The sequence below is a fragment of the Bos mutus genome, chromosome 2 (assembly GCF_027580195.1).
Source record: "Bos mutus isolate GX-2022 chromosome 2, NWIPB_WYAK_1.1, whole genome shotgun sequence".
Taxonomy (NCBI): Eukaryota; Metazoa; Chordata; class Mammalia; order Artiodactyla; family Bovidae; genus Bos; species Bos mutus.
The window spans coordinates 64,371,588-64,637,944 of record NC_091618.1 but is presented as its reverse complement, the minus strand read 5'-3'; the positions used below and the strand labels follow the sequence as shown (position 1 = coordinate 64,637,944).

Here is a 266,357-nt window from a genome sequence, read left to right as displayed (position 1 = left end):
CTGCTGCAGAAAGCCCAGGGCTGTTGATCAGACTAAATGTTGAGTTACACCTGTAGCCAGACCTACTCATCCTTTGTCCTTTGACTCTCAAAGTGTGAGTGTTTGCCCTCAGTCACCTTCTGTCTGCTGGGACCCTGGCTCAAACCTCAACTGTTGTGCTAATAATTCACCTTCGTTGGAAAAGGCTAATATCAGAGAGAGTAAGAAGGAAAAGACAGGTGAGGACCACATACCAAGATTCAGGTGGTACATACCTCCCAGCCTCTTGTATGGCATCCTAGGTCTGCATGTGAACCCACTGCATCTCTCCCACCCACCTGGCCTTCTCGCTGGGTGCTGATTGACTTATTAGTCTGTGTGATCCAGGCATCTAATTTGGCCTCTGAGCCTTTCTATTTTGTGAACGCTGGCTCAGCCTGTTCGGTGCTGTGCTTGGAGGCATCCAAGACATAAAGGCTCACATGACGGACATGGATTAAGATATTCACCAGTGTGGTTGGTGGTAGGGTGAGGGTTCTGGAGTGACCTATTGTTCATCACTAAGGTGAACAGATAAAATGCAGTGGATGAGTAACAGCAATCGAAAGCAATAAGCAGCAATGAACTTGACTGTTTAGTTTTCTTACTGGGACCCTCAGTAAAGAATACTTTTTACAATGCAACCTACATCTGTCGATCTATTTTTTATTAGTATTTTTTAACACTTTATTATTTTTGGCTGCACTGGGTCTTTAATGCTGCATTCAGGCCTTCTCTAGTTGCAGCAAGCAGGAGTGACTCTTCAGTTGCGGTGTGAGGGCTTCTTGTCTCGGTGGCTTCTCTGGCTTCAGAGCACTGGCTCTAGGCAGCAGCGGGCTTCAGTAGTTGTTGTGCTTGGGCTTAGTTGCCCGGTGGCTTGTGAAGTCTTCCTGGACTAAGAATTGAACTCATGCCCCCTGCATTGGCAGGCGGATTCTTAACCATTGGACCATCAGGGAAGTCTAATCAAACTATTTTTGGAAAAAAATTCATGAATAATGTGTATGTGCTCAGTCACTAAGTCGTGTCTGACTCTGTGATCCCATGGACCATACCATGCCAGGCTCCTCTGTCCATGAGATTTCCCAGGCAAGAATACTACAGTGGGTTGCCGTGCCCTCCTCCAGGGGATCTTCCGCACCCAGGGATTGAACCTGGGTCTCCTGTGGCTCCCACAATAGTAGGTAGATTCTTTACAACTGAACCACCTGGGAAGTTCCCATGAAACAATATTTACCCTGATGATGTTTGAGGCACTCTGATATTGTCTTATATATTGTATTCATTTCCTGTATATGGTGATTATGCCCTGGCAGAATTGATCTCACCAGCTACTACTGGGACCCAACCTATTATGTATAAAACATTGAGTCCAATTTTTACATATTATCAATAAGGATGGCCTCTCATCATGCCTTTGGGTGAGAACAGTGGGAAACAGAACAAGATTTATGGCATAATGCCACTTAGGAAAGCAAAAATGACACACATACACACACACACACACACACAAGGATACACAATGGTTAAGGATATAAATCAAACACATAAAGGCAGTCCCATTGGGGAAATGAAAAAAGGAAACTCCTGAAGGATCTGGATGTTCAAGTGTTATGGTCTAAGAATGATGGGCTAGGCTCTGAATCTCAGTTCAACAAAACGAAAAGATGAGGGTGGATCATTTACAGGAGAAGTTTGAGAATCACATGAATAGCCAGGAAATATATCAGAGTTGGAAAATGCTGCATTTAGATTCTTGAAATGTAAATAAACGATCAGTTCATGAGGTCAGAGACGAAATATCACCCAGAACAAAGCTTGAAGAGAGAAGGAAGGGTCCCCTCACCATGCACGAGTTGATACCAGGTGGAAAGGAGATAGTCAGCTTGGAGGCTGGCAAAGAGGAGCGTCTGAGAGGCCTGGCTGGACAGCGTACCCTCGGCACACTTCAGGGGAGGGGCCCAGGATGGGGGGATACCATTATTCCAGGGAGGGGTTCTCTGTTGAGTGTACAGCCCTTGCCTCATTGCTTTCTTGCCCAGAGCCTCTGCTGCTCAGGAGGATGCCCTGCCCCCAGCTCTTGGTTACAGCTCTTTTGGACAAGGTTGGACCCCTAGCCCCAGAATGACCTACTCAGGCCATCTGCTTCCTTTACATCAAGCAACCTCACTTTTCTGGACTAAGGAGATTCTCTCTCAGGAGCCTGAACTAGGAAGGGGGCAATCACTGCCATGGGGGTGAAACTGCAGCAGAAGGTCTCAGATCTGAACAAGGAGATGGCTGGGTCTCAAGCAAGCAGTTACAGAGAACAAAATCTGGGGCCTGTCAGGGAAGAAGTGGTGGAAACAGATCCTAAAGGTGTGGCTGGGTTATTTACCAGGACAACACAGGGCTGGGATTATCAACTTAAATCCTACAAGGGCCAGGCAGGCAACATGGTGGAGTGAACAGAGCTGATGGTAAGATTGGGGGCCCCAGAAAGAACAGTCCATCCAAAGGCGTTTGCATGCTCATTTGATAAGTTGTGCCCAACTCCTTTGCAATCCCATGGACTGTAACCTGCCAGGCTCCTCTGTCCATGGGATTTTCCAGGCAAGAATACTGGAGTGGGTTGCCATGCCCTCCTCCAGGGCATCTTCCTGACCCAGAAACCAAACCTGCATCTCTTATGTTTCCTGCATTGGCAAGCGAGTTCTTTACCACTAGCACCTCCTGGGAAGGCCATCCATCCAAAGGGCAGTCATCCAAAGTGGCCACTGTTCACACAGTAAAAGGACCTTTGGGGGTCCAAATCATCTTTTCTTTTTGGCTGCACTGCACAGCATATAGGATCTTAGTTCACCAGCCAGGGACTGAAACCGTGCCCCCTGCAGTGGGAGCAAGGAGTCCAAACCATCAGGGAAGTCCCTGATCTTTAGGGATGTTCCAAACCTCCCCCCCGCCCTTTTTTTTTTTATTTATTTATGGCTGCACTGGGTCTTCCTTGTTACGCACACATGGGCTTTCTCTAGTTGTGGCAAGCAGGAGCTAGTCTCTAGTTGCGGTGCTTCTCACTGGTGGTGGCTTCTCTTGTTTCTGAGCTCGGGCTCTACAGCTCGGCTCAGTAGTTGTGAGGCACCGGCTTAGTTGTTCCAAGGCATGTAGGATCTTCCCAGACCAGGGACTGAACCTGTGTGCCCTTCATTAGCAGGAAGACTCTTAACCCCTGGTCCACCGGGGAAGTCCCCCAAACCTCCCAAGTTTTGAATTGACAACTTTTTTTGCTTTTAACATGTCTACAGACTGAGGTGGTAAGTGGCCAGACTCCCAGACCATGCTGGCTCAAAGTCTGGAAGCTACCTCCCACTCCATCCCTCTACTCCCCCAGGGAGACCATACCTCTCTCCTTTACCACTCCTCTGGACCTTCTGAGGGAAGGGAAGTCTACCTTCCTTGTAAACATCAAATCTTATAAAGTGGGTGGTAGGATATTGCCTGGGGTTCCCCAGGATTTAGGTGAAGCCCTGTCCAAACCTTTTGAATTCTTTTGTCACCATTCGTGCTCATGATCAATTCCTGGCATCTAATTTTGCTTTTTGGACACTTTGATGTGACAGGTGAGGTACACTAATTAGGAAAGAGCACCAGTGCATTTTGGGAAGGGACGGGCCAGCAGTCTGCTCTCTATAAGCACCTGGATACGTCTAGTGTGTCTGGTTAGTGGAGACCATCCCCTAGAGACTCGTGTCTCAGCGTGTGTGCTGAGAAGCCCAAGGTCCAAGCCTGCAAAGAAGATGCTAGAGGGACTTCTCTGGTGGTCCTGTGGTTAAGACTCTATGCTTCCACTTCAGGGAAACGGGTTCAATCCCTGGTCTGGGAACTTCAGATCCCCCAGGCCCTGCGGTATAGCCAAAAAAAAAAAAGAGAGACAGAAGGTGCTAGAAGTCTCTCTCACTCTGCCTGGAAATATGCAGGTACTGGTGCCCTGAAGGGGTACCCATTTTTAAGGGCAGACTTGAATTTAGAAAGGGGAGACCCTACAGAAAGACCACCCTCCAAGCCCACCTACATCACTCCCTTTCACCTTCGGACAACATGGCAGAGAGGTGGTTCTGATATACAGGGATGCTCAGGTAAGATGTCTGGTTCCTGCTTCATTCATTCATCCCTTCCACTGGTCAGTTCTGTCCCCTCGCCCACCTCCCGTCACCATCACTGATGCCCTGGGCCTCTCACACCTGCTGCCCTCCTGGCCATGGGGGACGTGCTATAGAGTAAAACCCCAGGGCAGGCAGAGAAGCCCCTGGGCCACTAGAATGCAGTAAACAAAGTCTGTGTTGCAATCAGGCACCCTGGAGGAGGTCAGAATGTGGGGCTGGAGCTTGAGGAAGAGAAGGCAAAGTGCAGGGGAGGTCTGGCATGGAGGGGATGAGGAGGGGGCTAGGAGAAGAGGAAGACCCGGTGAGTGAGGGCAGAGTCGTGGGGAGATGATGGGGAGGGCAGGGGTCAGGCAAGGGGGCTGACCCTTAAGGCAGGTGAGAGTTGGAGGGACCCGACATCCAGGCTTAAAGCAGGCAGAGGTAGTCATCAGCTTTGACACTGCCCAGTGAACTAGGCAACTCCTAACAGACTCCCCAGTATTGCCTCTGGGTCTCCCTGGGTATCTGCCCCACCTCATCTTGTAGACCCTGTGCCCCAGCTCCTCAAAGGAGAAAACCCCAGGGCAGGGGCCTACTAAATGTCAAAGTGGAGCCGCCTGTCCCATCTAAGCTTCCTTGGGGTCAGGGGTCATTCCACACTCTGTGCCAGGCAGTTGGCTGGACTCTACACACCCACTGCTCCCGTCCACTCCCACGACCCTCACAACACCAAGAAGGATGTGTTTTCCCATTTGACAGAAAGCTGAGGCTCACAGAAGAGAAGTGATTTGCCCACAGTGCATCTGAGGCTGCTTCATCAAATAGCAAGCTGTATGGACCAGTCCCTGCTCTTGCAATGGGCATGCAGGGGTGAGAGAGAGACCTAGTGCTAAAGTTGTGTGTTGTGTTTTAGAGAGGGAAACAGACAAGTAGGGAAGTTTAGCTAATGATCAAGAGAATATGAAGGTCTACAGCATTGTAAATCAACAGTACTTCAATAAAAAAAAATTTTTTTTAAGAGAGAGATAATATATACAAAAGAAAAGAAAAAAATACAAAAGTAACAGGCTCAAGTGTTGGGGGTTGGTCCTTCTTGGTGTTGCGAGGGTCATGGGAGTGGACGGGAGCAGTGGGTGTGTAGAGTCCAGCCAACTGCCTGGCACAGAGTGTGGAATGACCCCTGACCCCAAGGAAGCTTAGATGGGGCAGGCGGCTCCACTTTGACATTTAGTAGGCCCCTGCCCTGGGGTTTTCTCCTTTGAGGAGCTGGGGCACAGGGTCTACAAGATGAGGTGGGGCAGATACCCAGGAAGACCCAGAGGCAATAGTGGGGAATCTGCTACTCTGGCTGGTGAAGTCAAAGGAAGTCCTTGAAGAGGTGACAGCCTGTCCAGCTGTCACCAGGGAAGGCCTGTTACACCAGGGGACCATGAACATAGGAAGCCTAAGACTGGACAGAGCTCCCCACTCAGGGTGCCAGTGGGCACATGCACCTGGAGCCAGCCAGGAGCATGAGGCTCCGAGGGTAGAGCAGCCAGCAGCCTCATGGGCCTTGGGAAGGAGGGAATGGGAAGCTGCATGTAGGGACAGAGGAGGTTGAGAGGGGAGGCAGGGAGGTCGAGAGTGGAGGCAGGGAGGTCCAGCTGGAGGCTGTTAAACATCATCCACATTAGAAGTGTTGGAGCCTAGAGCTGGAGACATAAGAGGATGGTATGGACCAGGATATGAGGGAACAGACAGGAGGAGGATGTGGGCCTGAACTGGGGAGGCTGGGGAGGAAGCAGAAATGAAGGGGAGGCAGATTTTGACCCTAAAACCCAAGCATCTTACCCCAACAGGAACTTTGTCTTTTTCTTCTTTGTCTCTGATTAGCCAGGACAGTGGAAACACAATAGGTATACAGTTAACTCATCCATATATTCAATATTTATTGAGCTCCTACTAGGTGCCTGTTGCTAAAGTTGAAGCTCCAGTACTTTGGCCACCTGATGTGAAGAACTGACTCATTGGAAAAGACCTTGATGCTAGGAAAGATTGAAGGCAAAAGGAGAAGGGGGCGGCAGAGGATGAGATGGTTAGACAGCATCACAGACTCAATGGACACAAATTTGAGAAAACTCTGGGAGATAGTGGAGGACAGAGGAGCCTGGCATGCTATAGTCCACAGGGTCACAAAGAGACAAGATTTAGCAACTAAACAACAACACATGTGCCTGGCTCTGTCCTAGGCACCAGGGATACAATAGTGAACACGGCAGAGTCCTTGGCCTCTTGGAGTTTACACAGTAGAGGGAGAGGAGACATGTGTGGGGGGTAGGGGGTGGGAAGGGGGAAGCGAAAAGAGGACAAAGGAGCTCTGTTTCAGACTAGGTGATCACGGCAGGGGGTGAGGTGGTAGGTCTTAGATCTGAGGATTTTGAGGAAGTACATTTCCGGCAGAGGAAGCAGCCTAGAGTAAGATGGTCTGGAGGTGGGCGGTACTTGCTGACTGAACCGGTTGAGTCATTAAATGATACCTGTGCCCTTGCCTTGGAATGTTCTGTTATAAGACAAGTGCCTGAGTCTTTCTCATCAGACAAGAGTGGTCAGAGGGGCAAGTGGGGGCCACATCCTTGCTTTCTTTATACTAGTCCTCTTTCCCTGACACTGGCCAGGCCTAGAAGTAGGACAGGTGGAGAAAAGGCAGAGAGAGCCAAGCAAGAAGGTAGCTTCTCTGCTCTCCCACCACTCACGCCAGGCTGTTCTGGATTTCACCCCTGAAGGGCCCACCCTCTCATTCCCCCGCACCTCTGCCCCTGCCAACTCCCTCCTTCCACCCCGCACTGGGAAACACTGCCCCTCCAGACAGTCACCTCCTGCTGAGTGGATTGTCAGCCTCTCACTGTCTCACCTGGGAATGCAGTGGGCACTGCCAAGCTGCTCTGCTCAGACCTGGTGAAACCATGCAACTCAGGTTGGGACTTGAACCCACGTGGCCAGGACTCGAACCCAGTCAAAACCCAGTCTCCCAACTAAGGTCACACACCTGGTTTCAGGATTTGATGAAAGTTCTTCATGTCTCATCACAGAAAGAATTTGGTGAGAGACAAAATTATAGGAAAGAAGTGGATTAATTTCTTCTTTCTTAATATATATTCTTTATTGAAGTATAACTGACTTACAATGTTTCAGGTGTACAGCAAGGTGATTCAGTTATACAGATACACATATATTATTTTTCTGCTTATTTTCCATTATAGGTATTGACTATAGTTCCCCATGCTATACAGTAAATGTTTGTCGCTTGCTGCATATCTATTTTTTTAATTAGAAATCTAGCATTCTATTGGAGAAGGCACTGGCGACCCACTTCAGTACTCTTGCCTGGAAACTTCCATGGATAGAGGAACCTGGTAGGCAGCAGGCCATGGGATCGCTAAGAGTCGGACACGACTGAGCGACTTCACTTTCACTTTTCACTTTCATGCATTGGAGAAGGAAATGGCAACCCATTCCAGTGTTCTTGCCTGGAGAATCCCAGGGACGGGGGAGCCCGGTGGGCTGCCATCTATGGGGTCGCACAGAGTCAGACATGACTGATTTGACTTAGCAGCAGCAGCAGCAGCATTCTATTCATACTGTCCAACAAGTGGAATCAAAATGACATAATTTTTTAGTCAGGCAAAAATTCATAAGCTTTCTAAAATATGTATTATATATACTACTTACATATATGTATATAAAAGCTTTTATACTATGCTTGATAAAGTCTTGAGAAAGAACATCAAAAAGAGAGAGAGAGAGAAAGAGATGGAGAAGCTAGAAAACATAAACTAAACAAAATGGGAGCACTGAATATGAAATAGAAAAAGTGAAAGAAACTAGATAAAAGTAAAAAAGTGTCATATAGTCCAGTCCTTGGCTGCTCATTAGAAACATATCTGGAGCTCTGGAGAGAAAAAGCAATACCTGGGCTTTTTCTTTTTTTCTGTTTTTTTTTTTTTTAATTCCAAGATAATTCTGATATGCATCTGAATTTTAAAAAGTGATTACAGGTTTTTCTATTAAATGATAGTTTATATAGGGTTCTACTATTTTTCTGTTGACCAATCATGAAACAATGGTATTAAGTGACTAATAGTTACATAATCACAATAGTAAAAGACCTTTATCAATTTTCACAATCAGTGTGCTCTGCTTAGTCACTCAGTCGTGTCCAATTCTTTGCAACCCCATGAACTGTAGCCCACCAGACTCCCTTCTCTGTTCACAGGGATTCTCCAGGCAAGAATAGTGGAGTGGGTTGCCACGACCTCCTCCAGGAGATCTTCCCCAACCCAGGGATCAAGCCCAGGTCTCCTGCATTGCAGACACATTCTTTACCACCTGAGCCACCAGGGAAGCTCTCACAATCAACAGCCAGACAAAAACATAAAAGATAATTACAATTGCAAGCCATAATGGGAACATGATTAACTTAACAATATAAAATAATTACCTACAATTTGGGGGGTCAAGCAGAGTAATGTGGTAAGTGGAAGTGTATACATGCACGTGTTTTCATCCACTTAGCCAGGCTATGTCTTTTGGTTGGTGCATTTAATCCATTTACATTTAAGGTAATTATCAATATGTATGATCCTATTACCATTTTCTTAATTGGGGTTTACTTTCTGTAGGTCTTTTCCTTCTCTTGTGTTTCCTGCCAGAGGAGTTCCTTTAGCCTTTGTTGTAAAGCTGGTTTGGTGGTGCTGAATTCTCTTAACTTTTACTTGTCTGGAAAGCTTTTGGTTTCTCCATCAAATCTGAACTAGAGTCTTGCTGGGTAGAGTGTTCTTGGTTGTAGATTCTTCCCTTTCACCACTTTAAATATATCATGCCATTCCCTTCTGGCTTGTAGAGTTTCTGTTGAGAAATCAGTTGATAGCCTGATGGAAGTTCTCTTGTATGTTATTTGTCATTTTTCCTTTGTTGTTTTTAATCTTTTATCTTTGTCTTTAATTTTTGCCAGTTTTATTACTATGTGTCTTGGTGTGTTCCTCCTTGGGTTTATCCTGTCTGGGACTCTCTGTGCTTTCTGGACGTGGTTGACTATTTCTTTTCCCATGTTAGGGAAGTTTTCAGCTATTATCCCTTCAAATATTTTCTCAGGCTCTTTCTGTCTTTATTTTCCTTCTAGGGCCCCTATAATGCAAATGTTGGTGTGTTTATTGTTGTCTGAGAGGTCTCTTAGGCTGTCTTCATTTCTTTTCATTCGTTTTTCTATATTCTGTTCCGCAGCAATGATTTCCATCATTCTGTCCTCTGGGCCATTTATCTGCTCTTCTGCCCCAGTCACTCTGCTATCAATTCCTTCTAGTGTATTATTCATCTCTGTTCTTTAGTTCTTCTAGGTCTTGGGTAAACATTTCTTGTATCTTCTCCATGTTTTCCTGAGATCCTGGATCATCTTCACTATCATTATTCTGATTTCTTTTTCTAGAACATGGCCTATCTCCACTTCATTTGGTTGTTTTTCTGGGGGTTTACTTTGTCCCTTCATCTGGGACAGAACTTTCTTTTTCATGCTGATTTACTTTCTGTAATGTGGCTTTTGTTCTAGCCTCTGTGGGACTATGGTTCTTTTTGCTTCTTCTGTCTGCCCTCTGATGGAAGAAGCTAAGAGGTTTGTGTAAGCTTCCTGATGGGAGTGACTGGGTCTTGCTCTGGTGGGCAGGGATTTGCTCAGTAAAGCTGTAATCCAATTATCTGCTAATGAGTGGGGTTGCACTCCCTCCCTGGTAGTTCTTTGGCCTGAGGTGACCCAGCCCTGGGTTCTATGAGCCCTAAGGTAGACTTAATGGCAAACTCCAAGAGGATTTATGCCAAGGGGGAACCTTCCCAGACTGCTGCTGCCAGTGGTCCCATCCCTGTGGTGAACCTCTGCCGACCCACACCTCCACAGGAGACCCTCCAACACTAGCATGTAGTTTTGCTTTAGTCTCCTGTAGGATCACTGCTCCTTTCTTCTGGGTCTTGGTGCATGCAAGATTTTGTTTGTGTTCTCCCAGTCCTGTGGAAGTCCTATATTCAAATCCCTCTGGCATTCAAGGTCAGATTCCCTTGGATTCCCAGTCCCTATGTTGGTGCCCCAGACCAGGAAGCCTGACATGGGGTTCAAAATCTTCACAACAGTGGGAGAACTTCTTTGGTATTATTGTTCTCCAGTTTGTGGGTCATCCACCTGGTGGGTGTAGGATTTGATTTTATCATAATTGTGCCCCTCCTACCATCTTGCTGCAGCCTCTATTTTGTCCTGGACCTGGGGTGTCTTTTCTTGGTGGGTTCCAGCATTCTCCTGTCCTTGGTTGTTCAACAGCTAGTTGTGATTTTGGTGCTCTCGCAGGTGATGAGCACACATCCTTCTATTCCACCATCTTGAACTGGAAGCCTGGAAATTCTTTTCCAGTTTCTAGAGACTGCTCTCATTCCTTGGCTAAGGGCTCCCTTTCATCTTCAGTGCCAGCAATGGTCTTACTCAGACCTCTGCTTCTGTCAAAACATCTCTTCCTCTAGAAATGGATTTATTTAGAGAAAAACACATTCCAAAGACAGAGTGTATGGGCCATCCCAGAAGGTGAGAGCAGCCTCAAAATGTGTGATTAGCTTTAATGGACTGAGTAATTTCACAGGCTAATGAGTGGGAGGATTATTGCAACTACTTTGGAGAAGAGATTTCCAGGAATTAGATTATCATCCACTTTTTGGTCTTTAATGGTTGGCTTTGGAACTGTCATGGCACCTGTGGGTAAGTCATTTAACTAATGTGTTACAGTGAACATATACTAGGCTCAAAATCTAGTGGAAGTTGGACTTGTCCACCATCTTGGAACCATTTGCTTCTAACCAGTTTATGTCATGTTCTCAGGCTGCCCTACCCCCTTCCCTTCTGTTTCACTGGTGCCGTGGAGGGATCTTGGAAACCCTGGTACCCTCTAATTCAAAGGAAGGGCCACCCAGGTGACCAGACTGGATACCTGGTCCTTGGCACAAGCTCCACCTAGACTTTGACTGTGTCTTGGGCCACATGCAGCATATGGGATCTAGTTCTCCAACCAGGGACTGAACTGGTGCCCCCTGGAGTGGAAGCATGGAGTCTTAATCACTGGACCATCAGTGAAGAACCTGGGCTTTCTTATGACCATAAAATGATTGGAAGGGGACCATCACTTCCTCATTATTATCCTTAAGTCATTTCTGCTTCTCCAGAGATCTTGCTGACAAGACATGTCACTCTAATTTCCACTGATTCAAGACTTTCTATTCTTACCAAAAAAGCATAACAGGCAGCATACACACAAATGTGCCTGATCACACACAGAATCTTAGCAAGCACAAAGAGGGCGATAGGTTAAGGGATTTGACAAGGTGTCTTAGGCAGTACTGGAATCAGACGAACATCCGACAGGGAGAAGGGGGTTGGGAGCATTAAGTGAAAATACCCTTGGGTAAACTCAAGATAGGGGCTTCCCTGGTGGCTCAGATGGTAAAGAATCCACCTGCAACGTAGGAGACCTGGGTTCCATCCCTGGGTTGGGAAGATCCCCTGGAGAAGGGAATGGCTACCCACTCCTGTATTCTTTCCTGGAGAATTCCATGGACAGAGGACCCTGGCAGGCTGCAGCCCATGGAGGTCACAAAGAGATGGACACAACTTAGTGAATGAACAACAACTAAAAACGTGAGTGAAGTCACTGGGGGCTACCTGCCTGTGTGAATGAGCCAAATCATTTAATTCACCGTACTTAGTTAAGGGGCTTCCCTGATGGCTCAGATGGTAAAGCGTCTGCCTGCAATGCAGGAGATCCGGGTTAGATCCCTGGGTCAGGAAGATCCCCTGGAGAAGGAAATGGCAACCCACTCCAGTACTCTTGCCTGGAAAATTCCATGGATGGAAGAGCCTGGTAGGCTACAGTCCATGGGGTCGAAAAGAGTCGGACACAACTGAGCAACTTCACTTCACTCAGTTAAGGAGAAAGGAGATCTTGCCTTACCTTAAGGAGAAACCCCCTCCTTGTTTATCAACACACACCTTCCTACAACTGAGAAGGGAGGGGAAGGTCTTAGTGGGAATTTACCCTTTTGGGGGCAGGGACTTGAGAACTCTAGCCTTGTCAAGAGTCCAGGAAAAACAATGAGTTTTGTTTTGTCCTGTTTGCTGTTTTCTTTTAATACTTTTTTGACCACCATCTGGCATGCGGGATCTTAATTCCCCAGCCAGGGATCCATGCCCACTGCAATGGAAGTGCAGAGTCTTAACCACTGCACCACCAGGGAAATCCTTGTCATTTGCCTTTTCGATGGTCTCTGAGGCAGCAAGGTGACTTCCCAGATGGTGCTAGTGGTAAATAACCCACCTGCCAATGCAGGAGACAAAAGAAGTGCAGGTTCCATCCCTGGGTCAGGAAGATCCCTGGGTCAGGAAGATCCCTCGGAGGAAGGCATGGCAACCCACTCCAGTATTCTTGCCTGGAGAATCCCATGCAGAGGAGCCTGGCGGGCTACAGTCCATAGGGTCACAAAGAGTCAGACATGACTAAAGCAATTTAGCATGCATGCAGGAGGTGGCAAGGAAGCAGGCAGGGTTGTACATTCTCCCTTTGGAAGGGAGGGGGTATTAGGGTTAGGGTTGTACAAACCCCTTTGGGGGAGACAAAAGTGACACAGGAAAGACTGCCCTGAAGATTCCACTATTTTCACACTTAACTGAGGGCCTGGCAAGACTCTGATCTTTCATGAATATTATCTCATTTATTAACCGTGGCTCAGAGATTCTTGCTCCTTGGAAGAAAAGCTATGAAAAACATAGACAGCATATTAAAAATCAGAGACATCATTTTACCAACAACAGTCTGTTGTCAAAGCTATGGTTTTTCCAATAGTCACGTTCAGGTGTGAGAGTTGGACCATGAAGAAGGCTGAGTGCCAAACAATTGATGCTTTCAGATTGTGGTGCTGGAGAAAACTCTTGAGAGTTCCTTGGACACCAAAGAGATCAAACCAGTCAATCCTAAAGGAAAGAAAAGTGAAAGTGAAGTCGTTCAGTCCTGTCCAACTCTTTGTGACCCCATGAACCATATCCCACCAGACTACTCTGTCCATGGGATTTTCCAGGCAAGAATACTGGAGTGGGTTGCCATTTTCTTCCCCAGGGCATCTTCCCGACCCAGGGATGGAACCCAGGTCTCCTGCATTGTAGGCAGACGCTTTACCGTCTGAGGCACCAGGGAAGTCCAAATACTAAAGGAAATCAATCCTAAATATTCATTAGAAGGACTGATGAGGAAGCTCCAATGCTTTGACCATCTGATGAGAAAAGCCGACTCACTGGAAAAGACCCTGATGCTAAGAAAGATTGAAGGTAGAAGGAGGCGGCGACAGAGGATGAGATGGTTGGATGGAGTCATCGACTCAATGGACATGAGTTTGAGCAAACTCTGGGAGGTGGTGATGGACAGGGAAGCCTGCCGTGCTGCAGTCCGTCCAGTCGCAAAGAATCAAACACAACTTAGCGACTGAATAACAGAGACAAAAACAAGAGCCCGGGATCACACAGTACAAGGTGCTGGAAGCCGCAAAGCCCAGGCGGGCGCTGCGGTCTAGACGCCTCTGCCTCCCCTGACGCTCAGGTGGACACGCTGGGGCTGAATCCGGTCCTGGGTCTCTGGCCTTCCGCCTGCGCTGTCCTGGCCGTTGGGAAATCGGTGGCGGGCGCACAGCAGTCCTCAGAGCGAGGGAATAATTCCAGGCCCGGACTTCGCGGGTCCGCAGCCCCAGCCTACGCTTCTAGGCCGTGTCCTGGCCTCCCACACCTCCCCGGTGGCTCCTTCCCGCGGCCCTGCTGATTCAGCGTCCACCCAGGGGCCCCGGCGGGGGGGAGCAGCCCCGCCAGCAGCCCCGCCAGCAGCCCGGCCAGCAGCTTGCTGATACCCAGGGCCCCTCCCCGCCCCTCCCTCTCCTCCTCATCCACCGTCTCCTCGCCGCCCCTCCCTCTCCTCCCCGTCCCCAGTCTCCTCCCCGTCCCCAGTCTCCTCCCAGTCCCCAGTCTCCTCGCCGCCCCTCCCTCTCCTCCCCGTCCCCCGTCTCCTCCCCGTCCCCCGTCACCTCGCCGCCCCTCCCTCTCCTCGCCGCCCCTCCCTCTCCTCGCCGCCCCTCCCCTCCCTTCCCTTCCCCGCTCCGCCCTTCTCCCGCCCCGCCCTCCGACCCACCCTGCGCCCCGGCGCCGCCCCCTGAGAAGAAAATTCCCAAGCCGCGAGGGTCTGCCTCAGCAGATCTGCGCTAGGGATCGTGGAGGCAGCTGGCGGGAGTTCGCGAAGAGCCCGGGTGCAGGATGACAGCCCTCGGCGTTCAGGTGAGCGAGCGGCCGCGGTGAGAGCGGTAGGAGTGCCCTGCCAGGGTCCGAGGGATAGTCAGGAAGCCACCTCGGACCACTCTTCCACCCCAGCACTGTTCTGTGGCTCGGTCTTGTCGCTTGGGTCCTTTGCACACCCGAGGCTCCCAAAAGTCTCGGGGTCGGGGGGTTGTCTTACTTCTCTTTGGGGTTCTCTGTTTCCATCGGTTAGGTTTAACAGAAGGGTCCCTCTTAAAAGGGGGCGCTTTGGGGGCAAAGAATGGATGGAATCCACTTGTAGAGTGAGGTTCGCTCCTCAGAGGAGAAGGCATGTCTCGGGAAGCCAGAACTTTCCTGAACCCAGGCCAAAAATACCATCTCCCCTCCGCAAAATTGACTTTTGGGGGGACGGGGACGGGGGTGGATTCGCTGGGACGCGCGGAAACCTGGAAACAGACTGTAGTGAGGTGAGGGGCCGGCATTGCAGAGATGAGGTTTCCCAGTGATGCGAGGCGTTTGCTGGAGAACCTGCCCGTCTCCCTCCGCCCCTCTGGAGTACAATTCTCCTACCCGGCAGCCGAGCCTCCATAGCGGACGCGTCCCGCCCACGCGTGTCCCGACCTGATGGTCCTGGCGGTCAGAGCCCGGCAAACTCAGCCCGCGAGCGCTCAGAGCGCCACAGCACTGACCCCAGAGCTCCGCCCAGTTTACAGATTCGGAGACTGAGGCTCAGGTGAAGTGACCTGGAGGTGGCGGCCAGCTCAGCCCCAGAAGCGAGTGAGAGCCAGACTTGGCCCGAACAGGAGAAACTCCACCCACAAGCCGCCCGCAAACCTCCTGCGGCTGGGATTCAGCAGCCCGAGAGCGGGATGCAGCGAGTTACTCCCTACTGTTCTGGGCATAATCTGAAGTCCCGACCGATCTGCCTCCGGACCTTCTGCGTGGAGGGTGGGATCTGGTGTGGTCCCGCCTCGAAGAGCCGGCGGCCCAGCTGGGGAGAGAACTTGCAAACAGGATTTAGATGGGTCCGGGGAAGTGAGTGCTAGATTAGAAACTGCGACAGGATTAAGGGCTGGGGGAGAGCTTCTTGCCGGGCTGGGAGGGGCAGGAAGACTGGTAGCCAGGTTGAAGGACTTGATTTTTAGCAAAGGATGGAGAAGGGGGTTGGGGGTGGGCGGAAAAGATGAAGTTAAAACCCTGGAGCGCTACTGTCGGCTGGCAGGGCGGGGTTGGGGGCGCGGGCTGTGTTTGAAGACAGTCGCTGACACTTAGGAGCACTTAACACTGAACCACAGGCTTGGGACTGTTCTATGCAGTTGCGGTGTTCAGAACTCGGTTCAGTTCCACCACGAGGGCAGAAGCAGGACTAGTTATCTCCAGGGATAAATAACTTGTCAAAGAGCTAAAAACCAAGCAGACTGGCTCCTGTACCTCTCTGACCAGTGTCCTCGGGTCATGCTGGCGTGAATGGGCTTACTGTTTAGGAAGCTGTAGAAGGGATTTTCTGTGTGGCTCAGTGGTTAAAAAAAAAAAAATCCACCTGCCCATCAGGAGACCCAGGTTGATCCCGGGTGGGGGAAGCTCATTCCAGTACTGAAATGGCAACCCATTCCAGTACTCTTGCCTAGAGAATCACAGGGACAGAGGAGCCTGGCTACAATCAGTGAGGTCCCAAAGAGTGGGATGCGACTCAGTGGCTGAGCACAGATGGATTTCCAGCTGATGAGGAGAAGGGCCTGACCTGGCCTTGGGCTAAGTGAGCAGTCGGGGGTTGGGGCAAATAAGGAGGGAGGGGTAATGTGAAGAATGAGTAGTGAGCAGCCCAGAGTGTCTACTTAGGGGTGGATGGAATCAGATGGGGTCCTGAGTTGTAGAGGAAGACAGGATCTTGGCAGTGGACTCAGCAGCCCAAGAGTGTCAAGTGACACTGTTCTACAGGTCACTAGAAATCATTCAGGGAGCTGGATGAAAAGGGAAAATGCCTCTTCCTTTTTTTTTTTTTTTTTTAGTGGAGCAAGTCCAGGCCCTGAGACTAAAGTGACTTGCCCAAGGTCACAGAGCTGGGCAGGGCAGTATCAGGGACAGGGCTCAACTGCCCTCATCCTGGGTGGTCCACAAACCTTCCACTGACCATGGTGAGGCTCAACTGCCCTCCAGGAGAGGATTTCAGGCCTTAGATGGCTCAAAGCTCAGGTGTGGGGGGCAGTGGTAGGGAATGAGGACTCAAGATACCTTACTATTCCTAATATTAGGACTAGGCTGTGGTAAATCAGGACTGCTCATGTGCCAAGCATCTTTATATACATAATCTCATTTAATCCTTGGGAGTTTTATTGGTGTCAGAGTTTGAATGATGCCCTACTTTGGGATGGGAGGGGGAAAATGACCTGATGTCAGCTGTCTTTCTGAATGTCTGAGAGCCTAGAGATTAAAGTCCAATCTGTGCCCAGGACAGGTGGGGCTGAGCACAGGACGGCATGTGCTTTTTCTCCAGACAGTGTGATGTCCAAGGTCAAAAGGCCTCTGGGTGCTGTATTCTTGTGACTTGTTGCCTGCGTCTGGGGTTTTCCCATCCTACAAACTTAACAACCTCTAGGGGTGTTATAACCTCGCGAGGTGCCTTCATGGCTATGCTTTCCTGCAGCGGTCACTAACCCTACAGAATGTAGATGAGAAACAAGAGTCAAGGGGGCTAATAAACCTTGTTGCAAAGACAAACACCTTTGTGGTTTGTAATCAGAGGTTTCAAAGCTCCCTTGGTTTTCCTAGCAGTAGAGCTAAATTTTCTATTGAAATCCAGTACAGACTCAGATTCCCAGTGGCTCTGGCAGGAAAAAGAGATCTGATGGGTTGAAGTGAGGGGCCCCCTGCCCCTGCTAAGAGACAAGGAGACATGGTTTGAGAACCACAGCCTAGACTCCCTCCTGAATGCTCTTTACAGCACACCAGGCTGCCTTTATGTCTGGATCTGCATCGGTGTCCTTGGGTGTCCCTCAGTCCCCTCCACTCCTTTTCCTCACCATCATACTGAGCCCCTCACACGATGGCCCAAGTCAGTATTTATTGGTAGCATGCATCCCCACCCCAACCCCCGCACATGATACAGCTGTTGAGCCGCTATGCCAGGCTTTACTGTGACGTAGGTCAATGCTCTTGGGCAGGTCCCTTGGCCTCTGTGACAGTTGCCATCTTTGCATACCCCCCATGAAGTTTCCTACTCCACCAGACTAGTTTGTTCCTTTTTTTTTTTAATGAAAAAGCAGCTATTCCTTCTTTTTTTTAAGTGGTGGCGAGCCTAGAGGCTATTCTTGATCACGGTGCCCAGGCATCTCATTGCAGTAACTTCTCTTGTGGAGCACGGGCTCTAGGCTTAATTGTGGCACTCGGGCTTAGTTCTTCTGGCATGTGGAACTGTCCAAGACCGGGGATTGAATGCTTGTCCCCTGCATTGGCAAGCAGATTCTTATCCACTGTACCACCAGGGAAGTCCAGACTCGGGTTTAAGGGTGAAATGGGATCCTAACTTAGGCAGAAGTGCTGAAAGCAAACAGGATTCTTTCCTGTACCCCTGGGGCTGCTAAGGTGGGCAGGTTAGCAGGCAGCCTGATGTTCCTGCTGGGGCTCTGACCACAGGGTCTCCCAGGAGCGTGACCTTGTTTTCTGCCCCTCACTGAAAGGGTGGCCCAGGCCTGCCTCTGGAAGCCTCCGTTTGCACGTGGGTAGGGCTGACCCTAGAGTCCCCTTTTGGTTGGTTTCCCTAGCAGTGATCATCACGCTAGTTTTGAGTTTTCCGCTTTGCTTACCTCCCAAACCAAGGTGTAACCTGGGCTGCTTCCACACTCACTGTAAAGGACATAATTTAGAACTGGGCAGGGGATGGCTTAAAGGGAGCTTCGGGTGAAAGTGGCAGTGGTTGCAAACTTGACCTTCATTTATCTCATGGCTCTTGAGCACAGTGCCAGGTGCTAGGGAAAGGCCCTGGCCTCCTGGAGACCTCAGTCTCCGAGTGAGACAGTCAATAACACACAACCACTATTCAGACAGAAATAGGTAACTTGCCAGAACGGTTCCTCTGAGAGTGACCAGAGAGAGTCCCTTCTGCGTTGGGTGGTTACAGAGCTGTTTCAGTCGAGATATGAAGAATGGAGAAAGGGGGGCAGCCAGAAGAGCCTTTCAAGTAGAAGAGCCAGTAGGTGAGGAAGAAAGTTCTAGGTTTGTCCTCGGCATGGGAAGAGGGCCGTGTGCCTGAACAGGGTGGTGGGGAGGATGCTCTGGGAGGGCTTGTGGGCCATCTAAGGCCTGCTACTCTTTGAAGCATTCCTTTTGCTTCTGGGTTGGGGGACCGTGACTGGAGGGTGCCTCAGGGTTGTAACAAGAGACACCTCACTGGGCGCTTGGCCCAGGCTGCCAGGAGAGAGGACAGTGCACTTTTCAGGGCTGAAACCAGAGACTGAAGGGGAGCCCCAGGGACTCCCCTTCCAACCCCAGAAGCTGCTGGAACACTTAGTGGTGGCATGTTCTGGGTGGGGTACAGGCTAAGCCAGACTAAAGGGTAAAGTGCAAACATCACTGAGCACCTGGGTCCTGGCAAGTTCAGAAGGTACAGATTTGGATGAAACTAGGGGAGACCAGGAGCCAGGGGAGGAAACCATCACTGATGTGCTAATAACTCTGTGTAGTGTTCTTGTTTTGCATATAAAGAAACCAAGGCTGCCTGCTGGCTCAAGGTCACAACAGCCAGGTCAAACAGGTTTTCTGACTTCAGAACGGGCTAAAGAGTATAGACAGGCAAATGGAATTTGGGCTTTTTATTCATTATAAAATCATTAAAGAAAGGGCAGGGAACTCTTTACCTGATAAATAACTGGATCCACAGACAATGCTTATAGGTCTTGAATGGAGGGTGGGCCGGGAGCAGGCTGGATGGGAGAAGGGTTCCAGTGGCAGTGGGAATCTGAACCGCATGTTGTGAGTCCTCCCTGAAGAGGCTGGTGGGGTGTGGCAGGGGGCCCTCCCTGACATGTTGCCCCATGCTGTCTTCCAGGCACAGAGGCTGCTGGGCCAAAGGGGGCCCCACCGGTCCTTCTTTGAGTCCTTCACCCGAGCCCTCATCACCCTGTGTACGTCCCTGGCTGTGGTCCTCTCCTCCATCTCCATCTGCGATGGCGAATGGCTCCTGGCAGGTGACCACCTCTTTGGACTGTGGCGCTTCTGCACTGCCTCCAACCAGACGGAGTTGCACTGCCTCCGAGACCTGAGTCAGACCCAGGTGCCCTGGCTGGCCTCGGGCCTGGTTGTGGCCCGCATCGTGGCCACCTTGGCTGTGGTGGTCGCCATCTTTGGCCTGGAGTTTCTCATAGTGTCCCAGGTGTGCGAGGACTCCCTCGCTTGGCGGAAGTGGGCTATGGGCTCCACCCTCCTACTCATCTCATTCATTCTCTCCTTTGGGGGCCTCCTGAGCTTCCTGGTCCTTCTCAGGAGCCAGGTCACGCTCTTGGGCCTCACCCTGATGTTCTGGAGCGACTTCACAGCTTCCTTCCTTCTCTTCCTGAATGGTATCAGTGGCCTGCACATCAACAGCATCACCCACATCAACAACAGCATGCATCCCTGGGGCCTGCCTACAAAAGTTTAGGACCTCCTCCAAGGACATCAAGTTACGGGAAAGCCTGCCTATGAAGGGACTTTTCCAGACTTCCCTGGTGATCCAGTGGTTAAGACTCTCTGGGCTTCCAACGCAGGGGACACGGGTTAGATCCCTGGTTGGGGAACTGAGTCTCACATGCTGTGCAGTGCGAGGGGTGGAAAAGATGAGACTTTTCTAATTCCAGCATGTGACATTCAAATTGATGCCTCTTGGCCTTGGTATGTTTGGGCCAGTGGTCCAGGGGTCTTTGCAGCTGGTCTGCAGCCCAGAGGTCAGGTGGGAGCCTCCATGCCACCAACTGCACCAGTTTATCCACAGCCATGTTATATAGGATGTTGATTTTACAAGAATAAACATATTTGAAAACCTTTACTTGAACCCTTCCTGGGATGGGAATAGACCAGGAAGCAGCTCAGGTCACTGCAGGTCACTGCAGCCCAGGCCGGCTGCACAGGGAAGCACAGTTCACACCTGTTTTATTGACCTGCTGGGATGTGGGCTGTAGGGTCCCTGGGCCTCCTGGGACACTAGGAGTGAATCATCCTTCCAGCAAAGGGTGTCCACTTAGTGCCTAAGACTTTCTACCACCAGCTCAAAGGGCCTTTGCATTTTCCCTGCTTTAGCTTTGGTCATGCCAGGGAAGCAGAGTTCAGGATTGCTTGCATATAGTAGGCTTTCAAACCATTTGACTTTATTTGAACCCTGCCCTTTAGGGGTGCCTCAAAATCCCAGGATAACCCCCTGCTTCCAGCAGCTGGCTGTCCCTCTGAGGACTCTCCTTGTGAGTACTGCCTGAAGCCCTTCCAGGAGAGCTGCCTAACTTATAATATGTCCTCTTGATGTAGGGACTTCCCCGATGGCTCAAGCAGTAAAGAATCCACCTGCCAATGCAGGAGACTTGATCCTTGGGTTGGGAAGATCTCCTGAAGGAGGAAATGGTAAACCACTCCAGTATTCTTGCCTGGAAAATCCTCATGGACAGAGGAGCCTGGCAGCTACAGTCCATGGTGTTGCAAAGAGTTGGACACAACTGAGCACGTGATGAATGGATCTCTGACATAGCATGTGCATCCATCTTTGGTCAGGGCCAGATAGCCTCAGAGTACCATTTTTGATCCTAGAACACACTCCAGAGAGCACGTATCTGGACTCCACGGGGTACAGGGAACTGGCCAAACCTTGGATAATGATTAACAACCAGCCTAGATACAGGGGCCTGCAGGTGAAGGAGACAGGAACCAATGAAGATTTCCACCCTTGCTGGCCGCTTTATATTTTTGTGCATTAAATTGCCCCCTTTTCAGTCCCTTTTCTGCCCAGTAGGCGGGGTTTTTTTTCCCCACCCTCAGCCTATTTCATTCTATACTAGCCCCGTGCCCCTCCCTGACCTGATGAGCTCAGGCCTTCCCTGGTTCATTCTGGCCTCATGAGGTTTGGGTTTCTGCCTGCCAGGTCCTCTTTCTGGGTGCCTATACCTCGTGATTTTTTTTCTTGATTCGAAGATGCAGAGTTCATGGGGGTCTCCGGAGAAAGTTATATCAACCATACAGGCTGACATGTATTCTTAGCCCTGGAAAATGGGCAAGCTGGCCTTTTCACCCCAGGGGCGGTCTATGAGGTGAGAGAGGGTGACCTCTTTGTCTGCAGGGGTGAGATGCAGAAGTTGGGGGCCAGGGCCACTTGTCCAGGTCACCCAAAGCCAGGACTAGAGCTGGGCCCACCCACCAGCAAGATGCCCTTCCCTCTACTCTGGGGGGAGGGGTCACCTCTGCTCCTGTCCCGAATGCTTTCCCTGAGCACTGCTTTCCCTGAGCATGTAGGCAGTGCTTTGTAAAAAGGTTCAAATATTCAGTCCTTTAATCTTCACATGTCCAGCAGAGAAGGAATGCTGATATGCGAGGGAACTGAGATCCAGAGAGTTAAGGATAAGATGAAAATTCCCAGTAGGACAGGGAGACAGGCCCCCATTCATCCCGACCTGGGAGCAGGGAAGACAGACAGCCTTGGAGCGAGCCTGGGGATTTAAAATCAAAAGTCCTGCACTGAGCTGCCACTTCCAGCTGGGTATCTTGGTCAAGTCACAGGACCTTGGTGAACCAGTTTCTCTTCTGCCCCATTTGCTGCAGTACTACAGATAATTGAGGGCTCCCCTCATAGCTAAGTCGGTAAAGAATCTTTCTGCAATGCAGGAGACCTGGGTTCGATCCCTGGGTCGGGAAGATCCTCGAGAAGGAAATGGCAACCCACTTCAGTATTCTTGCCTGGAGAATCCCATGGACAGAGGAGCCTGATGGGCTACCGTCCATGGGGTCGCAAGAGTCAGACATGACTTAGTGTCTAAACCACCATTACCAAAGATAACTGAAAGCAGGAATAACAGGGTGCCTCATCCCTTGTTAGGGTCATTAAAAGGTTCCCTGTAACTTCCTCGAGTTGTCTTGAAGGCCCCGGGGTAAGAGCTGGATGGCTGAGTTGCAATGAGGGCTGGGGAGGCCAAGGGCAAGGCCAATTTCTCTGGTTCACTGGTTATTGTTGAGTTGCTAAGTCATGTCTGATTCTTTATGACCCCATGGACTGCAGCACACCAGGCTTCATTATTCTTCACTATCTTCCGGTTCACTGGGCTTCTAAGCTTATTCCTGAAAACTGGAGCAGGGAGGTCAGGGAAGCCCCCTTCTCCAGAAAGTAGCAAGGGACATCATCCTCCACCTTGCGTCTCAAGGACAAGACGACTGACAAACACCAAGTCTCATCCCAGTTACCATTTATTCCCCTGCCCTCTCCTGGGACCCCTGAACTACTCTTTCCAGGAAACTCAACAGATCTGAATCCCAGGCCCTTTTGCTGTCCCAGGCCCCATCAGTTCTGAGGAATCATCACCACAACCCCACCCCAAGGCCAGAAGGAGGGGTGTAATAGTCACTGGAGAGACCACACTGCATCCGGCAGAAAGGCAGGCTCTCCTACTGCAGCGGTCAGCCCTCAGGACCTAGGGTGACCAGCCTCAGATGACACTGGTCCTATGGGTGGCCCGACTCTGCTCCGAGGTGCTGGCCTTGATGCCGTTGCTGAAGGAGGAGCTGGGGGCCACGGGCCGCAATGGGAGCTCACGGAGGTGCCACTGCCGCCACTTCTTCTGAACTTCCAGCTGCACCTGCCCCCGGAGACCAGGAGTCAGTCAGGAGGGAAGGGCGATCTTTGTCCGAGTCCTGCTTTTTCCACTGGGGCCTCAGTACAGGCTCTGCCACTCCTGCCCGGAGGGCATGCTTTCCCCTCCACTCAGATTTACCATTTTCAGCCCTGACATCCATAGATACTGAGGGGCCCCTTTCCCTTGGGACCTTTCACCAGCAACCTCAGCAAACCTATCCTGAAGAAGGGGCCTGTGATCGTTCCACAATCTCCAGATGGTCACCTGGGACAATTGGACACGTCCACACGAAGCCACTGTAGCTCAGAACTCATCTAGGGACCAGGGGGCTACTCTTTGGAATTTCCTTCACAACCCCCAGCTGCAGCAGCAAAGCATTTGGGGCTAGGTTTGATGCTTGACTTTTGGAAAAAAATCAGAGGCTACTCCCATTCAAGTGGGGTGAACCAGATGATTGACAGCCACAGGAAGGGTTTGTTTGCATGCAGTACCATGTTCAACTAATGTCAACTGCACGGCCTCTGTGCCAGGAGCCTCCTGATCCGACCCAGATGCTCTGGGCAAGCGCAGAGACTGAAAGTTAAGTGTGCAGCTCCCCCAACCCTGCTCAGCAGTCACACTCTTTGGAGGTCTCTGAGGACGGAGGGGCAGACGTTTCACCAGAGTTACTCTCTTTACAGATGGGAAGCCTGAGGCCCAGATCAGGGGAGTGACCGAGGTCACTCATCAGGCAACCAGCAGTCAGCAGCCTCTGTTAGGGTTGGGGTGCCTGCACTTTCCATTTCCTGAATTTGCTGGAGGGTTAGAATCACCTGGAGTGCCTGTTAAAACATTCTCAGCCTCCAGCCCAGACCTAAGGGATGCATTTTTGCCTGTTTAGAAACAAGGTAGGACCCAGCAGTTGTTTTAACGAGGCCTCTGGGTGATTCTGTTGCTCCCGTTAAGTGAGCTCAGACTCCTGGAAGACAGATTTTGAGCCAGGAGGCCCTGGTCTCCCCCACCCACACCATACCCCGCTCCCTGCCACCCTTTCCAGGTGGCCCTTCTGAACCACAATCCAATGACAAGGGAGCTCCCCAGGCAGCAGAGCAACCCTAGAACACTCACCTCCCCATTGAGGAAGCAGTAGAGGACGGCCACCACCAGGCCCTGCGGAGGAAGCAGGGGCAACGGGATTGGTGCGGGGCTCCAGCATTCGGCCTCCTAGTCCCCTGGGGTCCTTTCATCACTAGCCCCAGGCTCACTTCTCCCCATGACTATTCCAGAGCCTTACCACATTTCTGCTACCCCAGAGGGAATAGGGGCTTCCTCTTCTGGCCTTGCAGTGCACCCAGCTGTGCTGGCATCACCCACACAGACTGAGACTCTTGGGGGCAAAAATGACCCCAGGTCCAGGGAGTTGCCCTGCGCCAGGGTGGTGTCAGTTACATTAAATGCTGCTGCTGCTAAGTTGCTTCAGTCGTGTCCGACTCTGTGCAACCCCATAGACAGCAGCAGCCCACCAGGCTCTGCCATCCCTGGGATTCTCCAGGCAAGAACACTGGAGTGGGTTGCCATTTCCTTCTCCAAGGCAGGAAAGTGAAAAGTGAAGTAGCTCAGTCGTGTCCGACTCTTAGTGACCCTATGGACTGCAGCCTACCAGGCTCCTCCATCCATGGGATTTTCCAGGCAAGAGTACTGGAGTGGGTTGCAATTGCCTTCTCCGTTACACTGAATAGAGGCTGCTAACTCAACCTCGGTGACCAGGCAGGTCATGGGAATTAGTAAGGTGGGCCATCTGGGAGAAGCAGGGAGCGGTGGCATGTGAGACTTGTCCATCCCGCCCAGAGCTCTGCTCTGACCACACAGTCACAGATTTGTCTTTCTATCTGAGTAGCTATCCCTGTTTAAACCTCTCCAGATTTCCAGCTGGTCCTGCAAACGAGCCCACTCAGGCCCAGGGGTTCACATGGCTGCTCCACCTACTCAGCTCCAGGCAGGATGGGCGTGCCTCAGGTGTCACCAAGCCCTGCTTCTCCTGGAAGGCCTCCCTTATTAAGTCCAGTGACCTGCCTGGTCCCTGCGGCTGAGTTAGCAACTTCTGCTTAATGCAACTGAAGTCTGACAGAGCTCAAGTGCAGGTCTCAGCCAGCGAACAGGAGGCCTGACTCCCCACTCACATCTCCAAGGTCAGAGGCCTCAGGGCTACGTTTGCTTTTAAGTTCCCTGGTGGGGTGGGCATCGTGCCTATCAGGACCCTCCCTCTCCAGCATCCAGACTCCTCTTTTCCCAATGGGATCCCCAGAATCCTGGCATGGAGCCCCCCAGGCAGGGACTCCAGGCTGAGATGTGGGATTTGAGGCCTAAGTCTTGTATGGAACAATGAGCTTTGAACAGGGTCTAGCAGTCTGGATGTCCAGCTCACCTAAGGACCCTCGAAGGCCAGCCTGCCCTTCCTAATAGGCTCTGCCCTCAGGCCTCCTCGGCTGGTGAGCACCCTGCCCCACAGAGGCCTGGGTACCACAGCCCTGACTGCAGGTAGCCCAACCCCTCCTCCCAGTGCCAACCAGGCCTGCTCCTGGCTACTTAAGACATGGACAGGACTCCAAAGAGGGATGAACCAGCCCCTTTATAGTGCGTTTCATACACGGAACTGCTCTGGGATCCCAGCATTCTAACAAGAGTTTTAGAGACAAATTGGAAGGATCTGCTCTGGAGTCTCAGACATGGATGATGTCATACAAAATGGGGACTATGGGGGCGGGGCAGGAACATGTACTCAGGGCAGTGGTTTCCGTTTGGCTGCACACGAGGATCACTGGGGAGTTCTGGCCCAGGTGCACTGTGTGCCCCAAATCCGAATGTCTGGGGTGGGATCAGCAGCAGCTCTGAAAGAGCCCCAGATGGTTCAAATGGGCATCAATGACTAGGAGTTGCTGTCAGAGAGTATGAAAGGCAGGCTTTGCAATAAACCAGAGCTGGATTTGGGCCACAGCTTAGCCTATGTAATCGTGGCTTCTGGGTTCCAGGTGCTTCACTTAATTCTTGCCAGATCTCTGGAAGGTAGGCAGGGAGGATCCCTGCTTCCAGGTGAGGGACTTGAGTCACAGGTTTTGGTGGGCCTGGAGCTGGAGGTCAGGCTGCTCCCCTCACTGGACCGGGGTTTCCCAGCATCAGAGATGCTGAGACACAGTCTCTCTGTTCAAGTGAGGGCCAGAGCCCTGGGTGAGGGCAGGTTAGATGTGCCCCAGGTAAGTAGAGGGTGGCCTCCCACAGCCAACAAGTTTAGGAAATACCAGTTTTATACAGTCATTACAAATGCAGTCTCTGAAGAATTTTAGTGAGCTGGAAAAATCTTCATGATGGAATGATAGAGAATTAAATATAACAAGGAGGGTTAAAAAACCATACATCATGATCTCAATTACATGTGTGTAAGTGTGTGTACATGTATATGTCTTCTTGGATAGAAAGGAGACTTAGAAGTAAACACACCATTTTAACAGAGGTTATTACATTGGGTTATAAGAGTTTGGATGAATTTGCCTTTCTATTTTAACTTCTCCTTACTTCCAAATTTTCCTCAGTAAGCAAGTATTTCTATAATTAGGAGGAACTGACTCTGCAACCCCGTGGACTGTAGCCTGTCGGGCTCCTCTGTCCATGGGATTCTCCAGGCAACACTGTTAGAGTGGGTAGCCATTCCCTTCTTCAGGAGATTGTCCCAACTCAGGGAACGAACCCAGATCTACTGTACTACAGGCGGATTTTTTACTGTCAGCCACCAGGGAAGCCCCTAATAAACTTCAGTCTTTAGAAATATATGATGGTGATAATGGTATTGTGGTTCTGCGTGTGTCCTTTAAGTTCTTGTCTTTCAGAAAGTATATACTAAAATGTTTACGTTTGAAATAACATGATGGCTTGAGTTTGCTTAAAATGATGAGAGATGGGGAGTGGATGGAGGTGAAATAGGATAGGTCACAGAAGGGTAAGGGCTATATGCAGGTTCATTATATTGCTCATTTGACTTTTGTATGTGGAAAAAATTTCCATAATACAGAATTTAAAAAATATTTATTATATCACTATATATGTATAAAATATAATAAAATGATATATATGTTTGTATTTGAGCAGTGGTTCTTTTTTTTAAAAAAAACACCCTTAAAGATCTTTTTTTTCTTTGTAAACATTCCTATGGGCTGGAATAAAGCACAAGCTGGAATCAAGATTTCTGGGAAAAACATCAATAACCTCAGATACGCAGATGACACCACCCTTTTGGCAGAAAGCGAAGAAGAACTAAACAGCCTCTTGATGAAAGTGAAAGCGGAGAGTTTAAAAGCTGGCTTAAAACTCAATATTCAGAAAACTGAAATCATGGCATCCTGTCCCATCATTTCATGGCAAATAGAATGGAAAAAACAATGGAAACAGTGACAGACTTTATTTTGGGGGGATCCAAAATCACTGCAGGTGGTAACTGCAGCCATGAAATTAAAAGATGCTTGCTCCTTGGAAAAAAAGCTATGACCAACCTAGACAGCATATTAAAAAGCATAGACATTACTTTTCCAACAAAGGTCCATCTAGTCAAAGCTATGGTTTTTCCAGTAGTCATGTATGGATGTGAGAGTTGGACTATGAAGAAAGCTGAGCGCCGAAGAATTGATGCTTTTGAACTGTGGTGTTGGAGAAGACTCTTGAGAGTCCCTTGGACTGCAAGGAGATCCAACCAGTCAATCCTAAAGGAAATCAGTCCTGAATTTTCATTGGAAGGACTGATGCTGAAGCTGAAATTCTAATACTTTGGCCACCTGATGCGAAGAACTGACTCATCTGAAAAGACCCTGATGCTGGAAAAGGTTGAAGCAGGAGGAGAAGGGGATGACAGAGGATGAGATGGTTGGATGGCATCACCGACTCAATAGACATGAGTCTGAGTAAGCTCTGGGAGTTGGTGATGGACAGGGAAGCCTGGCATGCTGCAGTCCGTAGGGTCACAAATAGTCAGACATGACTGAGCGACTGAACTGAACTGAACTAAAACATTCCTATGGGAACATTTAGGAAAGTGCTTTTGGTTTTCTGTTAATAAGCACGTCCCCAGAGAGGAGCCAAATGGCCTTCCATTGGGTGTAGTCTGCAGCCCTAGCCACAAGCCTAGTTCCAGAGACAGGAAGTCCTCATCTACGCAGTCCTAGGTCTCCAGGTTCTCATCAGGGTCACTACCCAATTCTGTCAGGTGGGTCAAGACCTTCCACCCATCTTTGGACAGCCCGCCCACCTGATAAAAAGGGCCATGGTGAGCCCAACCTTCCCCCATGTTACACGGAAACTTCCTGATCCAGAGAAAAAGCTCATGGATTATACACAGAGACTAGGTCTCCAGGGGTCTGGGGTGCCGGCAAGAGTCTTTGGGCAGAGAAGAGGCTCAGAAGAGTGCAGCGGGACAGCCCTGGGGTGGGGTCTGCAGGCAGGGGTTAGGGCCAGACTGCACTCAGGAATGCGTTCCCAGTGATGTGTCTTCCCTGGAACCTGAGCAGGACAGGGGGAGATGACCCTGGGCACACCCTGTCCCGAACAGAACTCCAGGAATGAGGGAGGCACCCAGCCTCACCCTGAGGTCAAGGCCTTCCCAGGTGAGGAAGTCTCTGTGGATGGTCTGTGTGTTGATGACAAGCTGGCTTCTTCAGGAAAACCCACTGGGAGAGATTTCTCTCAGGCCCCAAAACTATAATTCTAGGTTTTCCCTGGGAACCAGGCTGCTTACATCTAAGTCTTGAAACAGAAACAGAGTGTGTTTCTGCCTCTGCTTTGGCTACCGGGAAGCTCCAGACCAAAATTTATGACACACTTCTCCCCTCTTTAGAGAACTTCATCAAATTTGTTTCTGTGTATGAACTCAATTTTGGCTTTACTTCCTTTATTCACTGATCCCTCATCTGCTTATTTTTTGTCCTTTGTATGTTTTCTCTGAAAGCTACATCATATTATTTTTGGAAGGAGATAGTTATGAGTAAATAAACAAATAACATTGTGAAGTTTGGGATTCATGTTAAAAGTCCCTTCTGACCAAATAGGTTTACTATATTTTTTAACTACACCATCTTGTTGAATTAGTAGGTATGTCGTTTCTCCTCTCCCCTTTTTCCCCTTTTTTTAAAGTTGGTTTTTATTTTTAGTAGATTGTGTATGTAATTTGTTTCAGAGAGTCAAATGTCTCTTGTCGCCAAAACAAAAAGAAAGAAAAGAAAAAAAAAAACAGTAGCCTCCTGACCTCCTTGCCCCTGTTTCCTGTTCTTCAGACTTGGAACTCTCCTGACTGATTCGGCATAATGTGCTGATGTGGTTACTTCTGGATTTTTCAGCTTGGGGCTTTTTATGGACTTCCCAGTGTGCAGATGAGGATATTCTTCTACACCGCCTTCCACCCCACCCTCCTCTTCCGCTATGCTCATCTTCTTGCCCCCTCCACTCCGTGATGGCTCAGCTCATGTCTCTAACTACCGAGAGCTGTGTGAGCTAGTGCACCAGGGTTACATTCCCTTCTATCCTCCCTGGAGTCAGCCTCTCTCTCCTGAGTTGCATCTCCCACCCCCATATGACACGTGACTGGTGGGGAACTTGGGACCCACTGAGGGTCACACAGCACAGTGAGGTCCTGCCCCTGCCTCTCTTGGGTCTCTGCCAGATGAGGCACTCCTCTGCCTTCGGGAAGACTGGGTTTTGGCCTCTCTAAGGAGAAAGAATGCCTCCTTTCACCTTAAAGTTGCCGTCCCTGGAGCTTACCTGGAATGAGCCAAGGGCCAATTCAAAAAACAGCTGGATCTCCATGGCATCCTCGGGGGAGAAGGCGAAGATGATGTAGTGGATTCCAAAGAGGGGGATCAGCAGGAGGGTGGACTTGGCCAGACGCCTGGGGACACAGAGGCACTGCAGTCTCGGGCAACCCCACACCCACAAGCACCCCCATCTTGCCTGACTGCAGGAGGCTCTGCCACGGTGTCCCCACTGCTTGTTTAACTTTCATTATGGAAAATCTCCAGCTCCCACATACCCAGTACCTGGATTCAATACTTATCAGTCCATGGCCACTCTCCAAACTCTTGGATTATGCAACCTTATCAGTAAAATGCTTTGAACCCATAGCCACAGGAATAACGCTATAACATATGTGCATATGTTACTATTAAGATATCACACACTGTCTAACATATTATTAGCAAAGCCACCATTCTCATTTGTTGGATAATGAATATCTGTAAGGAGAAGCTCTTTTGTTTTCTTCCCAGGGTAGGTTGCCAAATTTAGCAAACAAAAATACAGGATGCCCAGTTCAATTTGAATTTCAGATAAACAACAGATAGTTGTTGGTTTTTTTTTTTTTTTGGTGTAGGTACCAAAAAAAACTATTAGCTATTTATCCAAGCCTCGGATTAAACTGGGCATCCTGTATTTTATCTGGCAACTTTATTCTTGATCCCCAGCATGACCCTACTTCAGAGCCACTGCTCTAAAGATACCATAGGAAAATCTGTCACCAAGTCATCCATGCCTCTGCCAGATTCTGAGAACCCAGAACATCACAGAGAAAGCCTCTGGTGGACACTGATTTATCTTTAACATTTGTCATGGGCTGAACTGTATCCCCCTCCCCACAAAAAAAATTTTAAGTTGAAGCTCTAACTAACCCCTATTACCTCAGAATGTGACTATATATGCAGATAGGGACTATGAAGAGGTGATTAAGTTTAAATGAGGCCATCAGGGTGGGACTGTAGTCTAATCAACTGGTGTCCTTTTAAGAAGAGATATGGGGATTGCACACGTATAGAGAAAAGGTCATGTGAAGACTCATCAAGAAAGTGGCTGTATACAAGCCAAGGAGTGAGGCCTCCAGAGAATTCAAATCTGCCAACACCTTATTCCTAGGCTTCTAGCCTCCAGAATAGTGAGGAATTAAGTTTCTCTTATTTAAGTCAGCCACTTAAGTCACCACTTTAGTGGTGTCTTGCTATGGTAGCCTGAGCAGACTAATACATCGTCTTTCTTGACCATCTCAAAGGTTTTAAAGTATTTTTGAATCACATTATCTTGAAAATCTGGTGAAGGTATAGTGAAAGCTGGAAAATACACAGTCGACCCTTGGCACCCATGGGGATTGGCTCCAGACCCACTACAGACAATGAAATCCTTGGATGCTCAAGTCGCTTATATGAAATGGGGTATTTGCTTAAATCTATGCACATGCCCCATATATTTAAATAATCTCTGCTGCTGCTGCTGCTGCTAAGTCGCTTCAGTCATGTCCGACTCTGTGCGACCCCAGAGACGGCAGCCCACCAGGCTCCCCCATCCCTGGGATTCTCCAGGCAAGAACACTGGAGTGGGTAGATTACTTATAATACCTCATACAATGAAAATGTTTTGATTTGGATTTTTTTCCCCAAATATTTGCAATCTGCAATCCAAGGTTGGTTGAATCCTTGGATGCAAAACGCACAGATAAGGAGAGCCACTGTCCCCATAAAAACTTGAATTTGGGCCCCTGACTCCCTAGCCTTGTCCCAAGGGTGAGATATTTGCCTACAGGGGTCCTGCTTAGATTTCTTTTCTCCCCATCTCCAGGGCAGTTCTATGCAGAGGAAAGGACCCACCCCTCCTTCCCTCCACCCCACAGTAAACTCCCCAGGATGAGGTCTCAGTTCTTCCTCCTCCTCTACCTCTATAGTGTCGAGCACCAGCTGGGTAAACAGTAGGTGTTCCATAAATGCCTGCTGACTGACTGAGTGCCTGTCTTTGCCTTCCACTTACTTATAATGGTTCACTTCATTTCCTCTTGTTTCTTGAGTTCTAAGTTTTCTCATCAGGATTCTTAGAATGTTTATAAAAAGGATGAAATTAATCTGTAAAACACAAGACAGAGGTGAGGCTAAAGACGATCTGCTTTCCGGCCACCTCTCCTGGCTCCAGCCCCAGGCAGGGAAGGCAGTGTAGCCACAGCAAGACGGCACATCACGCCCTCCAGCACACCCAGTCCTGGAGAAACACACTGTCTTCCATGGCTCAGCCTCCACTCCTGGGCTGCAGGAGCTCTGAGGTCTGCTCAGTCGCAGGGTGGATCACTCACAATTGGAATGTTTTGGAATCTTATTAAAATGCAGGCCTGAGATCCAGCATTTCTAGCAAGCTCCAGGGAATGAATGCCAAAGCTGGGCCTTGGACTATGCCCAAGTAGCAAAGGCTTTACAAGCAGAGGTTCTCAAAGTTTAAGGTGCAGATTGCTGGGCTCCGCCCCCAACAGTTATGGTTTAATTTGCTTTTTTTTCTTTCTTTCTTTCTTTTATCTGCAGCTTGCAGAATCTTGGTTTCCCCACCAGGGACCAGGCCCTCGGCAGTGAAGGCCCAGAGTCCTAACCACTGGACCACAGGGGAATTTGCATTCTTAACAAGGTCCCCAGTGAAGCTGCCAGTTTAGGGACCACATTTTGAGAACCACTGCTTCAGAGACTTACAGTCGTTCTGCAGCTCAATCACCAGCTCCAGGAAGCCTTCTTGATCACCTCCTTTTCCTGATTTATTGTAGTTAGGGATGATGCTACTTGTAAGGGCACTTGAAATACTTGCAAGGGGCCAAGTGCAAGCATCTGTATGTGTCCATTAACTGCCAATTCAATCCTGCCTTTCTAAAGGACAGGGACCAGAGTCTGTTGCTTTTGGCATCATTTGCCCCACTCCAGTAGTGCCCAGTGCCAGCCACACTACGAGGTTGCCCAGATAGCACCCTCTGTCCTCCCCTCACCCACCAGCTCCAGAATCATTTTGCAGAAGCAGGGATCAGTGGAACTGACTGGGCGGGCACCCTCATTGTTCAGACGAGTAGCCTGGGGGCCTACGGCCACTTGCCAGAAGACACAGGATTAGTGGCGTGTCTAGGACCCCAGCTCAGCATCCCTGGTCAGGACACTTCTCAGCTCACTCTTTGTGGATCTTGCTGTAAGCTGTACATGGTATAAACTAACAAAGGCTCTTTTATTTTTTGCCTTTGAGTTGTATTTAATAGGAAGCATTTGAAAGCAAAAGGGAAAATTTTAACTATCCCAAGAATGAACCTTAAATAGTGGAATTCTGGGCCCCGTGACAGGCTGGGAGAGAGATACTTGGCATCAGGAATGCCCCCACCCCCACCAATATCCTCAATCACTAGAGAGACCACAGTCTCCTGAAATCAGCCTGGGCCCTGGGGCTCTCCTGGGCTGGCCTGTCAAAGTCCCAGAATTATAGCAAGGAAACTGGCTCAGTATCTAGCAGCTATAGCACAGCAGTTGATCAAATAATTTCAAGTGACATTGGAAAGTTTACATCTACTGCTAAGGGAAAAAAAACAAACCAGGACACAAAACTATAATAAGCATTTTGAAAAAGTACATGCACTCAAAGAAAATTACAGGACAGAAAAGCACAGCATCATAATGTCCATCTAGGTGCTACAAATATGGGTGATTTTAGTCCTTTTTTAAAAACACATTTTGTATTTTTGCACTTTTATATGAATTCTATTACTATTATTTTAGAAGCGAGAATATATTTTGATTTAACATAAAACAAGCACATTCTTTGTATAACATAATTAGTGATAGAATAGTCAATATTTTTATGCCATATTATTTGCTAATAAAAAATGTTCAGACATTATTTACATGTGACAAGCTGACAAAAAACAACTTTTGATAAATAATAGCAGATTTCAGTATACAGTTTTCAGTGTATTAAGACTGTATATAGGAAATGAAAGCCTAATATCTTTCACTATCCCTTAAAGTTTAATTTAGTCAGATTAGAAAACACTATGCTAAAGTTGGCCTAATCAAAATTATAATCAAATTATTTATTTATTAACATAAAGTGACTTTGGGTAGCAATGTATCAGGGCAGCAAAAATAAAGTTGTGTTTAAAGCACTAGACACCCTCTGTACTGGTGATAACTGTGCATTACTACCGTATCAGACACTACGTTTCTAACCCTAACTCCTACCCTGAGTGGTTCCAAATTAATGAATGACCTTCACACCCTCTAAGAGAAGCAGAAATAGGGAAAAGTCATTATGCTCTCCTGAGCTACTCAGTGGCCTATCATGGCTGCTACTCAGATTTCTCTACAATTTCTAGCTCTCCTGTTGTGAGTTGAGATAATAGGGAGGATGGTGTAAAATTCTACTCTTTCGTTTGTTTGGTTTTTGGCCACACCATGCAGCATGCAGGATATTGGGTTCCTCGACCAGGGATTGAACCCACGACCCCTGCATTTGGAGCGCCAAGTCTTAACCACTGGACCATGAGGGAAGTCCCAAATTTTACTGTTTTTTCCCCCCCAATTCTACTATTTTTGAAAAAAAAAGGAAAGTGGTTATGGGATGGCCCCTTCAACCAGCCACACAAGGAAAGCCAGCGAGCTAGTGGAAGAGGGGGCTGTTGCCCAGTCTAACCCTCCTGTGAGCCTAGTAAGGGCACTTTCTGTCACCTGGTTCTGTAGTCTTGGCATCCCTCTGAGACTGTGCACATTACTTAGGAAAAGGGCTGCCCCAGGGCGCGCCCCCATGGATCTTCCTTATCCTTAGCCACACCCACAGGCTCAGCTACAGGGCTCTGGACTGCAGAGCAGAATCACCTGGGAACGTAAAACCAAGCCTAGTGCCCAGGCCCCTCCCCAGGACAAGGAGAGCCTGAATCTCTGCTACTGGTATTTTTAAAAGGCTCCCAGGTTGACAGGAGAGCAAAGGTGGAGACACCCTGAACTGCTCTGTCTAAGAGTCACTCCTGAATCTCGCCCCTGGGGCCAACTCTTCAGGCCTGCCCTCCCGCCCTGTCATATCACCACACCACAGAGGCCAAGACCACAGCAGCCTTGGCTTTCCCCAGGTGCTACCCGCTCTATGATCCTGGCTCAGTGAGTCTGCCCAGTTCAACCACAGAATGCTTTAAAAATGATCAAGATCCAACCATCTGAACCAGTGGAGGCAGAATCTCAAGCGACCTGAGCTAGCCACTCTGAGTAAGGAGCTCTGCTTAGTACACTGAAGCTGCTCCCAGCAGACAAGGCCAAGGCAAGCTTTTGCTCTGGACTCGCTCTCCTCCCCTCTGGCAGTCTCTGGGGGCAGGGCTCCTAGACTCTCCTGCTGCTGCCCAGACTCTGGAAACTCTGGTTTATTCCTCCATACACCTGGAGGCAGCAATGCTGGCTTTGCCAAGGCCCTCCACCCTGCAAGCCTGTCACTGTTCTGGTCTCTCCCATTGGAGCCAGATTAGGGGGGCTAGCTACTTACCAGGATGGAGAGGATCACAGGCCCTCGGATGACCCACCAGATAGACGCGTTGGCATTGATGTCCCAGCACCTAGGGAGGGACAGCCAGGTATGACTAGGAGTGGGGAGCTGGGCTGACTAGAAGAGACCTGTTCTCAGAGGTGCCCTTTGCAGGAAGGAGTACGTTGTGGTCCTGCCCCCTGTAGACTGTGGGCTTAACACCCTTAGGACTGACCATCTTCTGCTGCCAAGAGCACCGCCAGGGCTGGGGAGCGTCCAGGCTCCAGGCAAGCCCAGTGAGTGTCTAGGGAGCAAAAGCACACAGATCTGAGATGGAAGATTCTGGACCCCAGAGCCAAGTGCATGGTCAAGATCACTGGGGAGCGTGGTGGCCAACAGCAGCCAGGCAGGTGAAGTGTCAGGAAGTGAAGTGCCTGGGTGAGTGTCATGTGACCTCAGCCCTGGGGACATCAGGCACAGGGCTGGGAGCATGGGGGACTTGGCAAATAGACAGACTGCGCTTGGTCTAAGGTGGCCACAACTCTGTCCAGCTCATTTTTGCCACAAGGGACCTAGGGAATGTTGACAGAACTTTCCATTTGTTCTAGAAAAATTAAAAATCCAGATTTTTCTTAGAGAGAATTAATTCATTTTAAAGGATTATTTTAGACTGAATTTGGACAGCAAGACACTTTTACACCTCGTCCGTCATGGCCTGGCTGTGTCATTACATGATGAAACATGGCCTCCCACGTGGCCATGCTGCCTCACCACCTCCCCAGCTTCCTTCAAGCTTTCCTTCCGTGAGCCCACTCACAGTAGCTCCCAGGCTCATCCTGAGCCAAATCTTTAGAGAATGAGACTAGATCTCTTTGTACCCATCAGGGATTTGAAAGCTGCTTCTACTCTCCTGCTCTCCTGAGTCTGCAGGACTCAGACATCCCATGTCGGGAGGACAGGAGGAGGGAGCTGCCAGGAAGAGAAAAGCTAGGTTGGTCCTTAGAGCTTCCTCCCTGAGCAGCACAGCTCTTGTCAGGCACAGAGCTGATCGGGCAGCAGAAGGGTGGCTCAGCATATCTGAAAACACATATCCAGGAGAGCTGGGTACTCAGCAGCCTGCACGGCAGAGAACCCGCCTGCGGCTCCAGGTCTGAGACATAGGCCTCTCCTAGATAACAGCTTCAGAGAAGGGTCCATCCTATTGAAAGAACTGGACAATATAAAATATACTCTGTTACCTCTCCATCCGACAGCTTACCCAACATCTTCCAGAAAGTGCCTGGTGACAGCCCATGAAGCAACAAAGATGGCTGGGGAACCTGAGGGTTAAAAATAAAGGTGGGGGGGGTGGGTAGGCAGAAGGGAGATGACTCAATTTTCCACACCCTTATGAGAAACAGGACAATCGGTGACTCTAGGCCAGATAGTGAGCAGATGCTGAGGTCCAGTTGCCATGGAAACCTCCTTGCCATCCTGTGTAAATAAGCAGCTTCATGCTTCAAGGGTGCCATGGAATCCTTGGGAACTGACGCAGGATCAGATAGATCCTGAAGGCCACTTCGGGGCAGGGGTATCCTGGAAGCTTGGGCCACACTCTGAAGGACTGCTGCAGGGCAGAAGGGAGGGGACCACGAGCTTGTGGAGGCCACTGGTGGAGCCCCTTTATCAAACTGAGATATTTGGGGAGGGGATACAAGACCAAAGGAGAACAATCAGTTCTATTCAAATATTGATTTGTAAGAACTTTAGCCATTTGACTGATAATGTAATCTATCGGCATCATTTAAACAAAAACAGATTTTAGACTAGAGACTTGTAATACACAAGGATTTTAAAGACAAAATACAAGAACATTTCCTGACTTCTAGTTGAACATGTTAAGTTGAAGTTACACATTTATCTGTTTCTCACTGACACCCCTTCAAAATGACAGTACAAAATTAAAATGCTACAAGCCTATAAGCCCAAAGAATGGAAAAGGAGGGTACAGCAGATGAGAGATGTCAATACACTTAGGAAGCTGGCAGCTGGCAGAGGAGCAGTAACTGACTGATGTCCCAGAGCAGAGAAAGCTGAAGCATGAGTGCTGCATGGGCGTGCCTCTGAGAAGGCACTTGTTCTGTGCCTGGGGGTGGGCAGCAGGATGGTTTGGAAGTCTGGACAGGAGGCAGGTAACCACTCCAGGTGGTCAGAACCACCCTCCCACAACCAAATAGTCAGCTGTTCATCTCTAACAGAAATGAATCCTCAGGGGCAACTGAGCCAAGGAGGACTGGGGCTCTGGCCCAGCAGAGGGTGGGAGGGGTTCTCAGCTGAGCTGGTCTACGCCTGTGCGGCCCAGTACTGCTGTCTCTACGTGTGGCTTCTGAGCCCTTGCTACGTGGCTGCTCTCAGATGAGATGTGCTAAAAGCACAAGATAGCAGATTTGGAAGATCTGGCATGAATAAAAGAATGTAAAATATGTTATTAACAATTTTAAAAATTATACATTAAAAGGTTGATATTTTGGTTATATTGGGTTACATAACATACACTATTGAATTTCACTAATTAGTGAAACTAGATTTTTTTTACTGTGGTTACTAGAAAATTTTAAGTTATATAAAATATAACTCAGATTCTATTTCTAACGGACATGCCTATCTATCCCCTAACTGAGAAGAGCCCCATCCCCAGGCTGCTCAGTTTTCAGACCTCCAGCAGCCAGGATTCTACGCTGCTCCAGCCCTCCAACCTCCACCCCAGGTGGGAGATGAAAGGATTCCTCCCGGAGGAAGCAAACGGCCTTAGAAAAAGGGCCTGTAGATAGCCATGCTGAGGACCCCCAACACAGTGGCCATTTCCAGCCCAGTCTCCCACGAGAGATGTTACCCAACCCCCAAGCACCACCACCACCCCACACAGACACACGCAGACACACACACACACACAGACACATACACACACACAGACAGCCTTCAGTCAACACTGAAGTGACTCATTCTTAATTATGAATGGTCAAGGTCACCAACATCTGAGGAAGGCTGGTTACATAAAAGACAAAGACCAAAACAAGCAGAGAAAAGGAACTCAGAGGAAATAGACCATACAGGCTGTAGGAGGAACTTGAACAAAACAATTCTAAGGAATATCATCAGAGAGATTAGAGGGAAGATTACCTCTACAAGACACAAACAGGATGTTGAAAACAGGGAGCATTCAGAGAACAAGGAAGAGGGCTTGGAAACTAAATATATGATGATCAAGACTAAAAAATTCCATAGATTGTCTGGAAGATAAAGACCAGGAATTGCCCAGAACACAAAGTGTGGAATGAAAAGTATTAATAGGAGGAGAGAAAGGAGAAAATTAGAAGTCAATTCCAGGATGTGAACCATCTGATTAAAAGTTTCAGAAAGAGAGGATAAAAACCAGAGGGAAAAAAAAGATCAAAGGGACAGTGTAAGAAGACTGTCCAATAAATGACAGATGCGAGTCTCCAGATCAAAGGACCACCACTCACCAGCAAAAAGGATGAAAACAGACTTGCATGGGGGCACATTCCTATGACATTTCAAAATGCAAGGGACAGGGACTTCCCTGACAGTCCAGCGATTAAGACCCCATGCTTCTGGACTTTCCTGGTGGTGCAGTGGATAAGAATCCACCTGCCAATGCAGGGGGCCTGGGTTTGATCCCTAGTCCAGAAAGATTCCACCTGCAGAGGAGCAGCTAAGCCTGAGAGCCGCAGACTGAGCCTGCGCTCTAGACCCCGAGAGCCACAGCTGCTGAAGCCTGCACTCTCGAGGGCCCTCAAGCCTAGAACTAATGAAACTACTGAAGCTCGTGTGCCTAGAACCCCTGCTCCACAACGAGAGACGCCACCACAATGAGAAGCCTGCAGAGGGCAACTAGAGAGTAGCCCCAGTTCTCCACAACTAGAGAAAGCCTGTGGCAGCAAAGACCCAGCACGGCCAAAGATAAATAAAGCAGTGTGTACATGTCGATTTCAGGCAAGGGTTTTAAAAAAAAGACTCTGCACTTACACTGCAAGGGGTACAGGTTCCATTCCTGGTTGAGGAACTAAGATTCCACATCCTGCATGGCACAATCAAAGAGTAAGAAAAAAAGAAAAAAAATCACAGGGGACAGAGAGAAGATTCTGCAGCTTATACAGAGAGGTGAGTAAAAGCTTGGGAAACAGAATGACATGGCAAGTCCCAAAACACCAGATGCCAAAATAGAAGACCTTCAAAATTCTGGGGAAACAATTTTCAACCTAATTTCTATGCCCAGGAAAACTATATGTTAGGTGTGAAAGCTGAACAAAGATATGTTTAGGGACTTCGCTGGCGGTCCAGGGGCTAAGACTCTCCCTCCCCATGCAGCAGGCCAGGCTTCAGTCCCTGGTCAGGGAACTGGATCCCACATGCCGCAACTAAGACCTTACAGCCAAATAAGTAAATATACTTAAAATAAAAAAGGTATGTTTAGATATGGAGTGCAAAAGAATGTAGCTTCCATGCATTCTCTGTTAGACAGATACCAGAGGATGAACTCCAACACAACCAAAGAGTAAACCAAAGATAGGGAAACAAGAAGTCAAGGTATAGGATTTGTGGAGGAGATGAAGAAAAACTCAGTGTGAAGGTTAAGGGAGTGAGTGAGTCTACAGAACGACCAGAGGGCAGAGCAAGAGGGCAGAAAGCTCCTTTAGAAAGAACACGGGATAGTAGATTATGTTAAATGGCATATCCCCCTCCACCCCAAAGGTTCATATCCTCAGAACCTTAGGTGTGACCTTACCCTTTCCTGGAAACAAGGTCTTTTAAGGTGTCGTTAGTTAAGATGAGGTCATATCTATAGGGGTCTTAATCCAATATGACTGTTATTTTTTTAAGAAGGCACTGAGACCCAGACAAAGAGAAGAGACACAGGGGAAGAAGACCATGTCGAGATGGAGGCAGAAATTGGAGTGACGCTCCTACCAGATAAAGAAGACCAAGGACTGCCAGAAACTGGGGCAAAGGCATAGAGCATGTTGCCCCTCAGAGACCTTAGAAGGAATTGGCCCTGGCAAAGCCTGACTTTGAACTTCTGGTCCCCACAGTGGGAAAGAATAAATTTCTGTTGTTTTAAGCCAGCGGCAACTTGTTATAGCAGCCCTAGGACACTGATAGAGCAGGAATAAACCAAACAAATAGGACTGATAGATTACATGTTGTTGCCTTTGATGATAGGAAACCTGGCACTGGATGGTTTTCCAGTTCTGTTGAGAATTTGGGAGAATTAATGACAACAACATAAAATGAGTCAGTTAAAAATGACTCCATAATTTTGGGATTAACATATACATACCACTATATATTGTCACCCTACTTATTTAACTTATTTGCAGAGTATATCATGCAAATGCTGGGTTAGATGAAGCACAAGCTGGAATCAAGATTGCAGGAAGAAATATCAATAACCTGATATGCAGATGATACCACCCTTATGGCAGAAAACAAAGAGGAATTAAAGAGCCTCTTAATGAAGGTGAAAGAGGAGAGTGAAAAAGCTGGCTTAAAACTCAACATTTAAAAAACTAAGATCGTGGCATCTAGTCCCATCACTTCATGGCAAATAGATGGGGAAACAATGGAAACAGTGACAGACTTTATTTTCTTGGGCTCCAAAATCACTGCAGATGGTGTCTGCAGCTATGAAATTAAAAGACACTTGCTCCTTGGAAGAAAAGCTATGACCAACCTAGACAGCATATTAAAATGCAGAGACATTACTTTGCTGTCTGTCTTTCCAGTAGTCATGTATGGATGTGAGAATTGGACCATAAAGAAGGCTGAGCGCCACACAATTGATGCTTTCAAACTGTGGTGTTGGAGAAGACTCTCGAGAGTTCCTTAGACTGCAAGGAGATCCAACCAGTTCATCCTAAAGGAAATCAGTCCTGAATATTCATTTGAAGGACTGATGCTGAAGCTGAAACTCCAATACTTTGGCCATCTAATGCGAAGAGTTGACTCATTTGAAAAGACCCTGATGCTGGAAAAGATAGAAGATAGGAGAAGGGGGTGACAGAGGACCAGATGCTTGGATGGCATCACCGACTCAATGGATATGAGTTTGAGCAAGCTCTTGGAGATGGTGAAGGACAGGGAAGCCTGGCATGCTACAGTCCGTGGGGTTGCAAAGAGTCAGATATGACTGAGAGACTGAACAATGACATTATATAAAGCAATCAACAGGGACCGGCTGTAGCACAGGGAACTCTACTCAATACTGTGTAATAACCTATATGGGGAAAGAATCTGAAAAAAAGTAGGCACATGTGTATGTACAGCTGATCCACTTTGCTGTACACCTGAAACTAATGCGACACTGTAAATCAACTATACTCCAATACAAAATAAAAATTAAATTTAAAAGATGACTCCATAAAACATAAAAAATCAAATATTGGAAGTAAAATGATTTTACACCACTTGGCTTGGTAGTGAACAGTATTTATATAGACATAATGATGTATACCAGTCCATACTAAAGGAAATCAGTCCTGAATAGTCATTGGAAGGACTGATGCTGAAGCTGAAATTCTAATACTTTGGCCACCTGATGCAAAGAACTGACTCATTTGAAAAGACCCTGATGCTGGGAAAGACAAGCAGGAGGAGAAGGGGACGACAGAGGATGAGATGGCTGAATGGCATCACTAACTCGATGGACATGAGTCTGAGTGAATTCCAGGAGTTGGTGATGGACAGGGAGGCCTGGCGTGCTGCAATTCATGGGGTTGCAAAGAGTCAGACACGACTGAGCGACTGAACTGAACTGAACTGAATGATGTATATATTGAATATGATTTGTGTGTGTGTTAGTCGCTCAGTCGTGTTTCACGCTTTGTGACCCTATGGACTGTAGCCCACCAGGCTCCTCTGTCCATGGGATTTCCCAAGCAAGAATACTGGAGTGGGTTGCCATTTCCTTCTCCAGGGGGTCTTCCCAACCCAGGGACTGAACCCGGGTCTCCTACATTACAGGCAGTTGCTCTATCATCTGAGCTATGAGGAATATTTATATAGACATAATGATGTATACATTGAATATGATTTAGCCCCAAAATGTGAACAACTCTAATGGGAAGATGGAGGTGGTAGATGAAGAATTTTATATCCTTCCCTTCCATCACAAGGAGTCAACCAATAATATCTCAGATGGACAAATCAAGAAATAGTAGAATATCATTTAGAAATATGAGAGTAAATAATAGGAGGAAGAACTGAAAAATGGGAAGGTATTACCTCTGAGAGGCAGAAGTGAGAGCCTTTTCAGGGAACTTTTTTTTTTTTTTTTCATTTTAGGCTGACATTTTATTTTTTAAGGAAGTTTATACTCTTTTTAAAAATTTTAATTTATTTTTTAAATTTTTGGCTGTGCTGGGTCTTTGTTGCTTTGTGCAGACCGTCTCGAGTTGCAGAGAGCTGGGGCTACTCTTCGTAGTGGTGCAGGGCTTCTCATGGCGGTGCCTTCTCTTGTTCCAGGTGCACTGTCTTCAGTAGTTGCAGCACACAGGCCCCGTAGTTGCGGCTTGGGGGCTCCAGAGCTTGGACTCAGAGGTTGTGGCACACAGGCTTAACTGCTCCATGGTGTATGGAGTCTTCCCAGACCAGGGATCAAACCCATGTCCCCTACACTGGCAGGCAAATTCTTATCCCTGTGCCACCAGGGAAGTCCTAGACTTGTACTTCTATTTAATTCTCTAAACCAAGTGCATGTATGACATTGATAAAAAATTTCTTTACCTAAATTCTGGGTCAGTTCAGTTCAGTTCAGTCGCTCAGTTGTGTCCGACTCTTTGCGACCCCATGAATCGCAGCACGCCAGGCCTCTCTGTCCATCACCAACTCCCAGAGTTCACTCAAACTCAAGTCCATCGAATCGGTGATGCCATCCAGCCATCTGATCCTCTGTCATCCCCTTTTCCTCCTGCCCCCAATCCCTCCCAGCATCAGAGTCTTTTCCAATGAGTCAACTCTTCGCATGGGTGGCCAAAGTACTGGAGTTTCAGCTTTAGCATCATTCCTTCCAAAGAACACCCAGGACTGATCTCTTTTAGAACGGACTGGTTGGATCTTCTTGCAGTCCAAGGGACTCTCAAGAGCTGGGTACTTTTGGCAAATAGGGACTCTGAGGGCCACTTGTTTATTATTATTTGTTTTACATCTTTAATAGTGAGTCAGTGGAAAATAACTGCTTAAATTATGGTTTTAAGTGTGGCCCTTGGGACAGTGGTGTCAGCATTACCTGGGGCCCAGTGAGAAATGCAGAATCTCAGGCTCCACCCCTGCCCACCAGGCCAAGACTCTGGCCAGGGGAGGGGCCCAGGGCCGGGTGGGAGGACATGCCCTCTGCATGATTCCAATGCAGCTCCAGCTGGAGGAGCACTGGTTTGAGTTCCCTCTGTGAGTGGGAGGGAGCTTGATTCATCTACGAAAGCCTGAGGTGTCACACTTTCCTGGGCACAGACTGACACACCAGCCACCTTGAAAAAGTAAAAGTTCTGGATAAGTATTAAAAATTTTAGATGCCTATGCCTTCTGACTCAGGGGCCCCAATTCCAGGATTTTCTATAACATATGGAATAAGCTTTGCCCATAAAAGCACTCTTCACTGTGTTATTCGTCACAGTAAAAAATGAGAAACAATCTTAACGTCAAAAAAATAGATATTTGGTTATATACATCCACAGAGTATTAAAAATGTTTATTGAAGATTTGAAAGAATATAGAGCATGCTTCTGTGTTCAAGGAAAGAGGCAAGATTCAAAATTCTACATACAGGATAATTGTAACCAAGTGGGAAAAACTAGGAGTATAAAAAAGTCTGAAAAGAAACCCCAGAAAATGTTCAATAGATGAGACTATGGCAATTTTTTTTTCTAATTTGAAAAAAAAATTTTTTTTGCAAAGTTTTATGGTTGACCACATACTCATTTAAGCAACTTATCTCAGGGCCTGGGGCAGGGAATAAGTACAAACTGAGGCAGGGGCTGCTGCTTTTGCAAGAGAAAAGCCTTTCACAGTTGGAAAGCTTTAGACCTTCCTGAGTCCCTTCATATCCCCTTGGGGTTGTGCAGGCAAAAAGGCCGGGAGAGAAGGAACTGGTGCTGTTTTATGTGCGGCTCTAACCCCAGGGCCTGGTATATAGTAGATGCTCAATAAATATTTGAGAAAGAAAAGAAGGTTCTCATCTCATTAAACCTCCTAAGAATCTGTGATGGAGATATTATCACAGTTTAATTTTGTCTCCTTGCTAGACTACAAACCCCTTGAGTGATGGAACCGTTTTTATTTTTGGAATCTCTGTAAGCCCTTCTGAGCACAAAGAAGTGCTCAAAGAAAGCTGAATAAATTACAGTCCTGATATTATAGATGATGAAACCGTCCATGTTCATTCAGGAAAATCCTGCCAGATCTGGGAGTCAAGGCTCAGGGAGCTGGCTCCATATTGGGGATGTTTGGGGCAGAGTTGGCTGTATAAGGCAAGTCCCTTGTCCCAGGCTCTCTGGGACTACTGGCCAGTGTGGAAATCCAGATCAGCAGGGCCCTACAGCTTCCGCTAGCCAAGGGTCATGTGTTAATCAGACTGTCAAGAGTTCAGAAGCAGGAGGGCTTGGCAAACTCTGGCAGTTCAGGCAAGTTCCCTGATGGTCTGATAGAGGCAGAACCCTTGCACATGATTTAGACAAGCAGAAAAGACAGTGGAGGGCATTCCTGGCAGGGGCACTTCTTAATTAAAGGCACCAAGAGGAGAGTAAATGAAGCTAATGGCTGGTACACATGACTACCTCTGTAAGCCTGTGAGTCACTCACAGAAATCTGACTCCGTCTAGAACCCAGTGGGTAGTTTACATATGTTTATCAAATGAACAGTTGAAGGATGGATGGATGGGTGGCAGGTGGACAGATTGATGGACATGTGTATGCCTGGAAGGATGGATAGATGTTTGTTTGTGGCAGAGTAAGAGTTACGGGGCTTTGCAAAGAGACAGGCCCTGGTTTGAATCTTGACTCTGTTCTTGTCCACAGTGTGAGCTGAGCATGTTATGTCACGTCTCTGAGCCAAGGTTCCTAAGAGGCCTCTGGAGGTTGTTGTGATGATTAAAGTGCTCAGCTCAATGCCTGGCATACAGTAGGTGCTCAAGAAATCGGAATTGTTATCACCTTCACTGGCCAGAAAGGAAAGGGGGAAGAGAAGCAACGGGACCTGCAGTTGACTGCCTTGCTACCATTTCCTCTCCTGCCTGGACTGAATCCTGAATATTTCTTTTGAGAAGCTCTGTGGTTTGAGTAGCTGAAGCCAATCAGAGGATTCCACTCCCTTAAGCCCCTGTGACTGGTTCAAGGATGTGTATGACACAATCAAAGTGAATCTGAGTATTTGCTGGAATGCTGGGACACAGCCTCTTTCTTTCATTAGATGTAGCAATGAAGCCAGGAGGAAGCCCAGAAGCTGCAGACAGTTACACTGGGAACACCAGCCTAATGATAACACTGATGTTACAGGAGGTGAAGTAGAAAAACAAAAAGAAATGATGTTGCGCTGCTGGATTCAGCATTGCCTGAATGGTGATCCCTGGACTTGTCAGTTATATGAACCAATGAATTCCTCTTAAGTTTAAAGCCTATCTAAGTCAGGTTTTCTTTTTTTTTTTTAAATTTTATTTTATTTTTTTAAACTTTACATAATTGTATTAGTTTTGCCAAATATCAAAATGAATCCATCACAAAGTCAGGTTTTCTGATAGCTACAGTTAAAGCACCCTACCTGATACAGAAAGGAGGTGAGACTGAGGACATATGAATGGAAAGTCTAGGGAAGATAAGGCAACAGGTGTTGGGGGTATCAAATCATAAAAGGCTTTGGATGCCAGAAATCAGACCTAGGTTTTAGCTATTATTTCCAATTTGACAGACAAACTGAGGCCAGAGAGTTAACCATCAAGAAGCTTGTCTAAGAGCACACAAGTTCACTAACTTAACTAAGTGTGGAGCTGAAACTGGAACCCAAGCCCTTATTGCCTCAGTGCCCTTTCCCACCTGTCACACAGTCACCATACCCTGGAGAACATACCCCATCCGAGGGCCACAAATCCCTGGAGCCACTTCCGTTCTGAGAAGAAGGAGATGACAAGGAGCGTGTGAAGATAGAGGCCTTCCACCAGCAGCCAGGAGTAGTTGGCCATGATGCAGTACTGGAAGACGACCATGACCAGCTTACAGCCCACCTACAAAGACAGGCAGCTGAGTCACAGGCCAGCCATCCTGGGCTTCCCTCCAGGAGAAGGAGGGAAGGAGGTTGACTTCCCTCCAGGAGTCGGCAGCCAGGCCACAGACAGCATCTTTCAGGCTCACGGCCATCCCCTCTGGCCTTCCACTATCAGAAGATCAGGTTCATAGATGTCTCTAGAATGCAAGTCCAGAGGCCAGCAGGCTCTGTCAGCATAGCCAATGGGTGTGTGACATTCAAATTCTGGAACTGGCCACCAGTTATCAAACTGTGTCAGATATTGCCCAATTCCCAACAGCAAATGAGGGCATTTTTCCGAGGAGGAACCTGAGGCCTAAAGAGGGAAATGGATTTCTGAGCAAAAGGTTAATAAATTTCTTTCCTGGTTAAGTTTCCTAGAAATAGATGGAGAAGGGACAGGTACTGATGAGAGAACACAGGACCCCTGCCTGCACTGCATCTGGAATCCAGACCTTGAAACATTCAAGGGGGTGCCATAGGGTGGCCTTGCCTGCCGCCGTGACTTAGCTGACAGCCATGTCCCCTGTCGGGGTCCCAGGAAGCCATGCCTGCAGGACTGTGGGGCACAAGGCTTCCATGCCCTCACAGCTTCCACTTGCATCCTATGAGGGTCTCCCTTCCTTTCATCCTCTCTTCCTACTCTTTCCCTGAGGACAGCTCAGGGATGACAGCTCCTGGGATGGCCAGAGGGCTGCTGACAAAGTGCAGGAGGGTCACGGCCACAGAGGAGCGCCCAGGGCCACCCTGCTGGCAAGGTGTGCTTCCTGCCTGTGGTCTCCTAGAGACTCTTATTCCAGGCATGGCCCACGGCTGGCTGGTGAGTCTACAGTTTAGAAGAACCTGAAAAGGTTCCCTGCTGGGCATTGCTGGACTTCACTGGTCAGTGATGAGGTGGGGTTAGAATCTTCTAACTCCAAGCTGGTGCTCTTCTTTCATCCTGGAAATCTCCCTGACACACAGCTTGAGGGACCTCTCAGTTTGAGTCAGAAAATACACACACATACATATGCGTGTGAAAAACTACAACAGTATACAAACTTAACAGAACTATAAGCAATTACAGATGTGAATGGTGGGAAGCGACAGGCAGGCTGATTAAACCAATCTCAATTTCCAGTCCCCTTTACCCTTGCTTGCCTCCACTATGGAGACTATGATAGTAAAAAACTGAACTTCCCAGCTTCTTCTGCAGTTAGATATAGTCACATGACACAGTTCTAGCCAGTGAGATGTGAACACAGTCTTGGGAAGCACATTCTTCTCCAAATGAAAAGCCAAAGCCTCCCAAACAGAAAAATGTTTAACCTTGACTTCCCTCCTTTTAGCCTGAAACATAGATGTGACGTGTGGGGTTGCAGCAGTCATATTGCTAACACACAGTATAAAGCATGGGATCAAAACTGGCAGAGCAAACAGGGAAAAGGACTGTGTTCATTGTGGCAAGGAGCCACTGTGCCAGCTCTGGGTTGCCCATCTGTGGACTGCTTCTGTGGGGCACAACCCCCAGCTGTTTAAGCCACTGATGTATAGTTTTATGTTACGTACAGCAGAAGAGATTCTCAACTGATACACAGAGTGATATTGCAATGAATGAAGACTCCTCTGCGTGTTCAGGAGGAGGAAGAGGGTGAGATTATGTTCTGCTGCACATCTGGGCATGCAGATGCAGACCTGTCCACCTTTTTCTTTCTACAATCCCAACCATCTCTAGACTTCTGTCATCTGTCTACATTTGGGACTTGGCAGGAGTAGAGGAAGGAGGAGCCTTGCTATGTGTCTAATACCCAGAGAGGCTGATCCACTCCGGGACACTGGAAGTTGAACAGTAGCCCCATTGGCTTCTCAGCAAACTGCCTTCATAGGAGTCCCCGGCTGCACGTGTGGGGACATGGGACTCCTTGAACCTCCTATTCCAGCCCCAGTGCTGGCCCCTTTGATTCTAGGCATTAAATCCAGCCTCAATGAATGGGGCTGGGGGGAAGCAGGCAGGCCTGGCCACACCATGGGCCATGTGGGCATGTTACCCTGTGGGCATCGCAGTGGGTGGCATCGTCAGAAGAGAAGAGTACAGCATCCTTGATGAAGTTGGACAGGGCGCGCAGGATGAAGGACACAAAGAGGTGCATGTGGATGTAGTTGCGGGTGCAGTGGAGCCTCCTGGAGAAAGAGAATGCAGGGCCATAGGTGGCAGAGCCGGAGGGTTCAGCTCAGCACCCCCACCCCCTACCCCATGCACCAGGGAAACCCAGGTACTGGACGTGGCATCTCTATGAATTTCCCTGTTGGCAGAACTGAATGAGAGCCCAGACCCCCAGTGGCCAGCCTACTCTGTTTCATGCTGCAATTGAAAAAAAAAAAAAAAAAGCTGAGATTATAAGAGTGAGATTTGATTCTGCCTCGACCACCTCCTGAAGCTCCCAGAATTGTTAGAAGGGAGGGTGGGGAAGGGGGCATGTGGCACAGAAAGTACACAGGCTGTGGGGAGAAATCAGATCCAGGCTCCGCCTCTTTTCAGCTACACGACCTAGTTCAGCAAGGCTTTCACCAACCAAAGCCTAGGTGTCCCCTTGTGGTAGGGGCAGAAGGCTGTCACCTGTTCCCCTCCTTCCCTGCAGGAACCAGGCTCTCATATGGGGTACCCATTCCAGCTCTGGGTACAGACAAATGCACTCCCACCCTCATGAGAGACCTGACTAATCAGAGCACTCCTCACCTGGCTGTAGTGATTGGCCCAGGGCTGGGCACGTGACCCAAGCCTGCTCTCCCAGGACTTTCATTGCAACTAATGGAGAAAGGGGTCTCCCTGCCCTGGTGTTGCTGAGCTAGTAGAAGGTGCCTCTGCAGCTGCTGGTGGTTGTCTCTACTGTCCCTGCATAAAGCCTGCCTGAAGCCAATGCAGGGCAAAGCAATGGTAGGAGACAGACCTAGTTCTGCTCATACCTTTGAGCACCTAGACACACCTGAAGCCAGATGCCCCTGAAATTGTCAGTTAAATGCTTCAGGTCACCTTTGCTTTTCTTAAGATGTTTTAAGATGGATTTCTGTTTCTTGCAAACATGAGTCTGGCTAGTATATCTGTAAAATGAGGGTGATACCTATCTCTTACATTGTGTGAACATTAGAAATAATACATTTAAAGCAACCAGCACCGTAAGTTCTTAGTGATGTTCAGTAAATGTCAAATGAATGAAGGGATGAAGGAGGTCACAGAAACTTCAGTGTTTTGCCACAGGCAAGCTTTAGATCTAGAGAAGACAAAGTGGCCCACCAGACCTTCCCTTCTCTGGTCTGAGCAAATAAAAGAGACCCAAAGTTCTGTGCCTGGGGAAGGCTAGGGAGATGGGGAGCTGGTACCTGTTCTTACCGAAAGGCACAGAGGATGCTTAGGGCAACCAGGAGCATCACCAGGGAGGAGCTGTAGCCCACGGTATACATGATCTTCAGCTTCAGCAGGTACTCGTACTGCAAAGAGAGGCCTGTGTCAGCACCTACCACCGGCTGAATCTGCCCTTTCACCTGCTCCAGGCGGCTGGAACCCCTTCAACTCTGACTGCTATTCTGTTCATACCCCAAGGACACAAATTCATAGATGCATGATATCTTGGCTTGGGAAAAGACTTTGGGCATTACCTGATGCTAGTTCAAACTTCTACCCCACACACAAGGCCTCTGATTGCCACCCTGGATTCAAGTCTTTGCTTGAATACCTCCAGGGATGGTGTCTTTACTGGGTATACAACAGTGCAAAGTATTAGATTTTTTTTCTCAAATGAATCTAAAATCCACTTTTAAATTGTACCTATTGGTCCCTTTTCTGCTTTGGATGGTGTCTTCACTGGTTCTTGAGGAATTCACTGGGTATACAATAGTGCAAAGTATTAGATTTTTTTTCTCAAATGAATCTAAAATCTATTACTTTTAAATTGTACCTGTTGGTCACTTTTCTGCTTCTGGAGTCACTGCAAATAAAATGAATCTGTCTTACACCTAAAGCCTATCATTATTTTATTTTTTTCATCATTTTTTTAAGTATCTTTATTTAATTTATTTAGATCGTACTGTGCGGCATGTGGGATCTTAGTTCCCAGATCAGGGGTCAAACCTGTGCCCCCTGCAGTGGAAGCACAGAGTCTTAACCATTGAGCCACCAGGGAAATCCCATTTTTTTCATCATTATTTTAAAAATAACTTTTTCACGGTAGAATAGCTTTAGACTTATAGGAGAGTGACAAAGATGCTACAGAGAGGTTTGTCCTTTCGGAATACAGCTCTTCTGCCCAACTGTTCCCCGCTTACTCAGCATTCAGTATTCCCTGTCTTTAATCTCTTTCCATTACCCACCACCATTTCCCCCAATTAATACGCTACAGTTTGTGAATGTCCTTCTTAAACAAGACACCCTGAACCAGACACTTGAAAAGCTACAGATGTACTGTCTGACCAGGGAGAAGTAGAGTGGGACCCGGTTTATACACGGCAATCCCTGTTCTACACACTGCACTCCTGTTAATGCAGCCAGGCAGTCGTTGGCTTATTCAGCAGCCACTACACTCTACTGGCTCAGCTTTGACTCAACATCTCAATGGAGTGGAATGATGTACATAGGAATAAATGTAAAGACCTGTATTTTTTAGGTTCAAAAAATAAATTGTACAACAGTCTCTAAAAGAACCAAAGAAATAAAGAGTAAAGCAATAATGCCATACCATTTTTTTCTTCTTACCAACCAAATTAACTAATATTCAAAAGTACTAATATTCTATGTAGGTGAGCTTACATGGTGGTGGTGGTTTAGTTGCTAAGTCATGTTTGACTCTTGTGACCCCATGGACTGTAGCCCACCAGGCTTCTCTGCCCATTGAGTTTCCCAGGCAGGAATACTGGAGTGGACTGCTATTTCCTCCTCCAGGGAATCTTCCTGATCCAGGGATCGAACCCATGTCTTCTGCATTGCAGTTGGTCTCCTGCATTGCAGGCAGATTCTTTACTACTGAGCCACCAGGGAAGCCTCAGATGAGGGTACAGAGGGAGTGAAAATTGGCTCAGTCTCTCTGGAAAGTAGCACAGATCAAAAACCACAAGCATTCCTTCTGATTTCCCTTCTACCTCTAGGAATTAATTCTAAGAATTATCAGAAATATAAAAACATATTTATATAGAGAGATGTTTATCACAGAACTATTTTTAATGAAAAGCATGCAAATGCCCAACAACAGAATAGTTAACTAAATTCTTTTAAATTCAAATTATTTCAAAATTAGGCTATATTAAAATGCTACTTATCAAGAGTTTCAAAAGATGTCAGGACATAACATAATGCTAAGTGAAAAGGCAGAATACACATTTTACAGGTACAGTGTGATTTCTGCTTTATGCAAAGAAAAGTGTTGTTGAATTGTATGACTCTTCCCTTTTTTGAAGACCAAAAAAGATTGAATATTGGTCATCTCAGGTGGTTCAATCTCACACATTCACAGAAACAAGATTGTAAGGAGTTGTGTTAGATATTATTAGTGATTAACTTTGGATTACAAACTGGTGGATACAGTCATTATTTTCATTTGTATTTTTTTCTGTACTTCTCACTTTTCTTCAGTGTTAAGTATTGTTTTGTAACTAGAAGGAAAGGGTAACAAGAAAACACTATCACACAGATACTATTGAGGAAATCTGACAGGCGTTTATACAAAAATGACCTTGAGGTTTGAGTGGCCCACACTCCATGGTGTTAAAGAAGTGTATGCAGAGGGAACACAGAAAGGCTTCAGAGTCAAGAGACAAGGGTTCCAAACCTAGGACTACTACTACTCACCAGTCCTGGGCAAATCACTTGAGTTCTGTGTGACCCTAGGCAAATCACTAAACTTCTCTGGGAGCTTCAGATTCCTCATCTGTAAAATGGAGATAATATCCACCGTGCAGGCTTTTTGGAAGAGCAGATGTGGTATCAGGTAGAGTATCTAGACAATGCCTGGCCCTTAGAAGACACTCAGTCCTTGTTAATTTTCTCCGTCTTCACCCTCTACCCCATTATCCACTGTTCAGCCTGAGTCAGCAGTCTGAGACTGTTCCATACTATGAAGTATGAGGCATGAGGTAGCTGCTAGAACAATTAGGCCTCTTCTCGGTTTCATTAATGGAGTGCTGTGGAACAGCAAGCCACATTGGAATGTCTGGAGTGTTCCAGGCCTGGGTATGTTATTTGAAGAGGAACATTAATGAACTGGAGCATTTCCGGAGGGGGGTGGCCATGTCATCTGAAGAGTGCATTAAAATACTTGAGTGCACCACATCCTGAAGGAAACAAACTTAGGGAAGAAGGGTATTAAAATGATTGATGTATAAAAGGGTAAGACTGAATCGTAAGCTCCAGAAAGGGCAGAAGTTATCAGAAAGTAGATTTGACTCAGAGGGACCAAAATTCTTCTGACAGCAAAGGGGACTTTTTACAGGTTAGCTACCATGTGACACTGCCCTTCCCCACTGAGGTGACTGCAATTCCAGAAGCCAGGAGCCACCTCTCAGGAATGAGTGCGGGGAAGCAAGAGGGCAGCAGGTTGCATTGGGTTAATGGTTCCTAGCCTTTAGGATTTCAAAGAGTAGTGAAATGTCAAAAATCTGGAGACTGATGTGCCATCCCTAGGATCTTGCCATGTGCGGGACACACCTCAGAGCTGAGGGTATCAGCTCACTCAGGAGACACCTGGTTTTGCAGTCCTGGGTCAGGAGCAGTGGGTCACCCTGTGGCAGCGCGAGGAGGCATGGATGACAAGTGTGGAGGGTCCAGGTTGAGTATCCCATGCTGTCCTGTGGCTGGGTTACTGTCTGCCAGGTGACCCTCAGGACATCCCAGCCAGCTCTGCCTTTGTCTTCAAGATCTGACCCCAAAAGAGCCCTGTTCCCCCGAAGCCAGACGTGACCTCAGTGCCCTCAACCTCTGTAACACCTGCCCCCAGAGGGCTAGGGGTCCAGAAGGAAGCCTTGCTGCCATCAGTCCTGGATGAGGCTACCTGTCTCTTTGCTGTGTGTCCTGACTGGGTCCTGTCCTTCTCCATCCTCTACATTAGGAGACAGCAGACATTTTCCATAAAGGGACACACAGCAAACATGTAAGCTTAAACATTCCATCTCTTTTGCAACTATTCAATTCAGCCCCTGCAATGCAAATGGATGTGGCTGTGTTTCAATAAAACTTTACTTGCAAAAGCAGGTGGTAGGCTGGATTTGGCCCAAGGGCCGTAGTTTTCGAACCTCTGCTCCGGGTAAAGAAAGTCAGCTTTATGTACCCACGTGGCAGCTTTGCCTGGTCTTTCTGCTAATCTGAGTCCCTGTTGGCAACTGGTGCATGCCAAGTCAGGAAGTTGCAAAAAGACAATCAGTAAATACATACTTTCACAATCATTTGATTAAAAGATAAAAAGACATTTTCACACTCAGAAAGGATGATTCAATTCTCAGCATAAAAGACTAAGTTTGTGGGGAACTCCTTGGCAGGGCAGTGGTTAGGACTCCACACTTTCACTGCCAAGGGCCCAGGTTCAATTCCTGGTTGAGGAACTAAGATCCCACAAGCCACACAGCCAAAAAGAAAAAAGACAAAGCCTGTGCTTGTCTGTGGTCTGGCATCAGGGACCAGTATATCCCATGGTCTGGAAAAACTTATACCAATCTTAGGGATTCTAATATTTTTTTACATGAGCTAAAGTTATAGTAGGTCTTTTTTTTTTTTTTTTTTACTATTTTTGGGCAATTAATTTTCTCAGTTAAGTCCAGAACTTTGCATTTATCTTGGTTAAATCTCTGCGCCTTCTCTGGCATTTTAGAGTTTCAACCCAGCCATGAATATCATAGTTCTGGCCCTGGCCTTTGTTTTTATCCAGCTGACTAATGTTAGCCAACAGTTCTTAAGTGTGGCTTCAACAGAGAAAACTCACAAAACCAAAAGCTCTTTAGGGTTCTCAGTAATTCCTAAGGGTATAAAAGGGTTCTGAGGCCAAAAAGTTTGAGAGCTGCTGGTTCAAGCCATGCGTGTGTCCCATCCCTCTGCCAGGAAAGGTGCAGAGGTGGACAGGCTCAAGTCACATTGGGTCAGTGAGATGTGAGAACGGGCTTACTGGCTGTTTGCGTATGAAGCTTTCTTGAAGTTAGCCAGAGAGGTCAGGCTGTCCCTCCTCCTGGACAAGCAGGCCTGGGAATCTGCGGCTGCCGTCATCGGCACACACATGACAACAGGATCCCAGCCCCGGGGTAAGTCACCAGGCTAGCAGGAAGAGAGAAAAATCCTCGTCCTGAGTGGCTTTGGGGTGCTGCTTCATTACAAGCGCCCAATGCCCATCCCCTGCATCCTAGTTATATGAGCCACATTAGCTTATGAAGCCCCTTGGAAGTTTCTGTCACTTGCAGCCTACGCATCCTTCTGAACCTCCATCCTGCCATCCATTATACATGTGATCCTTCTGAATCTTATGGACTTTACAAATGTGATCCACATAAGCCTCCTGTCTTCACATAGGTCAGAGACAGAGACGGAAATCTACAAAGGTCTGGGCCCATCCACTGGCCCTCTAAGACCATGGGTAATCCCTATTAAATTATTCCACCTGGATCTGAAGACCTCGCATATCTTCCCTAATTGGATGATAAGCCCTGGGAGAGAAGGAACTCCATCCCCCACTACCATCCCCCATCCAATCTCCTTCAGGAAGGACTCTGAACCGAATGGCCTCTTCAGGGCGCCCACACGCCAGCCTCCTCTCTTAAACCAGGTCTGCCTGCAGCTGCATGCTCCTGCCTCCTGGAGCCTGAGTCTCCTCTGAGAAGGGACCTTTGTGAGCAGGTGCTGTGGCTTCTCACCCTTCCCAGCACTTCCAGGGCTCACTCTGCTCCTCCTGACAAGCTCAGGACTATTACTCACCCCATTTTCCAGATGGAGAAACTGACCCACAGAGAGGCTACATCCTCCCCATCCCCACCAAGGCCACAGGGCAAGTTCAGACTCATTACTGGCCCAAGCAGTTAGCCCCAGTCACTGCTTTTTGGGTTTCATGCCAACCTGGCTGCAGCGTCCCCATGGCACATGGCAGTTCTCACTGTGCCACGGTCCTCAGGGACATCCCCTCGAGGCTGGTGGGCCAGGACAGAGAGCTGGGAGGGTGTGGGGCTAAGAAGGGCAGCCCCGGGTCACCTGACCTAGCCCTGGGCCAGCTTCACTCTATCTCCCCAGGCACCTCCACCCCACAGGGAGGCATGGCAGGCTTACCCGCTTCTCGTTGGAGGAGTCATTCACATTGACCCCACAGGCCAGGTCAGGTCTGGGGAAGGTTTCTGACCAGCCGCCCTGTGTGCAGTTCCGGAACATGGAACCTGTGGGGACCAAGCATCCTGTGGTGAGCGGAGGGACGGACTGATGGCCAGGTTTCTGGGTGCCTTGCCCACCTTAGTTACAGGTGGAGGGAGCTTCCTTCTGTCACTCTGTCCGTTTCTCCGAACCACACAGGGCAGCTCCAGTTGCTCAGTTCACCCTTGAAGGCTTTGAAAGAGTCAGTCCGGAAAAGTGGCAGGAAAGGTGTGGGCAGACAGCCCGAGTGGGGATGCACGTGTGCATGCGAGACACAGAGCCGCGGTTCTGGATCACTTGACCTGCAAACCTGGTGGGCCCTGAACCGTTAGCCCCCCTGCCTCTGAGCACTGCTCATCTCCCCCGGGGCCCCCACTGCCTCACCCACACCCCGCGCCCCACACGCCCTGTGCCAGGCACCAGGCTCCACAACGAGGGAGGTGACTGACACATGTCCCAGGCCCCAGGCCCAGCACAACTTCCAGGGTCACTGCTCAGCTACCTGGGTGCCCCTCAGAGAATAATAAAACCTTCCTCTGGCAGGCATGGCAATGCCTCCAATGATGAGAGAGGCCGTATGCAGTGCTTAAGAACAGCAGGTTACACACCCCAAACCAAACAACACTGACCTCACACTAATAACCGTGTGTTTATTCAGTTATAAAACCTCATGCTCTACTATAACAATACACAGTTGTTGCTATATGCCAGGCACTGCTCTAAGCATGTGAGCGGTATTAACTCATTCAATCCTAACAAGACTATGAGGTCGGCACTGTTACTTTTATAGTAAAAGGTATTGTGACATGAAAATCCTACACCTGTTTTATAGCTAGGAGAACTGAGGCACACGGTGGTTAAAGAACTTGCTCAAGACCACACTCCCATTAACGTAGAACACAGGATTTGACCCCCGGGGCTCAGGCCTATATTCTTAGCTGCAGGCTTTGTGCTAATCCCTTTCTTACTCTGCTCTTCTGCTCCCAGGCCCTGAAAAGTGAAAGTCACTCAGTCTTTGCAGCTGACTCTTTGCAACCCCATGGGTTGGAATTCTCCAGGACAGAATACTGGAGTGGGTAGCCTTTCCTTCTCCAGGGGATCTTCCCAACCCAGGGATCAAACCCAGGTCTCCTGCATTGCAGGCGGATTCTTTACCAACTGAGCTATCAGGGACAGCCATCTAATGGGTGAGTGCGCCAGAGAAATCTGCCCGGTTGGTAACTTTTTACAGGCTCCTGGTTCTACTCCTGCGCTAAGAAGTTCTATTTATTTATTTATTTGGCCGTGCAGCATGCAGGATCTTCGTTCCCTGACCAGGGATCAAACCCGTTCCTCCCACACTGGGAGTGTGGAGTCTTAGCCATAGGACCACCAGGGAAGTCCCAGAAGTTCTACTTTATATATAACTTCACACCCTGCTCCCCAGTGTCTGAAAATCAGCAGAGCTAACACACATAACCTCCCAGGGAGCCTCTCTTCGGTGCTTCTCTGTACTATAAACCACAAGATCACTGCAGCCCTCTCTGTCTCTCAAGCCTGCAGTGTGCACCTCTCACACAGAAGTGACCGTGGCTCCCCTGCCTCCCCTCCCAGAGATTCCAGGGGCTCCCTAGAGCCTGCCTCCCCAGAGCCCTTGCTCATCAAACATCTGTAGGCTGGCTGGCTAGGAGAACAAATGAGGGAGGAGGAAGGGCCCGCTCTAAACGTTTTCACAAGGGAAGAGGGAAGAGCTTACCCAGGAGGAGCTTTTTAGAGCAAGAGCCTGAAGACTGGGGTAGAAGAGCTGCCAAGCCAAGACAGAAGTCTGGGAAGCTGTGCGGGGAGCTTCCCTGCCTGCAGTGACTGGCTCGGCTGCATCCTCCACGTTGGGCTACCAAGGGGGGCCGAGTTCCAGTCCCCAGGTCTGGCTGCTGCAGGGGGCTGACCCCAGCTCTGAACAAAGGAGTCCTGCTGCTCCTTTTGCGCCAGTCAATATCCTGTCAGGCTCCCCAGCCACCCGAGCTGGGCCTGGTGTGTTTCTCTCTGACTGGCCCCATGGTCTAGGCCACTGTCTCTCAGGGTTTAGGGCCAAACAGATTCCACTCAGCTGGAGAAACATGGTGGCCATTTCTAGAACTAGCCACTATGTTAAACTGCTGATCCTAATGGCACTCCTCTGAGGGAGGTTTTGCTGGCCTATCTCACAGATAAGAAAACCAAGGCCCAGAATTGGGCAACAGAGCCCAGCCACAATGTGGGCCGTCATTGTCCCACCCTCCTTCCTGCCCCCTCCCTGAGATCCCAGAGGCAACTCTAGCAGGAGACCGTGGCATTTGGGCTCTAGGCATGCCAGGTCTATGACAGCTCAGGAAACCTGGAGCACGGGTCAAGAATCTGAGTTTGAAACCCAGCACTGGCTCTTGGTTGCTGCATGCCCTTATGTGCGTCACTTTTCTGTACCAAATAGGAATAACCACCTACACTGCAGGACGGGGCAGGAAACCCAGGCTGGTGCTGGACACAGAGAGGGCGCCATAGGGCTACTTCCCTTCTGCCTCTGGCCTTTCTAAATTAGACCAGAAATGGTGGGGCCTGGAGTCTTGGAATTCAGGAGATGAGTGGAAGCTTTCTGTTATTAAATCAAGAAAGCTAGCTTGTCAGAGAGAAAAAAATGGTGGTCAAAGGGCGGCTGGTTGGACAAGAAACTGAAATAAAAGCACACTTACTCCCTGGAATCCAGAAGTGGTTATCAGACAGTGTATCCCTGGAGGCTGGACTGTCTGTCTGGACGCCTCTCTTCACTGACCCAGCAGGATTCCCACGACAACACTGCATGAGATGCAGGCCAGGTGCCCTCTGCTGACATGGTTCTTAGTAGAACCACAGAGGAGACAAGGGGTGGGCTCCCACGGGCTCCCATCCACTCCCCCTGAGTTTAATTCCTAATATGTCAGGGGTTCTGACCCAGGTTCAGGTCAGTAAACACTTCAAGGGTCCCCAAAAGTACAGTCAGTATTTTTGTGCAAATGTGTGTTTGTGTGTGCATGCACACGCCAGCAGTCCAGGGAAGAGCCAGGTCAAAGCTTTTATCTGACTCTCAAAAGCCTCATCAGGTTAGGAATCTCTGCTGCTATAAGGCTCCCATCCCCCATCAAGACAGAAGGGAAAGAAAGCCAAGGCCTGACCCCACTCAGGAAGTGTGCTTTTAAAGAAGAAATACTGGAAGACCAGGGCCCTCTTAAGAATCAAAGGAATGCATCCTAGATGGAATATTCTAGGCTCCAGCACAGACACACAAGTATCTGGGTACATAATCTAGCCTGTGGTTTCCCAGCCACACAGACACCCATTCTGCCTGGGCCCATGTATTAGGTGCCCTGAGAAACAGTTGTTTATTCTACTTTTTTTCTTCTTTCAAAAGGAAGAGTCTGAAGCACCAGCTTGTTCTCACTGGACACCTTCCTTTCTTGGGGTGGGGTGCCCTGGAACCCTCGAGACACTATTGAAGAGACTTTCTTCAGACTCCAGACCCAAGGTGGATTTATGGGCAGAGAGCAGGTAGAGGACAAAATGTTCTCGGTAACTTGAGGCTGGACTGGTCCTGACCTATGGTTCTGGGCTGGCCAATTCCCTGGGCCCGCAGCTGGGTACGAGCACAGTAGGCCCCAGGCTGAGATGATCCCTGCCGACCCTCATCCCCCAACCGTGCCCTGGCTCCCTAGCATGGAACTCGGGGCAGCGCCTCTGTGAGACCGTGCAGGTGGGAGGATCCTGCAGCCCTACAGCGACACTGGGTGGCCAAGAGAAGAAACTGCAGCCCCTGTCTCTCCGCCTCCCAGCTGTGAACCTGAAGCCAAGGCTAAACTGCTCTCAGACCTTGTTATTTTCACTCTTTAAGCCAAGTGGAGAGAAAAGGTCTGTGGTTTGCAGGGGTTTTGTGACAACTGAAGTTTAAATCTGTAAAAATGCCTAGTACATGACAGGGTTTTGTCCAGCGTTAGTCCCTGTTAGTCCCTAAGTGTTCCCTATCTGAGACAACTTCCTCACTTCCTGGTCTGAAATTAAGGAAATCCTTATAAACTGCAGCTTTGCTCGGGTGAGAGATCCCCCAGGAGACCAGAAGCTTCCATAGAGGGCAGAGTTCATCAGCAGAGCCTAGTAGAGAGGGCACAGAGGAAGTAAGTGTCCTGGAAGGCTAGCCCAGGCTAAGTGGGACCCAGACACGAGGGCTGGAGCGAAGGCCCTGGGTGCTAAGGGACCAGAAATGTGCAAGGAAGGAGGGTAGCCCCTCAATGGGAACACAGGGCAGAAAGGAACAGGCCTGGCCCCCTTTACCCCTTCCCTGGTACTTGGCCCCCTGGACCCTTGCTTGGCACTGACAACTCAGCCCACCCCACACACCCCCAAGCAAGGCTTCCAGTCGCCAGCAAGGACCACTCCCATCCTTCCTTTCACTCTCGTCCCCAGAGATGTCTTGGCCTGGTGCCTCCAGGCCAAGGCCCACCCGGAGGGCTGCCCCACAGCTGCCCAGTTGGGCCCCCGGGCTGAGTTGTTACCATTCCTGCCCACGAGCATCCAGAGGAACCGCGGGCATGCCACTTCCACTGTCTGTCCCAGTGCAGAGGACGGCCAGCAGCTGGTGTTGTCCCATAGCCCCCTGCAGCCTGCCGAGAAGAGCAGCAGCATCAGACAGCGTCTCAACGTGGACACAGCCCCCCCACCCCCACAGCCTGGCACATCCCCAGCACCTGTGCCTGGTGTCGCCCCCCCCACATCCCTCCCAAGGATAATCTGGTCTCAATGCAACACAAAGCTGAACTTATGGTGAACAGCTAGTATATATCTGTCCTTATAGACACTGAATTTGAGGTTGTTTCCTCTTTGTTTTGTTTGGCTGCTAGGAAGCTCAGAGCCAGATCAGTGGCCCACTTCCAGTAACTGAAAGACTCTGACGTGAAAAAATTACTGGATGTCTATAATGCAAAACTAGGTGCTGTCTTAAGCACGGCCTTCTGGTTTACCTGATTCTGAGGTTCTCTGGCCTTTTGTGTCTTTGAGCTATTTCACAACTCTATAAATTGTAGCTAACTGATGGCCATGCTAATGAGTCCTGTCCAAAGGCATTTGGGATCCACATTTCTGTCATTTTCTTTGCATTTGCATGACTATCAATTCTCTAAAATTTAAATGAAATTGTTTTCAGCCAGTTTTGCATCTATTTGCCTTATATATACAGTACTTTGAATTCTCCTGTGAACCAGTGGTTAATGTATTACTGGTTCTCTCATTACTTAAGTACGATGCTTGGCAGGTATACTCTGTTAAAAATTATCATTTAACATAACAATTCTTCCACAGTAGATCCCAGGGGAAGAAAATCAGAGAAACTGCTCCTGTGACAGACTTCTGGGGGCCCATGCCACCTGGGAGGATATCACCCAGGAAGGTCTGGAGCACACTGGAAAGAGAGGTGAACCGTGAGGTCCGCAGTCACCTTGCACCCAGTTTGGGGAACACAAAGCAGAACACACCACCCTGGAGCCCACAACCTTCAGAAAGAACTCAAGATTCTTGAGTCCCAGAGACCTGGGTTCCAATCCTCCTCACCACACCTCGCTGCCCAAGCCCTCAGCTCTTTTGGGGAAACAGATGGCTTCCTTTTGAGGTTGTCCAGGGGAAGAAATAATCTCCACGTGGAAAGCCTGGCACTCACTGGTGCCAGGGAATGGCAGCTCCCTCCCGCCATCCTCCCCAATCCTCTTCCTCACCAAGTCCTTTTCTGTTTCATCCTGGCATTGGGAGGGGGGACCCAGCTGGGTCCTCTGAACTGCAGGGCAATTTTTAGCTCCAGGGACTGGTGGATAGGTGCAGTCTGAAGGGGTCCCTGGATTACCCAGCTGGCTAATTCCCAGTTTTTATAAAGAGCAAGAGTCTCTTTTCAGGCATGAATAAAACCAGGCTCAAAGTTCCAGCATCCTCCTGGACACTTTTGTTCCCTCCACGTGAAGCCCCCCTGGCGATCTGCCCCACTTTAGAGGTACTGATCCTGCAGTGGACATCTGTGTCACTGGGGAGGTTCTGATAGTCCTGAGTCCCAGGAATCTGCAGGCTAAGACCTCCCTACAGGTGTTCTGTACGTGGTCATTAGGCTTTGCTTTGAGAATCTTCATACTGCATCCCTCCCTTCCTGCTGCAGAAGCCCCTTCTTCTGGGCTCACACCAGCCTTGGGCTCCGGGAACCCATCCAAGATGATTGTGAGAGGCCAGGGGAGGTCATGGCTGGAGGGGGCAGGGCTCCTCCTGGTGCCTGGGTGCAAATGGCTCCCCACCCCAGGCAGTTGATATAAAGAGCAGGATCCAGTCTGATTCATGACCGCCAGAGGCCTGTGCCCACAAGGACTGCGCAAGGCACAGGCACTCAACAAGTGTCTAAGGAAAGGATGAATGCCCAAGTCTCTGGCCCCTGTTCCCCTCCTCATCACCCACTCCTTGTAAATGGGCTTTCGCTGTGATGCCACACATGATTTCTGAATCCCACATCCTCTGCTTGCCAGCTCTGCTTGATGCCAGCAGGAGTCGCTCTGTGCTGTACACACAGGAGAGCATTCAACCCACAACAGTGCTGCAAGGCACCCAAATCTGCCCTCATTTACAACTGAAGCAATAAAGCAAGGAGGTGGGTACCTGGAGTCACCCAGCCAGGAAACGGAAGGGCTGTGAGGTAACTGTTCAGCCAGGCTCCCAGGTGCCACCTCATGGGTTCTGCCTACCTGCTTGTCTCCAGAGGCACCAGCCCCAGTATCTTAGGGAAAGATGCCTGGCTGAGGCAGAGCAGCCCTGGGAGGTTGTGGCCCTGAGCAAGAGGGGAGAGGACAGAGGAGGAGAATGCCACAGGAACTGAGTGGGGCTTAATGGAGCTCCCACAGTGACAGTGGAAGCTTCCAGGGGGCCAAGCACCAGTGTCTGAGTTCTTTGAGGAAAGTGGGCCATATCAACGCCCCCTGGATGTTCCAGAGCCTTCACCCCAACTCTCACAGTGTGCACTGAAAGAGGGCGGGCTGGACCTTCTTTCTTCTTGAACCTCCCCAGGGTACACAGGAAGGTTCTGCACTGTCTGGGCACCGGTCCTCCAGGTTCCCACCATGGACGTGGCTCACCAGGCCCCTGAGTGACTCTCACCTCCCCAGATGCCCTTGGGACAGTGACATGGTCCTGAGAGGGCCTGGACAGAGGGGCATGGTGTGCCTCCACTCCGGCACAGCACCTGGAGGCTGGAGGGTGAGCCCCGCCCAAATTCTGACTTCTGCAGAATTACAACGCAGCCGCCCTTCCTCCTAGAAGCACTGGGGGCGCTGCCCGCTGCGGGAACACGAAGGAGCCTCTTCCTTCACTTTGGGAGAAGTGGCTTCAGGACTGAGGCTGATCAGGTCAGCCAGGGAACTGGCCCGAGTCCCTGAGGCCGGACAACCCAACCCACGTCCGGCTAGCCAGACAAATGGGAAGGGTGCCAGGGCATCTGGCAGGCTTCCTGAGCTGGGTCATGTCAGGTCTGGCCCACAGGGACAATGGCCTGGTGCTGACAGAAAGCAAGGGAGGAGCAGCTGGTGGGGGGGAGGGTGGAGCGAGAGGGACACAGGTCCCCACAGCTGGCTTATGCCCATATCCTTCCTATTGGCCAGGGGGAAGAAAAGGCTGGGAAGGGGCTGTCCAGGCTGGCGCTGTACAATGCAGGGGTCAAGTAGGGTCACTGCCCCAAAGCAGAGATGAGGAACCCAGGCCCCAAGAGGCAAAGTGACAGACAGGGTGACAGCAGCTAGGATCCCACCTCCAGGCTGACCGTTGGTGGCAGCAGGCCTGGACGCTAACTCCACATGGTACTGCTCATGTCCCAAGCCCTGTGACATGGCCATCCTCTCCCAGCCTTGGCCTTGCTGTCAGGACAGGTTCAGCACTGGAACAGACCTGGTCCCGCATGTGAGGAGCCCGTCTCACTGGTAGGCTCTGGTGGCTGGTACACGGTTGAACACTTTTAATTTTAATAGTTACACCTTTTAAAAAACAAGTTAATATTCATTAAAAGGTTATACAACAAGTATATCACAGCCATGATTTTGTAGTTATTGCTGTTTAGGATGAGGCTAAGTTCAGTCCTGGGTGTTCATTGAAAGGACTGATGCTAAAGCTGAAACTCCAATACTTTGGCCACCTCATGCGAAGAGTTGACTCATTGGAAAAGACTCTGATGCTGGGAGGGATTGGGGGCAGGAGGAGAAGGGGACGCCAGAGGATGAGATGGCTGGATGGCATCACCGACTCAATGGACGTGAGTTTGAGTGAACTCCGGGAGTTGGTGATGGACAGGGAGGCCTGGCACGCTGCGATTCATGGGGTCGCAAAGAGTCGGACACGACTGAGCGACTGAACTGAACTGACTGAAGTTAAAAAAGTCAGTTTAAAAAAGAGAACCCTCATGCACTGTTGGTGGGAATGTAAGTTGGTATAGCCACTGGGGAAAACAGTGGAGCTTCCTCAAAAAAATTAAAATAGAGCCACCAAATGATCCAGCAATCTCACTACTGGATACACATCCGAAGGAAATGAAATCCCTGTCTCAAGAGCTATCTGCAGCCCATGTTCACTGCAGCACTGTTGCCACAGCCCAAGCATGGAAGCAACCTTAGTGCCCATCAAAGGATGAATCGGATAAAGAAAATCACGATGAAATATCATTCAGCCGAAATATTTTAAATTCTTTAAAAAGGAAATCCTGCCACGTGTGAAAACACAGATGAACTTAGAAGACATTGTGCTCAGTGAAAAAAGCTAGACACAGAAAGACAAATACTGTTATCATCTCACTGGTATGCGGAATCCAAAAAAGTTAACCTCATAGAAGCAGAGAATAGAACCGGTGGTTACCAGGGGCGGGTGCTGGGGGGAAGACGGAGAGGTTGGTCAAAGATTACAGAGTTGGAGTTATATATGATGGTGGTGGTTTAGTTGCTAAGTCGTGTCTGACTCTTGCAACCCCCATGGACCGTAGCCTACCAGGCTCTTCTATCCATGGAGTTCTCCAAGCAAGAACACTGGAGTGGGTTGCCATTTCCTTCTCCAGGGGATCTTCCTGACCCAGGGATTGAACTCAGGTCTCCTGCATTGCAGGCAGATTCTTTACTGACTGAGACACCAGGGAAGCCATATATGATGAGTAAGTCTAAGATCTAATGCACAGCATGATGAAAAAAAAGAGTCAACCCATTGATATAAAGGAAAAAAATACTATGGAGACCACAGTACAGATGGTGCCTGGTGCAGGTGGGCTGGAAGGCCTATGGCCGGGGGAGCAGGGAACAGAGTGGCCTCCTGGCTGCTTGCAGGGACCCCGTTTGCACTGCTCCAGGGTGTGAATGGAGGGCCTTGGACCCCACACCCTACAGGCTCCTGCTCCGAGTGAGGGATGGCTGCACAGGTGGAGCATGAAAGAGAGGTGGCATGGCATCCTGGTCTGGCCTCCCCTGGGCTCTAGCACAAAACTGGGGTCACCGGGTTAGGGGAGGGCTAGGAGTTTTAGACCCAGAGATGCAAAGCTCAGTGCCTGAGTCGGGGTTGAGGGAGACCCATGAGGTAAGAGATGGAGGAGTTTTGTAAGTAGATCTACTGTCACTGAGCCACTAGGGAGGGCAGGGCTGCTGTGAGGCAAGCAGGGCCCAGGGACTCCCCTGACCCTCTACCATCTCTGAGGTCACCTGTCAACACTGACCACCTGGCTGGAGGGGATGGGAGGGAAGACTGGGGAAAGTTCAAGTAGGGAAACAAAGCATCAGGCCACTAACGCCATGTGGGCAGCAGGGGGTGCCTGCCCAGTGCCCGCGGCAGAGCGTGGGGTCCTGGGCTGAGGTGAAGTGTGGTGGGGATAGACTGAGCTCTGAACACACCACTTACATGTATGATCCCCACCTTCGTCATCTATAAAATTGGTCTCATTTATAAAATAATGCCCCCTTAGAATTTTGGTGGGAAGTAAATGATGTGTGTGTGCAGTGGATCTTTTTTTCCTCCTGGCATTTTTTTCCCTTTTTTCTCTCCTTCCTTCTCAGACTACTGGTTCACAGCCTCCCAGAAGGAGGAAAACTTACAATCTCCCTGACCTGTTTCCAAAGGGCCCCCAGGGCAGGAGGATAAAGAGGAATTCTGGTGCAATCATAATTCTTGAGAAAATCATAATTTTGATTTTCTTGATTGCAAGAAAACCTTGCAATCATAATTCTGAAAAAACAGAAACAGAGCAAGACTTCACTCAGACTAGGGAGACAAGAGTGATGTGATGAGAAGGGAACAGAAGGTTCCTGAAAGAAGCTCAAGGGCCCTGCTGCCCATTTGCCCCAGACAGTGGGAAAACCCAGAGGGGAAATGGCTATGGGGACACATCCAGACAAGCACAACCAACAGCCGGTTTCCTGGCTTCATCAAGCCCCCTCTGCCTTCCTCAGCCCACTCCAAGGGCACCCTAAGGAGGTCTCCTCGGCCGTGCAAATGACCTGACCTACAGTATTTAGGTCAGGAACTGTTTTGCCCTGCGTGTGATGGCTGGACCACACACAGAGGTGGTCAGGGTGGGGTCAGAGGAACTGGAGGCCCAGGAGGCAAAGGCATTAAAAAGCACAGCACAGGAGGCAGGCACAACAGAGTGTCTGGGGTGCTTCTCTTTAAACCGAGAAGCACAAGCTATTTGTTCCTTGGGATGAACTATCTTGGGGAGTAGTGAGCTCTCCACTACTGCAGAATCCAAGCAGAGAGGGTCATGCAGTTAGGAGGCTGCACTGGATGAGAATCAGACCCTCTGAGTGGGAGGCTGGGTGCTGCTTCCCTGGGGCAGGTTGGTTCTTCTCCCTCCAAGAGGCTTGCCCAAGCAAGTGCTTCTGAGCTTGTGAGCACGGATCCTGAGCCTCCTCCTCCCCAGACTGTACAGACTGCACTGGCCCCACAGAGCCCTCCTCCACCACCCACAAGCTCTTCCTCCTCCAGCTGAAACGCTTCCTTTCACGCTATCTCTCACTCAAATTAGACATTAATTGGCACCAACAGTCTCTCTCTTCCTCTATTTTTTTTTTTCTCAAATGCAAATCTTCTTGGGGAGAGTGAGAATATCAGTCACTCACAGTTCAGTCTGGATCGCAAAATAAACAATCCTCAGGATTTGCAGTCAAAAGATGTGGGCTGAGAGTCCTCTTTCAGCACTGGGTGATCCTGTGCCTCTAAGAGCCTCAACTTCCTCATCTGTGAAGTGGGATGGTAATCATACTTAACTGCATGGGTTGCTTTAAGAACTAAAAAAAAAAAAAGTCTAAAGTGCTACATAAATGTAAGTTTCTTGTTTCTGAAAAATGAGCCAAGGTCAGCTGTGGCAAAGAAAGGATAGGGAGAGGTGAGCTCTGGGTAGGGTGAGGGTTGTCCCAGGGTGTTTGTCTGCCAGAGGCCATCAGGGGCCAGGAGAATCCAGAAAAGGACCTGGAACGTTTGTTAGAGAAACTGCATTAAAGGCCAGCATGTAAGACACACTGATACATGCCACTACATGAATGAACCTTGGAAACATTAGTGAAAGGAGATAGACTCAAAGGTCACGGACTCCATTCGTACGTAATGAACAGAGTCAGTGAATGCACAGAGACAGGGAGTGGATGTACGGTTGCCAGGGGTAGGGCAGAGGGAGGAGGGAGATGAGGAGCGATGGGTACAGGTTTTATTTTGGGGTGATGAGATGAGAATGCTCGGGGCTATATAGAGGTGGTGGTTGCCCTGTGAATGCACCAAATGCTATTGAACTGTTCAATAAGATGGTTAATATCATGTGAATTTCACCTCAATTAAAAGGCACACTGACCCCCTAACCCTTTAGAAGGCAGCCCATGTTCTTTGGGAGTGGGGAGCCCACTGGCAAAGAGAAGAGGAAAAGGGGATGGTGAGTCCCCACTCTGAAGGCAAGGACATGAAGACCCAGAGAGGATCGGGGTCTTGCCCAAGGTCACACAGCCCCTAAGTGACAGAGCAGTGCACCTGCCCAGGTCTGTCCAACCACTAAGCCCACACCTTTCCTGCCACCCCTCTGTCTCTGGAACATTCCTCCCTAGGGTGAGGCAGAGCCCTGCCACCAGCCAGCTCTGAGGGGGTATCAGCTTCTGAAAACAGAGTAATAAATAGCCCAGTAAGGCAGGCCATGCAGCTATTAGGGTGACCCTGAAATGCTCCCAGGAAATGCTGGGAAGGCCTTGGTCACCTAGCCCAGAATAGCTGAGGAGTTAATTTTTTATCTGTGATAAGTGTGCCGAGTTTGGTGACAGCTTGGTGAGTGGCGTTTCCTGTGCCTCTCTTAGCATTCAAACATTAACCTCCTCCCCAGGGAAGACCAGTCAGCTTAACCATTAACCCTGTACCCCCAGCAGAGAATCTGCCAGCCCCCTCTGGCCTCAGGCACCAGACAGATCCTTCCTGGGGATGGAAGGGCCTTCAGGAGTCATGCTCCTGAGCAGAGTTACAGGGTTGGACCCACATCCAGGCAGCCTCAGCCCAGCCCCTCCACCCACCAGGTTCTGATGGGGATACTGGGGCTGAGCCTACCCAAGGGCTCCATGGCTTTGCTGTTTCTCCTGTTTTCTTTCTTTGAGGGAATCTTCCCCTGCAGCCACCACATCCATTCTAAATTCCATGATGGCTTTTCTGGCTCAGCTTTCTCAACCTCTGAGCAGAAAAGGCCTGAAAACTTTCCCAGGAGGCTGGGTCCTCACACATCTTCTGCCTCAGGGGCTTTTAAACCAGGTTTTCAGAGCAACAGACACTTTTTCCTAAATAAAAGTTGCAGAAGGCCAAAATGCAAAAGAGATCGAAGAGGTCTGAGCCTTTGTGCTAGGGTGGGGTCAGCCTGGGCCCTTCGCTCACCAGCCTGGCAGGACATAGTGGCAAACACTGCGAGTAAAGGACGGCCTCACTGCATGGAGAGAGCAAGGTCTCCCCAAGAGCTCACAGCAGAACCTGGCGGGAGTCCCTAATGAGCCCTCTCAGCCCTGGATGCCCAAGTAGGACTCTGGGAACAGAAGACAGTCAGACCTGCTGCAAGTCAGTCAACCTGGGTATATTCACAGCCTCCCCGGTCCTGCAATCTGAGGTCAGCGCCCACAGGGTGATGGGCCAGGTCAGGCTCTGGGAAGCACCTGCCATGGGCAACGTGGCCACACCACTCACCTCGGCTGGTCTGTGATGAGCTGGTCAAGCTGGGAGCAACCACATCCTCTACCACAAAGGCTCTGCCTCATGTCCCTCTGTCTCCTTCAGGTCTCCTCTGTCTACTCTCAGTCAAGGGTCTGCACTCATTCACCTTGTAAGTCAGTCAACAAACACACACCAAGTGCTCGGTCTTAGAGGAAAGTGACACAGTCTGTCCCAGTCCAGCAAACACATCTCCACGATGCAGTGCAGATGTGCCAGGAGGGAAAGAAATGTTGGGGGTGGAGGTGGGGTGGTCCTGCAGAAGTCAGGGTGGCCAGCTATGCCAGCAGAAATCATCTCCTGGAGGAGTGGCTGACAGGACTGGAGAAGAGGAAATGGAGCCGAACCAGAGGGATCAGTACGTGCAAACGCCCGGAAGCATGAGAGAACTGACATGGTCAGAAAGTTGTAAGCAATTTGGTTGAGCCAAGTGGAAATATTTGGAGTGGATGCATGAACAAGGGCCAAGTCAGGAGCTGAACCTCATCCTGGAGCCCTGGGGAACAATGGCATATTTAAACACTTCAGATGCTAATTTTTAAAATAACCATCTGTAACTTCTTGATGTGAGCTGAAGTTTACCATCATCTCTCCCAGGGGCCTGACATTCTGGGCTTTATCCCTAAGGCCTGAATATAAGTCCCACACTCTGTCACTGGAATTTTAGACATTTTCCTTGTGGACATGCAGGCAGCTGCTGTTCCTGGGGTGGCAGAGGGTGCCCTGGAATTCAGGAGGCTGTGACTCAATGGTGGGCCCCCTCTGAGCCATAAGGTCCCAGTTTGGTTCCCCCAAAGCACCTTCCATAGCCAGCATAGGGGAAGGAAGTTCTCATCCTGCCCATCCCTCATACAGAGGCTAGTAACTTGGCCAGAGCACATCACAGCATCCACACTGCTTGACCTCTGCTTCCCATGGCACCATCTTCCTCCTGCCTCCACTGCACCTGGTGGGTAAGTGCAGGGATCTCAAGGCCACTCTTCCTACAACCTCAGTCTCAGTTGCCACCCAAAGAAAAGTGTTCCCCAGCCCAATCCTCCTCTGAAGTCTCCATTATGTGTGTCTTGATCTGAACTCATGATTTTCATCTCTCTTCGCCCAAAATACTCTCCCCTCCTCGTAAGGTGCTGCAGCCACCTTACAACCTGGCGGTGCATGTCACACAGTGAGCAGAAAGAGAGGAGGAATATGGGATCTGATAACACCCAGGAACTCTGCATGAGCTCTTGATCTTTTGTGATGTGTGAAAAAGCAACCCCTATATGATGAAGCTTGCATATCAAGTCTCTGCCAAGTGTACAAAAACATATTCCTAAGCCATAAGAGAGGAGTCTACATGCCATCAATCTTACCATTTTCATCTCAAAACAAGAAGTGTTAAATATTTTTGAATGACATAGTTTTGGAAGTTTTGGCCACAGCAATCAGAGCAGAAAAAGAAATAAAAGGAATCCAAATTGGAAAAGAAGAAATAAAACTCTCACTATTTGCAGATGACATGATCCTCTACATAGAAAACCCTAAAGACTCCACCAGAAAATTACTAGAACTAACCAATGACTATAGTAAAGTTGCAGGATATAAAATCAACACACAGAAATCCCTTGCATTCCTATACACTAATAATGAGAAAACAGAAAGAGAAATTAAGGAAACAATTCCATTCACCATTGCAACAGAAAGAATAAAATACTTAGGAATATATCTACCTAAAGAAACTAAAGACCTATATATAGAAAACTATAAAACACTGGTGAAAGAAATCAAAGAGGACACTAATAGATGGAGAAATATACCATGTTCATGGATTGGAAGAATCAATATAGTGAAAATGAGTATACTACCCAAAGCAATTTATAGATTCAATGCAATCCCTATCAAGCTACCAACAGTATTCTTCACAGAGCTAGAACAAATAATTTCACAATTTGTATGGAAATACAAAAACCTCGAATAGCCAAAGCGATCTTGAGAAAGAAGAATGGAACTGGAGGAATCAACCTACCTGACTTTCAGGCTCTACTACAAAGCCACAGTTATCAAGACAGTATGGTACTGCCACAAAGACAGAAATATAGATCAATGGAACAAAATAGAAAGCCCAGAGATAAATCCACACACATATGGACACCTTATCTTTGACAAAGGAGGCAAGAATATACAATGGATTAAAGACAATCTCTTTAACAAGTGGTGCTGGGAAAACTGGTCAACCACTTGTAAAAAGAATGAAACTAGAACACTTTCTAACACCATACACAAAAATAAACTCAAAATGGATTAAAGATCTAAACATAAGACCAGAAACTATAAAACTCCTAGAGGAGAACATAGGCAAAACATTCTCTGACATACATCACAGCAGGATCCTCTATGACCCACCTCCCAGAATATCGGAAATAAAAGCAAAAATAAACAAATGGGACCTAATTAACCTTAAAAGCTTCTGCACATCAAAGGAAACTATAAGCAAGGTGAAAAGACAGCCTTCAGAATGGGAGAAAATAATAGCAAATGAAGCAACTGACAAACAACTAATCTCAAAAATATACAAGCAACTCCTACAGCTCAACTCCAGAAAAATAAATGACCCAATCAAAAAATGGGCCAAAGAACTAAATAGACATTTCTCCAAAGAAGACATACAGATGGCTAACAAACACATGAAAAGATGCTCAACATCACTCATTATCAGAGAAATGCAAATCAAGACCACTATGAGGTACCACTTCACACCAGTCAGAATGGCTGCGATCCAAAAGTCTACAAGCAATAAATGTTGGAGAGGGTGTGGAGAAAAGGGAACCCTCTTACACTATTGGTGGGAATGCAAACTAGTACAGCCACTATGGAGAACAGTGTGGAGATTCCTTAAAAAACTGGAAATAGAACTGCCTTATGATCCAGCAATCCCACTGCTGGGCATACACACTGAGGAAACCAGAAGGGAAAGAGACATGTGTACCCCAATGTTCATCGCAGCACTGTTTATAATAGCCAGGACATGGAAGCAACCTAGATGTCCATCAGCAGATGAATGGATAAGAAAGCTGTGGTACATATACACAATGGAGTATTACTCAGCCATTAAAAAGAATACATTTGAATCAGTTCTAATGAGGTGGATGAAACTGGAGCCTATTATACAGAGTGAAGTAAGCCAGAAGGAAAAACATCAATACAGTATACTAATGCATATATATGGAATTTAGAAAGATGATAACAATAACCCAGTGTACGAGACAGCAAAAGAGACACTGATGTATAGAACAGTCTTATGGACTCTGTGGGAGAAGGAGAGGGAGGGAAGATTTGGGAGAATGGCATTGAAACATGTAAAATATCATGTATGAAATGAGATGCCAGTCCAGGTTCAACGCACAATACTGGATGCTTGGGGCTAGTGCACTGGGATGACCCAGAGGGATGGTGTGGGGAGGGAGGAGGGAGGAGGGTTCAGGATGGGGAGCACATGTATACCTGTGATGGATTCATTTTGATATTTGGCAAAACTAATACAATTATGTAAAGTTTAAAAATAAAATAAAATTAAAAAAAATATTTTTGAATGAATGCTTTTATTTTCACACAAATCCCATAAAACAGATGTGGAAATTGAGGTCCAGAGACATTAAGGATTTGTTTAAGATCACACAGTCTAATTTAAAAGCCTGGGCCTCTCCTTTCCCCTCTCCTCACCTCCACTCCTCTTCCTTTTTCTTTCCTTTCAAAAATTGAAATGAAATTCACATACAGAGATGGGATTGCCTCCACCTTACAGCCACCATCACAAATAGACTAGATGTCAAACAGTTGTCTTCCCTGGAGCAAGGAAGCAGACAGGAAGGGAGAAGAGAGGGGAGCATCACAGACACAGCTAAGAGGACAAGGAGGCTACGACACAGCAGGAACAGCAGCTCGGGTGGTGGCTGGTTCCTGGGAGTGTGTGGGGTTGGGTGGGAAAGGGGTCACGGGCCTGGCCACGGGGGACAACAAGAAAGCAGATAACCAACAGCTCAAGAAGTTCCTGAACAAAGACCATGACCTGGAGAGAAGAGTACTACAAAAGAATATGCCTGGTGAATAAGTTAGATGAAAAGGATCATTTTCCAGAAACACTCAAACTACTAAGACGGAGGCAGGAGCAAACAAAAATCAGAACAGACCTCTAACTAGTCAGGAGACTTAATCTGTAACAAAAAATCTCCCAACAAAGGAAAGGCCAGATGGCCACACTCATGAAGTCTAACAAACATTTAAAGAATAATTAACACCAAGCCTCATCAAACACTCCCAAGATACTGAAAAGGAGGAAACACTTGTAAAATCATTCTATGAGGCCAGGATTATCTGATACCAAACACACATAAAGACTCTACAAGAAAAGAAAACTACAGACAAATATCCCTGATGAACAATGATACAAAAATTCTCAACAAAATACTAGCAACTGAATTGAACAGCACATTAAAAGAATTATACACGATAACCAAGTGGGATCTATCTTTGGGATGCAAGGATGGTTCAACATATGAAGATTGCTTTGTGTGATGCACCACATTAACAGAAGAACAAAAAACACATTATCATCTCAACCGGTGAAGAATCAACATCCTTTCATGATAGAAACACTTAAACTAGAAATAGGAGGAAACTATCTCAATAAAATAAAGGTCATATATGTAAAGGCCACAGTGAACATCACATTCAGTGATGAAGCCCGAAAGCTTTTCCTGTAAGATCAGGAACAAGACAAGGATACCCACTTTTGCCACTTATATTCAGCGTAGTACTGGAAGCCCTGTACTGTGCTGTGCTTAACTGCTCAGTCATGTCCGACTCCTTGCAACCCCATGGACTGTAGCCCGCCAGGATCTTCTGTCCATGGGGATTCTCCAGGCAAGAATACTGGAGTGGGTTGCCATGCCCTCCAGGAGATCTTCCAAACCCAGGGATTGAACCCAGGTCTCCCACATTGCAGTTGGATTCTTTACCATCTGAGCCACCAGGGAAGCCCAAGAATCTGGAGTGGGAAGTCTGTGCCTTCTCCAGGGGATCTTCCTGAACCCAGGAATTGAACCAGGGTCTCCTGTATTGCAGGCGGATTTTTTACCAGCTAAGCTACCAGGGAAGCCCACTGGAAGCTCTAGTCTACAACAGTTAGGCAAGAAAAATAAATAAAAGAAGGAAGGAAAAAAGTAAAATTATCTGTTTTTAGACAATGTGATCTTACATGTAGAAAGCCCTAATGATTTCTGAAGTGGATTCAGCAAAGTGACAGGGCAGATATAAAAGCAATATACAAACATTACTAATTATCAGAGAAATGCAAATCAAAACTATAATGAGGCATCATCTCACACCAGTCAGAATGGCCATCATCAAAAAATCTACAAACAATAAATGCTGGAGAGGGTGTGAGGAAAAGGGGACCGTCCTACACTGCTAGTAGGAATATAAACTGATATAGCCATTATGGAGAACAGTACGGAGAGTCCTTAAAAAACTAGGAATAACTCTACTATACGATCCAGCAAACCCACTACTGGGCATATACCCTGAGAAAACCACAATTCTAAAATACACGTGTACCCCCGTGTTTACTGCAGCACTATTTACAACAGCCAAGACAATGGAAGCAACCTAGATGTCCATCAACAGATGAATGGATAAAGAAGATGTGGTACATATATATAGTGGAATATTACTCAGCCATAAAAAGAATGAATTTAAGTCAGTTCTGAGGTGGGTGAACCTAGAGCCTGTTATACAGAATGAAGTAAAACAAATATTGTATATTAATACACACATATGGAACCTAGAAAAATGGTACTGATGAACCTATTTGCAGGGAAGGAATGGAGATGCAGATGTAGAGAATGGACTTGTGGCCACAGTGGGGGAAGGAGAGAAGGGGATGAATGCAGAAACTAGCATCAACATATGTACACTATCATGTGTAAAATGGATAGCTGGTGAGAAGTTCCTGTATAACACAGGGAGTTCAGTCTGGTGCTCTGTGATGATCTAGAGAGGTAGGGTGGGGTTGGGAGGCTCAAGAGAGAGGGGATATGTGTGTAGTTGTAGCTGATTGCATTGTTGTGAGGTGGAAGTGAACACAAGATTGTAAAAATTTTTTAAAAATCAACACACAAAAATTAGTTGCATTCCTATGAACTAATGAGAAACAACCTACAAAGGAAATTAAGAAACAAATCCATTTATAATAGCATTAAAAAGAATAAAATACTTAGGAATAAACCTAACCAACAAGATGAAAGACTTACACACTGAAAACTACCAAATGTTGCTGAAAGAAACTAAAAACACAAATAAATGGAAAGACATTCTGTGTTCATGGATTGGATGACTTAATATTTTTAAGATGTCAATACTACCCTAAGTGATCTACAGATTTAATACAATCTGTATTAAAATTCCAATGACAAGGAGTTCCCTGGTGGCCCAGTGGTAAGGACCCACTGCTTTCACTTCAGGGGCCCAGGTCAGGGAACTGAGATCCTGCAAGCCACATAGCATGGCCATAAAAAAAAAAAAAATCCAAATGACAGAAATATTTTAATATTTATTTATTTAGGATTTATTTAAAATTATCAGTCTTCCCTGGTGGCTCAGACAGTAAAGAATCTGCCTGCAATGCAGGAGTCTGGGTTCCATCCCTGCATTGGGAAGATCCCCTGGAGAAGGGAATGGTTACCCACTCTAGCATTCTTGCCTGGAGAATTCCATGGACAGAGGAGCCTGGCAGGCTACAGTCCATGAGGTTGCAAAGAACTGGACATGACTGAGTGACTAACACTTTCCTTTTCAGAAATAGAAATATTCATCCTAAAATTCCTAATGGAATATCCAAGGATCTTGGAATAGTTAAAACCATCTTGAGAAACAACAAAGTTGAGGATCTCATAATTCCTGATTTCAAAACCTATTTGAAAGCTACAGTAATCAAAACAGTGTGGTACTGGCATAAAGACAGACATATAGAATATAGACAATGGAATACAGACAGACATATAGAATAGGCCAATGGAATAGGATAAACATCCCCCAGATAAACCTTCACATGTATGGTCAAGTGATTTTTTTTACCAAGATGCCAAGACCATTCAATGAGAAAAAGACTATCCTTCCACAAATGGTGCTGGGAAAACTGAATGTCTAAATGCAAAAGAATGATTCAGTTGAGTTCAGTCACTCAGTCCTGTCCGACTCTTTGCGACCCCACCAATCGCAGCACGCCAGGCCTCCCTGTCCATCACCAAGTCCCAGAATGGACCAAGAACCTAAATGTAAGAGCTAAAATTTTTAAATTCTTAGGAGAAAGTTCTATGGGATTGGATTTGGCAATGCTTTCTTGGCTATGATACCAAAAGATCTGATAACACAAGTAAAATTAGGTAGATTATAGTAAGTCAAACTTTAAAACTTTTGTGCATCAAAGGACTCTTGCCTGGCAAATCCCATGGACAGAGCGGCCTGGTAGGCTGCAGTCCATGGGGTCGCAAAGAGTCGGACACGACTGAGCGGCTTCACTTTCACTTTTCACTTGCATGCATTGGAGAAGGAAATGGCAACCCACTCCAGTGTTCTTGCCTGGAGAATCCCAGGGATGGGGGAGCCTGGTGGGCTGCTATCTATGGGGTCGCACAGAGTCGGACACAACTGAAGCGACTTAGCAGCAGCAGCAGCAGCATCAAAGGATACAATCAAGAGAATGAAAAGGTAAACTACAGAATGACAGAAATTATTTTCAAATCATATACTGATAAGGGGCTAATATCCAGAATATATAAAGAACTCCTGTAACTCAATAATTAAAAACTAAACAACCCTACTTAAAAATGGTCAAAGGACTTGAGAGAACATTTAGTTAAATAAGACATACAAATAGCCAAGAAACACAGGAAAACATGCTTAACATCACTAATCATCATGAAATGAAGATCAAAACCACAATGAGATACCATAAGGCAATCACAAAAAGACAAAAACTATGATTCCAGTTATTTGAAGTACCTAGAACCATTTCATTCATAGAAATAAAAAGTAGAATGATGGTTCCCAGTGGATAATGGAAGAGGGAAAAGCAGTTTCTGTTTAATGGGTACAGAGCTCCAGTTCTGCAATATAAAAGGTTTTTAGAGATTGGGTGCTCAATAATGTGAATTTAACACAACTGCACATTGAGAAATGGTTAAGATGATGAAATTTATGTATTTTTTTAGATTATATTTCTTTAAAGTAAACATACAGATGGCCAACAGGCACATGAAAAGATGCTCAGCATCACTAATCATCAGCCAAATGCAAATCAAAACCACAATGAGATGTAATCTCACACCTCTCAGAATGACAATTATCAAAAAGACAAGAAATAACAAGTGTTGACAAAGATGTGGAGAAAATGGAACCCTCATGCACTGTTAGTGGGAATGTAGATTGGTACAGCCACTCTGGAAAAACTATGGAAAGTCCTCAAAAAGTTAAAAATATAATTATCATGTGATCCAGCAATTCCACTCCCAGGTATTTATCCAAAGAAAACAAAAACACTAATTAGAAAAGATAATGTTCATTGGAGCATTATTTACAATAGTCAGGATATGGAAGCAACTCAAGTACACATCAGTAGATGAATGGATAAAGCAGATGTGGTATATATACACAATGGAATATTAGTCATATAAAAGAATGAAATCTTAACAGTTGTGGCAACATGCATGGACCTAGAGGGTATTATGATAAGTGAAATAAGTCAGATAAAGATAAATACTGTATGACTTCACTTACATGTGAAATCTCTAAAACAAAACATATGAATAAACAAAACTAAACAGAAACAGAGTTACAGATACAGAGAACAAACAGGTAGTTGCCAGAGGGAAGTTGGGTGGAGGAGGAAAGAAATAGATGAGGGACATTAAGAGATACAAATGTTCCAGTTGCAAAAATATATGAGCTACAGGTATGAAAAGAGGTGGCAAGAATACACAGAACTGTACAAAAAAGATCTTCACGACCAAGATAATAACGATGGTGTGATCACTCACCTAGAGGCAGACATTCTGGAATGTGAAGTCAAGTGGACCTTAGCATCACTACGAACAAAGCTAGTGGAGGTGATGGAATTCCAGTTGAGCTATTTCAAATCCTGAAAGATGATGCTGTGAAAGTGCTGCACTCAATATGCCAGCAAATTTGGAAAACTCAGCAGTGGCCACAGGACTGGAAAATGTCAGTTTTCATTCCAATCCCAAAGAAAGGCAATGCCAAAGCATGCCCAAACTACCACACAATTGCACTCATCTCACATGCTAGTAAAGTAATGCTCAAAATTCTCCAAGCCAGGCTTCATCAATATGTGAACCGTGAACTTCCTGATGTTCAAGCTGGTTTTAGAAAAGGCAGAGGAACCAGAGATCAAATTGCCAACATCCGCTGGATCGTTGAAAAAGCAAGAGAGTTCCAGAAAAACATTTCTTTCTGCTTTATTGACTATGCCAAAGCCTTTGACTGTATGGATCACAACAAACTGTGGAAAATTCTGAAAGAGATGGGAATACCAGACCACCTGACCTGCCTCTTGAGAAACCTGTATGCAGGTCAGGAAGCAACAGTTAGAACTGGACATGGAACAACAGACTGGTTCCAAATAGGAAAAGGAGTACGTCAAGGCTGTATATTGTCACCCTGCTTATTTAACTTCTATGCAGAGTACATCATGAGAAACACTGGACTGGAAGAAGCACAAGCTGGAATCAAGATTGCCTGGAGAAATATCAATTATCTCAGACATGCAGATGACACCACCCTTACGGCAGAAAGTGAAGAGGAACTCGAAAGCCTCTTGATGAAAGTGAAAGTGGAGAGTGAAAAAGTGGGCTTAAAGCTCAACATTCAGAAAACGAAGATCATGGCATCTGGCCCCATCACTCCATGGGAAATAGATAGGGAAACAGTGGAAACAGCGTCAGACTTTATTTTTTTGGGCTCCAAAATCACTGCAGATGGTGACTGCAACCATGAAATTAAAAGACACTTACTCCTTGGAAGGAAAGTTATGACCAACCTAGACAGCATATTGAAAAGCAGAGACATTACTTTGCCAACAAAGGTCCGTCTAGTCAAGGCTATGGTTTTTCCAGTAGTCATGTATGGATGTGAGAGTTGGACTGTGAAGAAAGCTGAGCGCTGAAGAATTGATGCTTTTGAACTGTGGTGTTGGAGAAGACTGTTGAGAGTCCCTTGGACTGCAAGGAGATCCAACCAGTCCATTCTGAAGGAGATCAGCCCTGGGATTTCTTTGGAAGGAATGATGCTAAAGCTGAAACACCAGTACTTTGGCCACCTCATGCAAAGAGTTGACACATTGGAAAAGACTCGGATGCTGGGAGGGATTGGAGGCAAGAGGAGAAGGGGACGACGGAGGATGAGATGGCTGGGTGGCATCACCGACTCGACGGACATGAGTTTGGGTGAACTCTGGGAGTTGGTGATGGACAGGGAGCCCTAGCGTGCTGTGATTCATGGGGTCACAAAGAGTCAGACACAACTGAGCGACTGAACTGACTGAACTGAACAGGTATGAAATGTACAGAGAGGGGAATATAGTTAATAACTATGTAGTATCATAGTTAATAACTATGTAGTATCTTTGTATGGTCACATATCATAACTAGATTCATCAATGGTGATCATTCTGAAATGTATAGAATATTAAATTACTAATTGTGTAACAGAAATTAAATAGTTTTATAGGTCAATTGTACATCAAAAACAAATTCATAGAAAAAGAGATCAGATTTGTGGTTACCAGAGGCAGGGTTAGGGAGAATTGGATGAACGTGGTCAAAAGGTACAAACTTCCAGTTATAAGTACTAGGGATGTAATGTATACCATGATAAAGACAATTAACACTGCTGTATGGTATGTATGAAAATTGTTAGAATAATCCGAAGAGTTCGCATCATACAATTTTTTTCCATTTCTTAACTTTGTACCTATATAAGATGACAGATGTTCACTTAACTTATGGTGATAATACTTTCATTATGTATGTAAGTCAAATCATTATGCTATATACCTTAAACTTTTGCAATGCTGTATGTCAACTATATCTCAATAAAACTGGAAGAAAAATAAATAGGTGAAAATGGTTAAAATAGTAAAATTTGTTGTAGGTATTTTACTACAATTAAAAAAACAAAACACTGACAACATCAAATGCTGGCGAGGATACACAACAACAGGAATGATCATTCATCGCTGGTAGAAATTTAAATGGTGCAGACACTTGGAAGAGACTTTTCAATAAAGTCTATTGAAAAGAAATTCATATAACATAAAATTAACCACTGTTGCTGCTGCTGGTAAGTTGCTTCAGTCATGTCTGACTCTGTGCGACCTCATAGACAGCAGCCCACCAGGCTCCCCCGTCCCTGGGATTCTCTAGGCAAGAACACTGGAGTGGGTTGCCATTTCCTTCTCCAGTGCAGGAAAGTGAAAGCATTTTAAAATGTAGTCAGTGGCATTTAGCACAGTCGTGTGTGGCCAGCACCTCTACCTAGTTCTACACATTTCACCGCCACCAAGAGGCAGTGCCTACACAGGTGCTCCGCGTGCCCTTTCCCCTGGGCCCCTGACAGCCACTGATCTAACTTTTGTCTCTGTGAATTTGTCTGATCTAGACGTTTCCTATAAGTAGAATCATATCATGTGCGTGTGTGCTTGGTCACTCAGTCGTGTCTGACTCTTTGGAGCCCCATGGACTGTAGCCCACCAGGTTCTTCTGTACATGGAATTTCCCAGGCAAGGATACTGGAGTTGGTTGCCATTTCCTACTCCAAGGGATCTTCCAACTCGGGGTCAAACCCCTTGTCTCTTGCCTCTCCTATATTGGCAGGCAGATTCTTTACCAATAGCACCACCTAAGATTTATCCACATTGCTGCATGTACCAGTACTTCACTCCTTTTTAAGGCTGAACACTATTCTATTGTATGTACAGACCACATCTTCATCTTTCATCAGCTGACAGACACTTGGGTTGTTTCTACCTGTCAGTAACTGTAGCCAGTACAGTGAAGACCTCGTCTGTACAAATCTTTGTTTGACTATTTGTGAAGGATTCTTTTCTTAATGCCACATCCTCCGCTACCTTTAGATGAGTAAAAGCTAAGAAGATAAGTGAAGGAAGGGAGTAGAAATAAAATTAATATGTAAAGAGCAAATTAATAATATTGACTGTCTTGACTAATAATAATAATTAATATTTAAATTAATAATCTTTAAGATGCACCTATATTTAACATCTTTATCTTACATATATTTATAATTCTAATATACTTTATCACCTCTGTTTTATAGATCAGGAAAGTGAGGCTCAGAACATTAAATAATTTGTTCACATTCACACAGCCAGTGAGGGTCAGCCAGCAATGGACCCTGAGTTTCCCAGACCCCACACTGCCTTTCTGTTACCTCCCCCGTCATACTAGCAATGGAGGTGACAGAATGGATAAGAGGTACACCACCAAGACAAGTAACTCTCACCAAAACACTCACCTGGGTGAAGTCATCATGCAGAAGCTAATGATTCAAAAACCCTGGTTGTACCCATAAACTCAGAGAAACAAAGAGGGGTGATGATGTGGTTTTCAGCACGTGTAGACAGCTCACCAGGGTCACTCTAGACCCTTCCCCTCTGCTTATTCTCTGAAAAAATACAGCTGGCCCAGCCCCTACCTCCCACCAACCCACTGGACCTGGACATGAGCATATCCCAGAGTGGATGCAGGTAGGCACGTACCTGGGGCTGGATGCTCCACGCTCTCCCGGGAGAGCTCCTGCAGGCACTGGTCCCTCTCCACCCGCAGCACCCGCAGCACATCACACAGTCGAGGGGGGGTACCAACCTGAAAAGCCAAAGCCAAGAGCACTAGTCAGCACCACAAAGCCGATTGTAGCACATAAGGCCTCTCTGTGGCAAGACTGGGGCCAGACAGCAGAGATTCAAAAGGAGGAAGACAGAATAGCGAAAGTAATAAAAAAGAAGCGGACTTCTATCCCTTCTCCAGGGGATCTTCCTGACCCAGGAATCGAAGCCGGGTGTCCTGCATTGCAGGTGGGTTCTTTACCAACTGAGCTATCAAGGAAGTCCCACAGATACAGAAACAAACTAGTAGTTACCACTGGGAAGAGGGAATGGGAGACGGACAAAATAGGGGCAGGGGAGTAAGAGCACAAGTTGTTAGGTATAAATAAGCCACAAGGATACATTGTACAACACAGGGAATATAGCCCATATTTTATAATAACTGTAAGTGGAGCATAACCTTTAAAAATTGTGACTCACTAATTGTATACATCTGTAACCTATATAATATTATACATCAACCATACTTCAATAACAATAGACTTGTAAGAAAAAGTAATTTAAGCTATAGACTTTAGTTAATGTATCAATATTGGTACAGCAACTGTAATCAATGCACCACTTTAATTAATGCAAAACATTAATAACAAGAGACACTGGGGAGGAGGGATTGAGAGGGCTATGTGGTCATTCTTTGTTTCTGCACAATTTTTCTATAAACTTAAGTCCTCTCAACAAAATAAGTTCTATTAATTAAAAAAATAACTGGGAGAACTGAGTTCACCTAATTTAAAGACTTGATGCATAGCTATAGTAGTCAAAAGAACTTGGTATTAGCAGAAGAATAGGCAACAGTGTTATAATAATTGGACATCTATAGATAACAAAATAAACCTAAGACTCATACCTAATATAAAAATTACCTCAAAATAATGATGGACTTGAGTGCAAAAAATTCAACTAAAACTTTTAGAAAAAACACAGGAGAACACCTTCAAAATGCAGAGCAAGATAAAGATTCTTTATACTTGACACCAAAAGCAAGATCCATAAAAAGAAAAACTGATAAACTGGACTTTATCAAAACTAAAAACTTTTGCTCCATGAAAAACAATGTTAAGAGGATGAAAAGACAAGCTATAGACTAGGAGAAAATATCTGCAATTAACAAATTAGGATTAACATCTAGAATATATAAAGAACATTCAAAACCTAATAGTAAACAAATTTTAAAAATCTAACTAGAAGATAGGAAAAATGCATGAAGAGACATTTCACAGAAGAAGATATACAGATGGCAAACAAGAACATGAAAAGATGTTCAACATTATTAGCTATTCAGTTCAGTTCAGTTCAGTCGCTCAGTCGTGTCCACCTCTTTGCAACCCCATGAATCACAGCACGCCAGGCCTCCCTGTCCAGCACCAACTTCCAGAGTTCACTCAGACTCAAGTCCATCGAGTCAGTGATGCCATCCAGCCATCTCATCCTCTGGCGTCCCCTTCTCCTCCTGCCCCCAATCCCTCTCAGCATCAGAGTCTTTTCCAATGAGTCAGCTCTTTGCATGAGGTGGCCAAAGTACTGGAGTTTCAGCTTCAGCATCATTCCCTCCAAAGAAATCCCAGGGCTGATCTCCTTCAGAATGGACTGGTTGGATCTCCTTGCAGTCCAAGGGACTCTCAAGAGTCTTCTCCAACACCACAGTTCAAAAGCATCAATTCTTCGGCGCTCAGCCTTCTTCACAGTCCAACTCTCACATCCATACATGACCACAGGAAAAACCATAGCCTTGACTAGACGAACCTTTGTTGGCAAAGTAATGTCTCTGCTTTTGAATATGCTATCTAGGTTGGTCATAACTTTCCTTCCAAGGAGTAAGCGTCTTTTAATTTCATAGCTGCAATCACTGTCTGCAGTGATTTTGGAGTCCAAAAAAATAAAGTCTGACACTGTTTCCGCTGTTTCCCTATCTATTTCCCATGAAGTGATGGGACCGGATGCCATGATCTTCATTTTCTGAATGTTGAGCTTTAAGCCAACTTTTTCACTCTCCACTTTCACTTTCATCAAGAGGCTTTTGAGTTCCTCTTCACTTTCTGCCGTAAGGGTGGTGTCATCTGCATGTCTGAGGTTATTGATATTTCTCCTGGCAATCTTGATTCCAGCTTGTGTTTCTTCCAGTCCAGCGTTTCCCATGATGTACTCTGCATATAAGTTAAATAAGCAGGGTGACAATACACAGCCTTGACGTACTCCTTTTCCTATTTGGAACCAGTCTGTTGTTCCATGTCCAGTTCTAACTGTTGCTTCCTGACCTGCATACAGATTTCTCAAGAGGCAGATCAGGTGGTCTGGTATTCCCTTCTCTTTCAGAATTTTCCACAGTTGATTGTAAATGCAAACTGAAATCGCAATGTGATATCATTACATGCTTATTAGAAGATCTAAAATAAAAAATCACAACAACAATGGCAAGGCTGTGGTGAAACTAGGTCACTAACATATTGCTGGTGGGATTGTAAAATGAGACAACCACTCTGGAAAACAAGTTGGCAGGGTCTTAAGAAAAGCTAAACATGCAACTATTAGTATTACGTGACCCAACCATTGCACTCCTGGGCATTTATCCTGGAGAAGTGAAAGCTTATGTTCACACACACACAAATATCTGTATACTAATATTTACAGCAGCTTTATTCCTAATACCTCAAAACTAAAACAATCCAGATGCCTTTCAATGTGTAAGTGGTGAGCTATTTCATCCATACCATGAAATTCTGTGCTTAGTCTCTCAGTCAGGTCCGACTCTTTGTGACCCCATGGACTGTAGCCTGCCAGGCTCCTCTGTCCCTGAGGATTCTCTAAGCAAGAATACTGGAGTGGGTTGCCATGCCCTCCTCCAAGGGAACCTAGGGATCAAACCCAGGTCTCCCACATTGCAGGAGGATTCTTTTACCATCTGAGCCAGCAGGGAAGCCCTCAGCAATAAAAAGGAACAAAGTGGTGATAAATGGACCAGCCTATATGAATCTCCAGAGAAGTATGCTCAGTGAAAAAAAGCCCATCCCAAACAGTTACAGTATGATTTCCTTTATATAATGTTCTTTTTAAAATTAATTTTTATTTTATATTGGAGTATAGCTGATTTACAATGTTGTGTTAGTTTCAGGTATACAGCAAAGTGATTCCATTATCCATATACCTGTATCCATTATTTTTCTGATTCTTTTCCCATATGGTTACTACAACACAGTATTAAGTACAGTTCCCTGTGCTACACAGTAGGTCCTCATTGATTATCTATTTTATATATGGTAGTGTGTATATTTTAATCCCAAATTCTTAATTATCACCCCCACCACTACCGACATTTCCCCTTTGGTAACCATAAGTTTGTTTTCTATGTCTGTGAGTCTGTTTCTGTCCTGTAAATACATTCACTTGCATGATTTTTTAGATTCCACATCATTTACATAACATTCTTGCAGTGGTAAAATTGTAGAGCTTGAGACATTAATGTGTCAGCTGAGAAGGAAAGCTGAGGGTGGGAGGGAGAAACGTATGACTGTAACAGTGCACCATGATGGGTCTTCAGGGTCGCAGACTTGTTCCGCACAGTGTCTGGATCAATGTCAGTATCATAGTCGGTCAGTCAAGCCCTAGCTCACTTGCAAACACCAAGAAAGGAAGAAACATGCATTGCTACATGCCACTGAGTTCTTGTGATTGTTACACAGCATAGATGACTGGGTGGGGGTGGCATTTCCTGAAAGTGGGTGGTGATGTGCATTCTTAGAGGTTGAAGAAAGCAGCACTCTAGCACAGAGGGCTCTTGTAAGTGATGGAGCAAGATGAGGAATGGGGGAACACCTACAGTGGGAATCCTCTCCAAGAAAGGTTCAACTTCCTTCATGGTTTTCCCTAGGACTATGGGAAAATATGCACTCATTTCACATGCTAGCAAGGTTGTTATGCTCAAACTCCTTCAAGCTAGGCTTCAGCAGTACATGAACCAAGAACTTCCAGATGCACAAGCTAGATTTAGAAAAGGCAGGGGAACCACAGATCAAATTGCCAACATTCACTGGATCGAAAAAGCAAGGGAATTCCAGAAAAACATCTATTTCTGTTTCACTGGCTACAATAAAGCCTTTGACTGTGTGGATCACAACAAACTGGAAAATTCTTAGAGATGGGAATACCAGACCACCTTACCTGTTTCCTGAGAAATCTATATGCAGGTCAAGAAGCAACTGTTAGAACTGGACATTCGGGAACAATAGACTGGTTCCAAATTGGGAAAGGAGTACATCAAGGCTGTATATTGTCACCCTGCTTATTTTTAACTTCTATGCAGAGTATATCACTCACAATGCTGGGCTGAATGAATCACAAGCTGGAATCAAGATTGCAGGGAGAAATATCAACAATCTCAGATATGCAGATGATAACAATCTAATGACAGAAAGTAAAGAGGAACTAAAGAGCTTCTTGATGAGGGTGAAAGAGGAGAGTGAAAATGCTGGCTTAAAACTTAACATTCAAAAAACTGAGATTATGGCATCCAGTTCCATCACTTCATGGCAAATAGATGGGAAAAAAGCAGAAGCAGTGACAGATTTTGTTTTTTCTTGGGCTCCAAAATCATTGTAGATGGTAACTGCAGCCATGAAGTTAAAAGATGCTTGCTCCTTAAAAGGAAAGCTATGGCAAACCTAGACAGTGTATTAAAAAGCAGAGACATCACTTTGCCAACAAAAGTCTGTCTAGTCAAAGCTATGGTTTTTGACTAGATGTGAGATGTGAGAATTGGACCATAAAGAATGTTGAGCGCCAAAGGCTGGTGCCTCAAATTGTGGTACTGGAGAAGATTCTTGAGAGTCCCTTGGACAGCAAAGAGATCAAATCAGTCAACCTTAAAGGAAATCAACCCTGAATATTCATCAAAAGGACTGATGATGAAGCTCCAATGCTTTGGCCATCTGATTGGAAGAGCCGACTCACAGGAAAAGACCCGGAGGCTGTGAAAGATTGAGGAAAGGAGGAGAAGGGGGTGACAGAAGATAAGATGGTTGAATAGCATCATTGACTCAATGGATATAAGCTTGAGCAAACTCCAGGAGATAGTGAAGGACAGGGAAGCCTAGCACGCTGCAGTCCATGGGGTCACAAAGAGTCAGATGTGACTTAGCAACTAAACAACAATGGAAAAATAATCATTAGAGGATAGTTTGCTGCTAAGTCGCTTCAGTCATGTCCAACTCTGTGAGACCCCATAGACGGCAGCCCACCAGGCTCCCCATCCCTCGGATTCTCCAGGCAAGAACACTGGAGTGGGCTGCCATTTCCTTCTCCAATGCATAAAAGTGAAAAGTGAAAGTGAAGTCCTGCCCGACTGTTAGTGACCCCATGGACTGCAGCCTACCAGGCTCCTCCGTCCATGGGATTTTCCAGGCAAGAGTACTGGAGTGGGGTGCCATTGCCTTCTCCGAGAGGATAGTTTAGCTTCTTTTAATTCTAAATTTCTTAAGTTGTAGCAAAATATACATACCATTTGCCATTTCAATCATGTTTAAGTGTACAATTCAGTGGTATTAAATGAAAAGTTGTACAGTGATCACTCCTATCCATTTCCAGGACTTCTACATCCCAACAGAAACTCTGTACCAATTAAACAGCAACCTCTATCCTACTTCCTGACTCTGTGAATATGTCTGTTCTATATACTTCAGGTAAGTGCCATCATACAATATTTGCTCTTCTGTGTCTCATTTCACATCCATGTTGTAGCGTCTATTGGAATTTCATTCCTTTATATGGATGAATACTATTCTGTTGTATGGACAGATCACACTTTGTTCATCTACTCATCACTTGGATGTTTCCACCTCTTGGCTTTTGTGAATAATGCAGCCAAGAACAGAGGTGTACAAGTATCTCTTCGAGTCCCTACTTTCAATTCTTCTAGGTACATATCCCAGAGAAGGCAATAGCACCCCACTCCAGTACTCTTGCCTGGAGAATCCCAGGGACAGGGGAGCCTGGTGGGCTGCCGTCTCTGGAGTTGGACAGAGTCGGACACGACTGAAGTGACTTAGCAGCAGCAGGTACATATCCAGAAGGGAAAAGGTGGATCATATGGTAATTCTATGTTTACTTTTTTAAGGGATCACCACACTGTTTTCCACATCAGCTGTACCATTTTACCTTCCTGCCAACAATGCACAGAGTTCTAATTTCTCTACGTCCTCATCCTCAACCCTTATTCTTCTGTTTTAATAATATCTGTGCCGTGCAGTGCTAAGTCATTTTAGTCATGTCTGACTCTCTGCAACCCTATGGACTGTAGCCTGACAGGCTCCTCTGTCCATGGGATTTTCCAGGCAAGAATACTGGAATGGGTTGCCTTTTCCTCCTCCGGGGGATCTTACCATCCCGGGGATCAAACCTTCATCTTTTCCATCTCCTGCATTGGCAGGCAGGTTCTTTACCACTAGCGTAACCTGGCAAGTTCCAATATCTATCTTAGTGGGTGTGAAGTAGATCATTCCACATTTCTTTCACCCTTAATTCTTTCATTAAAACTGAATAAACCAAGATTATTTTGTGTGGTGGCATGTCAATTGCAGGAACGTATGCATTCACTGTTTGTATGACAGCAACAGTATTCTGTTGAAAGGGCTGAGTCTGTGGATGAGTCTGCAGCCTGCAGACAGTGGTCTCAGTGACAGAGTGGGGCCATTAGGGTAGCTGGGAGTGGCTGGGAAGATTGTGTTCATGGAGCAACAGTTTGTTAGATGCCTCAGAGGGAGAATGAAGGGGAAAAAAGCCCCCTTATCATCTAAGTTTTCCTAGAGGAAAGAAGAGGCTGATATTTAGAAGTCAAATGTATGTATGCTTGTGCATGTTTCCATATAATCAATAAATTTAGAAATACTGGGAATTTCCTGGCAATCCAGTGCTTAGGACTCTGTGTTTTCACTGCCAAGGGCATGGGCAGGTTCAATCCCTAGTCAGAGATTGAACAAGCTGGACAGCACAGCCAAAAAAATCTTTTTAAGACAAAGATGGACTATGCTCTATCAGATCAGATCAGATCAGTCGCTCGGTCGTGTCCAACTCTTTGCGACCCCATGAATCGCAGCACGCCAGGCCTCCCTGTCCATCACCAACTTCCGGAGTTCACTCAGACTCACATCCATCGAGCCAGTGATGCCATCCAGCCATCTCATCCTCTGTCGTCCCCTTTTCCTCCTGCCCCCAATCCCTCCCAGCATCAGAGTCTTTTCCAATGAGTCAACTCTTCGCATGAGGTGGCCAAAGTACTGGAGTTTCAGCTTTAGCATCATTCCTTCCAAAGAAATCCCAGGGCTCATCTCCTTCAGAATGGACTGGTTGGATCTCCTTGCAGTCCAAGGGACTCTCAAGAGTCTTCTCCAATACCACAGTTCAAAAGCATCAATTCTTCAGCGCTCAGCCTTCTTCACAGTCCAACTCTCACATCCATACATGACCACAGGAAAAACCATAGCCTTGACTAGACGAACCTTTGTTGGCAAAGTAATGTCTCTGCTTTTGAATATGCTATCTAGGTTGGTCATAACTTTCCTTCCAAGGAGTAAGCGTCTTTTAATTTCATGGCTGCAGTCACCATCTGTAGTGATTTTGGAGCCCAGAAAAATAAAGTCTGACACTGTTTCCACTGTTTCCCCATCTATTTCCCATGAAGTGGTGGGACCGGATGCCATGATCTTCGTTTTCTGAATGTTGAGCTTTAAGCCCACTTTTTCACTCTCCACTTTCACTTTCATCAAGAGGCTTTTGAGTTCCTCTTCACTTTCTGCCATAAGGGTGGTGTCATATAGTGCACCCCTTTAAAATTTTCCTCTAAATTCACAGGAGAAACAAGTGAAGGTGAAAGTATTGCTAAAATTTATATAAAATACTCCTTAAAGCAAGAGCTATTAGTCTTGAAAAGGTCCCTTTTAATAGTTTTTAAAAATCAAGTTTGGATAGGTAATTTTTTTTTCTTTTACTTATCCTAGTACTAAAGTGCTTATAGCAAAAAAACAGCAGTTCCCTTACTTAACCTTTCCTGCTCTCCAGAGAAAACCACTTTCCTTTTCTTTAGATGTATATTTTCATTTTATCTCTGTCTTTCAAAAGTATCTCATATTGTTATTTCTTGGTTTATCTAATTGAGACATTATCCAAAGCTCTTTATTATGGAAGAGAAAGATTTAGAAGTTTTTAAACCTCCCTACATTTACTTCCCTCCCCCCATATAATATATTGACACAGCCTTCTCTTAATTTTTAGTTAAATGAATGGTCTGTATATATAATGACTTACTTTGACTATGAAATATTGTTCACTGCTGAGTTTAGCCATGTAAAACGATTATGTCTCTTCTTGTACATTTTGTTTTTCCTGTGGTCAACAATTTACTTTGAGTTTTCATTTGATTAGTTTGTCTAGGTAGATAGGATTAATTTATCCAAATGCTCCAACAGCCCTGATAGATATTTATCAAGCAGTCTATTCTTTCAATCCTTGGAGCCCTCTCTCCCACAGACCTCTGCCAATGGGGCCTGACACCTGGCTGTGCTTTTAGGGGGCCTCTCCCCGGCTCCCCCAGTCACAGTTCCATTTCCTATATTCCCTGTTTTTTTCTTGGCTTTGCTTTCTTGTTCTTCAGAAGCACATTCTACAGTAACTTCCTGGGAAAGCATATATAATGAGGTCAACTTTTGAATCTTTTCAGGTGAAAAAGCTTTTATTCACCTGCTGCTGCTGCTAAGTCGCTTCAGTCGTGGCCGACTCTGTGCAACCCCATAGATGGCAGCCCACCAGGCTCCCCTGTCCCTGGGATTCTCCAGGCAAGAACACTGGAGTGGGTTGCCATTTCCTTCCCCAATGCATGAAAGTGAAAAGTGAAAGGGAAGTCGCTCAGTCATGTCCGACTCTAAGCGACCCCATGGACTGCAGCCTACCAGGCTCCTCTGTCCATGGGATTTTCCAGGCAAGAGTACTGGAGTGGGTTCTCCAATGAAAAACTACTGAATTCCAAAGGAGGGGAAGAAACTCAACACACTTTGCTCATCAACTGCCAACCTGAGACTGGAAAAGAATAGTTTCACAGGGGAAAAAAGAGAGATATTAGTCTAGTTTATACAGTGAGAAATAAAGAGGGAACTCGATCTTACAACCAGTTCCAAACCCAAAATGTCATCTAACACTTACTGGGTCCCTAGGATGCCCAGCAATCGAAGGTGAGCAGACACAGATCTTATTGCCGTAGCTCACAGGCTCCAAGGGGTCCAGAGGCGCCTGTGGCAGGAGCATGTGGGGAAGGTAGTGGCCAGGTCACCATAGACCACAAGCAGTGGCAGGAAACCCCTGGGAGGCACTGCACTGCGTAGGCGAGAAGTCATCCCCACAGCAGAGGGGATGTGCACAGATGTGACAGGGGCCAGCAGGGGCTGAGGGCCAGTTGAGGACAGGGGCCAGCGTGGTTTCTATGTCTCTGCTTTGAGTACCTCAATAACTCCAACAGCAGGGAAAACAAGGACAAAAGATGTGAGTTTGGCAGCAGCTGAAGTGAGATAAGCATTGTTAAGGCTGGACTTATGTCACCTTAAGATGGCCAAGGAAACTCACATAGTAAGAGAGAGCAGCAAGCATAAGGAGAGCAAGGGCCAGAGACAGTGCCTGAGACCGTGACCCTCACAAGCTGGGAAGATGAGCAAAAGGAGGGACCACGCGAGAGGAGGGATCACACAAGAGGAAGGAACTATGTGACACGGGGAAACCTCAAAAGAGTGAAAACCTCATCTGAGGCGCAATGGGAACCACGAGCCTGTGAAAGGGAGGCTCCAAGGTGAGGAAGAGGGGGAGGGACAGAGTGTCCCAGCATCAAATGTCTCTAAAAGGCTGGAGTCCCGTGGGTGCCCTGCCCATCTTGCCCAGAACAGTCAGGGTGTGTGCTCACTGCCTTGATGTCATTAGTCATAACGTCCAAACTCTCATCAGCCATGTGTTCCCCTTGGGTGGGACAGAGACCACGCCATGTCTAGGGAAAGTGGGATAATGCAGGGCCTGGTGAGACTGATTCGAGTGGGGAACGGGTGGGAGCCAGGGTGCTGCAGGCTGAGGAACAGACAGAGGTGGAGGCAGGGATTATAGATGCATCTGCCAAAATGCTGTCCATGAGCAGTAGCAGAGGAACCACGGCCAGAGCTGTAGAGTTCCTTTGCCACTTGGCTAGATGGGCTTGGGCAGGTTGACTAGCTGATGGAAAATCCAGTCAAGAGGAGCAGGATGAAGGCTACCTCTGTGTCATCTCAGGACAAAAGTCACTGAGCATGGTGGGGGGAAGAGATCAGGAGCATGGGGCTGGAGCAAAGCCTCTATTCCACTCAGGTGTGATGCAGACTGAATGTCTGTGTCCCTCAAAGAATACATTGACTCCCTAACCCCAGGTGTGGCTCTGTTAGGAGACAGGGCCCAGAAGGAGTTCATTAAGGTCAAATAAGTTCATAGGGGGCCCAAATCTGATAGGATTAACGTCCTTACAAGAGATATCAGTGAACTCACTCTCTCAGAAGTCAGAGGAAAGGTTACATGAGGACCAGGCAGCCAACTGCAAGCCAGGGATGGAGGTCTTCCCAGAATCCAACCATGATCTGGGATATCCAGCCTCCAGGCCTACGAGAAGATAAATTTCCACGGTTCAAGCCCAGCATGATGTTCAAGGGAGGGCAGGAGGACAGGAACAGGAGGGTACAACTTAGATTCATCTATGAGGGCAAGATGCTGCTCAAAGGATGTTCATTCTCCGACTCTCAGGATACGGGAGGTAAACCCATCTATTGAAAATGAAAGGCAGTGGTAAGGTCAGAAATCTCAGAAAACACCAAGGGGAGCCTCGGGGAGCCAAGAGAGAGGGAAGTGATGTGGGGCATGCAGTGATTCTGGAGAAATCTGGAAAACTCGGGAATCCTGGAAGCACAACCACCAGGAGATGACCCACCAGGGAGGTCCCTTTCCCAGACGCCACTTGGACTCTCTCAGACATGGAATATTGAAGCTGGGTGGGCCCCAAGAGATCCCTGCTTTCTCATATCCTCATGAATACTTACATACTCTGTCATGTAAGCAAGTAGATAGAATCTGAGTGTTGTGGGTCTTATCTGGGGCTGCAGGTTGTTCCAGAGCCCGAGCAAAGGTCAATGGTGACCTCAGCTTGCTAAGGGCAGGGATGCAGGGGCCAAACCAGAGGCCACTCTGGGGGCAGAGCTCTAATCCTGGTTGTGGAATCTGGGCTTTCAACAAGGGGTGCCAGGAAGAGACCTGTGCCCTCCAGTGTCAAGGGAGGGGATTTGGGGGATGGGACAGGAGGGGAGCTCTGTAGCAACTCCTAAAGGGGGTGCCAAAGTTGAAAGGACTCCCCTAAACAGTGTAGGAAGCATCTCTCCTGTTTTTTTGAATTTGTGGCCCCAAGCTCATCTCTGGCCACCCTCAATAAAATGCTGTGTGTAATTCCATATTTGGTTTGTCTTTTATAAAGTGATTAGATTAAACTGTAGTTATTGTCATTTTGTGGTTTGAGAAAGATTTCATGACAGCGCCTTGGGAGCCAGAAACCAGAGCGGCCTCTCTTTGGAAACAGATGCACGTGCTGGCTAAGAACAGCTGGGTTTGGGTCCTTATACCATCATGCCCAGCTGGGTGACTTGACCAATGGTTTCACCTCTTTCTGAGTCAGTTTCTTCACATGCACAGTGAGGATAATGATTGTTGGTGGGAGAAGTCACGTAGTGCCAGGCACAGTTTAGCAGAGTATCTGGTGTGAAGTAGGCACTCGGTGAGGGAAGCCTTCACCATCATCATTATCATGGTCATCAGTCACATGAATTTTAGGAATAGCAAAAACTCAAAAAGAAATCTACAACACTACCTCGGAATATTGTTCAGGGAAACAAAGTTCCCAGTGACTTTTCTCTAAGAGGCATCAGTAGTCAGATCCTCTGGTGACCTTGCAGGCCTTCCTAAAATTCTGCTCACCCAGCTTGTCAACCTCTGGGTCCAGATGCAGTCCAGAAAGGGGTGGGGACCACCACATGCCAGACCCCCGCCTTAGAGTTTTTGTGTTTCTGAGCCGAGAAGAAATGAAGAGAGACATGGGGGAGTGGGAAGGGAGGGTGGAGAAGCCAAAGGAACCCATGCTCTATAGAGGTCTTCTCATCCAGAGATGGGTTTTCACTGGTATACCTGCTTCTGTCTCCAGCTCAGATTCCCTGTCACCAACCCCACTACCCTGAATCCAACATCCAGTGACACCTATTACGAATCTTGTTCACACATTTCCCCTGAGACATAATAACTTTTAAGGCAGTAGTTCTCAACCAGGGCAGTTTTGCCCTGCCTGCTCCCAGAGGACAGTTGGTAATGTCTGGAGACACTTTCTGTTGGCACAACTTGGAAAGACGATACTAGCTTCTGGTAGGCAGAGTACAGGGACGCTGCTGGACAGCATACAATGCACAGGACACCCCCCACCCCCTGCTCCCCTCTCTCTAACCATTATCTCCACCCTCTCGTTCCCTCCCATGCCAGGGGAGGGCCTAGCTCTTGTCCCAGCATCCCATGTGGAAAGCTCAGATTTAATATCCAGAATTACAGTGTCAAAGTTAAGAAACCCTGCTTGAAGGAAAAGGTAGCCCCTTGTACCCCACTTAACTCACTCAGGTTCTCAGGTGGGCAGTTGGCCAGATGCCCTGGATTTAAAAGCCCTCCCCTGAGAGACTACACCTTTGCCTGGCAGATTTATGCACAATTTTGTAAGCAATGATTGCTTGTAAGATGTCATTCTTCACTACCTGTTGTTATATGAAAGTGTCCCACATGAGGGCAGCCACTATGGATAGCACCATCACTTCATTCATTCATTCAGCCCACACACAGTCATTGACTCTTTCTTCTGATATGACAGGTTCTAAGGATAAAGAATGAGCGTGACTAAGTCTCAAGGTTCAAGCTCTAAGTGAACGTATTGGGGAGGACAGGAAGGTCAGGTGTGCTGGTAAATAATGACAATACTGTTCCAGGTAAAAATCCTCATGAGAGACATGGGTGGGGACAGTAAGGGGAGGTGAAGCCAGAGTTTCTTATGGGGGGTTTCAAAAAACTGCCCCACAAGCCACCGGCACTTTTCAGTCCACTTGCAAGGGACCCTCCCTACATCTCTGTATGAAAAGGTGGGGAGTTGAGGGGAGTAGTAATAAGCAATTTGGCCTTAGTAATACCCCCCCACCACCAATTAGGAAGATGCCTATGATTTCCCTCAAGACAAAGCATGAAATGAATAAGGAATTGTTTGAATGCCCTTCAGTTTCAAAATCAAATGTCTGACCACTCAAACAGAAAAAAAGCAGGGTTCCATAGGCTGGGAAATCCTCCAACTGAAGCCGGGCAATTCCATCCCTTGTTGAAGGAGTTCTCTGCCAAGAAGTGTGAACCTCAGATCTGGATAAGCCCATAAAACCACCAGAGAGCCAAGACTTGCACACAGGAAACCACCCGGCAGGAACATAAAGTGCGTGAGGAGATGAAGACGCGAGCAAAGACAAGCGACAAGCCAGACAGAGCCCTGGGCAGTTGAGAAAGGTGAGATCTGGGCTCCAGTCCCAGAGCTGCCACAAACTTACTGATAAGGAGCAGGTCCCTGCTCTCTGTGGGTATCAGTTTGCTCCCCTGTAAAAGGAGGAAAGTGGACCAGAGCATAATAAAGCATCCTTCCAAGGCACACAGAAGACCTGAACCAAGGGAAGGTTCTCATTTTCCCCTGGGCTTATTCCTAAAATGACGCTGGAGATTAAAAATGTATGTTGAACCTTAGTCCTGAAGACCCAGCCACTTGTTGATTTCTTCTGACAACAGTAGTGTTCCTGCAGGTACTTAAAAAGGAGGCTGGCGGCGGGCGGGGGATGGGGCGAGGTCACCAAAAGGGCTGCCTCCCAGCTCTAGGCACCAAATAACAACACACTTGGAGGCTGAATTCGGCTTTGAACTGTCCTCATGTCTCAGATGGCATTTCCCCAAAGCGGGAGCTCAGAATTGCAAGCAGGTGCTGTTGCCCTAGCACCTTCCAACTGCAGCGCTGAGGACAGGAGGCTCCAAATTATTAACAGGAGGGAGCTGCACAGGAGAGCCGAAAACCCCACTCTGGATACCACAGGAGCTGTGCCTCCTGCGTGTCAACACTCCCAACCAGCTCCAGAAGCAGGTCTTTCTTATAGCCAACCAGGAGAGGACCACCGGAGGGCCACTGATGGGTCTGCAGGAAGGGTTTGCCCAGGGCGGAGACTTCAGGCTCAGAATTGAGTTCCCAAGTGCTTTCCCTGGGGAGTTTCTTGGGACAGAGGCGGTGGGGGGCCTGTTTGGAATGCTGGTGGAAAGGGGAAGTTCTGGAATCTGTGCGCCCCTTCCTTACCGCTCCTTCTCCCCACGGGGCGCAGCCACCCTCTTTCACAAACCCCACAGGCAGAGGCCAGGACTCCCTGGAGTTTGTGAGAAAGCAACATAAGCCACTCACTCTGCTGCCTTCCCTTTTCTCTGCCAGTTCCTCCCTGGACCTGGTTTGGGGAGACCAGCTGCTCCCAGAAGTCCCCAGACCCACCGACATTGCGGAGCCAAACCCACAAGACCAAGGAGGAAGCTGCAAACGCTGGCATTACAGCTTCGGCAGTTACGGCCAAAGCTTTCGGAGGTCTCCCCATCCGCAGCCGCTGTCTGTGCAAATGGCAAGGCTCTGGGGCAGGCAGGCTGGGTTCCAGCTGTCTTTTCTCGGGGCAAGTTTTTTTGATCTTTACAAGTCTCGCTTTCCTTGTCCGCAAAGTGAGGGTGAAAATAGCAACTTCGAAAGTCGATGATGAGGTTTCAAGGAAATACTGCAGGAAAAGTGCCCGCACACAAAAGGCACGGCCAGGGGCGGCTCCCCAATTTCCGCCCAGGAGCGCCCGGGTTGGGCGAAGGGCAAGGTGGGTTATCTCAGCGCTGCCTGCGCCCGGGCACATACAGATTTTATTTCGGAGGAGAGGACCCTCCGGAGAGGAGCAGACAAAAATCATAATTGCGGGGAAAGGATGGTGAGAAACGCCTCCCACTGCCCAGCAGAAGATCTTGTGGGGCCCCTCCACCCCTCACCCCTAGAGGGACCCGCGGAAGGGCGCGTACTCACCGCGTGCACGGCGCAGGCTAGCAGCAGCAGCCCGGGCAGTGGCGGCAGGCGGGGGCGCATGGTACCGCGTGCGCTCCCCTGGCGCCCCGACGGCCGCCTGCCCGCGCGCACCGCCGCTCAGCACTCAGCGCTCCCTGCCGCCTCTCGGACCCCGGCTGGCCGCCGCGCCCAGGGGAGCCATGGCCCCACCCGCGGCGGCCCAGGGACTGCGCCTCCCCTGACAGGGTGGCCCCGTACCACGCCGCCCCGCCGGTTGATAAGGACGCGGCGCGGCGTGCGCTCCTCCACCCACCCCTGCTGCCTGGCCGGCTGGCGGGGGCCAGCGCGGGGGCCAGCGCGGGGACCAGCTGCGGAGGAGGTGGAGGGAGGACGCGAGGCCTAGAGAGGCTCCCGCAGGCTACGGTCTGCAGGCCCCGCTGCCACACCCCCACGGACTAAAAGAGCCCTCCCCAAGGTCCGGGTCAGTGCCGACACCGCCGCGCTGCGTGAGGGTGGGCAGGAGGCCACCTTTTGGAGCCTCAGCGTTCTCATCCGAACAGTACATCTAAAAATACCTGCCTTCTTTCAGCTATTCCATTTCCACTTTTTTTTTCTTTCTTATTAGATATTTAATGCTCCTTCCAGAAAGTTGCACACACATGAGTTCCATCACACTGAGAAGCCTTTGATGATCAGGTGAGACTAAGGAGGACCATCGGGGCACCCCAGCGTTTGGGGCTGTGCTGGAGCGTTTGAGCTTTCTGGTTCCCCCGGGAGCTATTTCAGTATTAGGGAGGTGTGCCCAGCAGCTGCTTATCCTGAGTCTGAGGGCTTAGATCTCCTTGTTGTTTAGTCACTCAGTCGTGTACAACTCCTTGTGACGCCATGGACTGTAGCCCACCAGGCTCCTCAGTTCATGGGATTCTCCAGGCAAGAATACTGGCAAGGGTTGCCATTTCCATCTTCATCGGCTCTCCTGAAGGTTGGCTTTTGGCCTCTCAGTACAGTACAAGGCACCCTCAGAGGGTTTTTGTAGACCCAGTTTTTTCTTTTTCTTCTCTGGTGCACATCCCCTTTCCTTTTGTGTCTCCTTCTATCTAGATCTTTTTCTCAGGGACTTGGAGTCCGTCAGCTCATTGACTTCTCCTCTCGCTCACCCTCTTCCCCACACATGAAAGTGAGGTGAGCTCTACCTGATTGCTATCTTTGGCGGTAAGGACTGGCATGAGATTCTGAGCACATGTATATGTGCATGAATGTGCGTGTGTGTGCGCATGCGCGCGCACACACACACACACACACACACACACACACACACACACACACCCTTTCCTTTCATAGCATCCCCACCAGCCGAGAGCCAGTAACTGGATTGCCCTGGCCCAGGCTGTCCTTGGAAGTCAAGGTATTGACTGCCTTGATCAAGTGTGGTCAGTGGCAGGTGGTAGTTTCTCCCCTCTGGTCCACAAGTATAAATCACATTCTTTGAGACCATTATCACCAACAAAAGTGATATTGGGTCCCATTGTCTTCCTTGTATTTCTCAATTGGTTCAAGATTCAGGCTGGAAAAATGTTATGAACTGGTTTCTCTGACATCATAAATGTGCCTTAGAAAAAGTGCATGCGGTAAGGATATGCCATTTTTACTATATAGACTTTTGTGTTGCATGAATAGTTTCTGTAATGACTGGATGTATTGCTTTTTTGATGGAAAGACAAAAAAAGAAAATAATCCAAAATGCAATCTGTGGTCTATACTAGAGCCTCGTGATCACCAGTGAAAAAGCAAAATGACATTTGTTCTGGGCAATTCAATCAATTTCTGGCCTGTGGAAAGCCATTGTTCCTTAAATAGGAGGCTCTGTCTCTCAGAATATTGAGGAAAGGATCTGAAATGCTCTGTGGAAAGCCATGGATGCCGTCAATGGCTTTGTAGAACCTGCCTGAGAACACAGTTTCAGAATAGGGTGGAAGGGAGCATGTGGGGAACTAACCATGTATTTAATACCCACCATGTGCTGGGGAGTTTTTTAATAATTGGATGTATCATCATAGACAATCCTCCAAAGACTGTCTGAGAGACACTGACTTTCCTTGATGAATCAGATGGGAACTTGAAGCTTGGGAAAGGTAACCATTTGCCTCAACAAGGGGCAGGGCCTGGATTGAACCCAGGACTGAGTCCAAAGCCCAGGCCCATGTCCTTTGCATGCACTAGAACTTCTCTCAATCCTGAAGATGACATTCTTACTCTCAGTCTTTCCAAAGCTCTTTTGCATGCAGCATTTCATTTGATCCTTGAAACAGCTCCATGGGGTCTGTAGGACTGGCGATCAGGGGCTGCAGGAGAGGGAGACTCCATTGCTCACATGGTTTCATTGAAAGTTTAATGAGAAGATACCATGCAGAGGTGTGGGTGGGGCTCAGGGAACCAGCAGAGGACATGGAGGTGCCCGGGTCAGCAGCGATAGGCCTGGTCAGACTCCCCTGTGCCTCTTCTGCTTTGACCTTGGCCCCACCTGTCTTTGGCCTGCCTCAGCAAGACTCCTGCCATGGGTTAGTGAGAATCTTCCCCCTTGATATCTCATCAAGTTCCTTGTCTCTCCCACCTTTGATGTCTAATCCTGTCCTGCCTTCAGCAAGAAGGGTGTTAAGTCAGTTTAGCAGAAATCTCCCTGTCTTGATGTCTCCTCTTAGTAATCGTCCATCCATGGCCGCCCTCACTGTGCTCCATAGCTATGAATCCCCTTTGTTTCTTGTTATATTCTGAGTTGAGCCCTGGGTCTCTCCTCTATTGCAACACCCCTGTTGTAACAGTCTTGAATGAAGGCTTCTTTACCATTTTAATAAGTGTTAGGATAATTTTCCTTTAACAAGGAGCAAAGAGAGAAAGCAGTGTCTCCCGAAGCAGGCAAGAGCTATCCTTGGGAGTGGAGCCACCACAGGATCTTAACAAGAGGGGAATGCAGCCTCTGTCAAAACCACAGTCTGGGACTTCCCTGGTGGTCCAGTGGTTAAGACTCTGTGTTTCCACTGCAGAGGGTGCAGGTTCCATCCCTGGTTTAGGAACCAAGATCCCACATGCTACATAGTACAACCAAAACCAAACAAATGAAAAAACTGTCAGGTTTTGGGATAAATACCCTGACCTCTCTTCTGCCCTCTGAATCTCCTGGCTATGTCTTCCATTGGCTGAACCCAACCCAAAGCCAGAGACAAGACAGACCGATTGGGGAGAAACTGTCCATAGCATTTCTCTATGTCCATAGAGTTTAACCTCCCTCCTGGGTGGAGAAGGCAGAAAAGAGATTTGAGAGGGATGAGGCAAAAGGAGAATAACCCCACTAGGATATATCATTCTACCCACTTAACAGATGAAGAAACCTGAACAGATGAAGATGGGTGGGGCCTGAACTGCAGATCACACAGGACTGTTTGCACTGAAACTCTGGTTTTTTGATTCCCAGCCTGAGTTCTCCATCATGCTTATGACTGTTACACCTGAAACTAGTCCTGGAAAATCAGAGCAGTGATTTACTATCACTTCACAGTCCTGGGGGCTGGCTGGGCTCGGCCAACAGCTCCTGGTTTAGCACATCTCACGTGGTGGCCGTCAGAGTCCCCCGGAGACATGCTCTCTTGGATGACTGGGGCTGGGCTTGCTCCACGTGGCCCTAGCTCCAGGGAGCTTCAGGGTGCCTGGGCTTCTTAAACTGTGATCCCAAAGGTGCTTATCCTGAGAGAGAGCAGGTGGAAGGCGCACTGTGATTTATGACCCAGCCTCGTCTGCTTCTACTGCTTTTTGTTGTCCAGATAATCATAAAAGAGTCCCGGCTCTAAGGGAGGCAACATAGACTCTGCCTCTTGACAGAGAGTAGGAAGATCCGGAGGAGCTCGTGAGGCCCCTAGTACTAGTAGTACTAGTACTAATACCAGTACTGTTAGTGGGGCTGTGGGGAAATACTTTATGTCCACCCTCTAAATTCATTATAACTCCCAGGAGCAACAGAGAGGGGTGTCTCTTTGATTTTGATGCTTTTCCAGATCTTGAGCCTCATTCCTTTCTCCAAGTTACCCTGGAGAGGTAGGTGTAGTGGGGCATAGGAACCTAAGTCATGACCATCCCCAAACACTAAGTCATGTTCTCACAACAGTAACTTAAAAGTTACCCTGAAACTTTAATTCAAAAAGATAATGCACCCTAATGCTCACAGCAACACTTTTCACAATAGCTAAGATGTGAAAGCATCCTAAATGTCCATCGACAAAGGATTGGATAAAAAAGATATGGTACATATACACAATGGAATGTTACTCAACCATAAGAAGAATGAAATAATGCCATTTGCAGCAACATGGATGGACCTAGACATTATCGTGCCAAGTGAAATAAGTCAGAGAAAGACAAATATCATATGATATCACTATATGTGGAATCTAAAAATATGAAACAAATGAACTTATTTACAAAATAGAAACAAGACTCACATACACAGAGAACAAATTTAAGATTACTAAAAGGAAAGAGGGGTAGGGGAGGGATAAATTAGGAGTTCGGGGTTAGCAAATACAAACTACTATATACATATATATATATATATGCAGCTGAATCACCTTGTATACACTTGCAACTGTTTAATAACACAGCATTGTAAATCAACTATCAGTTCGGTTCAGTTGCTCAGTGTCCGACTCTTTGTGACCCCATGGACTGCAGCATGCCAGGCTTCCCTGTCCATCACCAACTCCCAGAGCCTGCTCAAACTCATGTCCATTGAGTTGGTAATGCCATCCAACCATCTCATCCTCTGTCGTCCCCTTTTCCTCCTGCCCTCAATCTTTCCCAGCATCAGGGTCTTCCCCTATGAGTCAGTTCTTCGCATCAGGTGGCCAAAGTATTGGAGCTTCAGCTTCAGCATCAGCCCTTCCAGTGAATATTCAGGACTATACTTCAATAAAAATTTTTAAGTTACCCTAAGGATGGGAGATCATGTATTTGGTTCCAGGGTAACTTGTTCTCTACTGCTTCATACAGATAGTCTTTATCACCCCAGGGAGGCAGAATATATGGCTAAATACTGAATGTTAGCCAAAAATGCCACTTTGGCATAAGTATTGTTTTGAGCCAAAGGCAACTGAGAACCAGCAGATACAGGAAAAGCTCTTCACCTCCCCAGAGATGCCAAAATGTAAAGTACAAAAGTGCCCCTTTGTAAAGGAGACTTTTAAGAAATGAAAATTTCCTTTACAAAAGGACTCATTTGTACAGGAGAGGAGAGGAAGAGAACTGCTCTTTATACCTTCGAGAGTCTAACCTGCACAGCAGGACACAAGGGGAGCCCTTTTACCATCCAGCTCCCCTATCTCCTTTCCAGCTCGCCTCCCCCACCCAGAAGCCCCCAAACCACTTCTCCTTTGTTAGCCTAAAACAGTGTAGAAACCTCAGTCATTTGCTGCTTCCTGGGCTCTGTGAAATTTCCATGTGAAATTTTGTGTCTATCTGGGCAATTAAAACTTTTTCTCTTGTTAATCTGTCTTGTCAGGTTGATTTCAGGCTTCAGCCATTGAACCTGGAAGAGGAGAAAGAATAAGATTTCTCCCCCACCCCACATCAAAATGAAATATAAAAATTTCCCTAGTGTCAAAAGAGAAAGAAAGCATTTCTTCTCTCCATTTTCCTTCAGCTTTTCCCTTAGAAAACTTGTAAATCCCCTCTGTCTCTGAGATGTATGTAAATCTTTATAAAACCTAAATAAGCCTCTTGCCAGTTTTGCATCCCAGGACCGTCTTTCTTGAAGATCTTGAAACCTCTTTGAAACATGATTGTCCAGGAGAATGGTGCCCTGTCTTCCTAATACTGTGGGAGTTCAGCCAACATGTTTGACTCCAAGTTGTAATTTTCCAGCTTGTCAAAAAGATCAGAGAAGTTTTGTTTTTCCTTTGCTAAAGACAATTAGCATGTGTGTGAATGATTGTGTGTATTTCTGGCTGAAAGGGTAAAATTTCTACTTGTCTTTGCCATCGGAAGCCAGTGATGTGCATCAGAGTCTGGTTTCATGCACACTCAATAAAAACACTGATTATTAGTTTCTTCATTTTGTGGAGAGGGGTTACCTGGTTGGCTGGAGACATTGTTTACTACTTCAACAAGAAATTAAATATATATATATATATATATATATATATAATATAATCGCCTGCGTGTTGCCAATAGCAATAAACACTTGTTGGAGAAAGTAATTAAGCACATCCACTCAGTGCTTATTTATTGAGCACCTGCTCTGTTTCAGGTGCTATGCCAGACCCATACAGGCCTGTGGAAATTGCTTGCATGAAGCCCTGTGATTGCACCCCTCCCAGGAGGCCCAGAAAGACAACTGAGGTGGTCAAGACTTCAGAAGTTCACCCAAGCACACATTTAACAAACCTACTGGTTGACTGAAGTAAGCGACCATAGACTGCATGGTTGTTGTTACTCAGTCACTCAGTTGTGTCCGTATGTATGGTAGGTTTGGTCTATTGGGGTAATTCTATGGGAGCCTATACTCAGGGACTAGAGTAAGCCTTGAGGGTTAATGTATTAGGCCGAGTCCTTCGGTCATCATTTTTGTAGGTAAATTATCAATACATTTGGATATTGATGATTTTACAAGGTTCAACCTATGGTTATATATGGTCAGCCACCATTACCTCTTCTTCTGAGACAAAGAGCTCCCTTATCTATCCCCACTCAGACCATGTGGTTTGGGTGGGGCTTTCACCACCAACAGCTCAGGTGTGAGCACATGACCCAGACCCAGGCCAGAGAGTCACCCCCACCAATTAACCACAGTGAATGGTTGGCGGATGGGCACACAACTGAAGAGGGGCCACTAGGAGTGGCACCAACAAAACTTACATGACGGCAGAAGATGCTGAAGCTCATGGCATGATGGCAGACTTTCAAATGTTGTGAAAAGATCCAAAGAAAAAGAAACCATCCTGTTGTGCATGCACGCAGCCATGATGGGAGCCTCGATGGATAGATAGACATGCAGATAGATAAATAGATACATAGATAGATAGGCAGACAGATAAATATTACAGATAGGTAACTAGAGAGAGAGAGATGAACAGATAGGCAGATAGAGAGCTACATAGATAATTTTCATTAATTTTTAAAATTTTATTGAAATACAGTTGACTTATATTGTGTTAATCTCTGCTATACAACAAAGTGACTCAGTTTCTTTTTCATATTCTTTTCCATTTTGGTTTGTCACAGGGTATTGAGTGTAGTTCTCTTAGATGGATAATTTTTTTAAATCTTTCTTTAACCTTTAAATTATTTTCTGTCACTTGTAACAAAAAGAGCCCTGCATGGACTTATGGCAGCTTCCCAGGGATGTGATGCATGAGTTGCAAGGACTGCTTTGGGGGCGGGGGTGAGGGTGGGATGAGAGGGTGAGGAGTTGACTACGCCTGGGGGTCCAGGTTTAAGCCTTCCCTAATGACTACACCAATGAAACTAACTTGCTCTGCCCCTTCAGCTGCTCAATAAACCAAACAAAAAGGTCTGTTCTCTTCTGCGTGTGAGCTCTTCTGAGAGTCAAGCTAATGCATTATTGATGAGCCATAAATAATGGGGCCAGCATGATTTCCTATTCAGTGCTGAAGTACAAAGGTATAACACTGACTTTTTAATGAGGTTTTTATGACTCAGGTTCATTGTTTACTCTGGAAATGGGGGCTGGCTTTTTCAAGAAAGCTGTTTTTACTTTACTTTTGTTTTCCTCCTCCATTTGTCAGCATCCTTTTAAATATTTGTATGAAATATTAGCATTAAAACAGATCAAATAAAAGAGAACAAATAAAACCGCATCTGAAAGACAGTGTTGCTAGTGCTCTTCAAGCCTTATCTTCACTGGATGGAATAAAGGTCAGGTACACCTGGCCTCCTAGAGGCTTCCCCACTTTTCTGCCTACTAAGGCAGTTTGGCTTGGCACACAGAAAAAAAATGTTGGCAACAGACAAACTTGGATTCAAATCCTGACTTAGTCATCAATTAGCTGGGTGACCTTGGGCAAGTTACTTGAGCACTTTAAGCCTCAATTTCCTCATTTGTATCATGGAAAAAATAATACCAATCTTTCAGCATTGCCATGAGGTTGAAAATAGTTCAGCACAATTAAATTGTCTAGATGTACCAACCAATTAAGATGCATGTGGCTGCAGATAATAGTCAAACCAGGTCAAAGGGGCTAAAGCAGCAATAAGACTGGGTATTGGCTCCCATGACTGAGTTCAGAGACAGGGCCTGCTTCAGGGTGGACCAAATCTTGCTCAGGTTCTGTTTGCCTGTGGTTCTCTTGGCTTTGCCCTCTTCTAATCTGGAAAACCTCAAGCTGGTAGCAAGCCAGCTGCAGTAGTTCTATAGGCTCATATTCACATTTGCAGCCAGAGGAACAGAGAATGATCTTAAGATGCTGGTCCATCTCCATGGAAAGGGGGGACCTATGTTCCCTCTTCTTACCTGAATGCACCTTGGTAATGGACTCAACAGAATAAGGAGGTGATGCTGAACAACTTTCAAGGCTGGGTCATAAAAGGAAATACAATGTGGCTAATTGTTGGAGAAATGCAAATCAAAACTACAGTGAAGTACCACCTCATACCAGTCAGAATAGCCATCATTAAAACATCTATTAATAAAAAATGTTAGAGAGGGTGTGGAGAAAAGGGAACCCTCCTACATGGTTGATGGGAATGTAAATTGATGCAGCTACTGTGGAGAACAGCATGAAGGTTCCTTTAAAAGCTAAAAATAGGAGAAGGAAATGGCAACCCACTCCAGTATTCTTGGCTGGTAAATCCCATGGACAGAGGAGCCTGGCGGGCTACAGTCCATGAGGTTGCAAAGAGTTGGACACAACTTATCGACTAAACAATGACAACAACAAATATATAAAAGATAACTAGCAAGAACCTATTGTATAGCACAGGGAATTCTATTTAGTGCTCTGTAGTGACCTATATACCCACTCCAGTACTCTTGCCTGGAGAATCCCATGGACAGAGAGAGGAGCCTGGTAGGCTGCAGTCCATGGGGTCGCTAAGAGTCGGACACGACTGAGCGGCTTCACTTTCACTTTTCATTTTCACACATTGGAGAAGGAAATGGCAACCCACTCCAGTGTTCTTGCCTGGAGAATCCCAGGGGGGGAGCCTGGTGGGCTGCTGTCTATGGCGCTGCACAGAGTCAGACACGACTGAAGCGACTTAGCAGCAGCAGTGACCTATATGGGAATGGAGTCTAGAAGAGAGTGGCTGTATGTATATGAATGGCTGACTCACTTTGCTGTGTAGCAGGAGCTAACACAACATTGTAAATCACCTAAACTCTAATAAACAATTGATTAAAAAAAGAAGACCATTGAAGATGATGAGCTAACATCTGCAGCTGTAGGTGGTGCTTCTACACATCACTCTGCCAATCATGACTTATCATTTAGATCAAATAACTATTATTCTAAATGAATTTTGCTCATTTTCAATTTCAAATTTTCTTCTTTATTTATGGATAGTGAAATAATAGCTGTTGATATCTTCGGCCAGTATTGGAGGAAATTCATAAACAGTTAAGTAAAGATGGATTCATATTAATGGCATGAGAGTCCTCAAACAAGTCACTTCCAATAGTGTGTGTGTTTTTTCATCTGCTCCATGGTATTAAAATGAAGCTTTTAGAAGTTCATTCTGTTGAAGGGAACATGATTGTTAATGCTATTATAAATTCAGATGTATGTTTAACATTAGAGAAAAATGCTTTATTTTTATGGTGTTAATGACAAATACAAATTGTGGTGGGGCCAAGTAATGTAAGAACAATGCTTTTAGTAAATTAAGATGCTTATGGAGCATAAACATATTTGTGATTGATTGTGATGCACATATATTTTATAATTTCATCCAAATAAGCTGTAATATCTTACTAATCAAAACAGAAGATGTAGTTGTCAAAATTTACAAATATTTATACATTATCAGAGTTGTTGTAATTGAGTGACAAAATTTTTGTGGTATTTTTGTGTGTGTGTTCATCAAAAAATGATGCATTTGATGAATATGAAACAATATTTTAGATGATCAAACATGCTTTCTCTCTCGGCTGCCAGCTATAAGCCATAGTTCATGTTTGCTCGAACCTTTGAAAATCAACCTGTGTGTTGTACAATGGTATTGAACTTTCTGCAAAAGATTTTGATAAATTTTGTTTGTATTTTGTTCAAAATAAAGTTGAAAGTTTTAAATTACTGTAAAAAAAAAATAAAAGCTAAAATAGAGTTGCCATATGATCCAGAAATTTCACTGCTGGGCATATATCTGGACAAAATTAAAATGAAAATATACATGCTCCCCTATGTTCATTGCAGGACTGTTTATGATAGCCAAGACATGGAAGCAATCTAAATATCCATTGACAGATGAATGAAGAAAGAAGATGTGAAATATACACACACATATACACATAGAGGAATATTATTTAGCCATAAAAAATGAAATAATGCCATTTACAGCAATATGGACAGACCTAGAGATAATCATGCTAAATGAAGTAAGTCAGAGAAAAGCAAATATCATATGATATCACTCATATGCAGAACATGAAAAAATGATACAAATGAACATATTTACAAAAGAGAAACAAACCCACATAGAAAACAAACATAGTAACCAAAAAGGCTAGTGAGTGGGGGATAGATAAATGAGGAATTTGAGATTAAAGTAAATATGATACTAAATATAAAACAGATAACCAACAAGAACCTACTGTATAGTACAGAGAAGTATACTCAATATATTGTAATAACCTATAAGGAAAAAAAATCTAAAAAAGTATGTATATATGTATATTCTTTATATGGGAGAAGGCGATGGCACCCCACTCCAGTACTCTTGCCTGGAAAATCCCATGGGTGGAGGAGCCTGGTAGGCTGCAGTCCATGGGGTCGCAAAGAGTTGGACACGACTGAGCGACTTCACTTTCACTTTTCACGTTCGTGCATTGGAGAAGGAAATGGCAACCCACTCCAGTGTTCTTGCCTGGAGAATCCCAGGGACAGGGGAGCCTGGTGGGCTGCTGTCTATGGGGTCACACAGACTCGGACACGACTTAAGTGACTTAGCATCAGCAGCAGCATTCTTTATATATGTATGCTAAGTCACTTCAGTCATGTCTGACTCTTTGCAACCCAATGGACTATAGCCTGCCAGGTTCCTGTCCATTGGATTCTCCAGAAAAGAGTACTGGAGTGGGCTGTCATGTCCTCCTCCAGGGATCTTACTGACCCAGGGATCGAAACTGTGTCTCTTACATCTCCTACACTGGCAGGTGGTTCTTTACCACTAGCGCCACCTGGGAAGCCTATACTGTGCTGTGCGTAGTTGCTCAGTCATGTCCAACTCTTTGCAACCCGGTGGACTGTAGCCCCTCAGGCCCCTCTGTCCATGCGGATACTCCAGGCAAGAATACTAGAGTGGGTTGCCCTCCTCCAAGGGATCTTCCCAACCCAGGGACTGAATCCAGGTCTCTCACATTGCAGGTGGATTTTTTACTGTCTGAGCCACCAAGGAAGCCCAAGAATACTGGAGTGGGTAGCCCTTCCCTTCTCCTGGGGATCTTCCCAACCCAGGAATTGAACTGGGGTCTCCTGCATTGCAAGTGGATTCTTTACCAGCTGAGCTATCAGGGAAACCTGGGAAGCCTGTATGTATATAATATATACACATATATATCTGAGTTGCTGTGCTATACACTTGAATTAACACATTGTAAATTAACTATACTTCAATTTTTAAAGTTTTTAAAAGGAAATACAGCTTAAACCTGGCTTTCTCTTGGGATACATGCCCTTGGAATCCAGAGACCATATCATGAGGAAGTTAAGGCCACTTGTGGGTATAATGGCCAAGATCCTCATCTACACTTGCAGCTGGCAGCTGTAGCATCAACTGCCAGCTGATGCCTTCCAACTGTTCCACCTCCCCAATTTCGGGGTCTTCCAGAAGTCCCAGACTTTATGGAGCAGAAAACAAGTCATCTCTGCTATGCCCTGTCTAAACTCCCATCCCACAGAAATCATGAGAGATTGTAAGTGATTGTAGTTATTTTAAGTCACTAAGTTTGGGGGTAATTTGTTATGGAGCAATATCTAATGGCGGGCTTCCCAAGTGGTGCTAGTGGTAAAAACCCTCCAGCCAATACAGGACCTGTAGGAGACACAGGTTCAATCCCTGAGTTGGGAAGATCCCCTGCAGGAGGGCATGGCAACCTACTCCAGTATTCTTGCCTGGAGAATCCCATGGACAGGGGAACCTGGCAGGCTACAGTCCATGGGGTCGCACAGAGCTGGACACAACTTAAGTGACTACCACATCTAACACTTCTGAGGTAACTTAGCACTCATGCACAATACATAATGAATACAAGATAAAAAAAAAATTTTTTTAAATTCTTCAAACCAAAAACCATTAACAGCAAAGTCAAATGACAAGTGGCTGAAATTTTTTGCAACACTTATCAAGAAACAAAAGGCCATTCATAGGACATCTGCACAGGCCCAGTTTTAGGATCAGTGGTCCCAAGCAGCCCCAGCTGGCTCACACAGGACAGGAGCTGACTCCAAGGTCTTGTACAGTAACTGCGGCAGTGACACTGAGAATGCAGGTGATTAAAGAGAGGAAGGAAGGAAGGGAGGAAGGAAGAGGAGGCAAGGGAGGGAAGAAGGGAAGGAAGGAAGAAAGAGGAGGAGGAAGAAAAAAAGAAACTAAAGCAAACAGAAACAATGAAGGCTGATTATAATGAAGGCAGAAGCAAAGTGTTTTAACAGACTGTTCCCTTATCTGTTGTTCTGTAAGACAAGTTCAAGGATTTCTGTTACTTATCAACTTCTGCGAACTCTGTGGCATACAGTTTCATGATCACTCAGATTTATTTGTAAATGGGGAAAAAAGGAAACAGAAGAATGAGTAATTTGGCTTCTCAATAGGGAATGAACTGCTTACAAATACAAGCATACATATAACTGGTTGTGTATGCATAGCATGGGCTTCCCAGGTGGCTCAGTAGAACAGAATCTGCCTGCTAATGCAGGAGACTCAGGAGACGCGTGTTCGATCCCTGGATCAAGAAGATCCCCTGGTGTAGGCAATGGCAACCTGTGCCAGTATTCTTGCCTGGAAAATTCCATGGATGGAGGAGCCTGGCAGATTACAGTCCATAGGGTAGCAAAAGGTCAGACACAACGGAGTGACTGAGCATGCATGCGTGCATAGCATGTGCCTTGACAGATAAATAAGAATCTGGCAATATGGATTACCTCTAGAAAAGGGAAACTGGTAGCTTAAGGACAGGAGTAAGAGGGACATTTTTTATTTTTTGAATTTTGAACCATAAGAATATATTGCCTATATTCCGAACATATATGTATGCTCTAAATGAATATTGTATATAAGTTTAGAACTCTCTTGGCATAACTCATTAATTACTTAATTCTCTGAATATTGTGGAGGTCCCACCATATACCAGGTAGTGTGCAAAGTGATGAGTATACAGTCGTGAACAAGTCAAACTTCACTGAACTTATCGTCTAGGAAGACGGATGTCAGAAATGGAAAGTCATCAGTCTAGAATCACACACTATGAAAAACACTGAAGGGAGGCCCTGAGCTGATAGACAGGATGGTGGGGTGGGACCTGATTAAGTGAGGGAAGCCAGGAAAAGCTGGCTTAGCTCCCTCTAAGGAAGGGATTCTCAGGCTGAGCAGGACTGAGCAAGTTTTTGACTATTTATTGCTGCACCTTGATCCGTTCCAGAGCTTGCAGGCTTGAAACAACAACCATTTTATTCTGTTTTTATGAACTTTGAGGTCAGAAATTCAGGCAGGACTGGACTAAGCAGTTAGGGCCTGCAGAACCTCGAAGTTTGTGTTAAGGATTTTGAGTTTTATTTTCTGTACAATGTGAAGCCACCAAGGAGTTTCAGGAAAGGAAATTCATGGCTCCCCTGTGCAAAATCTTCCGTGCCTCCTGTCATACCTATTCCATTGCATGAGTTTAAGCAAGCTCCAGGAGATTGTGAAGGACAGGGAGGCTTGGTGTGTCGCAGTCCATGGGGTCACAGAGTCAGACACAGCTAAACGACTGAACGACTGAACAAGTTTGGCAGAGGCTGGGATACCTTTGTATTCTGCTCATTGCAAATGCTAAGTGAAATAAATGTGAAACACATAAATGAATTGACTATATAATTGATGATCTAGAAAAGCTAGCATTGTAGTGCATCAGTTCAGTGATTCTCAGACTTGAATGTGTCCATGAATCTCTTGGCACGGGGTGTGTGGGGGGTTCTTATTACAATGCAGATTCTGATTTGGAAGGTCTGAGGTGACCTGAAAGTCTGGATTTCTAGGAATTTTCTGTGCTATTGCTTACACTTTTGAATAGTGAGTGTTTAGAAATCATTGTGTCAGAATGTTTTTAGCTGAAAGAGGTAATGGGGACCTCCCTGGTGGTCCAGTGGTTATCTGCCTGCCTATGCAGGGAACGCCGGTTTGATCCCTGGTCCAGGAAGATTCAACATGCTGCAAGGCAACTAAGCCCATGCCTCACAACTACTGAGCCCACACTGTGCTGCAAAAGAAGCTGCCACCATGAGAAGCCTGCGCAACTACAACTGAAGAGTAGCCCGGCTCGCCACAGCTAGAGAAAGCCTGCGTGCAGCAAGGAAGATCCAGCGTGGCCAAAAATAAATGAATGAATTAACTTTTTTAAAAAAAGGAAAGAAAGTAGTGTGATTTGGTTGCCAAATGGTCAAGAGATGAGATGATGTCCTCCACATGGTGTCTTACTCTCTTCTTCCGATTCCTCTGTCTTCCTCGCCACCTTCACTGTCACCCTCATGTGCGGGTTCCATATGGCCCCAAAGCTGCTGCACTTCTAAGGACTCGATTCTGGACACCACGCTGTCCAGAAAGAGAAAGGTGCTGTATGTCTCTTTTCTTAGGAGAAACGATGTCTTCTTCCAAAGTCCCCCAGAAGCCCTCCCCTGATGTCTCTGTGGCCAGAATTGAGTTACATTTTCAACCGTAAATCAATCATGGGCAAGAGGACTGGGAATTCCATGATTGGTGTAGACTAATCAGAATCTAAGTGGGACAGCAAAAGAGACACAGATGTATAGAACAGTTTTTTGGACTCTGTGGGAGAGGGAAGGGGGGATGATTTGGGAGAATGGCATTAAAACATGTATAATATCATATAAGAAACGAATCATCAGTCCAGGTTCAATGTAGGATACAGGAAGCTTGGGGCTGGTGCACTGGGATGACCCAGAGGGATGGTATGGGGAGGGAGGTGGGAGGGGGGTTCAGGATGGAGAACACGTGTACACCCGTGGCGGGTGCATGTTGATGTATGGCAAAACCAATACAATATTGTAAAGTAAAAAAATTATAGTAATAATAAATTTATTACAAAATAAAAAAAAAGAATCTAAGTGGGATCTAGGGAAGTAGGGATTAAGGAGAAGACTTAGCAAAGCTCGGGTTCTGATTTTAAGACAGTGGAGGCAGATGACCAGTAGTAAATACTACACAATAATATGCAGTTTGGCTAATTGACTGTAGAGAGAATATATGTTATATCTACATCCGTATCTAGCTATCTTAACATAAAAAATAGAGAATTTGGCAAATTTATTTAAAAACAAGGGGAAATTTAAAAAATGTTATCCAATACTCATTAAAAAGTATATAGAGGGAGTTTGCTGATGGCTCAGTGGTTAAGAATCTGCCTTCCAATGCAAGGGATGAAGGTACAATCCCTGGTGGGGGAACTAAGATCCCACATACCACAGGGCAACTAAGGCTGTGCGCCACAACGGGAGAGAAGCCCACCTGCTAAAATGAAAGATGCCGTGTGACACAACTAAAACCCGACACAGCCAAAAAAATAAATATATATTTTTAAAAGTGTATGAAGATAAGCATTTGATGAACTCAGGTGGAAAAGTTAAGGATATGGGAAACAATACTTGTTCTGAAACTGACAACCTTTTGGGGGCAACAAAACAGAAAGAACTAAAGCAATCTACAACATAAGCAAGTGAATTTTTTTTTACCCACTTAGCCAACAGTTACTGGGTAATCACTATGAACAAAGGCCTGCTCTAAGGGCTGTGGGAGATGCAAAGATAAGGCATAGTCTTCTCCTCTTAAGAATTTTGGAGCTTAAAACACATATATAATGATGGGTTTAGCATATAAAAAATGCGACAAGAATGACAGAACAAACTGAATGGGAGCCCAGAGAAAGGAAACAGCCCTTCTGGTCTGGAGGGTTAAGGGGCCAATAGCAGATACACCGTCTCTAGTGAGAGCCTTGAAAGATGGGTAGATTTTTTTATTTTTAATCAGGGATGATGGAAGGTAGAAGGGAGGAGTTGGAGAATGGGAAGATGGGAAAGGTGAATATTGGAGGTCGGGACAAAAGCACATGCAGCACGGTGATGAAGGTGTGGGAAAGGCAGGTATCCTTATTGGATTCGTATGACAATCTCGTATCACCATGAAGCAACAAATAACATCGAGCAAGTGACACCTCATACATGGAGGGAGCAAGACAAGGACTGATCCTAGGAAGAGAAACCTGAGCTATCAGTGTAAGGAATAATGTCCGTGGGTGAGTAGAGCGAAGTAAACAGAGCAGGAGGTCTGGGGAGCTGGTCCAGTTTCATGGTTTATCATCCCTAAGTATCATTATCAGGACAGAAACAGTTTCTTCAATGAATAAATTGCAACAACAATAAAAAGATATGGAGGGAGAATCTACTGATAAAAAGAGACCTAAAGGACACATCAGTTTATTATAATGTGTGGATTTATTTGAACTGTGATTCAAACTCAAAAAATACGTTTATGAAAATTGAGTACCAAGTATTTGAAGTTACTAAGAAATTACGTAATGTTTTAGGTACTGATTGCGGTTATATTTTTTAAAGGGCTCCTTATCTTTTGGAGGTATATTCTGAAATACTTATGACTGATACTGGGATTGGTGTCTGGGATGACATTATAATGTCTGGGATATCCTTCAAAAAAAAAAATACAGGGAGTAGAGGAAATGTTAAGTTGATTAATTATAAGTTGTTAATTATAAGTTGATAATTGTTGTGGGTTGGTGTTGAAGATTCACCATACTATTCTGCTTGGCTTTGTATATGTTTGAAATTTGAAACTTATCATAATATTAACTGTAAAATGAACTGTATCACAGTACGGAATCGAGGATTGAATTGCCCTCGGGGAAGCTCCACCCACTGAGAGTGGTAAGCCCCACCCCTTCAGCCACGCTAGGCCACCAACTCCTCTCAAGGTGCCCAGATGTTTGTGTCTCCCTTTGGGAATTCCTTGGGAATTCGCACGCTATAAGTCGCTCTCTCTGTTCTTACTCAGACTCCAGAGACTGCTCTAAGTCCCCAGAACTAACCCACCACTTTCAGACCTCGACCGGCGGCTGCCCGGGTTCCTCCCCCACGTCCCAGGGGAGTTTGGTCGCGTCCGGCCGCGACCCCGGGAGCGTCCGCGTCGTCATGGCGACGCTCGAAGACGGTGGCTGCGCCCGCGGATTCCCTCCCGGGAACCCGCTCTGGGGTGAGCGGCCTGGGACCTAAGGCTGGGGCGGGGCGGGGTCGGGGCGAGCGAATTGGACCCCGGGAGGGTGTCCAGCCGCAAGTCAACTTGGGCGGGGGCGAAGGAGAGGTAGGGCCCAAGGGGTGAAATAAGGATGAGGGTGGCGCCTGGGTCAGGGGTAGACCGTGCTCCGGGCAGGGGCTGAAGTAAAGGGGCGCTGAGGGGAGCAGGCCTTTGGCAGGGGTGAAAGGGACTGCTCCGCAGAGCTTGGGGCCCGAAACCAAGGTTGCCTGGGGAGGGGGTGGGGAGGAGGGACGAAGGGGGACAGTTCACCTTGGAGGTGAGTGACCTGGGATAGGAGTCGGGTGACAACCGTTTGGCTATTGTGCCGCCCTGAAGTAGAGGCAGGGAATTTGAAGGAAGAGGGCTGGAGAGTGAACCGGGGTAAATGTTGAACGGTTGGAGGGGAAGGAAGGCTGGAGCGAGGTTGGAGGAAGGCTGAAGGAGCGATTGGCGGGAGAGATGGAGGCTGTTCTGAGGAGTGAATACCCTCAGCCATGCCAGTGAAGGGGGATGGGCCGTGAGGGGAAAGGAGAAACTTGTTTCAGAAAGTGATTATTAAGCATTTCTTCGCTATGGGCAGTGTATTTTGCTTGATATTGTAGTCTTTAAGGAATCTAAAACCATGAGCCTTCACACACACACAAAAAGGCACATAAAAATCCACATATGATTTTACATCCAATTCCAGGGGCTTCACTGAGCAGCCCCCAAGTTTAGAGACTTAGCTGTGGAAGATATAGACATGTGGGATTTGTAAAGTGTCATCACAAGGCAAAACGTGATTAACACCAGAGGAGCAGTAAAGGCAGCAATTGCTAAAGAACGTCGAAGGGCAGGATCAGACTCCCAAGGCAAGTCTGCCAAAATGTGTGGCATGAGCTGGGACCCGGTGTCCTAGAACAGAGCTCCTAGGAAGGTGCCCAGTGGCGGGGGAGGAGGTCTGTGGCTTTCCACATCCTCTCCCCACAGAGGGGCCCAGGAAGATGACTCATTATGCCAGTATCTCCCAGTGTTAAAGGGTTTCATGGTCACATTCATCTAAGAAACTGAATCAAAGAAATCTCATAAAGAAGAGACCTGTTTGGGACTTCCCTGGTGATCAGAGCTTAAGAGTCTGCTTTCCAAGGCAGGGGATTTGGGTTTGATCTCTTATCAGGGAAGTAAGACCCCATATGCCACAGGGCAACCAGCCCAGGTGCAGTAACTGGAGAAGCCTTCGAGCCACAATGAAGACCCAGCACAAGCAAATTTGGAAAAAAAAAAAAAAGAGAATCCTGTTTAACTGCTGACTTCAACATTTTGCAAACTTCACTGGCCACGAGAGCCTCAGAAAGCATCAACACTACATTTTGAGAAAAGCTTTTAAGGAGAATTAAGGACCACAGAAGAGTTTTGAGCTGTGACTCTGAAACAGAGCAGGACCCTATATCCTTCCTTCCATATCCTCAGTCTGCCTTTTGTCTATGGGAAAACTTAGCCAAAGAATAAATTCAATCAGAGAAGTGAGAAAATGCAAAAGTAGAGAAAAGCAGTTAAATTGGACAAAATAATAATAGTTTAGTCCATAAGCAAAGTCAAGGACCTTTAGTTCCTTCTCACAGGCTATAGGTAATCTGAGCCATATCCTCGGCGCTGTCTTATAGAGACTGAAACACCACCGGGGAGAAGAAGTTAACTACATGATGACCAGGCTGTAGCTATGACATTTGTTGTTCAGTTGCTAAGTCATGTCCAGCTCTTTGTGACCCCGTGGACTGTAGCATACCAGGCTTCCCTATCTTTCACTATCTCCCAGAGTTTCCTCAAACTCGTATCCATTGAGTCGATGATGCCATCCAACCATCTCATCCTCTATCACCCTCTTCTCTTCCTGCCCTCAATCTTTCCCAGCATCAGGATCTTTTCCAGTGAGTCTGCTCTTTGCATCAGGTGGCCAAAGTATTGGAGCTTCAGCTTCGGCATCAGTCCTTCCAATGAATATTCAGGCTTGATTTCCTTTGGGATTCATTGGTTTGATCTCTTTGCTGTCCAGGGGACTCTCAAGAGTCTTCTCCAGCACCACAATTCGAAAGCATCAATTCTTCAGCGCTCAGCCTTCTTTATGATTCAACTTTCACATCCATACATGACTATGACATAAGCTGCCACCTCCAAAGAAGTGACCTCAAAGAAAGTGGACAAGTCGACTAGAACTAAAGATTAACTGTTACTTAAAACAATCAAGATGACACTGGTCAGATCACTGCATGACCGATTTCAAGATGACTGTTAGAGCTGGCTGTGCTGTTTCTGTATGTAGCCCCCTTCCTTGGTCTATAAAAGCTCTTGTCCATTGGTTGTCAGTTGTGGGGGCTGGTAAGTCATCCTTTCGACAGAAGTCCACCGCCCCATGCTTGCTGGCATCCAAAATAAAGCAAACTTTCTTTTCCACCAGCCTTGCCTCTTTATTGGCTTTTGAATAGTGAACAGCTGGACCCGACTTTTGGTTACAACATGGCATTGGGGTTGCTGTGTGACGCAAGATGAACAGGACAACCTGTGTGGGCACAGAGTGAGAGGTGGTGAAGGCCTGAGCCACAGCAAACCACACAGTGACAAGAGGTACATTTGTCAATGGTGTGTGGTTTTCTGTGGATGATTATACTACTCCTGTTTTCTTCCCAGGAAAGGACCTTTGGCTTTAAAAAGAAGACTCCATTTTTCATGATAAAATGGCAGCAGTGAAAACCCCCAGCAGAGAAGTAAAGAATGCTGAAGAACCATTTCAAAATGTGTCACCTCTTCTTTTAAGGAACCTAGTGGAGGAACCCAAGAGACCAAAAGAAGTACCCAATCATCTCCTAGAGTCAAGTAAGTGGTTAGAAAACAGGTTTGCTTTACAACTCAGGTCTTCCCAGAGGATCCAAAGTCCAGAAAGCATAATGGAATTTTGGGTGCTGATTTATCTATATTGTTTTACAGGCTTGTGATAGTTTTTATTATTATGAACAATGATTCTATTTAGATCCATTCGCTTAACTGGTAGACTTTTGTGGTGAAAATTAATCACCAAGTTCTGTTCCTTCACATCCTCAAGTGTCTTTGCCCTCTGTCCATACTTTGTCCTCAGGAGGCCACCAGGACTACTGTAGGCCTGGCTGTCCTCCCTAGCCACACTCTCCTCCCATCCACCCTTCAGCCCCCGGCATTTTCTGTCCTAAATCCAGGCTGGCTCCTATCCCCACCCTGTTTGAATGTTCTGAGGGGATCCTCTCGTGTAAAGAATAAAGTCTCGGTTCCTTTGCTCATCGTTTGGCCCCCTTTGCCTGGATCTGAAACTGTCCACTCTCACTCCTCCTGTCCCCCACTTCCAGCCACACCTGTTACTCCTGTTCCTTCAAGACCACTTGGGTTTATACCTTCTTGCCTTTTTCTGTGCACATCCTTAGCCTAGAAAGCCTGGTAAATCCCATAGCTATTGTGTAGAAGGATAATCGTTTTGCCTGTATTCTCACTGAATCCATCTTAACATCACAATACTGTTTCCATTTTACTCTTGGGCAAGCTGAGACTCCAAAAGCTCAAGTGAATTCACCAGGGTGACTCAGCTGAGTGGGGGGTTGGTGCTCGGCTGTAGCCACCCAGTGTCCAGATCTCCATGTCTCAAGCAGCTTGGTTCCTGCTCACCGTTCAAGGCCCATCGAAATGAGGGACCTGCAGCGTTTGGTGTGGCTCTGTTGTTACTTTAGAACACACTGAATTCAAGTCAGTATACTTGACTGTTTCTGGGTATTAACAGGGCAATGCCCATTTTACATCTGTAATGTGGCCCTAAAAACAAAACTCTCAGCATTAAAAAGAATTACCAAGTAATGTTCATTTTAATACTTAAAAATTGGACTTCCCTGGTGGTCCAGTTGCTAAGACTCAACGCTCTCAGTGCAGGTAGCCCAGGTTTGATCCCTGGTCAAGGAGCTAGATCCCACATGCTGCAACTAAGCCCTTGCACAGCCAAATAAATAAAAATAAATATTTAAAAAAATACTTAAAAATTTACCAGACAACCCTGTCACAGTCCCCCTGAGACACCATCCTCACCCTAGTCTAGCCCTTCAGTTTGGCCCAAAGCTGACGACAATGACTGCTCATCACTGGAGGAACAAAAACACCAAACATTTCACACCCACTTTAGTGGAATACAAAGTCACAGAGAGTGGAGGCTGGGGTCAGGGTATCTGTGACTCATGAGGTTTGGGTACAGCCGAAGGGGAAAGGCTGTCATTTGTGAGAAACCAGACAGTGCATTCACTTCAAAGGAGGCAGTTTGCTGGTCAGAATCAGGCCTGGGCTTGATTTTTATAAAATGGAAACAACGGAGGGTTATAAACAAATGCCAGGCATGAAGCACGGCAGAGCTCGGGCATGAAGCACAGCAGAGCTGGGGCAAGTTTTGAAGACACTCACATGTCAAGAGCAAATTGAGTCATTACCATCCAGAGTGATAATTATTCAGAACCTTAGGATTACTCTGTATCACACTATAATTCAGTTCAGAGGAAAGCAAATAGTAACAGTTGAATACACAGCAATAAAATGAAACACTTGGTATTTGCATTCTTTGAAGTGGATGTGCGTTACATAACAATCATAGTATTATATACAGTGTGTGTCCTTTACAGGCTTGTTTTATTATGAAGACTTGTACAAAATGTGTACAGAGCAAGTTATTTTAATAGATAATAAAGAACAAATGTGAATTTGTCTCATGATGGTAATATCTCCCAAGCAAAATGTTAAAACAGTGGGAGAAGCAGTCCAGTTCATGTGGAACATCATTAATTGTTGACAGCTGTATCCTCTGTCTGAAACTTCATGTGCATAAAATATCCTAAGTTAAAGGGCGTCCTTGTTGATAGGATCTTCTTTCACTTAATATTTTTTTTTTTGTCTCATCTCGTGGTATACTTATCTGCATTGTTTTTACAGAGGTTTATGCGAATCTTCTGAATAATAAGGTCATACAGGCAAAACCTGGCATATTACATTTTGGAGGCTATCAAGTAGAAAAACAACACCAGCAGATATTGGTAGGTACTTTTTTTTTAATTAAAAAATTTCACTGAAGTATAGTTGATTAACAGTATTGTGTTAGTTTTAAGTATATAGCAAAGTGTTTCAATTATACCTATATATGTGCGTCCTTAGTCACTCAGTCATGTCCGACTCTTTACAACCCCATGGACTGTAGCCTGCCAGGCTTCTCTGGTCATGGGATTCTCCAGGCAAGAATACTGGAATGGGTAGCCATTTCCTTCTCAAAGGGATCTTCCCAACCCAGGGATCAAATCCAGATCTCCTACATCGCAGGTGGATTCTTTATCATCTGAGCCACCAGGGAAGCCCCATACATACATATATACATTCTTTTTATATTCTTTTCCATTATGGTTTGTCACAGAATATTGAATATAGTTCTTTGTGTTCTATAGTAGGACCTTGTTGTGTATCCATTTTATGTGTAATAGTTTGTATCTGCTAATCCCAAATTCCCAATCCTTCCCTCCCCAACCCCTGTGTAGATAGTGGGATAATTAGCCCTCTTTAAGTGGGATAATTATAATAATGAAATGACATGAATGTTCTCATTTTATTACTCATTCATCTAAAGAGCAGCACAATCAACAGAAGGGAAGATATAAATTTGACCAGGAAAGGCAGTAGTTCTAGGATGAGAAATTTTAAAGTTGCATCAGTTTCCTTGGACAGGTTTCCTCCCTCTGCCAAAGGCACCTCCCAACACTCTTTCCAAACTGGTGCTGTTTCTGAGGGATCCTTGAGGGCCAGAAACTATGCTTTGTGTCCCACATGTTTCAGTTTAGTCCTTAGACCAGCTTTGTGGCGGTTGTATCATGACTCTGTAGAGATGAGGAAACCGTGATTCAGTAAGGTTAAAGACTCACCTCAAGAACACAGGGATGGGACAGACTCACTCTCAGGCTGCCTTCCTCCCAACCAGTGCACTCTTGCTCCAGCCAACAGCACCAGCGGGAGAGCTGTCCCTTTCTTAGGAGGGTCCAGCGAGGGTTCTGTTCCACCTTCTTGGGTCAGATGGCCAGGCCTAAATCAGTCATTGTGGCCAGAGCCTCCAGCTAGAGCTGGGACGGCAGCTCCACCAACTTCCGCAGAAGGGACAGGTGAAGGCTGCCCTGCAGAGTGGCTGCAGCTGTGGGGACAGCAGTCTACCACAGAGGTCCCGGCCTTGCTGGGTCCCCTTTTTTGAGATACCCCAACTGGGGAGGGCTCGTTGACCACAGGACTCCTAACCCACCACTAAAAGGAACCTGACCATTTAAACCTGCTCCACAATCTCGGTGACCCCCACTGTGATCCCCCAAAGTCACACTGAATAGGATGTTAGAACTACTCCAGCTGGTCGAGGGACTGAGCCAGGCCAGCCTCTGGGCATGTGTTGGAGTGGAGTTGATGGATGTGGGGTGTCTCACACAGGCCCTGAGACCCTGGCTTGTGTGTGATGTACCCTTCCACTATAAGACTCTGCATTTAGATACAGTGCACTCTTCTTCAGATTCTTTTCCTATATAGGTTATTATAGAATATTGAGTACAGCTCCCTGTGCTATACAGTAGGTCTTTTTGATAATCTGTTTCATATATAGTGATGAGTTGGAAAACTCAGCAGTGGCCACAGGACTGAAAAGGTCAGTTTTCATTCCAATCCCAAAGAAAGGCAATGCCAAAGAATGCTCAAACTACTGCACAGTTGCACTCATCTCACACGCTAGTAAAGTAATGCTCAAAATTCTCCAAGCCAGGCTTCAGCAATATGTGAACCGTGAACTTCCTGATGTTCAAGCTGGTTTTAGAAAAGGCAGAGGAACCAGAGATCAAATTGCCAACATCTGCTGGATCATCGAAAAAGCAAGAGAGTTCCAGAAAAACATCTATTTCTGCTTTATTGACTATGCCAAAGCCTTTGACTGTGTGGATCACAATAAACTGTGGAAAATTCTGAAACAGATGGGAATACCAGACCACCTGACCTGCCTCTTGAGAAATCTATATGCAGGTCAGGAAGCAACAGTTAGAACTGGACATGGAACAACAGATTGGTTCCAAATAAGAAAAGGAGTACGTCAAGGCTGTGTATTGTCACCCTGCTTATTTAACTTATATGCAGAGTACATCATGAGAAACGCTGGACTGGAAGAAGCACAAGCTGGAATCAAGATTGCCTGGAGAAATATCAATAACCTCAGATATGCAGATGATACCACCCTTATGGCAGAAAGTGAAGAGGAACTCAAAAGCCTCTTGATGAAAGTGAAAGTGGAGAGTGAAAAAGTGGGCTTAAAGCTCAACATTCAGAAAACGAAGATCATGGCATCCGGTCCCATCACTTCATGGGAAATAGATGGGGAAACAGTGGAAACACTGTCAGACTTTATTTTTCTGGGCTCCAAAATCACTGCAGATGGTGACTGCAGCCATGAAATTAAAAGACACTTACTCCTTGGAAGGAAAGTTATGACCAACCTAGATAGCATATTCAAAAGCAGAGACATTACTTTGCCAACAAAGGTTCGTCTAGTCAAGGCTATGGTTTTTCCTGTGGTCATGTATGGATGTGAGAGTTGGACTGTGAAGAAGGCTGAGCGCCGAAGAATTGATGCTTTTGAACTGTGGTGTTGGAGAAGACTCTTGAGAGTCCCTTGGACTGCAAGGAGATCCAACCAGTCCATTCTGAAGGAGATGAGCCCTGGGATTTCTTTGGAAGGAATGATGCTAAAGCTGAAACTCCAGTACTTTGGCCACCTCATGCGAAGAATTGTCTCATTGGAAAAGACTCTGATGCCGGGAGGGATTGGGGGCAGGAGGAGAAGGGGACGACAGAGGATGAGAATGGCTGGATGGCATCACTGACTCGATGGACGTGAGTCTGAGTGAACTCCCGGAGTTGGTGCTGGACAGGGAGGCCTGGCGTGCTGCGTTTCACTGGGTCGCAAAGAGTCGGACAGGACTAAGCAACTGAACTGAACTGATATGTTAATCCCAAACACCTTATTTATCCCAGCCCCCGAAACTGTGTCTTAAAGTGGATCATTTCAAGACAGAATTCCGACTATCATATTAGACTCATTCTCTGAGTGGGGAGACTCGCTGCAGGAAACTGACAGATGGTAAAACTGTCAGAAAGCAAAGCGGCCAACAGACAATGCAGCTTCCTTGAGTCCTTACACATTGAAGAGGGAGGAGAGAGAAGGGATCAGCAGAGGAAGCTGTTAGGGGCCGAGTACTTCCTCTTAGGAAAAGGGTCAGGATTTAAAACTGTGATTAGGAACTTTACCCCTCAGTCTGCAAGGACACATTTCTTAGAACACAGCATCAAAGACCAAGGTTAATCATTCATTTTGGAACTTGCATTTCCTGGTTATTAGGTTTGCTATCTAGACGCTGGTGGTGGTTTAGTCGTGTTCAACTCTTGCGACCCCCTGGACAGTAGCCCACCAGGCTCCTCCCCTGGAGGAGTCCATGGGATGTTCCAGGCAAGAATACTGGAGTGGGTAGCCATTTCTTTCTCCAGGGGAAATACTCGAACCCAGGATCGAACCCATATCTCCTGCATTGGCAGGCAGGTTCTTTACCACTGAGCCACCAGGGAAGCCCCTAGATGTTGATAGAATGGATCTAAAATAATTATTGTTTGCAATGAGTGAACAATGAACTTCCTGTTCCCAACCCTCTTCACTCTCCTCATTGCTTTACTCACCCCACCTCCACCCTAAGCAGCCAGATCCTCATTCTGTTGTTATAGATTTGCCTGTTTGAACATTTCACATAAATAGAATCACACAACATGTGGTCTTTTGCAACTGGCTTCTTTGATTCAGCATGTTTCCCAGGCTCGTTGAATTTGTAGCATGAATAGGTACTTTATTCCTTTTTATGGGCAAATAATGTTCTGTTGTATGGTTATATCACTTAAAAGAATTTTTTTTAATTTTTATTGACATAATTTATTTAAAATGCTATATTAGTTTCAAATGTACAGCAAAGTGATTCAATCATATGTGTATATTTTTATATGTTAATATAAAGATGTATATTCTTCATTTACATTCTCTTCCATTATAGGTTATTACAAGATACTGAGTATACTCCCCTGTGCTATACAGTAGGTCTGTGTTGTTTATCTATGTTATACACAGGGGTGTATAACACTTTTATACACTTTTATGTATATCTTTTAATATATACTTTTATGTATATCTTTTAATCCCAAATGTTTAATTTATCCCTCCCTGCTTTTTCTCTTTGGTAAACATGAGTTTGTTTCTGTGTCTGTGAGTCTATTTCTGTTTTGTAAATAAGTTCACTGTGTCATATTTTAGACTCCACATAAAAATGATATCATATGATATTGAGTTGGCCAAAAAGTTCATTTGAATTTTTCAGAATTCATTATGGAAGAACTCGGATGAACTTATGGCCAACCCAGTATCTGTCTTTCTTTGTTTGGCTTTCTTCACTCAGTATGATGATTTCTAGGTCCATCCGTGTTGCTGCAAATGGCATTGTTTCATAATGCCATCTTTTATATGGCATTATGCTTTTTTATATGGCATTTTATATGGCATTATTTATATGGCATTAATGCTCTTTTATAACTGAGAAATACTCCATTGTGTAGATGTACCACATCTTTATCCAGCCCTCTGTCAGTAGACAGATTACTTCCACATCCTTTTTTGTTGTTGTTCAGTCACTCAGTCGTGTCCGACTCTGCGACCCCATGGACGGCAGCACGCCAGGCTTCCCTGTCCTTCACCATCTTCTGGAGCTTTGTCAAACTCATGTCCATTGAGTCACTGATGCCATCCAACCATATCATCCTCTGTTGTCACCTCCTCCTGCCTTCAATCTTTCCCAGCATCAGGGTCTTTTCTAGTGAGTCAGATCTTTGCATCAGGTGGACGAAGTATTGGAGCTTCAGCTTCAGCATTAGTCCTTCCAATGAATATTCAGGACTGATTTCCTTTAGGATTGACTGGTTTGATTTCCTTGCATTCTAAAGGACTCTCAAGAGTCTTCTCCAACACCGCAGTTCAAAAGCATCAATTCTTTGGCACTCAGCCTTCTTTAATGGTCCAACTCTCATATCCATACATGACTACTGGAAAATCCATAGTTTTGGCTAGATGGACCTTTGTTGGCAAAGTAGTGTCTCTGCTTTTTAATATGCTCTCTAGATTGGTCATAGCTTTTCTTCCAAGGAGCAGGCGTCTTTTAATTTCATGGCTGCAGTCACCATCTGCAGTGATTTTGGAGCCCAAGAAAATAAAGTCTCTCAATGTTTCCACTGTTTCCCCATCTATTTGCCATGAAGTGAAGACTCTTGAGAGTCCTTTGGACTGCAAGGAGATCCAGCCAGTCCATTCTGAAGGAGATCAGCCCTGGGATTTCTTTGGAAGGAATGATGCTAAAGCTGAAACTCCAGTACTTTGGCCATCTCATGCGAAAAGTTGACTCATTGGAAAAGACTCTAATGCTGGGAGGGATTGGGGGCAGGAGGAAAAGGGAACGACAGAGGATGAGATGGCTGGATGGCATCACTGACTCGATGGACTTGAGTCTGAGTGAACTCCGGGAGTTGGTGATGGACAGGGAGGCCTGGCGTGCTGTGATTCATGGGGTCACAAAGAGTTGGACATGACTGAGCGACTGAATTGAACTGAACTGAACTGATGGGATCGGATGCCATGATCTTCATTGTTTGAATGCTGAATTTTAAGCCAGCTTTTTCACTCTCCTCTTTCACTGTCATCAAGAGGCTCTCTAGTCCCTCTTTGCTTTCTGCCATAAGGGTGGTGTCATCTGCATATCTGAGGTTGTTGGTACTTCTCCCAGCAATCTTGATTCCAGCTTGTGCTTCATCCAGCCTGGCATTTTGCATGATGTAATCTGCATATAAGTTAAATAACAAGGATGACAACATACAGCCTTGATGTACTCCTTTCCCAATCTAGAACCAGTCCATTGTTCCATGTCCAGTTCTAACTGATGCTTCTTGACCTGCATACAGATTTCTCAGGAGACAGGTAAGGTGGTCTGGTATTCTCATCTCTTGAAGAATATTCCAGTTTGTTGTAATCCACATAGTCGAAGGCTTTAGCGTAGTCAGTGAAGCAGAAGTAGATGTTTTTCTGGAATTCTCTTTCTTTGATCCAAATTTCTTGCTATGATCTAAATTTCTATGCTCCAGTGGATGTTGGCAATTTGATCTCTGGTTCCTCTGCCTTTTCTAAATCCAGCTTGAACATCTGCAAGTTCTTGGTTCATGTACTGTTGAAGCCTGGCTTAGAGAATTTTGAGCATTACTTTGCTAGCATGTGCTGCTGCTTCTGCTAAGTCACTTCAGTCGTGTCCAACTCTGTGCGACCCCATAGACAGCAGCCCACCAGGCTCCGCCATCCCTGGGATTCTCCAGGCAAGAACACTGGAGTGGGTTGCCATTTCCTTCTCCAATGCATGAAAGTGAAAAGTGAAAGTGAAGTCGCTCAGTCGTGTTTGACTCTTAGCCACCCCATGGACTGCAGCCTACCAGGCTCCTCCATCCATGGGATTTTCCAGGCAAGAGTACTGGAGTGGGTTGCCATTGCCTTCTCCGTGCTAGCATGTGAGATGAGTCCAATTGTGTGGTAGTTTGAACATTCTTTGGCATTGCCTTTCTTTGGGATTGGAATGGAAACTGACTTCTTTCAGTCCTCTGGCCACTGCTGAGTATTCCAAATTTGCCAGTATATTGAGTGCAGCACTTTAACAGCATCATCTTTTAGGATTTGAAATAGCTCAGCTGGAATTCCATCACCTCCACGAGCTTTGTTCACCATGATGCTTTCTAAGGCCCACTTGACTTTGCATTCCAGGATGTCTGGCTCTGAGATAGGAGAGTGATCACACCATTATGGTTATCTGGGTCATTAAGATCTTTTTTGTATAGTTCTTGTATTTTTGCCACCTCTTCTTAGTATCTTCTGTTTTTGTTAGATCCATAGCATTTCTCTCCTTTATTGTGCCAGTCTTTGCATGAAATGTTCCCTTGGTATCTCTAATTTTTTTGAAGAGATCTCTAGTCTTTCCCATTCTGTTGTTTTCCTCTATTTTTTGCATTGATCAGTTAGGAAGGCTATCTTACCTCTCCTTGCTATTCTTTGAAACTCTGCATTCAGATGAATATATCTTTCCTTTTCTCCTTTGCCTTTCACTTCTCTTCTTTTCTCAGCTATTTGTAAGGCCTCCTCAGGCACCCATTTTGCCTTTTTTCATTTCTTTTTCTTGGGGATAGTTTTGATCATCGCCTTCCATACAGTGTCATGAACCTCCATCCTAGTTTTTCAGGCATTCTGTGTATCAGATGAAATCCCTTGAATCTGTTTGTTACTTCCACTGTATAATCATAAGGGATTTGATTTAGGTCATACCTGAATGGCCTAGAGGTTTTCCCTACTTTCTTCAATTTAAGTCTGAATGTGGCAATAAGGAATTCACGATCTGAGCCACAGTCAGCTCCCAGTCTGGTTTTTGCTGACTGTATAGAGCTTCTCTATTGTAGATAGTGCTGCTGTGAACATTGGGTACATGTATCTTTTGAATTGTGGTTTTCTCTGGGTATATTCACAAGAATGGGATTGCAGGACCATATGGTAGCTCTCTTTTTAGTTTTTTTAAGGAAACTTCACACCATTCACATTTTCCCTGTTCCGTAAGTTGATGGACATTTGGATTTTATCTTTGGGGCTATTAGGAATAATGTCATCATGGACCTTTGTGTACATGTTTTTGTGTGGATATATTTTCATTTCTCTTGGATATGTATTAAGAAGTGGAATTAGGTTGTATGGTATGTTAGTTTTCTGTGGCTGCCTTACAAATCACCACAAATTTAGGGGCTTAGAAAACCAGAAACGCATTCTGGAGGCTAGAGTCCAAAATCAAGGTGTCAGCCGGGCCCTGCTCCTTTCACGGTTCTAGGAGGGGCTCTTTCCTCGCTTCTCCCCGGATGTGATGGCATCAGGAGCTCTTTGCCTTGAGGCTTAATGACCCTAAACCTTGGCCTCCATCTTCGCCTGGCTTCTCCTCTGACTCCCTTTGTCTTCTCGTCTTCTCTCAAAGGAAACTTGTCATTGGACTGAAGGACCAACCAGGTAATCCAGGATGATCTCGTCTCAAGGTCCTTAACTTAATAGCACCTGCAATCACTGTTTTCCCAAATAAAGTCACATTCACATGTTCCAGTTGTTGGGGTGTAGCTAGGTCTTTTTGAGTTCACCACTCACTGTTGTTCTATTTGCATTTCCTTAATGACTGATGACATTAAGCATCTTTTCATGAGCTTACTGGTCACATTACATCAAAGCTTTATGTCGGAGAAGCCATCTGGGATAGCCCAAGCAAAGTGAGAAGTGGGGAGCAGGCACTCGGGGAGTAGGGGAGACACAGAGGCTCAGGGGGGCAAGCATGTGGCATGTTTGGTGTCCAGTGTACAGTCTGCTTTACCTGGATCCTAGGGTTTGGGGAGGGGGTAAAAGCTTCATTCTGCTGAAGAACATCCATCTCTGTCTTATGTACAACACAATACCTATCACACAGAACATACTCAGTAAACACTTGTCAAGATATTAAACTCACTTTATTGGAAGAGAGTGACTTGGCGGCGTCTCACTAGTTCCAAGTAAATACAAGGTAAAGTCTGAATAATCACACTGCTTCTATCAGACATTAAAACAAACAGATAAAAGTACAAAATTATTTCATCTTAATAACATTCTGGGAGACCCAGCCTCCTATTTCTATCAGCAAAGTTAAGCAGAAGCCTAAGGCAGTTACCTTGAGATTCTTGCCAAACAAGGGGGGAAATTCAACCCTGCACTTTATCTTGGTTTTGTTACAGGAAACAGTACAAATTGCCCAAGAATGGAATGATTGAATGTGTGTTTAAAACCACAGTAAATTGTTCATTAACATTTGAGATTGATCCAGATCTGGTTAAAGGCTTTAAAACCTTTTACTTAGATTCATATCAAAATCAATGTTTTGATTTACTTTAAAGGTTGAAATAATGGTTCCCAGTTTTCTCCAAACCAAGACCTCTTAAGTTCTTTTTCCCTCTGAGGAAAGATTTTTTCTGGGAAATTATATTTATTAAGTAAATAATTAATCAATTTTCCCATGAGACAATCAGTGTTACTGTGGCCAGCCCAAAACAAAGTTGTCAGCATACACAGCCTTATCTTATGTAGAGTAACAGTCTTTTCCAGCTTTCTGAAATAATTGTATTAGTTTTCAACTCCTGTTGCAGCCTTCAGAGACCCCTCTGCCCCAGGATCTTGCTTCTCAAACTAGGGCCACATATCTCAATGGCTTCAAGTCAGTGTGTGAGGGTCAGGACCTGAAGCTACAGTGTAAACACAGTTTATCTTTCTGGAGCATCAATTTTTACTCTCCCATTTTGGATAAATGCATTATTGAGCAAAATTTTAGAGTAAAATGCATTATCAATCTGAGGCCACACAACAAAATTCAGGCAAGGCTTTACTGGGCCTCCTGCTGCAGCAGGGTTCCATCCCTGGATCGGGAAGATCCCCTGCAGAAGAGAATGGCTACCCACTCCAGTATTCTTGCCTGGAAAATCCCATGGACAGAGGAGCCTGGTGGGCTACAGTCCATGGGGTCACACAAGAGTTGGACACGACTGAGCACACAAGCATGCATGCTGCAGCAGGGGGAGCGAAGACCAGCAACTGGTTCCCCCACTTGCTCTTCCCCCTCAGAGGGCATGCTGGCTCCTTATATGGGGACGAGGGTAGGGGAGAATCTAGCGGGGTGGGCCTGAGGGACGGCTTGGGTGGTCTGCTCACCCTCCTGGTGGGATGTGTGCAGGGATGTGCTCAGAGCCTGCTTTTGCTCTTGATTCTTCAGAAGTGGTCAGGGGGCTTCCCAGGTGGCACTAGAGGTAAAGAACCCGCCTACCAATGCGGGTGGGCTGCAGTCCATAGGGTCCCAGAAAGTTGGACACAACTGAAGCGACTTAGCACACAGGACTGCACTTCAGAAGTGGCAGTTGGGTTTGGGGTTGTTGTTGTTGTTGTTTTATCATTTTGTGTCTTTTTGTACAAGTTTGCCCCAGCTACACATGCTCGCAAGCTTCCCATGCTTGCAAGCTTCAGGAGTTGGTGAGGGACAGGGAAGCCTGGCATTCTACAGTCCATGGGGTCGCAAAGAGTCAAACACAACTGAGCGACTGAACTGAACTGAACTGAACTGAACACATGCTCACAGCTATTTTTTGTTCCTTATAGTTTCTTTGTATTTTGTTGCTCAAGGAGACATTTGTCCAGGTTCAAGCACTAGAGCAGAGTCCCAAGTCCCAGATCCCAGCCTGTCTCAAACACTTTAAAGAATTTACAGAGCTGCTTGTGTTTTGCCCCCAGATGCCTGTGGTGTTAGGTATTTACCTCTGAGAAGCTGTGTCCCTGAGAGGAAGGATTAAAAGGACCCCAACTTGGGAGGCTGAAATGTGTTTAGAAAATACTGTAAGTGCTTGGGGCTGAAGATTATAGACCCTACCCACCAAAGCCAGCGCTTTACTGGAGGCTGGGTTTGCTCTGCCCTGTGGAGGGAATGGAAGGGAGACTGTGAGGAGCGGTGTGTGCATGGGGGAGCTGTGAGCAGGCCTTGCAAAGTCCCTCTGACCCTGGAGTAAAAGCTCTTTAACCTGTGACTGCCTGGTATCCGGTTGCTGGTTCCTTGTTTGTTTGTCATGGGGGCCCATTCTGAAACACTGAAGCAAGGACTGAGTTTCACCTTAGAGTCAACACGGGCCTAAGAAGACACCGTTATTTCCCTTTTCTTTTTTTAAAACTTTATTTATTTGTTTCATTTTTAGTTGTGCTTTATTTTTTGTTATTTTTGGTTTTATTTTTATTTTTGGATTTCTGTTGCTGTGTATGGGCTTTCTCCAGTTATGGCGAGCAGGGGCTACTCCGTAGTTGCTTTGCTCAGGCTTCTCATTGCGGTGGCTTCTCCTGTTGTGGAGCACAGGCTCTAGGCACCAGGGCTTCAGAAGTGGCAGCACACAGGCTCAGTAGTCGTGGCTTGTGGGCTCTAAGTGCGTAGGCTCAGTAGTTGTAGCACAGAGGCTTAGTTGCTCCAGAGCTTGTAGGATCTTCCTGGACCAGGAAATTGGATTCCGTCCCCTGCGCTGACAGGCAGATTCTTATCCAGTATACCACAAAGGATGTCAGTTTTTTTCCCTTTCAATGATGATTATTTTCCCCTCAGTGTTAGTTATAAGTGAAAAGACAAGAATGCCATTTTATCCCTGAAAGCATTTATTTTTTTGACAAGAAATTAAACTGACCTGCTGACAAACTATAAAAATAAAAAAAGGTAGGAAATGAAGTTTGGGCACTGAAATGTCCCTGTATGTACCTAGAGTCTCCTGGAAGGACCACTCCTGGGGTCAGGAGACTCCAGAGCCCACACCTTCACCAAGACTCCTGTGTGCCAGGCTCCTTGGAGGTCAAGAGAGATCTTGGCAGCTTTATTTTTTCCAGGCTTCTCCTGTATTAAAAAGATATGCCATGTTGCTGCACATGGCAATATATCATTCTTTTTATGGCTAAGTAATATTCCATTGTATATACCACACTTTCTTTATCCATTCATCTGTTGATGGACACTTAGGTTTGCTGCAACATAGATGGACCAGAGATCGTCATACTAAGTGAAGTCAGTCAGACAGAGAAAAACAGACATTATATGATAACACTTATATGTGGAATCAAAAAAAAATACTACAAATGAACTTATTTACAAAACAGAAACAGATTCACAGACCAAGAAAGCAAACTTATACTTACCAAAGGGGAAAGAGGCGAGGGATAAATTAGGAACTTGGGATTAACAGACAGACACCATTATATATAAAACAGATAAACAACAGCACTTACTGTATAGCATAGGGAACTATATCTAGTATCTTGTAATAACCTATACTGGGAAAGAATCTGAAACTTGAGTTTGACACTTGAAACTAACACAGTGTTGTAAATCAACTATAGTAAAAAAAAAATGCCAACGGAGTCACTTTAAGAATATTCATAGATGACCAATGAGAACTTTTAACCGATGCAAGCTTTGCTGTCCTCTCATCAAGAGATTATATCTTAAGTCTAACTTAGAGACTCAGTGGACTTGAGGCCTTGGACAGTGGGCCATGCGGCACATCCAGCCTCTGGTCTGGACATCGAAAACCAAGGGCCTCTTAACTGTCCTGTTGACCAGGTGAAGGCCAGATCCCAGAACCCAGAGTCCTTGCTCCCCTTTCATGTAGAGAAAGGAAAAACATCTCTACTCAGACACCCACTTAACTTACCAAGCAGGTTGTTCTGTCTCAAAGGAGGGCCTGCTCCTGACTCCAGGAAAGAACTCCTGACTTTGTGTTCTGTTTTGTTAGCCCCAGGGATGGATTGAGGGCTGTCCTCTCCATACTCCTTTTCCTGATTTTTTGACTGCCTAAGTGTCACCAGATCCCCAGGACAAGTGGCATGTAATTAGAGAAACTGAGGGTGAGCAGGTGACTGGCTTCTTAGCTTAGCTGAATCACAGGAGTAAGCTGAGTTCAACAAAACGGTACACAAGTGACTGGTCAGGATGGGAAGAGGGGAGTGTGCCAGGTCACACAGAGGGGCACCTTGGGTTGCAGCTCTGGAAAAGTCTTAGGCTGGGCTGATTCACATGGGCATATTTCATCATTCTTTCAGTGGTATTTGTTGTATCTATTTCATGATTCTTTAAGTGGTATATGATAGATTTTGAATCACTTAAAAAGTTAAAAAGTGTGCCATAGCCAAAACAATCTTCAGTTCAGTTCAGTTCAGTCACTCAGTCATGTCCGACTCTTTGCAACCCCATGAATTGCAGCACACCAGGCCTCCCTGTCCAGCACCAATTCCCAGAGTTCACTCAAACTCATGTCCATCAAGTCGGTGATGCCATCCAGCCATCTCGTCCTCTGTCATCCCCTTCTTGTGCCCCCAATCCCTCCCAGCATCAGAGTCTTTTCCAATGAGTCAGCTCTTCACATCAGGTGGCCAAAGTACTGGAGTTTCAGCTTTAGCATCATTCCTTCCAAAGAACACCCAGGACTGATCTCCTTTAGAATGGACTGGTTGGATCTCCTTGCAGTCCAAGGGACTCTCAAGAGTCTTCTCCAACACCACAGTTCAAAAGCATCAATTCTTCGGCGCTCAGCTTTCTTCACAGTCCAACTCTCACATCCATACATGACCACTGGAAAAACCATAGCCTTGACTAGATGGACCTTTGTTGGCAGAGTAATGTCTCTGCTTTGCAATATGCTATCTAGGTTGGTCATAACTTTCCTTCCAAGGAGTAAGCGTCTTTTAATTTCATGGCTACAATCACCATCTGCAGTGATTTTGGAGCCCAAAAAAATAAAGTCTGACACTGTTTCCACTGTTTTCCCATCTATTTGCCATGAAGTGATGGGACCAGATGTCGTGATCTTCATTTTCTGAATGTTGAGCTTTAAGCCAACTTTTTCACTCTCCTCTTTCACTTTCATCAAGAGGCTTTTTAGTTCCTCTTCACTTTCTTCCATAAAGGTGGTGTCATCTGCATATCTGAGGTTATTGATATTTCTCCCAGCAATCTTGATTCCAGCTTGTGCTTCTTCCAGCCCAGCGTTTCTCACGATGTACTCTGCATATAAGTTAAATAAGCAGGGTGACAATATACAGGCTTGACGTACTCCTTTTCCTATTTGGAACCAGTCTGTTGTTCCATGTCCAGTTCTAATTGTTGCCTTCTGACCTGCATATAGGTTTCTCAAGAGGCAGGCCAGGTGGTCTGGTATTCCCATCTCTTTCAGAATTTTCCACAGTTTATTGTGATCCTCACAGTCAAAGGCTTTGGCCTAGTCAATAAAGCAGAAATAGATGTTTTTTCTGGAACTCTCTTGCATTTTCAATGATCCAGCAGATGTTGGCAATCTTAAGAAAGGAAAAACAGAATGGGAAAAATCGGGTTTCCTGACTTCAGACTAAACTACAAAGCTACAGGAATCAAGGCAGTATAGTACTGACACTAAAACAGACACACAAATCAGTGAAACAGGAGAGAAAGCCCAGAAATAAACCTACACACTTATGGTCAATTAATCTATGACAGAAGAGGCAAGAATACACAACAGAGGAAAAGACAGTCTCTTCAATAAGTGGTGCTAGGAAAACTGGAGAGCTACACTGAAAAGAATGAAAGCAGAACATATACCATATGCAGAAAATACACTCAAAATGGGCTAAAGATCTAAATGTAAGACTGGATAGTATAAAAACTCTTAGAGGAAAACATAGGCAGAACATTCTTTGACATAAGTCCCAGCAAGATCTTTTTGGACTCACCTCCTAGAGTAATAATAAAATAATGCCATTTGCGGCAACATGGATGAACTTAGAGAGTATCATGCTAAGTGAAGTAAGACAGACAGAGAGACAAATACCATACCATTTATATATGGACTCTTAAAAAATGATACAAATGAACTTATTTACAAAACAGAAACAGACTCTGAAAACAAATTTATACGGTTATCAAAGGGGAAAGGTTGAGGGGAAGGGACAAATTAGGAGTTTGAGATTGACATATATACACTCCTATAAAATATATAATCAACAGAGACTTACTGTAGAGCACAGGAAACGCTTCTCAATGTTTTGTAATAACTTAAATGGAGAAGAAGTCTGAAAAAATGGGTATATGTATAACTCAATAACTTTGTTGTATATGTGAAACTAATAGAACATTATAAATCAACTATTTCAATGTAAAATTAAAAAAAAATTTAAACAATAAAAATAAAAGCACATCGTATCTCCACCTCCCTTTAGAGCAAGATGAGGTGTAAATATCTATGCAGATAGATAAAGCAATGTGTTCATGTTAATGCTTCTTTTTCTCTCCAGCATCTGGTCAATATTTGTGATGAAGACATACATGTTCATATTTTACCCCCGCAAACCAAATACTTTCAGATCAAGTATGTTAAAAAGGTAAGTGTCACTGGTGACCTGTTCTCCCTCGACGTTCACTGTTGGACGTGGCTTTCCGTGTGGTGGGTCTGTCTGGGACGGTATGTAGTGTGTTGTCCCTGCGGTCCTGCTCCCAGTCTCTGGGGTCTCCTGACAAGTGCCCCCTTGTCTTCCAGGAGCACCGCCTTGTCCCTGGCTTGTCTCTCAGGATCACCATTACATTTTCTCCAGATGAGTGGCGATACTATTATGATTGCATCCGTGTTCACTGTAAGGTCAGCTCCTTAAAATTAAATTTTGGGGGAGTGGGATGGTATCAAAACTTATATCTTCAAGAGCAGAAGAAAGAGATGGAATTACAAGTATAAAGTTTTTCAGCCCAATGACTTAGGCAGCGACCTGAGTGGCTTGAGGGTCCTTGTCCAGCGATGTGGGTTCCAGCTGGGGAAGCCTCAGGTTGCTGAGCACTGGGGCAGAGCCAGAGACACTGCTTGTTCTCACCTTTCCTGGCCTAAAAACCTAATTTATCTTGTGGTCCTGGGAGTTACTGAATGCTTTTCAAATAATTTAAGCATCCTCTTTTAAGTGCTAGTTGAGAAAATCAGCAACAACCCTGAGCTGTGATTATGAACACCTAGGACTAATGGCTGACGTCCTCCGAGGTGGTCCTTGGGGGTCTGCAGAGAGAAGGGGGCCTGTGTGGCCCGACCCCAGAGGCTGTGCTCTGTGAGCCTCTTCCAGGTCACCTAATTCATCCTTGGCCCCCAGACCCCAGATCCACATGCTGTCAGCCCCTCCCTCAAAACTGGCACTCCCCCCACCTCCTGCCCCCTGCTCTGACTTTCATGCCTGGCCCTTACAAGTTGAGAAGCCTCAAGGGTAATGAAGTTTAACTTTGCAAAACTAAAGTGGAAGAGTATGCTTTGGCAATAAAGAAATTTCAGCTTTTAAAAGGGGAGAGGGAACTAAAGATGAGACCAGAATATTGCTTTCAGAAAGAATATTCTGTACCAAGAACAAAAGTCCCTAGTGACAGGCACTGTATAGCACCCCAGGGCAGGTGTCCTGCTACTGGGTAGCAGTGGTAGTAGTGCCTCCTATTGCTATGGCTCTTTAAACTTTTTCTCTGAGCCAGTGGTGGCTCAGAGGTTAAAGCACCTGCCTGCAATGTGGGAGACCTGGGTTCAGTCCCTGGGTTGGGAAGATCCTCTGGAGAAGGAAATGGCAACCCACTCCAGTATTCTTGCCTGGAGAACCCCATGAACGGAGGAGCCTGGTGGGCTATAGTCCATGGGGTCGCAAAGAGTCGGACACGACTGAGCGACTTCACTTTCACTTTGAACTTTTTAAGGCCATCATCTACTTTCATTCTCAAAAATACCTTTGAAGAAAGGTGGAATTATCCCCAGTTGAAAGCAAAGGAAGACATGAGCTGTGGGGAGGTCAGAAGTCTTACTCGAGGTCGTGCACTGGGCAGGTCTAGAAGCAGGGCTCTGTGCCTCTGGCTGGTCCCGTGTTGGCTGTTCAGTGCTGTCTGGATCAGCTGATTCTGTGCTGGTTTTTCTTTATCTCAGGCCATGCAAGACTGTTTTCTCTATAATATTCTGAAATAGAAACAGATTACTGTCTTCATCTCTACATGAAGTCATCATATGATTATCTTTAGCTTTCCTGAATAATATTGAATGTAATTTCAATGAAATATACTTAAAATTTTCTCTACTTTGTTTATAGCTAAGAAAAGTCAATATTTCAAATGTTATATTTAAGCACTCAGGTTTTTTAAGGAAATGTTTTCCTTTTTTATCTGGAAATATTTTTTAATGATAGAAAACAAGACAAGAAATAAAGGATCTACAAATTCATCTTTGAAAATTATAGTCTTGTATAATATCATATAAGAAATGAATCGCCAGTCCAGGTTCGATGCAGGATACAGGATGCTTGGGGCTGGTGCACTGGGATGACCCAGAGGGATGGTATGGGGAGGGAGGTGGGAGGGGGGTTCAGGATTGGGAACACGTGTACACCTGTGGCAGATTCATGTTGCTGTATGGAAAAACCAATACAATATTGTAAAGTAATTGGCCTCCAATTAAAATAAATAAATTTAAATTAAAAAAAAAGAAAATTATAGTCTCAAGCATGGTTAACTTGACTTTTTTCTTGTTAATTTTAGGGAGACGAGACTTTGCTTATTCCCATTCATGCCTATCCTGTCGTGAACACACTGGACTTTCCCTCATTTATAAATCTATCAAATGTTCTACTTGGTGAAAGGTAAGTTATCAAAATGAATTACCAAAGTGTCATGGGATGTGAAAAGAGAGACTCTTATATGTAAAAACTTAGATTTCTATTTTACCTAATGGAAAGTTTTCCTCCTAGCTGAATTAGACTGGACTTGTAGTTGCAAAGACAAAAAAAACAAAAAACAAAAACACTCACAAACCAAAAAACCAAAATTAAAAAAAGGAAACAAACAAACCCAGTCAAGTCAAAATATCATAAGCAGGAAAGGAGTGTATTAGGTCATCAACCTGAAAGGAACAAGGTGGATCTTCAGGCATGGCTGGGTCTAGAGTTTTGACAAAGGTTGGAGAAACCTGACCCTTTCCATGTCTTGGTTTTGCTGCCCTGTGCAGGCTTCTTTCTCAACAGGCTCCCCTGCATGGGGCAAGACAGCTGCCAGAAGGTCCAAACACTATTGACAACAGGGGTGGTTGGAGGGGCTGTGAGGCTGGGAGTATTCACATAGAAGTCTCGGGATTGGATTGAATGCTGTTGGACCAGCGTGCATCTCATGCCCAGACATTAACCTGTTTTTACATAGATTGGCGGCAGAGAAGGCAAAGACAGTAGACGGTCTCAATGGAAGCCAAATCTCAAGTCCTTTCTCCTTGCTGGGAAAACAGTTGATGACTTAAGTGTACTTTAAGATGTTACTTGTTTTTCCAGTAAATATTTATTGAATACCTACTACCAGGCACAGTGCCATGTGTCTCTAGGGACATAAAGAAGATGAATGTTGAGCAGTTTAGACATCGAGATATAATGGCCACACCAGTTGTTAAAGTTTGTTAAATGTTGAAATATTTCTGTACTGGTTGAGAAATACACACTGTCCTGTCCCTGTCCCCCCAGCTCATCTGCCTGGCCCCCCTTCTGCCACCCCTCACCTCCAATGATGCAGTAACCAAGTTGTTAATACTAGCAGTCTGGGCACGGGGGGACCTGCAGCACCTGGCTCCAGCTTTGTATCCATGCTGGCTGTGTACTGCCGGTGAAGTCCTGCTTGGGTGATGTTTTGAGTATCACCTATGTAAAAAGACCAGTAGACAAAAGCTGTCCTTCTGAAGATCTTAAAGTCTAACGGGGACAGAACCATGTCATTAAGAAATTACACCACTTGCTAAGTGTTGCCATCAAGACACATGAGGGGTTCTGTGTGGGTCCAGAAGAGGGAGTACAGAACTGACTGGGGGGATGGGGAAAGTCCTCCCACATAAGGGGGGGCATCCAGTTATCCTCAGAGGACACTGTGGGGTAGGCTGTGAGGATGGCGTCCAGGCAGGGAAACAGAGTGTACAAAAGCATGGTGGCAGCAGAGCGTGGATCATGCCTTGCAAGTGATGAATCCAGCCCGTAGCCAGCAGATGCTAGACGCCTCTTTTCTTTCTTTTTTGGCTGCACCTGGTCTTATTTGTGGTATGTGGGATCTTTGGTCTTTGTTGCAGCATGCAGGATCTCTAGTTGAGACCTGTGAACTCCTAGTAGCAGCATGCATGTGGAATCTAGTTCCCCTACGAAGGACTGAACCTGGGCTCCCTGCATTTGGAGTGAGGAATCCCAGCCACTGAACCACCAGGGACATCCCTGGAGGCCTCTTGATCTAAGGACAGAGAGTAAGCAAAAACTGTGGGCTTCAGCCTGTGTCAGGGGGTCAGAGCATGTTCAAGGGCCTATAGGTGGCACTGAGAAGGGGGATACAAGTTGCTAAAGACCCAGTAGCAGAGGAAGAGAGGCAGCAACTGAGGCTTTTTGGTGATGGGAGGAGGTGACCAGGGTGTATGAGCTTCAGGGCCTCTGAGTGAAACCCACCATTTAGATCTGGAACAGTTGCCTTGGTTCAGCTGATGTGAGACCCTGCCCCTGCCCAGAGGCTTCCTATGGGCTTCTGACTCACCATCTCTCTTATTTTTTTGAAAACAATTCTTTAAGAAGTATCAATAAATAGCACATACAAAAGAATATATAAAACTGAAATATAAATATTTCAATGTATTATCATTCTTTAAACTGTGCGTATAATAATATGCACAGTTTATAAAGAATGATAATACATTGAAAATTGATTTTAAGACATTAAGACATAAAGCACTACCAGTAACTGTACAACCACTGTTCTGAATTTTGTGGCAATCATTTTTTGATTTATTTTAATAGTTTCGACGCATACATGGGCACCCCTAAATAACACATGGTCTAGCTCTGCCAGTGTCTGATCTTTTTTCTTTTTGGCTGTGCCGGGTTTTTATTGTGGCATACAGCATCTTTTCAATCTTCCTTGCGGCATATGGGATCTAGTTCCCAGACCGGGGATCAAACCCGGGCCCCCTGCAATGGGAGCACCAAGTCTTAGCCACTGGACCACCGGGGAAGTCCCTGATCTTTATATAAATGAAATCATACTCTGCATCAGTTCTTTTGTAACTTGCTTTTTTGATCCAACGTTATGTTCTCGTGGTCTAACCACATTAACCCAGAGCCATCATAGTGCACTGTGTGTGTTTATGGCAGTGTTAAAAATCTCACTGCTAACAGACCTATGGATTATTGCCACTATTATTTTTTGCTGTGACCAGCACTGCCGTTGTATATCCTTGTGCATGGTCTGGGGTGTGTGTTCCAGAGTTTTCTACATTGTGCACCTAGAGGTGGAATTGCCAGTCCACATAGCTTCAGTGTCACCTTTTAATGCCAAATTGTTCTCCGATATGGGTGTGCCAATCGCATACACTCCCTTTTCTCCTGCATCATTGCCCATGGTGGGTGTTATCAAACCTTTACATTTTGGGTGATGTATATTCTTGGCCCCTGGCTCTTCTTGTCTCTATTTTCCCCCAAAATACTCAGCCAGAACTCTTTCCCAGCACCTCTTCCCTCCCCTCATCCACCTTGTCTTCACTAGCCCCTCCTCAGCACTAAGTGGTCTATGTAGGGACCTAAGGGGCTAACAGAAGTGAATTCCTCCTGGCAAGACTACTCACCCCCACTCACTCTATGCATTTTGATGCCAAACAGCTATTTACTTTAAATGGATGAATAGCAATTTCCAACCAAAACCAAAGTGGTGGAAACAATTGACTTCCTAGTTCATCTGCCTGCCTCCCTCTCTCTCTCCCTCTCCCTCCACACATCACTCCTTGTTTGGACCATAAGCCAGGCTGTCCAGGTTGAGAGCACTGGTGCATAGACAGAAGGAAAGGATGCAGACATCAGCCCTGGTTCTTTTTTTTTTACCACACCACACTGCATGTGGAACTTCCTGGACCAGGGATTGAGCCTGTACCCTGTGCAGTGGAAGTGTAGAGTCTTAACCCCTGGACTACCAGGGAAGCCCAGCCTTGGTTCTAAACACACAGATCTGCTTACTTCCCTGGAGGCTTCTCTCAAGGTGTTTTATGCATCATGCCCTTCATTTGTAATCACAACGAAAATTTCAGCTAAATTTATAAGACTTGAGTTACTGTGTGTAACACCTTGATAATTTCAAAAATATTTCAAAACTTAAGAGTGCTATTTTGTTTCTAGCCTACAACACCTTTCCCAGACTTGATGCTTTTGACTTAATGGCTTTTCCCCAACTTTTAAGGACACAAGCTACCCACACTGCATTCAATCCATAATGTCTGGTAGCAGCCCAGCGTAGGATAGGGTGAGTATTTGGAAGGATTTTCTCCTGAAATGTCCTCTGTTAATTGTAGGCTGTCCCAGGGGTTGAAGGTATTATTTGGGTAGGTTCTTTATTCAACATTCGTTCATTCATTCAACAGACCTTTATAGAATGACTACTATGTGCCAGGCACAATGGTATTACTGAGGATACATGAATCTCATCTCACAAATAGACAATTATTTTATTGAAGTATAGTTGTGTTATAATGCTGTGTTAACTTCTGCTGCATAGCAAAGTGATTCAGAAATATATACATACGCATACACAGAGGAGGGCACAGCAACCCACTTCAGTGTTCTTGCCTAGAGAATCCCATGGACAGGGGAGCCTGGCAGGCTATAGTCCAGTGGGTAGCAAAGAGTCGGACATGGCTGAGCGACTTAGCCCACACTCTTGCATACATATACACACATACTTTTTCATATTCTTTTCCACTATGGTTTATCACAGGGTATTTAATGTAATTCCCTGTGCTATACAGTAGGACCTTTTTGTTTATCCATTCTGTATACAGTAGTTTGCATCTGCTAATCCCAAACTCCCAATTCATCTCTCCCTCAACCCCCTCCCCCTTGGCAACCACAAGTCTGTTCTTTATGTTTGTGAATCTGTTTCTATTTTGTAGATAAGTTCTTTTGTGTCACGTTTTATATGTGTGTGTGCATGCTAAGTCGCTTCAGTCTTGTTCAGCTCTGCCAGGCTTCTCTGTCCATCGGATTCTCCAGGTAAGAATACTGGAGTGGGTTGCCATGCCCTCCTCCAAAGGATCTTCCCAACCCAGGGATCAGATCTGTGTCCCTTATGTCTCCTGCATTGGCAGGCAGTTTTTTTACCATCAGCACCACCTGGGAAGCCCCAGATTACACAAAGAAATGAAATATGAGATTTGTCTTTCTCTTTCTGACTTCATTTAGTATGATAATCTCTAGGTCAATCCATGTTGCTACAAATGGCATTGTTTCATTCTTTTAAGGCCGAGTAATATTCCATTGTGTTTATGTGCCACATCTTCTGTATTCATTCCTCTGTTGATGGATGTTTAGGTTGTTTCTAGTTTTGGCTACTGCTGCTATGAACATAGGGGTGTATGTATCTTTTTGAATTATACTTTTGTCTGGATGTATGTCCAGAAGTGAGATTGCTGGATCATATGGCAGCTCTGTTTTTGGTTTTTTAAGGAACCTCCATACTTTTTTCCACAATCGTTACACCAATTTACATTCCCACCAACAGTGTAGGAAGGTTCCCTTTTCTTCACACTGTCTCCAGTACTTATTGTTTGTAGGTATTTTAATGATGGCCTTTCTGAAAATGAGGTGGTACTTCACTGTAGTTTTAATTTGCATTTCTCTAATAATTAGCAATGATGAGCATCGTTTCATGTGCCTATTGGCCATCTGTATGTCTTCTTTGCAGAAATACCTGTTTAGGTCTTCCGCCTGTTTTTCAATTTGTTTGTTTTAAAGGTGTGGGGTATTCCAATACTTGGGGTATTGATCTTTTTTAATATAAATTTTTGACTGCGCCGGGTCTGTGTTGCTGTGCGTGGGCTCTCTCTAGTTGCGGTGCACAGGCTTAGCTGCTCCGAGGCACGTGGGATCATCCTGGACCAGGGATCTAACCTGTGTCCCTCTGCATTGCCGGGCAGGTTCTCAATTACTAGACCACCAGCGAAGTCCTGGTTGTTTGTTTTGTTGTTGTTGTTGAGTTGTATGAGCTGTTTGTTAAGTGGATGATTCTAATTTCTAACTCAGAGTGTTCTGAGGAGGCACACCTAACCCAGCTCAGTGTGAAGTAAGTTGGTGGCAGGTGGGACAGGGAAGCTCAGACGAGACTTCCCAGAGGAGAACGTGCTTGCCCTGAGCTTTCGAATCAGCCTATGGAAGGGAGCAGAGCAAGAGGAAAAAGGGGTATTTTAGATAGCACAGAGACTTGGGCAGAGTCAGAGGTGTGGAAGGTGCAGCAGATTTGGGCCTGTCTGGAACATTCATTAGCCTGGGGCAGGGAGCAGGTAAAGGGCTGAGAAAGAAAGGCCTCAGAGGCTGTGCTGGGGAGCGTGGGTTTTAATGATACTGCCAGTGAACAGTGGAAGCAGAGAAACACACAGTCTAGTCTACCTGATAGAAGCCTCACCTGAGTGGCCTGTGCGGGAACCAGAGGAGGCATGGCCAGCACTGCTGTGCACAGCCAGGCACAAGACAGGAGGGGCCCAGAACACCTCGGAATCAGGCACTGCTTGTCCTGTTGCCTTGTTCAGTCGCTCAGTCATGTCCGACTCTTTGCGACCCCACGGTCTTTCACTATCTCCCGGAGTTTGCTCAGACTCACGTCCATTGAGCTGGTGATGCCATCCAACCATCTCATCCTCTGTCGCCTTCTTCTCTTTCTCTCCATCTTTCGCAGCATCAGGGTCTTTTCTAATGAGTTGGATCTTCGCATCACGTAGCCCAAGTATTGCAGCTTCAGCTTCAGCATCAGTCCTTCTAATGAATATTCAGGGTTGATTTCCTTTAGGATCGACCGTTTTGATCTCTTTACTGCCCAAGGGACTCTCCAAAGTCTTCTCCAGCACCACAGTTTGAAGGCATCAATTCTTCAGCGCTCAGCCTTCTTTATGGTCCAACTCTCACATCCATACATGACTGCTGGAAAAACCATATCCTTGACTAGATGGACCTTTGTTGGCAAAGTGATGTCTCTGCTTTTTAATGTGCTGTCTAGGTTTGTCATAGCTTTTTTTCCAAGGAGCAAGCATCTTTTAATTTCAGGGCTGCAGTCACCATCCATAGTGATTTTGGAGCCCAAGAAAATAAAGTCATTCACTGTTTCCACTTTTTCCCCATCTATTTGCCATGAAGTGATGGGACCAGATGCCATGATCTTCATTTTTCAAATGTTGAGCTTTAAACCAGCTTTTTCAGTCTTCTCTTTCACCCTTATTAAGAGGTCCTTTAGTTTCTCTTCGATTTCTCCCATTAGGGTGGTACTCTGCATATCTGATGTTGATGTTTCTCCCCGCAGTCTTGAGTCCAGCTTGTGATTCATCCAGCCTGGCATTTCCCATGATGTACTCTGCATATAAGTTAAACAAGCAGGGTGACAGTATGTAACCTTGACTTACTCCTTTTCCAGTTTTGAGCCCGTCCCTTGTTCCATGTCCAGTTCTAACTGTTGCTCCTTGACCTGCATACAGGTTTCTCAGGAAACACATAAGTTGGTCTGGTATTCCCATCTCTTTAAGAGTTTTCCATAGTTTGTTGTATTCCATCAGTCAAAGGTTTTGCATAGTCAATGAAACAGAGGTAGATGTTTCTCTGGGATTCCCTTGCTCTTTCTATGATCCAACGGATGTTGGCAATTTGGTCTCTGGTTCCTCTGCCTTTTCTAAACCACCTTGTGCCTCTGGAAGGTCTTGGTTCACATACTGCTGAAGTCTAGCTTGAAGAATTTTGAGCATTACCTTGCTAGCATGTGAAATGAACAGAATATTACAGTAGTTTGAACATTCTTTGGCATTGCCCTTATTTGGGACTGCAATGAAAAGTGACCTTTTCCAGTCTTGTGGCCACTGCTGAATTTTCCAAATTCTCTGACTACTGAGTGCAGCACTCTCACAGGCACTGATTGCAAATATTTAAATGTAGCAGTGGGGCCTTAGGTTCCTTAGAAGCAGAAATAAGGATTCATTGCCCACGATTTATTAAGGCAGAACCCATAAAGGAGTGCAGGGCAGGGCTGAGGGTGCCCAGCCCCTCAGCTGAAGGTACTTCTCTGGAGAAGATCATGGGAAGAGTCCTCAGCCACAGCACCCCCAGGAGTCTAGCACTGGGAGCTCCAGCTGGTGAAGAAGAGGAGCCGTAGCATCGCCACAAGGCACAGCAAGCAGACGCCCTTGGGTCACACACCGGCTTGTCAGCTCTGTCCGGCTTTATCTGACTCTGGAATCGCCCTTCTCTGGAGTGACGATGCAGATTCCGTGTGAGGTTGAGGTGATGTGATCTGCTGCCTGGCAGGGTGATTATCTCCTGATGGGTGGTGTCACGATGGAGAGTATAGGACTGGCTACTCCTGGTGCTCCCTCCTGGGGACAGAGGGGCTCTTCAGTGTGACCTTGCACTGTTCACGGTTCACTTATTGTTCTAGTTGCTATAAGATTTGGATAGTTCGTGGCATTAATTACGTAGATTTTTCTTTTTTACATTACATGGCTATGTACATTATTCTGATACATATAGTTCATAAATTAAGGTTCTTTAGAAAAGTTATGTGTAAGACATGCAATACTGGATTTGTATTAATACAGTGGATCCCAGGAGGTGATTAATTGGAGGAAAAAAAGTTGGATTAGGCATTTTGGCTAAAAGAAGGAGAAGTTATAACACAGAGTACACACACTTCTGGTTTGAAAGGCAACTGCAGCATGGGTGCTTGGCTCGACATGATCTGTGATAAAATATTAATGCTCCTCCCTATATTAGTGGACTTGCTGCAGCCACTGCTCGGTGAGTAAGAAGCAGTGATCCCTCACCTGTGACCTCCAGTCTTACCTCTCACCTGGGAGCCCATCAGGCCACCGCCTGCCCTCGAGGCTGATTTGCAGTCACGTGTGCTCGGTCACTCAGTGGTGTCTGACTCTGCGACCCCATGGACTGTAAAGCACCAGGCTCTTCTGTCCATGGGATTCTCCAGGCGAGAATACTGAAGTGGGTTGCCATTTCCTCCTCCAGGGGATCTTCCCAACCCAGGGATTGAATGCATGTCCCCTGTGGCTCCTGCATTGGGAGGTGGATTTTCTACCACCAAGCCACCTGGGAAGCCCCAGTTTGCAGCTCAGCTCCTACTGTTTGCCTGCCTCTGCCCTCAGCCCCCAGCCCTCAGTGAAAACAAATTCCCCCACCTCTGCTCCATCACTTCTCCGGGGGCTGCTTGTGAGGCCCAGCTCTGGGGCCAGAAATGATGCCCATGCAGATGCTGCCTCTGCAGCCAACCTCACCCAGTAGCCCTGCTCCACACCCAGAGAGCCAGCACCTCCTCCGGCCACACCAACCACCTGTTAATGTGTCTCACAGGATGGGCACGGGCTTCTGGCACCTATGCCTCTGGCTCCTTCTTAGCCCTCTTCCTTCTCAGCCCCTCAAACTCGGTCTCTCCCTTCTTAGCTCCTTGTGAAGCACTAAAGCCCAGGATGGTTTTCTGAGGATCGTCTTGCTGCAGAGAGTGGGGTGTGTCCCTCCAACAATCCTATCTTGTCTGGCACAAATGGTTTATCCCTCAGCGTGTCATCCATCTGCCCGTTCCAAATTTGTGCTTCTGATTTTATTAAACTGACCTGCTCCGTTTAGTCCACATAGTGGGGGTTCCCATGATTTATTTTTTTGTAAACATTTCAGGCTTATGGTTGCCAAGGGGGAGAAGGATGGGAGGGGATGGACTAGGAGTTTGGGGTTAGCAGATGCAAACTATTTATAGGGAATGGATAAGCAACAAGGTCCTACTGTAGAGCACAGGGAGCTATATTCAATGTCTTGTGATAAACCGTAGTAGAAAAGAAAATGAAAAAAATGTGTGTGCATAACACATTTATATATATGTATAACTCGGGGCTTCCCTGGTGGCTCAGACGGTAAAGAATCCGCCTGCAATGCAGGACACCCGGGTTCTATCCCTGGGTCCGGAAGATCCCCTGGAGAAGAGAACAGCAACCCACTGTAGTATTCTTGCCTGGAGAATTCCGTGGACTGAGGAGCCTGGCAGGCTACAGTCCATGGGGTCACAAAGAGTCAGACACAACTGAGTGACTTTCACTTTCATGTTTGAGTCACTTTGCTGTAGAGCAGAAATTAGCACAACATAGTAAATCAACTATACTTCTTTAAAATAAATTTTAAAAATTTCAGTTAGTTGCCAGCATTGAAAAATCAGAAGATTTCACATGAAATTTAGATTTCCACATTTTGGGTTTTTTTTTTTTTTTTTTTAAAAAGGAAGCTCCGGAAGTACCAGGCCCAGATTCCTTTCTGATCACAATCAGCTCAGCAGGGACGGCATGGACACTGCCCCTTCAGAGGGTCGTGCCTCTGCCAGGCGCCACCGTCCCCACCTCTCCCTGCTGCCTCACAGGCCAGCCTCTCCGCTCAGTGTTACCTGCCTGGCCTGTGAGGACCCTCAGTAAAGAAACTGAAAAGGAGACAACACTGTGTAGGGTCTAGATTCCCATCGAGGTTCTGCTTGGTGATAGCTGCATAGCCCTGAAAGTTGACAGCCATCGTCATTGTCGTCACCAAGGAGATTTTTGCCTGAATGATGCGCAGATGAGACCAGACAGTTTGGCTCACACTTTAACAAAGGTGGACAACTTACAGAGAAATTGGTATGAGAAGCTTGGGGTGGGGAGGCTGGCGGCCAAGCTGAAGGTGGGTTTCCAAGGCTTGGGGACCAGGCTGATGTCAGAGGGATTGTGTGAAGCCCCCAAAACAACCTGTGAGGAACTCTGCACGAGCTGGGGAGAGGGGCCAGGGTGAGGCAGGCAGGGAGGAGTCAGGGTATAGCTGTAGGTTCTAGGGCTAAGAGCTTCTTTCTCATGGCATGTTTGTATCTGTGTGTGTGTGTGTGTATTTTAAATTGTTTTCTTTTTTATCAGATTATAGTTGATTTACAATGTTATGTTAGTTTCAGGTATACAGGAAAGTGATTCAGTTATACATATATATACATATATATATATTTATATACTCTTCCCCATATGGGTTATTATAAAATACTGAGCATAGTTCCCTATGCTATACGGTAGATCTTTGTCATTTATCTATTTTATGTATAGTAGTGTGTATCTCTTACCCCCAAATTCCTAATGTATCCTCCCCACCCTCTCTTGGTGTATATATTTTTTAAAAAGTTTTGTTGAGATATAATTTGCATATCATAAATGTACTAATTTATCATCATAAAATGTACTAATTTACAGCATACAGTTCAGTGGTTTTTAGTATGTATCAACCATCACCACAGTTCTAGGCTATTTTTATTGCCCCAAAAAAACCTTCCACCTTCTCATTTCTCCCTCAAACTTCACAGCCTTAAGTAAACTCTAGTTTACTTTGTGTGTCTATAAATGTGCTTATTCTGGACATTTCCTAAAAATGGAATCATATGTCTTATGGTCCTTGGTGATTGACTTGTTTTACTTAGCGTAATGTTTTCAGTTTGCATCCAGCTTGTAGCACATATCAGTACTTCATTCCTTTTTAGTGCCAAATAATATTCTACTATATGGAAAAACCGTATCTTATTATCTGTTCATCAGTTGATGGACATTGAGTTGATTCCACTTTTTGGCTACTTTAAATAGTGCTGCTGTAAACATGTATTTGTTTTTATGCGGATAAGTGTTTTCGTTTCTGTTGGCTACACACCTGGAAACAGAATTGCTAGGCTACAGTAGTAACTCCGTGTTTAACATTTTGAGAAGCTGCCACACTATTTTTCAAATGACCGCACCATTTTTCATTCTTATGAAAATGTCTGAGGGTTCCAATGTCATTTATATGTTTCTTTATTTTTATTTAAAAAATTTATTGGAGTGTAGTTGATTTACATTATTGTGTTAGTTTCAGGTGTACAGTGAAGTGAATCAGTTATAGGTATACATATATCCACTTTTAGATTCTTTTCCCATATGGGCCATTACAGAGTATTGAGTAGTTTCCTGTGCTATACAGTAGGTCCATATTAGTTATCTATTTTATATATAGGGCTTCCCTGGCTCAGATGGTAGAGAATCTGCCTGCAGTGTGGGGTGCTGCTGCTGCTGCTGCTGCTGCTAAATCGCTTCAGTCGTGTCCGACTCTGTGCGACCCCATAATGGCAGCCCACCAGGCTCCCCCATCCATGGGATTCTCCAGGCAAGAACACTGGAGTGGGCTGCCATTTCCTTCTCCAATGCACGAAAGTGAAAAGTGAAAAGTGAAAGTGAAGTCGCTCAGTCGTGTCCGACTCTTAGCGACCCCATGGACTGCAGCCTACCAGGCTTCTCCGTCCATGGAATTCTCCAGGCAAGAGTACTGGAGTGGGGTGCCATTGCAGTGTGGGGCACCTGGGTTCAATTCGTGGGTCAGGAAGATTTCCTGGAGAAAGGAATGGCTACCCACTCCAGTATTCTTGCCTGGAGAATTCCATAGACAGAGCAGCCTGTATTCCAATGACATTTATGTGTTTAAATGTCAGAGTAAAGCAATTCTTTATATAGCTAAAGAAAAAAAAAATACTGCACATTATGAGGAAGGACAAAGGTGATGGGAAAACATAAATTTAGCAGAAGGTAGATTCAGAAGAATATATGTTCTCTTTATATATATATATATATATATATATATATATATATATAAAATCAATTTAGACTAAATTGCCAGAAGTTGTAGAATTTTCATGTAATATCCCAGGTTTGCTCTCTTTGAGGTTGCTTCTGGGGAGAAGCAGGTGTGGTCTGGGTCGAGCCTTTCTGAGGATTGGGTGGCACCTCAGTCACTGTCCAAAAGGTCAGGAGACAGACTTGTATCTGTTCATCAACTACGTTCTCATGGGCTGGATTTGATAGTTGTAAATTTTCCCCGCTGAGATAAAATCCCACATGGATATTTGCCAACTACCTATAAACAACTGTGGTGGTTTAAAGTCTGGTGAACTGTGTTTTGACAGCTTCTGTAAATAACAAAAAGTAGCATTCCAGTTTCTATCCAACATCTATCCAACATCCAACCATGGGATGCAGAGGCCTTTCAGCTGTCTTTCGCCTACAGATGTTGAAACTGCTCTATAACTGGGTAAGCCCAGCCATCACTTCGTTTCTTAGAGAGTGTTGTGGATCGGATACAGTGCTACTCTTCCTGCACACATAAGTAAATGAAAGCATGCTTATGAGAGGTACTGAAATGTTACCATCTTCCTGTTTCCATGACTCTAGAAAGATTCATCTTAAATCATCTTACTCTGCAATTTCCCTGGCAGTGTCTATCTCATACTGAATAACTGGCTGAAATCTGGAGCAAATCCAGTTGATTGGCTAGTTGTCCTCTCCATGTGGATCACCTGACTCTCCTAGCATCAAACTGATTTGGTTGACCAGTTGATTGGAGCCCTATAGACAAGCTTACCTGAAAGTCTCCTAGGGTCCTCTCTAGTTGTGGTACGTGGCTTCTCATTGCAGTGGCTTCTCTCGTTGCAGAGCACAGGCTGTAGGCTCTCAGGCTTCAGTAGTCACAGTGCATGGGCTTAGTTGCCCTGAAGTATGTGTGATCTTAGTTCCTGGACCAGGGATTGAACCCATGTCCCCTACATTGGAAGGTGGATTCTTAACCACTGGATCACCAGGGAAGTCCCAAAGAGAGCTTTCAATGGAAGGCCTAAATTTGTTTTGTTTCGTTTTCAAGTTTTTCTCACAAAATGTTGAATCCCAGACTTTTGACTACTGGAGAAAGTCATCAAAAGGCTGAAAAACAAAATTTAGGAAAGCAGTATTGACCTTACTAGAGCTTAGCTTGAAAACTGTAATACTCTACTTTTCTCCCTTGGATTTTGTGCAAATATGATTTGGAAAATTGCCCTTGGTTTGCATGGAACTAAGGATTGGAGCAACACTAACGGACGGTCAGTTTAGGAATGTGTGTATCAGGGGCCATGGTAAAAGGTGGAGTACTTTTTTTTATTTAGGGCTTTCTAGTTTTTGTATGGCACCCCACTGCAGTACTCTTGCCTGGAAAATCCCATGGATGGAGGAGCCTGGTAGGCTGCAGTCCATGGGGTCGCTAAGAGTCGGACATAACTGAGCGACTTCACTTTCACTTTTCACTTTCATGCATTGGAGAAGGAAATGGCAACCCACTCCAGTATTCTTGCCTGGAGAATCCCAGGGACGGGGGAGCCTGGTGGGCTGCCGTCTATGGGGTCACACAGAGTCAGATATGACTGAAGCGACTTAGCAGCAGCAGTTTTTGTATAAATTCTTGGAATGATACATTAAATGTAATAGATACATTATATGGCTTATATGAAACTACCAACCTAGTATCATGAACTAAACGGTAAGAAACTTTAAAATATTGTTATGAAAACTATTCATGGATTAGCTCCCAGCTCTAGTATTTAAGAATACAGCATAAGGAGTTTCAGTGTCTACTCCTGGAAGAAGTGAAGGTAAATATTGGGGATGGCATGGTTTCTAGAGTGTGATTTTTTTTTTTTTCGTCATGCCATGTGTCTTATGAGAGCACAGAGTCGTAAGCACTAGACCACCAGAGAATTCCCTAGAATGTGATTATTTAATGCTTGTCAAAATATTTAGAGTAGCTAGCAACCAGGGACCTGCCCTGACTAAAGATTAGCAGCCCTGAATTTCGTTCCTTACCCCACATTAGCTGTACCTCTAGTGAGTTGTAGATGCTATTTTCTATACAATGTATTATTTCTATTACTGTTTTCATGTTTAAGTGAAGTTATCCTTTACTTTTTAAAAGGTCTTTTGAACTGTGTGATACCACTCAGAGCAGGTACTCAGACTCATCATGTTTAGAGACAGAGAGCAGAAGGGTGGGTACCAGAGGCTAGGGGATGGGATTACAGTTTAATGGGGACAGAGTCCCAATTTTGCAAGTGATAGAAGTTCTGGAGAAAGACAGTGGTGATGGTTGTACAACAGTGTGAATGTCCCCAGTTCCACTCAACTGTGCCCTTGCTGCTGCTGCTTAATCTCCTCAGCCATGTCCAGCTCTGTGCGACCCCATGGACTGTAGCCCGGCATGCTCCTCTGTCCATGAAATTTTCCAGGCAAGAGTACTGGAGTGGGTTGCCATGCTGTCCTTGGGAACTTCCCAACCCAGGGATCAAACCTGAGTCTTCTACATTGCAGGCAGATTCTTGGAAGCCCAAACTGTACCCTTCAGTTCAGTTCAGTCGCTCAGTCACGTCGGACTCTTTGTGACCCCATGAATCGCAGCACGCCAGGCCTCCCTGTCCATCACAAACTCCCGGAGTTCACTCAGACTCACGTCCATCGAGTCAGTGATGCCATCCAGCCATTTCATGCTCTGTCGTCCCCTTCTCCTCCTGCCCCCAATCCCTCCCGGCATCAGAGTCTTTTCCAATGAGTCAACTCTTTGCATGAGGTGGCCAAAGTACTGGAGTTTCAGCTTTAGCATCATTCCTTCCAAAGAACACCCAGGGCTGATCTCCTTCACAATGGACTGGTTGGATCTCCTTGCAGTCCAAGGGACTCTCAAGAGTCTTCTCCAACACCACAGTTCAAAAGCATCAATTCTTCGGTGCTCAGCCTTCTCCACAGTCCAACTCTCACATCCATACATGACCACAGGAAAAACCATAGCCTTGACTAGACGGACCTTTGTTGGCAAAGTAATGTCTCTGCTTTTGAATATGCTATCTAGGTTGGTCATAACTTTCCTTCCAAGGAGTAAGCATCTTTTAATTTCATGATGCAGTCACCATCTGCAGTGATTTTGGAGCCCAAAAAAGTAAAGTCTGACACTGTTTCCACTGTTTCCCCATCTATTTCCCATGAAGTGATGGGACCGGATGCCATGATCTTCGTTTTCTGAATGTTGAGCTTTAAGCCCACTTTTTCACTCTCCACTTTCACTTTCATCAAGAGGCTTTTTAGTTCCTCTTCACTTTCTGCCAAAGGGTGAGAATGGGTAAATTTTATGGTATATACATTTTCTAAAAAAGGTATTTAGAAATATGAATTGGGTACATATTGTCTCTGTGAACGACAGGTAACATGTCACTAGGTCACCTCTAACTTCTTTGAAATTCAGTTCCCTTCCCCACCCTACCGCCAGAGAAATATCTTAACTTCCTTAACCAAGTATGCAAGGGGACCTCATTTAATAATACTTCTGGTTGTTCCCTAGTGTTTTCACAATTCCATCTTTTCCTAAACTACCGGGATGTGTGTAAAATTTTACCAGTGGGGAGAACTAAGTAGGGTTGGGGAAGAAATTGAATTAAGGGCAAGAAGGGAACTTGACAGTCACACCAGCAAGAGAAAAAACATCAAACCTCCCTGACTCCTTGCCTCCTTCTTGGTCTTTGCCTCTAACATTGGTCTGTGTCTGTGTGTGCTTAGTCACTTCAGTCATGTCCAACTCTTTGCAACCCCATGGACTGTAATCCACCAGCCTCCTCTGTCCATGGGATTCTCCAGGCAAGAATACTGGAGTGGGTTGCCATTCCCTCCTCCAGGGGATCTTCCCCACCCAGGGTTTGAACCCATGTCTCTTATGTCTCCTGCCTTGGCAAGTGGATCCTTTACCACCAGCACCACCTGGGAAGCCCAATATTGGTCTAAGCTGAGTCTAAAGTAAGGATGGTGTATAATTCTGTAAAGGCAAAAAAAAAAAAAAATTAGATGCCTGTTAAGTGACCATTTCTTTATGTAAATTTGTGTTTGTCCTTATTTGACTATGTCATTAAAAATCCTGGGTCCACTGTGCTTCTGGTTTGAGGCCCCAGTCCCAGTTAACTGTGTCTTTGAAAGTGAGATAAGCAGCATATGGAAGTTCACAGGAACATAAATTATCTGAGATTGCAAGGGCATACTTTGAAATCGGAAACATAATTTACTCTGCATTCTTCATATCTTTTCAAATTGTGGCACATTCATCTGGGGATCTGGCTTATCGAGAAACTAATCATTTTGTCTGATTTCTTTCTATTTTTGTTGGTCATCTTCTGAATACAGCAGTTTACACCTCAGGCTTGAAGGAAACTAACTGGCCAGTCCCCAGACACCCCCACCCCTTTCTCTCTACACGCATGCCAGGACTTGAGGGGAGGTTGGTAATATTTGAGAAAAAGTCCTGGGACTTTAGAAGCCTTTCTTGATGATGGACTAATTGAAGAACTTGCCTTTCAAAAAGCTCAGCAAATAAAGCCCAAAGGGATCAGTTTTGAAGAAAAATCAATGGGGAAGAAGCTGTAGGTGTGAACAGTGAGATGTCTTAGTTTTTTGTGGTTGTTAGAGACCGAGGAGAGGGACATAGCATGACAGTTAAGAGCTCGGGGTCCTGGGGTCCTGGCTTTCACTCCCACCTTAGTCAGTTAGTCGTGACCCCATGGACTGCAGCATGCCAGGCTTCTCTGTCCACCACCAACTCCAGGAGCTTGCTGAAACTCATGTCCACTGCGTCACTGATGCCATCCAACCATCTCATCCTCTGTCGTCACCTTCTCCTCCTACCTTCAATCTTTCCCAGCATCAGGGTCTTTCCCAGTGAGTCAGTTCTTCACATCAGGTGGCCAAAGTATTGGAGTTTCAGCTTCAGCATCAGTCCTTCCAATGAATATTCAGGACTGATTTCCTTTAGGATGGACTGGTTGGATCTCCTTGCAGTCCAAGGGACACTCAAGAGTCTTCTCCAACACCACAGTTCAAAAGCATCAATTCTTTGGTGCTCAGCTTTCTTTATAGTCCAACTCTCACATTCATACATAGCTACTGGAAAAACATAGCTTTGACTAGACAGACCTTTGTTGGCAAAGCGATGTCTCTGCTTTTGAATATTCTGTCTAGGTTGATCATAGCTTTTCTTCCAAGGAGCAAGTGTCTTTTCATTTCATGGCTGCAGTCACCATCTACAGTGATTTTGGAGCCCAAGAAAATAAAGACTGTCACTGTTTCTATTGTTTCCCCATTTATTTGCCATGAAGTGATGGGACTGGATTCCATGATCTTAGTTTTCTGAATGTTGAGTTTTAATCCGATTTTTTCACTCTCCTCATTCACTTTCATCAAGAGGCTCTTTAGTTCTTCTTCATTTTCTGCCACTGGTGGTGTTATCTGCATATCTGAGGTTATTACTATTTCTTCCAGCGATGTACTCTGCATGTAAGTTAAATAAGCAGGGTGACAATATACAGCCTTGAGGTACTCCTTTCCCAATTTGGAACCAGTCTGTTGTTCCATGTCCCATTCTAACTGATGCTTCTTGACCTACATACAGATTTCTCAGGAGGCAGGTAAGGTGGTCTGGTATTCTGATCTCTTTAAGAATTGTCCACAGTTTGTTGTGATCCACACAGCCAAAGGCTTTGGCATAGTAAATAAAGCAGAAGTAGATGTTTTTTGGAACTCTTTTGCTTTTTCGATTATCCAACAGATGTTGGCAATTTGATCTCTGTTTCCTCTGTCTTTTCTAAATCTAGCCTGAACATCTGGAAGTTCATGGTTCACATACTGTTGAAGCCTGGCTTAGAGAATTTTGAGCATTACTTTACTAGCGTGTGAGATGAGTGCAATTGTGTGGTAGTTTGAAGATTCTTTAGCATTGCCTTTCTTTGGGACTGGAATGAAAACTGACCTTTTCCAGTCCTGTGGCCACTGCTGAATTTTCCAAATTTGCTGGTATATTGTGTGCAGCACTTTAACAGCATCATCTTTTAGGATTTGAAATAGCTCAGCTGAAATTCCATCACCTCCACCAGCTTTGTTCACCATGATGCTTTCTAAGGCCCACTTGACTTCTCATTCCAGGATGTCTGGCTCTAGGTGAGTGATCACACCATCACGGTTATCTGTGTCATGAAGATCTTTTTTGTACAGTTCTTCCGTGTATTTTTGCCACCTCTTCTTAATATCTTCTGGTACTGTTAGGTCCATACTGTTTATGTCCTTTATTATGCCCATCTTTGCATGAAATGTTCCCTTGATATCTCTAATTTTCTTGAAGAGATCTCTTGTCTTTCCCATTCTATTGTTTTCCTCTGTTTCTTTGCATTGATCACTGAGGAAGGCTTTCTTATGTCTCCTTGCTATTCTTTGGAACTCTGCATTCAAATGGGTATATCTTTCCTTTTCTCAGCTATTTGTAAGTCCTCCTCAGACAACCATTTTGCATTTTTGCATTTCTTTTTCTTGGGGATGGTCTTGATCACTGCCTCCTATACAATGTTACAAACCTCCGTCCATATTTCTTCAGGCACTGTATCTATCAGATCTAATCCCTTGAATCTATTTCTCACTTCCACTGTATAATCGTAAGGGATTTGATTTAGGTCATATCTGAATGATCTAGTGGTTTTCCCTACTTTCTTCAATTTAAGTCTGAATTAGGCAATAAGGAGTTCATGATCTTAGCCCTAGTCAGCTCCCAGTCTTCTTTTTGCTGACTGCTTAGAGCTTCTCCATCTTTGGTTGCAAAGAATATAATGAATCTGATTTCATTGTTGGCCATCTGATGATGTCCATTTGCAGAGTCTTCTCTTGTGTTGTTGGAAGAGGGTGTTTGCTATGACCAGTGCGTTCTCTTGGCAAAACTCTATTAGCCTTTGCTCTGCTTCATTCTGTACTCCAAGGCCAAACTTGCCTGTTACTCCAGGTATCTCTTGACTTCCTACTTTTGCAATCCAGTCCCCTATAATGAAAAGGACATCTTTTTTGGATGTTAATTCTATAAGGTCTTGTAGGTCTTCATAGAACCGTTCAACTTCCACTTCTTCAGCATTAGTGGTTGGGGCTGCTGCTGCTGCTAAGTCGCTTCAGTCGTGTCCGACTCTGTGTGACTCCATAGACGGCAGCCTACCAGGCTCCCCCATCCCTGGGATTCTCCAGGCAAGAATACTGGAGTGGGTTGCCATTTCCTTCTCCAGTGCATGAAAGTGAAAAGTGAAAGTGAAGTCGCTCAGTCGTGTCCGACTCTTAGCAACCTCATGGACTGCAGCCTACCAGGCTCCTCCATCCATGGGATTTTCCAGGCAAGAGTACTGGAGTGGGGTGCCATTGCCTTCTCCAGTGGTTGGGGCATAGACTTGGATTACTGTGATATTGACTGGTTTGCCTTGGAAATAAACAGAGATCATTCTGTTGTTTTTGAGATTGTACCCAAGTACTGCATTTCGGACTCTTTGGTTGACTATGAAGGCCACTCCATTTCTTCTAAGGGAGTCTTGCCCACGGTAGTAGATATAATGGTCATCTGAGTTAAATTCATCCATTCCAGTCCATTTTAGTTCACTGATTCCTAAAATGTCAGTGTTCATTCTTGCCATCTCCTATTTGCCCACTTCCAATTTGCCTTGATTCTTGGACCTAACATTCCAGGTTCCTATGCAATATTGTTCTTTACAGCATTGGACTTTTCTTCCATCACCAGTCACATCCACAACTGGGCATTGTTTTTGCTTTGGCTCCATCTCTTCATTTTTTCTGGAGTTGTTTCTCCACTCTTCTCCAGTAGCATATTGGGCACCTACCGACCTGGGGAGTTCATCTTTCAGTGTCATATCTTTTTGCCTTTTCATACTGTTCACAGGGTTCTCAAGGCAAGAGTGCTGAAATGGTTTGCCATTCCCTTCTCCAGTGGACCACATTTTGTCAGAACTCTCCACCATGACCCATCTGTCTTGGGTGGCCCTACACTGCAAGGAGATCCAACCAGTCCATCCTAAAGGAGATCAGTCCTGGGTGTTCATTGGAAGGACTGATGTTAAAGCTGAAACTCCAATACTTTGGGCCACCTGTTGCGAAGAGCTGACTCATTTAAAAAGACCCTGATGCTGGGAAAGATTGAGGGCAGGAGGAGAAGGGGATGACAGAGGATAAGATGGTTGGATGGCATCACCGACTCGATGGACATGGATTTGGGTGGACTCCAGGAGTTGGTGATGGACAAGGAGACCTAGTGCTGTGGTTCACGGGGTGGCAAAGAGTCGGACACGACAGAGCGACTGAACTGAACTGAACTGACGTGTCATGGCTTATAGTTTCCTTGAGTTAGACAAGGCTGTGGTCCATGTGATCAGTTTTCTGTGATTGTGATTTTCATTCTGTCTGCCCTCTGAGGTGTAAGGATAGGAGGCTTACGGAAGCTTCCTGACGGGAGAGACTGACTGTGGGGGAAACTGGTTCTTGGTTCTGATGGGTGGAGCCATGCTCAGTAAATTTTAATCCAATTTTCTGTTGATGGGCGGGACTATGTTCCCTCCCTGTTGTTTGACTTGAGATCAAACTATGGCGGAAGTAATGAAGATAATGGCAACCTCCTTGAAAAGGTCCTGTGCACTGCTGCACTCGGTGCCTCTGACCCTGCAGCAGGCCACTGCCGAGGCACGCCTCTGCCGGAGACTTCTGGACACTCAACAGGCAAGTCTGGGTCAGTCTTTTGTGGGTCTGACTGCTCCTTTCTTCTGGGTCCTGGTGCACACAAGGTTTTGTTTCAGCCCTCCAAGAGTCTGTTTCCCTAGTCCTGGATAAGTTCTGGCGGCTCCATGGTGGCGTTAATAGTGACCTCCTCTAAGAGGGCTTATGCCACACTCAGGTCTGCTGTACCCAGAGCCCCTGCACCTGTGACAGGCCACTGCTGACCTGTCCTCCACAGGGGACACTCAAACACTCAAAGGCAGGTCTGGCTCAGTCTCTTTGGGGTCTCCTGGTGTGCACCAGGTTTTGTTTGAGCCCTCCAAGTGTCTCTGGCAGGTATGAGGTTTGATTCTAAATGCAGTTTTGCCCCTCCTACTGTCTTGCTGGGGTTTCTCCTTTGCCCTTGGACATGGGGTATCTTTTTTTGGTGTGATCCAACATCCTCCTGTCAATGGTTGTTCAGCAGCGAGTTGTAATTTTGGAGTTCTCAGAGGAGAAGATGAGTGCATGTCCTTCTACTCTGCCACCTTGTGACCCTCACCATTCCAACCTCATCTCTTATTAACCGTATGTCCTTGGACAGCCCCACACTGGTCAGTTTGTTTATCTATGAAATGGGCAGAATAATAGTGCTTACCTTCTCGGTTGGCTGAGGCACAAGCACATGGCTGGGACATGTGAAGAGCGACTACTGAAAAGAGAAAACGACCTTAAAATGTCCAAGTTAAGATTCCCACCAGAAATGGGGTAAAGGCAGTCATTCACTAAGGGAGAAATGAGGTGAGGAAGAGAGAATGCTGTCTGGGTCTGGTTTTTCCTTACTGCTGTGTAACAAACCACCCTAGAAGCAGTGGCTTAAAGTAACAGCAGTCATTTATTTTGCTCCTGGATCTACGTTTTGAAGGCTCCTTGATGGAGAAAGTTGCCCTGCTTTGTGCAGAGTCAGCTGAGGCTGCTTAGCCAAGCCAAGGGATCCACTTCCCAGATTGGTCCACTCGCACGCTGCTGTTTCCTGGGCTGAGCTGGGTGCAGGGCTGGTAGCCTCGGTTCTCTCCACATGGGTCTCTCCAAAGGCTGCTTGTGCTTCCTGCCAACCTGGCAACAAGGTAAGCACCCAGGAGGATCGAGGGATGCCAGTCTCCTGGGTATGGCCTTAGGAAAGCAGTGCAGCATCGTTATTTCTGCTGCTCTCCAGGAGCTGAGTGGCCAGAGAGCCCAGATCCCAGGGAAGGAGACTGGGGATCCACCTCTCAGTAGACAAAAAATGGGTTTGTTTTCATATTTATGTATTTATTTTTGCCTGCTTCGGCTCTTGGTTGAGATACTCAGGCTCTCAGTTGCAGCACAGAGTCTTCTCTCTAGTTATGGTGCAGGGACCCCAGAGTGCATGGGCTCTGTAGGTGAGGCCCACAGGCTCAGTTGTAGCACATGGGCTTAGCTGCCCCCCAGCATGTGGGATCTGAGTTCCCCGACCAGGGATCAAACCCATGTCTACTGCATTGTAAGGCAGATTCTTAACCACTGGACCGCCAGGAAGTCCCAATATAGATGAGCTCACTCAGATTCGATTTTCTCATGAGTCTTCTGTACATTTGAAAAGGAGTGGGTCTCATGCGAATACATCATTGCTGTCCACAGCTTTGGATCTCTAAGCGATTCCTATATCAGTGAGTAATTGACAAGGGAAAAGTCCTGCTAAATTGACGTGTTTACATAGTCTACATTATGGTTTAAATTTTATGTATGTCTCTGTGAAGAGGCTTCCCTTTATCTTGATGGTTACAAGTAACATGTAATAGCTGATGATTAATTTACTGTGGCCTCTGAATCGAGCATCTTGTAATAAGTTAGCATCTGTCATGCTTTTTACTGTTACTGACTCATGCTTGGGTCTGCTTGCCCATGTGCAGCAAAGCCATCCTAATGACAGCAGGTCGTGGTGAAGGAAAGTGCAGTGTTAATTACAGGCAACCAAGAAGGAGTCTAGACACCTAGTGCTTAAAAGGCCTGAACTCCTTGAAAGGTTTCAGGGAAAAGTTTTTAAAGACAGAGTGAGGAAAGAGGGTAGTGGGGTGTGTGGTCAGCTCATGGACATTCTTCTAATTGGATTATGGTGAGGTTATCGGGAGTCAGCATCATCAACCTTCTGGTTCCAACCGGTCTGGAGTCTACATGCTTGTGGGTAGCATACCAGTAACTTCTCCCACCTGGTGGGAATCTCAGTATCTACAAGACAGCTCAAAGGATGTGGCCCAGAATATTATCTATAAGCCCTTGAGGAGGAACTGAAGATCCTTGACTTTGTCTAATGGCTAAAGTGTTAGAATTTTGTCTTGCCTGATGGTTTTCCTTTCTTTCTCCATTTTCTCATTCTCTGATTAAATTGACTCTTTGGAACTCAGGAAAGGTCTAGGAGGCCACAGTTTTTCCACAGTGAAGAGGCAGGTAGAGGACATGGGGGTCAGGGCAGGGAGTCTGTTCCAGGAAGGCCCCATACAGTCCCTCTCAGTGACATTATCAGTCAACCTTCACTCTCCAAAAAGGAGTCCAGTACTATTTATGTCAAGATGGCTCACTCAGTCCACTCTCTAAACATGGAGGTTTTTTAATTAGAGAGGAAATTTGCTTTTATGTTATCCCCAATAAGTTCACAAGATTATACATTCTCTCAAGAAATCGTTGATTACTCCTAACTAACACAATGTTAGATTTTAGGGTAAATGATGAAAATAACATCAGAGTAAAGTAGAAACAAATGTTATATAATTTACTGGAAATTAATGCTGTGTCTGGCCCTCTTCTAGCATTTATTTAGAAAAGGGACAAGAAAGAAATTTGCGTTTATATTATTTTATAATATTTACTTTCTGTGAGGGAAACTGGTACTCTTTTCTTCTAATAGGCACAGAGTTTGTACATGGTCATAAGACTGGTATTTAAAAAGTTTGAGTTGGATTTTATTAAAAATAAGTCATAAGTCTTTTCAAGTGCTTAATATATTTTTATACATAGCCTTAATGTAATTGATTAAATGTTTAAATAATAAAGTAGCAGGGATAAAAGTTGTCTTTACTTGAAGAGTATTAACTTCTATCTGCTTTAATTTTTTTAATATTATTTATTTATTTTTATTTTGGTTGTGCTGGGCCCTCGCCACTGCATGCAGGGCCCCTGCTAATTGCAGAGAGCAGGGATGGGTGGTAGGGATGGGGAGGGCAGTCTCTTTTGTGGTATATGAGCTCTTGGACACGAGGGCCTCAGCACCCACAGCATACAGACCCAGCTGCCCCATGGCATATGGAATCCTCCTGGACCAGGGATCAAACCTATGTCTCCTGCAGTGGCAGGAGAACTCCCAACCACTGGTCCACCAGGAAAGTTCTGCTTTAATATTTTAATTGGCTACTTTCTATAAATCATAGAAGAACTCTAATTCAGGCTCCTATCTGCATCTGAGGATTAATAGGCATAGAATATGTATATTTATTCATGTTTCTTCACTGCCAGTCACTTTTTATTGTATTTTAGCAATGGAATTTAGTTGAGAATTTTTAAGGCCCCCAGAATCTAATGGGATTCTGTTTCTTCACATATGGAAAACTTCTAAATAACCTAAGCTTCCTATCTGCCAGAATTTCTCTTGACCCAAATTAATGTAGATCGCCCTTGATTTATGATGAAGGAAACCAGTCACATAATTTGATATTTGTAGTGTGAACTGCAACGATGAAAACCAAGTTCAGTTTTTCCACTGCCTATGTATTCCTGGCACTGCTGTGTCTCCTGAATCAAGCCACTTGGAATTTTGTGCCCTTAAGGAATTGTTTGTTTTTCCGACTGATTAATGCATCAGGAACTTGGCTTCATGTAATCATCATTAAACAAATACTCTGACACCTTTTCTATGGGAATTATCAGAGCTTTGAAGTTAGCTACAGATTGGGTAAATATAAAAAGCACTACCAGTTTTTGTTTGTGTTTTAGTTCAGGAAAATGTAAACATTCAACTTTTAGCAGAGGATCCCTGAGCAGCTGCTGGGGTAGCTCTGAGCAGACCCCTGGGGATACTGACTGGAGGCCCATACAGCCCAGGTGGCTTGTGAGTCACGGACCTAATCTTCAGGGACCAGGTTCGGGCATCTTGAGAGATATATAATTTGTAATGTTAGTTTTATCTACCCAGTGCTATAAAATACCTGAAGCTCAGTGGGGCCTAAGTGTCTGTTAGGTTGAATTGCCTCGAAAAACGTAATGACTTTTAGGTACCCTGTATTTCAGAATTAGAAAGCATCTCATACAGTTAAGATGGATGAACTGATACTTCTAATAGAGCCTGATTTAGGACAGAATTTATGAGTTGGTTAAAAAAAATAAAAAAGCTATGGAACCAGACCACCTGACCTGCCTCTTGAGAAATCTGTATGCAGGTCAGGAAGCAACAGTTAGAACTGGACATGGAACAACAGACTGGTTCCAAATAGGAAAAGGAGTTCGTCAAGGCTGTATATTGTCACCCTGTTTATTTAACTTATATGCAGAGTACATCATGAGAAACGCTGGACTGGAAGAAACACAAGCTGGAATCAAGATTGCCGGGAGAAATATCAATAACCTCAGATAAGCAGATGACACCACCCTTATGGCAGAAAGTGAAGAGGAACTAAGAAGCCTCTTGATGAAAGTGAAAGTGGAGAGTGAAAAAGTTGGCTTAAAGCTCAACATTCAGAAAACGAAGATCATGGCATCCAGTCCCATCACCTCATGGGAAATAGATGGGGAAACAGTGGAAACAGTGTCAGACTTTATTTTTCTGGGTTCCAAAATCACTGCAGATGGTGACTACAGCCATGAAATTAAAAGACGCTTACTTCTTGGAAGGAAAGTTATGACCAACCTAGATAGCATATTCAAAAGCAGAGACATTACTTTGCCAACAAAGGTTCGTCTAGTCAAGGCTATGGTTTTTCCAGTGGTCATGTATGGATGTAAGAGTTGGACTGTGAAGAAGGTTGAGCGCCAAAGAATTGATGCTTTTGAACTGTGGTGTTGGAGAAGACTCTTGAGAGTCCCTTGGACTGCAAGGAGATCCAACCAGTCCATTGTGAAGGAGATCAGCCCTGGGATTTCTTTGGAAGGAATGATGCTAAAGCTGAAACTCCAGTACTTTGGCTACCTCATGCGAAGAGTTGACTCATTGGAAAAGATTCTGATGCTGGGAGGGATTGGGGGCAAGAGGAGAAGGGGACGACAGAGGATGAGATGGCTGGATGGCATCACTGACTCGGTGGACGTTAGTCTGAGTGAACTCTGGGAGTTTGTGATGGACGGGGAGGCCTGGTGTGCTGCGATTCATGGGGTCGCAAAGAGTCAGACACGATTGAGCGACTGATCTGATTTGATTTGATCTGAAACATCAAAATGTTCCTAAATAGTTTAAGCACACATCTGTGATTGATTTTATGAAAAAAAATTTTAAAAAGTAGAAAAGGATGATAAATGTAATGGTGATCTATTTTATGGGCCTTTTTGAAAGAATAGAAGGAAAAAAAACAGACTTTCAGCTTTAAAACCATTCACCAGGAATGGAAAGAAGGATGATCTTTCCCTGCAGTGATATATGCTGTTTCTTCTAGTATTCCTGTGCTGTTGTTATTGCAACTTGGCTGCATTTGGTCCTTGGTTAGGTAAGCACACGTGGTATGCTTGCAATGTCCTGAGTGTAGAGGCCTGATGACAGCTCCATTTTCAGCAATAAGGCTTCCAGATGAACACAGGTTCACAGGGTCAAGTTGTTTTTCTTGAGGTGTACAAAGCAGACATTTACTCTATGAATACCTTCACCCACAGGTGTTTTAAAATGTGAACACTTTAGAACAAGAGTTAATGCAGATAAATGATTTCTGACTTGAACCACAGTGGCCAGAAACCTGCTGATCTTGCTTTCCCCTTCCAAAAGTTGCTGCTCTCAGCTCTGGCCCCAAGGGTGGCCAATAATTTACATTAAAAGAATGGGAAGATTAGTGAAAACTGGTTAATTTGACCATCTTTTTTTATAAGCAATTCATAAAAGAATTAAGACTAGAAATGTACATAATACATTACATAGTAAAGTGGCAGTCTCTTGATACTTTATAGCGACCTAGCTTTCCTTGAAAAGGAACTTAGAAAGTGATTCCTGGCATTATACTGCAGCAGTGGCTTGCCTTTGAAAGGAACTGCTGCTTTTCCTTCGTGGGGGGCGGGGGGAGGGAGACAAGCTACTCAAAGAGGGTACTGGATACTCTTTGAATTCTGCAAAGCTACTCAACACTTAGATCTGGTGTCATGTACACAGTGAGGGCTCAACAGATACCTTCAGGGGAGGAAGTTATCAGCTATAGAAGAGGTGGAGAAAAGGCCCAAGGGAGAATAATTCTTGGAAGCTTCTAGCAGCCTCAGACCACAGATGGTACTTTCTTTCTCAGTCAGCCAACAGAGTAAGTAGGTACATCTATTAATGTAAAAGACTGGTTTTTAAAATGTGCCTTTAATTCTAGATATTCATAACAGTTATTATGTACATTGTCTTGAAGAAATGTTGCAGCAGATATGGCATAAAAAAAAAGACCTCTTTCTGAAAAATGTCATGTTTTCTCTTTATTCCCTGTATACTTAGTAAACATGAAAGTGAAAGTGAAGTCGCTCAGTGTCTGACTCTTTGCAACTCTTTGCAACCTCGTGGACTGCAGCCTACCAGGCTCCTCCGTCCATGGGATTTTCCAAGCAAGAGTACTGGAGTGGGTTGCTGTTTCCTTCTCCAAGTAAACGTAGCTCAGTGTAATATAATTTTTCATAAAGTATGTACTGGGTATATGCGTGGTCATGGTGATGTGATACTAGAAAGGAGGAAGAGGTGGTACAGCAATAAAAACTATAGATTCTTTTAAAAAAAAATAAAAAATAAAAAAGCTATGAAGTATTCATCTCATTGTTGGCTGAAGCGATTACTCTGTATAATGACCCTTATCTTGAGTATATCAATGGATGTAATTAAAAACATTAATATCTAAAAGTTACAAGTTAATAAGAGAATAGAATAATCCAGTAGAAAAATGGGCAAAGAATACACACAGGCAATTCATAGAAGAGGAAATGCAAGGGTAAAATGAGTAGTAGGGTCAACCTCAAAGAAATGAAAATAAAGTGACATACTATTTCACCCTCATCAAGTTGGAAGAAGTTACAATGTCTGAGAATCCTGTGTTGGTAATCAGATGCTGCTTATGGGAGGATAAATTGGTTCAAGTGCTTCAGAGGGTACGTAGGCCATACCTAGCAAAGCTGATAATTTCACTTTACCGCTAACCAGTAATTCCATTTCTCTAGTCACAGCTAGAGCAGCTCTGGTCCACATGCATAAGGAGTCCCCCAAAGGACTGTCATTACCATCCTGAAGTAGTGAAAAGGCACAGACAACCTATACACCTTTCAGCACGAGAGCAGAGAGAGAAAGATGATGTCGACAAACAACAAACTACTTATCACTGGTTAAAACAAATGAACAGAACTTCACATGTCATCATGGATCAATCTCAAAGCATAACGCTGGGCAAAACTAACACATGGGTACATACGTACGTGGTGATATTTCTAAAATCCATGGGAATGATGGTGAATACACCCCTGGGGAGGCAAGAAGGAGCAGAGGACCAGGGAGAGGTAGGCAGGGAGCTTGAACTGTTCTGCATGTTTTATATCTGTTAAAATAAGACATTGGTTTACCCAAAGCAGAAGATTTTATAGAGCTTGGTAGTGGATAAAGGGATCTTTCTTTTATTATTTTCAGTATTTTCTTTATATTTGGAGTATTTCCAAATAATGAATTTAAGGCCAAGTAAAAATACTCCTGGCATCATTTTTCAAACCGTGTTTGAAATCTACTATATCCCCAAAGACGCTTACTCCTTGGAAGAAAAGTTATGACCAACCTAGATAGCATATTCAAAAGCAGAGACATTACTTTGCCAACAAAGGTTTGTCTAGTCAAGGCTATGGTTTTTCCTGTGGTCATGTATGGATGTGAGAGTTGGACTGTGGAGAAGGCTGAGCACCGAAGAATTGATGCTTTTGAACTGTGGTGTTGGAGAAGACTCTTGAGAGTCCCTTGGACTGCAAGGAGATCCAACCAGTCCATTGTGAAGGAGATCAGCCCTGGGTGTTCTTTGGAAGGAATGATGCTAAAGCTGAAACTCCAGTACTTTGGCCACCTCATGCAAAGAGTTGACTCATTGGAAAAGACTCTGATGCTGGGAGGGATTGGGGGCAGGAGGAGAAGGGGACGACAGAGGATGAGATGGCTGGATGGCATCACTGACTCGATGGACATGAGTCTGAGTGAACTCCGGGAGTTGGTGATGGACAGGGAGGCCTGGCATGCTGTGATTCATGGGGTCGCAAAGAGTCGGACACGACTGAGCAACTGATCTGATATCCCCAAAACTACTACTGCAAAAGGGTCATTTCACTTTGCCATCAGGATAGGCTCAGGGCTCTCTGAGACATGCCCCTGCCACAGCACCCAGAATGTGCTGTAGGCTAGCTGTCACCCGGGAATGAGTGTGTGAGGGTTGACTCTCCTCGTGGTTGTGGCTGTTTATTACATAACCTGAGTATTCTTTGATACCAAAAGAGCTAGTTACAAAGACAAATAATATTTTACAGTTTTCTTCTTCTTTTTTTGCAGCAAAAGCTACGTGATTCCTTTGTGGTGCAGTTGCCCTGTGGATTTCGAGTTTCATGTCACTGTGGTTCATCCTCATCAGGCCTTTACTGTGGAGCCAACATCAGGTAAGGAGAATTAATTCTCAAGTTGCCAATTTCCTGACGGTTCTCAGATTGAAGATGACTTGGAAAGTAGGTCCCAAGTTATGAAAGAGAATAAGCCACATTTGAATGTGTTATTTTCAAATGTGTAACAGTAACAGACTTTACATATCTGATAATGTAAATCAGAACCGGAAACTTGGGAGTAAACACAGTTTGGGATAATCTTTATCATGCAGATAATTTATACTTTATATTCAGGTCAGTTGCACCCCAGAGTCAAAACTTGAAATCAGGAGTTAATCCATTCTAATTCTAGTTTTAACTTCTGGTACTTACATGGTTTCATAGTCACCTTTAATACAGGTTCAAATAAAATGGGAATATTATATCTATTCAAGCCTTCAGAATCTTAGTGAAGGGTCTAAGGAATTTGTCTCACATGTGGCACGGACCATCTGTCTTTGCATGCCCCAAAGGATGTAGATCCCAAAGATACTCAGGACCTCTGAGAATGAAATCTCCACCTGAACTGACTTCTGCTTCCCAGTTTCTCTCTTGATGTTTAGGTTTGGGATTTAAATATCCACCCATTGTGGCCTGCTGTGAATCCTAAAATAGTTTTGTTTTTGTTTTGTGTTTTTTTCAGATTTATTGAGGTATAATGACATGTATATGATATGGATATAATTTTATACATAAAATTATAAGCTTTTTAAGTATATAATGTGATGATTTGACGTGTGTACGCATCATGAAAGGATTCTGTCATTGAGTTAATGAATATCCATCACCTCACAGAGCTGCCTTTTTTATTGGTGAAACATTTAAGTTCTATTCTCTCAGCAAATTTCAAGTATAGTCACCTTGTTTTATGTTAAAGCCTCAGACCTCATTCATTCTATAATTGAAAGTTTGTACCCTTTTACCAAATTCTCCTTACCACCACCTCCCCACTCCCAGCCCCTGGTAACATTTTTCAACTCTCTATTTCTCAGAATTAGACTTTTTTTTCTTCTGAATGTGTGTGTAAATGATACCTTACAGTATCTGTCTTTGGCTTATTTTACTTGCCATAATGCCACCCAAATTCATACATGTTGTCACAAATGGCAGGTTTACCTTCTTCTTTAACACTGAATAATATTGCATTATATATATATATATATGTATGTATGTATATGCCACATCTTCTTTATCCTTTCATCTGTCAGTGGACACAGAGTATTTTCATTCCCCTGGATATTGTGAATAATGCTGCAGTGAATGTGGTTTGGGATTTAAATAATCTCTTCAAAATAATGATTTCATTCCCTTTGCATATATACCCAGATGTGAGATTGCTGGATCATATGATAATTCCATAGGTTTCGAGGAAACCTCCGTACTGTTTTCCGTAGTGACTGCACCAGTTTGCATTTCCAGCACTGCACAAGTGTTCCCTTTTTTCTACCTTCTTGCCAGGATTTGTTATTTCTTTGATAATAGCCATTCTAACAGGTGTGAAATAATAATCTCATTTTATTTGCATTTTCCTGATGATTAGTGATGTTGAACATGTACCTGTTGGACATTTGTTTATCTTCTTTGGAAAAGTGTCTGTTTGGGTCCTCTGCTCATTTGAAAAAGTTGGGTTATCTTGGTGTTTTGTTATTGAGTTATATGATATCCTTGTGTATCTTGGGTATTCATGCCCTGTTGGATATGTGGTTTACAATATTTCCTTCCCTTCCATAGGTTGTCTTTTCATTTTGTTGATGTCTTCTTTGGTTGCGCAGAAGCTTTTGAACTTGGTGTGGTTTCATGTGTTTTTGCTTTTGTAGCCTTTGCTTTTGGTATCAAATTCCCAAAATCATTGTCAAGACCAATGTCAAGGAGCTTTTTTCTTTGTTTCCTTCTAGGAATTATATTGTCAGCTCTTACATTCAAGTCTTTAATCCATTTTGAAATCATTTTTTTAATCTTTAAATTTTTTATTGAAATATAGTTGATTTACAGTGTTGTGTTACTTTTAGGTATACAGCAAAGTGATTCAGTTATATATATACAAAATATAGTCACTTTTTAGATTATTTTCCCTGAAAGATTGTTATTCCAAGATATTGAGTAAAGTTCCCTGTGCTATGTAGTAGGTCTTTGTTGCTTATCCATTTTATGTAGAGTATCTGTTGATCCCAAACTCCAAATTAATCCTCCCTCCTGAATTTTACTTTTGTATGTGGTGTAAGATAGTGGTTCAGTTTTATTCTTTAGCATGTGGCTGTTCAGTCCTCCCAACACTTTACTGAAGAGATTGTCCTTGCCCTTTCGTATATTCTAGGATCCTTTGTTGCCAATTAATTGACCATATATGCATGAGTTTATTGCTGGGCTTTCTTTTTATTGTGTCTATTTAGAATGATGGATGTTAGTTAAACCCATTGTGGTGATTATTTCACAAATACGGAAGTCAAACCATCATGCTTCATACCTTAAATTTATACAGAGATGTTTGTTATTTCTCAATAAAACTGGAAAAAATTTATTTCAAGGCATTTTATTCTTTTTGTTGCAATTGTAAATGGAATTGATTTTTCATTTCATTTTCTCATAGTTTGTTGTTGGTGTGTAGAAACACAACTGATTTTTCTATATTGATTTTGTATCCTGAAACTTTACTGTCATTAATTCTATTAATAGTGGGTGTTTTATGTATTTTTCTGAAGCACAGCGCTTAGGATCTGAGAAGATGAAAGAGCTCTGGGACTGGGTGTCTGCCTTAGGGGCTTGCAGACTAGTTGGGAGACTGGCAAATTTGCAGAGTGACAGTTCGGGTGGTACCCGAGGACCGCAGGGTATCGGTGAGGGAAGGTGGTGGAGGCTTCTGCAGATGGAGCATCAGGAGGAGTTTTCTGTAACATGTGGGCTGACATAGGCTTTGAAGTTTTATTTATTGAGCTGGGAACGCAGTAACAAGCAGGCATTTGCTTTTGTGAGACTGAACTAGGGGAGGCAGATGACAGAGAGGTAATCCAGAAGATTGGAAGCTAAAGGAAGATCTGGAGGAAGGGCTTCCAGTCTGGGGAACAGCAAGTGCCAAGGCATGGGGTCCAGAGTGCCAGTGTCTGGTGACTGGAGCAGCAGCCCCACGCCTCATCCAGGCCTCTGCTTCAGCATCTCCTCACCTGAGACCTGATGTTCACATGTCTCAAATAGCTCCTTGTGTGTCGCTTGCTTCCCCATGGCCTACTCTGTGTTCATGACATGACTTGAGAATTTATATTCACTGGCTTATTTCTTTTTATTTGCCATCCTGGCCAGCATGTAAACTCCGTGAGCTCTGGGGCTTTGTGTGTGTGTGTGTGTGTGTGTGTGTGTGTTTGGGCTGCGCCATATGGCATGTGTGAGCTTAGTCCCTGACTAGGGATAGATCCTGCACCCCTTGCACTGGCAGGCAGAGCCTTAATCACTGGACCACCAGAGAAGTCCCCTGGGACTTTTCTTTGTTTACTGCTGTGTTTCAAGTGCCTAAAACAGTGCCTGTCACATAGTAGGTGCTCAGTGAATGTCTGATGGCTGAATGAAAGGGCTCTGGGGTTGGCATAGAGAGCAAGGCAGAGGGTGGTCCAAGATTCAGAGGGACCCTAGATGGGAAGGAGCGGGGTTGCCAGGCAAGGCCTCTGTGGGGACCAGAGGAGTCCACCTACAGAGCAAACCAGAGAGCCTTCAGTGGAAGTCAGAAATGGTAGCCCTTCTCACACCTAGCATATCAATTCTTCTTTCCTCCTTGCCTTTATTTTCCTTTCCATGTTTGTTGAGAACTTAATTGCATTCCAAGCCCTGTTGGCACCAGAGACACAAAGGAGAAATAAACATCATGTGACATTTGCCTTTTGAGAGAACAGTTGTCTGTCCTGAAGATATAAAGTGAGAGAATCAAATTACACAAAAATATAGGGAACCAAATTATTTGGACACAAACTTTTACATGTGTTCCTTCATTTTCCCTGTGGCTCACAGCATGAACATTGATATCTGGGAATTATTAATAATGGCTTAAAGGTTACGGTTCTGGGAATTCACTTCTGACTCAGTAATGCTGACTCATAGTGTATGTTTATATAACTGGCACAATCAAGTTATGAGTATAAAGGATTAAGGTAGTAGTTGGTAAATAAGATCAATGTGAACATGCAGAAGTTGATTCACATGTATTTAATGAAAAGACTGATACTAGAAATACTTGTGCTTCTCATGGGAAGAATATATATGTGTGTGTGAGTCAGCCTCTTTGCTTGGACTTGGCAGGAAGAAAAAGCATCACGTTTTCTCATGTCTTTCCTCCCAGGAATAATCCCGGCGAATGGGAAGATGAATGTGACAGTGAAGTTTACCCCGTTTCAGTATGGGATGGCACAGATAAAAGTGCAGCTGTGGGTTTCACAGTTCAACTCTCAACCGTATGAGTGTGTCTTCACCGGGACATGCTACCCCAATGTGGCTTTAAAGTACGGCTCACTTCTGTTTTCCTTCAAACCCCAATTCTTCCTTTCATCTATTCCATTGTTTCTTTCTTGTAGCAGAATGCCATCAAAACCTTACTTAATATGCCTGGAACTAATATACAGTTACATGTCAATTCTATCTCAATTTAGAAACTTACTTAAATGGTGAACCTTCATAAAATACCCTTTAAAATATAACAGTGATGCAGAGAATATCTCTGTGCTTGTAGCAGTAGTTGCTTCTGCCAAGAGAGAGAAGAGCCAACCAAGAAAAGAGATTTTGGTGAGGATACTTTCTTTTACTGATTACTATCAGTGTGCTGTTTGAATTGTTGGCCACATGTGTGTATTAGTCTGTTCAAAAATTCAAGTCATAAAGCCAGAACCAAAGAGCTATATTCTAAGTTTCAATATAATATTATAATGAGTGGAGTGCCTGCCCTATGCACTGTCCACTGCAAAGCCCCACGGGAAATGGTCCGCACTCTAAAGATGCTGAAGACAGGAGCCGAAATAAGTCAAGTATAACAAGTGCCTTTGACATAAGGCAGAAATGGAAACATGCTGGGTGGGAGCTTTTCTTAAAGCACCCTCAGCATTCAAGTCAGAATAAAGATGTGCAATGGGTTTAAGTTTTAAACCCATGGGTTTAACTATAACCAGTTAGCCCTGAACTTCCATTTCCAGTGAATGTGAGCTTGTATTTTTATATCCAAATATATCTAGTTAATAAGGTGTTTTCTAACTTGCATGATGTTTATAGAAGTGAAAAGGAAAAAATTTCACAGTATAAATCCTAATCTTGAAAAATCCTTATAAATATTTCGAAAATGATGAAGGCAAAGGTTGATTTTCCTCCTCTCCCCTTCACACATACATTCACATCACATATTAACATCATTAGACATGTTAAAAGTGGAATAACAACCCACTATCAAAATAATAACTCCATGATTTATTATATATTTATATTATTATTTTCTTTCTCAGAAGCCAAAGCAGCTTGAGTCAACTGTAGAATGTTAGTGTGACCTGCTGAACCCAAATCTTGCAAGTTCCTGTAGTAAAACTAAAGTAGTTCAGCCAATAAAGAGGTAACATTGGACATAAAAGAAAACCAGTCCTCACTTTCCTGGTGTCAGTTAACTGACTGAGAAGAATGCTGTTTGCAGCTCACAACATGCGCCACAACACACAGACGACCTCCTCAGAGGCGTCACTTGAGTGGGACTTTGACATGTCTGCTGCTGCTGCTGCTGCTAAGTCACCTCAGTCATGTCCGACTCTATGTGACCGCATAGACGGCAGCCCACCCGGCTGCCCCGTCCCTGGGATTCTCCAGGCAAGAACACTGGAGTGGGTTGCCATTTCCTTCTCCAATGCATGAAAGTGAAAAGTGAAAGTGAAGTCGCTCAGTCGTGTCCGACTCTTAGCGGCCCCATGGACTGCAGCCTACCAGGGTCCTCCAACCATGGGATTTTCCAGGCAAGAGTACTGGAGTGGGGTGCCATTGCCTTCTCCGTTGACATGTCTACCCCTCCATAGACACGTTCTTAAACACAGTGGCGCATTGCATGGCAGAAGCTCCAAGCAGGAACAGATGCACACCTTTTCTAAACTATGTTTTGGTTTCCCATCTGGAGTTTAGTATCTGATCTAGAACACTCTTGACGTTTTCAAGGACCATGTCTCAAGACTTGCCTGTCTCCCCAGGCTTCAGGTAGTGCTGGAACACAGATATTCCACCAGGAAGGGAAAAATGATCCAGCTGCAGTGTTCTCTGAAGATTTCACAGGTGCTTTTTTCTGTTTCAGAGTTGGATGTGTGATGAACTCACATCCAATTGGCACTGCCAATTCCATGTAACTCTTGGTTTCTCGCTTTCTCATATCCCTTCATTTCCATCGTCAACACTAGTAGTTCAATTCAGTTCAATCACTCAGTTGTGTCCGACTCTTGCAACCACATGAATTGCAGCATGCCAGGCCTCCCTGTCCATCACCAACTCCCGGAGTTCACCCAAACTCATGTCCATTGAGTCAATGATGTCATCCAGCCATCTCATCCTCTGTCATCCCCTTCTCCTCCTGCCCCCAATCCCTCCCAGCATCAGAGTCTTCCAATGAGTCAACTTTTCGCATGAGGTGGCCAAAGTATTGGAGTTTCAGCTTTAGCATCATTCCTTCCAAAGAACACCCAGGACTGATCACCTTTAGAATGGACTGGCTGGATCTCCTTGCTTTCCAAGGGACTCTCAAGAGTCTTCTCCAACACCACAGTTCAAAAACATCAATTCTTCGGTGCTCAGCCTTCTTCACAGTCCAACTCTCACATCCATACATGACCACTGGAAAAACCAAAGCCTTGACTAGACGGACCTTTGTTGGCAAAGTAACGTCTCTGCTTTTGAATATGCTATCTAGGTCGGTCATAACTTTCCTTCCAAGGAGTAAGCGTCTTTTAATTTCATGGCTGCAATCACCATCTGCAGTGATTTTGGAGCCCCCAAAAAGTAAAGTCTGACACTGTTTCCACTATTTCCCTATTTGCCATGCAGTGATGGGACCAGATGCCATGATCTTCGTTTTCTGAATGTTGAGCTTTAAGCCAACTTTTTCACTCTCCTCTTTCACTTTCATCAAGAGGCTTTTTAGTTCCTCTTCAGTTTCTGCCATAAGGGTGGTGTCATCTGCATATCTGAGATAATTGATATTTCTCCCGGCAATCTTGATTCCAGCTTGTGTTTCTTCCAGCCCAGCATTTCTCACGATGTACTCTGCATATAAGTTAAGTAAGCAGGGTGACAATATACAGCCTTGACGTACTCCTTTTCCTATTTGGAACCAGTCTGTTCCACGTCCAGTTCTAACTGTTGCTTCCTGACCTGCATACAGGTTTCTCAAGAGGCAGGTCAGGTGGTCTGGTATTCCCATCTCTTTCAGAATTTTCCACAGTTTATTGTGATCCACACAGTCAAAGGCTTTGGCATAGTCAGTAAAGCAGAAGTAGATATTTTTCTGGAACCCGCTTGCTTTTTCAATGATTCAGCGGATGTTGGCAATTTAATCTCTGGTTCCTCTGCCTTTTCTAAAACCAGCTTGAACATCAGGAAGTTCATAGCTGATGTATTGCTGAAGCCTGGCTTGGAGAATTTTGAGCATTACTTTACTAGCGTGTGAGATGAGCGCAATTGTGCGGTAGTTTGAGCATTCTTTGGCATTGCCTTTCTTTGGGATTGGAATGAAAACTGACCTTTTCCAGTCCTGTGGCCACTGCTGAGTTTTCCAAATTTGCTGGCATATTGAGTGTAGCACTTTCACAGCATCATCTTCCAGGATTTGAAATAGCTCAACTGGAATTCCATCACCTCCACTAGCTATCTGGGGAGGAATTATAAATAGCTGTGAAAAGAAGAGAAATGAAAAGCAAAGGAGAAAAAGAAAGATATAAGCATCTGAGTGCAGAGTTCCAAAGAATAGCAAGAAGAGACAAGAAAGTCTTCCTCAGCGATCAATGCAAAGACATAGAGGAAAACAACAGAATGGGAAAGACTAGAGATCTCTTCAAGAAAATTAGAGATACCAAGGAAACATTTCATGCAAAGATGGGCTCGATAAAGGACAGAAATGGTATGGACCTAACAGAAGCAGAAGATATTAAGAGGTGGCAAGAATACTCAGAAGAACTGTACAAAAAAGATCTTCATGACCAAGATAACCACGATGGTGTGATCAGTCACCTAGAGCCAGACATCCTGGAATGCGAAGTCAAGTGGGCCTTAGAAAGCATCACTACGAACACTAGTAGTTAGACTTCTTAAAGAGACTGTTTTCTGTTTTTCTGATTGAAATGTAATTGACTTAACACCGTTGTGTTAATTTCTGCTGTTCAGCAATGTGACTGTTATATGCATATATACATATACATACATATATATATATTCTTATTCATATTCTTTTCCGTATGGTTTATCACAGGATGTTGAATACAGTTCCCTGTGCTCTACAGTAGGACCTTGTTGTTCACCCATCCTGTATATAATAATTTGCATCTGTGAATCCCAAACTCCTCATACTTCCCTCCCCCATCCTTCTCCTCCTTGGCAACCAGAAGTCTGTTCTCTTTGCCTGTGAGTCTATTTTGTAGATAAGTTTGTTTGTGTCATATTTTAGATTCCATATATATAAGTGATATCTTATGGTATTTGTCTTTCTCTTTCTGACTTACTTCACTTAGTACGGTAATCTCTAGGTCCATGCATGTTGTTGGGCATTATTTTGTTCATTTTGTGGCTGAATAGTATTCCATTGTATATATGTACCACATCTTCTTTGTCCATTCATATGTTGATGGACATTTAGGTTGTTTCTGGCTATTGTCCTGGTTATTGTAAATGTGTTGCTATGAACATAGGGGTGCATGTATCTTTTAGAATTACGGTTTTGTCTGGATACATGCCCAGGAAGGGGATTGCAGGATCATATGGTAGCTCTAGTTTTAGTTTTTTAAGGAACCTCCATGCTGTTCTCCATAATAACTGCACCAACTTACATTCCCATTAACAGTGTATAAGGTTCCATCTCAAGGAGACTGGTTTTTTTTAACATCCTCAAATATTCTGGGTTGTTTCCCAAATGTTTATGGCAGAGGTGGTGTCAGAGCTCTGCTCTGTTGAGATGTGAACACCAGGCCACAGCTCATCCCTCACCAAGCATCTCATCCTTGCACCTCACAGCGTGTCCATCAGTATGCATCCCTCCCACCCAGGGACAGGTTCTCCCATGCCTGGGACCTTTCAGGACTCTCACACTGGCCTTACTGAATCTGGGACTGCAGGCCTATAACCTGTGTTATGCAGGGCAGCTGAATCAGTAGGTGCTGAACCAAAGCAAATGGAGTGTCAGAATGCCTAAACGGCAGCAATTTCTCATCTTCTCTCTGAAGTGTCACCGTCAGGTGTCATCCCACAAAACTTGTGCTTGAGGAAATGCTTTCATGGGCAGCATTTATGAACATAGCGTGGTTCTACTACCCCTCATGACAAATAAACAGCTTCTGCAGACATGGAAGCAGCCCTGTCTATACCTATCCATGTTCAAAGTAGTTTTAATTTATAGAAAAGATCTCAAACATTAGCCTGAATCACTTTAATTGGAGGATAATTGCTTTACAATGCTGTGTTGCTTTCTGCTTTACAACAGCATGAATCAACCATAAGTATACATATGTCCTGTCCCTCTTGAACCTCCCTGCCATGCCCACATCCCATCCCAACCCTCTAGGTTGTCACAGAGCACTGTGTTGAGCTCCCTGTGTGAATACAGCAACTTCACACTATTTTACATATGGTATCTATTTTACATATGGTAATGAATATGTTTCAGTGCTACTCTCTCAATTCATCCCACCCTCTCCTTTGCCCACTGTAGCCACAAGTCTCTTCTCTATATCTACGTCTCTATTCCTGCCCTGCAAATAGGTTTATCAGTACCATTTTTCTAGGTTTCATATATATGCGTTAATATTCAATATTTGTTTTTCTCTTCCTTACTTACTTCACTCTGTATCCACCTCCCTAAAACTGACTCAAATTTGCTCCTTTTTATGGCTGAGTAATATTCCATTGTATATATTACCACAACTTATTTATCCATTCATCTGTTGATGGACATCTAGATTGCTGCCATGTCCTGGCTATTGTAAATAGTGCTACAATGAATATTGGGGTACATGTATTTTTTGAATTATGGTTTTCTCAGGGTATATGCCCAGTAGTGGGATTGCTGGGTCATGTGGTAGATTTATTTCTAGCTTTTTTTTTAAGGAATCTCCATACTGTTCTTCAAAGTGGCTGTATCAATTTATATCCCTACCAACAGTGCAAGAGGGATCCCTTTTCTCCACACCCTCTCTAGCGTTAATTGTTTGTTGATTTTTTGATGATGGCCATTCTGACTAGTGTGAGATAATACCTCACCCTAGTTCTGATTCACATTTCTCTAATAATGAGTGATGTTGAGCATTTTTTTCATGTGTTTATTGGCCATCTGTATGTCTTCTTTGGAGCAAAGTCTGTTTAAGTCTTCTGCCCCTTTTTTGATAGAGAGACAGTTGCATGAGCTGCAACAGGTTGTGTATTTTGGAGACTAATTCTTTATTATTGCAATTATTTTCTCCCATTGTGAGTGTAGTCTTTTCATCTTGTGTGTAGTTTCCTTTGCTGTGCAAAAACTTGTAAGTTTAATTAGATCTCATTTGTTTATTTTTCTTTTTATTTCCATTACTCTAGGAGGTGGGTCAAAGAGGATCTTGCTGTGATATATGTCAAAGAATGTTCTGCCTATATTTTCCTCTAAGCATTTTATAGTTGCTGGCTTTCATCCATTTTGAGTTTATTTTTGTATATGGTGTTAGGAAGTGTTCTAACTTCATTCTTTTACATGCAGCTGTCCAGTTTTCCCCAGCACCACTTATTGAAGAGCCTGTCTGTTCTCTATTGTATATTCTTGCCTTCTTTGTCAAAGATAAGGTGCTTATAGGTGTGTGGGTTTATCTCTGGGCTTTCTATCTTATTCTATTGTTCTGTATTTCTGTTTTAATGTCGGTAGCATACTGTTTCGATGACTGTAGCTTTGTAGTATAGTCTGAAGTCAGGGAGTTTAATTCCTCCAACTCCATTTTTCTTTCTTAATATTGCTTTGGCTATTTAGGATCTTTTGTGTTTCCATACAAACTGTGAAATTTTTTGTTTTAGTTCTGTGAAAAATGCCATTGGTAATTTGATAGGGATTGTACTGAATCTGTAGATTGCTTTGCATAGTATAGTCATTTTTACAATGTTATGAATCACTTTTTAAAAACATTTTGGTACAAACAGTAGACATAATTATTCTTTTACACATAAATCAATGTAAAAGTTAAGTGTGGTAAATAAATTTAGCCATGGAAAACCAATAGCTTAGGAATGAATTATGCTGGATGCCAGGAGCATTTTTCAGCATGTCCTATTTTCTACTTACTATGTTCTTTGAGAATGTAAGGACAATAGCCATTGCCCCACTGTTTATTTATGACTATGCTCTGGCATCCTGACCTTGTGTTTATTTTCATAAACCACTGTTTTAGCACCCAAGTTGATTTTGAGTTTTGTTGTCATTTTTCAGTCGCTAAGTTGTCTCCAACTCTTTGTGACCCTATGAACTACAGCAAGCCAGGTTCCTCTCTCCTCCACTATCTCCCAGAGTTTGCTCAAATTCATGTCTATTGAATCAGTGATGCTATCTAACCATCTCATCCTCTGATGCCCCCTTCCCTTGAAATCTTCATCTTTCCCAGCATCAGGGTCTTTTCCAATGAATTGGCTGTTCACATCAGGTGTGTCCAAAGCATTGGGGCTTCAACTTCAGCATCAGTCCTTCCAATGAATATTCAGGGTTTATTTCCTTTAGGATTGACTGGTTTGATCTCCTTGCTGTCCAAAGGACTCTCAAGAGTCTTCTCCAACACCACAGATTGAAAGCATCAATTCTTTTGGTGATCAGCCTTCTTTATGGTCCAACTCTCACATCTATACATGACAGCTAAAAATATCATAGTTTAGATATAGTATTTAATGGACTATAAGTCATGATATTACTGGAAAGAACTAAAATTCAGAGCCTTGAGTTGTTGCATTACATACTAATTTAATATCTGTTTTCAACTCTAGGTTGGAAGAATTTGAAAGAGTAAATACTCTTTCTAAAAAAGTAGTTGTTCCTCCAGAAAAGGCAATGACACGTGTACCTTTTCCCCAATTGCCAGCAAAAGCAAGGCCTCCAAAGATTAAGGTAAAGCGGGCATTATGGTTATCACAACAGAAAGAACAACAGAAAGGCCAAATAATGACTTTTCTCTCCTGATTTGATCTCAGGAAATCGAATATCACAACTTGAGATTTCCAGTAGATTTATTGAATCCATTTGCTGTGGCAACTGTTTTAAACCAAGAACCAGGAAAATTAAAGATTAAAGAATTGAGAGAAGGTAAGCAATGAATCCACCATAAATCAGCTCTGCTGCTACTGCTGCTAAGTCGCTTCAATCGTGTCTGACTCTGTGCGACCCCATAGACGGCAGCCCACCAGGCTCCCCCGTCCCTGGAATTCTCCAGACAAGAACACTGGAGTGGGTTGCCATTTCCTTCTCCAATGCATGAAAGTGAAAAGTGAAAGTGAAGTCGCTCAGTCATATCCGGCTCTTAGCGACCCCATGGACTGCAGCCCACCAGGCTCCATCCATGGGATTTGCCAGGCAAGAGTACTGGAGTGGGGTGCCAGTGCCTTCTCCAAATCAGCTCTGGGCAGAATCTAAAGGAGTTATTGCTTCTCATATTTACTGCTTATGAGCAGCAGCAACAAAACTCAGTTAGAGCCCTGTTACATTTTGCCGTTAGAAATGTTTTTCTCCTGGCCAGTGATTCTGATTTGATTACTGGTGTAATCATTGTTTGCTCCTGCCCTCAGTTTTGGACCAAGGCACTGAGATTTCAAAAACAAGACAAATGAAAGAAGCGCTCTTTGAACAGAAAGTCAGACAGGACACTTGTGAAGAGATTGAAAATCACCTGAAGTGGTAAGTGTCCCACGATTATTTGCATCGAGTGATGGTGTTTTAGCTTTTTATCCATGAGACACAATGAATTAATGAATGTAATAACTTTTTATGCCCTTTGAAACATTTGATTATTTTCTCCCCTTTAATGGACTTTGTTTCAGAGTGAAGTTTCTATCAGGAGTAAATCAATGTGACAACACCATGCTCTTTCCTAAGTGTGACCAGCACAGAACCAAAGTGCACTCCCTCACGCCAGGACACCCCCTCCCTGGGGTGACTTGGGGACCCTGAATCTTGCCCAACTTTCTCTCACCCCACCCAAGCCCCCTGTGCCCTGGGCTCTGAGCTCCAGGGGCCATCTGGGGAGCCTGGCAGTGCAGGTTGGATGGGAGAGGCTCCTAGTGATGCAGGTCTCTACCAGACCACGCAAGACATATCTACATGTACAGACTCAGCTGAAGTAACTGTGGAAACTCAAAAACTGAGTTCAAAAAGAGACTCCTGGAAAGTTTGGTTAGGTGGCCACCCTGTCACGGCCCTGCTTCCTCACTGCCCAGACAGAGAACTCACTGCGTGCTCTGGGGCCAGCCCAGGTGTTCACACCCTGCCACCTCTCATGAGAAACAACCCCTTTTATGAATTCACAGAACCCTGTGAGTCTGTACTCAGGGTCTGGCCTCACTTGAATGGAGAGTATGCCAGGTTACCCAGGACCATTTGAGAAAAAACTCTTTCCCTATTGTAAAAAAATAAAAGGGCACATTATCATTGTAAAAAACTTGAAAACGGTTTTGAAGTGTAGAAAAGGAAAAAGAATCACTATAATGCAGTGACCACTATTAACCCTGGTGTTTTTCCTTCCTTCTGTGCTGCTTTGTAACAGGCTTGCAATCATATCCTAAATTCAATTTTGATCATGTATTATTCACTTAATATTTTCTCCCAACATTTTGTTGAAAGATTTTAAACCATCCAGTGAGACCCACACACACTGATGTATGGTCATCAGTTGTTAGCACTGTGCCTCGCACATAAGCGCAAATGCACACTCAACACACACTCCTTTCATCTCCCTGAGCCGTTTGGAAGTGAGTGCAGGTACTGGTAACCATGAGGCCTCGCCTCTAAAGGCTTTAGCTCCTAAGAACAAGGCCATTCTCCAGCGTCACCATAACTACTTCTAAGAGCTTAACATTGATACCACATTAAATCATCAGCCTGTGTGCACATTTGCCCAGTTGTCCCCATAGCGCTTCTATTCCAGGGATGTTTCGGTTTTTGAAAAGGGGAACCCAAGGTCCAATCAAAGATCATATGGTTTGTATTTAGTTTTTTTATCTCTTTAGTCTCCTTTAAAACAGTTCTCCAGAACTTTTACTATATACTTTTTTTTTGGCACTCAGCCTGTGAGAGCTTATTTCCCTGACCAGGGATTGAACTTGGGCCCTTGGCAGTGAAAGTGCCAGGACCTAACCACTGGACCACCAGGGAATTCCACTACTATATACTCTGAATGTGTGTCAGACTCCACCATGGGTACATTACATATGAGAGGTTGTTTTTCTTTAATTAATTGTTTTTTTTAATTAATTTTTTGGGGGGTCATTGCTACATGCGGGCTTTCTCTAGTTGTGAGGAGCAGGGACCGCTCTCTAGTTGTGATGCACTGGCTTCTCACCGCAGTGGCTTCCCTTGCTGCGGAGCACGGGCTCTAGGTGCGTGGGCTCAGTAGTTGTGGTTCACGGGCTCTAGAGTGCTGGCTCAGTAGTTGTGGCGCACGAGCTTTGTTGCTCCACAGCATGTGGAATCCTCCCAGACCAGGGATTGAACTCGTGTCCCCGTATTGGCAAGTGGACTACTATCCACTGTAACACCAGGGAAGTCCCCCAGAGTTTTTTTTAAAGTGGGATGAAATTCACATCACATGAAATGAACCATTTTCGTCATTTTAATGTGTACAACCCCAGAAGTTCTTAGTATGTTCACAGTGTTGTACAACCATCAGTACTTAGTTCCAGACCTTTTACATCCCTGCCAAAAAGAATCCTGTAAGCATGAAGCAGTCATCCCCCCATCCTCCTGTTTCCCCTACCCCTGGCAACCACTCAACCACTGTTTGTCTCTGGTATTACCCCTTCTGGACATTTCATATGAATGTAGTCATATAATATGTGACTTTTAGTAACTGGCTTCTTCACTGGGCTTCCCTGGTGGCTTAAACAGTAAAGAATCTGCCTGTAATGCAGGAAACCCAGATTCAAGACCTCGGTCGGAAAGATTCCCTGGAGGAGAGAATGGCTACCCACTCCAGTATTCTTTCCTGGAGAATTGCATGGACAGAGGAGCCTGGCAAGCTATAGTCCAAAGGGTCACAAAGAGTTGGACACGACTGAGCCACTAACACTTTCACTTTGTTCACTAAACATGTTTTCAAACTTCATCCATGTCACAGCATCTGTCAGTACTTCATTTATTTTTATGGGGAATAAGGGTTTGTTTTATCAACATTCTACACTGTGTTTATTCATCAGTTGGTGGACATTTGGGAGGTTTCCAGTTTTGGGCTATTTGAAATGATGCTGCTGTGAATATTTGTATACAAGTTTTTGTGTGAACTTACCTTTTCAGTGCTCTTGGGTGTATACATAGGAGAGGAATTACTGGGTCTCAAGATAATTCACCTATAACTTTTTGAGAACAGCCAGTCTGTGTTCTACATGACTACACCATTTTACATTCCAGTTTCTCCACATCCTTGGCAACTCCTGTTATTTTCCTTTGTTATGATTGCTATCATCATCTTTGTCAACGATCGTAGCCATCCAAGTAGGTATGATGTAGTCCATCACTGTGGCTCTGATTTGCATTTTGACCCTTACTCCTTAGGAGGAAAGTTATGACCAACCTAGACAGCATATTAAAAAGCAGAGACATTACTTTGCCAACAAAGGTCCGTCTAGTCAAGGCTCTGGATTTTCCAGTGATCATGTGTGGATGTGAGAGTTGGACTGTGAAGAAAGCTGAGCGCCGAAGAATTGATGCTTTTGAAGTGTGGTGCTGGAGAAGACTCTTGAGAGTCCCTTGGACTGCAAGGAGATCCAACCAGTCCATCCTAAAAGACACCAGTCCTGGGTGTTCATTGGAAGGACTGATGCTGAAGCTGAAACTCCAATACTTTGGCCACCTCATGCGAAGAGTTGACTCATTGGAAAATACCCTGATACTGGGAAGGATTGGGGGCAGGAGGGGAAGGGGACAACAGAGGATGAGATGGCTGGATAGCATCACCAACTCGATGGACATGAGTTTGGGTAGGCTCCGGGAGTTGGTGACAGACAGGGAGGCCTGGCGTGCTGCGATTCATGGAGTAGCAAAGAGTTGGACACGACTGAGCAACTGAACTGAACTGAATGATGAATAAGATTGAGTGTCCAGGTCTCTTTATTCATAAATATTTTAGCATGTGTCACTGGAAGACAAGCTTCCCTGTGGGGAGCATGTTGTTCACTCTACTTGTGTTGCTGGCATCTGCAACTTCTCTCTTCTTTGGTGTGCTCTCCTGCATCAGCTCTGCAGTTCAGCTGAGATCCTCCATCCTGAAATCGATTGTGGTATTCTGATGGGTTCTGGAAATTGTTTTTGGTTTTTTTTCTCCCCAGGCAGGTGCACCTCGGTAAGGATCATATGTCCTTTAAATTTAAAAAAGACATTTATGAGGAGCGGCAAAGAGTAAACAACAAATACAAGGTCAGAATCACTGCTAATCTGATATCATTTATTTCACCAAATATTTTTAATTCCTGCTATATGCAAGATGTCACAGCTGAAGGAAAAAAAAAATCTTACAGTTAAGTTGGAAGGGGAGGCTGATAACATGCCCACCATTAGCAGTGAATTGAGGCTGGCCATACCTGTCACTGGAAACATCCTCTAAGTAGTGTAGCAATTCAAGGGACAGCGAGAGAGGACTCATCTAACTAGAAAGCTTCCTAGGAGACACAGTATGGTTTTGAAAAGTAGTAAATAAGAAACAGGCATCCAATTCAGAGTCAGGGAATGGCTCCAATTTGGGCTGGAATGCTGGGCATGATCTACAGTGCATGGAAATAAGAGACACAGAGACAGCAGCCAGGAGCCACACCAGAGCCAGGTCCAAACTAAAGCTGGAGGCCCAGGCCAACAGCAGGAAGCTGAGCAAAGCAAGAGGGATGGAGGATTCAGATTGAGTGGGCATGAGAGCCCAATGGCACAGACACTCAAGGGTGGCGACTTCTTGCTCAAGGGAAATGGTCAGTAATGTTCACTTCTGAGATGTTCATTATAAATAAGTAGAGTCTGAATAAAGATACAAGGAGTCTCTCTCTTTCTTCTAACAACACCTTTGCCAATCCCTTTTTAAAATTGCCTATTTTATTTGACTTGTGGTTGAGGAGAGTTAGGTCTCTCCCTACAAAATCTGTGTTTTGAACCTGAGATCCACAGTCTCAAACTCCACATGTGTTTGAGATCAGCTGTGTTCATATAAGAGCTGAACTTATATGAGTTCAAATGCTGACAACCATAGATGTCTCTCATTTCTGTTTTGTTTTGTTTATTTTACTGAAGTATAGTTGATTTTGTTGAGGTTCAGTCACTCAGTCGCGTCTGATTCTTTGTGACCCCATGGACTGCAGCATGCCAGCAGGCTTCCCTATCCTTCACTGTCTCCCAGAGTTTGCTCAAGCTGATGTCCATTGAATTGGTGATGCCATCCAACCGTCTCATTCTCTGTCACCCCTTCTCCTCCTGCCTTCAGTCTTTCCCAGCATCAGGGTCTTTTCTAATGAGTCAGCTCTTCACATCTGGTGGCCAAAGTGTTGGCGCTTCAGCTTCAGCATTAGTCCTTCCAGTGGGATATGCACACTCCAGTGGAGTATGCAGGATTGATTTCCTTTAAGATTAACTGGCTTTATCTCCTTGCTGTCCAAGGGACTGTCAAGAGTATTCTCCAACCCCACAGTTCAAAAACATTCATTCTTAAGCACTCAGCCTTTATGGGCCAACTCTCACGTTTGTACATGACTACTGGAAAAACTATACCTTTGAGTATACAAACCTTTTTGGCCAAGTGATGATTCTGCTTTTTAATACACTGTCTAGGTTTGTATAGCTTTCCTTCCAAGGAGCAAGCATCTTTTAATTTCATTGTCCACAGTGATTTTGGAACCCAAGAAAATAAAGTCTGTCACTGTTTCCATTTTTTCCCCATCTATTTGCCATGAAGTGATAGGACTGGATGCCATGATCTTTGTTTTCTGAGTGTTCAGTTCTAAGCCAGCTTTCTCACTCTCCTCTTTCAGCTTCATCAAAAGGCTCCTCTTTGCTTTCTTGCATTAGGGTAGTGTTATCTGCATATTTGAGATTATTGATATTTCTACCTGCAGTCTTAATTCCAGCTTGTGCTTCATCCAGCCTGGCATTTCGCATGATGTACTCTGCATATAAGTTAAATAAACAGGGTGACAATATACAGCCTTGACGTACTGCCTTCCCAATTTTGAACCAGTCCCTTGTTTCACGTCTGGTTCTAACTGTTGCTTCTTGACCTGCATAGAGGTTTCTCAAGAGGCAGCTAAGGTGTTCTGGTATTCCCATCTTTTTAAGAATTTTTCAGTTTTGTGATCCACACAGTCAAAGGCTTTAGCATAGTCAATGAAGCAGAAGTAGATGTTTTTCTGGAATTCTCTTGCTTTTTCTGTGATCCAGTGGATGGTGGCAATTTGATCTCTGGCTCTTCTGCCTTTTCTAAATCCAGCTTGTACATCTGGAAGTTTTCGGTTCCCATATTGTTGAAGCCTCACTAGCATGTGAAATGAGTGCAGTTGTGCACTAGTTTGAACATTCTTTGGCATTTCCCTTCTTTGGGATTGGATTGAGAATCAACACTGAGTGGCCTTAGTCCTGTGGCCACTGCTGAGTTTTCCAAATTTGCTGGTATATTGAGTATAGCACTTTAACAGCATCATCTTTTAGGATTTGAAATAGCTCAGCTGAAATTCCATCACCTTCACTAGCTTTGTCTGTAGTAATGGTTCCTAAGGCCCACTTGACTTCTTACTCCAGGTTTCAGGATATCTGCTTCTAGATGAGTGACCACACCATCCTGGTTATCCAGGTCATTAAGACCTTTTTTGTACAGTTCTTCTGTGTATTCTTGCCACCTCTTCTTAATATCTTTTGCTTTGGTTAGGTCCATATGTTTCTGTCCTTTATTGTGCCCATCCTAGCATGAAGTATTCCCTTGGTATCTCTAATTTTCTTAAAGAGATCTCGTCTTTCTTATTCTGTTGTTTTCCTCTATTTCTTTGCATTGTTCACTTCAGAAAGCTTTCTTATCTCTCCTTACTATTCTTTGGAACGCTGCATTCAGATGGATATATCTTTCCTTTTCTCCTTTGCCTTCACTTCTCTTCTTTTCTCAGCTATTTGTAAGGCTCATATTAGTTTCAAGTATACAGTACAGTGATTCAGTTATACACACACACACATATATGTATATATATTCTTTTTGAGATTCTTTTCCCTTATACGTTATGACAAAATACTCTATAGCTCAAAATACAGTGTAGCTCCCTGTGCCATACAGTAGGTCCTCTTATTTCCAAATAAGGTGTTAATGTGATGGTTGGAATAGATTTCTTGAAGTTCAATCTTTATTTATTAATTTTTAATTTTTATTTTATATTGGAATAGTGCTTCTCTGGTGGCTCAGTGGTAAAGAATCTCCTGCCAATTCAGGAGATGCAGTTTCCCTCCTTGGGTCAGGAAAATCCTCTGGAAAAGGAAATGGCAACCCACTCCAGTATTCTTGCCTGGGAAATTCCATGGACAGAAGAGCTTGGCAGGCTGTAGTCCATTGGGGTTGCAAAAGAGTCAAACATAACTTATTGACTAAACAACAACATAGTTGATTAACAATGTGTTAGTTTCAGGTGTGTGACACAGAGATTCAGTTATCATTGTTGTTCAGTTGCTAAGTTATTGTTCAGCCACTAAGTTGTGTCCAACTCTTTCGGACTCCATAGACTGCAGCATGCCGGACTCCCTTGTCCTTCGCTAGCTCCTAGAGTTTGCTCAAATTCATGTCCATTGAGTCAGTGATGCCATCCAATCATCATGTCCTCTGCTGCCGCCTTCTCCTCCTGCCCTCAGTCTTTCCCAGCATCAGAATCTTTTCCAGTGAGTCAGCTCTTCACATCAGGTGTCCAAAGTATTTGAGCTTCAGCAGCAGTCTTTCCAATGAATATTCAGGGTTGATTTCCTTTACGATTGACTGGTTTGGTCTCCTTGAAGTCTTAAAGTACTCTTAAGAGTCTTCTCCGGCACCACAGTTCAAAAGCATCAATTCTTTAGTGCTCAGCCTTCTTAATGGTCCAACTCTCACATTTGTACATGACTTCTGGAAAAACCATAGCTTTGACTCTATGGACTTTTGTCAGCAAAATAATGTCTCTGGTTTTTAATATGCTGTCTAGGTTTGTAATAGCTTTTCTTCCAAGAAGCAAGCATCTTTTAATTTCATGACTGCAGTCACCATCCACAGTGATTTTGGAGCCCAAGAAAATAAAGTCTGTCACTGTTTCCACTTTTTCCTCCTCTATTTGCCATGAAGTGATGGGACCAGATGCCATGATTTTCATTTTTTCAGTGTTGAGTTTTAAGCCAGCTTTTTCACTCTCCTCTTTCACCTTCATCAAAAGGCTCTTTAGTTCCTCTTCACTTTCTGCTATTAGAGTGGTATCATCTGCATTCAGTTATACATATATGTATATCTATTTTTATCAAATACTTTTCCCATTTAAGCTATTATAGAATATTGAGCAGAATTCCCTGATCTATACAGTAGGTCCATGTTGGCTATCCATTTTAAATATAGTAGTGTGTGTATGCCAATCAGTTTAGTCTTAAAAATGACTGTGGACAGTGTAGCTGAGAACCAAGCTAATTTTAGAAGTTAATTAACAAATAATAAAACCCACAGAGAAGCAAAAGCTAACACATTTTTGCAGTGTGTATGGTCCTTTTACTGTGGAGGCAGGTATGTACAGACACTGACCAAGCCAAGCCAGCCTTCCTGGGAACAACCTGAAAGTGCCCAGTTTGGAACAAGGGAGATTACTCAGGGGCCAGGAGGACACAAGTAATAGGGGAAGGGGGGTGATCTGGGGGAAGGGGGATTAAGGGGGGGTCTCTTAATCCAGGGACGAGACAGACCCCCAACCTCCACCAGCCAGGAAAAGGGGAGAGATCACATGCCTGTGTTAAACCTGATACTTGGTTAATTAGCTCTAAGGAGCTTAAAACTTTACTGGGACGTTAAATTTCTTTTAAATGAAATCTCTACACCCCCATGGTGACACAGTTTCCTAGAATCCTCTCTGTGAATTTTAAATGCTTCAAATAATTTCCAGAGACTATCGTAAAGATCCCCTGGAGGAGGAAACAGCAACTCACTCCAGTATTCTTGCCTGGAAAATTCCATGGAGAGAGGAACCTGGCGGGCTACAGCCCATGGGGTCTCAAAGAGTCAGACACGACCGAGTGTGCGCGTGCATGCACACACACACACACACACACACACACTCTAATTTTAATAAGAAGGTGTTGGGTTTGTGCTTCTAATAAAACTTTCCATATTTAAACAGTAGGCGTACTTGCAATGATCATTTTAACCACCACTCCCAGAGGGAACATCATGGATGGATTAGACCAATTGCTTAATGTGTTTCTACCCGTTTTAAAGAGAAATAACAGTTGTAGTTGTGTGCATCTGTATTCAATTTTAATATTTTCAATGATTGAAAACCCCAGCTAGATAGAGGAGATCCTATTTTGTATGAGGAATTCCAGCGACGCAAGACAGAAGTTCACCCCAAACGGATTTTACATGACTTGAAAGAAGTGAGTAACTTTTCTTTATTTGGATTCTAATTGTCAGCAGCTCTTTATATGCTTATTTTTTAAGCATATAAGCAATTTTCTAGAAATCCTCTTACCAAGAGATTTTTAATAATTTTTAACTTGCTTACCTTTTCACAGAGTGTTTTTTTTCCAACATGTCCACAAGTCAGGCATCAATTTGAGATTATCGGCACCCTATACAGGCACCTCCTTCCCACACTCTGCTTTCTCCTCTTGGTCTCCGTTTTTTTTTCCCCTTTGCTGTCCAAGGGCTTCCCTGGTGGCTCAGATGGTAAAGTGTCTGCCAGCAATCCTGGAGGCCCAGGTTCCATCCCTGGGTTGGGAAGATGCCCTAGAGAAGGAAATGGCAACCCACTCCAGTACTCTTGCCTGGAAAATCTCATGAATGGAGGAGCCTGGTAGGCTACAGTTCATGGGGTCGCAAAGAGTACGACACGCCTGAGTGACTTCACTTTGCTGTCCACGCCCCTGTCTGCATGCTGATCCTCAGGGTGGGTCCCTGGGTGGGTTCCTTGCCCCCTCGCTCCCCTTGTCAAACAAGACAGGAAGTCAGACGCCAGAGCACTGGCTCCAGCTCCACCACGGATATGGGATCCGGGAGGAGCTCTTTGAGCCTTGGTGCCGCAGTGTCCTCAACTGCGAAGTGGGGACAGCAGCCCCCGCCAGAGTTTCTTCTGTCATGTGACAGTTTCTGGTTAAAAACCTCAATTTTTAATTTTTGTTTATTCTTTAAATTTTATTTTATTGAAGTATAATTGATTTAAAAGTATAATTGGTTTTATAAATCAATTTATAATTGATTTCTAATTGATTGTGTTAGTTTCTGCTGTACAGCACAGTGATTCAGTTATGTATGTATATGTGTGTGTGTATATATATATATATATATATATTCTTTTCCATTATGTTTTATCAGAGGATATTGAATATAGTTCCCTGTGCTATACAGTGGGACCTGTTGTCTATCCCAATTTTTAATTTTAACAATGGAAAGATTCTTCTCCATCTCCCACCTCCATCATTCTCACTTTTCTCTTCTGGATCTGTCAAATCTGAACTATTTTCACCTTTTTCCTTCTCCCCCACATGTCCTCTGGCCCCAAAGTCTTGCCAGTCACTCTTCCATGAGGCCACCCCCAGGTCCACCGTCACACCCCGACGCACCTCAGCCTCGGCTTGTTCAGCAGATCCGCCTTCTCTTCTGTGGCCCACTGCCCGGGCCAATGTGGGGCTGATCCATTTCCAATGACTCTGTCTTCACATTGTTTCTCTGTTCAAGAACCTGCAGCGCCAGAGGCTCTCGTGGCCTCTTGACACCCCAGGCACCCTTTCCTTCCCAGCCAGTTACTGGTATTTATGCACATGTGCACATGGTGTGCGGCTCTAGTGAGGACCACACAGTCTGGCCCCCTCATTCCAAGGCACCCCATCCCCCATCACAAGGGACTGATTTCCATGTGACTTCATTCTTTCCCAGGGCCACATGTGTTTGTTCGATCTTGCCTATCTAGACTGTACATTTCTTTCTTTCTCTCTCTCTTTTTTGATGTAATATTCACAATTTTCCAAAAAGAAAACTCACCAAATGAGGAAAACAGAAACTTTTGTAAACTGATAAATTGCTTTTTTAAAAAAAATTGCAGTAAAAGTCTTTCCAATTGGTGAAAGTTAGAAGTATTATATGTACAAGGAAGCATAAGCTCCTTTATTCAGTATTGTGTTAGAGATTCTATATAGTGTAAGCATGATAAGAAAAAGATATAATAAAAGTCATAAATATTGGAGAGAAAGATCTTTGATTTCATATGATATAACTGACTATGATTATAGAAAATCTAAAAGAATCTATTGCCAGAATAATTCGTCTTACTGAATTTGTGAGAGAGCTTGGCAATTGTATATAAAATCATTGTACAATATGCATGTATTTTCACATACAAGAAAGAAAATGTTAACATATAATTTAATAAACATGTAATTTATAATAGCAAGCAAGTACCTAGAAGCAAATCTAACAATTACAAAGCTTTACACTAGAACAGCAACAAAGATCTAAATAAGTTGAAAGATTTTTACAGACATTTCATGGAAAAGGATAAACATTGCAAAGATGTCACCTCTTTCTAAATTGATCTATAGATTTAATGCAATCCAGTTAATATCTCAATAGACTTTCTCATGGAATTTTATAAACTCTTTAAGTACATATATATGTATATATACACAACATGAACATGAGTATTATCATGTAGATATGTGTGTGTGTATACTTGTAAGCCACCAGCTTACCTGGTGGCTCAGCGGTAAAGAATCGCCTGCAGTGCAGAAGACGCAGGAGATGTGGGTTTGATCCCCAGGTCAGGAAGATCACCTGGAGAAGTAAATGTCAACCCACTCAAGTATTCTTGCCTGGAAAATCCCATGGACAGAGGAGCCTAGTGGGCTACAGTCCATAGGGTTGCAGAGTTGGACACGACTGAGTGACTGAGCACTCACGTACACATAGGAAAGAGAAAAGGCTTGAGAATTTTTTTAACTTAAAATGACTAAACTGGGGGAAAGGACTGCCTCTGAAGGAGACAAAGTCTATGAAAAAGTCAGATCATTAAGGCAGTGTGGTGCTGGCATACAGATGAAACCAAAGAGAAAGCCAGAAACATATCTGCATTATATATATGTGACATTGAGTCACTAGAAAAATGAGACTAGACTACCATTTCTTAAAACCCAAATCTTGTCTTGCTTTTGGTTCCTAACCCAAGAAGTAGTTCCTATAATGCTGTGTGCACCAAAGTGCTTAATAAATGCTCATTAAATGGAAGAACAAATAACTTGATTTGAGATCAAACTCTGAAACATTTTTATTAAATAATTATGCATGGAGTTAAAATTTAAATCTAAGATGGACTGATATTTTGTGTTCACAGAAAATCCAAGAATTTCATCCTAATTTTGATCCACTCATTAATAATACTTGGGTCAACAGATTCCGAGCACAGAGACGGTTTCAACAAGCGGCTCGCAAGGTAAGTCTCAGCACCACGTTGAAGTTTTCCTGTGTTTAACAATGGGAAATTGAGCAATGAGTTTTTTTGTAACAACTTTATTGAGATGCAATTCACATGCCATAAAATTCACTCCTATACAGTATACAATTCTCTAGTTTTTTGTATAGTGCAGAGTGGTACAGAGACCTTCCCTAGTGGTTCAGTGATAAAGAATCTGCCTGCAATGCAGGAGCCACAGGAGATGCAGATTCGATCCCTGGATCAGGAAGATCCCTTGGAGAAGGAAATGGCAATCCATGCTGGTATTCTTGCCTGGGAAATCCAATGGACAGAAGAGCCTGGTGGGATCTAGTCCATAGGATCATAAACAGTTGAACACAGCTGAAGTGACTTAGCACGCAGAGTGGTGCAGCCATCACCACTATACAATTTTCAGTTCAGTTCAGTTCAGTCACTCAGTCATGTCCGACTCTTTGCGACCCTGTGGACTGCAGCACAGCAGGCTTCACTGTCCATCACCAACTCCCGGAGTTTACTCAAACTCATGTCCATTGAGTTGGTGATGCCATCCAACCATCTCATCCTCTGCCATCCCCTTCTCCTCCTGCCTTCAATCTTTCCTAGCATCAGGGTCTTTTCTCAGTCAGTTCTTCACATCAGGTGGCCAAAGTATTGGAGTTTCAGCTTCAGCATCAGTCCTTTCAATGAATAATCAGGACTAATTTCCTTTAGGATGAACTGGTTGGATCTCCTAGCTGTCCAAGGGACTCTCAAGAGTCTTCTTCAAAACCACAGTTCAAAAGCATCAGTTCTTTGGCCTTCAGCTTTCTTTATAGTCCAACTCTCACAGCCATAATGACTACTGGAAAAACCATAGCTTTGACTAGATGGACCTTTGTTGGCAAATTAATGCCTCTGCTTTGTAATATGCTGTCTAGGTTGGTCATAACTTTTCTTCCAAGGAGCAAGTGTCTTTTAATTTCATGGCTGCAGTCACCATCGACAGTGATTTTGGAGCCCCCAAAATAAAGTCTGTCACTGTTTCCATTGTTTCTCCATCTATTTGCCATTAAGGGATGGGCTGGATGCCATGATCTTAGTTTTCTGAATGTCAAGTTTTTTTTTTTTTTGAATGTCAAGTTTTAAGCCAACTTTTTCACTGTCTTCTTTCACTTTCAAGAGGCTCTTTAGTTCTTCTTTGCTTTCTGCCATAAAGGTGGTGTCATCTGCATATCTGAAGCTATTGATATTTCTCCTGGCAATCTTGATTCCAGCTTGTGATTCATCCTGTCCAGCATTTCTCATGATGTACTCTGCATATAAGTTAAATAACCTGGGTGACAATATACAGCCTTGATGTATATTGATGTATCTCCTTTCCTGATTTGAAACCAGTCTGTTGTTCCATGTCCAGTTCTAACTGCTGCTTCTTAACCTGCATACAGATTTCTCAGGAGGCAGGTAAGATGGTCTGGTGTTCCCATCTCTTTAAGAATTTTCCACAGTTTGTTGTGATCCACACAGTCAAAGGCTTTGGCATAGTCAATAAAGCAGAAGTAGGTGTTTTTCTGGAACTCTCTTACTTTTTGGATGATCCAGCAGATGTTGGCAGTTTGATCTCTGGTTCTCTGCCTTTTCTATAACCAGCTTGAACATCTGGAAGTTCACGGTTCTTATACTGTTGAAGCCTGGCTTGGAGAATTTTGAGCATTACTTTGCTAGCGTGTGAGATGAGTGCAATTGTGCGGTAGTTTGAGCATTCTTTGACATGGCCTTTCTTTGGGATTGGAATGAAAATGGACCTTTTCCAGTCCTGTAGCCACTGCTGAGTTTTCCAAATTTGCTGGAAGATTGAGTGCAGCACTTTCATAGCATTATTTTTTAGGATTTGAAATAGCTCAACTGGCATTCCATCACCTCCACTAGCTTTGTTCCTAGTGATGTTTCCTAAGGCCCACTTGACTTCACATTCCAGGATGTCTGGGTCTAGGTAAGTGATCATACCATCTTGATTATCTGGGTCATGAAGATCTTTTTTGTATAGTTCTTTCGTGTATTCTTGCCACATCTTCTTATTATCTTCTGCTTCTATTAGGTCCATACCATTTCTTTCCTTTTTTTGTGCCCATCTTTGCATGAAAAGTTCCCTTGGTATCTCTAATTTTCTTGAGATCTCTAGTCTTTTCCATCCTATTATTTTCCTCTATGTCTTTGCATTGATCACTGAGGAAGGCTTTATTATCTCTCCTTGCTATTCTTTGGAACTCTGCATTCAAATGTGTATATCTTTCCTTTTCTCCTTTGCCTTTCTCTTCTCTTCTTTTCATAGCTATTTGTAAGGCCTCCTCAGACAACCATTTTGCCTTTTTGCATTTCTTTTTCTCGGGGATGGTCTTGATCACTGCTTCCTATACAATGTCACGAACCTCTGTCCATAGTTCTTCAGGCACTCTATCAGATCTAATCCCTTGAATCTATTTGTCACTTCTACTGTTAATCGTAAGGGATTTGATTTAGGTCCAATTTTAGGACATTTTTATCACTGGCTAAAGAAACCCTGTTCCCCTCAATAGTCACTCTAGCCCTCCAGTCACTGTCCACTTTCTGTCTATGTGGATTTTCATATTCTGGACATTTCATATGTGTAAAATCATATAGTACACAACCTTTTGTAACTAGCTTCTCTCACTTAACATCTTTTCAAGGTTCATCCGTGGTACAGCAGGTTTCAGTACCTCATTCCTTTTTCAGGATGAATTGTGTTCAGTCATATGAAAATACCACACTCTTTTTTTCTAGTTATTGGTTGAAACATTGCAGCTGTACCTGTTTTTGGCTATTGTGATGGGAATAGGATGTCACAAACATTTATGTACAAGTTTGTGGACTTATCTTCAGTTCCTGCGGTGTGTCCATCTAGGAGTTGCATTAATGGGCCATATGGAAACTCTAGAACCATAGGATGCTGGTTAGTTATTCCTAGAGAGCATCATGGGGTGTTCTTGTGGGATATGGGCTCTGACATCCAGGCTGCAGCTCTGCTTTCAAGGTGTGTCCTCTCACCACCTGGCTTCTTCACCCTTACATTCGTCTCCAGCCAGCACATTTCCCGTGATCAGGAACAAATGAAGATCTGTTAGTCTCTAAGGTCAGTAAAGGGTGTGAGTGACCCCTGGTCTGGCTATCTACTCCCCTCCCCAGCTGCCCCATCCTCTGTGTGATCCTAGACCTCATCTGCTTCCTAAACATCAGCTCCTTATCTACTTCCTCCTCACTGTTCACTCAGAATGCCAGTCCATCTCACCTCCCTCTGTTCACAGCTGGCCTTCAGGCAGCTCAGCCTACCCCTCCTCCAACAAACTGTCCTGTAAGCCTCAGCACTTAGCCATCTTGGGGGGCCCTCTTGCATCTTATGCTGCCTGTCGACCTCTGGGGTGTGGCTGCCTGGGGAGCAGAATCCCCCTCCAGGAGGGAAGCAGTGGTTAAGACTTGGGCTCTGGCCTGGGGTGCTTGCCCTCCGTTGCTGGTGCTACTTCTTTTTCTGCATGCATGCCTAGTTGCTTCAGTCCTGTCTGATTCTTTTCAACTCTATGGACTGTAGCCCGCCAAGCTCCTCTGTCCGTGGGATTCTCCAGGCAAGAATACTGGAGTGGGTTGCCATGCCCTTCTCCATGGGATCTTCCTGACCCAGGGATCAAACCCACCTCCCTTACATCTCCTGCATTGACAGGTGATTTCTTTACCACTAGTGCCACCTTTACTCCAGTATAGCTTTTTAATTTTTTATTTTGCAAACTTTACTTATTTATTTATTATTAATTTTTGAAATTTATTTTTGGCTGGGCTGGGTTTTTGTTGCTTTGTGAGGGTTTTCTCTAGTTGCAGTGAGCAGGGGCTACTCTTTTTTGGAGTACACGAGCTTCTCATTGTGCTGGCTTCTTTTGTTGTCGAACACAGGCTCTAGATCTGGGATTCAGTAGTTGCAGTGTAGAGGCTCTCAGGTATTCAGGCTTCGCAATTGCAGCACAGGGGCTCAGTAGTTGTGGCTCGTGGGGTCTCTAGCACAGGCTCAGTAATTGTGGTGCACGGGCTTAGGTGCTCCATGGCATGTGGAATATTTCTGAACCAGGGATCAAACCCATCTCTCCTGCACTGACAGGTAGATTCTTATCTACTGCACCACTGGGGAGTCCAAGTACAATTGATTTACAATGTCATGTTGATTTCTGCTGTACAGGAAAGTGATTCAGTTACACATACATATGTATTCTTGCTCATATTCTTTTCCATGTGGTTTTTGACAGACTGTTGAATATAGTTCCCTATACTATACAGTAGGACCTTATTGTGTATCCATTCTGTATACAATAGTTTGCATCTGCTAATCCCAAACTCCCAATCACCCCTCCCCCAACCCCCTCCCCCTTGGCAACTACCAGTCTGTTCTCTGTGTCTGAGTCTGTTTCTGTTTCGTAGATAAGTTCATTTGTGTCATAATTCAGATTCTACATATAAGTGGTATCATATGATATTTGTCTTTCTGTGTCTGACTTACTTCACTTAATATGATAATCTCTAAATCCATCTGTATTGCTGCAAATGACATTATTTTACTCTTTTTTATGGCTGAGTAGTATTCCATTGTATATATGTACCACATCTTCTTTACCCATTAATCTTTCTGAGGACTTTTAGGTTATTTCTTTTCAGCTCTTGTAAATAGTGCTGCTGTGAACATAGAGATGCATGTGTCTTTTCAAATTAGAGTTTTCTCCAGATATCTGCCCAGGAGTGGGGTTGCTGGATCATATGATACCTCTATTTATAGTTTTTTGAGGATTTTCATACTGTTCTCCACAGTGGCTGCACCAGTTTCCATTCCCAGCTTGGTGCTACTTCTCATGAGCTTTTCAGTCTTGGTAAAGTTCCATGATCTGTGTCCTCTGTCTCCTCATCTGTCACTGAGGACACCAGTGAGAGCTGTCTCAGGGCTGTCAGAAAAGTTAAGTGAGTCAACACGTAGAAGATGTTTACACTGTGGGTATCTTCCAGGCAGCGCTTGCAACCTGGGCTGAAACTAGTCCTGGTGGATAGAGCAGAGCTCACTGCGTCAGTGACCTGCTCCCCGACCTCCCAGGCCCTGTAACCGGTGTCCCTGCTAGGGCTTTGTCTAGGTGGCTCTGTGCCCATGGAGGACAGAGGTGGCCACAAGACACTACTTGCTAGCAGGACTCCCACTGCCAACCCAGCCACTTGCTCTGGACCAGCCCGCCTGGCTCAGCAGTGTGTGTCTGGCTTTGAGTGGCATTTCTGTCTTTTCTGCACACTTCCCAGAAGGTATTGTCACTTAGATATGCAAACCTGTCCCCAGCCTCATGGCTCTGCCATCTCCTTGGCTCAGCCATCTCCTCGGCTCAGCCACACCCCGTCATCTCTCACCTGGACCACCTCAGTCCAGGCCTCCCTAAGCCTGGACAAGATTGGACCTCTCCCCAGGGAAACCCTCTGAAAGCCCCCATTGCAACTGGAATAAAATGCATAACTCCTATCACAATGACAAGGCCATCCTGGGTTTCTCTCTGTCCTTTAAGCTTGTTTCCTTTGTTTCCGAGTCAGGATCTTTGCACCTGCTACTTCCTCTGCTTAGAGCTTTCTTTCCAGGGCCACTGTCTCCTCATTGTTCAAGTCTTAGATCAAACTTAACCTTGGAGAGGCCATCCTTACATCCCTCACAAGAGGCCAGACATCCCACCCCCAGCCCCTCAGTCATGCCCTCATGTGTTCACTCTTTTTTGTTTTATTTATGGTATTTATCCTGTCTGTTGTCATCCTGTTATACATACAGACACATGCACAGAACATCAGCTCTGTGTAGGCAAGGCATCCATTTCTCCACACTATGTCTGCAGTTCCTTGAGCAGGACTGTCCGCAGAGTAGCTGTGTCATAATATTCCATAAATGACAAAGTCTGTCCCCAGATGGAAAGGAGCATGATCTGTGACATCAGCAGGCCCCCAACTCGATGTGCAGGGAGCACAGCTCCAGCAGCATCTGCTCTGGACGCAAAGCCTGGGAGCGTACAGCCAGCATTGCCCCAACCCACTGCCAGGCTTCTAAAGAATCCTCCACTCAGTTTGTCCTTCAATTCTGATAATAACACAACAGCAGTGTCACTATTCAGATTCACCCTGGAACTTGTCGCTCTTTCCACTCTGGAAATTTGAGAAAACTGAAGCTCGTAAACTGGGTGGGTCAAGGCCCAGTAACAGCCTGGTCTCTGTATCCAGGCGGGTCTGCACTGCCCGGACCTTGGCACCTGCAGCCTTGTCTAAGGCAGCGTGTAACGTCCTGGGAATGCCCAGGTGGGCTCAGCTCCTGGTTGTGGTTGTGGAAAGTGAGCTGAATTGAATGCCAAAGCGAGCACTGATTAATAATGTGAAATCATTATTCTTTCTAATTCCAGGTCCTGATTCATCGCCGCTTGCTTACTATGCTGAATGCCGTCCGTAACATACAGAAAGACATCATTCTGAAAAGGTTCACTCAGGAAGGACAGTCCATGGCACAAGGTAGAGCAGCTGCCAACAGCTGTGTTTCATCAGCATACACCCTAAGCAGGGGGCTTCTCTGTGATGAAGTTAGCTTTCATAAATCACATATACTGGATTTTTTTAAATTATTGAAGTATAATTGACTTACAATGCTGTGTTAATTCTGCTGTACAGCAAAGTGATTCTGTTATACATAAATATACATTTTTTAGAAAATTGTTTCCCATTGTGGTTTATCACAGGATAGTGAATATAGTTCCCTGTGCTATATAATAGGACCTTGTTTATCCATTCTGCACACAATAGTTTGCTTCTGCTAACTCCAAACTCCCATTCCATCTCTCCCCACACCTGCAAGGTCCCCTGCACCTTGACAACCACAGGTCTTTTCTCTTTCTGTTTTGTAGATAAGTTCATGTGTCATATTTTAGATTCAACATATAAGTATATATATGGTATTTGTCTTCCTCTTTCTGACTTACTTAGTGATAATCTCCAAGTACATCCATGTTGCTGCAAGTGGCATTTTTATTCTTTTTTGTGGCTAATATTCCATTATATATATATATATATATATGCCATATTTTTTTATCCGTTCATGTGTCAATGGACATTTAGATTGCATCCATGTCTTAACTGTTGTAAATGGTGCTGCTACGAACATAGCACATTTTATTACATTTTAATTATTCTTTTTTCCTCCTATATTATTTTATCTCTGATACTGACATTTCTAATAAACTCTTTAAAAAAATCATAAAATTTACCTGTGAGTTAAATGTGGACACCTGTAAAATGACTTTATATGTTTCTTTAATTTAATCTTTCTCTTTGCTGACAAGGACAAAGAATATTCATCAGAGATACTTTCATTAAGAATTACAGTTTTAGGGGAACTTCTGATTCAAGATAGGCAGAGTAGAATGATGTGCGCTCATCTCCTTTTGCGAGAACACCAAAATCACAACTAGCTGTTGAACAACCATTGAGAGGAGAACACTGGAACCCACCAAAAAAAGATAACCTGTGTCCAAAGACAAAGAAGAAGCTGCAGCAAGATGGTAGGAGGGGCACAATCATAATAAAATCAAATTCCATACCCACTGGGTGGGCAACCCACAGACTGGAGAAAAATAATACCAAAGAGGCTCTCACTCTCTCTTATGAAGTTTCTGAACCCCATTTCAGGCTTCCAGCCTGGGGATCCTACAAAGGGACTGAATCCCCAGGAATCTGACCTTGAAGGCCAGTGGGATTTGATTATAGGACTTCCACAAGACTTCAGGGAAGAGACTCGAGTCTTGGAGGGCACAAACAAAATTTTGCACACACCAAGACCCAGAGGACAGGAGCAGTGACCCCATAGGAGACTGAACCAAAACTACTTGTTAGTGTTGGAGAGCCTCCTGTGGAGGTGTGGGTAGGCAGGGGCTCACCACAGGGACAGGGCACTGGCAGCAGCAGTCTGGGAAGGCCCCCCGTGGCATAAACCCTCTTGGAGTTCACTACTAACCCTACCACGTAACTCAGCTGGTAAAGAATCCACCTGCAATGCAGGAGACCTGGGTTCAATCCCTGGGTTGGGAAGATCCTCTGGAGAAGGAAATGGCTACCCACTCTAGTATTCTGGCCTGAAGAATTCGTCCATGGGATCACAGAGTCGGACAGACTGAGTGACTTTCACTTTCACTTTCAAAAAAAGAGCCTCTAGACCCCAAGGCTGGGTTGCCTCAGGCCAAACAACTAACAGGGAGGGATTGTTAGTTGAATTAAAGTTTTAAAGTTTTACTGAGCAAGGGCCTACCCACCAGAGCAACACTTAGCTTTTCCTGCCCTCTCCTTCCCATCAAGAAGCTTACAGAAACCTCTTAGCCTCCTTCATCAAAGGACAAACAGAAGAATCAAGAAGAACCACAATCCCATAGCAGCTAGAACAAAAATCACATTACAGAAAGTTAATCAGGATGAAAAAGCAGAGAGTTATGTCCCAGATGAAGGGACAAAATAGAACTCCAGAAAAACAACTAAATGGAGATAGCAACCTTTCAGAAAAAGAATTCAGAATAATGATAGTAAAGATGATCCAGGATTTTGGAAACAGAATGGAGAAGATGTAAGAAATGTTACCAAAGACCTACAAGAACTAAAGAACAAATAAACAGAGATGAACACTAGAAGGAATCAATGGCAGAATAACTGAGACAGAAGAACAGATAGGTGACCTGGAGGACAGAATGGTGGAAATCACTGACAGAGCAGAATATAGGAAAAAAGAATGAAAAGAAATGAAGACAGTTTAAGAGACCTCTGGGGAATCATTAAATGCACCAGCATTGGGGGAGGAGCTAAGATGGCGGAGGAGTAAGACGGGGAGAACACTTTTTCCCCCACAAATTCATCAAAAGAACATTTAAACGCCGAGTAAATTCCACAAAACAACTTCTAAATGCCGGCAGAGGACATCAGGCACCCAGAAAAGCAACCCAAGTCTTCAAAAGGAGATTTTTAATTTATGCTTTTTGGTATTTGTTATCAATTTTGTACCTATGTTTTCTTTATAATTTTTGCAACTTTGTTTTTGTTTGTTTGTTTGTTTCTCTCTTTCTTTTTCTTCTTTTTTTTAACATTGTATTTTTGAAATTCCAAACTCTACTCTAGATGTTTAACTTTTGCTTTTTGGTATTTGTTATCAATTTTGTACCTATATTTTCTTTATAATTTTGCGACTTTGTTTTTGTTTGTTTTTCCTCTCTTTCTTTTCCTTCTTTTCTTTAACATTGTATTTTTGAAATTCCAAACTCTACTCTAGATTTTTAATTTTTGCTTTTATGTATTTGTTACCAATTTTGTACCTTTAAGAACCCAATCTTCAGTACCCATTTTCCACTAGGGAGCAAGATTACTGGCTTGACTGCTCTGTCTCCCTTTGGACTCTCCTTTTTCTCCACCAGGTCGCCTGTGTCTCCTCCCTAACCCCTCTCTACTCTACCCAACTCTGTGAATTTCTGTGTGTTCCAGACGGTGGAGAACACTTAGGGAACTGATTACTGGCTGGATCTGTCTCCCTCCTTTTCATTTCCCCCTTTTATCCTCCTGGCCACCTCTGTCTCCTTCCTCCTTCTTCTCTTCTCTCTATAACTCCGTGAACATCTCTGAGCGGTCCAGTTGTGGAGTGCACATAAGGAAGTGATTACTGGCTAGCCCACTCTCTCCTCTGTTGATTCCACCTCATCTCATCCAGGTCACCTCTAACTCCCTCCTCCCTCTTCTCTTCTCCATGTAACGCTGTGAACCTCTCTGGGTGACCCTCATGGTGGAGAAACTTCTCATCTTTAACATAGATGTTTTATCAATGGTGCTGTATAGAAGGAGAAGTTTTGAAACTACTGTAAAAATAAGACCGATAACTGAAAGCAGGAGGCTTAAGTCCAAGCCCTGACTCCAGGGAACTCCTGACTCCAGGGATCATTAATTGACAGGAGTTCATCAAACGCCTCCATACATACACTGAAACCAAGCACCACACAAGAGCCAACAATTTCCAGGGCAAGACAGGAACACAGCCCTGAGCTCCAAGATACAGGCTGCCCAAAGTCACCCCAAAACCATAGACATCTCATAACTCATTACTGGACACTTCATTGCACTCCAGAGAGAAGAAATCCAGCTCCACCCACCAGAACACCGACACAAGCTTCCCTAACCAAGAAACCTTGACAAGCCACCTGTACAAACCCACACACAGCAAGGAAACGCCACAATAAAGAGAACTCCACAAACTGCCAGAATACAGAAAGGATACCCCAAACTCAGCAATTTAAACAAGATGAAGAGACAGAGGAATACCCAGCAGATAAAGGAACAGGATAAATGCCCACCAAACCAAACAAAAGAGGAAGAGATAGGGAATCTACCTGATAAAGAATTCCAAATAATGATAGTGAAATTGATCCAAAATCTTGAAATCAAAATGGAATCACAGATAAATAGCCTGGAGACAAGGATTGAGAAGATGCAAGAAAGGCTTAACAAGGACCTAGAATAAATTAAAAAAAAGGGTCAATATATAATGAATAATGCAATAAATGAAATCAAAAACACTCTGGAGGCAACAAATAGTAGAATAACAGAGGCAGAAGATAGGATTAGTGAATTAGAAGATAGAATGGTAGAAATAAATGAATCAGAGAGGGAAAAAGAAAAACAAATGAAAAGAAATGAGGACAATCTCAGAGACCTCCAGGACAATATTAAACGCTACAACATTCGAATCATAGGGGTCCCAGAAGAAGAAGACAAAAAGAAAGACCATGAAAAAATACTTGAGGAGATAATAGTTGAAAACTTCCCTAAAATGGGGAAGGAAATAATCACTCAAGTCCAAGAAACCCAGAGAGTCCCAAACAGGATAAACCCAAGGCAAAACACCCCAAGACACATATTAGTCAAATTAACAAAGATCAGACACAAAGAACAAATATTAAAAGCAGCAAGGGAAAAACAACAAATAACACACAAGGGAATTCCCATAAGGATAACAGCTGATCTTTCAATAGAAACTCTTCAAGCCAGGAGGGAATGGCAAGACATACTTAAAGTGATGAAAGAAAATAACCTACAGCCCAGATTATTTTGTACCCAGCAAGGATCTCATTCAAATATGAAGGAGAAATCAAAAGCTTTACAGACAAGCAAAAGCTGAGAGAATTCTGCACCACCAAACCAGCTCTCCAACAAATACTAAAGGATATTCTCTAGACAGGAAACACAAAAAACGGTGTATAAATTCGAACCCAAAACAATAAAGTAAATGGCAATGGGATCATACTTATCAGTAATTACCTTAAACGTAAATGGGTTGAATGCCCCAACCAAAGGACAAAGACTGGCTGAATGGATACAAAAATAAGACCCCTACATATGCTGTCTACAAGATACCCACCTCAAAACAGGGAACACATACAGACTGAAAGTGAAGGGCTGGAAAAAGATTTTCTATGCAAATAGGGACCAAAAGAAAGCAGGAGTAGCAATATTCATATCAGATAAAATAGACTTTAAAACAAAGGCTGTGAAAAGAGACAAAGATGGTCACTACATAATGATCAAAGGATCAATCCAAGAAGAAGATATAACAATTATAAATATATATGCACCCAACATGGGAGCACTGCAATATGTAAGACAAATGCTAACAAGTATGAAAGGAGAAATTAACAATAACACAATAATAGTGGGAGACTTTAATACCCCACTCACACCTATGGATAGATCAACTAAACAGAAAATTAACAAGGAAACACAAACGTTAAACAATACAATAGACCAGTTAGACCTAATTGATATCTATAGGACATTTCATCCCAAAACAAAGAATTTCACCTTTTTCTCAAGCGCACATGGAACCTTCTCCAGGATAGATCACATCCTGGGCCATAAATCTAGCCTTGGTAAATTCAAAAAAATTGAAATCATTCCAAGCAGCTTTTCTGACCACAATGCAGTAAGATTAGATCTCAATTACAGGAGAAAAACTATTAAAAATTCCAACATATGGAGGCTGAACAACACGCTGCTGAATAACCAACAAATCACAGAAGAAATCAAAAAGAAATCAAAATTTGCATAGAAATGAATGAAAATGAAAACACAACAACCCAAAACCTGTGGGACACTGTAAAAGCAGTCCTAAGGGGAAAGTTCATAGCAATACAGGCATACCTCAAGAAACAAGAAAAAAGTCAAATAAATAACCTAACTCTACACCTAAAGCAACTAGAAAAGGAAGAAATGAAGAACCCCAGGGTTAGTAGAAGGAAAGAAATCATAAAAATTAGGGCAGAAATAAATGCAAAAGAAACAAAAGAGACCATAGCAAAAATCAACAAAGCCAAAAGCTGGTTCTTTGAAAGGACAAATAAAATTGACAAACCATTAGCCAGACTCATCAAGAAACAAAGGGAGAAAAATCAAATCAATAAAATTAGAAATGAAAATGGAGAGATCACAACAAACAACACAGAAATACAAAGGATCATAAGAGACTACTATCAATAATTATATGCCAATAAAATGGACAACATGGAAGAAATAGACAAATTCTTAGAAAAGTACAACTTTCCAAAACTGGACCAGGAAGAAATAGAAAATCTTAACCGACCCATCACAAGCACGGAAATTGAAACTGTAATCAAAAATCTTCCAGCAAACAAAAGCCCAGGTCCAGACGGCTTCACAGCTGAATTCTACCAAAGATTTAGAGAAGAGCTAACATCTATCCTACTCAAACTCTTGCAGAAAATTGCAGAGGAAGGTAAACTTCCAAACTCATTCTATGAGGCCACCATCACCCTAATACCAAAACCTGACAAAGATCCCACAAAAAAAGAAAACTACAGGCCAATATCACTGATGAACATAGATGCAAAAATCCTTAACAAAATTTTAGCAATCAGAATCCAACAACACATTAAAAAGATCATACACCATGACCAAGTGGGCTTTATCCCAGGGATGCAAGGATTCTTCAATATCCGCAAATCAATCAATGTAATACACATTAACAAATTGAAAAATAAAAACCATATGATTATCTCAATAGATGCAGAGAAAGCCTTTGACAAAATTCAACACCCATTTATGATATAAACTCTCCAGAAAGCAGGAATAGAAGGAACATACTCAACATAATAAAAGGTATATATGACAAACCCACAGCAAACATTATCCTCAATGGTGAAAAATTGAAAGCATTTCCTCTAAAGTCAGGAACAAGACAAGGGTGCCCACTTTCACCATTACTATTCAACATAGTTTTGGAAGTTTTGGCCACAGCAATCAGAGCAGAAAAAGAAATAAAAGGAATCCAAATTGGAAAAGAAGAAGTAAAACTCTCACTGTTTGCAGATGACATGATCCTCTACATAGAAAACCCTAAAGACTCCACCAGAAAATTATTAGAACTAATCAATGATTATAGTTAAGTTGCAGGATATAAAATCAACACACAGAAATCCCTTGCATTCCTATACACTAATAATGAGAAAACAGAAAGAGAAATTAAGGAAACAATTCCATTCACCATTGCAATGGAAAGAATAAAATACTTAGGAATAAATCTACCTAAAGAAACTAAAGACCTATATATAGAAAACTATAAAACACTGGTGAGAGAAATCAAAGAAGACACTAATAGATGGAGAAATATACCATGTTCATGGATTGGAAGAATCAATATAGTGAAAATGAGTATACTACCCAAAGCAATTTATAGATTCAATGCAATCCCTATCAAGCTACCAATGGTATTCTTCACAGAGCTAGAACAAATAATTTCACAATTTGTATGGAAATACAAAAAACCTCGAATAGCCAAAGCGATCTTGAGAAAGAAGAATGGAACTGGAGGAATCAACCTACCTGACTTCAGGCTCTATTACAAAGCCACAGTCATCAAGACAGTATGGTACTGGCACAAAGACAGAAATATAGATCAATGGAACAAAATAGAAAGCCCAGAGATAAATCCACGCACATATGGACACCTTATCTTTGACAAAGGAGGCAAGAATATACAATGGATTAAAGACAATCTCTTTAACAAGTGGTGCTGGGAAAACTGGTCAACCACTTGTAAAAGAATGAAACTAGAGCACTTTCTAACACCATACACAAAAATAAACTCAAAATGGATTAAAGATCTAAATGTAAGACCAGAAACTATAAAACTCCTAGAGGAGAACATAGGCAAAACACTCTCCGACATACATCACAGCAGGATCCTCTACGACCCACCTCCCAGAATATTGGAAATAAAAGCAAAAATAAACAAATTGGACCTAATTAAACTTAAAAGCTTCTGCACATCAAAGGAAACTATAAGCAAGGTGAAAAGACAGCCTTCAGAATGGAAGAAAATAATAGCAAATGAAGCAGCTGACAAACAACTAATCTCAAAAATATATAAGCAACTTCTACAGCTCAATTCCAGAAAAATAAATGACCCAATCAAAAAATAGGCCAAATAACTAAATAGACATTTCCCCAAAGAAGACATACAGATGGCTAACAAACACATGAAAAGATGCTCAACATCACTCATTATCAGAGAAATGCAAATCAAAACCACTATGAGGTACCATTTCACTCCAGTCAGAATGGCTGCGATCCAAAAGTCTACAAGCAATAAATGCTGGAGAGGGTGTGGAGAAAAGGGAACCCTCTTACACTGTTGGTGGGAATGCAAACTAGTACAGCCACTATGGAGAACAGTGTGGAGATTCCTTAAAAAACTGGAAATAGAACTGCCTTATGATCCAGCAATCCCACTGCTGGGCATACATACTGAGGAAACCAGAATTGAAAGAGACACATGTACCCCAGTGTTCATCACAGCACTGTTTATAATAGCCAGGACATGGAAGCAACCTAGATGTCCATCAACAGATGAATGGATAAGCAAGCTGTGGTACATATACACAATGGAGTATTACTCAGCCATTAAAAAGAATGCATTTGAATCAGTTCTAATGAGGTGGATGAAACTGGAGCCTATTATACAGAGTGAAGTAAGCCAGAAAGAAAAACACCAATACAGTATACTAACGCATATATATGGAATTTAAAAAGATGGTAACAATAACCCTGTGTACAAGACAGCAAAAGAGACACTGATGTATAGAACAGTCTTTTGGACTCTGTGGGAGAGGGAGAGGGTGGGATGATTTGGGAGAATGGCATTGAAATACATATGTCTTATATGGAACGAGTTGCCAGTCCAGGTTCGATGCACGATACTGGATGCTTGGGGCTGGTGCACTGGGATGACCCACAGGGATGGTATGGGGAGGGAGGAGGGTTCAGGATGGGGAACACATGTATACCTGTGGTGGATTCATTTCAATATTTGGCAAAACCAATACAATGTTGTAAAGTTTAAAAATAAAATAAAATTTTTTAAAAAAATGCACCAGCATTCACATTACAGGGGAGAAGAGAGAAAGAAAGGACCCAAGAAAATATTTGAAGATAATAGATGAAAAGTTCCCTAACATAGGAAATAGTCAACCAAGTCCAGGAAGCAGAGTTCCAAGCAGGATGAACACAAGGAGGAAAAAGATACATAGTAATTAAAGTGACAAAAATTAAAGACAAAAGAATAAAAGCAACAAGGGAAAAAGGACAAATAACCTACATATAAGGGAACCCCCATCAGGTTATCAGCTGATTTCTCAACAGAGTCTCTATGAGCCAGAAGGAAATGGCATGATATACTTAAAGTGATAAAAGGGAAGAATCTACAACCAAGAATACTCTACCCAGCAAGATTTTCCTTCAGACTTGATGGAGAAGTCAAAAACTTTCCAGACAAGCAAAAGTTAAGAGAATTCAGCACCACCAAACCAGCTTTACAACAAAAGCTAAAGGAACTTCTCTAGGCATGAAACACAAGAGAAGGAAAAGACCTGCAGAAAATAAACCCAAAACAATTAAGAAAATGGTAATAGGATCATTGAAGTGAAGTGAAGTCGCTCAGTCATGTCTGACTCTTTGCAATCCCATGGACTGTAGCCTACAAGGCTCCTCTGTCCATGGAATTTTCCAGGCAAGAGTACTGGAGTGGGTTGCCATTTCCTTCTCCAGGGAATCTTCCCAAGCCAGGGATTGAACCTGGGTTGCCTGCATTGCAGGCAGATGCTTTACCATCTGAGCCACCAGGGAATTGAGAAATATCAGTAACCTTAGATATGCAGATGACACCACCCTTATGGCAGAAAGCGAAGACGAATTAAAGGGCCTCTTGATGAAGGTAAAAAAACTGGCTTAAAACTCAACATTCAAAAAACGAAGATCATGGCATCCAGTCCCATCACTTCATGGCAAATAGATGGGGAAACAACTAGAAACAGTGGTGGATTTTATTTTCTTGGGCTCCAAAATCACTGCAAATGGTGACTGCAGCCACGAAATTAAAAGACGCTTTCTCCTTGGAAGAAAAGCAATGACAAACCTAGACAGCATATTAAAAAGCAGAGACATTGCTTTGCCTATTGCCAGGAGAAATATCAATAACGTCAGATATGCAGATGACACCACCCTTATGGCAGAAAGTGAAGAGGAACTAAAAAGCCTTTTGATGAAAGTGAAAGAGGAGAGTGAAAAAGTTGGCTTAAAGCTCAACATTCAGAAAACGAAGACCATGGCATCTGGTCCCATCACTTCATGGCAAATAGATGGGGAAACAGTGGAAACAGTGTCAGACTTTTATTTTGGGGGGCTCCAAAATCACTGCAGATCGTGACTGCAGCCATGAAATTAAAAGATGCTTACTCCTTGGAAGGAAAGTTATGACCAACCTAGATAGCATATTCAAAAGCAGAGACATTACTTTGCCAACAAAGGTCTGTCTAGTCAAGGCTATGGTTTTTCCTGTGGTCATGTATGGATGTGAGAGTTAGACTGTGAAGAAGGCTGAACGCCAAAGAATTGATGCTTTTGAACTGTGGTGTTGGAGAAGACTCTTGAGAGTCCCTTGGACTGCAAGGAGATCCAACCAGTCCATTCTGAAGGAGATCAGTCTTGGGTGTTCTTTGGAAGGAATGATGCTAAAGCTGAAACTCCAATACTTTGGCCACCTCATGCAAAGAGTTGACTCATTGGAAAAGACTCTGATGCTGGGAGGGATTGGGGGCAGGAGGAGAAGGGGATGACAGAGGATGAGATGGCTGGATGGCATCACCGACTTGATAGATGTGAGTCTGAGTGAACTCCAGGAGTTGGTGATGGACAGGGAGGCCTGGCATGCTGCAATTCATGGAGTCACAAAGAGTGGGACACGACTGAGCGACTGAACTGAACTGAACTGAACAATGGTTCATATGGTCAAAACTATGGTTTTTTCCATAAAGAGTTGGACCATAAAGAAGACTGAGCACTGAAGAACTCATGCCTTCAAACTGTGGTGCTGGAGAAGACTCTGCAGAGTCCCTTGGACAACAAGGAGACCAGTCAATCCTGAGGAAAATCAACCCTGAATATTCATTAGAAGGACTGATGCTGAAGCTGAAGCTCTAGTACTTTGACCACATGATGTGAAGAGCTAACTCATTGGAAAAGACCCTGATGCTGGGAAAGATGGAAAGCAGGAGGATACAGGAATGACAGAGGATGAGATGGTTGGATGGCATCTCCAAGTTGGGCATGTCCAAACTCAGTGGACATGAGTTTGAGCAAACTCTGGGAGATGGTGAAGGACAGGGAGCCTGGCATGCTACAGTCCATGGGGTTGCAAGAAGCTGAATACAACTGAGAGACTGAACAACAACAACAATAGGATCATATGTATCCATAATTACCTTCAATGTAAATAGATTAAATTCACCAACCAAAAGACATAGACTGGCTGGGCATATCAAAACATGTGCATGTATGCACTTCTGTTTACCACATCACCCTGGTTGACCCCCCCATACTTTATGTAATGATTTTATATTGTTAGGTTAATCATGTTCCCGTTATGGCTTGTAATTATTTATCTTTTATTTTTGGTTTGGCTATTGATTGTGAAAACTGATAAACATCTATTACCATTATGATTATGTAACTATTACTCACTTAATGCCATTGTATTATGATTAGTCAACAGAAAAATAGAGTTGTATATCACCAAAGCTATCAGCTACCATTTAATAGAAAAACCAGTAATCACTTTTTAAAATTGTCTTGGAATTTTTTGAAAAATACAAATTCCTAGGTATTGCTTTTGTTCTCCAAAGCTCCAGATACATTTCTAATGAGCAGCCATGTTTAAAAACAACTCGCCTATATGATGATCTTTTATCTAGTTTGTTTCACTTTTTCTGTTTCATATTCAGCACTCCCATTTTGTTTAGTTTATGTGTTCCAGTTTCTCCATCACTTTTTTTTTTTCATCTTCTTTCTCAGCCTTTATCAAGAATAGTAGAAATGCTTTTATATACATATATATAATAGTATGTATAATATATATTAGCAATCTTATGAATTTTTGCCTAACTTAAAAATTTATGACATTTTGATTCCAGTTGTTTGACTTAATGTTAATAGAATGCTAGATTTCTAATTTAAAAAAATAGATATGCAACAAGCAACAAAGGTTTATTATATAGCACAGGGAACTAGTCAATATCTTGTAATAACCTATAATGGAAAATAATCTCAATGATAATATATGTGCATATGTATAACTGGATCACCTTGCTGGGCACCTGAAATGTAAGTCAATTATACTTCAATATAATATACATATTAAGAAAAAGTTCTATGTAAAACAGCCTCAGAATGCAAAATAACCCATTAAATAAATACCAACAGTAGTATTAAAAAAAAAGAATTATGGTGTTTTGGAAGTAAAAGTAAAATTTTTTTTAAAATTGGAGGAGTTGAGGTAAAGAACAAATGAGAAACAAAGAACAAGACTACACACATACATATGTACGCACATACATGTTGTTTTTTAAATGGCCTGTGGCCAGGCCCCAGTAACTGGTATGTAGCAAATACACAGCTAAAAAGATGGTGGTTTCACAAAAGTGCCTTGAGACTCTCCAGAAGTGCTGTTCTGTTTTTCACCTGCAGACAAGAGCTTCAAATACCACCTGGGGCGAGTCAGTAAGGACGCCAGCCGGTTCTCTGTGTCTCCCCAGGAAGTACTGCCCTTTGCCTTTCCGTCCTACAGCCCTCCCCAGGACTCCAACGAACTGGTGGGTGCATGGAGGCTGCAGGTGGGGCTGGGCGCAGTCGGGGGCGACATGCCGGTGCCAAGGGGAGCCCCACCTGGTTGGTCTCTGTCCCTCTGCCTCCTCCCAGGAGGCTCCTGAGGGAGACCTGTGCCCAGGTGATTATGATGAATGAGAAACCAGGAAGCACCTGCTGCCACCTACCTGTCCCCTGAGACACCTGTGCAGAGCTTGCTGGCCCCAATCTGCCCAAGCTGGAGACCACTGAGGCCCCGGACTGCCGGGAAATGGGGTCTGAGGGCTGAATAGCAAACAGAGGACCAGGGGACCTAGCCTGGACCTGGGAGGCAGGCCCAGCTCAGCCAAGCCCCCTGCTGTGTGGAAACTGCAGAGGTTGGGGGTGGGTGGCCCCAGCATCTAACAGTCCAACCTCAGACTCACAAGTCCATTCCTCCTTCCCTCTTGGCAAGAAGTTTGACAGTTTATCAAATGATGCATTGTAATTCAGGTGGTGGCTACACCACGAGGCAGGCAGGACTTTCTCAAGTTCTATCAATTTAATTAATCTTCAAATTTAATAGGCAGGTTTCTTCTCTTGCAGCTGAGAAGGAAACTGAGACACAAGGGCACAGAGCCTGTAATAAAATGCTGCCTGAGTTCCCCAAGTTCACAGGTTTAGCAATAAAAAGTGTGTTTAAATCAATGTTGAAAGGGCACAAGCAAAACAATTTTTTAGTTTCAAAGAATGAAGTTGCCATGCACATCCTGTAAAGTGGGTTAAGCATTGCAGGTCAACCTAGTCAAGAGGTACAGGACTGACTTTAGAAATTTCATGTGTTTTCTGGATTAGATAATTCAATGACTTAAAAGCTCAGAATATTTGATTCCTGCACACATGCATGCTAAGTCACTTCAGTTGTGTCTGACTCTTTGCGACCCCATGGACTGCAGCCCACCAGGCTTCTCAGTCCATGGGATTCTCCAGGCAAGAATACTGGAGTGCATTGCCATTCCCTTCTCCAGGGGATCTTCCTGACCCAGAGATTGAACCCTCGTCTCTTATGTCTCCTGCCTTGGCAGGTGGATTCTTTATCACTAGTGCCACCTGTGAAGCCCTATTTAGTTTCTAGAAAATGATAAATCTGTGATTTTCAAGCAATAAGAATTATCTGACAGTCAATAATTAATGGGTGGAGAGGGTGTTAGGGATGAAAAGAGATTATCACTGTGCTGTGGAACCTATTTTTTTTTTCAATAATTCAAAGCTTTTTATTTCATTTGGTACTTGAGTTAGTTCTACAGCAACTTCTCTGCTGCTCAGGGTTGATGAAAAACAGAATGCTTGGCATCCCTGTTCATAAAGATTTTTGTAATTCATTCCATACATATGGTATTTCACTGTTCTAAGAACAGTATTTTAAATACAGCATCTCTGAAATTGGGAAATGCCTTATAATAATTGGTGTCATATTTACACTGCATCATACCAGTTTAATGACGGTGTCTTAGATTAGGTGAGATATAGTATTTATTGAGTGCCTGTCACAGGCTGGACACTGCTCTGGGTTCTGTGAGTGATGCTGCGCATCCCCCTGCAGGACATGTATTAGGTGGTGCTTTGGGGATTAGCATCCTTGGAAGGGAAGGGAATGGAATGGGCAGAGGAGAAATAAGACTACAGCCCTTTGATGAAGTCCTCACTGACGTCACAAGGGGCTCTGGGCCTGGCACAGGGCGAGGACCACCTTTGTACCTTTGCTTCAGCCGGTCTTTGGAGGCAGCTGCCCCAGTGAGCACATGGCCTCGAGTGAGATAGCGCCCTTCAGCCACAGCTGCCCCTGAGGGCTGACCCCTGAGGGTTGTTTCTGTCAATAGGACTCAGGACTCACTCCTCAGGTCTGAAGAGGATTCTGGGCAACAAGTGCAGCCTCCACAACAGGGGAAAATAAAAGACACACCCTGAGAGACAAGGGTGTGGGGGTGGGCAGTGGCCACACTGCCTCCATTCCCTGCATGTCAAGTATCAACTGTAGTCAGGTATCAGCCTTGGTTGCAGGAAGAGTTATTTAGAGGGAAGAGCTGTCCACTTAATGTTCAAAATGTAGAGAAACAGAAGTATAGCTGCCTTTGCTCAATGTTGATCATGTGTCACCTTTTTGAATTTTCACATTTTAGGCTCCTGGTGGCCTTGGACCTGTCCCAATTAAATCTTCAGAAATTCAAGTCAAGCAGCCCCATTCCTTCTTCAATCTGCAGGTCAGACCTGTCATATGGTTTCATTAATTGGGTTTTTTATGTCCTAAACAAAATGTTCTTGACTCTGAATTGCTCTAATTCATTAGTTTTGTTCTATTACAGATTATAATGAATAAGATACAGTGTTTATTTCCCTGCTGTTATCTTATGTGATGCGTGAGGTGTAACAGATTCTCTTTTCCTGATGTGGTTTGTGGAAACCAGGATCTTTATTCTGTGGATATACCATATAGGATGCAAACCTGAACTCAGTGAAGCTCTGAGCCATGCCATGCTGGGCCACCCAAGACGGATGGATCATAGTGAAGAGTTCTGACAAAATGTGGTCCACTGGAGGAAGAAATGGCAAACCACACCAGTATTCTTGCTGCAAGAACCCCATGAACAGTATGAAAAGGCAAGATGATATGACACCAGAGGATCAGCCCCCCAGGTTGGAAGATGTCCAGTATGCTACTGGGGAAGAGTGGAGGGCAATCAATAGTGGCTACAGAAAGGACGAAGTGACTGGGCCAAAGCAGAAACAGTGCTCAGTTGTGGATGTGCCTGGTGGTGAAGGTAAAGACCAAAGCTGTAAAGAACAATATTGCCTAGGAACCTGGAATGTTAGGTCCATGAATCAAGGTAAATTGGACGTGGTCAAGCAGGAGGTGGCAAGAGTGAACATTGACATCTTAGGAATCAGTGAACTAAAATGGACGGGAATGGGTGAATTTGATTCAGATGACAATTATATCTACTACTGTGGACACGAATCCCTTAGAAGATATGGAGTAACCCTCAGAGTCAACAAAAGAGTCCAAAATGTGGTACTTGGGTGCAATCTCAAAAATGACGAAAATGACAGAATGATCTCAGTTCATTTCTGAGGCAAACCACTCAATATCATAGTAATCCAAGTCTGTGCCCCAACCACTGATGCCAAAGAAGCTGAAGTTGAATGGTTCTATGAAGACCGTCTAGAACTAACACCAAAAACAGATGTCCCTTTCATCCTAGAGGGTAGGAATGCCAAAGTAGGAAATCAAGAGATATCTGAAAAAAAAAAAAAAAAGAGATACCTGGAGTAACAGGAAAGTTTGGCCTTGGAGTACAAAATGAAGCAGAGCAAAGGCTAACAGAGTTTTGTCAAGAGAATACATTGGTCATTGCAAGCACCATTTTCCAATAGCACAAGAGATGACTCTACACATGGACATCACCAGATGGTCAATACTGAATTCAGAATGATTATATTCTTTTCAGTAGATGGAGCAGCTTCATACAATCAGCAGAAAAAAGACCTGGAGCTGACTGTGGCTCAGATCATAAACTCATATTGCAAAACTCACAGGCTTAAATTGGAGAAAGCAGGGGAAACCACTAGACCATTAGTTATATTAGTATAACTTAAATCCCTTATGATTATACAGTGGAAGTAATGAATAGATTTAAATGATTAGATGTGGTAGACAGAATGCCTAAAGACCTATGGACAGAGGTTGATAACATTGTACAGGAGGCAGTGACCAAAGCCATCCCATAGAAAAAGAAATGCAAGAGGGCAAAATGGTTGTCTGAGGAGGCTTTACAAATAGCTGAGAAAAGAAGAGAAGTGAAAAGGCAAGGGAAGAAAGGAAAGATATACCCAACTGAATGCAGAGTTGCAGAGAATAGCAAGGAGAGATAAGAAAGCCTTCCTAAGTGAACAATGCAAAGAAACAGGAAAACTATAGGATGGGAAAGACTAGAGATCTCTTTGGGAAAACTGGAGATATCAAGGAAAGAGTTCATGCAAAGATGGGCACAATAAAGGACAGAAATGGCAAGGAATTAACAGAAACAGAAGATATTAAGAAGAGGTGGCAAGAATACACAGAAGAACTGTACAAAAAACGTCTTAATGACCTGGATAATCACAAGGGTGTGGTCACTTACCTAGAGCCAGACATCCTGGAGTGTGAAGTCAAATGGGCCTTAGGAAGCCTTACTACAAACAAAGCTAATTGAGGTGAATTAGCTTTGAGCTATTTCAGCTCAAAGGAATTGAGCTGGAATTGAGCGGGAATTCCAGCTGAGCTATTTCAAATCCTTAACAATGATGCTGTTAAAGTGCTGCACTCAATATGCCAGCAAATTTGGAAAACTCAGCAGTGTCCACAGCACTGGAAAAGGTCAGTTTTCATTCCAGTCCCAAAAAGGGCAATGCCAAAGAATGTTCAAACTACTGTACAATTATGTTCATTTTGCATGCTAGTAAAGTTATGCTCAAAATCCTTCAGGCTCGGCTTCAGCAGTACGTGAACTGAGAACTCCCATGTTCAGACTGGGTTTAGAAAAGACAGAGGGGCCAGAGATCAAATTGTCAACATTCACTGGATCCTAGAGAAAGCAAGGAAATTCCAGAAAAACATCTACCTCCGTTTCATCAACCACACTAAAGTCTTTGATTGTGTGGATCATAACAAACCATGGAACTCTCTTAAAGAGCTTACCTGTCTCCTGAGAAATTGTACGTGGGTCAAGAAGCAACAGTTACCAGACCATCTTACCTGTCTCCTGAGAAATTGCATGTGGGTCAAGAAGCAATAAGTTAGAATCCTGTATGGAGCAACTGATTGAAAAAGGAGTATGACAGGGCTGTCTGCTGTCACCCTGTTTGTTTAACCTATTTTCTGAGCACATCATGAGAAATGCCAGGCTAGATGAGTTACAAGCCGGAATCAAGATAGGCGGGAGAAACATCAACAACCTTAGATATGCGTGTGGATGATACCACTCTAATGGCAGAAAGTGAAGAGGAACTAAAGAGCCTTTAAAAAAAAAAAAAAAAATAAAGAGCCTCTTGATGAAGGTGAAAAAGGAGAGTGGAAAAAGCTGGCTTAAAACTCAACATTCAAAAAACGAAGATCATGGCATCTGGTCCCATCACATAATGGCAAATAGATAGGGGGAAAATGGAGACAGTGACAAACTTTATTTTCTTGGCCTCTAAAATCACTGCAGGTGGTGACTGCAGCCATGAAATTAAAAGATTCTTGCTTCTCGGAAGAAAAGCTGTGACAAACCTAGACAGTGTGTTAAAAATCAGAGACATCATTTTGCTGACAAAGGAGCATATAGTCAAAGCTATTATTTTTCCAGTAGTCATGTACGGATGTGAGAGTTGGACCATAAAGAAGACTGAGCGCCAGAAAATTGATGCCTTTGAACTATGGTGCTGGAGAAGACTCTGGAGAGTCCCTTGGACAGCAAGGAGGTCAAACTAGTCAATCCGAAAGGAAATCAACCCTGAATGTTCTTTGGAAGGACTGATGCTGAAGCTGAAGCTCCAATACTATGGCCACCTGATGGGAAAACCTGACTCATTGGAAAAGACCCTGATGCTGGGAAAGATTGAAGGCAGGAGGAGAAGAGGGTGACAGAGGATGAAATGGTTAAATAGAATCATCGACTTAGGTGCCATGAATTTGAGTAAACACTGGGAGCTAGTGAAGGATAGGGAAGCCTGGTGTGCCGCAGTCCGTGGGGTCGCAAAGAATCGGACACGATTTAGCAACTGAACAACCACCACCACGTGCATACCTGAAGCTACTTGAAATGCATATGTTAGAAATTTGAAGAAAAGGCATAAGTGAACAAAACCCAGTTAGTTTTCGTTGAGTTGTATAACCACTTTTGTTTTTGAAAATATGCGTATTTATTTTTCTCATTTTTTAATTTAAGTATAATTAATTTACAATATCTTGTTAGTTTCAGGTGTACAGTTATTCAGTTACATGCATATATATACTTATATTCTTTCTGAGACTCTTCCCTTATGGTAGTGGTGGTTTAGTCAATAAGTCATGTCTGACTCTTGTGATCCCATGGACTATAGCTCACCAGGCTCCTCTGTCCATGGGAATTCCCAGGCAAGAATACTGGCATGGGTTGCCATTTCCTTCTCCAGGGAATCTTCCTGATCCAGGTGTCGAAACCAGGTCTCCTGCATTGCAGGCAGATTCTTTACTGATGGAGCCAGCAAGGAAGCCTGTTTTCTCTTAGAGGTTCTTACAAAATATTGAGTATCGTTCCGTGTCCTGTACCATAGGTCCTTGTAAAATATGCATGTTTTAAATTGACAAACCAGTGTTCAGTGTATCTGTAGGTAACTATGAACCCTTCTGTATGTTGGGACCCAGAACAGGGCCAGGACTGTGTTGACAGGGCTGGCCCAAACCGACCAGGGCCCTAGGGCTGGGAAACGCCTCTCAAGGGCTATGAGCTCCTGTCTTCCCTCCCCCAGGTTCCTCAGCTATACAAGATCAAGAGGTACCAGCCGGTCTCTGTGCAGGAGTCTTCAGCCAGCTACAGACCTCAGAAGCTTGCTCGGGCCCTGAGGCAAGGAGCTGAGGTAACGCGTCCCACCTTTGGGAGAGGAACCACCTCCACCTCTTCCTCGCTGCCCAGGCCTCGAGACTAATGTGCTGCCCTTGGTCCTGGCCCAGGACGAAGCCACCACGGTCATCACCCTGCCCAAGCAGGATTCCTCGCCCCAGCTGCCCGGTGAGACCTCCGTCCTGAGCATAAAACTCCCCGAGGCCTTGGCCCACGCTCCAGATTACGACCCGCTTTATATTTTTGTAAGTGCCATCAGCAGAAGTCATGGTTCCCTGTCTCTTTGTTTTAGCAGTTACTTCATAAGAAAACAAAAGCAAATAGAAAACAAGCTTGTTTATGGTTACCAAAGGGGAAAGGGAGGTAGGGTAAACTAGGAGTGTGAGATTAGCAAGTACTTCTAACTGCGCATGAAACAGATAAACAATAAGGTCCTACTGTATCAGGGAACTGTATCCCCTATAACAGAAAAGAATCTGGAATATATATATATATAACGATCGCTTTGCAGAACACCTAAAACTGACACAATATTGTAAATCAACTATACTTCATTTAAAAAAAAAAAAAAGATGTTGAAAAAAAGAAGACAGAAGCACCAATTGGGAATATTTTTCTCTCTTTGGAATTTCAGGGATTAAACAACATCTCACTTTTGAAATTGCTGGCCAGACTTTATTGCTTGGAGAATTTCAATGTTTCTTTTAACAACTCCAGCATTTATTTTTTAAGACAATAGCTTTATGGCAGTTTCCAATTATCTGTAATATGCTCGTATATATTTTTGTGTTTATTTTAAGCATAGTTTCCATATAACATTATATAAATTTATGTACAGGTATATAATACAGTGATTCACAAGTTTTAAAGGTAAAATATATGTATATATTTTTTAAAAAGAAAACACAACAGAAAAAAGTAAAGTCACCCCAAACTCCATCCTGAAGCTTTAGTTGATCCCTTAACCCATCTTTCAGCACCATGTCCCTGCCACACCAATCCCTGACTCCCTTTTTTTTTTTTAATGCTTTATTGGCCCAAAGTACACATTTTATTTTTTTTTATTTTAATTGGAGGCTAATTACAATATTGTGGTGGTTTTTGCCATACGTTCACATGAATCAGCCATGGGTATACATGTGTTCCCCATCTTGAACCTCTCTCCAACCTCCCTCCTCATCCCATCCCTCAGGGTCATCCCAGTACACCAGCCCTGAGCACCCTGTCTCATGCATCAAACCTGGACTGGCGATCTATTTCACATATGATAATATACATGTTTCAATGCTATTCTCTCAAATCATCCCACCCTTGCCTTCTCCCACAGAGTCCAAAAGTCTGTTCTTTATATCTGTGTATCTTTCGCTGTCTCACATATAGGGTCATTGTTACCATCTTTCTAAATTCCATATATATGCGTTAATATATTGTATTGGTGTTTTTCTTTCTGACTTACTTCATTCTGTATAATAGCCTCCAGTTTCATCCACCTCATTAGAACTGATTCAAATGCATTCTTTTTAATAGCTGAGTAATATTCCATTGTGTATATGTACCACAGTTTTCTTATCCATTCATCTGCCAATGGACATCTAGGTTGCTTCCATGTCCTGGCTGTTGTAAACAGTGCTGCAGTGAATATTGGGGTACATGTGTCGCTTTCAATTCTGGTTTCCTCATATATGCCCAGCAGTGGGATTGGTGGGTCATATGGCAGTTCTATTTCCAGTTTTTTAAGGAATCTCCACACTGTTCTCCATAGTGGCTATATTAGTTTGCATTCCCACCAACAGTGTAAGAGGGTTCCTTTTTCTCCACACCCTCTCCAGCATTTATTGTTTGTAGACTTTTTGATAGCAGCCATTCTGACCAGCATGAGATGGTACCTCATTGTGGTTTTGATTTGCATTTCTCTGATAATGAGTGATGTTGAGCATCTTTTTATGTTTTGTTAGCCATCTGTATGTCTTCTTTGGAGAAATGTCTACTTAGTTCTTTGGCCCATTTTTTGATTGGGTTGCTTATTTTTCTGGAATTGAGCTGCAGGAGTTACTTGTATATTTTTGAGATTAATTCTTTGTCAGCTGCTTCATTTGCTATTATTTTCTCCCATTCTGAAGGCTGTCTTTTCACCTTGCTTATAGTTTCCTTTGTTATGCAAAAGCTTTTAAGTTTAATTAGGTCCCATTTGTTTATTTTTGCTTTTATTTCCATTACTCTGGGAGGTGGGTCATAGAGGATCCTGCTATCATTTATGTCAGAGTGTTTTGTCTATATTTTCCTCTAGGAGTTTTATAGTTTCTAGTCTTACATTTAGATCTTTAATCCATTTTGAGTTTATTTTTGTGTATGGTGTTAGAAAGTGTTCTAGTTTCATTCTTTTACAAGTGGTTGACCAGTTTTCCCAGCACCACTTGTTAAAGAGATTGTCTTTAATCCATTGTATATCCTTGCCTCCTTTGTTAAAGATAAGGTGTCCATAGGTGCATGGATTTATCTCTGGGCTTTCTATTTTGTTCCACTGATCTATGTTTCTGTCTTTGTGCCAGTACCATACTGTCTTGATAACTGTGGCTTTGTAGTAGAGCCTGAAGTCAGGTAGGTTGATTCCTCCAGTTCCATTCTTCTTTCTCAAGATTGCTCTGGCTATTAGAGGTTTTTTGTATTTCTATACAAATTGTGAAATTATTTGTTCTAGTTCTCTGAAAAATACCGTTGGTAGCTTGATAGGGATTGCATTGAATCTATAAATTGCTTTGGGTCGTATACTCATTTTCACTATATTGATTCTTCCAATCCATGAAGATGGTATATTTCTCCATCTATTTGTGTCATCCTTGATTTCTTTCATCAGTGTTTTATAATTTTCTATATATAGGTCTTTTGTTTCTTTAGGTAGATTTATTCCTAAGTATTTTATTCTTTTTGTTGTAATGGTGAATGGAATTGTTTCCTTAATTTCTCTGTTTTCCATTGTTAGTGTATAGGAATGCAAGGGATTTCTGTGTGTTAATTTTATATCCTGAAGCTTTACTATATTCATTGATTAGCTCTAGTAATTTTCTGGTGGAGTCTTTAGGGTTTTCTATGTAGAGGATCATGTCGTCTGCAAACAGTGAGAGTTTTACTTCTTTTCCAATCTGGATTCCTTTCTTTTTCTTCTCTGATTTCTGTGGCTAAAATTTCCAAAACTATGTTGAATAGTAGTGGTGAGTGTGGGCATCTTTGTCTTGTTCCTGACTTTAGGGGAAATGCTTTCAATTTTTCACCATTGAGGATAATGTTTGCTGTGGGTTTATCATATACGGCTTTTACTATGTTGAGGTATGCTCCTTCTATTCCTGCTTTCTGCAGGGTTTTTATCATAAATGGATGTTGAATTTTGTCAAAGGCTTTCTCTGCATCTATTGAGATAATCATATAGTTTTTATCTTTCAGTTTTAATGTGGTGTATCACATTGATTGATTTGTGAATATTGAAGAATCCTTGCATCGCTGGGATAAAACCCACTTGGTCATGATGTATGATCTAAAAAGATATTAAAAAATATGTTGTTGGATCCTGTTTACTAGGATTTTGTTAAGGATTTTTGCATCTACGTTCATCAGTGATATTAGCCTGCAGTTTTCTTTTTTGTGGCATCTTTGTCTGGTTTTGGTATTAGGGTGATGTTGGCCTCATAGAATGAGTTTGGAAGTTTACCTTCCTCTGCAAGTTTCTGAAAGAGTTTGAGTAGGATAGGTGTTAGCTCTTCTCTAAATTTTTGGTAGAATTCATCTGTGAAGCCATCTGATCCTGTTGGAAGATTTCTGATTATGGTTTCGATTTCTGTGCTTGTGATGGGTCTGTTAAGATTTTCTAATTCTTCCTGGTTCAGTTTTGGAAAGTCATACTTTTCTAAGAATTTGTCCATTTCTTCCACGTTGTCCATTTTATTGGCATATAGTTGCTGCTAGTTCACTTTTCCCTTTCATGCATTGGAGAAGGAAATGGCAACCCACTCCAGTGTTCTTGCCTGGAGAATCCCAGGGACGGGGGAGCCTGGTAGGCCACCGTCTATGGGGTCACACAGAGTCGGACACAACTGAAGTGACTTAGCAGCAGCAGCAGCAGTAGTCTCTTACAATCCTTTGTATTTCTGTGTTGTCTGTTGTGATTTCCCCATTTTAATTTCTAATTTTGTGGGTTTGATTCTTCTCCCTTTTTTTCTTGATGAGTCTGGCTGATGGTTTGTCTATTTTATTTATCTTATCAAAGAACCAGCTTTTAGCTTTGTTGATTTTGGCTATGGTCTCCTTTGTTTCTTTTACATTTATTTCTGCTCTAATTTTTATGATTTCTTTCCTTCTACTAACCCTCAGTTCGGTTCAGTTCAGTTCAGGCTGTCAGTCCTGTCTGACTCTTTGTGACCCCATGAATCGCAGCATGCCAGGCCTCCCTGTCCATCACCAACTCCCGGAGTTCACTCAGACTCACATCCATCAAGTCATGATGCCATCCAGCCATCTCATCCTCTGTCGTCCCCTTCTCCTCCTGCCCCCAATCCCTCCCAGCATCAGAGTCTTTTCCAATGAGTCAACTCTTCACATGAGGTGGACAAAGTACTGGAGTTTCAGCTTTAGCATCATTCCTTCCAAAGAAATCCCAGGGCTGATCTCCTTCAGAATGGACTGGTTGGATCTCCTTGCAGTCCAAGGGACTCTCAAGAGTCTTCTCCAATACCACAGTTCAAAAGCATCAATTCTTCAGCGCTCAGCTTTCTTCACAGTCTAACTCTTGCATCCATACATGACCACTGGAAAAACCATCGCCTTGACTAGACGGACCTTTGTTGGCAAAGTAATGTCTCTGCTTTTCAATATGCTGTCTAGGTTGGTCATAACTTTTTTTCCAAGGAGTAAGCATCTTTTAATTTCATGGCTGCAGTCACCATCTACAGTGATTTTGGAGCCCAAAAAAATACCCTGGGGTGCTTCATTTCTTCTTTTTCTAGTTGCTTTAGGTGTAGAGTTAGGTTATTTATTTGATTTTTCTCCTGTTTCTTGAGGTAGGCTTGTATTGCTATGAACCTTCCCCTTAGCATTGCTTTTACTGAATCCCATAGGTTTTGGGTTGTTGTGTTTTCATTTTCATTGGTTTATACTTATATTTTGATTTCTTTTTTTATTTCTTCTGTGATTTATTGGTTATTCAGAAGTGTGTTGTTTAGCCTCCATATGTTTGTATTTTTAACAGTTTTTTTTTTCCTGTAGTTGACATCTAATCTTACTGCATTGTGATAAAAAAAGATGCTTGAGATGATTTCAGTGTTTTTTAATTTACCAAGTCTAGATTTATGGCCCAGGATGTGATCTGTCCTGGAGAAGTTTCTGTGTGCACTTGAGAAAAAGGTGAAATTCATTGTTTTAGGGTGAAATGTCCTATGGATATCAATTAGGTCTAACTGGTCTAACTGGTCCATTGTATTATTTAAAGTGTGTGTTTCCTCGCTAATTTTCTGTTTAGTTGATCTATCCATAGGTGTGAGTGGGGTATTAAAGTCTCCCACTATTATTGTGTTATTGTTACTTTCCCCTTTCATACGTGTTAGCATTTGCCTTACAAATTGCGGTGCTCCTATGTTGTGTGTATATATATTTATAATTGTTATATCTTCTTCTTGGATTGAGCCTTTGATCGTTATGTAGTGTCCTTCTTTGTCTCTTTTCACAGACTTTATTTCAAAGTCTATTTTATCTGATATGAATATTGCTACTCCTGCTTTCTTTTGGTCTCCATTTGCGTGAAATATCCTTTTCCAGCCCTTCACTTTCAGTCTGTATGTGTCCCTTGTTTTGAGGTGGGTCTCTTGTAGACAGCATATATAGGGGTCTTGTTTTTGTATCCATTCAGCCAGTGTTTGTCTTTTGGTTGGGGCATTCAACCCATTTGCATTTAAGGTAATTATTGATAAATACGATCCCGTCGCCATTTACTTTGTTGTTTGGGGTTTGAGTTTATAAACCTTTTCTGTGTTTCCTGTCTAGAGAAGATCCTTTAGCATTTGTTGAAAGAGCTGGTTTGGTGGTGCTGAATTCTCCGAGCTTTCGCTTGTCTGTAAAATTTTTGATTTCTCCTTCATATTTGAATGAGATCCTTGCTGGGTCCAGTGATTTGGGTTGTAGGTTTTTCTCTTTCGTCACTTTAAGTATGTCCTGCCATTCCCTTTTGGCTTGAAGAGTTTCTATTGAAAGGTCAGCTGTTATCCTTATGGGTATCCCCTTGTGAGTTATTTGTTGTTTTTCCCTTGCTGCTTTTAATATTTGTTCTTTGTGTTTGATCTTTGTTAATTTGATTAATATATGTCTTGGGGTGTTTCGCCTTGGGTTTATCCTGTTTGGGACTCTCTGGGTTTCTTGGACTTGGGTGGCTATTTCCTTCCCCATTTTAGAGAAGTTTTCAACTATTATCTCCTCAAGTATTTCCTCATGGCCTTTCTTTTTGTCTTCTTCTTCTGGGACAACTATGATTCAAATGTTGGGGCATTTAACATTGTCCCAGAGGTCTCTGAGGTTGTCCTCACTTCTTTTAATTCTTTTTTCCTCTCTGCTTCATTTATTTCCACCATTCTATCTTCCATCTCATTTATCCTATCTTCTGCCTCAATTAGTCTACTGTTGGTTCCCTCCAGAGTGCTATTGATCTCAGTTATTGCATTATTCATTATTGATTCACTCTTTTTTATTTCTTCTAGGTCCTTGTTAAACTTTTCTTGCATCTTCTGACTCCTTGTCTCCAGACTATTTATCTGTAACTCCATTTTGTTTTCAAGATTTTGGATCATTTTTACTATCATTATTCTGAATTCTTTTTCAGGTAGACTCCCTATCTCCTCCTCTTTTGTTTGGTTTGGTGGGCTTTTATCATATTCGTTTGCCTGCTGAATATTTCTCTGCCTTTTCATCTTATTTAAGTTGCTGTGTTTGGGGTGGTCTTTCTGTATGCTGGAAGTTTGTGGTTCCTCCTTATTGTGGAGGTTCCTCCCTGTGGGTGGGATTGGACAAGTGGTTTGTCAAGGTTTCCTGGCTAGGGAAACTTGCATCGGTGTTCTAGTGGGTGGAGCTGGATCTCTTCTCTTTGGAGTCCAATGAAGTGTCCAGTAGTGAGTTTTGAGGTGTCTGTGGGTTTGGTGTGACTTTTGGCTGCCTGTATTTTTGTGCTCAGGGTTATGTTCCTGCATTGTTGGAGAATTAGCTTGGTATGTCTTGCTCTGAAACTTGTTGGCTCTTGGGTGGAGGTTGGTTTCAATGTAGGTATGGAGGCTTTTGGATGAGCTCTTGTTGATTAATATTCCCTGGAGCCTGACTCCCTTTTTAATACCGAATTAAGTCCAAGCTCCTGACAATGTGAGGCTGAGCCGATTCTCCCCACTCCACTGCATGTGTCCTGGCCAGCCTGTGTGTTCCCCCATCACCTGCCCTCAGGGGCGTCCCCTTCCTCCTTATACTTGTAGATATGTAAACAGTTGGAAACGACTGAAGCGACTGAAGTGGCATGCAAACCCCAAGTATAATGAGCAAAGCGTTATGGTGGAGTGCTTGAGTGATGTCTGCATTGTCTCCAGGGGCAGAGGAGGCATCCAGGGCAGCATGGACTCCACATGACAACAGTACAGGTTTCATAAAGGCACATCATTAAAGCAAAATAAAAGGCCATTATGAACTCTGAGTAAAAGTCAGACAGGAAATCTGAGGAGGTTCTGTGTAAGTGCAGAATCATCAGTAAAATGTCGCCATAGTTGCCCTGATTATGGTCTGTTTTGTAAGAACACACACACACATGCAGAATGAAGAAGGACCTTAGATACTGCTGAGAAAGTCTCCCCTGGGAGAATCTGTGTCTCTGATGTGGCAGAGGTGCTGGTGGTCACACCAAGGGCAGATGGGATGCAAACCTGCCTGGTTCCTGGCTGTTGGCCTCAGTGCTCCTCTTCCTAGCTCTGCTGCTTTCATCCAAAGAGCTGTGATACCTGTGTTTTGGCCACTAGGGGGCATGTTCCGGTAGTCTCGTGGCAGAATGGAGGGGCAGTTCCTCAAAGAGGAACTCAGAGGTATAACCAGTAATGCTGAAGAAGCTGGAGTTGAATGGTCCTGTGAAGACCTACAAAACCTTCTAAAACTAACACCAAAAACAGACGTCCCTTTCATCCTAGAGGGTAGGAATGCCAAAGTAGGAAATCAAGAGATACCTGGAGTAACAGGCAAGTTTGGCCTTGGAGTACAAAATGAAGCAGAGCAAAGGCTAATAGAGTTTTGCCAAGAGAACACACTGATCATACAAACACACTCTTCCAACAACACAAGAGAAGATTCTACACTTGGACATCACCAAATGGTCAATACCAAAATCAGATTGATTATATTCTTTGCAGCCAAAGATGGAGAAGCTCTATACAGTCAGCAAAAAACAAGACCAGAAGCTGACTGCGGCTCAGATCATAAATTCCTTATTGCAAAATTCAGGCTTAGCATGAAGAAAGTAGGGAAAACCACTAGACCATTCAGATATGACCTAAATCAAATCCCTTACGATTATACAGTGGAAGTGACAAATAGATTCAAGGGATTAGATTTTATAGACAGAGTGCCTGAAGAACTATGGGGGGAGGTTCATGACATGCTACAGGAGGCAATGATCAAGAACATCCCCAAGAAAAAGAAATGCAAAAAGGCAAAATGGTTGTCTGAGGAGGCCTTACAGATAGCTGAGAAAAGAAGAGAAGCTAAAGGCAAAGGAGAAAAAGAAAGATATACCCATTTGAATGCAGAGTTCCAAAGAATAGCAAGGAGAGATAAGAAAGCCTTCCTCAGTGATCAATGCAAAGAAATAGAGGAAACAATAGAATGGGAAAGACTAGAGATCTCATCAAGAAAATTAGAGATACCAAGGGCACATTTCATGCAAAGATACGCACAATAAAGGACAGAAACAGTATGGACCTAACAGAAGCAGAAGAGAATAAGAAGAGGTGACAAGAATACACAGAAGAACTATACAAAAAAGATCTTCATGACCCAGATAATAACGGTGGTGTGATCACTCACCTAGAGCCAGACATCCTGGAATGAGAAGTCAAGTGGGCCTTAGAAAGCATCACTACAAACAAAGCTAATGGAGGTGATGGAATACCAGCTGAGCTATTTCAAATCCTAAAAGATGATGCTGTTAAAGTGCTGCACTCAATATGCCAGAGAATTTGGAAAACTCAGTGGTGGCCATAGGACTCAAAAGATGAGTTTTCGTTCCAGTCCCAAAGAAAGGCAATGCCAAAGAAGCTTCAAACTACTGCACAATTGTACTCAAAATTCTCCAAACCAGTCTTCAACGGTGCGTGAACCGTGAACTTCCAGATGTTCAAGCTGGATTTAGAAAAGGCAGAGGAACCAGAGATCATATTGCCAACATCCGCTGGATCATCAAAAAAGCAAGAGAGTTCCAGAAAAAACATCTATTTCTGCTTTATTGACTATGCCAAAGCCTTCGACTGTGTGGATCACAACAAACTGTGTAAAATTCTTAAAAAGATGGAAACATCAGACCATCTTGCCTGCACCCTGAGATATCTGTATGCAGGTCAAGAAGCAGCAGTTAGAACTGGGCATGAAACAACAGACTGGTTTCAAATCAGGAAAGGAGTACATCAAGGCTGTATGTCACCCAGGTTATTTAACTTATATGCAGAATACATCATGCGAAATGTTTTGGGCTGGATGAAGCGCAAGCTGGAATCAAGATTGTAGGGAGAAATATCAGTAGCCTCAGATATGCAGATGATTCCATCCTTATGGCAGAGAGCAAAGAACTAAAGAACCTCTTGATGAAAGTGAAAGAGGACAGTGAAAAAGTTGGCTTAAAACTCAGCATTCAGAAAACTAAGATCATAGCATCTGGTTCCATCACTTCATGGCAAATAGATGGGGAAACAGTGACAGACTGTTTTCTTCGGCTCCAAAATCACTGCAGATGGTGACTGCAGCCATGAAATAAAAGACACTTGCTCTTTGGAAGAAAAGCTACGACCAATCTATAGAGCGTATTAAAAAGCAGAGACATTACTTTGCTAACAAAGGTCCATCAAGTTAAAGCTATGGTTTATCCAGTAGTCATGTATGGATGTGAGAGTTGGACTATAAAGAAAGCTGAGTGCTGAAGAATTGTTACTTTTGAGCTGTGGTGTTGGAGAAGACTCTTGAGAGTCCCTTGCAAGGAGATCCAGCCAGTCCATCCTAAAGGAAATCAGTCCTGAATATTCGTTAGAAGGACTGATTCTAAAGCTGAAACTCCAATACTTTGGCCACCTCATGCGGAGAACTGACTCATTGGGAAAGACCCTGATACTGGGAAAGATTGAAAGCAGGAGGAAAAGGGGACAACAGAGGATGAGATGGTTGGATGGCATCACCAACTGAATGGACATGAGTCTGAGTAAGCTCTGGGAGTTGGTGATGGACAGGGAAGCCTGGAGTGCTGTGGTCCATGGGGTCACAAAGAGTCAGACACGACTGAGCGGCTAAACTGAACTGAACTGAACGTCATAGGACATTTAGCTCAGTGATTTCCAGACTTCATTTGGCACCAGAACCCTCTCATCGGCTGAAGTTCTACATAGAAAGGCTGGGCTGGCAGTGGGAGAGGGGCTTTCCTGAGAAGGGTATCCCAGCAAAACCCCTTGATCTCCATGGTAAAGTTTGGACACCACTCTCTTGTCCCCTAGACCCACCCGCTACCACCTCCTCACCACTCTGCAAGTAGAAAGAGACCAGTTTTGCAGACATAACATATATCAACATATACCAACTTCTATACTTTAAGTGCATGCAGTTTATTGTATATCAATTATACATCAATATGGCTATAAAAGAAAGAATTTGGAAACCCTAAGAAACAAACATAAAAGGCAATGTTGTTGTTCAGTCACTCAGTCATGTCCGACTCTTTGCAACCCCATGGACTGCAGCACACGAGGCTTCCCTGTCCTTCTCCATCTCCTGAAGATTGCTCAAACTCATATCTATTAAGTTGATGATGCCATCCAACCATCTCATCCTCTGTCACCCACTTCCCCTCCTGTCTTTAGTCTTTCTCAGCATCAGGATCTTTTCCGGTGAATTGGCTCTTCACATTGGGTGGCCAAAGTATTGGAGCTTCAGCTTCAGCATCAGTCCTTCCAATGAACATTCAGAGTTTATTTCCTTTAGGATTGACTGGTTTGATCTCCTTGCTCTCCAAGAGACTCTCAAGAGTCTTCTCCAGTACCACAGTTCGAAAGCATCAATTCTTTGGTGCTCAACCTTCTTTATCGTCTAACTCTCACATCCATACACAACTACTGGAGAAACCATAGCTTTGACTGGATGGACCTTTGTCAGCAATAAATAGTGGTTATAACAAGGAAAGCTCTACAGTAAGTCTTGGGATGATATCTGTGCATTATCTACAGGGGCCAGAGGAGGCATCCAGGACAGGATAGACTCCATGTGCCGACAGTACAGGTTTCATAAAGGCACATCATTAAAGCAAAATAAAAAGCCATTATAAACTCTAAGGGGGAGAGTCAACTAAAAATTGATATGTGTTCCAAATAGGATACCAACTAATATTTGGCATGATTTTTAAGACTTGATGGAAAATTTAAAAATATTAATAGAGTCCATCTTGCTTTGATATTAGAACTTCCCTCTGTCACTGACCCAGAGGTCGTGATAGTGAACCTTCACCCAAAAGCTATAATCCAAGCCTGTGCTTGGCCTGGCAGAGAAACATAATGACACAGTTAAGACAAAAATAAATGCTCTTTACTATTGGGTTGGCCAAAAAGTTCGTCCCATCTGTGGAGTGATTGTTCACAGAGTGCCTAAGTGGTGCAAGCTGGGCTGCTTGCTTTGTCTCCTAACCTTGGCTCCTCCCGTTATGTCCTTGCACCCAGGTGTACTTAAGGGAACCTGCACAGGAATAGGAAACGTCCCCTATCTCCCCACCCCCACCTGCTTTACTCTGCATCCTCGACCTCCCTGGCTTTCTCTCGCCAGGGCCCCCATCTTTCACCTTATTTGTTTCCGGCCCTGCAGTTGCTATCTGGGTCAGATTTGGGAGCCAGTATTTGCATTTGCCCCTGTCTCAGCCCCCACCCCATATGGCACATTGAAGAATGGGAAAAAGAGCTGCTCTGTACACATAGGTATCTCCTGCCTCTTCCCTCAGCTGCAGAGCTCATTGAGATGTGGTTGCTGGGGCCCTGCCGACTCCCTCAGGGGGCATCATTGCCTCCCTGCCCTCCTGCTGCCTTTACAGTCATGAGTTCAGGCAAGAGCCCACTTGCTCGGCATCTTTCTCCTCGGCCCTGGCTGTCGGTCAGCCTCCCTGAACTAACAGAGGACTGCCTTCCCAGCATTTGTGGCTGGAACACATTCATCACATCTACCACAACCAAGTGCTGCTGTCACACCTCCCTGGCCTGGCTGCATCATCTTTAAGTTGTGGGGAACGTTTATATCTTGACAGTGAGATTGGGTTTCCATCAGTCATATGGTGATTTGTGTGTGTGTTTTAAAATAATTACTCAGACAAAAAGAACAGAATCTCAGTGGTTCTTAAACATCTGAATTAACCATGAGGGAGCTGAAAGCTATGTTGTTTGGGACAAGAGCAGGGTTTTTATCGGATAAGCCCCAGAAGGAACATTAAAAGGCTCCATGTTTTTGTATATTTTGATATAATTGCTCTGTACCTCCATTAGTCCCACTGGAAAATTAGTAAAAAACAGGATCTCCCTTAAAGCCAGATACTACATCCAAATGGAGACTTCCTGAATTAAAGACATCACCAAAACAACGTAAAACGTTGACATTTCCTGATATATCAAATGCCACCCTCTCCTTTATCTTCTCTTTAAACTAGTTTTAAAAAAGCTGTTTTTCCTTTCCAAAACCAGAAGCTCATTTGCTTTTTAAAACCAGTTTGCTTATTTACAGTTAGGACTGATCAAATTTAGAAACAAATACTTTAAGCTGTGGTTTCATTTGTGCTGGTTTCCACGGGAGCCTAGTAAATCCATGTGATATGTGATGCTCAGCCAGAAAAGTGACATCTGTGAGTGACCATGACCACAGCCCATCTGAAACCACCTCTACTCTCCTGCTTCTCTTTCCCAGACAAGCTGATGCGGAGTCAGAGTGTCCGTACTGGTGGGAGCCATGGGGAAGCTCAGCTGATGTCTGTTCTGTGCCTGAGGTGAAAGCTGGTCAGCAAAAGAGACTCTTTTTTTTCTCTCCCTCTTCTGCAGAATCCCAGCCCGGGATTGTTTGCTGTGAAGCACCCTCTGACTTACGTGGAAACCTTGATCGATTACCACCTGTGCTCCCACCCCAAGTACAAGTTCACCAAGGAGTGCCACTGCGGCTCCAGCATCCCCATCACCCAGAAGCAATTTCTCCATCACACGGTAAAGCCGTCCCAGGCTCAGCAGCAGAACTGGCCCTGGGCTGCAGGGACCAGGGGGTGGGGGACAAGGAAGTGAGGGGTCACAGCTGGAACTGGGAATAAGAGAGTTTGCAGCCACAGCTGCAGAACAAGGATAGTAACCATGGCACAGGGGCACTGGCATGCCCCAGCCCAAGAGCAGGGCAGGTGGGTTCGCCATACCACCTCTGTCTGCCTGTGCCCACTTCCCAGGCTTCATGTTGGCCCCTTTCAACATTCTTATTCTCTTTTCCTTTGAAGGCTATGCCTAATATTCATTTTATTCCCACTGTGACCATGTAAGAGAAGTCACATGGTGGTCACAATCCTGGGGTCTGACGTTCTCTCTCTTTGGTCCCTAACAAGGAGAGAAAGGTCAGAAGGGACAAGGTGGTGATGTGACAAACACACAGTGAGAAAGAGGCTCTCCAGAGTCCCTTCTTCCCTGGATAACCAGCCTGACCTCAGTTTCCAGCAACATCTCCTGCAGGTGACCCTCAGCCCTTCCACACTCGACAAAACCCCACCTTAGGTCATCATCTTGGCCCTACTCCCGCCAGCCCCACTTCACACCTCTTCCCACATCACTTTCCTGCCTCTTGGGTGTACAATTCAAGCAATGACCCATGTGGTCCTCACTCCCTTCCCCTTCATCATCCCTGAGTCCAGCCACCCTGGGTCCCACCAGTCTGCTTTACACACCACGTGACTCGCTCTCTTCCACCTGGGTGCCAACACCACACGACTACCACCCCTTACCCCCTGCAGAAGCCTTCCTGCCATTCAAATCTTACCCAGTCCTTCTCCACTTTGAAAGCCATCCATGGTCCCTGCTGCCCATGGGAGGAGCTCCAAGCTCATGAGCTTGGCCCATGAGACCCTTCACAACCAGCCTGCCTTCCTGGCCACATTTTCTGTCAACCCCCATCACACTCCCTGCACTCAGTGACCCCTGATCACACCCCCCTTGGCATCTCAGTGCACTTGCACATGCTCACCGCCCCCCATCCCCACTGCCTGGAAGAGCCTTTGATGAACTGACCCATGCTCTCTAAATGTTGCATTAGCATCACATTCACAGCAATCAAAACAGATCGAGAGGCCTGACCTGCCCCTCCACACCGGGACCCTTGCTTCTCTGCCTCATAAGTCAGGGCACAAACCTCTCCTTCGTCCTGCTTTAATTCCTGCTGCTTCATTGAACACTATTTACTGGAGTGGTTGTCTTTTTTAGCCTCAGAAAAATTCTATTAAGCTTAAATGATAAATCTTGCAGTTCAACTTTAAACACTGAAAATTAGCCAGCTGAGTGAAATTGAAGTGCTTCCTGGACTTCACCTGTGGTCCCCCTGTGCTGGCTCTATTACAGGACATAATACCTGGAGTGATGACCTGGAAGAGGTTCCAGAGCCTGGTGTTCTTATCCCTGCCCGAAACTTCTAAGACAGAGGTGTTGCCGAGGTAAGCCCAGCTCATGTTGCCTCAGAGGGGTATGTGTGCCCCTCAGATTACAGAGATTGTGACCCCGAAAGTTGCCTACCAATAAAATATCAAATCATACTTTTGGTGCATGAGGGAAGTTCGGTAGTCAGAGGGATATGATGATGTGTAACTGATTTTCATCTCTTTATCTTGAGATAAACTTTATTTTTTTTTTAACTTTTATTCCCATCTAGTTGATTTACAATGGAGAAGGCAATGGCACCCCACTCCAGTACTCTTGCTTGGAAAATCCCATGGATGGAGGAGCCTGGAAGGCTACAGTCCATGGGATTGCAGAGGGTCGGACACGATTGAGCGACTTCACTTTCACTTTTCACTTTCGTGCATTGGAGAGGAAATGGCAACCCACTCCAGTGTTCTTGCCTGGAGAATCCCAGGGACGGGGGAGCCTGGTGGGCTGCCATCTCTGGGGTCGCACAGAGTCGGACACAACTGAAGCGACTTAGCAGCAGCAGCAGTTGATTTACAATGCTATGTTAGTTTCAGATTTACAGCAAAATGACTCAGATATGCATGTATAGGTATGTGTATCTATGTAGATATATATAGGTAAATTCTTTTTTTACATTCTTTTCCATTATTGATTACTACAAGATACTGAGTATAGTTCCTGTGCTATATAGAAGGTCCTTGTTGGTTATTTATTTAATATATACTAGTGTGTATATGTTAATCCTAATCTTCTAATTTATCCCTACCCCCTACTTTTCTCCTTTAGTAACCATAAGTTTGTTTTCTATGTCTGTGAGTCTATTTTTGTTTTATAAATAATTTCATTTATATCATTTTTAGATTTCACATACAGGTAATATCATATGATATTTGTCTTGCACTTAGTATGATCATCTCAAGGTCCATTCATGTTGCTGCAGATGGCGTTATTTCATTCTTTTTTATGGCTGAGTAATATTCCATGGTATATATCTACAATATCTTCTTTATCCATTTCTCTGTTGATGGACACTTAGGTGGCTTCCATGTCTTGGCTATTGTAAACAGTGCTACTATGAGCTTTGAAGTACACATATCTTTTCTAATTGTGTTTTTTTTCTAGATATTTGCCCAGTTGTGGGATTGTAGGATCATATCATAGCTCTTGAGATAAACTTTTAAAAAAATTAATGTCACAGGGCTTCCCTGATATTCCAGGGATTAGGAATCCTTCCTACCAATGCAGGGACACAGGTTTGATCCCTGATCTGGGGTGATTGCATCTGCTGAGGGACAGCTGAACCCATGTGCCACAACTACTGAGCCTGAACCCTGGAGCCCGTGCTCTGTCCACAACAAGAGAAACCACTGCAACAAAAAGCCCATGCGCTGCAGCTGGAGAATAACCCCCACTCGCCACAACTGGAGAAAGCCCATGTGCAGCAACAAAGACCTGGCACAGCCAAAAACAAATAAATAAATAAATAACTGGGGTTTTTTAGAAAAAAAATTAATGTCACGGTGGATCATTGACCATACTTCAATAAAAGTAGACAACCAGTCCACATAATTCAACTGAAATAATCATGGTTCATTTTCAGCATTTTAGAATTGCCATGATCTACACCCTCCATATCCACACCAGAGGATCCAGGTCTCTCCATGCCCTAGCCTGGCCATTCACCGGGAGGCCCCACAGCTGTCATCGGAGACAGAGCAGGTAGATGAGAATAGTGTTAGACCAAAGAAGGAGGAAATTTAACTAAGCACATTCTTGCTAATTTGCTTAACTAGCACCTCTTCAAAGCCCTAAGATCAAACAACTAGCTGATGCCTTTTCCTTTAGACGCAGCCTGGTCAGTGACCTGCTCCTGAGACCTGGAATTTACTTATTTGGTCCATTGTCCTTACAAATATAGTAAAATGAGTTGCTGGTGAGCAAACGTGACTAGTACCCCAACACAATGACCATCATCAGTGACCTATTGCTCAAATCCTTTGATCTGGAGTGTGGCCCACCCCAAGGGGGCAAAGCCCCACCACGGCCCCAGGAGTAGTCAGCTCTGCCTGGGCCTAAGCACTGCCACCAACCAGGGTCAGTGGGTACTTACACCCTGACTTCTGCCAGCATGTCCTGGTTCCTCGCCATTATCAGAATTCTCCTAGGTCCTCAGGAGCCGTGCGACCTCAGCCACACTCTCTGATCAGCTCTTTGGGCCAGGTCCTCTCATCCAGAACCCAGGCCCATCAGACCTGCTCAGCCTTGACGTTTTCGTTTTAGTAGAAGTAGGAGAAGACGCCCCTGTTGGTCCAGTGGTTAAGAATCTGCCTTCCAGTGCAGGGGACATGGGTTCGATCCCTGGTCTGGGAGCTTGGATCCCACCTGCCACGGGGCAACTATGCCAGTGACGGGGCAACTGTGCCAGTGACCAGGCAACTATGCCAGTGTGCTGCAACTCTTGAGCCCATGCACCACAAGTGGAGGGTCGGTGCACCACAAGGAAAGATCCTGCATGATACAACTAAGATGCAACACAGCCAAATAACAAGTAAATATATATATATTTTTTAAGTAGGAAAGCTCACCCCAGTGTGCACCAACCCCATATGCACTGTCACCCATATATCCCCAGGGATTCAAGAAGGCAATTGAAATCCAGTTTGTGACCCTGGAACCCTTACCTTTACTTCTTCCTCCACTGCCAGCAGAAAAGCTCTTCCTGAATTAATCGAAATCCAGGCTTTTCCACGTGCTGTTCCTTTTGGGTCATTTTTTTCAGTGTGTCTCTACTGCCCTCCTTTGCCTGGAGATGAGCATGAGAGCAAGCAGAGGATGTGGGCCATGGCAGGGGCTCAGAAATGTTAGTTCCTTTTCTGTGAATTCATATTACTGAACCAAACTTGGGTCCACTCACGCGTGCACAGCAAAGCCAGTCTACTGACACGAGGTTGTGATGGAAGTGAAAGTTGCTCAGTTGTGTCCCCATGGACTGTAGCCCACCAGGCTCCTCTGTCCATGGGATTCTCCAGGCAAAAATACTGGAGTGGGTTGCCATTCCCTTCTCCAGGGAATCTTCCCAACCCAGGGATCGAACCCAGGTCTCCTGCATTGCAGGAGGATTCTTTACTATCTGTGCCACCAGGGAAGCCCCAAGAAAGTATTGCAGGCACCAAGAAGGAGAACAAGGCAGCTAAAGCTCAAAAAGCCCAACTCCCCTTGGCTTTCAGGGAAGCATTTTTAAAGCCCAGGTGAGGGAGGGGGATTGCAGGGTGTGTGATCAGTTCACCATACACAGGTCTCTGATTAGGTGATGGTGAGGTTACAGAATGATGTCATGTTGTCAGTTCTCAGGTTACCATAGGTCTGGGGGCTCAGTGGTCATGGTCATCAAATAGTTAACTTCTTGCATTTGGTCGGGGTTTGGCATCTGTAACTCAGGAATGTGCATCAGATACTGTTATCTGGGCATTTCAGAGTGGAGCTATAGCAGAGGACCTAGATAAGGGTCTGTAGCTCACCACTAGCCAGTCGGAAGAAAGTCACACACTCTGCAGCCCTCACCCCAAGTTTTGCCTTTAAAAACTTCCCCCTGAAAACCTTCAGGCAGTTCTGAAGGTTTGGGCACAAGCCACCCTCTTCTCCTTACTGGATCCTGCAGTAAACCTTCCTCTGCTTCAGACTCTGGCATTTTGGGTTGCTTGGCCTCACTGTGCATTGGGTACATGAACTTGTATTTGGTAATATTAGCATATTTCTAAGACCTGAAATCTCCAGAACCTAGGGCTGGAGGGAACAACCTTACAGAGAGAAGGACACTCTGGTGTCTGAGAGACCCAATAGCCCTGTCACCCACTCTGCATCCTTGGGCGAGTCACCCATCCCTGAAGCCCTTGAGCAATGATTTCCTTGTCTATGAAATGGGCACCTGAAGGAGTCCCTACGGAGCACTTATCAGGACTCACGTGGTGCCTCCAGCACTGTCCTTAATAACTCTTCCCACTCCTGCCGTCCCCCACCCACTAAACCTTGCAGTCACTCTGCTGCCACGAGATGGCGATGACCCTCCATCATCTGGACTCAGATCCTCATTTTGCTGAGGAGTGAAGGCACTTCAGAACAGACCCCAGTCATCAGGGAACCAAGCAGAGCTGCGTGGCACCCTCCCCTAGACAGAACATGTAAAATGAGAAATGGTGGGGAGTGCAGACGGCCAGGGTCCACCAGCTGTCAGCAAGCACGGGTCTCAAGAATTAAGACAAAAACATCCTGTGTTGTTTTTTTTTTTCCAAAGCTGTGTCCTTGGAAAAATCTCCTGAGGCTATTCTTTCAAAAGGCACTCAGAGTGCAGTTACTTTGGGCTTGAATTAACCATGAATTAAACATGAATTCCACATGAATTAAAGAAAACTCTCCAACTAGGAGTTGTTACCTCCAGCTTCTGTGCTGAGGTACAGAAGCTTGAGTACTCTCCAGCTTGAGTGCTCTGTTGGGCCAATTTGTTTCAAAATAAAGCATAATTGCATGACAGATTATAAAATCAAGAGAGGATTCTTTATTTCTTCATCATGTATTTCCATAATGTAAGACACTAGCTCATGTTTTTGTTTCTAAAAGACTTACAGAATAATAATGGTATTCCTTTTTAACTTCCCACAGACCCACTAATGATACTTCAATTTGCAGTCATTGTGCTTGAATAGATTACCTGTTTCTTAGCTGGTATTTCCCCTGTATTTTTGCTGCTGAGAGTTACCTGTCTTTTATTAAACCATGCAATATTATTTAATGTTTATTTATTCCAAGTCATTTTTGCATTCATAATAATCAAAACAGCTCACTTGGGTTCTTTGCTCCTTAATAAATTCAGAGAGAATTTATTGAGTCTCTCTGACTCCCATGAAATCTGAGTCAGCATCAGTGAAGAAATTACCTATTAATAATCCAGAAGTGCCAGTCTTTGGGATTTCATAGATGGGTGTAGAGTCCAGAAGAATCTTAGGAACTGACTCAGGGTTGTCAGAGTTTTACTTTTCCAAGAAAGGCATGAAACAAAACAAAGCAAAATATACTACTCAAACACCCACTGTCACCACCCTTTCAATTCCAGAGGAACACATTAACACGTAGAAAAGTAAGAATTTAAAAATTAGATGAGTTTGGCCTCATGAAAAACCTTTAGTTGCTATTCTGTCTTCCAGACCAGCCTGGCCTTGGAAGAGTGGTCCAGGCTCCCACCTTCTTCCACCCCTTCCTCAGATACATGCACTTGGAGATCTCAGTGGGACTGTCCGTTAGAACCTGCATTCTTTGTCATTAAGTCAGTAAATAAGGTTAATCTCTGGGTGGTGGAGGCCAGGTCCCTTTTGCTGAGAAATGGTATTAGAGACCAAAATCTGGGTTCCTGGTGCACACATTGCCCCTGGGGGTGGAGGGGGGTTGTTTCTTGGCCTCCTCAGCAGACAATCCAGAGTGTGGGGAAGTGCATGTATATACACATACTTTCACACATATGTTCATAGCCATACAAAAATGCATGACCACATACATCTATACACGTATGCACATATACACGTGCACATACACACTGTACACACCTATCCCCATTTTGGAAGTCATGAATCTACGCTGGTGCTTATAATCCCAGCCCACACTCATGGAGTTGCTTAGTTATCTGTCTGTTCTTCCTCTGTGAGAACCCTGGCTTCCTAAGACATTTACTCGCTCAGTTTTATAGAGTGTTAAAAATAGTTTCAGAATGACTTCACCTATAACCATTTTAAAAAACAAGCATAGTAAATAGAGCTCAAGATTTATTTGAAGTTTTCTCCCTATCCCCATTCTATCCAGGATGTGGATATACAGTCAAATACTATATTTATGAGTTATTTGGATTACTCCTTTTCTCTTTAAGTATTTTTTAATTGAAGTATAATTGACAAAGTTTTAGGTGTACAGCAAAGTGATATAACTATATATATATATATTCTTTTCCAAATTCTTTTTTCTATTATAGGTTATTACAGGATATTGACTATAAGTCCTTCCTTTTCTTCTTTGTTTTTCTTTCTTTCCCTTCCTCTTTCTCTCTTTTTTCCCCTCCACTGTGCTTATGGAATTCATATGAAATTTTATGTGTTTCAGTTTGCTTTCAGTTTAGGGGCATTTCCTCCCTTTCGTTAGAGAAGGAAAGGGCAACCCACTCCAGTATTCTTGCCTGGAGAATCCCATGGACAGAGGAGCCTGGCAGGCTACAGCCCCTGGGGTCACAAAGAGTCAGACATGGCTGAGCAACTCTCACTCACTCACTCCTCCCTTTCATATTGATTTAATTTTATTTTTTGAATATGTAGAACATTAACACACTAACCAAATTCAAAGCTACACAAAAAGTCAAACTCAGACACGTGTCACTCCATCCCACCTCCCTTCTGCCCTTGTTGGTAGCCAGCTCAGTCTAACACCGTTCCGATGTTTCTCTTCGTAATGCTAAACAGAATATATGTATTTTTCATGTTTCCCCTCTTCCTTATTCAAAAAGTGGCACACTGGATAAGCTCTTCTGTATCTTGCTGTTTTCACTTATAACATCCCCTGAAAATCACTCCATATTAGTTGATAAAGATCCTCCTCACTCTTTTTTTACAGCTGTAAAAATCATGGGCTGTAGTTGCATTTAACCAAGCCCTATGCTTGGTGGGCCAGGCACATTTTTGCTTATTAAACAAGAAGAAACTTATCTCCAAGACATATCTGCACACATCAAGGAGGCTTCAATTAATCCCCCTGGTGTCCCATCCGTGCCACCTGCAGGGCCGGTAAGAAGGTCAGTTTCCTGCCATGGGTCATTTTTTACTCTTTTTTTATGAGACAGCACTCTTTCCAGCTTCTCAAAGCTTATTCCAGAAAATTATTAAAAATGTATATCCATTTGTGACTCTTTCCCTATTCCCTTTGCTGTTGTGTGTTAGTTTTTATTCCTCTAATAGCATTTGAGAGGTTTGTGAGAAGGACTTGAGACCAAAAAAAGGAAAAATTTTTTAAAGGTGAGTGTTTATTCCACCAACTTGAAACAGAAATATTCTGTCAACTTTAAAATTAACAAACTGTTTTTTCCTCCCCATCTCAGTGCTTTTAATGTCCTCAATACCCAGTAATTTTTATGTAAAAGTCTAAAATTATAATACTAAACAATATATAAGGAGGTGGGGAGGAGGTCTGAACTTGAATAAACAACTAAGGAAGAGTATAAATGTGGGAAAAAGTATTAAGAAGAAAAAGTAAACTATCTAGCTGCCCCAGCCCACCTCCACCCCCAGGAAATAAAGTAAGTTTAGATACTACACATTTGAAAATTCTTTTTCTAAGCTCTTGGAAATATCTTATTTAGCACCATTCTCTTGGATTTGACCGGTACCCGTCACAGCCTGCAATGCAGGAGACCCAGGTTCAATCTCTGGGTCAGGAAGATCCCTTGGAGTAGAAAATGGCAACCCACTCCAGTATTCTTGCCTGGAGAATTCCATGGACAGAGGAGCCTGGCAGGCTACAGGCCATGGGGTCACAAAGAGTCGGACACGACTGAGCGACTAATACTTTCACTTTTTACTTTCATCATCACCACCCACCCCCCCCGCCTTTACCTCTAGGGAGACATGGGTGGGTTTCCAGGGGTGAAGAGCATAAATGGTAGCATATGCTCTTGGATGGTAGCATCCATGGTATTTTATGGTAGCATAAAATACCAAAGGTAAAATAAAAGTGCTTTAGAAGATTGTATAAAGACCGTGAGACTACTAATGTGGTCACATATCCTTGGCTGCTCTGTGATTTTTCCCCAGCTGTGATTCCTTCAACTTGGTCATGCTGCCTGTCGACGTCCCTGCCGTTCTTGACGCCTTGCCGGAAGAAGACAGGATAGAGACAGTTGAACGGTACTTTTTTACCTGTGGTCTCACTGTCTATGTTCCGGAAACATGCCAGGTGCTCTGAGAGATTTCCAAGGAGCACACAGCGCCTGAGCTTGCAGCCCCGCCAAGACACGGCTGACACCCAGCCACACCCTCAGCAGATAAGATGCTGGATTTGTGGTGGAGAATAATAGTCTCAGGTCTCAAACTGGCTGACCTTTCAGTGCTGCAGGTGCTCAGGGAGGGGCGAGCAGAGTGGGTGCTAAGTGGGCTTCCAAGGCTGCAGAATCGCATGCACTTGGGTTAGTATTCAGAGGGCAGGTAGGATTTGGAGGGGCAAAAGAAATATAGCCCCCACCCCAAACAAAATATTTTTAAAAGAAAAGTCAAAAACAAAAATTTTAAGGAAAAAGGGGAAAAAAGAAAACCTAGAACCCCCCAAAGTAAATAAAAAAACAAACAAAAAAATTAAGGAAAAAGAAAAATAGCTTCCAAACGAAGGCACTTAAATTTGATTTTATTGATGAGCATCCAACATCCAGTGAGAATGTGTCCTTGAATCTGCTGTGGCCACACCCGCTATGGCTCTTCCCAGGTGGTGCTAGGGGTAAAGAACACATCTGCCAGTGCAGGAAACTTGAGACGTGGGTTTGATCCCTGGGTCGGGATGATCCCCTGGAGAAGGAAATGGCAACCCACTCCAGTATTCTTACCTGGGGAATTCCATGGACAGAGGAACCTGGCAGGCTACAATTCATGAGGTTGCAAGGGTCAGACACAACTGAAGCGACTTAGCACAGCACGCCCGCTTTAATATTTCTTCCTGTAAATAACCAGTGAGTGAAGTACTAAATATTGGTTTTTGTGAGACCTGCCCACAAGCAGTGGTACTTGGCAATACTTGGACGTCTGAAGCTTAGAACCCAGGTCTGAACAGGGAAGTTGAGTGTCTGCTACTCGAACCCCAGAGCATGAGGGCATTTCCTGAGGATGCTGCAGCCAGGTGGGTGGCCGGGGTGACACACGGTTACTTGACGTTCAGTTTGGGGAGGCAGGTGAGGAGATGCTCTGCAGACCCTTCCCCATTCAGCACTGATGTTCAGACTCATGAGTCAATTTCCTCACTAATGTGCAGACTCATGAGTCAGTTTCCTCATCTTTGAAATGAGAATAGTAGTACCTACTTCACAGGGGTTGTCAATTAAGGAAGATGAGGAGGAGGAGGAGGAGGGTAGTTGTAACAGTAACATTTACAGAGCATTAAATATGAAGTCAGGCCCAGCACTTGGCAAGAGTTTCATTCACTCCAACAATGAGGTCTTCTTATTTTCCATACTTTGGAGATGAGGAAACTGCTAACGGGAAGCAGTTTTTCAAATCACTGTCTTGTAAATCACCAGCATCGAGATTGGCACAGAGCTTGACACAGAGCAGCTGCTTAGCAAAGATTAGGCGATCGGAGTGACTTTGTGCAGTTTTCAAGGATGTTTTCCCAAACACAATATGGCTCTGCCCACCTTTGTTTATGTTTTGCTGTAAGGAGAGGGTTCCTGTTTGTAATTCTAAATTTTGAAGCCTCTGTTGATCTTGGAGGCATTTCTCTTTGAGTGTAGCAGAGACAGCCACTCAAAAGAATTGTCTCTTCTACAGAAATAGGATTGTTGAAACCAGAGGCTCAGTGTCACCTGAGTTAGGTCATCCATGTGACTCAGCCTTTACCAAGAGGGCAGGAGAAGATGTGAGATGTCCTCCTGAGGGCAGGACCAGGATGGAGTGGGTTTATCTCCTGCAGACTCTCTCCTTGCTTCCTGGAGCTGGAACTCACACTTGCAGTGACCCAGCTGTAACTATTAAGCAACCAAGCACCAGGCCAGGGGTCCACAAACAGCCAAATCTGGCCTACCACCTATTTTGCAAAACATCTGCTTGATTGAAACACAGCCACACTCATTCATTGGAATGTTTTCCATGACTCCTTTCATGCTGCAACAGTGTGCGTGCATGCTAAGTCACTCAGCGTGTCCAACTCTTTGTGACCTCACAGACTGTAGCCCACCACACTCCTCTGTCCATGGGATTCTCCAGGCAAGAATACTGGGGTGGGGTGCCATTCTCTCCTCCAGGGGATTTTCCTGACCCAGGGATCAAACCAGTGTCTCTTATGGCTCCTGCATTGGCAGATGGATTATTTATCGCTAGCGCCACCTGGGAAGCTAATTGTAAAAGAGACCCACTGAGGCCTTTACTCGAAAAGTTTCCTGACCCTTGCTGTAAGGGGTAGCAGACCTCAATATAAAAATAACCTCAATCCCTGTAATTTCTTCTCTCACCTGTAGATTATTTAGAAGCATATTGTTTTCTTTTTAAAGCAGTTGTGGATTTTTTGGTTATCTTCTTTGCTATTGATTTCTAATTGAATTCCATTGTGGTCACAGAACATTCTCAGAATGATTTCAACCTTTTGAAATATTCATGCTTTCCTTACAGTCCAAGATACGGTCAGTATTGGTAAATGTTGCATGTACACCTGCAAACAATATGCATTCTGTAACCCCATTTTTCCTTTTCTTGGGGATGGTTTTGATCACCGCCTCCTGTATACTGTTATGAACTTACGTCCATAGTTCTTCAGGCTGTCTGTCTACCAGATCTAAGCCTTTGAATCTATTCATCACCTCCACTGTATAATCAAAAGGGATTTGACTTAGGTCTTACCTGAAGGGTCTAGTGGTTTTCCCTACTTTCTTAAAGTTAAGCCTGAATTTTGCAATAAGGAGCTCATGATCTGAGTCTCACAGTCAGTCAGCTCCAGGTCTATAGAGCTTCTGCATCTTCCACTGCAAAGAATGTAATCAATCTGATTTCAGTATTGACCATCCAGAGATGTCCATGTGCAGTCATCTCTTGTGTTATTGGAAAAGGGTATTTGCTATGACCAGCTGAGGAAAGAAGAAAAGCGAGAGGCAGGGGAGAAAGGGAAAGATTACTCAGCTGAATGCAGAGTTCCAGAGAATATCAAGGAAAGAGAAGAGGGCCTTCTTAAATGAACAATGCAAAGAAATAGAGGAAAACAATAGAATGAGAAAGACTAGCGATCTCTTCAAGAAAATTGGAGATATCAGGGAATACTTCATGCAAGGACGGGCACAATAAAGGACAGAAACAGTAAGGACCTAACAAAAGCAGAAGAGATTAAGAAGAGGTGGCAAGAATACACAGAAGAACTATACAAAAAAGTCTTAAAGACCCAGATAACCATGATAGCATAACCATGATGGTGTGGTCACTCACCTAGGACCAGACATCCTGGAGTGTGAAGTCAAGTGGGCTTTAGAAAGCATTATTACAAACAAAGCTTGTGGAGGTGATGGAATTCCAGCTGAGTTATTTAAAATCCTAAAAGATGATGCTGTTAAAGTGTTGCACTCAATATTCCAGCAAATTTGGAAAACTCAGCAGTGGCCACAGGGCTGGAAAAGGTCAGTTTTCATTCCAAAGATGGGCAATGTCAAAGAATGTTCAAACTACCAGACAGTTGTGCTCATTTCACATACTAGCAAGGTTATGCTCAAAATCCTTCAAGCTAGGGTTCAACAGCATGTGAGCCAAGAATTTGCAGATGTACAAGCTGGGTTTAGAAAAGGCAGAGGAACCAGAGATCAAATTGCCAATATTCATTGGAGAAAGCAAGGGAATGCCAGAAAAATATCTGCTTCATTGACTATGCTAAAGCCTATGACTTTGTGCACCACAGCAGATTGTGGAAAATTCTTAAAGAGATGGGAGTACCAGACCACCTTCCCTGTCTCCTGAGAAACCTGTATCTGGGTCAAGAAACAGCAATTAGAACCAGACATGAAACAACTGGTTCAAAATTGGGAAAGGAGTATGACAAGGCTGTATATTGTCACCCTGCTTATTTAACTTCTATTCAGAGAACATCATGCAAAATTCCAGGCTGGATAAATCACAAGCTGAAATCAAGATTACCAGGAGAAATATCAACAACCTCAGATATGCAGATGATACCACTCTAATGGGAGAAAATTAAGAGGAATAAAAGAGCCTCTTGAGGAGGGTGAAAGAGGAAAATGAAAAAATCTGGTTTGAAACGCAGTATTAAAAAAATTGAGATCATGGCATCTGATCCCATCACTTCATGGTAAATAGAAGGGGAAAAACTGGAAGCAGTGACAGGTTTTATTTTCTTGAGCTCCAAAATCGCTGTGGACGGTGACTGTAGCTGTGAAATTAAAAGACACTTGCTTCTTGGAAGGAAAGCTATGACAAACCTAGACCGTGTATTGAAAAGCAGAGACATCACTTTGCCAGCAAAGGTCTGTATAGTCAAAGCTGTGGTTTTTCCCAGTAGTCATGTATGGCTGTGAGAGTTGGACCGTAAAGAAGGCTGAGCACCAAAGAATTGATGCTTTCGAACTGTGGTTCTAGAGAACGCTTCAGAGTTCCTTGGACAGGAAATCAGACCAGTCAATCCTAAAGAAAAGCAACCCTGAATATCCATTGGAAGGACTGATGACGAAGCTGAAGCTCCAATACTTTGGCCACCTGATGCAAAGAGCCGACTCATTGGAAAAGACCCTGACGCTGGGAAAGATTGAGGACAGGAGGAGAAGGGGGTGACAGAGGATGAGATGGTTGGATGGCATCATCAACTCAATGGATATGAGTTTGAGCAAACTCCAGGAGATAGTGAAGGTCAGGGAAGCCTGTTCTGCTGCAGTCCGTAGGGTCACAAAGAGTCGGACATGACTTAGCCACTGAACAACAACAACTATAACAACAAACCCCATTTTTAAACTGCTTGTTATTCTCTGCTTATAAATAACCATTCCTACTGTTGTTTTTAATAGAAAGCTATTTATCAGTCTTATACTTTCTTTAATGTAGATCCAAGAAGTATAGGTGTGATTAATGTTGAAGGAATCATGTAACTCTTAAATGATTGCAGTACTTTTCTATTTTCTTCCTTTCAGTGAGCTCTGTGAACAGAGTATGGACATTATGCTGACTCCAGAAATGATCGAAGCAGAATTCCCAATGCTGGATTACAGGGACACCAAGAAAGAGAAGTAAGTGAATGCTTTATGCCTTAGGAAGAGGTAGCCCAGGATAAAATTTGTCCTACATGACATACAGAACTGTTTGAATCTAAAAACATGTCCAAAGAGACACGTTTCCAGTGCTTTAGGTATTTAGACATGTATCCTATTTACCACCCATGCCACCTCCAGCCTCGTTGCTTATCTTCAGTCACTGGGCCTCAGTCTCCCCATTCAGAACGTGCAGAAAACAAAACCTCTCTCCCGGGCGGTTGTGAAGATTCCATGAGATGCCAGTGTGAGGACACCTCTCCGGGTGCTTGCTCTACACATGTGAACCCTTTCCTGCATCTCTGAATCAGGGACAGCTAGCTAGGCAGACATCACCATCATCCTTCAGAACTTGGTTTTGAAGAATACTTTGGTAAAGGAAATAACCACTAGAGTTCATATGGTTTGTAAGTTTGAAATTCCAGATATCCTTTTAGAATTATTTAAGTCTTTTTAAATTATTAAAATGTTAGAAAATATAGAAAAATATAAAGAATGAAATAAAAACAATAATCCTACCACCCAGGGTCAGTACCTTATACATTTTGGTTTGTGGTCTTCCAAGTATTAATACTTTAATTATTTAAATAACTCACAAACACCTACTGTATTTTGTTAAACTGTATATACAATTGTCCCACAGTATCCATGGGGGATTGGTTCCAGGACACCCCTCAGCCTGGGTACTAAAATCTGTGGATGCTCAAGTCCTTTATGTAAAATGGCGTAGAATTTGCATATAACCTATACACATCCTCCTATACTTTAAATCATCTCTGCATTACTTATAATACCTCATCCAGTGTAAATGATTTTTAAATAATTTTCAGCATGCAGCAAATTCAAGTTTTGCTTTTTGGAACTTTCTCATATTTTTTTCCACCTGGGGGTTGGTTGAGTCTGAAAATGCTGGACCTATGGACACAAAGGGCCAACTGTATGTGTTTAAGTATTCTTACCTGGTTCATTTGTAATAGTAACAGAAACCTATAGCAAACCAGCACTTCTCAGAAAGTAGATTAGCAGCTTCTAAAACAAAATTTAGGGGAAAAAAATTTTAATAGAATTTCAGTGAGCATCTGTTTTAATCAGCTATTTAGCAACAAAATATGCTATACTACATAGTACATCTGACGCCTCAACAAAGAAATGCACTTTGCATTTTGTTTCAGGTTTCAAACATATGGCTAAGAGTTTTAAATAAAACCTTTTTTTTTCAGTTTGAAAAACTACCCCTGGACTTAGAACAGTTTGCCCCATGAGCAGGGTAATACCCAATACCTCATTGTTTAGTTGCTGTTTCACCTGGTTTTTTCGCCATTTTGACTACAGAAAGTAGTATCAAATGCCATTTGATTATCAAATGAGTATTAAATGAAATAGAACTTATTACTTTATATATCTTCACCCAAAGAAAAAAATTCCCTCTTCTTTTTTAATGTATTTCAGCTACTTTACCAAAAAAAAAAAAAAAACAGAAAAAACAACAATAACTCTAAGCATTTTCTGCACACCAAGTTATTTTTTTTTCAAAATACACATACATTTCACACATTTTCAATAAATAGATCCATGGCATTTTGAATTCACCTATTTTGCAGTTTAAATTATTTTTGTACATTTTTTCATGTGCCAAAATTATCAATATAATTATCAGTTTATTGGCTGTATAGTATTCCAATGATATCTCACAGATGATTTTTTTCAAAGTTTTATTGGAGTATAGTTGATTTACAATGTTGTATTAGTTTAAGGTGTACAGCACAGTGATGTGTGTATATGTATATATATAAATATGAAATATGGGGAAGGAAATGGCAGCCCACCCCAGTATTCTTACCTGGAAAATCCCATGAACAGAGAAGCCTGGTGGGTTACAGTTCATGGGGTCCAAAGAGTCAGACACAACTTATCAATTCAACCACCACCACTGTGTGTGCTAAGTCGCTCCAGTCATGTCCAACTCTGTCGGACCCTATGGACTGCAGCCCACCAGGCTCCTCTGTCCATGGGATTCTCACGTATGTGTGTGTATCTGTTTTTTTCAGATTCTTTTCCCTTATAGGTTATTACAAGAGATTCAGTTCTGAAATTCTCTCCATGTATACCAAGCATGACCCGATGCTCAGTTCTGTCTTTTCAGTCCTTACTTGTGCCTTTTTTCACCCCCTTCAGCTTCAGCTGGAAGCAGACAGAGTGTCAGACAGATACACATGAGAGCTTGGACAGACGGACAGAAATAAAAAACACATCAGTGATACTTAATGTCCCCATGAAGACTGCTGTCAATTTGGTTTCTGGAAAATACTTATTTTCATGGATGCAAAGAATCATCTGCTCTTTCTTGAAGGCTGTAATCAACCCAAGAGCTTCCTTGCTATCTTGATGGTGATCTCACCCTCTCAAGACCTACTAAGGAGAATTATATTGCAAAATACCCAAGAAACTGTGTGAGTGACTTTAGTTGTTGACACATCATTCAGCTCCCCTTAGATTATCACAATATCACTCAGCCATTAACATATTTAAGGGCTGACATGAACTATGTATTTTTAGATGGATTTCATAAAGTGGTGCCAATTAATTTTTTTAATTATATACATTAGGGAAGTTTTAATTTTCTCATTTTGAGATACTTCTCCTTTTCAAAACTTTCAGGCATTTGCCAAAACTTTAGGAAGTTTCAGTCTCCTTAGGAAATATTTCACAAGCACTTAATTTTATTTTTTTGAAGTATAGTTGAGTTACAATGTTGTGTTAATTTCTGCTGTACAGCAAAGTGATTCAGTTATACATATATTCTTTTTCATATTCTTTTCTATTATGGTTTATCATAGGACATTGAGTATAGTTCCCGTGCTGTACAGAAGGACCTTGTTTGTCCATTCTCTACATAATGTTTGCATCTACTGACCCCAAATTCCCGGTCCATCCCCCCCACCCCCTCCCCCTTGGCAACCGCAGATCTGTGAGTCTGTTTCTATTTTGTAAATAAGTTCATTTGTATTAATTTTTTATGTTCCACATGTGAGTGATATCATATGGTATTTGTCTTTCTCTCCTGACTTCACTTAGTATAATAATCTCCAGGTCCATCCATGTTGCTGCAAATGGCATTATTTCATACTTTTTATGGCTGAGTAATATTCCAGTGTGTATACGTACCACATCTTCTTTATCCATTCCTCTGTTCATGGACACTTAGGTGGCTTCCATGTCTTTGCTATTGTCAATAGTGCTGCTGTGAACACAGAGGAGAAGAACTTAATTTTGTCTTGAATTCTTCTAACTGGACAGATCATATAGCTGAGCTCACCATCCTTAGACATCTGTGCTTTCAACCAAATACACTAATCCTGTCCTCCCAGGTATTTGGAAAGTTCTACCCTTCACCATGCCAGCAACATCCAGGCTCCACATCAGCCATTCCTCCACCCAGGTGCAGAACCCTCCTTGAGTCCCCTGTTCCAGAGCCATTGTCAGAGTCAGAGATACTGTGTGTCCACTTTACTCATAAACATAAAGAATCAGCTCCTGCCCACTGAGCATTTAGAACCCATCATGCCGGGATGTCCATGCATAAGTTCTCATTTCTCTTTGCAACAATCCTCAGAGATGGGAATTCCCACCACGTGTACCTCTGGAAACGGAGGCTGAGAGTTTAGGTCACTTGGCTCTGCTAAGAACCTAGTGCAACTGAGACAGGAAATCAGGTTGGAATCACCTTCAGCCAGGTGTTTTCACTGGTAACTAAATGATCACAAAGTATGGTTTATACTGTGTTTGTGTATAAACAGCTCCTCCCATCTTCATGAGGCATCACTGGTGACACTGGGCCCAGAAGCAGGGTGGTGATGGGTGAACTGAAGTTTTAAGAGGTGCCCTGATGTGTCCTCATCGGGTTTGTGTTTTATATATATATATCTATTTAGAGAGGTGAAAGACCAAGCACAGCCAATGGAGAAGGCAGGAGAGAAGGTGCTCGAGGAGATGAAGAACCTGCGGAGCAAAGCGCTCAGCTCCTACCTGATCCTAGAATGAAAACCACCAGAAGACCAGTGCCTCTCACTTCCTTTCTGCAGGTCACCATGGTCCTCTGTGTCTGCTTATGTTCCGGCCATTTGGGGAATTAAAGTTTTAGAGAAAAGACTGAAATATAGATGATGTACATATTTTAAACTTACAGTTTTTTCTTTTAAGAAATAAAATGTTGTTAGTATGATGGCAGTGTTTGGAGCTTCTTGCTGCAAGACTTAATGTGGGCACAAAGGCTTCCAAGTGCTGAGAGGCTGGGAGCCCTTTGGAGGGGCCAGAGGCTGGAAGAGCTGGGGAGGGGTTGCACCCCCGCCAGCTCCCATGGCCACTGAGCACCCCTGACTCTGACTTTGGGAACTGCTCCCAGAAAGAGCAGTGCTGGTGAGGACACCAGGTCCTAAGCAGCCGTGTGGCAGCAGACACAGGCGAGGAGGCTAGAAATGGAGGGGACACTGTGGGGCAACTAGAACTTGCTGACTGGCCTGGGAGGAATGGATAACACCTCTGTGAGGACTCTCAAAAGCAGCTGGGGTGGCAGGGCGTTGCCTTCGGGTCAGGAGTCCTGGTGATTAGACAGTAAAAAGCAAGCCTTTTGACTGTGTGTATTAACATGACTCCATTCTCATGCATCAGCTGGCAGCCGCAGGTCAGAATCACATAGAGAGCTTCATAAAAACCAGCTGAATCATTATTGTATTTAAAATAGGTAACCAACAAGATTCTACTAGGTAGTACAGGGAACTCTGCTCGATATTCTGTAATAACCTATATGGAAAAGAATTTGAAAAAGAATAGATACATGTATATGTATAACTGAATCACTTTGCTGTGCGCCTGAAACACAACATTGTTAATCAATTATACTCCAATAAAAATTAAAAAACAGCTGAATCAGGTTGTCTGGGGTCGGACCCAAGCAGTAATAATCTTTAAAGCTCTCCAGGTGAACCTAATGTGCAGCCAGGAGTGAGAACCACTGGCCTCCAGGATAAAGTCTAAATTCCTCTTCCGGGGGCTCCAAGCCCTCGCTTCTCTGGGTTCTGCTTCTAGCTTTCCTCTGCCCCCGCTCTCGGCTCTCTATAGGGCAGTGGGGACCGCTGGCTTGTGGCCAGTGGCTGTCTGGTTGTGGGTGGATGCTGGTCCTCCTCTTACTAACCACGTGGCTCCCTTAACATCTCTGAACTTGTAAGACTGGGCTCCAGTGCTCACTGCCTGTAGGGCTGTGAGAATGACTTTAGGAAACTTGAAAAGGGTACCTATTATTAAACAGTAGTTGAAAAATCTGAGCTTCTGCAACTTGCACGGCAAGACTGAAGCAGCAGGAATTTTAAAAGTTTTTTCATTTTGAAATAATTTTAGACTTAAGGAAAACTTGCAAAACTAAAACAGTGAGCTCACATATATAGTACCCAGCTTCCCCGATGTTGACATCTACTGTGGGACAATCATCAAAAACAGGAAATTAAAACTGGCTGGGGACTTCCCTGGCAGTCAGTGGTTAAGACTGTACTACCACTGCAGGGAGTGCGAGTTCAATTCCTGCTCAGGGAATATGGTTCAGCACATATGGCTCGTGGCCAAAAAATAAATAAAAGAAAATTTCTTGAACTGAATAAAAAAATGAAAATGCAACATATCAACTTTTATTATTTTTTTTGACAGCGCAAGGTAGTTTTTATTCTAATTTTTTATAACAGAAGTATTTTTATTTTTTTACTTTACAATATTGTATTGGTTTTGCCATACATCAACATGAATCCTCCACGGGTGTACACGTGTTCCCCATCCTGAACCCCCATCCCACCTCCCTCCCCGTACCATCCCTCTGGGTCATCCCAGTACACCAGCCCCAAGCATCCTGTATCCTGCATCGAACCTGGACTGGCGATTCGTTTCTTATATGACATTATACATGTTTCAATGCCATTCTCCCAAATCATCCCACCCTCTTCCTCTCCTACAGAGTCCAAAAGACTGTTCTATACATCTGTGTCTCTTTTGCTGTCTCGTATACAGGGTTACCGTTACCATCTTTCTAAATTCCATATATATGCGTTAGCATACTGTATTGGTGTTTTTCCTTCTGGCTTACTTCACTAACATATCAACTTTTAAAAATTACAAAAAAAAAAAAAAAAACTGGCTCAGCATAGTTGGCCAGTGTCTCCTTACTGTCTTCTCACCTGTGACAGCCCCTCTGTAGTCCCTGAGTGGCAAGGTTCCCAGCCAGCCTGGTACCAGGGCCCTGCCTCACAACAGCCCTTCCTTTCCTTAAAGAGGGTGTCTGTGTTTTACCACCAAAGAGATGAATCAGATCACAGGATTCAGCCAAGGCATCTTCCCCAACAGCGGGGTCTTCAGCAAAACTTTCTTTTCAGATACTCTTTTTGCAGGAAGTTTGTTAAAGCTGTTGTGAAAAGACTTGAGAGGAAGCAAGTCACGGGAAAGAGCCTGAAGACTGACACACCATACTTACGCCCCCAGTAATGAACAGTGCAAGCCCTTGTGCACACACACATACACACATAGGCACACACATGCACACACATGCCCTTCCCAGGTCCAGTGCAGTATCTCACCCACTAGAGGCCATAACAAGTGGGCCCTTTTTTATGCGATCACTCTCCCCAATGGTAGAGTTGACCCGAGCCTAAGGACAGGCTACTTTTCAGGTCCCCACTGCCTGGAGCTCGATTGGCCACCCTTAGGGCAACCAGTGGTTCTGCTGCTCCCCAAACCCTCCTTCCAAAGCTCCCCGCTCAGCGTCAGGCTGAAGCATCTGAACTACAAGCCTAAACAGGATACCCAGGGCCTCTCCTGTAACTTCCAGCCAATAACTCTGGACCTTTAACTAAACCGGTTTCCCACCTTTCCGTGGATGCTAAGTCTAGAGGACTTACCAAGACTAAGCTCCTACTCCGCCATGCGGTTTACCTCAGCCGGCACCAGAAGTCAAGCTGGATTAACCGAAAGGTGAAAGGAGGCAGGACGCTGGTTACTACCATCCTCAGTTGTTCACGTCATGAACTACAGGAAGGAGGGCCACCAGTGAACCGTCGTAGACGGAAACATCGTTCTTCCTCTTTCTGTGCTTCCTACCAGATGTAGAATCCCCAGGAGAAGAGCTATGAACCAGACTGCAGGCTCCCACCCTCCACCCCAGCCGGTGGAGCCAAACAGCTAGTCTCTACTGGGGGAGGGTGCTGATGTGGTCAGGGCAGTTTTGGGTGAGAGATGAGACTGAAGTTTCAAAACAATGAAACTGAGTCTTAACCAAAGTGATATTGTCTAAGTAACCAATATTGACTGACAAATTATAGACTCAGACTGTGCATCCTTAGGGGGGGCCTACTAATAAACAGGAAATCAGATGGTTTGAAGAGTGCAGCTGGTAGCAATTATTGGAAAAAAAATCTTTCATTTATTTGTAAATGAGCTGATACTACTCACTGTTCACACTATAGTCATCACCAGCTTCTGATGTCAAAAAAGATATCAAGGAATGAGAGAAATTATTATTATTGGTGGAAATATAGGATCTGGGAAGCAAGAGGGGGCTGTGCAGAGCAGCCAAGGCAAGGGGCCCAGGGTCTAATTTGGTATTATACCAAATTATAATACCAGTATTATAATAGATGGCATGCTCATTAAAGTTAGTATTTGTGGCAATAGGGAAACTAGTATAAAAGACAAAACATATTTTATATTAGAACAAGGTCTGTTTAAGTAGTCAAACTGTAGTTAAATTTAAAATGGTATAATTCCAGGGACTTCCCTGGTGGTGGTGGGGTCCAGTGGGTAAGACTCCATGCTTCCAATCCAGGGGACAAGTGTTCTCATCCCTGGCTCAGGAGAATCCCAGATCCTGTGGGGCCAAAAAGAAAAAAATGATATGATTCAATGACATTTTTAAAATACATCTTTTAGGGGTCTGCCTCTGAAATGGCCACTGAGCCACTGTCCACTCCCAGGGCCAAGTAGCGTGGTCTGACATATGCCCAAAGCTCTTAGAGTTTGGTCTCTAGTACCATTCCCTAAGAGGAAGCAAAAAACCTTGGAACGTATCTGATTCTATATCTCAGCACAAGGATAATTAAGATGTTCCTGGAGCATGCATTTGTTGCCAGAAAGAAAGTATGCTTTCAAAGTGATCCAGGACAATTTGAAAGGATAAAGGAGCCAGTTGAAAGGAGCTCCCGCTGAGCAAGTTGTGACAGTTTTGGCACTAGAAAGAAAGCAGTAGCTCTCTGCAGAGCCATATGAGACATGCTAGGGGAAAGAAAGGGGGAAGGGGAAAAGGCACGTACAAGATTTTAATGATACTTACAGTATGTTGATGAAGCCAAATGATGAGTATACTGCACTGAAGTTCTAGTCAACATCAAAATTTCATCATTACAAATCAAATAGCTAAAATATTCATCGCATTCCTGGTAGGAGATGCAGAATCGTATCAGCTCTACTCAAGCAATGAAAAATTGTGGAGGATTTTACTATGACAAAAAAGACATAGGCTTGAGAAGTCCAATTATCTCTGTAAATAAATGCCAACTCGTGACAAATCAACCTGGACCTTTGTTGTTCTGGACCCCTGTCCTGGGCAAGATCCCACCAAGAGTTCAGTCCACAGTATCCCAGGGTAAAGTGGCCCATGAGGGTGGTTCTGTGCTCCAGGATTAGGGGAATACATTTGAAATGTCAAGATGAATAAAAGAATCTACCTAAGTTGACACTTCTGTGCTGGGTAGGTTATCTGTAATAACAAGTTTTATTTCTCTGTTTTATATGTACTTCATTTAAGATGTTTAAAACAGGTTAGAGGATCTGTTACATTTCTGTGTCTGTTTTATTAGATTTATAAGAGTTGCTTAGTGGTTAAGAATATTTTGCTTATAAGATTTGATTTGGGAATAAGACTACTTGGCAGGGGTTGGATATTGTTATATTTAAGAGAACCAGCTAAAGTTGAAAGTATAGTTTGAGATGTCCAAGAGAATTTGACCAATTAAGTACAGAAGTGCTATGGTAAGATTAAGGAAGATTTAATTATAAAGCCCATGGTTAATTGACAGTTAACCAAAGAACAGGTAGAAAAAAAAAAAGAACAGGTAGAAACAAAATCTTCTTTTTATACAAAGATCATTGAATTTATTAATAAGATAACAATATTTGTAAATTGAGGTTTTAGGCTTAAGAGATATGAGATATTTAAACTTGATCCTTATCAATAGTAATTAAATAGTAATTGATAGTAATTAAAGCATAAGTAACTCTTAAGTATTCCTTTCATGCCCAAAAGCCTCCTCAGAAAACATTTTAGGAAGAAATAGAAAATCTGAAAGCCCTATGACAAGTGAGGAGATAGAATCAGTATTCAAAAGTCTCCCAACCAGGAGAAGTCCTGAAGCCAATGGCTTTACTGGTGAAGATTGCTAAATATTTAAAGAAGAACTAATGCCAATCCTTCTCAAACTTTTCCAAAAAATTGAAGAGGAAGGAATTCCTCCTGATTCATTCTATAGCCAGCGTCACTCTGATACCAAAGTCAGATTAAGACACTGCTGCTGCTGCTAAGAGGCTTCAGTTGTGTCCGACTCTGTGCGACCCCAAAGACAGCAGCCCACCAGGCTCCCTCGTCCCTGGGATTCTCCAGGCAAGAACACTGGAATGGGTTGCCATTTCCTTCTCCAATGCATGAAAGTGAAAAGTGAAAGTGAAGTTGCTCAGTCGTGTCTGACTGTTCACAACCCCATGGGACACAGCCTACCAGGCTCCTCCGTCCATGGATTTTCCAGGCAAGAGTACTGGAGTGGGTTGCCATTGCCTTCTCTGGATAAAGACCCTACAAGAAAAGCAAATTTCAGGCCAATAGCCCTTATGAACATTAATGCAAACATTCTCAACAAAATAGGAATTCAGCAGCATATCGAAGAGATTATACATCGTGACAAAGTGGGATTCATTCCTACAATACAAAGATGGTTCAACATATGAAAATCAATCAATATAATATACCACAACAGAATAAAGAACAGAAACCACATGATCAACTCAACTGATGCAGGGAAAGCGTTTGAAAAGTTCAACACCTTTTCATGAATAAACACTCAACAAACTAGGAATGGAAGGAAACTGCCTCAACATAATAAAAGCTATATATGAAAAATCCACAGCAAACATCCTAGTCAATGGTGAAAGACTGAAAGCTTTTTCTCTAAGATCAGGAACAAGACAAGAATGCCTACTTTCACCAGTTCTATTCAACATAGTCCTAGATCTAGCCAGATTAGGCAAGGAAAAGAAATAAAAGGCATCCAAATTGGAAAGGAAGAAGTAAAATTATCTCCGTTCATAGATGATACAAAATTACGTTTAAAAAGCCCTAAACATTGCACAAAAACCTGTTAGAGCTAATAAATGAATTCAGCAAACTAGCAGGATACAAAGTCAACACACAAAAGTCAGCTGCTATACACTAACAATAAACAATCTGAAAAGGAAATGATGATAGCAATTCCATTTACAATGGCAACGAAAAGGATAAAATGCTTAGGAATGACCTTAACCAAAGAGGTGAAAGACTTATACACTGAAAACTACAAAACATTGCTGAAAGAAATCAAAGAAGACATAAATAAATGGAAATACATCCCATGTTCATGAAGTGTAAGACTTAATATTATTAAGATGGCAGAACTACCCAAAGCAATCTAAAGATTCAAAGCAATCCCTATCAAAGTCCCAATGATATTTTTTGCAGAAATAGAAAAATCCATCCTAAAATTCATATGGAATTTCAAGGGACCCTGAATACAAAAAATGATCTTGAAAAAAGAACTAAGCTGAAGGATTCATACTCCCTCATTTCAAAACTTACTAAAAAGCTACAGTGTCAAAATGGTGTGAGTGCAGGCATAAAGACATACACAAAAATCAATGGAGGGCTTTCCTGGTGGCTTTCCAGTAAAGAATCCGCCTGTGATGTAGGAGACCTGGCTTCAATATCTGGGTTGGGAAGATCGCCTGGGGAAAGGAATGGCTACCCACTCTAGTATTTTTGCCTGGAGAGGTCCAAGGACAGAGGAGCCTGGCGGGCTACAGTCCATGGGGTTGCAAAGAGTCCGACATGACTGAAGTGACTTAGCACATATAATAATGGAACAGAATAAAGAGTCCAGAAATAAACCCTGGCATATATGATCAAATGATTTTTGATAAAGGTATGAAGACTACTCAATGGGGGACAAAAGTCTTTTCAGCAAGTGTTGCTGAGAAAACTGTCTATCCACATGGATCCTTACCTAACAGCAAATTCAAAAACTAACTCAAAAAAAAAAAAAAAAAACTAACTCAAAATGGATCAAAGACCAAAATTATACAACTCTTAGAAGGAAACGTAGGGCAAAAACTTCATGACACTAGCTCTGGCAATAATTTTTTGGATATGACACAAAAGGCATGGGCAACAAAACAGAAATAGGAGATTTGGAATTTATGAAAATTTAAAATGTTGTGCATCAAAAGACAATATCCTCATATTTAAAAGGCAACCCACAGAATGGGTGAAAATATTTGTATCACATATCTGATAAGGGATTAACATCTAAAGTATACTGACAACTCCTAAAACTCAACCACACACACAAAACCCAACCCAATTAAAAAATGGACAAAGGTTTTGAATAGACATTTCTCCAAATAAAACATACAGATGTCCAAGGAGCGTATGAAAAGGTGCTCAAAATCGCTAATCACTAGGGAAAAGTATATCAAAACTACAAGATACCACCACATACACATACTAGAATGACTACTATTAAAAAAACAGAAAATAACACACATTGATAAAGATGTAAAGAAATTGCAACGCTTGAGCACTGTTGGCAGGAATGTAAAACAGTACAGCCTCTGTCGAAAACAGGATACCAGATCCTCAAAAACTTTAAAAATGAAATGAACATATTATACAACAGTTCTACTTCTGTGTATACACCCAAAAGAATTGAAAGCAGGGTCTTGAAGAGATATTTGCACACTCATGTTCACAGTAGCAAGATCATAATAGCAAAAATGCAGAAGCAACCCAAGTGCCCATCAACAGGTGAATGGATAAGCAAAACCTGCCATATTCATATGGTGCAACATTATTTAGCCTTAGAAAGAAGGAAGTTCTGATTCCATTTACAGGAGATACTTAGTGATTGAAATATAGAGACAGAATGTAGAATGGTGGATGCCAGAGAGCAGAGGGAAGAGGAATGGAAGTTATTGTCTGATGGATACAGAGCTTCAGCTTTACAAGATGAAGAGCTATGGAGGTGGACAGTGGTGACGGTTGTACTACTACTGTACTATGTGCTATAAAATGGTCAAGATGGTAAATATCATGTGTACACCACCACAATGGAAAAAAAAAAAAGCAACCATCAGATGCCCTTTTATCCATCATGGATGCTTATCCCTATATTCATATCCTGTTCATCCTCTAACCTAGGCCGAATCACCCACCCCTTGCAGGCTTCTCAGGCTTCACTGTGACTTTACAAAGCTTGGTCCATCACCGGCAAATTCCCCACAACTTCACCTGTACTTCAGGGTCTACAGACCTCTTCTGCAAGTGGCCAGATAGTGTTTTAGGCTCTGGACAGACTGTCTCTGTCCTGGCTACTCCCCTCTGCCCTTCTAAGGGAAAGCAGCCACAGACAGCGCGTAAAGGAATGGCCTGGGCCCAGGCAGGCTGACCCCTAATCCTCGCACAGCAGCTGGGAAAGTGAGCTGACAGGTGTGACGCCGCTTCGCGGACTGTACAGTGTGGATCACTTGGGACGAGCTGGGGCAGAGGACCCGCTAGCACAGAGCGCTTCGCGACGAGAAAGGATGGGACCTGGCAGTAGGACGGGGCGTAGGCTCCGACAGAAGGTCCGCCAGAGGCCTCCTGACCCACGCCCTGACGCTGGTCTCTCCAATGCTACACAGGGACGGCCCAGACAGCCTTGGTGGAAAGAAACTGAGCCCGCAGCCAGAGCCCCCCAAGGGCGTTCACTATCTGAGACTCGGCTCTAGCCGAGCAGCCAGGGTCCCGCCCTGCGCTCCTCCCCCGAGTTTCCCGCCCCCTTCGTCTCCGCCCCCGGAGCCCCGCCCCTGAAGCCGGCTGGCGTGTATTGCTATTTCAGCCCCGCCCCCTAGGGGCCCGCCCCTTTGTCTCCGCCCCCAGAACCGGCCGGCGTGCTTTGCGCCTGGCCCCGCCCGGCCCACGTGCTCGGCGTACCTGGCTGCGGCGGAGAAGGAGGTGAGCCTGCGGAATGGGGCGGGTAAACAAGCGGACCCCAGCGGGCTCTTTTCGCTGTGTGTTCCAGCCGTGGGCGTAGCCAGGAGATGCGGCGTGGAGCGAGGGTCCTTCGCCCAGCCGCCTGCGAGATGCGCGGCACCCCCTCCCACGCCTCCCTGGGGCGCGCGGCCTTGGTGCTAGGGGTCCTAGGGGAGTTAGGACATACGTTTGGACTCTTCCTGTCCTGGCTTTGGTTGCCTCCTTAGTGAAAAGGCACAGTGACGTGACTCTTAAGGAATATGCTGCCTTCTTGTTTGCAGCAGTTTGTTTGCTAATTAAACACTTTAGAGACAGGAAGACAGTAAGCTTCAGCTGAAGTTAAATTGTGAATTTTACTGAAATATTTTAGGATGAAATAATAGTATGGCCCTACTGTGTTTGGAAATAAACTAGCTGGAGGGGATTATGCGTTTGAGTAGAGATGAAACAAAGTTAGCCATGACTTGACAGATTGAAGTTAGTTTATAATATACTATTTTTTCCACTTTCATGCGTGTTTATAATTTATCATCAAAAATAATCTATAGTGAAAAATTTGCTGTGGACACTTGTGTTCAAATACCGGGCCTGTATTTGTCTGCTAGAGCTGTAGGGACAAGAACTGGGTGGCAGAAATGTGTTTTCTTGGAATTCTGGAGGCCCGAGGTCCAAGATCAAGGTGTCGGCAGGGCTGGTTTCTCTTCTGAGGCCTCTCCTACTGGCTTGTAGATGGCCACCTTCTAGCTTGCATCCTCGTAGTCCTTCTGTGTCTGTGTCTTAATGTCCCACTCTGGATTGGATTAGGGACTATCCTAATGACCTCGCTTTAACTTAATTACCTCTTTAAAGATGCTATCTCTAAGTACAGTCACATTCCTCCTCCTGGAAGTTAGGACTTCACCATAGGAATTTGGAGGGACGTAGTTCTGCCCATAGCTCTGCCACGTTACTGGTTGAGGCCTATCTGTGCTTCAGCATTCACCGCTTTAAAATAGGGACATCATAATGATAACGTCACAGAGTTGTGAGGATTAAATTGTTATATAATATGTGTAAAGCTCTCAGAACTGTGTCGGGCATATAGTAAGGACGGAATAAGCTGAGCATGTGTTTCATGTATAAATCAGTGCTCATGTTCCGTATGGCAGTGGAGTGAGAGGTGGGTTGCTTGGGGCCGTGGCTAGCCGTGGGGATCAAAGTTGTAGTTACAGCCATTCCACGGCTTCCCGAGACTCCATGGCAGGGCCGTCGTGCATCCCCCTCAGCTTCCTGGGTTGCCCAGTGACCAGCACTGACAGGCCCATGGTTGTCTGTGGGCAGCGAGTGGACTGGCAGAGCTCAGCAGGCTCCCAGCTGAGAGATGCCCTGACCCCTGTCTCACGATGCCCAGAAGTTCACCTTGGCCAAGGGGTGTCTGCTCTTTGCCAGACACTGATTGTTTCATGTGTGTTTATTTACTCAGCACAGACACCCTCCTGGTGGGCCCTTGTCACATGCGCATTTGGTAAGTGGTAACGCAGAGACAGAGCTGGGGCCGGTTCTTGGCTACTGTGCGTATTGCATCGGTTTAAGAGGATGTGGCCCCGGGGTGTTTGGTCTGCAGGCCGACCCCAGCAGTTGTTGGCTTACTTCTCTTTCTCTTGGCCCAGGTTACAGCGGTGGCAGCCCTCATGGCAGGTCCCCTGTGGCGGGCCACAGTGTTCGTGCAGAGACACAGGACAGGCCTGTTGGTGGGCTCCTGTGCAGGCCTGTTTGGGGCCCAGATCTCGTACCACCTCTTCCCGGATCCTGTGGTCCAGTGGCTGTACCAGTACTGGCCTCAGGGCCAGCCAGCGCCTCTGTCCCCAGAACTGGAGAGGCTCTTCCAGGAGGTGCAGCAGGACATTGGCGTCCCCTCAGGCCACCACTTTGAGGCCTTTACCACCTTCACCTTCCAGCCTGTGAGCGCCGGCTTCCCGAGACTCCCTGGTGGGGCCGTCGTAGGCATCCCCGCCAGCTTCCTGGGTGGCCCAGTGACCAACACTGACCAGCCTGTAGTTGTCCACGGGCAGCGAGTGGACTGGCGGAGCCCAGCAGGTACCCGGCTGAGAGATGCCCTGACCCTGTCTCACGATGCCCAGAAGTTCGCCTTGGCCAAGGAGGTGGTGTACCTGGAGAGTGGGGCAGCCGCCCTGCAGGCCCTGCCAGCCCCAGCCTGCCTGGCAGGCACCTGGGCGCTGGGTGTGGGGGCCAAGCACGCCTTGGGGCTGTACGGAGGCCCCATGAGCTTGCGGGCCGCCTTCAACTTGGTGGTGGCAGTGGCGGGCTTCGTGGCCTATGCCTTCTCCACCGACTCTCTCACTCACGCCCTGGAAGCCTGGCTGGACCGCCGCACGGCCTCCCTGTCTGTAGCCTATGCCCGGGGCGGCGTGGAATTCTACGAGAAGGTTTTGTCGGGCAACCTGGCCCTTCGCAGTCTGCTGGGCCAGCGGGGGAAGAAACTCTACACGCCCAGCGGGAATGTCATTCCCAGACACTGGTTCCGCATCAAACACCTACCCTACACGGCCCGCCGGGACTCGGTGCTGCAGATGTGGCGGGCAGCGCTTGGCCCCGGCAGCTCCTGAGGGCCTTGTGGCCCAGACGGTTCCAGCCCAGGCAGGTGCCACTCGCCGTGGACTCAGGCAAGCCCACAGCTCAGTGTCAGCAGACTTGCAGGCTTTGGGGTTTAACAGCCCAGTTCCTACCCCAGCCCACCACCTATGACCTAAGTCACCTCGGACACATCCCTTTATGAATCTGAGCCTTGGTTCCTCTACTGTAAATCGGGGCTGATGTAAACTCCCTGGCAGGCCTGTGGGGTTGTGTGAGGTCATTACAGGAGGGCCTGGGTGCCAGCGCCTAAATAAACAGAAGGCTGTCTTCCTTGCTGTTTGATTACAGGGGGCTAAAAGAGTCAGACTGCATCTCACCACCAGAGGTGTTTGCGCGATGCAGCCACTTTGTTACAGTGAGGAATCACTGCATAATTTGCCTGGTGGTCAAATCCCAGTCTCCTCCTGTGGTAGAGGTTAAAGGTTCTGAGAGGCCCAGATGAGAAGCCCTTATGGGCCCAGGAGCTGGGAGACAGAGCTCCCCGTGGGGCTTTAAAAGAGGTGTATCCAGTGCAGATGGCAGCTCAAAGAGGGCTGGGTGCCCAACAGTCTTGCAGGGCCCCAGGAGAGCCCCTGGGCCTGAAGGAGAGAGAAGGTATTGCTGGAACCTGGCGGGACCTCCTGCTAGGAATTCTGCCCGATGGAGAGGAAGGAGCAGGCCTGCAAAGCTGAGGCCCTGCAGTCAGGACAGAGCAGGTAAGTGCTTGCAGAGGAAAGGGAGGGTAGGGACCATGAAGGGAGATGGGAATGGGGCCAAAGGGTGGTGAGGAAAGCAGAGGGGTTCCACTGGGCAATGGGCCAGGCCTGGTGTCCCACTCAGGACCAGGGGAAGCTGCAGCCTTGCCAGGCTTGTTTCCCTCCAGACTTAGCTGGATAGACAGACCCCCCCCACTTTTGATGCTTGGACAGGAGACCTCAGCAGGGAAGATGAGAAGAATTGTGATGAGTAAGCCAGGTTCCCTTGGTCATTCCTGTATTCTTTTAGTTTTGTTTTATTTTATTGAAGTATAGTTGATTTACAATGTTGTATTATTTTCTGCTGTACAACAAAGTGACTCAGTTATACAAATATGTATGTATCTTTGTCATATTCTTTTCCATTATGGTTTATTATAGGATATTGAATATAGTGTTCTGTGTTACACAGAAGGACCTTGTTTGTCTGTTCTCTATGTACTAGTTTGCATCTGCTAATCTCAAACTCCCACTCCATCCATGTCCCACCCCCTCACCCTTGGCAACTACAAGTCTATACTCTATGTCTGTGAGTCTGTTTCTGTTTTGTAGATAAGTTAATTTGCATCATGTCTTAGATTCCACTTATAAGTAATGATATCATTTGGTGTTTGTCTTTCTCTTTCTGACTTACTTCACTTACTATGATAATCTCTAGTTGCATCCATGTTGCTGCTGCTGCTACTAAGTCACTTCAGTCGTGTCCGACTCTGTGCAACCCCATAGATGACAGCCCACCAGGCTCCCCCATCCCTGGGATTCTCCAGGCAAGAACACTGGAGTGGGTTGCCATTTCCTTCTCCAATGCATGAAAGTGAAAAGTGAAAGTGAAGTCGCTCAGTCGTGTCCAACTCTTAGCGACCCCATGGACTGCAGCCCACCAGGCTCCTCCATCCATGGGATTTTCCAGGCAAGATACTGGAGTGGGGTGCCATTGCTGCAAATAGCATTATTTCATTCTTTTTTTATGGCTGAGAAATATTCTACTGTATATATGTACCACATCTTTCATCCATTCATCTGTTGATGAACATTTGGGTTGTTTAAAGTCTTTATTCAGTTCATTATAACATTAACTCTGATTTGGTTTCCCAGCCACAAGGCATGTAGGATCCCAACTCCTCAACCAGGGATCAAACCTTCACCATTCCCGCACCAGAAGGTGAGGTCCAACCACTGAACGCCCCGTATAGTTTTTCATGGTAGCTGCACCTACAGTGTAGAAGGGTTCCCTTTGCTCCACATCCTCTGCAGCATTTGTTACTTGTACTTTTTAATGATGGCCATTGTGACTGATGTGATATCTCATTGTATTGTTGATTCGCATTTGTCTACTAATTAGTGATGTTGAGCATCTTTTCAGGCCATTCATGTATCTTTTTTTTTAATTTGGCTACACCAGGTCTTAGTTGCACATGCAGGATCTAGTTACCCGACCAGGAATTGAACCCAGACCCTCTGCATTGGGAACAGGGAGTCTTAGCCACTGGACCACCAGAGAAGCCCCCATATATTCCTTTTGTTGGTGATTATGTTTTCCCTGGAAGAGGTGAAGAATTCAGGCCTGGTATCAGTGTAACTCAGAGCAGAGGGTATAATTAGGCCCCATGCAGGAGGGACACAAAACCAGCCCAGGAGGCCCACTCAGGAGTGGCCGGTGGTCCCTGCCAGAAGACCATGGGTAGAGTGATCAGGCAGGGCTAGCCTGTCTTCCTGCTGGGTCCTTGATGGTGGTGAGCTGGGCTCAGCACTCTGGCCCCATTCTGGGCCATCCTAGGGGTCTCTGCCCTGGGGCCCAGCAGATGGTTCTGAGGGCACAGCACTGCCTCTCCCAGGTCCCTGGGCAGTATTGGACACAGGCTTGACCAGGCGGACAGATGGTCCCACCCCGCCGTCAGTTGCTTTCAGTACTGCAAGAGCTGTGAGGAGACCAGGCGTTCCTGCTGCTCCATCCGGATGGGAGGGGAAGAGAGCCCTGGCGCTGATGGGGATGGGGAGGTGACCTCCTGAGACACCACTTAACTTGGCTCCTAGTCCAAATCGCAAACTTTGTTTCCACTCAAGGGCTGTTCTCTGGCTCCATACACACTCCCGTGGCCCACTCCAAGCCTGGGCTGACTGCGATCCCCCGATTCCCGCATCCTGCATATCCTTGCCATTTGCTACCATCCAGAGCTCTCCTGCTGCAGTACCGGCAGGCACACGGCAGCTCTGACTGAGAACGTGTCTGGACTGAGCCATCCTCCCCATTACCCCTTCTTCCCACCTTGTGGCTAAACCAGGGCCCAGCCTGGTGATCTCCCTGCCCAGCAACTCCAGCTCCATCCAAACCCCCCCCGCCCCCGCCCCCGCCACCACAGGTAGCTCCAGCCCTGGCCTCCCCAGGTGGTTCCTCATGTGGGCTTCCTGACCATTCTCCCTACCTCTCCCAGTTCTCAGGGCGCAGGTCTGACAGGGTTCTCTTTTGCTTAAAACCCTTTGCAGGCATTCCTGTGTGGTGGTCAGTTGCTCAGTTGTGTCCAACTCTTTGAGACCCCATGGACTGTAGCCCTCCAGGCTCCTCTGTCCATGGGCTTTTTTTCAGGCAAGAATACTGGAGTAGGTTGCCATTGCCTTCTCCAGGGGATCTTCCTGGCCCAGGGATGGAACCTGTGTCTCTTGGATCTCCTGCATTGGCAGGTGGATTCTTTACCCTTTGCACCTTAGTGCTCTTCCTAGCCTTTGCTGCCAACTGTGATTAAGTAATTAAGTGACCATGGCTGAGCATCTCCTCTGCTGAAATGTACTTTCTGCACAGGCAGGGTTGTGTGTCCCACTTAAAACTCTTGACTGAGATTCTCCACATTTGGGAATAAATGAACAAGACTCTGAAGCTCCCACAGACAGAGGCTTGGCTCCTTAGGATCTCTGAGCAGTTACAGTATGGCTTACTGTGTGCCCTGGGCACGGCGATTGTGAATCATATGTGACCCTGTCCTTCCTTTCTGACTTGGGACTTTGCAAGGGCATGGCCTGGCCATGATTGCTGACTTCATGGGGGAAACCAGGACACGGTGTGTCACTTCCCTTCCTATAGGGCACAGATTACTTCTCAGGGCTCCAGGGACCCCCTTCTCAGAGGCTTTAGGGGAAGCTGACCCCAAATTCTGTGATATTTTGTGCCCGTAAAAGCAGTTCAGGGGTTGATCCCCAAAAGATTAAAACCATGTTCTGTGGTCTCTATAGCCTTTCTCCCCTGCCACTTAGAGGTAACTTTCCAGCCTCACCTCTTTTATCAGGAAATAAAAGGTCACTGAGGCAAGGCTTTTGGAACTTCTAGGAGAGACCTTCCAGCTAACTGAAGGGAAAGGGTCCATCCTAGCTGTAATGTTTAGTGCTGCAGTGGGGATGGGGAGGAGGGGAGGGGTGTTATGGAGCCTCAGGAGGCCCCAGCTGAGGACCAGGGTACCTTAGGAGGTA

At 44.5% G+C, this 266,357-nt stretch overlaps 4 protein-coding genes and 2 non-coding genes across 11 annotated transcripts; 3 read left to right on the top strand and 3 right to left on the bottom strand.

Moving 5' to 3' along the window:
* The first annotated feature begins 14,352 nt into the window (after positions 1-14,352).
* Positions 14,353-20,499, top strand: TMEM37 (transmembrane protein 37). The gene is made up of 2 exons (XM_005910803.3): positions 14,353-14,505; positions 19,529-20,499. The coding sequence occupies exons 1-2, from the start codon at positions 14,485-14,487 to the stop codon at positions 20,117-20,119; spliced, it is 612 nt and encodes a 203-aa protein (XP_005910865.1). The 5' UTR covers positions 14,353-14,484; the 3' UTR covers positions 20,120-20,499.
* Positions 20,500-20,641: 142 nt separating this feature from the next.
* Positions 20,642-97,635, bottom strand: SCTR (secretin receptor). Its single transcript, XM_070389329.1, has 13 exons — positions 97,576-97,635; positions 82,269-82,374; positions 60,733-60,840; positions 56,120-56,223; positions 50,225-50,322; positions 48,885-49,017; positions 46,684-46,837; positions 36,829-36,889; positions 35,592-35,661; positions 32,082-32,173; positions 30,057-30,183; positions 24,390-24,431; positions 20,642-23,285 (listed from the first exon to the last, which is right to left on the bottom strand). Exons 1-13 carry the CDS (start codon positions 97,633-97,635, stop codon positions 23,136-23,138), a joined length of 1,305 nt encoding a protein of 434 aa, XP_070245430.1. The 3' UTR covers positions 20,642-23,135.
* A 17,346-nt stretch (positions 97,636-114,981) lies between these two features.
* Positions 114,982-251,473, top strand: CFAP221 (cilia and flagella associated protein 221). 5 transcript variants are annotated; one of them, XR_011466311.1, is made up of 25 exons: positions 114,982-115,248; positions 117,955-118,140; positions 120,256-120,356; positions 135,335-135,421; positions 135,577-135,675; positions 137,580-137,680; positions 167,228-167,331; positions 171,635-171,794; positions 179,500-179,620; positions 179,704-179,815; positions 180,295-180,403; positions 184,045-184,132; positions 189,236-189,325; positions 192,274-192,372; positions 198,819-198,924; positions 211,522-211,646; positions 213,798-213,878; positions 218,146-218,253; positions 218,348-218,482; positions 231,560-231,718; positions 233,105-233,196; positions 241,009-241,101; positions 246,072-246,167; positions 248,364-248,638; positions 250,121-250,257. XR_011466311.1 is itself a non-coding variant. In XM_005894389.3 (24 exons), the coding sequence occupies exons 2-24, from the start codon at positions 118,002-118,004 to the stop codon at positions 250,227-250,229; spliced, it is 2,514 nt and encodes an 837-aa protein (XP_005894451.2). In that variant the 5' UTR covers positions 114,982-115,248; positions 117,955-118,001; the 3' UTR covers positions 250,230-251,473. The 5 variants fall into 5 exon arrangements, 4 of the variants coding, with proteins under 4 accessions (XP_005894451.2, XP_070236556.1, XP_070236575.1 ...); XM_005894389.3 differs by lacking the exon at positions 248,364-248,638 and having other exon boundaries at positions 250,121-251,473; XM_070380455.1 differs by lacking the exon at positions 250,121-250,257 and having other exon boundaries at positions 248,364-250,110.
* Positions 181,804-181,876, bottom strand: TRNAE-UUC (transfer RNA glutamic acid (anticodon UUC)). The gene has a single exon. It is a non-coding gene; the product is annotated as a tRNA-Glu (tRNA).
* On the bottom strand, positions 208,555-208,626 carry TRNAC-GCA (transfer RNA cysteine (anticodon GCA)). Its single transcript has one exon. It is a non-coding gene; the product is annotated as a tRNA-Cys (tRNA).
* Positions 251,474-259,435: 7,962 nt separating the features above from the next.
* TMEM177 (transmembrane protein 177) lies at positions 259,436-262,431 on the top strand. 2 transcript variants are annotated; one of them, XM_005894390.3, is made up of 2 exons: positions 259,436-259,512; positions 261,180-262,431. In XM_005894390.3, the coding sequence occupies exon 2, from the start codon at positions 261,201-261,203 to the stop codon at positions 262,134-262,136; it is 936 nt and encodes a 311-aa protein (XP_005894452.1). In that variant the 5' UTR covers positions 259,436-259,512; positions 261,180-261,200; the 3' UTR covers positions 262,137-262,431. The 2 variants fall into 2 exon arrangements, with proteins under 2 accessions (XP_005894452.1, XP_070245423.1); XM_070389322.1 differs by lacking the exon at positions 259,436-259,512 and adding an exon at positions 260,989-261,034.
* Positions 262,432-266,357: the final 3,926 nt, after the last annotated feature.

Bases quoted from the DNA above. Each gene is read 5' to 3' on its own strand.
- TMEM37 (XM_005910803.3), top strand. From the start codon at position 14,485: ATGACAGCCCTCGGCGTTCAG. The intron at 14,506-19,528 runs GTGAGCGAGCGG...GCTGTCTTCCAG, and splicing joins TGACAGCCCTCGGCGTTCAG to GCACAGAGGCTGCTGGGCCA.
- TMEM177 (XM_005894390.3), top strand. From the start codon at position 261,201: ATGGCAGGTCCCCTGTGGCGGGCCACAGTGTTCGTGCAGAGACACAGG.
- CFAP221 (XM_070380455.1), top strand. From the start codon at position 118,002: ATGGCAGCAGTGAAAACCCCCAGCAGAGAAGTAAAGAATGCTGAAGAA. The intron at 137,681-167,227 runs GTAAGTTATCAA...CTTTTTTTGCAG, and splicing joins AATGTTCTACTTGGTGAAAG to CAAAAGCTACGTGATTCCTT. The intron at 241,102-246,071 runs GTACTTTTTTAC...TCTTCCTTTCAG, and splicing joins AGGATAGAGACAGTTGAACG to TGAGCTCTGTGAACAGAGTA.
- SCTR (XM_070389329.1), bottom strand. From the start codon at position 97,635: ATGCGCCCCCGCCTGCCGCCACTGCCCGGGCTGCTGCTGCTAGCCTGC. The intron at 49,018-50,224 runs GTAAGAACAGGT...CTCTTTCTCCAG, and splicing joins AGCATCCTCTGTGCCTTTCG to GAGGCTCCACTGCACCCGCA. The intron at 30,184-32,081 runs GTAAGTGGAAGG...CTGTGTCCCCAG, and splicing joins AATGAAGTGAACCATTATAA to GCGTCTGGCCAAGTCCACCC.